The 280,907-nt window shown below is 39.6% G+C and overlaps 15 protein-coding genes and 3 long non-coding RNA genes across 24 annotated transcripts; 14 read left to right on the forward strand and 4 right to left on the reverse strand.

The window, feature by feature from the left end:
• The first annotated feature begins 6,678 nt into the window (after nucleotides 1–6,678).
• On the forward strand, nucleotides 6,679–11,752 carry LOC147335633 (uncharacterized). Its single transcript, XR_015126884.1, has 3 exons — nucleotides 6,679–6,742; nucleotides 8,403–8,442; nucleotides 8,551–11,752. It is a non-coding gene; the product is annotated as an uncharacterized LOC147335633 (long non-coding RNA).
• Nucleotides 11,753–17,362: 5,610 nt separating this feature from the next.
• On the forward strand, nucleotides 17,363–40,539 carry LOC147335634 (Fc receptor-like protein 5). Its single transcript, XM_086280441.1, has 17 exons — nucleotides 17,363–17,399; nucleotides 17,642–17,674; nucleotides 27,982–28,245; nucleotides 32,762–33,016; nucleotides 33,116–33,391; nucleotides 33,540–33,839; nucleotides 34,835–35,092; nucleotides 35,653–35,910; nucleotides 37,098–37,217; nucleotides 37,377–37,392; nucleotides 37,472–37,563; nucleotides 37,955–38,005; nucleotides 38,124–38,186; nucleotides 38,308–38,367; nucleotides 39,640–39,702; nucleotides 39,783–39,845; nucleotides 39,946–40,539. Exons 1-17 carry the CDS (start codon nucleotides 17,363–17,365, stop codon nucleotides 39,951–39,953), a joined length of 2,217 nt encoding a protein of 738 aa, XP_086136567.1. The 3' UTR covers nucleotides 39,954–40,539.
• A 4,192-nt stretch (nucleotides 40,540–44,731) lies between these two features.
• LOC147335635 (uncharacterized) lies at nucleotides 44,732–46,386 on the reverse strand. Its single transcript, XM_086286101.1, has 2 exons — nucleotides 46,296–46,386; nucleotides 44,732–46,218 (listed from the first exon to the last, which is right to left on the reverse strand). The coding sequence occupies exons 1-2, from the start codon at nucleotides 46,384–46,386 to the stop codon at nucleotides 44,732–44,734; spliced, it is 1,578 nt and encodes a 525-aa protein (XP_086142227.1).
• Nucleotides 46,387–54,750: 8,364 nt separating this feature from the next.
• Nucleotides 54,751–117,534, forward strand: LOC147335636 (basement membrane-specific heparan sulfate proteoglycan core protein-like). The gene is made up of 12 exons (XM_086286102.1): nucleotides 54,751–54,814; nucleotides 55,056–55,271; nucleotides 57,669–57,823; nucleotides 75,184–75,364; nucleotides 80,715–80,978; nucleotides 81,835–82,116; nucleotides 82,798–83,064; nucleotides 83,765–84,028; nucleotides 113,989–114,255; nucleotides 116,572–116,838; nucleotides 117,194–117,247; nucleotides 117,293–117,534. Exons 1-12 carry the CDS (start codon nucleotides 54,751–54,753, stop codon nucleotides 117,532–117,534), a joined length of 2,523 nt encoding a protein of 840 aa, XP_086142228.1.
• On the forward strand, nucleotides 99,886–102,326 carry LOC147335637 (uncharacterized). The gene is made up of 3 exons (XR_015126885.1): nucleotides 99,886–99,949; nucleotides 101,610–101,649; nucleotides 101,758–102,326. It is a non-coding gene; the product is annotated as an uncharacterized LOC147335637 (long non-coding RNA).
• A 1,964-nt stretch (nucleotides 117,535–119,498) lies between the features above and the next one.
• Nucleotides 119,499–184,939, forward strand: LOC147335638 (basement membrane-specific heparan sulfate proteoglycan core protein-like). Its single transcript, XM_086286103.1, has 24 exons — nucleotides 119,499–119,508; nucleotides 121,183–121,415; nucleotides 125,092–125,098; nucleotides 126,553–126,588; nucleotides 143,956–144,219; nucleotides 145,294–145,575; nucleotides 149,715–149,844; nucleotides 150,057–150,066; nucleotides 150,587–150,839; nucleotides 151,676–151,942; nucleotides 154,530–154,796; nucleotides 155,710–155,973; nucleotides 156,832–157,113; nucleotides 157,799–158,056; nucleotides 159,014–159,277; nucleotides 163,982–164,281; nucleotides 165,709–165,966; nucleotides 166,769–167,026; nucleotides 167,816–167,929; nucleotides 168,821–168,877; nucleotides 169,010–169,069; nucleotides 183,408–183,470; nucleotides 183,551–183,613; nucleotides 183,712–184,939. The coding sequence occupies exons 1-24, from the start codon at nucleotides 119,499–119,501 to the stop codon at nucleotides 183,717–183,719; spliced, it is 4,008 nt and encodes a 1,335-aa protein (XP_086142229.1). The 3' UTR covers nucleotides 183,720–184,939.
• Nucleotides 128,017–131,816, forward strand: LOC147335639 (low affinity immunoglobulin gamma Fc region receptor II-like). Its single transcript, XM_086287776.1, has 8 exons — nucleotides 128,017–128,287; nucleotides 128,848–129,105; nucleotides 130,293–130,412; nucleotides 130,572–130,587; nucleotides 130,667–130,758; nucleotides 131,150–131,200; nucleotides 131,319–131,385; nucleotides 131,786–131,816. Exons 1-8 carry the CDS (start codon nucleotides 128,017–128,019, stop codon nucleotides 131,814–131,816), a joined length of 906 nt encoding a protein of 301 aa, XP_086143902.1.
• A 2,323-nt stretch (nucleotides 184,940–187,262) lies between the features above and the next one.
• On the reverse strand, nucleotides 187,263–187,764 carry LOC147335640 (uncharacterized). Its single transcript, XR_015128605.1, has 3 exons — nucleotides 187,540–187,764; nucleotides 187,397–187,459; nucleotides 187,263–187,296 (listed from the first exon to the last, which is right to left on the reverse strand). It is a non-coding gene; the product is annotated as an uncharacterized LOC147335640 (long non-coding RNA).
• Nucleotides 187,765–200,633: 12,869 nt separating this feature from the next.
• On the forward strand, nucleotides 200,634–211,331 carry LOC147335641 (uncharacterized). Its single transcript, XM_086280557.1, has 4 exons — nucleotides 200,634–200,970; nucleotides 202,540–202,722; nucleotides 205,322–205,528; nucleotides 207,888–211,331. The coding sequence occupies exons 1-4, from the start codon at nucleotides 200,826–200,828 to the stop codon at nucleotides 208,187–208,189; spliced, it is 837 nt and encodes a 278-aa protein (XP_086136683.1). The 5' UTR covers nucleotides 200,634–200,825; the 3' UTR covers nucleotides 208,190–211,331.
• A 4,292-nt stretch (nucleotides 211,332–215,623) lies between these two features.
• On the forward strand, nucleotides 215,624–220,840 carry LOC147335642 (ubiquitin-like). The gene is made up of 2 exons (XM_086280658.1): nucleotides 215,624–215,809; nucleotides 218,301–220,840. Exons 1-2 carry the CDS (start codon nucleotides 215,695–215,697, stop codon nucleotides 218,618–218,620), a joined length of 435 nt encoding a protein of 144 aa, XP_086136784.1. The 5' UTR covers nucleotides 215,624–215,694; the 3' UTR covers nucleotides 218,621–220,840.
• Nucleotides 220,841–223,059: 2,219 nt separating this feature from the next.
• Nucleotides 223,060–226,438, reverse strand: LOC147335643 (E3 ubiquitin-protein ligase DDB_G0292642-like). 2 transcript variants are annotated; one of them, XM_086280577.1, is made up of 6 exons: nucleotides 226,309–226,438; nucleotides 226,115–226,213; nucleotides 224,877–224,997; nucleotides 224,484–224,572; nucleotides 223,906–224,076; nucleotides 223,060–223,796 (listed from the first exon to the last, which is right to left on the reverse strand). In XM_086280577.1, the coding sequence occupies exons 3-6, from the start codon at nucleotides 224,971–224,973 to the stop codon at nucleotides 223,341–223,343; spliced, it is 813 nt and encodes a 270-aa protein (XP_086136703.1). In that variant the 5' UTR covers nucleotides 224,974–224,997; nucleotides 226,115–226,213; nucleotides 226,309–226,438; the 3' UTR covers nucleotides 223,060–223,340. The 2 variants fall into 2 exon arrangements, with proteins under 2 accessions (XP_086136703.1, XP_086136693.1); XM_086280567.1 differs by having other exon boundaries at nucleotides 226,115–226,438.
• On the forward strand, nucleotides 226,195–233,237 carry LOC147335644 (uncharacterized). Its single transcript, XM_086280704.1, has 12 exons — nucleotides 226,195–226,268; nucleotides 227,540–227,666; nucleotides 227,760–227,856; nucleotides 228,217–228,347; nucleotides 228,471–228,541; nucleotides 229,410–229,535; nucleotides 229,628–229,723; nucleotides 229,811–229,939; nucleotides 230,019–230,147; nucleotides 230,241–230,275; nucleotides 230,428–230,462; nucleotides 231,151–233,237. The coding sequence occupies exons 1-12, from the start codon at nucleotides 226,242–226,244 to the stop codon at nucleotides 232,056–232,058; spliced, it is 1,911 nt and encodes a 636-aa protein (XP_086136830.1). The 5' UTR covers nucleotides 226,195–226,241; the 3' UTR covers nucleotides 232,059–233,237.
• Nucleotides 233,238–233,381: 144 nt separating this feature from the next.
• On the forward strand, nucleotides 233,382–235,436 carry LOC147335645 (ubiquitin-ribosomal protein eL40 fusion protein-like). Its single transcript, XM_086280699.1, has 2 exons — nucleotides 233,382–233,594; nucleotides 234,875–235,436. The coding sequence occupies exons 1-2, from the start codon at nucleotides 233,450–233,452 to the stop codon at nucleotides 235,006–235,008; spliced, it is 279 nt and encodes a 92-aa protein (XP_086136825.1). The 5' UTR covers nucleotides 233,382–233,449; the 3' UTR covers nucleotides 235,009–235,436.
• A 949-nt stretch (nucleotides 235,437–236,385) lies between these two features.
• LOC147335646 (uncharacterized) lies at nucleotides 236,386–244,922 on the forward strand. Of its 3 annotated transcripts, none has more exons than XM_086280499.1 (11): nucleotides 236,386–236,962; nucleotides 237,227–237,335; nucleotides 237,448–237,563; nucleotides 237,717–237,787; nucleotides 237,872–238,012; nucleotides 241,232–241,327; nucleotides 241,452–241,583; nucleotides 241,676–241,810; nucleotides 241,937–241,974; nucleotides 242,848–242,888; nucleotides 242,980–244,921. In XM_086280499.1, the coding sequence occupies exons 1-11, from the start codon at nucleotides 236,914–236,916 to the stop codon at nucleotides 243,999–244,001; spliced, it is 1,950 nt and encodes a 649-aa protein (XP_086136625.1). In that variant the 5' UTR covers nucleotides 236,386–236,913; the 3' UTR covers nucleotides 244,002–244,921. The 3 variants fall into 3 exon arrangements, with proteins under 3 accessions (XP_086136625.1, XP_086136634.1, XP_086136642.1); XM_086280508.1 differs by having other exon boundaries at nucleotides 237,230–237,335; XM_086280516.1 differs by lacking the exons at nucleotides 236,386–236,962; nucleotides 237,227–237,335; nucleotides 237,717–237,787 and having other exon boundaries at nucleotides 237,446–237,563; nucleotides 242,980–244,922.
• Nucleotides 244,923–245,771: 849 nt separating this feature from the next.
• LOC147335647 (uncharacterized) lies at nucleotides 245,772–248,546 on the reverse strand. The gene is made up of 4 exons (XM_086280615.1): nucleotides 248,397–248,546; nucleotides 248,040–248,140; nucleotides 247,185–247,358; nucleotides 245,772–246,419 (listed from the first exon to the last, which is right to left on the reverse strand). Exons 1-4 carry the CDS (start codon nucleotides 248,473–248,475, stop codon nucleotides 245,964–245,966), a joined length of 810 nt encoding a protein of 269 aa, XP_086136741.1. The 5' UTR covers nucleotides 248,476–248,546; the 3' UTR covers nucleotides 245,772–245,963.
• Nucleotides 248,547–249,072: 526 nt separating this feature from the next.
• LOC147335648 (uncharacterized) lies at nucleotides 249,073–257,061 on the forward strand. Of its 3 annotated transcripts, XM_086280486.1 has the most exons (13): nucleotides 249,073–249,277; nucleotides 249,352–249,435; nucleotides 251,354–251,456; nucleotides 251,549–251,670; nucleotides 251,834–251,904; nucleotides 252,087–252,200; nucleotides 252,873–252,968; nucleotides 253,138–253,263; nucleotides 253,355–253,489; nucleotides 253,623–253,660; nucleotides 254,406–254,446; nucleotides 254,542–254,630; nucleotides 255,129–257,061. In XM_086280486.1, exons 2-13 carry the CDS (start codon nucleotides 249,393–249,395, stop codon nucleotides 256,215–256,217), a joined length of 2,067 nt encoding a protein of 688 aa, XP_086136612.1. In that variant the 5' UTR covers nucleotides 249,073–249,277; nucleotides 249,352–249,392; the 3' UTR covers nucleotides 256,218–257,061. The 3 variants fall into 3 exon arrangements, with proteins under 3 accessions (XP_086136612.1, XP_086136599.1, XP_086136604.1); XM_086280473.1 differs by lacking the exons at nucleotides 249,073–249,277; nucleotides 249,352–249,435 and having other exon boundaries at nucleotides 250,621–251,456; XM_086280478.1 differs by lacking the exons at nucleotides 249,073–249,277; nucleotides 249,352–249,435 and having other exon boundaries at nucleotides 250,621–251,670.
• A 2,442-nt stretch (nucleotides 257,062–259,503) lies between these two features.
• Nucleotides 259,504–262,046, forward strand: LOC147335649 (uncharacterized). Of its 2 annotated transcripts, XM_086280675.1 has the most exons (3): nucleotides 259,504–259,675; nucleotides 259,805–260,096; nucleotides 261,784–262,046. In XM_086280675.1, exons 2-3 carry the CDS (start codon nucleotides 259,862–259,864, stop codon nucleotides 261,912–261,914), a joined length of 366 nt encoding a protein of 121 aa, XP_086136801.1. In that variant the 5' UTR covers nucleotides 259,504–259,675; nucleotides 259,805–259,861; the 3' UTR covers nucleotides 261,915–262,046. The 2 variants fall into 2 exon arrangements, with proteins under 2 accessions (XP_086136801.1, XP_086136795.1); XM_086280669.1 differs by having other exon boundaries at nucleotides 259,504–260,096.
• A 2,617-nt stretch (nucleotides 262,047–264,663) lies between these two features.
• On the forward strand, nucleotides 264,664–277,389 carry LOC147335650 (uncharacterized). The gene is made up of 12 exons (XM_086280463.1): nucleotides 264,664–264,761; nucleotides 264,840–264,911; nucleotides 271,887–271,989; nucleotides 272,082–272,203; nucleotides 272,369–272,439; nucleotides 272,607–272,732; nucleotides 273,662–273,757; nucleotides 273,918–274,049; nucleotides 274,129–274,263; nucleotides 274,377–274,414; nucleotides 275,347–275,387; nucleotides 275,471–277,389. Exons 2-12 carry the CDS (start codon nucleotides 264,893–264,895, stop codon nucleotides 277,072–277,074), a joined length of 2,487 nt encoding a protein of 828 aa, XP_086136589.1. The 5' UTR covers nucleotides 264,664–264,761; nucleotides 264,840–264,892; the 3' UTR covers nucleotides 277,075–277,389.
• Nucleotides 277,390–280,907: the final 3,518 nt, after the last annotated feature.

Here is a 280,907-nt window from a genome sequence, read left to right on the forward strand (position 1 = left end):
GTTGTGCAACATAAACACTGAGGTCTTATTCCAGCATTCCTAACAGTTCAGCTGGAAATCACATCCAAACTGCTCCCTGTAATGGCAGCGTGCTTATTAATGTGGCCTAAAGACATCTGTGCACATTGACAGGAAATGTCAGCTTCCACAGCAAAAGAATATAAAACAACCTTACTAGGTCTCATCTTAGCTATCAGAGGCTTCCACAGCAGATTTAGTAAAGAACACAAGAACATAGCATGCTAACTGACACCAAAGAAAACCAACTGTGACTCACCAAATCCTCATTCAAACTCCATCAAACAGATTTTATCCACCAGGACTGAAGTTGGACACCATCACTGTGAAAGACTGGAAGTAAAAATGCATCTGTTTATAACTTGCTCTGCTGTTGAATCTCTTCCCCTCACTCAGGTTTCTCCTGCTTGCTGTCATATTTTCTTTAAGCTGTTTGAACACTTTGTAAAATGTGTTTCTGTTCATATAGACTGAGATTATTATTCTTTGTATGAACTGAGCTCACTGTTCAGAGACTGTACTACACGTTCACTGAGAGAAAATCTTTGTTGAACAGATAAACCCCGTCCTGTCCTCACTGTGTCTCCATCATGGCTGAGTCCTGGAGCCTCAGTAACTCTGAACTGTGAGGTTGAACATCCGTCTGCAGGATGGAGCTTCTACTGGTATAAAGCTGTTCCTGATCTGAAAACATTCAACTATAAATCCTCCAGTTATGAGCTGCTACCTGATGGCAGTGGGACTGCACAGGACTCCTACATCATTCATGGACAGACACACACAGCAGGATATGTGTGCAGAGCTGGAAGAGGAGACCCAGAGTATCACACTGATCACAGTCAACCAAAGTTTGTCTGGTCTGCAGGTCAGTTTGTTTCTCTCTGTCCTTTCAATAAGCTCATGTTAGGACATCATTTTTATTCAACAACATTTAGACCGTTAAAATCTCATCTCCATGACAACCATTTATGCCTGTGTACATTAAAACTCCCCAAAAGAAGAACTGAACTGAATATTTTCCTTTCTCTCTGTGATCAAACCAAACTGAATTTCTTACTTTCCTTTTCTTATTTTTCAGTTTTTATTTAATGAGATAACATGAAAAACAAAAGACATCTATGAGATTTTAAATGTTTTGATATTTAAACTCATGTTTCTGTTTGTACTGATTATTTTTACTTAGTGCACAGACAGGATTTACACAGTTAAGACTCTTTGTTTGGTGCTCAGGTAGGTGCTCAGATAAAAAAGTCAAATATAGTTAATAAAGAAACAAAGATGTCAGCAGGCAGGTTAACAGCTCTGACAAATACAAGAGAAACACTGACTACAGATGGACGCTAGAAGAAGACGTCACAAATAACAGCTGCTGTTATTGTTCATTTAAAATATACTTCAAAGGTTTTTAGTTTTGGTCCTGCTGCTGCAAAATATCTCACTGTAGAAGGAATCTGTGAAACAGACAATATCACAGAATTATGACAGAAACATTACAGCAAATGACTGAAGTGTGTTCAGAGTGATCTGTATCAGGTGGATGATGCTGAGAGTGATGACTCAAAGCTCATGATGTCACATGACGTGTACCAAGCTCTACATGAGCTGCCAGCAGATAAAGCATGTGGGTTAGATCATCTTAAACATGTCAGTATTCGGCTCCTTTGTTTTCCATTGATTTGACTGTCTGTGTGATTCAGGGCTTGTTGTCAGACTCAGTGTTGTCTCACCAAACAAACACTTTATCATATTGAACTATTAAATTTGATTTTCAAAACAAAAGCTTCAAACAAACAAATATTTTCACTGTGATATTTTGAATCCTAACATCTGTGAGCTTTGTCTCTTCACTGCATGTTGTTTCCAGATGTTCATTCAGCAGCGTCTCTCACAGTGAGTCCTGACAGAGTGCAACACTTCACCTCTGACTCTGTCTCACTGACCTGTGAGGGAAACTTCACTGAGTGGAGAGTGAGGAAGTTCTCTGAGGACGGCCGACTCTCTGACTGTAGGAGAATGACTGGATCCACATGTGACATCCACACATCAAAGTCAGATACTGGAGTGTACTGGTGTGAGTCTGGATCGGGAGAGTTCAGCAGTGCAGTCAACATCACTGTACAGAGTATGTTATTATACATTTACTTCTTGGATCTGAATCATTTAGACGTCACATGAACATTTGTCTCAGCTTTGCTGTATGTGAAGTAATTCTATGTGGCAAAACAAAAAAAATTCTGACAATTTTAGACAGAAAAGCATCAAAATATTCTAATTTGTTGGTCTCATTTCATTCTATTTTTTCATAATTACGTTTGTAAAAATTTGCAGACAGTAATTTTATATGATCTGTGTCAGAATAAAACTCTACAAAGCTCAACATCTCGGTCATCAGATTAAATGAACTTTTATTGTCTCCATTCAGAAAAATTCAGGCAAACACGTGATGCAAAATAAGACAAACATACAAATGTTTACAATTTCAAGTATAACCATTAAATTATGTCACTGTTAATAATTTGACTCCTGCAGGGAGGATGAAGGGAGCATCCCAACTATATTTCCAGTCCTCTTAATCAAATTTTGAATTTGGGATCTGAGCTTGACAGAAAGTTTGTAGTGATATCACGAATAGCAGATTCAACAATCGCCATATAAAATAGTAATATGATGCATTTATTTACTCCATGGACCCTCAGCCTTCGAAAAATGCAAATGGTGACTACACGAATGATCCACATGATGAACCTTAAATGTTGTCACTTGTTCAAACTTCTATCCAGTCATTAAAACCAGGCTAAGATCTCCAAAAGGAAAAGTTTGTAAGAACTTTTATAAAACTATTATGTAATATATTGTCAGGTTTAATATCGGTGAGTTTCAGGTCTCAAGTGTGGGACTCAGGTGAAAAAAGCAGAGGATGTAATCAGTGGAATTTTCTTTATTCACACAAAGGATAATTCATTTAACACAACAGATTGCAAACTTCGACTCAGTCAACAAGAACAAAACATAAATGAACCTAAACTTAATGAGTGAGTCCTACAAAAACATCTTAACTGAGGTGAGAGAGACAGGCCAGAGGAGCGGACATAACAGCGTGAGGGCGACAGATCTGTGGGAGAGGAGAGAGCAGTTAGGGCAGGAAATCTGAGGGAATGTGACAAGACAGAGAGTGTTCATAAAGTGACTGCAACTATGCCTTATTTGAGTCCAGACTAGGTGGGAGTAAAGGATAACGCAGAGGCCCAAGGAAACTGCTGAACGATGGGCAGGCAGGCAAGTGAGGAAGAGGCTCCGAGGGGGCAGCAGTGGTGGTGAATAGGGGGGTAATGATCCAAGGTGGCAGGCGTCTGACTGGAGGTGAATGATGGCATGAAAATGAATCTTGAAGCAGGAAGAAACTGAAACAAGGGGAAAATCTGTTAGCATAAAAATCTTATTTTCCTAGAAAGGATCCCAGCAGACCTGCCTGGTTACCTCACTGACGAGCTGCAGTCATGTTAACTATCCATTAACATTTGGCTACAGCCACCGAGGTCTTCAAGGTCAACTTAATGACTAAAAAAAATCCTTATGACACAGAAACTATGATTCTTACAAAGGTGTTGTCAACATATAGAAAGTAATGTATAAAGATTTAAAATATCATTTGTTTGACCTCTGACCTCACTTTTACATTTCTTATCGCCCTTTCTTGTCATGTTGAAAAAATCTGCCTTTGGACTTATTTTTGCTGAACTACAAACTTCTCACAGTACAAATAAAAAAAAAAATACACTGAAAATACAATACTGTTTTCTTTGAAAGTAAATGCTGTCAACAGAGTGAGCTGCCTTAGCAGAGATTTGTGCTCTCAGAGTTCTTCTTTTACACTTTATTAATAATTAATTATTATTTGTTGTTGCAGTAACTGTGTCAGGAGCTGACAGCTCTTCATCTCCTGTGTGGTTGATGGTTGGACTGGTTTGTGGAGTCTCTCTCATTATTATTCTCCTGCTCTTGTTGTATCGCTGCAGACAGTCCAAGTGTAAGAGCCTCTTCTTTTCATGCTGTATTAGAGAGTTTATTTACTACATACACTTTAATTATTCACACATATACATGTATTCTGATCTCATGACACTAAATATCAGTGGAACAATTTATACATGACAAACATGTGTAATAACATTTGTCTCTTTCACAGATTCCTGCTTCACCAGGTTGGTAAAATACTTTTTATTATTATTTGAAACAAACATCAGTTACTTTTGAGTTTATTGTGTTTTTCCTGTTTTAGGTCGATCCAGTCTGAGAGTCACAGTCCGGGCTCCTCCACAAATCATGGAGTCAACCAGAATGAAACTCACGTGTACGACTCTCTTCAACATGGTCAGTATTTAAACTGATCTTGATTATCATTATTAATATTTACTTTTATTAAACCTCCATTAACACAAACATTTATCAGGTTCAGTTTGTGTTCACAAGTTTTTTAAATAACATTTAAAGATCTTACAGTCCTGGTTTTGACTCACACAGTGTTTCTGTGTTTGCTCTGATCTTTAGTGTAACTGTAATAAAATGATTAATGTGAGCCTGGCTTGTTTTTTCTTTAGGTACTGCTGACGTCTATGAATCAGTCACACAAGTGACAAACAACAGAAATGGTACAGTATATGTGCTGAAAATCACAGAGCAGTTAGACATGAAACTTGTTTTTGATTGAATGAAACTAATTTCATGTGATATGTTTTTACAAACCTGTAAATAAAATATGAACATTTCACTATTAGATAGTTTTACAGAGATTATTTACTACATTCACTTTAATTATTCAAACATTCATTCTGATCTGATGACACAAAATCTCAGTGAAACAATTAAACATAATAATTGTAATTGAAAGAATCTGAACAGTCTGATGAAGAAGACCAGCTCTGTTCTGGGACGTCCTCATGACCCAGTGGAGGCAGTCAGTGACAGGATGGTGGCTCAGCTGTCACCCCTGTTAGATAACACCTCCCACCCCACGCAGGTCACTCTGACAGCACTGAGCAGCTCCTGCAGTGACAGGCTGCTGCACCCACAGTGTGAAGGAGAGATTTAGGAGATCTTTCCTTCCAGCTGCTGTCAGACTCTACAACATTCATCATCATGTGAAAGCACACATGCACACACTGGTGTCTGTAAATATCTCAGTGTGCAATACTCTATACCTGCTGCTACTAACATCCATCGACTACACGATGAAATGCTGCCATTTGCAGCTGGTACAACAGAATTGAAATTCTCTACTTTTTGTGGTGTGCATTATTATTCATACTTTGTGATATATTATATTATTTAGTTTAGTCAGTTACTGTTCTTACTGTCTTTTAGCCACTGTGACCACTTAGTTTCCTCTGAGATTAATAAAGTATTCTTATCTTATCTTACAGATTCCTGCTTCACCAGGTTGGTAAAATACTTTTTATTATTATTTTAAACAAACATCAGTTACTTTTGAGTTTATTGTTGTCAGGTCTGCCGTGGCAGATGAGTGGAGGCTGAGAATTAGGACCTAAGATGCAGGCAGCTGAGATGCAAATGAGTTTTATTCATAAAGAGGTGAAACAAACAGAAACAGCAAAGGCAAAATGGTGATGCAGGGAGACACTGGGGACGACACAGAATGATGCAGGGAAAGAACACAGACGAACCAGCAACAAACACACGAGGACACACACTATAAATCCATACAGAGGGAAACGTGGAATAGCAAACAGGAGGCAGACACAGCTGAACCAAATTGAACTGACGAGACAGGGGAAAACATAAAGTGAACACACTAACAGAAGACATGGATCTTCACAATAAAACAGGAAATGCACAGAGACACAGTACAGACACTAAACAGAGGGAACACAGAAACCAAACTCTAGGAACTAAAAAGTCTAAACCCCAGTACACAATCAGAACAAACACAATATCATAATAATGAAAAACACAAACCGTTGGGTCAAAAGACCGAGGACCATGACAATTGTGTTTATTTCCTGTTTTAGGTCGATCCAGTCTGAGAGTCACAGTCCGGGCTCCTCCACAAATCATGGAGTCAACCAGGATGAAACTCATGTGTACGGCTCTCTTCAACATGGTCAGTATTTAAACCGATCTTTATCATCATTATTTATATTGACTTTTAGTGGGGAAAGGCTAATTGATCAATCTAAATTGCCCATAGGTGTGAATGTGGGAGTGAATGTGAGCACGAATGGTTGTCTGTCCCTGTGTGTGAGCCCTGCGACAGACTGGCAGATAAGCAGAAGCGAATGGATGGATACTGACTTTTATTAAACCTCCATTAACACGAACATTTATCAGGTTCAGTTTGTGTTCAGCAGTTTTTTAAATAACATTTAAAGATCTTACAGTCCTGGTTTTGACTCACACAGTGTTTCTGTGTTTGCTCTGATCTTTAGTGTAACTGTAATAAAATGATTAATGTGAGCCTGGCTTGTTTTTCTTTAGGTACTGCTGACGTCTATGAATCAGTCACACAAGTGAAAAACAGAAATGGTACAGTATATGTGCTGAAAAGCACAGAACAGTTAGAGATTAAACTTATTTTTAATTTAATGAATCTAATTTCATGTTATATGTTTTAACAATCCTGTAAATAAAAATATGAACATTTCAGGTTCAGATGAATACGATGACATCACCTCCTCTCTTATTGAGTTTAAAGATCTTAGAACTAAGAGTGAGTACACCAAAGTTAATTTTATAAAAAGAAAACCTGGTTTGGAAAGTTTTTTTAATTAGTATGAAATTCATTTTGGGTGGACTTATTAATATAAGTTAGGTCTGGTGGCATTTTTCTCATGTTAGGAAACAGACATTTATTCAAATTTATTATTTTGTTCTTTTCACCTTTTTAAATCTGTGTATTTAGTGAGATGGGAAAACAGTTAAACACCAAACAAATGAAGAATAAAAACATTTATTCATCATTCTTTGTAAGCTACACATTTGCTGTGCAAGCCAAAGTAATCTATTACTGGCATTATTAGCATGACAACACATTACAGTGATATCAAAGTGCCACTGCACTAAGAACCAATTATTAGTCTGAACCAAAGCTAAGTGGATAATAAAGCTGTATTTTACTCTGATCACTTCCTTCAACATTAAACTCGTCACTTGGATATTTCTGATCAAACTGAACAAAGCATGAGCTTAAGTATTCATACCTGTTGAACTTCTACACATTTTGACACCTTTTTTAAACTGAGATTTTCTGTGATAGACCAACACAACGTAGCACATAATTGTGAAGTGGTATGAAAATGATACATGGTTTTAAAAAGTAAAAATCTGAAAGGTGTGGCGTGCATTTGTTTTCAGCCACCTGTACTCTGATATCCCTCATTAAAATCCAGTGCATTCATTTACCTTCAGAAGTCACCTATTTAGCTGCTCTGTGGAGGCCTCAGTGGTTTGTTAGAGAACATTAGTGAACAAACAGCATCATGAAGACCAAGGAACTCACCAGACAGGTCAGGGATAAAGTTGGAGATAAGTTTAAAGCAGGGTTAGATAATAAAAAAATATCCCAAGCTTTGAACATCTCAAGGAGTATTGTTCAATCCATCATCCAAAAATGGAAAAAGCATGCTACAACTGCAAACCAGGGTGATCTCTAAAACCTTCAGGACACCAGCCGACCCCTGGTTTAGATCAAAGAATAGTCTTGTGTTAGAATGGCTCAGTCAAAGTCCAGACCTAAATCCCACTGAGCATCTGTGGCAAGACTTGAAAAATTGCTGTTCACAGTCTGGCTGAGCTTGAGCCATTTTGCAACAAATAATTGGCAAACATTTCAGTCTGTAGATGTGCAAAGCTGGTAAAGACAAACCCCGAAAGACTTGCAGCTGTAAATGCAGCGAGCAGTGTCTCTACAAAGTATTGACGAAGGTGGGTTGAAAACAAATGCATGCCACACTTTTCAGAGTTTTATTTGCTTAAAATTTTGAAAACCATGTATCATTTTCATACCACTTCACAGTTCTGCACTATTTGTGTTGGTCTATCCCCGTAAAAACATTTAAGTTGGCGTTTGTAAGGTGACAAAATGTATAAACGTTCAAAGGGTATGATACTTTTTCAAGTCACTGTCAGTTTGATTTAGTCGAGTAACAGCATCACCGTACAAAACACACCATTGTTTCAAGTATCCCAGGTGAGGTCTTAATGATTTTTTACTGATACAGAAGAAGATGGAGAAGTGTTTCAGCTTCACATGTTTTGCAAAAAAAAAAAATCATCTTTACAACACAGAACAAATTACAAATGATAAGTTATGTGTCTGAGGCCAGATGTTTACATGAAAGTAAAACCAGATGATTTCCTCGTCCACACAGATACAGAGTCTGTCTCCGCCTTCTAAACAAATCCAATAAGGTACAGTAACATTACACACCTGTAAAGACTCAAACACAAAACAGAACTTCACGTTGCATCAAGGGGAGACAATGCTTTTATAATAAACCTTATTGTTCTCCAACACAGGTGGGACAGACACAGGGGCAGCCAGTGACCCCTCACACACGTCCTTATGCTGATATCCAGGCAGGTTCTCAGTGTTTGTAGCTGCTGATTTATGCAGCAAACATTTCCACAGTCCTCTGCAGCAGATTATAGAAACACTTCTTCTCTCAGCTCACGACAGAAGATCTACAGCTGGGACACTGTTAAGTGGTTCTACGTGAAAAATAGTTAAATATTTACTCAAACATGTTCTTGTATGTAAAACAGGTTCAAATGCATGAAATTACATTTGTCCTTTATAGTGGACATTAAAAAACACCACATGTATGAACGATAATTTACATCTTAGAGCCCTGCTCTCAAACACTGACTCAGATGTAACTGTCTGTGAAACTGGATTTAAGAAATAAGAACTTAAAGTTCACAAAACATGTCAAACAGACTCTCCTTCATGAAGTCCTCGTTCATAAAGTGCTTCACAGACCTGAACATTACAGCTAACAGCTGGATTTTCCTGTGTCAGTGCAGCTAACCAAACAGCGCAGAACCTCTTACTGCTAAAGAGACAGACGGTGAAAGCAGACAGTATGTCCTCCGTTTTAACATAAAACTCATTGTTGCAGCTGAGAGCAGCACAACAGTGACCCCATTAAACTGATGTTTAGTTTTAGTGTCCTTATTTTCACTGAGTTATTGGTTCTGCTATTAGTTACTTAACATAAACTGATGTGAGTGTTTTGACTGAAACGAACCAACTGACCTGGTGATGTGATGCTCTGTACTGACAGAAGATGGCGCTGAACATCTTTTTATAACTCTAAGCACTTATTTCTTAAATTAAGCTTCACAGTCAGAGTTACATCTGTGTCAGTTTTTGAGAGCTGGGCTCCATGATGTACATCAGCATTTATACATGTAGTGTTTCATGTCCCCTTTAATGCTGAACACCTGATGTGACATTTCCACACATTAATTCTGCTCAGTACCTGATTGTTTTACATGTTTTCCATCCTCCATCTTCCAGTTTTTGTGATTTGGTTCATGTAAACATTTCTGATGGTTTTATTTTCATCAAAATATTTTAATTTGCACTTAAGTTTGAACTCTTAGAGATTACACTCACTTTGTTTTCACAGACTTGTGACCATGACACAAAACTACAGACAGAAGTGGATAAAATCTCAGTGTTACTGGTTTTAGAAATGCTTTACGATAATAAAAAAATACATCATTTAGAGTCAAAATATCTTAAATGGTAACAAATATAACTGTTATCTTCGGGTTAGTCACAGTCAAATCATCATCTGCATCAATGAATGTCAGTGAGGCGTCCTGAAAGTCGTCACATCTCCTGTTCAGTGACCGTCTCTGAGAATCACTCTCCTCTCAATCAAATCACTTTTCTTCTGTTTATCCTCTGAGTTGCTCTTTGATGGTTATGAATCATCGCTCTTCTTTAAACTGTGAAGTCGTTGCTGTTCTTGGGAGACATTTCTCTTTTGTTCTGGTATCAAATTGCTTCGTGTTTGCTGAGCTTCACCATCTTTCTGGTCACCTGTCAAACTGTTGCTCATGTTTCCAGAGCAGCTTTTCTTCTGCTCAGACTGCATGTGTGTGTGTGTGTGTGTGTGTGTGTGTGTGTGTGTGTGTGTGTGTGTGTGTGTGTGTTTCCAGCTATACCATACATAGACACGCGACCTTTCAATGAACTTAAACCGTGTGTATGAGGTATGCAGAAAAGCAGAAACAAGCACCTTGCTAAACTATAAAAACAGGAACTTGTAATAAGTCATGTCTCAAACAAACATTTAAAGGTGTGAAGTCTTGCACTTTAGAAGAAACAGAACATGGTGCTTTCCTAATGTATAACATAGCTCATCTCTGGACTAAGCTGCACTCTAAATAAAGAAAGCACATTTTGTCAGCACAGACACAGATAAAGGAAATAGTAGAAGGTTGAAAATAAATCCTCTGACTGTCTGACTTCTTCATAATTATAGCCATATTAGGACAGATAAAGGCAATGATTCTATATCTATATATTTTAGCACAAATGACAATATAAAAAATATCAATGCCAACAGAATCTGCCTCTGTTTAGTTTTTCTGTTCATTTGTCCAGACTGACACTTCTTTTGCTCTAAGAAATAAGAACACAATGATCGGGACAGTGTAAGCTACAACCCTATAATCACTTTCTGTCACCGACCTCTCAGCTAAACCTGTGTAGAGTCATCCAATAATAACAACTGGGGTTGCTACGATTCGTTGACTAGTCACGATCAGGTCAACTAGTGTTCAACACAAAAACAAGAAGAAGCCGTCTCCAGTATCGTTGATGTGTCCAAATTCAGGGGCTGCATCCTTTGCAGGCTGCATTTGTAGGTCGATAACGTTACAGCAACGCAACGAAGACTGTCCAACCTCGAAGACTCCTCCAAATGTGTCCTTTTCCTTAGATTGAAAAGATGGGTCGGGTGTATTCTTTGTGGCCCGATCTAACCCAGAATTCATAGTGCGGCCAATTCTAGTTTCCAACAATGGCGGCAGCTACTTTGTTTTAATATTACTCTTTCTTGGTCACAAAATAAATGTTTAGGATATTTTCAGTCGAGAATGTAGCTGTGTAAACTTCAAATATCTGCTCAATTTATCAGGACATTACATATTTGCAAAAGTGCAAAAGTGTTGCGATCTACCCTCATTCATGTTGTGTGTTCTGTCTGCCTGCGTAAGTTTATTTTGTATTTTACTTCAGCCAGTTTTCTGTTTTGTCGTCCAGCATTAAAGCTGTATTTAAGTTCACCTTTTGCTTCCATCTGTGTGCATTTTGGGTGCCACCGGAAGTAGCATATGCTAAGGTGCACATAGTCTTTTCGCATTACCTCAGTAAGACCATGTGAAAATGAAAACAAATCATCCTGGGTGAACTTAGACACATTTGTTCCCCTTTTGTTAAGACAGAAAAACGCAGCACACAAAAATACTGCAAAAGGACGGTCGCCTTATATACATGGTGTATAAACTCAACATGCACATTTCACTTAAAAATTAAGATGAGAACAAATCAACTTGTTAGAGATATTCTTCTCCTGTTGACCCCCCCCCCCCCAAATAAATAAATTATCAGATATTGATGCTTCTTTCCTGTGTGATAGAAAATAGGAGACTGATGTTTGTTTTTTAAGTTAATTCCCAATAAAACTAACTGTTTTGTTGCTAACTACATTGCTGTCTGTATTATTGCTGAAGTCCTAAATGATCACCTTTAAAGTGTTTGTGCTGATGACATCATGTACAGTCAGACAGGCATGGAGAACAGCACTGACTGGGAGGCTTTGAACAGATCACATAGTTCAATTCAACATATGAGACTTTAAGAATGCACAAGCATCTACTTAAAATCTATTTAATTTATCATCTATGATATTATTATGTGCAATTCCAATGTACTTTGTTCATCTCCCTTAAATAAACAGGCAGCCTTAAGGTATGAAATATTCATGTACAAATACATATAAATGTGTGAACTGTCTCAGTGGCTGATTGTGCCCCACAGGCCTCAGTGTGAGCTTGAACACATTTATAATGTTTAAGTAGTTTAATGTGTCGGTGCTGATGATAAACACATTTTGAATGAAAGCCGGGGAACTTTGGTAGCACAGAAACAAGTGGCTATTCTTTGTGAGCATATGGATCAGTCATATTACCATTATTTCACCCAAAGGCACCAAGTTAATATTTAAAAAAGCTGCAGAAATACACACAAATATAAACAGTACTTGGTGACAACTTTGCTTTTAGCCTTTAACCCTCTGGGGTCCAGGGTATAACTGGCCATTTTTGACTACTTTTGATTCGGCCTCTATATTTCACCTTTAAAAACTGTTTATCCTGCCAATCTGTTATTTACCCATTTTGATATAATGTATCAGCACAATTTATCTAAATTCAGACAAAGTGATATTTTTGACTGTAAAAACCAAAAGCATGTTTAACGAATCATTTTCATAACTTGAAATGCAAATACAAATTGTACATTTTTAAAAAATATGCACAAGTTTTGCAAACAACAAAGTTATATGGTACTATTTACCTAAAAATGCAGCCAAGGCTCAGACGTTTTTTATATAACCATTTAAAACTGTTTACAGAACAATCAGGTGTTCTGCATCAAATAAGAAGAGAACAAATTATTTATGCAACTCCAAAAAATAGTTTGTGTCACTATAACACAGATGAGAACAGCACAGGGATAAATCCTGCAGGTCTGACAGCAGGTGTGTCACTCAGCATTTACACTGCAGTCTGCCTTTGGTGGCTTTAAGACAGCAACTGTGACATTCACTAGTAGAACTGACACACAAAACAAAACAACGACTACACTACACACTAACTACACAAGACAACAAACTAACTTGAGACTCCAAACACAGTAAACATCACAAAGCTCTCACCAGTGTTGACTAACGCGTTACAGTAACTACGTTATTATTGTGGTAACGAGCACGGTAACTAGTTATTATGCCAAAATCAGGAACGTGTCAATCGTTACTGGGATTTAGATAGGCTCGTTACTTCGTGTGGTGGCTATCATGGAGCCTCCACAGACTGAGTACCATTAGCAAGTGGTGGAGGCCAGCAGGTGAGGCAGGAGGAGCAGAGACCCGAGGCGGTGAACTGAACTTCAGGTAAGAAGTTATGACCTGCAGTCTATCTGGGTCAGATATAAACCAAGTTTAGGAGGAGTTTATTTTCGTTATGCTGACCTTTTCGTACTGGGTACTAGCTAGCATGATGGAGTTTCTATACAGCTGGGTGGTGCTATGATGTTACTGATGTTGGACTTTATTTTGTTCATAAGGTTAATTAGTAGAGTTGCCAACTGTCCCCTAAAAAACTGAATCATCTCGTATTCAGAGAAAATATTACGCGTTTCGTATTGAGGTGAAAAGGAACAGTTTGTCCCGTACTTCAGCTACAATGAAAAAGCTGGAGTTATTCTGTGTCTTGGTTACAGTAACTAAACTAAGTACAACAATCCAGCAAAGCCTACAGCTCAGCCACCACCTTAAGCATCGGATGAGGATGATGAGCAGCAGTTGCTTTGGCTAAAGGCAGGAACCTGGAATGGTGCACCACCCAGGTGGAGAGGACAGCAGGAGAGAGAGAGAGGAACAACAACAGCACTGACAGGAAGTCAGAGAAGACTGGAGGACCATGACATCTGTTTGTGTATTAAATTTAAAGGCATTAAGATCAAACCGCAAAAATGACAATGCAGAATAGCTACAGTGCCGATATGTGTGTGAAGGGTTGTTGGTGGTTACTGTCTGTTCTACCACAGGTTTATTTTTAATCTACTGAACGGCCTCATTTTCGTCTCGACCACATGCAAAAGAGGAAATGCAGCCTGTAGTTTGAGACAATAGTTTTGTGTGTAGCGGTGTCTTATTTTAAGCCATCAGTATCCAGCAAACATAAGGTCCTAAAGCACACTGCACTTTATTGTCCTCTTCATACACTGATGAGGAAAATACTTTATAATATTAACATGTCAGTAACATGTGAAACTTTAATGACTGAGACCATGAACATATGCAGAAAGTGTTTAGACTCTGACCTGTAGATCAGACTGTGACAGGAAGGATCACTTCTCAAAAAGACGTGAATGATGGAAAATATTGTGTAAACATTGTTATTTGTATAACTGCAAGTTCACACAGAGCTGCAGTCTTATCTGCACCATCTCTGCACTGAAACAAACCTCAATGATCTTTTGTTGTTTCCTTCATCAGCCTGCAGAGTTAAAATGAGGAAGAACATTTACTATAGAAACTGTGCTTTAACTGCTACATTAACTATTTACAGGTATTAAAGTAAAATAAAAAAAAGATTACACATCTTTACTGTAACAGTGCCAGAGCTGACAGGTGGGGAGGAAGAAATTAGAAGAAGGAAAGAGATTTTTAAAAAAAAGAAAAAAGAGGAAATGACACAGAAAACAAACAGCACCTGAAAGAGAGCAGAGGGAAGACGGAGGACAGGGCCCAGAGCTGTGATCACATGCACATAATATACAAGGAGAAACAACCGTCCACATCAACCCACTGCTCTAAAACACTTCAAAAACTCTGGTGTGAATGTGGTGTCGTCTTATTCTTGTTATCAAACCTCAGTAAGTGTAAAGAGGAAGTGGAAGCTTGATCCAGTTATAAGTGAACTGTTCAATAGTGGTTTGTTGCAATGCTTTGTGCATTTTCTCAGCATGCTTTCAAGATTTAACCTGTGGCGTCCACATATGTGGACATCACATTTTGTCTTGTCTAGACCACAGTACTAAATTTTGCTCTACAAGGACCTGATATCCACTCACGAGGACATTATTCTGCCACTGTTCTATCAAATTTTCAATCGAATGTCCCCATATGTGGATATCAGGCCATTGTAGAGCAAAATCAAGTAAAAAGTAATTCTTTGTTTTTACATTCATCAGGTCCCAATCAGCCCAAATAGCAAAGAGAAATAAAAATGCTATGAAAGAGTTCAGGTCTTCGGAGATTAAAGTTACTATGGCAACATGAGTAAAAATAAAGGTAAAAGTCTTTCAGGAATAATTATGATAAGATCCGTCTACAGTCATGCTGTAGGTAATACACCACAGTATCTTCTGATCTATTAGTCTACACATCACTGAATCATTTGGACAGATTAACATTTGTGGAATCACACAGTGTTTAAGTCTCAGTTATTTATTTATGTTGACTGCAAAGTGTAAGTTGACACTTTTGTGATCTCAATAGAGACTTTGTGATGACCCACAGGTAAGTCTCTGTGTGCCTGTGATCAGTTATCTGTAACTCAGTTTTCTTCGTTTGTTACCATCGAGGCCTGAAACTATCAGCTTCATAATAAAGGTCACCTTTGTTTGGTACTCTGAGTCCTGCTTTGCAAGGGTGGCTGTAGCTCAGGCGGTAGGGCTGAACATCTACTGATCGGAGGGTTGCTGGTTCAATTCCTGGCTTCCCCTAGTCTGCTTATCACATATCCTTGGGTAAGATACTAACCCCAAATTGCTCTCCGAGGCATCCATCGGAGTATGAATATGTGTGTGAATGTTTGTCACAAAGCACTAAGAAAAATGTGCTAGTGTGAATGGGTGAATGCACAAGTTGGGAGTTCGCCTTGTAATCGGAAGGTTGCTGGTTTGTTCCTCGGCTCGGACAGTCTCGATCGTTGTGTCCTTGGGCAAGACACTTCACCCGTTGCCTACTGGTGGTGGTCAGAGGGCCCGGTGGCGCCAGTGTCCGGCAGCTCTGTCAGTGCGCCCCAGGGTGGCTGTGGCTACAATGTAGCTTGCCATCACCAGTGTGTGAATGGGTGGATGACTGGATATGTAAAGCGCTTTGGGGTCCTTAGGGACTAGAAAAGCGCTATACAAAATACAGGCCATTTACAAGTTGTGTGAAGCGCTCAGAAGAGTAAAATAAGTGCTGTATAAGAACCATTTAGCATGTGGGTCTGCTTTTTGAACTGACTCTGAACACAATCACATGATCTTGGTTGGTAACATGTGGTGTTCAACACAAACATCATTATTACAGTGTTTCAATCATTGTTTCACATCATCAGTTTGTTTTATTTTATTGTGTTTACATGTAGTCAGAGGCTGAGGTCAGTGTGCATCTGCACATACATGTCAAAGCAAGACAAAGAACAGTCTGCAGAATAAATGAGTTCCTGCTGTACTTTGAAATGACAACAGATAATAAATATAACTGTTATGGATAGGCGTAGCTTTGGGTCACGTGGTGTCTGTAATAGTGATTGCTATATCACCTGTTCACGGCCCGAGGGAAATTTTGTGAATGAGTGGGTGATGGGGGAAGTCGACTTTTGCTGACCGCTCAAGCTTGGAATGTTTTTGATCACTGTTTTTCTACGGATTTTAAGGATTTGATAACAAATAAAGGAGTTTTAACTTGGAACTTTGACTAACGTTTTAAACAGCGGGCGCGTCAACATTATTCCCCTATTCAGCTGCTCGGCGACTCAAAGGCTTGAAAGTCGCCAACAATAACTTTGAATTTATCTATGAATTTAATTGTTACTTTAGTTGGTGAAACATAAAAGTCTTTAGTCTCACTTCAGCCACACACTGAGTCATTTCCTGTGTTTGGGTCTCCACCAAACTTAAAACCAGAATTTAACCACAAGGTGAAAACTTTCACAGGTCTGAGGTCAAAGGAGCCTTTTCACTATATGACTGCATGATGATGTTTCAGCTAAGAGTCAAATAAAATAAAAACATTTTAATGCAGCCTAAAGTAAGAATTTAATTTTAATTCTGCAGTTAAACAATTAAAAGGAGAAAAATGATTTAAAAAGGCTTTAGTGAAAATACAGGCACCAAAGTAGAAAAGCTGTTTTGGTATATTCACTCTCAGTGACTCCCAGTCTGCAGAAACCTGCCAGGAGACAAATATTAGTGGATATTGCACCCAAAAAATACCCCAAACGGGCAAAACATACTTACATGAAGCAACACAACAACATTTTATATTATAGAAAAAGGAAACAACACAACAAAAGAAACAAGCTTCTATGTTTGCAGTGGACAGGAAATATAAACATGTCAACCAACTGCTGCGGTCAAAGCTACAGGAGCTGTTTGAGTTTTGTGTGTAACGGCAGGAAGGACAGAGAGACCAATCAGAATAAGAGCCTGTAGAAAAACTCTTGTTGTATCTATATTAAACACAACTTCTCTTTATCTGCAAACTAAAACTGTTTGATTATCTGAGGATCAGAGTGCAGCAGGCTGGATGTGACGATGGGGCACTCTTTGCTCTGCATGATGGGCTTTTTCTGTAAGTACACGTCTGACATTGTTTGAACGGCAGCGATTAATGAAAATGTTTCTGATCTGTGAGAATTACAGTGAGTCACTGCTTTAACCTGTTTACCTGAGAGCTGGAACAAAGCAGACTTGTGATTCTTTAAGTGTTTAAATGTTTGATACACTGCTGCTTTTTGCATCACTTATAGTTGCACACTGTGTTACAACAGTTTGATTGTATAATGTCTGATGAGGTTTTATTCATTATTTTAGTGCTCAGTACTGTCATCTGTGGAAATGCTGAAGGTAAGAAATGATCTTTTTCTTCCTGTTCATATATGTAGCTGTTATCTCCTATAATGTGCTCAATAATATCCTCCCTGTGTTTACATGTTATCTTCTGCACAGGCTCAATGCTTCTATTCAGCCTGTGCAGTTAAACATAAATGGCTTCAGTAAGCGCTCCATGTGGAGACTGTGGCGTTCTTCAGAGCTTTTACTGATGTACCATTTGTACCACTTTCAGTCTGTAAAACTGTAACAACAAAACAGAGCAGGTACATTTAATCTCAGTGTAGATGCACAAATGTCACATGACCAATGCAAGATCATAACATTAACAATAAATGGACAAAGCCTGTCAAGTGACGTAAATACAAATACCACATGCTGACATGTTTTATGCTAACAGGCAAAACAAAGCACTAACAGTTAGCTTACAGTAGTAATGTAACAAACTTCACAGACCCACAAGAAGGACAGAGCACTAATATGTAGAAGCAATCCATCATCTGCCCAAACTTACACTTTATCCCATCTCAAGAGCAGCAGATGCAGAACTATCACAGACACGGAGCTCTAGCCATTATTACTCGGCACTTCCTCCATTTAACCACTAGATGGCGGACTTTGACATGAGCGGACCAGGAAGAAGTATATTTGCTGAGCAATACTGTAGAATCATTTACTTACGGGATGAATAAATGTGACCCGTCATATAACAAAGTTGAAACAAACTATATTTCAGGAATAACCTGAGGGACAAAATATTGAATATGATACAGCTCACACTGCACTGCATTTATTGGTTAAAATATTAAAATGATCGTATCAAGAGTGCAACCATGTGAGCAGATGTTTCACTCAGCTGATACACAAACTTTATATTTACTAGAGTTTGTTGCCTTGAAACTGACTGATTTCCTTTTCATGAGTATTTATCTGTCCATCCTCACAGATCACAGTTAGGATTCACAAGATGCTGATGAACTGGAGGATCAATCTAATTTATTACAGCACAGCGTGATGAGTTTAGGGTAAATGCAGGTAACTCTAATCTGAAAACAGACTCAACCACAGATCAGTCAGTTAAAGTCCTGCCTGAAGACTTTAATCAGTCTTATTATGAATTTTTACTCTCAGTTATTTATAGTGTCATGGTGTGCTGTCTGCCTCAGTGTCCTCTTGAAAAAAACCTCTAAAAGTTGTTAAAGACTTCACATACAGAAGAGTAACAAGTAAAACAAACTGGACAAAGTGCCATCGATATAGATTTATTCATTTATGACTGTCATGGTGTTTCATCATTTTACTCTGAGTGCTTCTTCCCCATCTTTGTTTAGTTTTTTTAAAAATTATTTCCTCTTTAATTTAAAGGTTTGTTTTCTTTCATCCTTTGTGTTATTTTTCTTCCTCTTTTATGATTTTCCTGTTTGTTTTTAACTGTTTCTCATTCCCAGTCCTGTTTAAATTGTCCTGCTGTGTCTTGTCAGTCTTTGTCAGAGCATCTGTGAACACTCATGTGTGTTCATCTCTTAGTTGTTTCTATTGACAGTTTATTTATTTCTAGTTTTACATTTTGATTCTTTATATGTTTCCATTTTTAGACTATTTAGGTATTAAAGTTCAGTTTTATTTAAGTTATTTTGCTTCCTGCATTTGAGTTCACACCTCTGCACTCCACTCATTGTTACAGAGACACATATTTACAAGTGTGTGGACTCTACTGGAAGAATGGACACAAAATACTTTTTCTCTAATTTGGTGTTTCTATGATAGTAGCTTAGTTTGGAGATTTTACTGTAGCAAAGTCACGTGTATATATATTAACCCTTGTGTGCATTTTATTATCTCTGTGTGTGTGATCAGGTTTGTAAATATGTCAAAACATCTGTGTGCACAGATATTATCAGCTGGAAAGTCTTAAAGTTTTGCATAAAGCACTTAAAATACAGACGTGTGGTCAAGTTTCAGCTCACCTGCTCTCTTTGTTGTCTGTTTTATTACTTGTGACCTTTGCTGCACTGCTGCTGTGACAGATCCACAGATGAGTGTAGAAGGTTTTCTCTAATCGAGGGTTCATTAACCCTGAGCTCAGGCTCACAGGCTCAGGCTTTCTGTCACACTCAGAACAAACCACCAGGTGGCGTATTACTCAGCCAGGCTCACCTGCTCTTCACCTTGTATTTGAGTCTCAGTTGCAGTAGGAAATAAAACTGCAGCTGGAACATCTGTGTGGCAGATGTGGTGGGTTTCTCCTTCTTCCACTAAAAGGACCACAATAATAGACTCATATTTGTCTAAGTTACAGAACTTAAAGTCAAGGCCACTCTGACAGCAGACAGCACAACCACACCAGCAGGGGGCAGTGTGACACTGACCTGTGAGGTGAATTACTCTGTTCAGAAAAACCTCATCTGAAAATGAGATCATCTCTTTTAGCTCTAAGAGTGCAATCTCTGTCTCTGATGGAGGCATCTACACCTGCAGAGGAAGGAGAAGAAACACGAATTTAGTCACAACTAAAAGCGATTCAGTCATTATTCAGGAAACTGATGAGTTTAAAAAATTTTGAGAGTTGAAAAAGGTCTTCTCCAAATTGTAATGGAAGTCAATATTCACTAATCACCAGCACTTAAACCACTAAATCTGTCAAATTATTAATTATTAGGCTCAGTACATTGTTTCACCTTTGTTCAGTCTTCAGATCACTTACAGACACAGAGGAGTTCATGGTGCTGTTTTGTCTTTTTAGAGTGATTTAAAAAACAGTTTGTGCTCCTTTCCTGGTTACTGAACCTTTACTCTTAGTTTTTCTTTGCCAGTTTTGACTTTGGTGCCACATAAAAACTTTGTATTTCACATTTTATGAACAGTTTATGAGAGCAGAGCAGCCTCCAGCTTTGAATCCATCACTGGAGGTTTAACAACATTGTTAGGAAACAACAGCTAACTGATGACTCATTGATTATATGTTCATAAATGTATAAATATGGAAATGTAAAGATGTCGAAATAAGTAAACTGTTGAATATAAAGATCCGTTAATTACCTGATTTTATTTATTTATTTAAAAGAAAGAACTTTTTGATTTTCAAGTCCAATTATCAGTGTGCTAATGATATATTTTTGTTTGAACAGCTCTGCCTAAGCCCACTGTGACACTGCAGCCATCTTGGCCTCAGATATACAGCGGTGAGACAGTCACAGTCAGATGTGAGATTCAGGGAGGTGAAGGAGCTCAGTGGACGTATGAATGGAGTCCAGCCCAGTTAAACACATCTCCAACATCCAATGAATACACAATCAGCAGTGTTAGTGAGTCTGATGGTGGAGGATACAGCTGTCGGGGCACAAGAGGCTCCTCCTGGACAGAGTGGAGTGATGTCATCACACTGAATGTAAAACGTAAGTTGGAGATATTTCACTCACACTATGTTTTTTTTAATTTATATTGTAACACACCAAAGGCTTTTTTGTTTATTTGTTGTTTATTATCAAAAGTAGCAAAAATGGCTTTGATAAAAATTAACAGTAAAGACTCAAAGTTAAACATCTGAAGTATGAAAAAGATTTTGTTATATTGTTATATGTTATAATATTTTTATATTTTTAATGTTGAATTTCTTATCTATAAAATAGTGTAGAAGACATTTCTTACTTCTTAAATTACTGTTTGTAATTATGCTATTAAATAGTGGCAATTATAACATAAGTAATTCTTTGGATATACATTTTTAAACAAAGTAAAACAAATTAAAATATGTCTCTGTGCTGAGACCTGGTGGAACTCAAAAAGGTTTTAATTCTTTCAGCTGACTGAAAGCTCTCACCACCTGCAACAGTCACAGGCAGCTTCCTGCAGGAACCTGGTCACAGCAGAGGTCTTGCATCTATTTGAACCCTTTTATATGCCAACACCTCACTGCTGATATTTATGGCAGCTCTGAACTATAATTATTTATGGTGGATCTGTCTCCTCCTGTGCTTGTTTATCATCCCCTCAAGTTAAACAAGGATTTTATTTCCACCCTTTTCTTTGGAATCATATAAAGATTTGACAGCATTCTAACTCTTGGGGATTTTAATGTTTGCTGCCCATCAAACTCCTAAAACCACAGATGACATGAGTTTTACAGTCTATTTAAAAGTTTTGCTAGACTGCTGTGATGACATAAAATCATGGTTGGCAATTCATTTTTTTGAATGTAAACGATCAAAAAGATTGTATTATTTGAACCTTCAGACCCTCGTTTTGCTCTTAAGTGTAACCTTGTTCCTCTGAAAAAGTTCAGAACTCTCTTTGAAAAAAATCTGCAGGTGATCTTTGATGACAGTTTCTCATTTGAGAAATAAATAAATTGTGTTGTAAAAGGGTTCGGGCATTTGCAAAAATGACGTTCGTTATGTCATCTGCTCACTTTAAGAAAGTAATTCCTGCATTTATTTCATCCATTCTTGTGTAATATGCTTTACTTTGGTAGCAGCCAGGCTATAATGATTATTTAATTGTTTGTTTTTAAGTCTCTGAATGGATTCACTCCCTCGTAGCTCTCTGATCTTTTAAATAAACAAACTCCAAACAGAACTCTAAGGTCAGCTGATAAGTTGCTTCTATTTGTTCCTGGAAGCAGACTAAAACACAGGCTAAGACTAAGACTGGGCCTTTGTGATTGTTTTGCCTGAACTTTTGGCACAGTTTGCCCTTCAAATTACTCTTTGATTACCAAATAAATAGTGTGCAGAAAAAAAATACAATTCCCAAGGGGCCTCCCTCAACTGGACACATTTGACATAAAAGACTCAGCTCCTCCTTCAGATATCAGTGGGCTGGTTCAATTTCAGGAGTGTGGGTGCAGAGGCAGTGGGACAGCTAAGCCTGAGCCAGAGGTTTGATCTGTTTGTCTTGCCAGCAGGTCAGCAGATAAGTGATTTAGCATATATATGTACAAAGGGTCTGACTGCACCAACTAACTGCATGTTGACCAAAAAACACACAAACACATTGTTTTCTGTTAGAAGTGAAGTAAGTTGACTAATAGTAGGAAAGCTTTTCATGCAGACTTCCTCTGAGTTTAATTTCCACCTGTCTCACTTTTCTATTTAAAAAAAAAAAAACAGTCCTTACTTCTAACAGACCCATCCTACAGTCTCTTTGTCCTGCAGAGGTGCTGCTCTAACCTCTTCTTTGTTGAAAAAAACAAAACTAACACTGTGAAACATAAACATTTAAAAGTACAGTGTGAAGCAAACATTATTTTGTGGTGATAGGTTAATAATTTTTATCACTTTTCTTCCTCTTACGGTGCCCCTGCCTAGATTACTGCGACAGTCTAAGCAAACAATCAGCTGAATGACTGCAGACCAAACAGATTTAAGCTGCCAGGCTTTGAGCTCAAACACATCACATAGGATCCCAGCACTCCCATTTTTCATACTGGCTCCCAGCTTCACGCTGATTTTAACCTCAAAGTAAATGTAAAGCAGAAAAATCTGTGAGTTTTGGAGTATAAATAAAACTTTACAAAGTAAATTCTAATACATTTTATATTAAAATATTGTGTTACAGTGTGAAAGCTATAAATTGTTTTATTGTGACTTTGTTTTGATTTTCAGACTTCAAACTGTCTGTGAATCATTTGCTTTGCAGTCACTCTACTCTTACGTTATAAAGAGCAGAGTTTTCATGTTTCTCTTCTAACTGGATCATTATTATGTGAACAGTTCCCAGTAAGCCCACTGTGACCCTGCAGCCACCCTGGACTCAGATATACAGAGGTGAGACAGTCACTGTCAAATGTGAGATTCAGGGAGGTGAAGGAGCTCAGTGGACGTATGAATGGAGACAAGGCCAGGTTAACATACCTGAAACATCCAGTGAATACACAATCATCAGAGCTACTGAGTCTGACAGTGGAGAATACAGCTGCCGGGGCAGAAGAAGCTTTTCCTGGACAGAGTGGAGTGACATCATCGCATTCAGAGTATTATGTAAGTTGGACACGTTTCACACATTTTAATTTATACTGCACAATGTTTCATCCAAAAACACAACAAAATTCTTTGTATTGCGACAACACAACAGGTTTTGTTTTTAATTTTGTGTGATTATTTGGATATATTGGAGGTTTAACAGCATTGTTTGCAAACAACAGCTAACTTACAGCTCATAGGTTACATGTTCATAAATGTATAAATAAATGCAAATATGTAGAAATAAGTAAACAGTCAAATATAAAGATCAGTAAATTACCTGGTTTAATTTATTTAATAAAAACAAAACATTTTATTGTTGATTTTCGAGTCAAATTATCAGTCTGCTAATGATATCTGTTTATTTGAACAGCTCCTCCTAAGCCCACTGTGACCCTGCAGCCATCCTGGACTCAGATATACAGCGGTGTGATATACAGCGGTGTGATATACAGCGGTGTGATATACAGAGGTGAGACAGTCACTGTCAGATGTGAGATTCAGGGAGGTGAAGGAGCTCAGTGGACGTATGAATGGAGACGAGGCCAAGTAAACACAGGTCATACATCCAGTGAATACAGAATCAGCAGAGCTGCTGAGTCTGACAGTGGAGGATACAGCTGTCGGGGCAGAAGAAGCTTTTCCTGGACAGAGTGGAGTGACATCACCACATTGACAGTAACAGGTAAGTTGGACACGTTTCACACATTTTAATTTCAAAAACAAAACAAAATAATTTCATCTGTACTGTGGGTTTCTGGGGTATTTCTTAACACAGTGGAGTGACATCATCACACTGACTGTGTCATGTAAGTTGGGCATATTTCACCTTTTTAAAAAACAAAAAAAATTATATTGCACAACGTTTGATGCAAAAACAAGAAAATATCATGTCTTTCAATAAAACTGCAGGCTTTCTTCTCATTTTAGTATCAAAAGCAGCGTAAAACAAGTTTTAAAGTGTGGTATCGCAAGAAATTAGTTGGTTATATAAATATATGAGTATGCATAATAGTTATTATTCATAGATACCTACATCCTAAGTTCCTGTTATTCATCTGAAAGAAAAAGAATGAGTGTGTCGTTACAACGGTAATGCCAGGAGAGCCAGTAGTGGTTCTGTGTTACATTAATGTTGTAAGGAAGTGGAAGAAGAGTGTGTCCTGTAGGAGGCAGTAGAAAATGGATACTCATGTTCTGTACATGCACTGAAAAGAAGGTTCAGTAAACCAGTGTCAACGATACTTCATTGTTAGTCTCAGTTATTTTATTTCTATTTTTTGAAGATGCAACATAAAGTTTTACATAAAATCCACAGCAATCACTCACAGTGAAACTGTTATGATACGGCTGTGTGGCAGGGAGGATGTAGGACACAAACGCAAAACAATCATCAGAGCAATGAACTTAAAAGGCTGCTTTATTGCAGCGGTATAATTTTCACGAAAAGAAAAAAACTTGCAAAAACAAAATGAAACAAAAAACTGGGAACTAAAAACAAAAACACTGGGAAACCTGTAAACTAGTGACACTGATCTCAGGGAGCACGGAAACACGCAGCATGGTGAGGGGACGACGTGACACTGACAGAGAGAAACACGGGTCTGAAATACACTGAGTGAAACGAGGGAATGAGACACATGAGGGGAGAACAGTCGAGACCAGGGTGAAGCAAAACTAGAAACAGTGACAAAGGACAAGAGACCGTCAAAGTAAAACAGCAAGTATAACACAGACACGGACGAGACACTGAACATAGGGAACACGGAGCACAGAGACCAGAGAGACAAAAGACACGACTAGGGTGGGTTTTGATGATCTATTTTCCGATTAAAATCGATTCTAGCTTGAATAACGTGATATTTATTCAATAAAATCCTGAATCGATTTTCTAAATATAAATGTATTTTGCCCGAAACGCCAGAATCTCAGGTTAAACTACAAGATTTCAACAGCCACCAACCAGCTAAAACAGTAAATGAGAGCAGGCACCTGCTGTGATGCTCACACCTTTGATAAAGTCTCAACTTTTATAGATATAAAAATATGGATATGTACTGATAAGTGATCAGAATTATAATATTTCTGACTGTCTGAGGCAAAATTTCCCACATTCAAATCGAATCGACTTCTAGAAATCAGTGACGATACCCAACCCTGGACACGACTGACTGGGGAACAAGAAAATACAGTGTCCCCTCGTTTATGTCAGGAGTTTAATTCTAAAAGTAATCCACGATAGGTGAAATCTGCGAAGTAGCCAACTTTATTTTTTACAATTATTATAGATGTTTTAAGGCTGTTAAACCCCTCACTACACACTTATTCACTTTTCTCAGACAGGCACGAACATTTTCACAGTTTTCTCTCTTGTTTAAACTCTCAAAGTTCAAACCTTCTAGAAAAATAAGTCCAAAATTAAAGAATGAAACCAAAGGCACCCGCGGTTGCCTTTGACGGTGCAACACGTTTTGTCGCCAGTGTTGTGTTTGTTGGGGAGAAAACTTACAAACATACAGTGCAGCACTTCAGAGTCACACTGCTAGCGATCAAAGATTTATGTAAATTTGACAAGCTGAACGCATTCTGTACTGGACAGCAGCGGTCCTTTATCGCAGTCTTTCTTTTACATTGAGAGTAAGATCCTCCTCCTCTCTCCCTGATGCTCGCTGATCGCTATGGTAACACGTAAATATTTCTTTCAAAATAAGAGACAAAACTACAAAAAGATAAAAAATAAAGTACATGAAAATATATAAATCACCATAACGCTGAATCAGTGAGAGCCCTGTGCTTGTTTCTCTGCAACGAGCCGGTCCCACCTGGGCATAATGGGGGACAGTGACACCTGAAGTGTGTTGCTTTTGCTCAGTCTGCGCCGCAATTTTGCTTTTGAAGCTGTAACTGCAGAAAACTCCGCTTCACACAGTTATGATGTCGGAAATGGCAACAGGGTTTTTAGTGCTGTTGTGGCAATCTCGGGGTATTCTCGGGCGACACCGGCAAAGCTCATAGTTTACTCATAACAGCCAGGAAAAGATCCAGGGAAACCGAGCTAACAATAAAAACTCTGAAAACCATAAATTTCACACTCCAGCCTCAACTCTCGCTGCCCGGTACCAAATGACTCGAGGCCGCGAAAGGTGAATTGCATTGTAGCGAGGGAGAGACCACTGTAATACAAAATCAAAACACTGGTTCACAGACCCAGGACTGTGACAGAAGCATGTGGAGTTGAAAGACATATTCAGTAAATTTCATTAAAAAAAATGAAACACAAATGTAATGATCCCAGTTTATTCAGCTCAGTTGTTGCACATGTGGATTTTTCACCAGTTTTCAGCAGAGTGGAAGCAGGCAGTGGTTTAACCCACTTTTGTTTAACCCAGTTTTCTCCTGTTTTGTGGACAGCCAGGGAGGTCTGGCATTGCATCTTCCTTTTCTTGATCAGGGAAGTTTTACCCTGTGTTTTGTTTCTAGGAAGGGGGAGAGTTTTTGTTTGTTATTTTGGCCTTGGAGAGCCTGATGCTTTTAGCTTCCTGGCTCAGCTGTGTTTATTGCGAGTCTTTTCCTTTTTTTTCAGCTTTGTAAAAATAAACCTGTGTGGCTGCGCTGATGAGGCCCAGGTGTTTCCTCTTCAGAGGGGGCGTGGGCCGAGGGCGTGAACCCACCATGAGTTCCGCCCTGGCGAGAGAGCGAGAGAGAGAACACTACTAGTCAGCGGCCTGCTGATCCCCTGGCCGTGACATTTTATTAGAGACTGTTCTGCTACATTACAGGTTCCACTTAGATTCTTTCCTGTAATTGTTGTTAATGGCATTTGTTTATTTATTTATTTTAATTAATGAAAAATAAAGGTGTTCATGAGTGTCATAATATCTTTAATGATACGACAGCTAAAAGAACCTCCAGTGTAGAACAGATGCATTAGTGGATCAGTGGTTCAGTTCATGGAAAATCAGTCAGAGCCACAAGAACCTGTTTGTTATACAATAACTACAAGTGTGACAAGTGTGTCCCAAATCAGCAACTGCACCAGTTTCACATGATGACCTCATCACAACTTTTAGAAAATGTTTCTCAAATGATGATTTCTTCCAGTCTTCTTAATCTGCTGTAAACTCATGAAAAATAATCTGTAACTTTTTGGAATCTGAACAAAAACTGTGCAAAGTAAAGACTTTACCTTTTACATTTTACTGAAAATATTGTGTTACAGTTTGAAACTTTTATGTTGTGACTTTTTGTTATGTTTAACTTGTTTCTCTGTGAATCAGCTGTTTTGTAATGACTCTACTCTTATGTTATAAACAGCAGAGTTTTTATGTTTCTCTTCTAACTGGATCATTCTTATGTGAACAGTTCCCACTAAGCCCACTGTGACCCTGCAGCCATCCTGGACTCAGATATACAGCGGTGAGACAGTCACTGTCAGATGTGAGATTCAGGGAGGTGAAGGAGCTCAGTGGACGTATGAATGGACTCCTGCCAAGTTAAACACACCTCCAACATCCAGTGCCTACACAATCACAGTTACTGAGTCTGACAGTGGAGGATACAGCTGCCGGGGCAGAAGGGACTATTTGTTAACAGAGTGGAGTGATATCATCAGACTGACTGTATCATGTAAGTTGATCACATGACAGGACATTTTAATGTTCACCACACTTATTTATTTTTCAGGGAGTTGGCAACCCTAGGTGGTGGTGATGTGTTAGGGTTGCCAACTCCCTGAAAAATAAATAAGGGACACCTCGTGGCCAGGGCCGGGCAACCCAGTTCACCCTTCACAGTGTGGTGAATTTTGTAGCTCTTTTTTTTTGTGTGTGAAATTATTTTTTTAACCATTTGACTTGAATTTGATTTAAGCAGATGCATATTCTTTGTGATATGACCATATGGGAAACAAATGATCATTTAGCTATTTATTTTTAGCTCACAATGACAACATTAACACAGTAAAACAGGTCTCTTTCTTAAACAGAAGCCTGTCATGCTTAACTTTTGAGAATATAAGTAAATCTTTCTTTAAAAGAACTCTGTCCTGCTTAACTTAAAATTATATAAATTAATAGAAAACAATAGAACAGAATCATTCTTGTAACAGTGCACATATAGTGCATTTAGTACAATTGGCTTCAGTTGAGGTATTATTTCAGCTTTTCTAAAGCTAATCAGCTGCTCCTGTTTGTAAACCCGCTTGTTCCCATGATTACGCATCTTAACTCATCATCATTATTAATCTATGCATTACTTTTATGTATTAGTGATCTATTTGTTGTAATCATCTATCCTTGCAGTTGTTTATTACACAAAATAAGTTATATTATCACACTTCTGGCCACATAGCGCTTATATTCACTGCACACAGTGCAGTGCGCTTTATAGGTGTTATCGTGCATTTTCCCAGTGTTTTCCTTTTCCCAGTCCTCCCTGTGCTTTTGCAGCCTTTTTTTCTTTCTCTGGGCAAACAAACATTGCTGCTCTAATGCTGGGCTTACACTGTACGATTTTTGGCCCATTTTGAGACGATTTATGAGTCGTGCGACCGATTTGGTGATCGGCCCGATTTTGGCCTTCATCGTGCATCGTGTAGTATACGTGGGGTAACGAGAAGCGATTAACACCTCGAGCAGCTCCCGATCATCAATCGCTCGTGAGCCGCTCACACTGCTCACGCGCAAACACGTAAACGTCGGTGAAAAAGACGGAGCAGCTCGGCTGTGCAGCGTGTGATCTGGACACAAGCGATGGAGGCACAACTTGTAGAACTTTGGAAAGCTCATCCGAGCCTTTTCGATGTGGCATCACAAAATTATCACGACCACAACAACTGTGAAAATAGTTGGATTTACACTGCTGCTTAATCACAGCTGCCTGATCAATGTTTTTCTTTAGCAATTTAGCAAAGTTGATGGTGGTGGTGTGCGTGTCTGTGTGAGTGTAAGACGGAGAGAGAGAGAGCGCGACAGATTTTCTGTTATAACCTTCATGTTATGGAGGCACAGTGTGAGCTCTCAGGTCGCATCAGAGCATCGGGTGGTATAGTGTGAGACCTGCATCGTGACCTACCAACTTCTAACCCCTGCGAGTCAATTGTGCAGTTTGAGCAGGAGCTGAATATCGTGACTGAAAAAATCGCACAGTGTCTGCCCAGCTTTAGGTGTACTGTCGTCCGAGACTTGCACCGCAGTGTCGGCGTTTGTTCCCCTGTTGGCCATGCTTCTTGTTGTGGTCATCTGTTGTCTTCCGGTATTTTCTCCGTAAGCGACCTTTCCTCGACCAATGAGATGAGCGGTAATCTGAATTGTCATACTCGAATTGTCATAAGTGTGCTGTCAGCTCATTGGTCACAAATCAGGAGAGGGGCTGGGAATTATGTTTTCAAACAAAGCGTTAATTCCATAAACATTTATAGACTACTTTTGATTCTCACTGTATTACGGGACAAAGTGCGTCCCTTATTAGCTCAATACGGGACGTGTACTTTTGTTTCTAAATACGGGATGATTCCGTTTTTTAAGGGACGGTTGGCAACCCTATGATGTGTCCGGCTGCCAGCGGGAGAGCTGCAGCCATTGAATGTACTGTTACAGCAACTGTGTGATTATTGTAAGAATAAATGATGCTGCAAAGCATGAAAATGTCATCGGGTCTGCCGTGGTGGCGATCTTTTTTCTTTTTTTTTTTTAAGTGCACGCAAACCAGTAAACAAATTAAAACAAATACTGTTGATAAACTAATACAAAAATTACAATTAAAATTCTCAACAACAAAAACAGGAAAATATAATTAATATGTAAACAACTTAACAACCCCCAAAGTGTCTAAGTCACATGACGTGTCAGTGCAACACCGAAACATAAGAGTGGGGGAAGAGGGAGCAAAGTGCTCTCCGCTGTCACAGGAGCGGTGAGTCCAGTGACCTGGTTGTTTCGTTTTTATCGAAAGCACAGCATAGCAAACAAGCAGAACTCAAAGTAAAGAATCGATCTCACCAGGCTAGTATCGATCCGATGCCGACTTGGGATCGATACTATCGATATTTGGATCGATCCGCCCACCACTAACAGAAAGAGCTGAACGCGCTGGGCAGAAATGAGAAGCGCAAGCAACACATTGCGAGCAAACGCAAATGCAAAAACAGAGCAAAAGGGGCTGCTATTGGTGTGTGTGTGTGGATAACAACAAACACTGAAATACATTTTTGCACACAGCAATTCATTTTGTTCACTCAAATTTAGCTTTTCTTTCCTCAAAATCAAATTCTTCTCAAAATGCAACACTTGCACCTGCAAAGGTAGCACATGTGGGTACACTAGCACACTTTTCACAGGGCTAACACATCGAAGACATCGTTAACAGCTTCTACAATCACATAGAAGCTGTTTTATAAAGTTTTATAAATTTTATAAATTAGAAACCGGACTGTGAATCAAATTTAATTTGCACAATCAGAGACTCACCGGAGTTAATGTATTGCTCACACAATACATGAACTCTGTAGCTCAACACGTTACAGGATTGCAAGTTCCACATGGTAAATGGACTGGTTCTTTCTACTCTCCTGGAGTACTCAAAGCGCTCTATACAACACACCCATTCACACAGGCACTACTATCTATACTTTAAGTGCTTTCTAACTATCAATCATACGCATTCATACGCCATAAGTATCTTGCCCAAGGATATTTGGCATGCAAACTAGGGGGGCCAGGGATCGAACCACCAACCCTCCTGAGCTACAGCCACCCCACCACAGCAGTTTTGTGCATCTGCAAAGCAAAATCAGTGCTCAAAACTACGTTTCATGGGGTTCTTTTACCCTTTAAACACAGTGCAATATACAGAGAAATTTACCTACAGCATGCAGAGAGCTGCAGTGAAAGAAAGTTAACATGAGCAGTGCAGCGGTGCATTCATGGTACATGGGAAAACAATACTTCACTAAAGATAAAACAAAATTAAAATAAAATGACAACCAATAACCAATAATACATACCAGGACCAGGGTGAACTTTGAACTTGTAGGTTGGAAACAGAAGACACGGAAATATACAACCAGTTTCCAGTTTACATTAATTTATGCATCTGAAAACCAGAATAAAATATTTAAATAAAATTAAACAACAATATGTAAAAATCTCTCTTTCTGTCTAGTTCAGGTTAGTTTGAACTCTTACCTGTGTGAACTACAAGTTAACCTGTGTTAGCTCCTACAGGGCAGCTTTCTTTCAGCTGCTCTTCAAACTTTGATCAATATGAGTCGACTCAGTGGACTGGTGGAGTCGTATCACAGTTCAGAAGTGTGAGTCAGTTTCCTGATCTCTGGAATATGAGTTGATCCAGCAGGAACAGATGATTTCAGTGGAAGTTCAGATCTCCTAGGCGTGGATCACCGTCAAGATTCAACAGTCTCAGATTTCAGTTCTGAGATCTGCTCTCGGCTGATAAACCTGATCTGTTTTGCAACACAAACACTGGAGTCTTATTCCAGCATTCCTAACAGCTCAGCTGGAAATCACATCCAAACTGCTCCCTCCCTGTAATGTCAGCGGTAGAGTTGACTGTGCGTATTAGTGTGGTCTAAACACATCTGTGCGACAGGAAATGTCAGCTTCCACAGCAAAAGAATATAAAACAACCTTACTAGGTCTCATCTTAGCTATCAGAGGCTTCAACATCAGATTTAGTAAAGAACGCAAGGACATAACGTGCTAACTGACACCAAAGAAAACTAACTGTTACTCACCAAATTCCAATACACCAAAAACAAAAGTAAAGAACAACACCAATGAAACGATAACTGCTCACACTCGTTTAGGAACAATTCTCACATGTTCAAAATACAATCAGATCATATTGACCTGGGTTGCTTCCTCATTATTGATCAATAAACTCAGTCATGCTTCAAATTAATTATTTGAAATGTGCATGTACGTAATAAATTAAAATACACAAAAGTAAATAAAACAAATTCACTGTTTTGATCAAAACAGAAATACAGAATATTTTGTGTGACACAGTTTGTTTTATCTCAACTATGGTTTTGTGATATTTGATCATTTACATATTTCCATCTTTAAATTGTTCTGATTCAGTCATTTTTACTTTTATGTTCTTGTTCTAAACTGAACTGCAGCCAAACCAAAGGCTGAACTGAGAGCTGATAGGACAGCTGTTCCAGTAGGGGGCAGTGTGACCCTGACCTGCTCTGTGAGCCCATCATCATCATCTGGATGGAAATACTACTGGTACAGAGATTGGAAATCTTATCAACCTGTGACAAATGGACAAATCAGTGTCTCAGAGGGAGGACTCTACAGCTGCAGAGGAGGAAGAGGAGAACAAGTTTACTACACAGAGGACAGTGAGTCAGTTTGGATTGACACAACTGGTGAGTGTAAATGTAACTTCCTACAAAGCACTACATCTGATGGTAACTGAACCTTTTGTCTTTCATGTGTTTTTATTGTACTTTCTTGAACATTAACAGTCTCAAACAGGTCTGTTGTGACTCTGCATCCAAACTGGTCTGAGATATACGGAGGAGAGACGATCACTGTCAGATGTGAGATCCATGGAGGAGACACTGAGTGGGATTATGAGTGGAAAACAAACAGCATCATAAAACCTCCAAATCTAAATGAATACAGGATTAGATCTGCTTCATCATACAACAGTGGAAACTATCGCTGTAAGGGCAGAATGAAAAGTTCACAGCGTAAAACAACAGAGTGGAGTGATTCAGTCACACTGACAGTTTCTGACAGTAAGTCATATTTTCTTTAAGCTGTTTGAACACTTTGTAAAATGTGTTTCTGTTCATATAGACTGAGATTATTATTCTTTGTATAAACTGAGCTCACTGTTCAGAGACTGTACTACATGTTCACTGAGAGAAAATCTTTGTTGAACAGATGAACCCCGTCCTGTCCTCACTGTGTCTCCATCATGGCTGAGTCCTGGAGCCTCAGTAACTCTGAACTGTGAGGTTGAACATCCGTCTGCAGGATGGAGCTTCTACTGGTATAAAGCTGTTCCTGATCTATCAGAGGAATCCTCCAGTTATGAGCTGCTACCTGATGGCAGTGGGACTGCAAACAACTCCTACATCATTCATGGACAGACACACACAGCAGGATATGTGTGCAGAGCTGGAAGAGGAGACCCAGAGTATCTCACTGATCACAGTCAACCAAAGTTTGTCTGGTCTGCAGGTCAGTTTGTTTCTCTCTGTCCTTTCAATAAGTTCATGTTAGGTCATCATTTTTATTCAACAACATTTAGACCATTAAAATCTCATCTCCATGACAACCATTGATGTCTGTGTACATTAAAACTTCCCAAAAGAAGAACTGAACTGAATGTTTTCCTTTCTCTCTGTGATCAAACCAAACTGAATTTCTTCGTTTCCTTTTCTTATTTTTCAGTTTTTATTTAATGTGATAACATGAAAAACAAAAGACATCTATGAGATTTTAAATGTTTTGATATTTAAACTCATGTTACTGTTTGTACTGATTATTTTTACTTGGTGCACAGACAGGATTTACACAGTTAAGACTCTTTGTTTGGTGCTCAGGTAGGTGTTCAGATAAAAAAGTCAAATATAGTTAATAAAGAAACAAAGATGTCAGCAGGCAGGTTAACAGCTCTGACAAATACAAGAGAAACACTGACTACAGATGGATGCTAGAAGAAGACGTCACAAATAACAGCTGCTGTTATTGTTCATTTAAAATATACTTCAAAGGTTTTTAGTTTTGGTCCTGCTGCTGCAAAATATCTCACTGTAGAAGGAATCTGTGAAACAGACAATATCACAGAATTATGACAGAAACATTACAGCAAATGACTGAAGTGTGTTCAGAGTGATCTGTATCAGGTGGATGATGCTGAGAGTGATGACTCAAAGCTCATGATGTCACATGACGTGTACCAAGCTCTACATGAGCTGCCAGCAGATAAAGCATGTGGGTTAGATCATCTTAAACATGTCAGTATTCGGCTCCTTTGTTTTCCATTGATTTGACTGTCTGTGTGATTCAGGGCTTGTTGTCAGACTCAGTGTTGTCTCACCAAACAAACACTTTATCATTTTGAACTATTAAATTTGATTTTCAAAACAAAAGCTTCAAACAAATATTTTCACTGTGATATTTTGAATCCTAACATCTGTGAGCTTTGTCTCTTCACTGCATGTTGTTTCCAGATGTTCATTCAGCAGCGTCTCTCACAGTGAGTCCTGACAGAGTGCAACACTTCACCTCTGACTCTGTCTCACTGACCTGTGAGGGAAACTTCACTGAGTGGAGAGTGAGGAAGTTCTCTGAGGACGGCCGACTCTCTGACTGTAGGAGAATGACTGGATCCACATGTAACATCTACACATCAAAGTCAGATACTGGAGTGTACTGGTGTGAGTCTGGATCAGGAGAGTTCAGCAGTGCAGTCAACATCACTGTACAGAGTATGTTATTATACATTTACTTCTTGGATCTGAATGATTTAGACGTCACATGAACATTTGTCTCAGCTTTGCTGTATGTGAAGTAATTCTATGTGGCAACACAAACAAAAATGAGAATTTCAGACAATTTCAGGCAACAAAGCATCAAAATATTCTTGGATGTTGGTCTAATTTCTCTTCATCCGTTCATAATCCAGTTTGTCATAATTTGCCAACAGTATTTTTTTTTCTCTGTCAGAATAAAACTCAACAAAGCTCAACATCTCTGTCGTCAGATTAGATGAACCTTTAATATCTCAATAGAGAGAAATTTGGGAAACACGTCATGCAAAATAACACAAACATACAAACATTTACAATTTCACCTTCAACCATTCAATAATGTCACCATCAATAATTTGACTCCTGCAGGGAACATCCCAACTATATTTCCAGTCCTCATAATCACTCAGAAAACCAGGTCTGCATGTAGATCATGAGACACGACTCACAGCTTTTTCTAAAAGTTTTGCACCAGCTGGTCTGACTGAAACAATATGTTTGTTTTTTTGTTTTCACAGATTATTATTATTATGATGATGTTCCTATCCTGGTGAGTCCTGTTCATCCTGTGACTGAGGGAGCTTCTGTTAGTCTGAGCTGCAGTTTGAGAACACAAAAAATACTTTCCAATGTGTTTTTCTATCACAATGACAAACTTATTCAAAATGATCCCCGAGGGGAGCTGAAGATCTCTGCAGTGTCAAAGTCTGATGAAGGTTTCTACAAGTGTCAGTACTCAGGAAGAGAGTCAGCACAGAGCTGGATGTCAGTTAAAGGTGAGCAGGATCAACACGTGATGGATTTTAATGGATTTCATGCTTGAGAAATAACATGATATTATCTCTTTTAATGTTTAAATCCATCTGGGTCTATTTAGTCAGAACTTTATAAAACTATTATGTAATATCTCTATATTGTCAGGTTTAATATCGTTGTGATTCAGGACTCAGGTGAAAACAGCAGAGGAAGTAATGAGTGAAAGTTTCTTTATCAAACAGGATAATTCATTTAACACAACAGATTGTGAGCTTCAACTTGGTCAACAGGAACAAAACATAAATGAACTTAAACTTAAGGAGTGAGTCCTACAAAAACATCTTAACTGAGGTGAGAGAGACAGGCCAGAGGAGCGGACATAACAGCGTGAGGGCGGCAGATCTGTGGGAGAGGAGAGAGCAGTTAGGGCAGGAAATCTGAGGGAATGTGACAAGACAGAGAGTGTTCATAAAGTGGCTGCAACTATGCCTTACTTGGAGTCCAGACTAGCTGGGGGTAAAGAAAAAAGCAGAGGTCTGTGGAAACTGCTGAACGATGGGCAGGCAGGCAAGTGAGGAAGAGGCTCCGAGGGGGCAGCGGTGGTGGTGAATAGGGGGGTAATGATCCAAGGTGGCAGGCGTCTGACTGGAGGTGAATGATGGCATGAAAACGAATCTTGAAGCAGGAAGAAACTGAAACAAGGGGAAAGTCTGTTAGCATACAAATCTTATTTTCCTAGAAAGGATCCCAGCAGACCTGCCTGGTTACCTCACTGACGAGCTGCAGTCATGTTAACTATCCATTAACATTTGGCTTACAGCCACCGAGGTCTTCAAGGTCAACTTTATGACTAAAAAAAATCCTTATAACACAGAAACTATGATTCTTACAAAGGTGTTGTGTCTTGTCAACATATAGAAAGTACTGTATAAAGATTTAAAATATCATTTGTTTGACCTCTGACCTCACTTTTACATTTCACATCTGCCCTTGTTGTCATGTTGAAAAAATCTGCCTTTGGACTTATTTTCACTGAACTACAAACTTCTCACAGTACAAATAAAACAAAATAAATACACAGAAAATACAATATTGTTTCCTTAAAAGCAAATACTGTCAACAGAGTGAGCTGCCTTAGCAGAGATTTGTGCTCTCAGAGTTCTTCTTTTACACTTTATTAATAATTAATTATTGTTTGTTGTTGCAGTAACTGTGTCAGGAGCTGACAGCTCTTCATCTCCTGTGTGGTTGATGGTTGGACTGGTTTGTGGAGTCTCTCTCATTATTATTCTCCTGCTCTTGTTGTATCGCTGCAGACAGTCCAAGTGTAAGAGCCTCTTCTTTTCATGCTGTATTAGAGAGTTTATTTACTACATACACTTTAATTATTCACACATATACATGTATTCTGATCTCATGACACTAAATATCAGTGGAACAATTTATACATGACAAACATGTGTAATAACATTTGTCTCTTTCACAGATTCCTGCTTCACCAGGTTGGTAAAATACTTTTTATTATTATTTTAAACAAACATCAGTTACTTTTGAGTTTATTGTGTTTATTTCATGTTTTAGGTCGATCCAGTCTGAGAGTCACAGTCCGGGCTCCTCCACAAATCATGGAGTCAACCAGAATGAAACTCATGAGTACAACTCTGTTCATCCTGGTCAGTATTTAATCCATCTTTATTATCATTATTAATATTGACTTTTAAAATAAGTCTTCATTAACAGTAACAGTTTTTAGATTAACTTTGTGCTCAGCGGCTTTTAAGAGAATATTTGTCAAAATCCAGTTGGACAAACATCCAAACAGTAAACTGACACATAAAATGAGAAATAAAAATAATTTTACAAACCTGATTGTGTCTTTAACTCGACTGAAAAAATCCATAATGTTATTGTTTCATATCAGAACAGCACAAACAGTAACAACATTATGGGTTCATGGTCCGAAAATATCTCATGGTCTTGGTTTTGACATAAACAGAATTATTTAAACTCTCCTTTATGTTTTTATTAAAATGATTAATGTGACCCTGGTTCATCTTTTTTTAGGTACTAATAACCTCTATGAATCTGTTAGCCAAGTGGAAGACAACAGAAATGGTGCAGTATATGTGCTGAAAAGCACAGAGCAGTTACAGATGAAACTTGTTTTTGATTTAATGAAACTAATTCCATGTGAAATGTTTACAATCCTGTAACTAAAATATGAACATTTCAGGATCAGATGAACATCAAGATGTCACATACGCTCTTATTGAACTTAAAAACGTTGAAAAGAAGAGTAAGTACATAAAACATGTGCAATTAAATGTAAATGTAATGCAAAATAAAATAAATAAATATTTAAAAAAATCTAACAGTTAATTATTTTCTCATGATAAATATTCTGATCATCTTCACAGGGAAGCATCATAAACCAGAGCAGAGTGCTGTTTACTCTGAGGTGAAGACGGGAGCTGCAGGTACAGACACAACAGTCTCATTCAGTGTTTGTACTGAAATGTGTCATTTCATTTTGTTGCAGCTAATTATAGGTCAACATGGAGTTTAGTTATTCACTTACCAAGCTTAGCTGCTACACATCAGCAGAGTTAATCTGCAGTCATTTAGGGTTTTGGTGGGTTAGTCATTAAATCAGGTGTATTTGTTTAACATGATACTGTGTTGTTGTGTTGTGTTCTACAGACACGCTGTAGAAGTTGAACAGATTTATTGAGTGATTCAGAAACACAGCAGGTCAGAATGTTTGCAAAGAACGAAGAAAACTCAAAACAAACTTCTTCCACAGTTTGAGTTCAGTCTCTTCCTCAGATCACAGGTTAATCTCTAATCTAAGGCCTTTGATCAAAGTCTTTAATCTGGGAGGCAAAAAAAGTCCTCTTTCAGCTGGATTTACTGAATCACAGCATCCAGAGCTTCTGAACTAGACCAACGATCACAAACCAAACACCATCAAATAAAACACATAATCTGAGTGTGCTCGATCACTGGAGGCACAGCAGAGAACTGTTTAAGCTGGTTGTTTGATACAGGAAAGTATTGGATGTGCCAATAGCATGGAAACTTGTGTGTATGTGGAATAGATGTAGGGCATATAAAATATGAGTAAGGGATGAAAGAAGGGAGTGATGCAGACGGGCACATGAGTATAAATGATGCTGTTTGGGAAGGTTCGAGGTTCTTTTTGTAGTTTGCTAAAGATGAGTAACATCAGCAACATCTGAAGAAAGCACTGTGGAGTCACAGTCAAAAGTTTCAGTTGTCCAATCACTGTGGACTTATGAAGTGAAATTATCATTTTTTTGTCTCACAAAAGAGTTGGAAGACTTTGTACTTGTGATTAGTTATATTTGGATAAAATTCAGGTGACTGAATCAAGTGATTATTACTAGTTGATTAAGGTTTTGCTTTGCTTCTGCTAATTTGCTTAAATAAAATATCCTGTGTTCAAAATTCTAAATTGTTAACTTTTTTGTAACAGTAAAAGAAACCTGTGACGTATTACATCTCGTCAATGGTTCTTGTTACTCTTAGCACTTAAAGTAGTCTGTTCTTTTCTAAAGTAATAATCTAGTGAAACTACAACGAGCGAGAATCATTAAGGGGAGCGTAGCATTAATGCTGTTAATGGCTGCAGCTGACAAATCTGCAGTTTAAATCCACCTCTACGTCCAACAGCTCTGTGTCATATATCTGCTGATCAAATGTATCCTGAGCTCTGACTTCTCTCTTAGAGGACAGTCTGATGTATGCTGAGGTCAAACGCCCCAAAAAAGAAAAAGCCAAGAAGAAAGCAGGTAAACAAAGTCTGCCATCACCTCCAGTGAATGTTGTTCAACATGTTTATCTGGTCTTAAAATCTTCTTTCCACTCACAGGAAAATCAAGTCCTGCAGCTGATGCAGCAGTTTATTCTGAAGTCACGTTAGGAAGCTTTCCTGGTAATTATGCTTCTGTGCAGGATGAGTTATTCTTCAAGTTATTAAATGGTGAACATCCTGAAACTTGGACATTTGTGTTCTTTGTGTGTTTGTCTTACAGGTCAGTGAGGAGAGCTGCAGCAGCAAAAAGGAGCATTTTATGAATCCACTGTTGCTCCTCTGCTGCCCAAATATCAGACGCGCTCACTTTTTAGTGTTTATGAAGATGATATTGAATAATAATATGATATAGATTCTTTTAGCATAAAGCACACAGAGGTGTGTCCTGTTTCAGATCCATGCTCTTTATATTCAGCTGATATTTTTTATTCATTTTTAAGCTTTAATATAAAATTTTGAATGTATCCTGTTCCAATAGCAAGTGAGAAAAAAGTTTTGAAGTCTGTGATTTTTAATACCTGAAAGCAACAACTTAAAGTCAGCAGAGTCACATTAGTGCTGGTATGAACACCAACAAATACGTTTACTGTCTGAGTTTAAAGATCTGCATCATGCAAAAATGAATTATTTGTTATAAAAACATGAAAAAGCTGAGCTTGATTCATTTGATGTCAGATACTGTCAGATGCTGTGAATTGTATTTTTTATTTAATTTTATTTTAATATTGTTTGCTGTTCTCACTTTTTCTGGATTTAACATTTTACTTTTTTTAAGGTTATATATTTTAAATGTAGAGCTCTGCGATCAGCTCTGTTGTTTTAAACATATATGAATAAATTTAACCTTGACTTCACTTTCTCTTATATTTTCATCAGAGTAAAGATTTAAGATTGTTTGTGCTTGATTAGATTTTCTGGTTTGGAAGTGGACCACAGAACTCTTCATGATTGGCTGTTTTAAAGTTTTTATTGAAGCTATATTGTGATGTTACCTTTTATTTTTTCAATAAGACGCAGTGCTCTCCATTTAGAAGTACTCATGTAGGTACACATTATTACTATTTCTTATTATTGAAGAAAGAATAAAGGCCTGGTCATCAAAACAAGTTGGTTAGGTCCCAGTAGACATTTGTGTCCAGAGCTCTGTGAGTTGATGATGCAGGCTTGAGTTTTAAAGATGTTGAGGCATCACTGGCTGCCTTTACATTTGTGCTCGTCCCACATCTGGCTTTCTAGAAGAACAAAACACAGCTGGGTCCAAAAATATCATCAATACAAACAGTGAGGTGCAGCTCTGCTTTCTTTGTCTGTTTGTTTTTAAAATATTACTCCTCAATCCAGAAGCAGTGTACACCTGGACAAGTCACAGTTGTGCCATATGACTATCAGACAGAGACACACAAGCATTCAGGCTCACATTCACACCTTTAGAATTACCAGTTAATCTAACATCCAGGTCCCTGGGCTGTGGGAGGCAGCTGGAGTTCCCAGAGAGGGGCCACGCAGACCCGGGGAAAACCCAGTCAGGACCTTCTTGCTGTGAGGAGACAGTGCCAACCAGCACACTGCTGCCACCTGCTGGTTTCTTATTGCATTACTCTGGAACAGTAATCCCAGGAATGCATGTGTGAAGTTTATCCACACACCTTTTTTGTCCACTAAATGTTACCTGTAAATAATCCCTCACCACTTGAGAGTAACGTCCTCTTTTCAGGTTAAATTGCTGTATAAGTAACATCCATTTCAACATCTTGTTATAATGTAATTATCAAGTCTAGTTGGCTGATTTATTATTTTAGCAGATCTGTAGTTTACAGTCAAAGTTTCATAATTGCTTCTTTTATGTGACCTCATTGTTATGTTGCTCTTTAGGCTGATGTCTTAATTTAATCTGTGATCTTTATTGTTTACAGCCATTGTGCTTTTTTACTGCTATACTGGCCCTTTGTTAACTGAGTCCATTAAAATAATGAGAATAAAACACAGATCAAAATGATGATTGTGGGCTAAAAAGAAAGGAGCCAGTTAAAGTGGTTCATCTGACCAGGACCAGGTGTCTCCTACTATAACCTTCATTCACTGCACATTTCCACAGTCTACTGGATTCTAAAGATTCTGCATGTTTTCCAGACATGTTTCTCCTGGTCATCAGGAAATCACAATATTCAAAGAGTCAGCAGCACATTCAGATCAGATGTCTTTTCTAATCACCTGCATGTCTGGACTTTGGGATGAGCTTGGATGGAGAAAACACTGAAAACATGAACATAACTTTTATGAGCTGATCATTCAACAGCTTAATAATGAATCTGCTGATGATCTGCTTTGACAGGACTGTGATCAATAAGTCGATGTTATAAGTCGAGACGAGTCAAAATGTTTCCAAATGAAAGAAGAATTATAAAAAAGACTTTGGAGCAGTTTAGCATGTGAGCAGTGTTACAACCCAGAAGACTGTACACTTATGTTTGTGGACGGAGATGATGAGTCCTCAGTTTACTGGCATCACTGAACCATCTGGGGTGTAGTGGGCTACAGATGCTGAGGACACTGTCAGAGTAACACTTGATATCCCTTTATTTAAAGTAGCCAATGAAGCACCACAGTACAGGAGTTTTACTTTGTTGTTGTTTTGTAGTACTTCATAATACACTATATAGTTGTTGGTGTTATTTCCCACCATTTACTGTGTAGCTTTGTGAATTTATGGAGATACTGTATTTAACTGTAGTGAAACCCTACACTCAGAGATCCTGGTCTAACTCCAAAGATCTCCTCTGGAACCACAGCTGCTGACCAAACTTACAGATTTATACTTTGATTTTTTTACTTGTTTAAGGAAATACTGCACACTGCTGCTACAGGACCAAAACGCTGCATCACCATGGAGGCTGCTGGTATTTGCCTAACATGATAGCTCATGTACCCCAAGCTCACTGTAACTGCATCATGTCTGAATGTCAACAATACAGCAGTGCCCGACTCTTTAAACCTACAATCTCGACCTCAGCTGCTTCTACAGCTTTAAACACAGCACTTTCAGACTCTCAGGGCTCATATCAGTCAGTTTTTACCCTGACTGGGAACAAATCACTGTCAGTGCCTTTACTCTCTGCACCTCAGACTTACAGAAATCAAGAATACTCCCATTCAGTAGCATTTTCATATTCAACACATTTCTCATCTCATCTTTATGCTGTTTGTGCATCTTTAAATGCAACAAGAAATTTAAATCCACTGACTCTTTCAAATTTAGACACTATTTCATGAACACCAACACTCCCACTCCCGCTCTCAGACCCATCCCTCTCTGTGGTTTGGCTCTTTTGACCCTACTTTTCTTCTTCAGTTTGATTCCCCGCTGTGCCATAATTAGCCTGTAAGGTGGTCCAAAGGAACATAATCCAAGATCATAAAACATAAAATGCTTAGTTTGTTCTTATATCCATGTAATCAATCATTTTGTATAAAAGTAATTAAAAGTCAGTCATCTCTCCTTCCTCCAACTTCCTCATCTGCCATTCCCATTAAGTCAGGGCAGGTGGAGCTTATTGACTTGGTAGCTGTCTTGATGGGGCATTCCAGCTGAAACTTCCGACTTCAACATGAACACATCATTGTTCTATAAGCCGAGTTTCCAGTACAACAAACAGAAAGGCGCAGTTTTACTCCTTCGGGAACCTGACAATTGTCCGGAGCTCATCAAGTTTGTTGTGGAGTGATAACACAGGCGAAGATAAATGTGGAAAGAGGTATCTGTTGGTGGTCCTGTCTCATGACGACCGATAGTTTAGAGGTCCGATTCCCTAAAAGGATCTGATTGGATGATCTCTGCTGGAAGATTTGGAGACGAGTCCAAGGTTTCACCAAAAAAAGAGAAATTAGTGGCTATGAGTTTCAACATGTGGCCTAAAAGTATAAAAAGGGAAAGAAAGCCGACACGCTGAGGTGAGTGACTATTACTTCTGTCTCTAAAAAATAAACCACATTCACTGACTTTTACTGCAGCACAAACAAACATGTCTCTTAAAGAAACAGCAACAGTGCACAGAGATGCTCAACCTATCACAGCAAAATAACCTTTAACATTCGTTACACTATTATATACTGTACAATTCAGACACCAGCCTAAATATTTCCGGTCTTTCTGATTCGCATTAATTGTAGCAGTTTGACAGATGCTTAAATGTTGTCCGTCGCAGATGTGACAGTGATCTGTGGTGTTTCAGAGCTGGATGAGTGTACTCTCATGTCCTGGACCCTGATATTGTGGTGGCTTATCAGTGACTTTCACTTTCAAAACACACAATAAGAGGGAGAAATCACGGGTGGATGACTCAGAGTTATGGGTGCAGTGCTAGTCCATTCCAATAATGATATTGATATTGTAATAATGGATTTTGTTGAAATTGAACAGAATTAAAGCTGGTTTAAGGTTTTTAGTTACATTTCTGCACAGAGGAAGAAGCAACTCTCATCTCTTCACAGTGTCGTCACTTGACTGTTTTAGTCTGTCAGACTTTCGTAAATACCTGCAGCCTCACAAAGCCCACAGGAAAAACACAAAAACAAGATTGATGTGTATTTATGCACATGGCACAGGAACATGTTCTTCATTAACACACGGACTTGAGGCTAAATAAAATTTGATGTTCTTCTACACATCACCCAGGTCAGCTGTCACAGGTAGTTTTCAGGTTTATGTGGTGGAACAGTTTATAATAATGCAGCTCCTCTCCTGTAGAAACATCATCGTGCTAATTTGGCCGACAGCTTTCAGTCACAAAACTGACTTTGGTGAACCTGGACACGAGCTGCTCATTTTACATTTACGTTACAGTTTAGGTTTCTTGCATGACATATGAAATGTTACTTTTTAACTATAAAGACACATCTCCTGGATGCACTGGTACGCATCTTCAGTGATGTATCCTAGGGTCATCAGGTGTTTCGGGTCTCACAACTTCATACATACACCCTCTCCCAGGCGACCCAGCCGGGGGTGATCAGGCCCCGACTTGCGTACCAGTAGCTACCCACGGATCAGCCCTCTTGATCCACAGCCACCTTGTGGCTTTCTCTGCCGCTTCACTCACAGCCTGGATGGCCCTCTTCTTGGCTGCCCCAGCCACGCCCAGCCGGCCTAGGACTTTGCAGAGTGATCGTCCTGCAAAGCCCCTACAACCCACTTCTATGAGTTCATAGAAAGTCTTCCAGCCCCTTCCCCTGCACTCCTGCACTAGTTCCTGGTACTTTCCTCGTTTCCTTTCATTGGCCTCCTCAATCCGCTCTTCCCAGGGCACTGTGAGTTCCAGCATGATCAGCTGTTTTGAGGCCTCAGAAATAATTATCATGTCTGGCCGGAGTGATGTTTTTGCAATGTTCTGAGGGAACTTTAGTTGTTTACCCAGGTCAGCCTGTAGCTGCCAATCAGAGGCTGTGTTGAGGAGGCCAGTTGTCAAATGTGGGCGCACCTGGGGTTTCTCTCCAGCCTTAATAAAAGAGATTGCCTTCCTCGGAGCATGATGATGCTTGCTGGTGCTGATTGCTGAGGCAATCTTTTCAGCAACAACTCTGAGCACCTGGTCGTGCCGCCAACGATACCGACCATCGGCCAGGGCCCTTGGGCAGCTGCTAAGGAGGTGTTCTAGGGTCCCTCTTCCAGAGCACAGGGGACAGGCAGGTGTCTCGCTCTTTCCCCACAGATGGAGGTTTGCTGGGCTTGGCAGAGTGTCGTATACTGCCTGCACTAGGAATCGGATCCGGTGGAAGTCTGCCTGCATGATGTTTGCCCAGGTGACCTTGCGCTGCAAGGTGCTCTCCCAACTTGTCCATGCTCCCTGCCGCTTAAGGCCTACAGCTCTACTTACTCGCTCCTCCTCCACATCTGCTCGGACCTCTTCCTGGAGTAGCTGGTGTCTCTCCTTTCCCTGTGCCCTGCTGACCTGGGCCTTTGGGACGTACCCCAAGCCTGCTCCCCCTGTTGCTAAGACCCCCATCAGTGTTTTCTGCCTTAGGCGTGACTCCGCCACCTCAACTGCCTTCTCAGCCTTCCACTTTCTTCCTGTCCTTACCTCAATACCTGCTGATGCCACCTTGCAGTCTTTAGAATCTCTGTACTGTAGGGCTTCTCGTGTGCGAGCCACCTTGAACTCTTCTGTGAGACCACTGAAGGGTAACTGCACGCTGTTGCTTGCCCCATACAAGGCAGCGCTGGTGAGACTGCGGGGAAGTCCCAGCCACTTACGAAGAAAGCCACTGATCTTTCTTTCAAGGGATTCCACAGTAGTTATTGGAACTGTATAGACAAGCAAGGGCCACAGGATTCGGGGCAGGATGGAATGCTGGTAGATCCAGGCTTTAAATCTTCCAGGCAGGCCGGACTTATCCACCTTAATGAGCCACGCTCCCAGCTCCTCATTTGCCTTCTGAATAGCAGTAGAGTCTTTCAGGCTGGAGTCAAAGAGTTTCCCCAAGCTCTTAATTACTGTTACTTTTTAAGTGACAGCACAATTTGAATTAAGTAAAATGTGAATATTTTATATTCTGTCTGGAGAAACAAAAACAAACAAACAAACCAAAAGGCTTCAGTTGGTCCAACCAGCACCAGCAGTGTGACACATGAGGTGGCGCTGGTGAGGTTGAGAGTTAATTCAGTCATATTGTAGGGACACCACAGTGTACTCTGACATATTATTCTTCACATAATTCAATGGTTTATTCTCTTCTATTTTTGCATAGTAGTGTTGTTTTTAGGTTTGCTGCATTTATTTATTTATTCCTGCCCTGTTTACTTTGCTGCTGTAACAAAGTGAATTTCCCATCTCTGGGAATAATAATAGTTTATCTTTTACAGGCGGCTTACTTTTTGTAGATTTGTGCAGTATATAAGTTTCATTTATTTATTGAGGTTGACTGGAGGGCTGTAGTCAACATTTTTGAAATTTAAATATAAAAGTATCAATTTAATTGTTCAGGGAGGGGCTGCCACCAGTTGGGTGGGAAGAGAGAGAGGAGAAAGTAAACAACATAATGAGTGAAAAAGGTGAGTGGACAAGAAACACCCAGTGCATCATGGGAACCCTGCAGTAGTCTACACTAAAGGAGGATTCTGGGTCACGTGATCCAGCCCTAACTATAAGCTTTATCAGAAATGAAGGTTTTAAGCCTTTAAGTACCCCCACTGTATATAGTGTGGATTGGACTCATGGATTTATGGCTGACACACTCTTGCAATATTGTGTGGGAGTTGGGGACAGCGCCTTTGGATTGGCAGACTGGGGTGAGGGTTCTTCTCTTCAGGCAGGGAGACTAGAGAGTGTATTCCAACTTTAGAGGATCACAGCTCGCAGCCTGTCCTGGAAGATCTATGCCAGATTACTGGAGAGGAAGGTCCATCTGTTATTTGAGCATCAGATTCTGTAAGAACAATATTATTTTCTTCCTGGTTGTTACATGTTGTAAATGTATTTAAATGTTTATTTTTTCAACAAGGTTCAAATCCTCTGGCTTAAGAGTGACATAAAGGACATACTGTAACATCCACCTCCTTATGGTTAGCGTAACACAGAGTGCTAATTATATCTATATGTGATTTTGCTAATGGTTAATCATGTGTTACAGGTACCGAGTGGCAGCACCTGTAGACAGCTATAAGTGGCCTGCAACCAGGAAAAAAAAGATCAGACAGGGAGACGTGGCATGTCGTCCCTGATTCCTCTACCATGAGTGTCTTTATAGTTTAGTATCAAAAGTAGTGTAAAACAGTTTATTGTAGTTATAAAATATCAATATTGGAGAGTAATGGAATACATGTACCATAATACATGAATACATTACATATTTAAAATACAAAATATGAGTAACTGTATTCTGTTACTGTTAACATTTTAAAAAAATGATTTAATATGAAGGCAATAGGCAGAGTATTACAGGCATAGCCCTAACGAATATGTAGCCTCATGGGCAGTGTAGTCCGTGCTGCAGGGAGGATGGACTGCCGTACCCGTTATGTGCCTGTGAGCTCGAGGAGGGAGAAAAAGGAGAGTCGAAAAGTACGAGTTGTCACTGTCCAGAAATGGGAGCTGGAAGCATGTAAATATAATAATAACCACTGCAGCCAAGAAGAGTGCCTGACGAGCCCAGTTGTAAGTAAGCTATTAAGACTCGACTGTACACCGTGTTCGTGTTTTCCTCCGAAACAATAAGTTCCGTGGGAGCAGCCTTTCAACGCCTCTCTCTGTCTCTCGCTGGCAAAGTTGACTCAGACACCAAAGTAAAGCTATTTTTCGGCTACGAGCCCGACACAGAACCCGACGTATTAGTCAGAGGTCCCTTTACTACGGGTTCGGAGCCACAGACCTTCAGTAACAGTAATAAATCACAGCAATAGTACATTCACATAGTTGTAAAAAGCATGATAACAAATTAAGTAATCCAAAGTATTCAGAATACGTTACAGAATACATTTCTGGGGCATGTATTCTGTAATCTGCAATGAAATTTCCAAGATGGCGCCGCGTATGGATGCCCTGGTGCTTCAGTGCGTTACTTCTGTCTTGTTTTTGTGCATAACTTCTGTGTCTGGGCACTCCTCTGGATATTCTTACACCAGAGAAGAGCTTCTTAACCACAGGACTACAACACCTGTGGATTTACTTCCAATATTTGTCGCATCCGCGGCAGATTTACTGCAGACTCTGATCAGGAAAGTGAGACGCCGTAAGAGAGGTAAGCGAGCCGGCGCACTCGTGCGTCTGAGGAGACGTCGACTGCGAACTGCTCTTCCTGGGATCTTCCTTTCCAATGTACGATCACTCAGGAATAAGACAGATGAACTGGCCCTGATGAGAAGCATGAACAGAGACTTTGCCTCCTCCTGTGTGTTATGTTTTACGGAGACGTGGCTCTGTGAGGACATCCCGGACAGCGCGCTCAAGCTGGAGGGCTTTCATCTGCTGCGCGCGGACCGGCAGGCCTCTCTCTCTGGTAAGACCAAAGGTGGAGGTGTCTGCTTCTACATTAATAGTGGCTGGTGCACAGATGTAACAGTGATTGCTCAGCACTGCTCTTCCTCTCTGGAATACCTTTTTATTCACTGCAAACCGTTTTATTCTCCGCGGGAGTTTGCTTCATTCATCCTGGCCGCTGTTTACATCCCGCCAGACGCGGATGCGCAGGCAGCTCAGTGCGCACTCGCGGAGCAGATACTGCACATGGAGCGGACATTCCCGGACTCTCTCATCATTGCTCTTGGGGACTTTAACAAAGCCAATCTGAGCCATGAGCTTCCCAAATACAAGCAGTATATTAAATGCCCGACCAGAGAGGAGAGGACATTGGACCACTGTTACAGCACGATCAGCGGGGCCTATCGCGTGGTGCCCCGCGCTTCACTCGGACTTTCTGACCACGTCATGATCCACCTAATCCCCGCGTACAGACAGAGGCTGAAGCTCTCCAAACCTGTCGTGAGGACCAAAAAACTGTGGAGCAACGAGGCTGTGGAGGAGCTTCGCACGTGTTTGGAGTCTACAGACTGGGACACAATGAAGGCTGCTTCTAACAGCTTGGACGAGTTTACGGACACTGTCACCTCCTATATCCACTTCTGTGAGGACAGCATTGTGCCATCACGCACCAGGGTGAGTTATAACAATGACAAACCCTGGTTTTCTCCTAAACTCAAAAAGCTGTGGCTGGAAAAGAGTAAGGCGTTCAGAAGCGGAGACAGGGACTGCTACAGAGAGGCCAAGTACAGGTTCACTAAAGAAGTGGACATTGCTAAACATCAGCACTCTGAGAAGATGCAGCAGCAGATCTCAGAGAATGACTCGGCCTCTGTGTGGAAAGGTTTTAGGAATATCACCAACTACAAGCCTAAAACCCCCCACTCCACTGACGACTTGCTCTTGGCCAACACCCTCAACGACTTTTACTGCCGTTTTGACGAGCCATCAGGCAGCCTTCACACCTCCAACGGCCCCAACAATAGAGGCACTTTGGACACTAATTCCCCCACCTCTCCCCCCTCCATAGAGCCATCACCACCCTCAATCACTTCACCTGCAACACCCCCCTCCTCACCCCACACAAAAGAGGATTTCACACCACCTCCTCCCACCACTCTTCATATTCATATTCATGAAGCAGATGTGAGGAAGCAGTTTAAGAGTCTGAATGCTCGGAAAGCTCCCGGCCCAGACGGTGTGTCTCCTGCCACCCTCAGACACTGTGCAAACGAGCTGGCCCCAGTGTTTTCTGGCATTTTCAACTCCTCACTGCAGGCATGTCATGTGCCTGCCTGCTTCAAGTCCTCTACCATAATCCCTGTCCCCAAGAAACCTAGGATCACTGGACTAAATGACTACAGACCCGTGGCTCTGACATCTGTGGTCATGAAGTCATTTGAGCGCCTGGTTCTCCCCTATCTCAAGACCCTCACGGCCCCCCTCTTGGATCCCCTGCAGTTTGCATACAGAGCCAACAGGTCTGTAGATGACGCAATCAACATGGCCCTACACTTCATCCTGCAGCATCTGGACTCCCCAGGAACCTACGCCAGGATCCTGTTTGTGGACTTCAGCTCTGCCTTCAACACCATCCTTCCAGACCATCTCCGAGACAAGCTTTCCCAGATGAATGTGCCTGATCCCATCTGCCGGTGGATCACTGACTTCCTGACGGACAGGAAGCAGCATGTGAGGCTGGGAAAGAATGTCTCGGACTCCCGGACCATCAGCACCGGCTCCCCTCAGGGCTGTGTTCTTTCTCCTCTGCTCTTCTCCCTGTATACCAACTGCTGCACCTCCACCCACCAGTCTGTCAAGCTAATCAAGTTCGCAGATGACACCACCGTTATTGGACTCATCTCGGACGGGGATGAGTCTGCCTACAGGAGGGAGGTTGAACGTCTGGTGTCCTGGTGCAGCCACAACAACCTGGTGCTGAATGCCCAGAAGACAGTGGAGATTATTGTGGACTTCAGGAAGCACACAGCTCCACTCCCCCCATTATCCTGACTGACACCCCCATCACCTCTGTGGACTCGTTCCGCTTCCTGGGTACCACCATCACCCAGGACCTGAAGGGGGAGCCCACCATCACTTCCGTCATTAAGAAAGCCCAGCAGAGGATGTACTTCCTGAGGCAGCTGAAGAAATTCAACCTGCCAACACGGACGATGATGCAATTCTACACTGCAATCATCGAGTCCATCCTCACCTCCTCCATCACCGTGTGGTACACTGGAGCCACTATCAGGGACAAACAGAGACTGCAGCGTGTTGTGCGCTCTGCTGAGAAGGTGATTGGCTGCAGACTCCCATCTCTGCAGGACCTGTACACCTCCAGGACACTGGGGCGTGCAGCTCGGATCTCAGCTGACCCTTCTCACCCTGGACACAGTCTGTTTGACCTGCTCCCCTCAGGCAGGAGGCTCCGGTCCATTCGCACCAGAACCTCTCGCCATAAGAACAGTTTCTTCCCCTCTGCTGTTGGACACATGAACAATAACCGTATGACTGTTCCCACCACTAACACATGACCCTACGCTGTGTTCACTGCATCATTCCATGTTTGGCACTGATCACCACCTGCACTCATGTATATATCATGTATATATCTATCCACTTAGCACTTTTAATTCTTATTCTTATTTTTATATTTTTATGACAGTATGTTTGCACTGAAGCACCGCAGCAATTTCCTAATGTTGTAAACCTGCTCAACATTTGGCAATAAAAACCCTTTCTGATTCTGATTCTGATTCTGATTCTGATTCTGAAATACATTTTAAAAGTAACCTTCCCAACACTGCCAAGGATGTTGTGATCAAGAAGTCACACACACACACACACACACACACACACACACACACACACACACACACACACACACACACAGTGCCTTGTCTTTTGTAACCAAGGGGGTTTTACGGTGGGAGGTGCTTATGTTGTGATGTGTATTGTAACAGTTTGTCAATAAATAGCTGCAAGGAGAGCTGCTCTTTGAAGGAGTTGGTCTGGAGACAGGTGAGGAGCATTTAGCTTCACAGCCTGGTTCTGACCAAGTCTTTCCTCGTTAGCGAGTAAAAGACCGGTTGAAGATGTTCTGTCTTGTTTTCGTTCTTCATGAGGAATAAGTCTCTAAACTAGCGGGGCCTGTGGAAGCACACGCTCAACAGTAGCCACAGCTACACTGACAGAAGCGAGGCTGCCATATCGCGCCATCGGCCCCTCTGGCTGACACCAGAGATCTATTTTAACATCTAAATACACAGACACTATTTTACATGCTTTCATTTCTTCATATCCAAATTGATGCAACAGGCTCTTTACTTGCCTTAACAAAAATCAGTTGAATCACTGCAGACGATACAGAAATCAGCTCCCAGCTTCAGCTTTTAACTCAAAGAAAGAGATGGAGAGACATCATTCCCATCCTTTAACTGGCCCCCAGCATGTTTTAGAATTTAATTCAATTTTTTTGATTACTTTTAAAGAATTTGATCTCTTTGATTTTAGGCATCTCAAAAAGCAAAATATTAGAACTTCTTGAGTTTGTTGTGGATCCTTTAAAATTGTGTGATTCAAGGTTGACCTTGCACTCTTCAAGAGCCCATCTAATTCTGGAAGGAAAAAACAAAACAGAAGGTCAAACAAGCAAAAATTATTCAAGCCTTTCATGAATTTATTGGAGCTTCAAAAATAACATATTTTGGTAAAAACAACAACAAAAAAAAAATAAAATAAGTTGCAGTTTCTATTCATGTTGATTCAAGAAAAAAATCCTTTGAAAATCTAAAGTTTTTTGATTTATTTTTCAGTTTATTCACACTGATATGCTTGTTCACCTCAAAGTTCATAAAGTGAAGCAGATGTATTCCAATGAATCTGTTATATTTTTAATATAAATAAAGATAATTGTACGAAGTAAATACTGATACATTTTACTAAATGCTTGAACTTATAAATTGTTATGTTGTGACTTTTTTATGTTGCGTCTTCAAACTGTTTGTCTGTGAATCAGCTGTTTTGCAGTCGCTCTACTCTTATGTTATAAACAGCAGTTTTTATGTTTCTGTTTGTTTCCTAACTGGATCATTCTTATATGAACAGTTCACATTAAGCCCACTGTGACCCTGCGACACATCTAGCCTCAGATACACAGCGGTGAGACAGTCAGATGTGAGATTCAGGGAGGTGAAGGAGCTCAGTGGACGTAATATATGAGGCTTTGTAATTTTGCAAATGCAAATAAGTAAATATTAAAAACATACTGTTGATCAAAACAGTATTTCAGAGTATTTTGTTTAACAGTTTTTTACAGCTTCACCATTAAGGTTTCATGATATTTGATCATTTACATATTTCCACCCGGTCCTTTAAATTGTTCTGATTCAGTCATTTTTACTTTTATGTTCTTGTTCTAAACTAAACTGCAGCGAAACCAAAGGCTGAACTGAGAGCTGATAACACAGCTGTTCCAGTAGGGGGCAGTGTGACCCTGACCTGCTCTGGTTTTTCTATCAAATGGACAGTGTTGGGAAGGTTACTTTTAAAATGTATTCCATTACAGAATACAGAATACATGCCCCAAAATGTATTCTGTAACGTATTCCGTTACGTTACTCAATGAGAGTAACGTATTCTGAATACTTTGGATTACTTAATATATTATCATGCTTTTTACAACAACGTGAATGCACTATTGCTGTGTGATTTATTACTATTACTGAAGGTCCGCGACTCCGAACTGTAGTAAAGGGACCTCTGACTAATACGGCGGGGTCCGTGTCAGCTCGTAGCCGAAAAATAGCTCTACTTTGTTGTGTGGGTCAACTTTTATTGCGAGAGACAGAGAGAGGCGTTGAAAGACGGCTCCAACGGAACTTATTGTTTTCGGAGGAAAACACGAACACGGTGTACAGTCGAGTCTTAATAGCTTACTTACAACTGGGCTCGTCAGGCACTCTTCTTGGCTGAAGTGGTTATTATTATATTTACATGCTTCCATCTCCCGTTTTTTCTCGATGACTGCTCGTACGTTTCCACTCCCCTTTTTCTCCCTCCTCGCGCTCACAGACACATAACGTGTATGGCAGTCCATTCTCCCTGCAGCACGGACTACACTGCCCATGATGCTACATTCTTTAGAGCTATGCTTGTAGCATTCTGCCTGTTAGCTTAGCACAACAACAACAACAACGAAAAGGCTCTCTCACCCAGGAAACACACAGTCGCAGAGAGAGAGAGAGAGCGTCGCCCTGTAACCATGGCAACCGTAACGCTACCGCCTGGAACAACAGAACGTAGCTGTCAAACAAAACCCAAACAGTCCTGACCCACGACAATATGAAACAGGAAGTTCCATAGATTTTCAAATTCAAGTACTTTCAATAACACAATAACTTAGACCCCAGAGTAACCAACATGTCAGGGGTTAAAAACCCCCAAGGGGGGTTGTACCCCGTACCGCAGTGTAATCCATTTATTTCAACAAAGTAACTGTATTCTGAATACCACCTTTTTAAACGGTAACTGTAACGGAATACAGTTACTCATATTTTGTATTTTAAATACGTAATGGCGGTACATGTATTCCGTTACTCCCCAACACTGCAAATGGACAAATCAGTGTCTCAGAGGGAGGACTCTACAGCTGCAGAGGAGGAAGAAGTGAAGCAGTGAGGCAGTTTGGATTGACACAACTGGTGAGCTCAAACTTGAACTTCCCACAAAGCACTACATCTGATGGTAATTGAACCTTTTGTCATTCACGTGTTTTTATTGTACTTTCTTGAACATTAACAGTCTCAATCAGGCCTGTTGTGACTCTGCATCCAAACTGGTCTGAGATATACAGAGGAGAGACGATCACTGTCAGATGTGAGATCCATGGAGGAGACACTGAGTGGGATTATGAGTGGGAAGCAAACAGCATCAGAAAACCTCCAAATCAAAATGAATACAGGTTTAGATCTGCTTCATCATCCAACAGTGGAAACTATCGCTGTAAGGGCAGAATGAAAAGTTCACAGCATGAAACAACAGAGTGGAGTGATTCAGTCACACTGACAGTTTCTGACAGTAAGTCATGTTTGCTTTAAGCTGTTTGAACACTTTGTAAAATGTGTTTCTGTTCATATAGACTGAGATTATTATTCTTTGTATAAACTGAGCTCACTGTTCAGAGACTGTACTACATGTTCACTGAGAGAAAATCTTTGTTGAACAGATGAACCCCGTCCTGTCCTCACTGTGTCTCCATCATGGCTGAGTCCTGGAGCCTCAGTAACTCTGAACTGTGAGGTTGAACATCCGTCTGCAGGATGGAGCTTCTACTGGTATAAAGCTGTTCCTGATCTGAAAACATTCAACTATAAATCCTCCAGTTATGAGCTGCTACCTGATGGCAGTGGGACTGCACAGGACTCCTACATCATTCATGGACAGACACACACAGCAGGATATGTGTGCAGAGCTGGAAGAGGAGACCCAGAGTATCACACTGATCACAGTCAACCAAAGTTTGTCTGGTCTGCAGGTCAGCTTGTTTCTCTCTGTCCTTTCAATGAGCTCATGTTAGCTCATCATTTTTATTCTCCAAGATTTAGACCATTAAAATCTCGTTTCCATGACAACCATTTATCTCTGTATAAATTAAAACTCCCAAAAAGAAGAACTGAACTGAATATTTTCCTTTCTCTCTGTGATCAAACCAAACTGAATTTCCTTGTTTCCTTTTAGATTAGATTAGATTAGATTAGATGAACCTATTAATCTGGTTCCTTCCAGAAATTCAGTTTCCAGTCGCACTGTCACGCTGGACGGCGGCCAGCAACTTGAACAGAACCCAAGCGCAGACCTTACGGTTACGGTGTAACCTTGGTTCTCTTAGTGAGGGACTATCTCTCCACCGTGAGGCCACTCGGAGACGCGTTCTGATCAAACGATCACCGGTGTCACGTCTGCACAGCTGTTTTATACGTTTGCTGTGGGGCGTAGCCGGGCGTGCCGGAGTGTCTTAAAGAAATATCCACACGCCACGACCCAGGGGGGTCGTACCCCGTACATATGGATCCATAAGCCTATTTTTTTCTGTTGTTCAATACTGAAGAAATTTAAACTTTATATGCGGAACATTGTAGAATATTTTTAAGGTTATCTGCTATAAAAAGCCAGACCAGGAAAATCTCCTTCATGTTTTTCTGTGTTTTATTCTCAGTTACTTTCACACAAAGGCATCTGCTGTGATGTTCACAATTCTGATGAAGTCAGTACTGATAAATGATCAGAATTATAATATTTCTGACTGTCTGAGGCTAAGTTGAATCGAATCAGGACTTTGAAAACCGGAATCAAATGGATTATAGAAATCAGTGATGATACCCAGCCCTAGTGAGCAGCCTGGGCACGACAGAAGTGGATGTAGCTGTAATAGGAAAAGAACTATTGCTAACTTTTCTGTTAAGTTAAGGCCTGATCCTTCTGAAATTCATAGCCAGTGCTCTGACACGGTGTCATCAATCTTTGAATGTTGAAAAAGCACAGTGTATCCAGAAAAACACATTATATTATATCAATTATTATAAAATTTGTGTGCGCCTAACTTTTTAAAGTTAGGCGTACCGGTACGCCCATGGCAAAAAGTTAGTCTAGAGCCCTGCCCAGGGTGATATCTAAAACCTTCAGGACACCAGCCGACCCCTGGTTTAGATTAAAGAATATTCTTGTGTTAGAATGGCCCAGTCAAAGTCCAGACCTAAATCCCATTGAGCATCTGTGGCAAGACTTGAAAATTGCTGTTCACAGATGCTCTCCATCCAGTCCGTCTGAGCTTGAGCCATTTTGCAACAAAGAGTTGACAAGCATTTCAGTCTCTAGATGTGCAACGCTGGTAAAGACAAACCCTGAAAGACTTGCAGCTGTAAGTGCAGCAAAAGGTGGCTCTACAAAGTATTGACGCAGGGGGTGCTGAAAACAAATGCACGCCACACTTTTCAGATTTTTATTTACATAAATTTTGAAAACGATTTATCATTTTCATACCACTTTACAGTTCTGCACTATTTGTGTTCTATCACATCCCAATAAAAAAACATTTAAGTTTGTGGTTTTAAGGTAACAAAATGTGTAAACGTTCAAAGGGTATGAATACTTTTTCAAGTCACTGTCGGTCAGTTTCATTTAGTCGAGTAACAGCATCACCGTACAAAACACACCATTGTTTCAAGTATCCCAGGTGAGGTGTTAATGATTTTTTACTGATACAGAAGAAGATAGAGAAGTGCTTCAGCTTCACATGTTTTGCGTAAAAAATCTGTAAAACACGAAACACGTTACAAATGATAAGATGTGTGTATGTCTGAGACCAGATATTTACATGAAAGTAAAACCAGGTGATTTCCTCCTCCACACAGATACAAAGTCTGTCTGCACCTTCTAAACAAAGTCTGTAAGGTACAGTTAACTTTACACAATTTCTGTAAAGACTCAAACACACAAAACAGAACTTCACTTTACATCAAGGGGAAACAATACTTTTAAAATATACTTTATTGTTCTTCAACAGGAAGCCACAGGTGGGACAGGCATGTTGGGCAGCCAGTAACCCCTCACACACGTCCTTATGCTGATATCCAGGCAGGTTTTCAGTGTTTGTAGCTGCTGACTTTTGCAGCAAACATTTCCACAGTCATGTGAGGTCAGAGCTGGATTCTTCCATTCATTCAAACACTGCAGCAGATTATAGAAACCCTTCTTTTCTCAGCTCACAACAGAAGTTCTCCATCATATCGAGACTATCTTTCCACTCCGTTGCATATTCCATATGTACGGGGTGCATGGTCGTGGCGTGTAGACACTTCTTTAAGATGTCATCTCCTGGCATATTGCCCGTGGTTCGCCAGACCTTTGTGTTGAGTCCCTGCTTGGCCTTCAGCGGGCTTGGCCACCAGTCCCCTTCCCAGTCTGCAGAAGGCACGGGGTGTTTCGCAGCTCTGGGGCTGGACCCTTCGGGTGACCTCCCTACCTCGGCCCTACACTTTCAGCAGCTGTGCTGTTGCAGACTGTGTTCCCCTGGGACACAGGCGGCAAGTGAGTGTTTTCCAGCCTGCAGTGCCGGCTCCATGTGAGGGGTATTGCCTACGTGCCGCAGGTTTACGTGGCCAGCAGGGACTCACTCAGTGAGCTGAAACCTCCTGGCTGCCTACAAGTGTCTCGTTCGCGAGTTCACTCTTGCTGCTCCCCTGTCTGTGGACGTGTCCCGTCAGGCTGTGTCCCCTGGCATATCGCCCACGGTTCACCGGTTTAGATAACTTAGATAACTTAAAAATGTTATTATTTGGCTTTTTTCAGTGTTTTACTTGTTCCTGAGTAGATCGGTTTAGCAGAGTTTAAAGTTATAGTTTTCACACAGTGAAATAAACGTCAAACAGAAAACTGATTAAACAGAAGTGTGACATGATCGAGAATTTACTCCAGTGTAGTGTTATATTTTAGGGAGCAAAGAGCAGACGGCTGAGTTTATTAAAATCCACCGACACAATCTGCAAATTTAATTAAAAGTTTAATGAACTATCATCTCGTCTTTTTTATAGTGAGCACATACCTTAAACACTTCAAGCTGTAAGCTAGTGATAGTTATATGAAAGCAGATGCTGCTGGTGCAATAAGCTGTACGTTTTACGTCCAGTGGGTGCATGATCTGATTAGTCGACTAATCAAAAAAATAATCGGTGACTAGTCGACTATAAAAATAATCATTTGTGACAGTCCTAATAACAACTATCCATTCATAATTTTCCCTATACAGTATTATACTATTATACTAAACAGCAGTAAACTGGTCTGTTTCCTGACATCATCTGATGTTTTTGTAAAATCTTTGGTTGTGTTGTTCTGTTTTTCCGCTGCTCTCTGTAAAATTATTCAAAGACAGTTTTGGTAATGAGCTGGATTAGAAACATATGACTGCAACACTTTAAATATGTGTTACAACACACTCCACTCTTTACGGTTTTATCTAATATTTGGAAAAAGAAGAATGTGGCTTTTTTTTTATTCATAACAACATTTATTTACTGCTTGACTTTGTTTCTGTTTAAATTTTCTTGCCTAATAAATTATATAAATACAGTTTGTTGTCAGTAAAACTGTGAGAAATTAAATCCTTGTTGTTTGAAAGAGCTGACACGCCTCTAAGCAAACTTAAAGGCAGCATCCTGCAGTAACCATAGCAATTTGTTTTTAAATCGATCTTACTTTCTCTTTTTTTTTAATAAAAGTGTTAAAAGTGTGATTTTTTGTTTGTGATTTTTTTTTTAACTTTCTTACTTCAAAATAATCTCTCTTTCAAATTTAATTATTTAGCCTACTTTTGTTTCTGGCCTAAATAAAAGCAAAAATAATGTTATAGAGGAAAAGGTTAAAAAAATAAAATAATCAAATATATGTTAACAAATCTTCCAATCTTATCTTGAGTTTAGACCTTTTGCACCAGTTAAGCCTTCGAAACAATCCTCGTCTTAAATCTTGAAGATTTTGGGTTCACCAATTTAGAAATAATCTTACTGCTGATGCAGCAGATGTCAGTGCGCTTAAAACATTTCCTCTGGATCACTTTTGTCTCCTTACAGGATTAAAAACATGAAAAAAGTCTGTGATTGTTTGTATGAGTGAGCATATCACTTCTGAATTATACAATCTACAGGTCACAACACTGATATCACAAACATGCTGATGTTGTAATTTAAATATGTTTGTCTGAAACGGGTCTCTGTTGTAAATGAGACATTGGGTATCAGTTACTGTACTGCAGGCGATGGCAGTTCGGCACTAAAGGGCCACTTTTTTCTCACAAATTTGCCACTTTAATGTCGAAACATTTTCCCTTCTTCTTTTCCTCATAGAAATGATGAATAAAAACACTTATTGGAACAACGGACACACAGATATTTCTACACTGAAACAGTATTACTATTACTTATATGGTTTGCCATGCTAAAAACATTTGTAACCCACAAACCAGCAATAATAGCATTTGTCCACATGGTGTCAGCATCTCTCCTTAACAGAATTGAGATACGTGAAAATGTCTGAAGCCACAAGTTTGAACTTCGGATCTTTGTTGGAAAATAAGGAAATAATCACAAAGTCACTGAATCTTTTTCTGCAGCTGTGAAAGTTTAAATGGTTTCTTTTCAGTCCTTCAGGCTCAGAGCTGATTTGTGAGGAGAAACGTAGCTTCATTAACACAACAAAACTAAGACAAAGAGGCCAACTACACCTGTGCATGGCCTTTTGTTACCCAAGCACCTCCCAGTAACTCTCCCACTATTCCCAGCACTGCTGAACCTCAGAAATCCCAAACACTACATTATGCTGTTGATTCTTTACTTTGTTGTTGTTTGTGTGTGTATACAGAGGCTTACAAGCTAACCTATACACCTATACAAACTATACTATACTATGTTGAGGTGGTGTGTAAGATCATCTGTAACTAACATTCACTCCCTGACTACTGATTATATGTTTCTCTACTACACCAGAGAATAAGTGATGCAGAAGTGGGCATAAAAAAAGAGAGGGCCACCATCCTGCAGGGAAAGACCTGGAGAAAGACAAAACAACACAACCAGGAAGAGCATCGAGGTGTGAGGAACCTCTGAGGAATGTCTGATAAATGGTTTGGTTCTTATACTGCACTTTTTTATTCTGAGCACTCAAAGCGCGTTACACAACTTGCCCAATTTACCCAAGCACTTTTTTCTATTTACTTGCTTTCTATCACATATTCACACTTCAGCAGATGGATCAGAGAGCAGCTTGGGGTTAGTATCTTCCCCAAGGCTATTTGGCACACAGACTGGAGCGAACCATCAACCTTCCAATCCTGTCCTGTCTGACAGGATTAAATTTATATTAATTTTGTCGCAAAGACACCAGTGACATAAAAAAATGCAAATGTTTTAATGACCTTTTTCTTAATGTTGGTCCTGGCTTGGCAAAAGAAATTTTAAAAACTGGAAACCCTCCTAAAATTAAAACTATTAATGTAGCAAACTCAATGTTTATGAGGGGAGTAGATGAAGAGGAAATTATTGATGCAGTTACATCCTTTAACTTCAAGAAATGAACTGACTGTGATGGCATTGATATGGACTTAATTAAAGATATTATTGGATGTATTGTGAAACTATTTACCTACATTTGTAATCTGTCATTACAAAGTGGTTTATTTCCTGATATGATGAAAATTGCAAAAGGAGTTCCAATATCGTCCCATTTCTCTACTACTGCAGTTCTCTAAGATACTGGAAAAAATATTTTACAATAGATTGTTTTTGGTGATAAAGTCATATAATGTGCTATATGAAGAGCAATATTGATTTAGACCCAAAAGGACCACAACGCTTGCCTTAATGGAGTTAAGTAATGGAGTAAACACTGTTTTGAAAACAAAGAATATGCTGTCAGAGTTTTTTTTAGATTTAAAGAAAGCATTTGATACAGTTGATCACAACCTTTTACTTAACAAACTATGTACATATGGAATCAGAGGGGTGGCATTATCATGGGTTAACAGTTACTTTAAAAACTGTAAAAATAAATAAATACATAAATAAATGCCATAAATGCCAAAATTGTGTGTGGGGTTCCCCAAGGATCAGTTTTGGGGCCGCTGCTTTTCATATTGTGCATTAATGAGATATGTGCAATTTCAAAGTCTTTGAAAGTAATATTATTTGCAGATGATACAAACTTACTGTGCTGTGGAAGTAACTTGGAGCAACATCTGAATGAACTATAAAATGAATTAAATAATCTGAAGACCTGGTTTGACCTTAATAAATTAACATTGAACCTGAGTAAAACAAAATTCATAATATTTGGGAATCGCACATATTCTACCGATAGTAAACTGACAATAAATAACATTGAATTAGACAGAGTATCTGAAATAAAATTCCTCGGTGTGATAATACATCACAAACTATGCTGGATTCACCACATTACTTATATCAAAGGCAAAATATCAAAGTCTCTGGCAATTCTCTACAAGGTTAAGGACCTCATCAATCAAACATCATTATATTATCTATTGTTCCATTATACTGCTGTACATGACATACTGTGGGGAAGTGTGGGGAAAGACGTATAAAACACACACCCATCCAATATAGATTCTGCAAAAAAGAGCAATAAGCATAAGAAATAAAACTAGTTCAAGAGAACCATTAAATCCACTTTTTATCAAATTAAATATTCTCAAATTTAAAGATTTGGTTGACCTCAGAACTGTGCAAACAATGTACAAATCAGCAAATAAATCTTTGCCCCACAAATTCAGAACTTGTTCCATGTAAGACCAAATACTCATGAGAGGAATCCTTATGTTCAGCAAGCCAATAGTAAGGACAAATGTAAAATATCACAGCATGACAGTCAGAGGAGTTAGTGTGTGGAACACCTGTACAGATGAAATCAAGACAAGTACATCAGTACAAAAATTCACACAATTGCCTAATAATATAAATTGCATGAATATAGGAAATCTTCCTCTCAGTGACTGAGTTGTCTCATTGTGTCCTCATTCTGATGGATCAATGCCAGAGTAACCAAAGCTTAACCAAAGTGTTTATTAAGGTGTTTGTCACATAAAATAAGCTCAGAGATTAAGCAGATGTTAAACACAGGATGCTTAGTTTATGTAAAAATGTCGTTTGTTGTTGTTTTGGTTTACATGCTGCAAATGGTTTTATTTGTGTATGTTCATGCGTTAGACTTGTACATAGTTAAACATGTGTGGATCAAATAATGTTGAATTCTAGCTATGGATCTGTAAGCAATTACATTTGAGATAAGAGGCTAGGAACAGGAAAAGGGCGATCGTGGCTCAAGAGTTGGGTGTTCGTCTTGTAACTGGAAGGTTGCCGGTTCGAGCCCCGGCTCAGACAGTCTCGGTCGTTGTGTCCTTGGGCAAGACACTTCACCTACCACCTACTGGTGATGGCCAGAGGGGCCAATGGCGCGATATGACAGCCTCGCTTCTGTCAGTCTGCCCCAGGGCAGCTGTGGCTACAACTGTAGCTGACTCCACCAGTGTGTGAATGTAAAGGTGAATGAATAGTGGAATTGTAAAGCCCTTTGAGGGGTCCTGAAAAGCGCTATATAAATGCAAACTATTATTAAAAGTGTAAACTTCATCCTACTCCTTTTCGAGCACACACATTCTGTAGACATAGATATTTACATGAAAACTTGATGATTTTTACGTTTTGTTTTTTCTTTTTTCTCTTGTTATTTCAGTTATATTTAAATGTTTAAAATAAGAAAAATATATATATATTCTTCTAACTCTATCTATAAATTCATCAAACTGCAAACATGACAATACAGAATAATGCCGACACACAGGGCGGCAGCTACAGTGTGCATGAAGGGTTGTTGGTGGTTGCTGTCTGTTCTGCCACAGGTTTATTTTTAATCCACTGAATGGCCTCATATTCGACTGGGCCACATAGAAAAGAGGAAATGCAGCCTGTGGTTTGAAACAACAGTTTTGTGTGTAGCAATCTCTTATTTTAAGCCATCAGTATCCAGCAAACATAAGGTCCTAAAGCACACTGCACTTTATTGTCCTCTTTATACCCTGATGAGGACAATACTTTAGACCAGCGGTCCCCAACCCCCGGGCCTCGGACCGGTACCGGTCCGTGAGTCGTTTGGTACCGGGCCGCGAGAGTTGAGGCTCAGGTGTGAAATGTATGGTTTTCAGGGTTTTTATCGGTTTTCAGCGTTATTTTGTTATCGTTTTTATCATTTACTCAGTTTTCCTTGGTCTTTTCACGTGTGTTATGAATACATCTTCTTTTTTTCGGTACCGGTACTAGTTTTATTTTGTTGTATTTATCCACGACACCTTAAAGGCCGGTCCATAAAAATATTGTCGGACATAAACCGGTCCGTGGCGCAAAAAAGGTTGGGGACCGCTGCTTTAGAATATTAACATGTCAGTAAGATGTGAAACTTTAATGATTGAGACCATGAACATATGCAGAAAGTGTTTAAACTCTGACCTGTAGCTCAGACTGTGACAGGAAGGATCACTTCTCAAAATGATGGAAAATATTGTGTAAACATTGTTATTTGTTTAACTGCAAGTTCACACGGAGCTGCAGTCTTATCTGCACCATCTCTGCACTGAAACAAACCTCAATGATCTTTTGTTGTTTCCTTCATCAGCCTGCAGAGTTAAAATGAGGAAGAACATTTACTATAGAAACTGTGCTTTAACTGCTCCATTAACTATTTGCAGGTATTAAAGTAAAAGAAAAAAAAAAGATTACACATCTTTACTGTAACAGTGCCAGAGCTGACAGGTGGGGAGGTCCAGGAAGAAGAAATTAGAAGAACGAAAGAGAAGGAAAGAGAGAGAAAGAGAAAAAAGAGGTAGCGATACAGAAAACAAACAGCACCTGAAAGAGAGCAGAAGGAAGACAGAGACCCCATGAGGAGAGCTTCTGAGAACCAGAGGCAACGGGCAGCCGACCCTCCCAGAGACCAGGGACCCGTCACAAGCTGAGGACAGGGCCCAGGGCTGTGATCACATGCACATAATATACAAGGACAAACAATCATCCACATCAAACCACCGCTCTAAAACACTTCAAAAACTCTGGTGTGGATGTGGTGTCTGGTGTGGTTACTTATTCTTGTTAGCAAACTTCAGTAAATGTAAAGAGGAAGTGGAAGTTTGCTCGAGTTATAAGTGAACTGTTTAACACGATGAAGCAACATGTGGTTTGTTGCTTTGTGCATTTTCTCAGTAGACTTTTACGATTCAAAGTTACTATGGCAACATGAGTAAAAATAAGGGCAAAAGTCTATCAGGAATAATTATTATAACATTAGATACACAGAAAAAAAACATCCGTCTACAGTCATGTTGTAGGTAATACACCACAGTATCTTCTGATCTATTAGTCTACACATCACTGAATCATTTGGACAGATTAACATTTGTGGAATCACACAGTGTTTAAGTCTCAGTTATTTATTTATGTTGACTGGAAAGTGTAAGTTGAAACTTCTGTGATCTGGAAGACTTTGTGATGACCCACAGGTAAGTCTCTGTGTTCATGTGATCAGTTATCTGTAACTCAGTTTTCTTCATTTGTTACCATCGAGGCCTGAAACTATCAGCTTCATAATAAAGGTCACCTTTGTTTGGTACTCTGAGTCCTGCTCTGGATATGGGTCTGCTTTTTGAACTGACTCTGAACACAATCACATGATCTTGGTTGGTAACATGTGGTGTTCAACACAAACATCATTATTACAGTGTTTCAATCATTGTTTCACATCAGTTTGTTTTATTTTATTATGTTTACATGTAGTCAGAGGCTGAGGTCAGTGTGCGTCTGCACATACATGTCAAAGCAAGACAAAGAACAGTCTGCAGAATAAATGAGTTCCTGCTTTACTTTGAAATGACAACAGATAATAAATATAACTTTGAATTTATCTATGAATTTAATTGTTCTTTAGTTGGTGAAACATAAAAGTCTTTAATCTCACTTCAGCCAGACACTGAGTCATTTCCTGTGTTTGGGTCTCCACCAAACTTAAAACCAGAATTTAACCACAAGGTGGAAACTTTGACAGGTCTGAGGTCAAAGGAGCCTTTTCACTATATGACTGCATGATGATGTTTCAGCTAAGAGTCGAATAAAATAAACATATTTTAATGCAGCCTAAAGTAAGAATTTAATTTTAATTCAGCAGTTAAACAATTAAAAGGAGAAAAATGATTTAACCCTTGTATGGTGTTCGGGTCTGTGAGACCCGTGTTCAGTTTTTTTCAAAAGAAAAATTAAACAATTAATTATTTTTTCACGTGTAAATGTGTTGTGTCTTTCCACTCACTCCACTTGATTATAACTGATTTATTTATAACATTTTATATAAAAGAAAAACGAGAAGCACATTAATTCATAAATGTGATCTATCAAAGGTAAAGGGAAAAAATTAACCATGTTTGCTGTTCATATGTCTTGTAATTGGGATGAAGTAAACATCTGTTGAGTAATTTAACATAAAATTGTTTGATAGTGTTAATTTGGAAAGCCAAAACTCTAGCGGGTCCACCAGACCCATGAACACTGGCTGAGTAACAAAAATACGAACACCACACAAGGGTTAAAAAGGCTTTAGTGAAAATACAGGCACCAAAGTAGAAAAGCTGTTTTGGTATATTCACTCTCAGTGACTCCCAGTCTGCAGAAACCTGCCAGGAGACAAATATTAGTGGATATTGCAGCCAAAAAATCCCCCAAACGGGCAAAAGAAATATCCTGACATGAAGCAACAGAACAGCTTTATATATTATAGAGAAAGGAAACAACACAACAAAAGAAACAAGCTTCTATGTTTGCAGTGGACAGGAAATATAAACATGTCAACCAACTGCTGCGGTCAAAGCTACAGGAGCTGTTTGAGTTTTGTGTGAAAGGACAGGAAGCACAGAGAGACCAATCAGAATAAGAGCCTGTAGAAAAACTCTTGTTGTATCTATATTAAACACAACTTCTCCTTTTTCTGCAAACTAAAACTGTTTGATTATCTGAGGATCAGAGTGCAGCAGGCTGGATGTGACGATGGGGCACTCTTTGCTCTGCATGATGGGCTTTTTCTGTAAGTACACGTCTGACATTGTTTGAACGGCAGCGATTAATGAAAATGTTTCTGATCTGTGAGAATTACAGTGAGTCACTGCTTTAACCTGTTTACCTGAGAGCTGGAACAAAGCAGACTTGTGATTCTTATAGTGTTTAAATGTTTGATACACTGCTGCTTTTTGCATCACTTATAGTTGCACACTGTGTTACAACAGTTTGATTGTATAATGTCTGATGAGGTTTTATTCATTATTTTAGTGCTCAGTACTGTCATCTGTGGAAATGCTGAAGGTAAGAAATGATTATTTTCTTCCTGTTCATATATGTAGCTGTTATCTCCTATAATGTGCTCAATAATATCCTCCCTGTGTTTACATGTTATCTTCTGCACAGACTCAATGCTTCTATTCAGCCTGTGCAGTTAAACATAAATGGCTTCAGTAAGCGCTCCATGTGGAGACTGTGGCGTTCTTCAGAGCTTTTACTGATGTACCATTTGTACCACTTTCAGTCTGTAAAACTGTAACAACAAAGCAGAGCAGGTACATTTAATCTCAGTGTAGATGCACAAATGTCACATGACCAATGCAAGATCATAACATTAACAATAAATGGACAAAGCCTGTCAAGTGACGTAAATACAAATACCACATGCTGACATGTTTTATGCTAACAGGCAAAACAAAGCACTAACAGTTAGCTTACAGTAGTAATGTAACAAACTTCACAGACCCACAAGAAGGACAGAGCACTAATATGTAGAAACAATCCATCATCTGCCCAAACTTACACTTTATCCCATCTCAAGAGCAGCAGATGCAGAACTATCACAGACACGGAGCTCTAGCCATGATTACTCGGCACTTCCGCTATTTAACCACTAGATGGCGGACTTTCACATTAACAGACCAGGAAGAAGTGTATTTGCTGAGCAATACTGCAGAATCATTTACTTACGAGATGAATAAATGTGACCCGTCATATAACAAACTTGAAACAAACTATATTTCAGGAATAACCTGAGGGACAAAATATTGTATATGATACAGCTCACACTCCACTGCATTTATTGGTTAAAATATTAAAAGATCATATCAAGAGTGCAACCATGTGAGCAGATGTTTCACTCAGCTGCTATGCTTTACATTTACTAGAGTTTGTTTCCTTGAAACTGACTGATTTCCTTTTCATGCGTGTTTATTAGTTAATGCTAACAGATCACAGTTATGATTCACAAGATTGCACTTCTGCTGTGACAGATCCACAAGTGAATTTGGAGAGTTTTCTATAAGTAGAGGGTTCATAAACCCTGCGCTCAGGCTTACAGGCTCAGGCTTTTTCTCACGCTTAGAACAAACCACCAGGTGGCGTATTACTCACTCATTTAAGTGACGTTATTCTGCTGGTGGTGGTTATGTCAATAGAAACCAGGCTCACCTGCTCCCAGACATTTCAAACTATTTACAAAACAATCAGCTGTTCTGCGTTCAATAAGATGCCACAAATTATTTGTGCCACTCCAAAAAAATAACTTCTGTCCACTATAAAGGAGAACATCACAGCCTGATACCTGCAGGTCTGACAGCAGCAGGTGTATCACTCCTGTTTTCTACCTGGAGACAGCAGTCGCCTTATTGTTCTCACACACAATACAAAACTATCCACAACACTACACACTAACTACACAAGACAACACTATCTACATGCTCCAAACACGCTAAACGTCACAAATCTCTCACATCTTATAACTCTCTCTCTCTCTCCCTTTTTTCTGCTCTTTCTCTTTCTTTCTCTTTCTCTCTCTGTCACTCCTAAAACTTCCCCCTCTTCCTAAACAATCACATGTCATATTGCCATATCAATTTGTCATTGGTCGACATTGTACATTTTCCCACCAACAGGAACGGGCTGTTTTTTTGTTTTGTTTATTTTTTGCTCATAAGCACAGAGTGCTTGCTAGCGCTGTCCTTAGACAGTAAATGTGACGAAAGTATTCAGGAAAAAAACACAGCATATATATTGTTTATCATGACTCTGGTTTTACGTGGCCTATCAACACAATTTAAAAACTGGTTTATATCACCTTCTTGCTTTGGCATCTTGAAGTGGTCATGTGATTGGCTTACCACGACTACTTTATTCTTCCGCAGTCAAACAGCAGCACTCATGCAATTGTTTTGCCACCTGAGCTTCAGGTGTTGTGGCAAAAAGTGATTGCTGTCTATGGGAGAGCGCAGCTGCTTACGTAGACAGCTACTTGCGTGCAACTGATATAAGATGCCGTAAGCTGAAGACAGCTTCAACCGTCTGTCTGTTACGTCGTTACTTATAATGCCGTTATTGCCATCACTGCTCACATTTGCAGTAGGAAAGAAAACTGCAGCTGGAACATCTGTGTGGCAGATGTTGTGGGTTTCTTCTTCTTCCACTAAAAGGATCACAATAACAACCTCATATTTTTCTAACTTACAAAACTTAAAATCAAGGCCACTCTGAAAGCTGACACCACACCAGCAGGGGGCAGTGTAACTCTGACCTCTGATGGACTGTGCAGACAGAATCTGATTTCAGAAAAAACCCATCTGACAATGAGATCATCTCTTTGAGCTCTAAGTGCAATCTCTATATCTGATAGAGACGTCTACACCTGCAGAGGAAGGAGAAGAAACACAAATTAAAAGCGAATCATTCGTCATTCAGGAAACTGATGAGTTTAGATATTTTTTCCAAGTTTAAAATGGCCTTCTCCGAATTATGGAGTGAATCACTGTTCAAACCAGTACTTAGAAAACTAAATATGTCAAATTAATAATTATTAGGCTCAGTGCGTCCTCAATGAAAACAAAACTTGTTTTTCAAGTCAAATTGTCACTAGAATACAAAATTATGATTCCCATTAACAATAGCAATAAAACCAGGACAAATATTTATAATGATTTTACATTTCTATAATTCTGTTTATGTTATATTATTTTATTATTTTATTTTATTTTGTTTCTACCAGAGGGTGCTGTGACACCATCAGCGTCTCTATTTCCCAAGGCCTTGTATCAAAACGAGCTTCATGTACTGACTGTGTATTAGCATAAATCTGTGCATAAATCTATCCAGTGAACATTTTATGCACTAATCATTATGTTTTAATGATTGGACACTAATTTAAAAACTGAAGTTATTTGTACTTTAACAACTGCTGGCTGTTTTGTTGTGACTCTACTCTAATGTCGTGAATTTTTATGTTTCTCTTTTCCTAACTGGATCATTGTTATGTGACCAGTTCCCATTAAGCCCACTGTGACTGTGGAGCCATTCTGGCCTCAGATATACAGCGGTGAGACAGTCACTGTCAGATGTGAGATTCATGGAGGTGAAGCAGCTCAGTGGACGTATGAATGGAGTCCAGACAAGTTAAACACACCTCCAACATCTAATGAACACAAAATTACAGTTACTGAGTCTGACAGTGGAGGATACAGCTGCTTAGGTGGAAGAAACTCCTCCTGGACAGAGTCGAGTGATGTCATCACATTGAGAGTAACAGGTAAGTTGGACACATTTCTCTCATTTTAATTCCAAAAAGATTGCAAAATAATTTCCACAGTACTGTGCGTTTCTTTTTTTAGTTTGATATCTAAAGTCACGCACAACAGCTTTTAATGTTATTATATTAATATTAAGTAATCACTCAGGGTAAAAACGAGAAAGCAAATTGTTTCTTACATGAAAAAAATAAATGCAAATGTAATTGTCCCAGTTTCTTCATGTCTGTGGCTGCAAACACACAGTTTTCACCACTATTTCAAAATTGAATGAGAGCTGACGTCCTGCAGCTAAACTCAGACAAAAGTTGTCACTAAATCTCCTCGGCTGAACACATGCTGCCATCAGCTTCTTCTCTGCTGGAAAGTTTCAAGACAATAACAACAAAATAGAATTCAAAAAAATAGAAAATAGAAAACAAATGAAGCCATTTGTTTATCTTATCACAAAATAATTTATTTCATGATGAGATAAAGACACGTGATCATTTAAAGACACAGACACTCGTTTACATGTTTTTATTTCTTCACACACAGATGACTGAAACAGTCTCTTTACTGGCTTTGGAAAAAATCAGTTGAATAACTGCAGACCGTACAGAACTCAACTATATTACTGTTTTGTCCTCTGTAATGGGCTGAGTCCTGACATGAAATCACAACCAGCCACAGAAACAACTTTTCTATATGGAACCAATGTTTTGATAACTCCACAGATTTATAAACACAACTTTAAGAGCAAAACACAGAGAGCTGTCTACACAAAGAGTTAACTCTCTTTGTGGAACAGAAAACTCAGTTTCCCTCATTTCAGGATTATTTGTATGTTTGTTTTCATTCACTCTGGTAGATTCTAAATATCATCAAATTACCTGTGTGTGTTTTTTTAAACAAACCTCCTGAAAGTTGATTTTCAAGGGAAATTTTCACCAGAATGCAAAATTACGACTACCATTAACAAGAGCAAAAAAAAAACCCCAGGACAGCTTTAATGATGATTTGATATTTGTATAATTCTGCTATTGATTTTCAAATCAAACTCACAAGTCAATCTCCTAATCATATATTTTTTATTTAAACAGCTCCTCCTGAGCCCACTGTGACCCTGCAGCCATCCGGGACTCAGATATACAGCGGTGTGATATACAGAGGTGAGACAGTCACTGTCAGATGTGAGATTCATGGAGGTGAAGGAGCTCATTGGACGTATGAATGGAGAGCAGCCAAGTTAAACACACCTCCAACATCCAGAGAATACACAATCAGCAGTGCTACTGAGTCTGATGGTGGAAGATACAGCTGCCGGGGCAAAAGAGACTCGTCCTGGACTGAGTGGAGTGACAACATCACATTGACTGTATTATGTAAGTGGGATTCACTCATTTAAATTTATCTTGCACAATGTTTCATCGAAGAACACAACAAAATACTTTGTCTTTCAACAAACCTCAAGCTTTTGGTTTTTATTTGAATATCTAAATATTAAATCTGATGTACAACAGCTTTTAATGTAATTATAATAATACACAGCAATCACTCACAGTGAAACATCTGGAGATAAAAACATATATAGTAAATTACCTGATTCAATTAGTTTAATACATTTTTTTAATTGTCACGCTCCTGGGTCTTTTGACCCAGTGTTCAGTGGGTTTTCTAAGTTCATTTGTTTATTAGTTTCCCCTTGTGTTTTCAACCCCTGCGTTAAGTCTCCCTTGTCCTTATGTGTTTTGTGTCTGCATGTCTTTTGTTGTCAAGTTCACGTTGTCATGTCTGCGTTTCATTATGTTTCCTGTTTTATTTTGAAAAAGGTCCTATGTTCCTGTGTTTAGTGTGTTTAGTTTTGCACTTCCCCTTTGACGTCGTTATGCTCATGTTTCAGCTGTTTGTCCATGTGTTGCCACTTCTCCTGATCACCTCGTGTGTGTATTTAAGTCCTCCGTCTTCCTGATGTGTTCAGCGTTGCGTCCTCCCTCATATATGTCTGTGTGTTGTGTTTGCCATACCTACCAAGTTTATTTTGAATTGCCAACGTTAGTTTAATTTTTCCAGTGTTCAGCAATAAAGCTCCCATTTTGAGTTTCAGCCTGGCCTCTACGTTTGAGTCTGCATTGTGGGTCCTTTCATGCCTCCCTCCACACAGACCGTGACATTTATTGTTGATTTTCAAGTGAAATTATCCATCTGCTAATGATATATTTTTGTTTGACCAGTTCCTAAGCCCACTGTGACCCTGCAGCCATCCTGGACTCAGATATACAGCGGTGAGACAGTCACTGTCAGCTGTGAGATTCAGGGAGGTGAAGGAGCTCAGTGGACGTATGAATGGAGTCCAGACAAGATAAACACACCTTTAACATCCAGTGAATACAGAATCACAGTTACTGAGTCTGATGGTGGAGGATACAGCTGCCGGGGCAGAACAGACAGGTTCTTCACAGAGTGGAGTGACATCATCACACTGACCGTATCATGTAAGCTGGACATATTTCACTCTTTTTAATTTACATTGCATGATGTTTCATCCAATGACACAACAAAATATTTTTAATATCAATACTTTCAATAATATTATTTTTTTTAGATTAATATCCAAATGTATCTGGAAGACAAAACGATTTCCACATGTGGATTCTATTGCTGCAGTTCCATCAGGTCTTTTTTTTTCTTAGCATTTTTACATTAAATCCTCGAGCTTTCAGGTTTGACCAAAATGTAGTTGAATTATATCAGACGCTGGTCTGCTATTTCAGCCTTTCTCATTACAGCTTTCTTTTGGATTCATGTTCAAGATGACATTTTGAAATTGATGAAAACATAGTAGTTGTAGCACTCTGCCACTTGTCCCTTGCACCACACCCCCAAACACACACAAGTAGAGAGCTTTTGGATTCTGTTCTCACTTTTTATTTCTATTTCCGCGCGCGCACACACACACACACACACACACACACACGCTGGAGCCATTTGCTCCATTCTGCTCCACTCTGACTCTCAGTCTCAGTCTGACTCTCCTCCTCCAGACCCCTGCAGCTACTAAAATAAGGGAAAAGGTCATTAGTGCGGCTGGGATCAGCTGTTTCTGCCACCCACCCCTGATGCTGTCCCCTCAACCTGCTGCTCCACCCCTGCCCTGCAACTGAGCTCCAAACCACACCCACCACAGGTGTTCACGAGTCTCACTTTCAATGACACAAGAAAAACCTCTAATGTAGAACAGCTCCATATGTGGATCAGCTGTTTATGGAACATTAGTGAGAGTTACCTTGATCTGCTGCTGATGAAGTTTTTAGTAAACTTGTGATTTTTGTTGAGCCCACGTGCTTGTTGTTGTAAACAGTTTCCTGTGACATGTTTACATTCCTGATTATCTTTTTAAAAGTTTGTATGAATTGATTGGTTCAGAAAAGTTTGGACTTGGACTATAAAATTACAAACAGATTTTGGCAAAACTACTGTTGTGTTCAGCACAATAGAGTCAGTCTGATCCTGCTCTCCTTATATGTCCTTAGTATTGGACATGTAATGGAGACACATGGTGCATCTTCTTATTTTGCATATGCTGATGACACAAAGATATGCTGTACTTAGACCATGTGACCCTGGCATGTTGAGTTCTCTTAATGACTGATGACTTTGAGGCTCAAACTGAATGTGAGCTAATGTCCTCCAGCTAAACTCGGACAAAGCTTTAAATGTTGTCACTGAATCTCCTCGGCTGAACACATGCTGAACACATGCTGAACACATGCTGCCATCAGCTGCTGCTCTGCTGGAAAATGTCAAGGCAATAACAAAAAAAGTAGAATTTGAAGAAACCTACATTTCAGACTCATATGACATCAGAAATGCATCTCTTTATCTCTTTAAGTAATAATCAACATGTCAGAACTTTTTATTGCAAGTCATATTTCCAACAGGATGCAAAATTATTATTCCCATTAACAAGAGCAAAAAAGGCAGGACAGCGTTAAATTTGTATTTCTGTAAGCCTGCTCATGATATATTTTTAACAGCTCCTCCTAAGCCCACTGTGACCCTGCAGCCATCCTGGACTCAGATATACAGCGGTGAGACAGTCACTGTCAGATGTGAGATTCAGGGAGGTGAAGGAGCTCAGTGGACGTATGAATGGAGGCAAGACTGGTCAAACATACATGAAAAATCCAAGGAATACAGAATTATCAAAGCTACTGAGTCTGACAGTGGAGGATACAGCTGCATAGGAAGAAGGGGAAATTTCTACACACAGTGGAGTGACATCATCTCATTATCTGTATCATGTAAGTTGATCACATAACAGGATATTTTAATGTTAATTTATTTCACACATTTTATACAAAATAACAACAAAAGTAGTGTGAATTAATTTTTAATGTAACAGTAATCATTCACAAAAATATATATTCAGTAAATTTGATGAAAAATGAAAAACAGATGTAATGATCCCAGTTTCTTCACCTCAGTTGTTGCACATGCTGAGTTTTGATCAATGCAGCTCAGTGTCATGATGCAGATCTTTTCTTTTAGCATTTTTCTTTTTCTAATTCCTCAAACTTTCCATTTGACTACAATTTGGCCTCATTTTAGGAGAGACTGCTCTGCTACATTAGCCTTTCTCTAACTGCTCGTATGTTTACTCATAGCAGCAGTTTTGTTTTGTTTTTTACTTTATTTATCTTTACACTTTCCAAATTAAACATCACGAGTTTTGGGCAAAATAAGAAATTAATTTTACTCTGAATGAAGATTATTTTCTGTAAAACTGAACTCAGATAAATGTTTTTACAAAGGTTTTGTGTAGTTTTGACTTTGTTGCTACATGAAGACTTTGTATTTCACCATTTATGAAACAATAATCACTTCATGAGAGCAGAGCATTTTCCAGCTTTGAATCCATCACTAGAGGTTTAACAGCATTGTTAGCAAACAAGAGCTAACTGACTGCTCATGGATTATATGTTCATAAATGTCTAAATATGTAAATATGAAGATGTAGAAATAAATAAATTGTTGAATATAAAGATCATTAAATTACCTGGTTTAATTTATTTATTAAAAAATAACTTTTTGATTATTGATTTTGAAGTCAATTTATCATTGTTCTAATGATATATATTTTTTTATTTGAACAGCTCCTCCTAAGCCTGCTGTGTTCCTGCAATCCTCCTGGACTCAGATATACAGCAGTGTGATATACAGCGGTGAGACAGTCACTGTCAGATGTGAGATTCAGGGAGGTGAAGGAGCTCAGTGGACGTATCAATGGAGACGAAACAACCTGAACAAACCTCCAACATCCAGTGAATACAGAATCAGCAGTGCTACTAAGTCTGACAGTGGAGGATACAGCTGCCGGGGTAAAAGAGGTTCCTCCTGGACAGAGTGGAGTGATATCACCAAATTAACTGTATCATGTAAGTTGGACATATTTCACCCTTTTTTATTTATATTGCACAAAGTCTCATCAAAAACACAACAAAATACTTTGTCTTTCAATCTTTCACACATTAATTTCTGTAAAACTGAACTGCACGTCTTTGGACTGCAGGAGGAAGCCTTTAGACCCACGCAGACACACGGGGGAACATACACACAGTGCACTTAAACAGCTCCTCCTGAGCAGTGTTGCCCCAGAAATGCTTTTTGGCATCGAAAAACAAAATTGCTGAATCCGACATCTCACATGATGAAAACCTTACCTGCTTATGATGAACTCTTTCTGAGCTTTATTAATCATTTGAGACCAAGTTATTTACAAACGTGTTGCTAAAGGTTTACAGAAAAACTTAAGATCACAGTTAAGTAAGCTTATGTTAGGAACAAAAGGACATCTCTTTGTTTGATGGAGATGAAAATTATGAACTTACAGCAGGCTGAATTCAAAGATACCTCACAAATCAAAGTGTAAAAATGATGTGGCTAATCCATTTAGCTGAAATGTCAGTGGAACAACTCAAAATGGTATTCAGTACGGCCGTCACATGCCGGCACTCAGACATTCAAAAGGTCGAATTTCTTGTAAGAAAACAACTTCAGATAATTTATATGTGATTCAAATTCATAACCTGTTGAACTTTTCTTTTGTTGTAGCCCTCTGCAGTTCCAAGAAACAACATTTAGGCTACGTCCGAAAATGCTCTGAGTCCACACTGGCGTTTTCAGTCATTTTCACAGAGTTTTGCGTCCACATTGAAACGGCCCAAAATGAACTGAACTTCCAAAACAGAGCTACCTAGATCACTTAAATTACACAATTGAAACCATATGTGTATTGTTTGTGTATTTATACACAAGCACTCATATATATTCAAATAATAAATAATATTAATTTACCTGTTACTACCACACACCAAATCCGGTCGTTGGTACTTCCTGGCTTGTGTAGCCACTAGGTAACAAAAGCTCAACACTGCGCCCAGCATCCTGGAGACCTTCTGTTGTCTTTTGTACGTGTTTTGAGTTTTTATGTGCTTCTGAGTTTGTACGTGTTTTGAAGTTCGTACGTGTTTTGAAGTTCGTACGTGCTTTGTCTGTAGGGGCCACCGTAAATATACTTTTACTTATTCACTCCACATAAAATGTAATAAATAAATCATAATACAAAAACCAACTATTCACAGTTCAACTTTTAACTATTTAAATTTTCAGCTTTTTTCCTTTTAAACAAATTTAAAATGAAACAACGCAAAACACTGCAATCCACAACACAATTAAATATAAATTAAAATATGAAAACAAAAAGAACATGCATATCCTCTGTCACATAGGCCTGCATGAATAAACTTTCTGAATCCTTTGTCATCTGCAACCGAAAATAGTTGTGGATGATTACTATACCTTTCTAATGTGACGTTGTTGTCCCTGGCTCTTTCTCTGTCTTTCCCTCCCGCTCTGTTCCTGTGCTACTGAGAGTGTAACTACCGCCCTTCCCTCCTCTTCCCAGCGCAAAGCACGAGACTCGCCTGCGGAGCGAAGCGGAAAAAAAGTGCCAGAGAGAGGGTGTGAAAAAGAAAGAAAAAAACAGGGCTCCCGGCTCGCGTCGTTCACGTCAAAGTTCCGGCTCTAAGAGTTTACAACATAGGACACATATTCAACGGGTCAATATTGATAGATACTTTATTGATCCCACAAAGGAAATTGTTGTGTTAGAGCAGAATGATAAAAAGTGAAAGTAGTAAAGTCTACTATAAACAACAAAGTTAACCAATAAAATAAAAGTGCCAGTGGGGCCTGGTGTGGGGCCTTACACTATGAGACAGCGCAGAAATTTTTATATTTACAGTGAAAAAAATGAATAAAATAAAGTTTGTTAAAAACAGTAAAAGTAAGGCTCATATTGTGTAAGACAGAATTGCAAATTGCATTAATAACTAATATTTTATGAAGGGTTATTATACAGCTTTATAGAAAACGGTAGGAATGATGTATTGAAGTGTTCATTATTAGTGATGTGCGATACCACTGATTTTCTTTCCGATCTGATACCAAGTAATATTCATGTGGTATCGACGATACTGATCCGATACCGATACTTTGTACAGAAACTTATTTTATTTATTGTATCTCAAATTATAGCATCATAATGATTACAGGACATCAGATTACTTGTTCTTATCACTTAATAATGCAGAGTTCATCATATAGAAATAAAAAACCTGAAGTTGTGCTATTTGAACACGTTGCTGCCTGCAGCACTAAAGGACTCCATGAGAGACGTCTGTCTCGCCCTAGCAGCACCTGTCCCTCTCCTCCTCTTCAGTTTGCCTCAACATACGCGCTTCATATTCTGTGACATGATTTACTCTGAGGTGTTTGACAAGGTTAGTGATGTTGCCACAACCATACATGCCAACCCTCCCGATTTTTCCGGGAGAATACCGAATTTCAGTGCCCCTCCCGAAAATCTCCCGGAGCCACCATTCTCCCGAATTTCTCACGATTTTCCACCCGGACAACAAAATTGAAAAATCATATTGCAGAATTCCAGCCAATTCCAGTTTCCAACAATGGCGGCAGCGACTTAGTTTTAATATTACTCTTATTTCTCTTTCTGGGTCGCAAAAAAACTTTTAACATGTTTTCAGGTGAGAATGTAGCTGTGTGAACTTCAAATATCTGAGCCGATCGACACATCGTTTTCAAACCCTATCTTTCACTACTCGGGTTAAACATGATATATAAGTCACTTTGATAACTTAAAAATGTTATTGTTTGGCCTTTTCAGTGTTTTATTTGTTCCGTTTGGCTGAGATTAAAGTTATTAGATTAGATTCAATTAAATTTAACTTTATTAATCCCTCGGGAGGTTTCCTTCGGGGTTTTCACACAGCTGAATAAACGTCAAACAGAAAACTGATTAAACAGAAGAGTTTACGTCAGTGCCCGGTTATATTTTAGATAGCAAGGAGCAGACAGCAGAGTTTCACTGCACCGAGGGAGCCTGTGACGTACTACCCGGCTTTCTTTAGACCGCGAAGGGCGGGTCCTCAGGTGGAAGCAGCCTCTGAATTTGGACACCCCCGCTGTTTCCGGGCCGGCCAATAATAACGGTGACATTTAACGTATTTTATCCGATAAATAAACCCTGAAAAATGTATTTACCCCCCCAACAGCCCTCTTGAATGTCTCCCTAGTATGGCCACAACACCTCACTCTTGGAGCACTTTTTTGCCACATGTATCGCAAACCACGTCTCAGCTGTTTGTGGAGGTAAAATACGTCCGCACATGACTCCGATTACGCTCAGCCATTGTTGTGAGTGCGCACGCCAAGGGGCTGCGAGACATTTATACAGCCGTATTTCACACATGACTATGAAAGGCGGAAGAGGAAGTAGTTCCTTTGTAGACAATCCGAATGTTATAGTTTCTTTACACTGTGTTCCTGTTAATGATAAACTACAAATTTACTCTAAATTACTAAAATATCGATATTTTAATGTGAGAATCGATTCTAGAACATAAATGACTGGTATCGGAGGAATCGATATTTCAGGATCGATCCGCACATCACTATTCTTTATGGCAGCGTGGTTGAATCAGTCGGAGGAGCTCTGGTGCCTCTGAAGTGTGGCCCCCCAGCAGACAACAGTAAAATAGACACACTTGTCACCACAGACTGGTAGAAAATCTCCTACGTCTTGCTCCACACATTAAAGGATCTGAGCCTCCTTAGAAACTAAGATCTCAGGTTATTCAGAAGGATAACAGCCAACTGACAACTCTGGATTATATGTTGATAAATGTACAAATATGCAAATGTGAAGATGTAGAAATAAGTAAATAGTGGGATATTTGACTTTTAAAAGTATTTATGCAATGTAAAATCTGAGAAACTGAAGTTGTTTACATGATATTGTGTGTTTATGTTCAGTCTCAGTTTAGTTTTGTGCACACCTGGTTGTTTCCAGTCACTCTGCTGGTAGATTCTAAATATCAGCAAATTACCAGGTTTAATCTGTTTGTTTTTATTAAAGTTTTTTTTGTTGATTTTCAGTCAAATTGTCACTGGGATGAAAAAAATGTGATTACCACTAAAACCAGGAAAGCTTCAATTATCATTTTATATTTCTATAAGTCTGATGATGTTATTTTTTATGACCAGCTCCTCCTAAGCCCACTGTGACCCTGCAGCCATCCTTGATGACAGTCACTGTCAGATGTGAGATTCAGGGAGGTGAAGGAGCTCAGTGGACGTATGAATGGAGACGAGTCCGGGTAAAAATACATGAAACATCCAATGAATACAGAATCAACAGAGTTACTGAGTCTGATGGTGGAGGATACAGCTGCCGGGGCAGAAGAAGCTCTTCCTGGACAGAGTGGAGTAATAGCACGCCATTGAGAGTAATAAGTAAGTTGGACATATTTCACACATTTTAATTTATACTGCAGTGTTTCATCACCTCAACCAAACACGTTATCTTTCAACAGCACTGTAGGTTTATGTTGTTGGTTAGTATCAAAAGCAGTTTAAAATATTTTTTATCGTCATTATTAAATATTTAATAATCGCTCTGAAAAATATTTTGTTAGTTTGATAGAAGAATTCAGTCCAAATGTAATAATCCCAGTCTGTCCCATCTTGACCTCATGGCTGCACATGTGGAGTTTATCACTGCAGATCAGTTACTTCCTTTGTTTTTAGCATTTTTACATTCATTCCTCGACGTTTCAGGTTTGACTACAATATAACCTCATTTTATTAGAGACTGTTCTGCTACATTACAGGTTCCACTTAGATTCATTCCTGTAATTGTTGTTCATGGAATCAATTAATTTTTTTAAATAAATGAAAAATAAAGGTTGTGATGAGGTCATCATGTGAAACTGGTACAGTTCAGTTCATGGAAAATCTGTAAAAGCCACAAGAACCTGTTTGTTATACAATAACTACAAGTGTGACACACTCCAATGTCCCAAATCAGCAACTGCACCAGTTTCACATGATGACCTCATCACAACTTTTAGAAAACGTTTCTCACACGATAATTTCTTCCAGTCTTCTTAATCTGCTGTCAATTTATGAAAAATAATCTGTAACTTTTGGAATCTGAATAAAAGATGATAACTGTGCAAAGTAAATACTGCACACTTTGTAAAAAATGTTGCGTTACAGTTTGAAATTGTTATGATGTGACTTTGTTTTAAAGTTTAAACTGTTTGTCTGTGAATCATTTGTTTAGCAGTCACTCTCCTCTTATGTTATAAACAGCAGAGTTTTCATGTTTCTCTTCTCATAACTGGATCATTCTTATGTGAACAGCTCCCAGTAAGCCCACTGTGACCCTGCAGTCATCCTGGACTCAGATATACAGCGGTGAGACAGTCACTGTCAGATGTGAGATTCAGGGAGGTGAAGGAGCTCAGTGGACGTATGAATGGAGACAAGGCCAGTCAAACATACCTGAAACATCCAGTGAATACAGAACCACAGTTACTGAGTCTGACAGAGGAGGATACAGCTGCCGGGGCAGAAGGGACTATTTGTTAACAGAGTGGAGTGATATCATCAGACTGACTGTATTATGTAAGTTGATCACATGACAGGACATTTTAATGTTAATTTATTTTACACATTTCATACAAAAGTACAACAAAATATCAACAAAAGTAAACAAAGTTTTAATGGAGTTATAAACAGTAATCACTCAAAAGAAAAATGTATTCAGTAAATCTGATGAAAATGAAATATAAACTGTAATGATCCCAGTTTCTTCACCTCAGTTGTTGCACATGTGGAGTTTTCATCACTGCAGCTCAGTGTCATGATGCAGATCTTTTGTTTTAGCATTTTTCTTTTTTCTAATTCCTCAAAGTTTCCATTTGACTACAATTTGGCCTCATTTTAGGAGAGACTGCTCTGCTACATTAGCCTTTCTCTAACTGCTGGTATGTTTACTCATAGCAGTATTTTTATTTATTTTTTACTTTATTTATCTTTACATTTTCCAAATTAAACATCTTGAATTTAGGGCAAAATAAGAATTTAATTTTATTCTGAATGAAGATTATTTTCTGTAAAACTGAACTCAGATAAATGTTTTTCAAAGGTTTTGTGTAGTTTTGACTGTGTTGCTACATGAAGACTTTGTTTTTCACCATTTATGAACTAATAATCACTTTATGAGAGCAGAGCAGCCTCCAGCTTTGAATCCATTGCTGGAAGTTTAACAGCATTGCTAGCAAACAAGAGCTAACTGACGACTCATGGATTATATGTTCATAAATGTCTACATATGTAAATATGAAGATGTAGAAATACGTAAATTGTTAAATATAAAGATCATTAAATTACCTGGTTTAATTTATTTATTTAAAAAAAAAACTTTTGATTTTCAAGCCAAATATCAGTCTGCTAATGATATATATATTTTTTTGAACAGCTCCTCCTAAGCCCACTGTGACCCTGCAGCCATCCGGGACTCAGATATACAGCAGTGTGATATACAGCGGTGAGACAGTCACTGTCAGATGTGAGATTCAGGGAGGTGAAGGAGCTCAGTGGACGTATGAATGGAGAACAGACAAGTTAAACACACCTCCAACATCCAGAGAATACACAATCAGCAGAGCTACTGAGTCTGACAGTGGAGGATACAGCTGCCGGGGTAAAAGAAGTTCCTCCTGGACAAAGTGGAGTGATGTCACCAAATTAACTGTATTATGTAAGTGGGACATATTCAGTAGGTTTGATGAAAAATGAAATACAAACGTAATGATCCCAGTTTCTTCACCTCAGTTATTGCACATGTGGAGTTTTCATCACTGCAGCTCAGTGTCATGATGCAGATCTTTTGTTTTAGCATTTAGCAAGTTTCGATTTGACTACAATTTGGCCTCATTTTAGGAGAGACTGCTCTGCTATGTTAGCCTTTCTCTAACTGCTGGTATGTTTACTCATAGCAGCAGTTTCTTTTACTTTATTTATCTTTAATTTGCCAAATTAAACATAATGAATTTGGGGCAAAATAAGAATGTAATTTTTTTCCAGTCTAGTTTCGGTCAATATTTGACTATAAAAATTGTTTATGCAATGTAAAATCTGAGAAACTGAAGTTGTTTACATGATATTGTGTGTTTATGTGTTGATGTTCAGTCTCACAGTTTAGTTTTGTGCACACCTGGTTGTTTTCAGTCACTTTGCTGGTAGATTCTAAATATCAGCAAATTACCAGGTTTAATATGTTTGTTTTTATTAAAGTTTTTAATGTTGATTTTCAGTCAAATTGACACTGCGATGAAAAAAAATTTGATTACCACGAACAAGAGCAATAAAACCAAGACAGCTTTAATGATCATTTCATATTTCTATAAGTCTGATGATGTTATATTTTTTATTTGAACAGCTCCTCCTAAGCCCACTGTGACCCTGCAGCCGTTCTGGACTCAGATATACAGCGGTGATACAGTCACTGTCAGATGTGAGATTCAGGGAGGTGAAGGAGCTCAGTGGACGTATGAATGGAGACGAGGCCAAGTAAACTTACAACATACATCCAGTGAATTCAGAATCAGCAGAGTTACTGAGTCTGATGGTGGAGGATACAGCTGCCGGTCCACAAGAAGCTCTTCCTGGACAGAGTGGAGTAATAGCACGCCATTGACAGTAATAAGTAAGTTGGACATATTTCACACATTTTAATTTATACTGAACAATGTTTCATCAACTCAACCAAACACTTTATCTTTCAACAGCACTGTAGGTTTATTTTGTTGTTTCGGATAAAAAGCAGTTTAAAATATCTTTTAGTGTCATTATAAAGATATTTAATAATCACTCAGTGAAACATCTGGAAAATATTTTGTTAGTTTGATAGAAGAATTCAGTCCAAATGTAATAATCCCAGTCTGTCCCATCTTGACCTCATGGCTGCACATGTGGAGTTTATCACTGCAGATCAGTTACTTCCTTTGTTTTTAGCATTTTTACATTAATTCCTCGACATTTCAGGTTTGGCTACAATATAACCTCATTTTATTAGAGACTGTTCTGCTACATTACAGGTTCCACTTAGATTCTTTCCTGTAATTGTTGTTAATGGCATTCAGTTATTTTAATTAATGAAAAATAAAGGTGTTCATGAGTGTCATAATATCTTTAATGATACGACAGCTAGAAGAACCTCCAGTGTAGAACAGATGCATTAGTGGAATGTTGTTTTACAGTTTGAAATTGTTATGATGTGACTTTGTTTTAAAGTTTAAACTGTTTGTCTGTGAATCAGCTGTTTTGCAGTCACTCTCCTCTTATGTTATAAAAAGCCATGTTTTTATGTTTCTCTTCTTCTAACTGGATCATTCTTATGTGAACAGTTCCCAGTAAGCCCACTGTGACCCTGCAGCCACCCTGGACTCAGATATACAGCGGTGAGACAGTCACTGTCAGCTGTGACATTCAGGGAGGTGAAGGAGCTCAGTGGACGTATGAATGGAGACGAGGCCAGAAAAACATACCTGAAACATCCAGTGAATACACAATCACAGTTACTGAATCTGATGGTGAAGGATACAGCTGCCGGGGCAGAAGGGACTATTTGTTAACAGAGTGGAGTGACATCATCAGACTGACTGTATTAAGTAAGTTTCATCCACATCATCTGCCATCAAAATAAGTGAAATCACTTGTTTTGCAGCTTTGTAGCTGTTTCTTTTGTGCTGTTAAGTAAAATATTTTTCTTTTATTCTGATAACAAAAAACTGTAAAAAGCAGCTTTTTATTCACAGTGAAGAGAACAAAACATATCAGAGTAACGTCTCTGCTGTGCAGCTCTAATACATGAAGTGCAGAACAAATGCTGAACCTGTTTCAGCTGCTCCAACACATCCACTAAGAACAACAGTAACATCCAATATTTTCTCTTCTGCATTTGTCTTATTTTTATTTTTTACTTGTTTCACCAACATATGATGCAGTTACTTCAGTTGTTTTTAACATGTTACCTCTTTTAAATTAATCTTAGAGGTTTTTGTTAAAGAGTCTGCTCTCATCAGAAACACACACTGCATCTTTTTCACTTAATGAACTCTGAACTGCAGACAACAATATGGCCTCATTTTATAGAGATTGACAGACCACGTGACTTTCACGCATTGCTTTGTGGGTACCCGTGGCAACAAAATCAAAACACTGCATCAAGCACTAGTATTTCCAGCACCGGTAATCATTAATTCTGCGGTTTTAATCCCTACTTGCATTTTATTTGCCCCAAAAACAGTTATGTACAAAACGACGGACAACACGGCAGGTCCGTACAAAGACAGACTTGACGAAAAGGCAAAAAAAAAAAGGACAAGGAAAAAAAATCAAAGGAGTAAAAGGGTCAGACCCATACGAGCATACAGAGTGGAGTAAGGACGTTAGCGTGCTGCCCAACTTTCATCACGCACATTTTATTATTATATGGTCCTAAGTTTTAGTGCATACACTCACAGGATGTTTATTAACTTCAGATCCCTGCAACAAGCCCAGGTCCAGTTTACTTTGGTGATTTGGACTATTCCATTTCACAGCTGTTGTTAAATTATTTTCCTCTATCTCCTGTACAGGCAAACGCAATCTATTTGTCGTTTCAGGTTGTAGTATTACACAACATTTTCGGATCTGATAGAAAAAAAATGAGTGTTTCGTAATTCATTCAATTTATTGTCTTTATTTATAACTGGCATTATTGTTTCATTCTATTATAGAATCTTACAAGAAAGATGCAAAATTGTATTCCATCATGCTTTATTAGCTGCTTCGCTGACAAACAAATCAACAATGCAAAAAAAAAAAAAACACAACATACTGGAAAACAGTTATTCATCACTTGATTGCTTCAATACAACCCTTGGGCACATATATGCGGGACGTTTCGTGGCTGTTTTGATATCGCTCTCTCTCTTAACCGATCAAATCTCGCTGTGGTGTTTAAACTTGGTATGACCAGGTTGATAGAGGGTGCCCAGTCTGGATCGCATTCCAGCATTTTGTAGGTTGGTTTTCCTACAAAACACAACAAACATTGGCCCGCAAAGCCACAGTGAACAAAGCAGCATAGTGCAACGAATTCAATTCAAATCAATAAAAGACTTATTTGTAAACTACATCAACAATTATGTTATGATAAATTACAACAGAAGACCTACCTTTGTGGAAATGCTTGGAGCAGACTAACATGTGAGCTGAAGTGTTCCTGGACGTTATATTTGGTCTTCGAATGGCTGCAATCCAGGCCATCTGTCGCCTCTTTGTTGCATCGGAAACATGGCTTGAACAATTTCTCTTCCACGACGTAATCCGATAAAAAAACTATCTCTTTACTAGGGGTGCAACGATATTCGTATTGATATTGAACCGTTCGATACAGTGCTTTCGGTTCGGTACGCATATGTATCGAACAATACAACATTTGTAATTTATTTTATCAACTTTCCTTCTGACGATGCTGTCTGTGTTGAGCGCTCAGTGAATCTGTGTTCGACTACTCCGCCTAGGCTGCACTGTCGAACCTGAAAGCACTAGTGGGAACACAACGAATATGACTGCACATTTACGCTGACATCATCCTAGTGCAAAGACAAAAACAACAAGCATGCATGCTACAAACTTTACCCGAGTCATTTAGACAGCCGTTAGCACAGGATTCTCCTTATGGGGACCTGATATGTTTAATATGCTGCTGAGAATATAGCCCAGAAGAAGCGTATAGTATAGCTTTTATTTTGGAAAGAGACATTTCTCTGTAATAAACTCTCTTTTCCAAAGATGAGTGATTCCTCAATCAGATACAGGGCTTGCAATATCGCTAGCCCGACGTCCTGGGGCTAGCGATTTTTCCAGTCGGGCTACCAAAATCTATCTCTTCCCTGCCCGTCTGTCATGGTCCTGGGCCATGTTGGCCCAGTGTTCTTAGTTTTCTTGTATTTTTGTATTCAGTTCCCTGTTTAGGTTCTGTTTCCTGAGTTGCCCTATTATGTGGTTCCCTGTGTGCTTTCCCTTTGTGACTCTCACCCCCCCGTGTGCCCCTCTATGTATTCATGAGCCCTTGTCCCCTTTCGTGTTTTATTCCATGTTTTCCCCAGCCTGTTATGTCTGTGTTCTCCCCGTGCTCTCTCCTCTTGTCTGAACCTCTGTACTTCCTGTTTTACTTTGACAGTCTCTCGTCAGTATGCGTCATGTTGTGTTCACTCCTGCCCTGTCTCGTTATGGTTATCAGTGTCACCTGTGTTCCCCGTGTGTTCCCACTCCCCTCGTTAACCCTCTGTGTATTTCTGTCTGCGTCTCCCTCTGTTCAGCGTGACGTCGTCCCTCATGTTGTGTGGATCTCCCTGTGTCTCTGCGTATGTTAGTTTTTCCCCAGTCTAGTTTTGTATCGCCTATCATCTTCTGTTACGCAATAAAGCTGCCTTTTGAGTTTATTCCCTCGTGCCTGTGAGTCCTGCATTTTGGGTCCTACTCCTGCCTGCCGCACAGCATTCCATGACAGTACGACGTCAACAGATATGGACCCAGCAGACTTACCCGGGGAGAGCGATCTGATACGTGTCCAACGCCTAGTCGAGTGGATAACTCACACTTCCAATACAAGGGCCAAGATTGTGGGGATAAATGCTATCGAAGCAATCCTCAAAGGAAATTCTCATCTCCGCCAGGTCAGTGGATGTTTGGACCTATTGGCCAATTTGAATAACGCCCGGGAGGCGGCGCGAACTCGGGAAATATCAGACTTGGCCCAGCAGCAACAGACAACAGCCACCCTGGAGCAGCCGCGTCAGTTTCACCGGCCGGATGTGGTTTTTCCCGGCCCTTTGGAGCCATCTGCGGGGAAAAAGAAACGGCATTCACGCCGCCGACGCGCCACCCCACAGCCGGACATTCAGCCTTCTAATTCACCTGTTGTGCTACCAGAAGCTCAGTCGGCTCCCTCGCAGCCCGTCCCAGCTCAGTTAGCTCCCTCGCAGCCCGTCCCAGCTCAGCCAGCTCCCTCGCAGCCCATCCCAGCTCAGCCAGCTCCCTCGCAGCCCGTCCCAGCTCAGCCAGCTCCCTCGCAGCCCGTCCCAGCTCAGCCAGCTCCCTCGCAGCCCGTCCCAGCTCAGCCAGCTCCCTCGCAGCCCGTCCCAGCTCCGTTAGCTCCCTCGCAGCCCTTCACAGCTCCGTTAGCTCCCTCGCAGCCCTTCACAGCTCCGTTAGCTCCCTCGCAGTCCTTCACAGCTCCGTTAGCTCCCTCGCAGTCCTTCACAGCTCCGTTAGCTCCCTCGCAGTCCTTCACAGCTCCGTTAGCTCCCTCGCAGTCCTTCACAGCTCCGTTAGCTCCCTCGCAGCCACCCTCAGTTCAGTCTCCTGTGTCCCCGTTAGCTCAGCCATTAACTCCACCACAAGCTCCATTTTCACCTCTACCATCGCTTCAGTCATCAGTTCGGTCTGCCACTCAGTCGCCCTTAGCTCCATCATCCACACTGCCACCTGTTTCTCTTCCACCACAACCGTCACTACACCCAGCCACTCAGGCTGCTACTCAGCCAGTCATTCAACCCATAGCCCTGCCGTTGCCATACCCTGTAGCTGAGCCACTAGCCCTCCGACCCACAGCCACTTCAGCCACTCCTTCACCCGTTACACCTCCACTACAACCATCAGTGCAGTCTCCAGTGTCCCCAGTGCAGTCTCCGGTGTCCCCAGTGCAGTCTCCGGTGTCCCCAGTGCAGTCTCCGGTGTCCCCAGTGCAGTCTCCGGTGTCCCCAGTGCAGTCTCCGGTGTCCCCAGTGCAGTCTCCGGTGTCCCCAGTGCAGCCTCCTTTAGCACAGTCACCCACTCAACCACCAGCACCACAACCGTCACTACCTCTAGTTCATTCCCCTGTGAAGTCGTTAACTCCACCCTCACCACCACCGTTACTACAGACATCAGTTCAGTCCCCTGTGCAGTCATTTACTTCTCCACCGTTAGCAGCTCAGGTCCCCGTGTGTCCAGCAGCTCAGGTCCCCGTGTGTCCAGCAGCTCAGGTCCCCGTGTGTCCAGCAGCTCAGCTCGCACCTGAACCTTTGGCCCAGTTCCCCGTAGCAGTGCGGTTTTCTAGCCAGCTTAACATTGAGCCCGGGGTCCCAATCCTCTCTGGCTCTACTTCAGCTCCTGCTGGAAGCTCGGATGAGCTCATCCAGGACTCCGCGGCTCCCACGCCGCCATCTACCTCGTCCGCTGGGGGTTCCAGTGAGCCCGGCCAGCACCTCCCTGTCTCCGCTGGAGGGTCCGAGAGGCCCGTTCAGCCTCCTGTCTCCGCTGGAGGGTCCGAGGGGCCCGTTCAGCCTCCTGTCTCCGCTGGAGGGTCCGAGGGGCCCGTTCAGCCTCCTGTCTCCGCTGGAGGGTCCGAGGGGCCCGTTCAGCCTCCTGTCTCCGCTGGAGGGTCCGAGGGGCCCGTTCAGCCTCCTGTCTCCGCTGGAGGGTCCGAGGGGCCCGTTCAGCCTCACGCCGCATCAGCTGGAGGGCCCGAGGAGCCTGTCCAGCCGCCATCTGCGACCGCCTCGTCATCACCTGGCCCGGCTACATCCGCCTGTGCTTCTGCTACGCCTGGCCCGGCCTCAGCCTCTGCAACCTCGCCTGGCCCGGCCTCAGCCTCTGCAACCTCGCCTGGCCCGGCCTCAGCCTCTGCAACCTCGCCTGGCCCGGCCTCAGCCTCTGCAACCTCGCCTGGCCCGGCCTCAGCCTTTGCAACCTCGCCTGGCCCGGCCTCAGCCTCTTCAGAGCCTTCGTCTGCCGCAGCCTCCTCTTCAGAGCCTTCGTCTGCCGCAGCCTCCTCTTCAGAGCCTTCGTCTGCCGCAGCCTCCTCTTCAGAGCCTTCGTCTGCCGCAGCCTCCTCTTCAGAGCCTTCGTCTGCCGCAGCCTCCTCTTCAGAGCCTTCGTCTGCCGCAGCCTCCTCTTCAGAGCCTTCGTCTGCCGCAGCCTCCTCTTCAGAGCCTTCGTCTGCCGCAGCCTCCTCTTCAGAGCCTTCGTCTGCCGCAGCCTCCTCTTCAGAGCCTTCGTCTGCCGCAGCCTCCTCTTCAGAGCCTTCGTCTGCCGCAGCCTCCTCTTCAGAGCCTTCGTCTGCCGCAGCCTCCTCATCAGCTGCTTCGTCTGGTCCAGCATCCTCATCAGCTGCTTCGTCTGGTCCAGCCTCCTCATCAGCTGCTTCGTCTGGTCCAGCCTCCTCATCAGCTGCTTCGTCTGGTCCAGCCTCCTCATCAGCTGCCTCGTCTGGTCCAGCCTCCTCATCAGCTGCCTCGTCTGGTCCAGCCTCCTCATCAGCTGCCTCGTCTGGTCCAGCCTCCTCATCAGCTGCCTCGTCTGGTCCAGCCTCCTCATCAGCTGCCTCGTCTGGTCCAGCCTCCTCATCAGCTGCCTCGTCTGGTCCAGCCTCCTCATCAGCTGCCTCGTCTGGTCCAGCCTCCTCATCAGCTGCCTCGTCTGGTCCTGCGCCCACCAGGCCATGGCCAGCACGCCTGAGACTGGAGGGCCGCCGCTGCCTTCCGCGCGGTCGGCCTCCTGAACTGCTCCGTCGTCTCCTTCGCCGCCGCCGTTGCCTTGCGCACGGCCGGCCTCCTGAACTGTTTCCGCGTCGCCGCCGTTGCCTTGCGCACGGCCGGCCTCCTGAACTATTTCCGCGTCGCCGCCGTTGCCTTGCGCACGGTCGGCCCCCTGAACCGCTCTGTGTTTGGGTTATTTTCTTGGGCTCCGGTGTTTGCTGTGCTCTTTTGTTTTCTGTTCCGGGCCCTCCGTCCTGGGCCCCCGCCGCCCGCCCTGGGTTGTTTTCTGTTTGGTTTTGTTTCTCTGTGTTTGGGCTGTCTGGAGCCAGCCCTTGAGGGGGGGGTACTGTCATGGTCCTGGGCCATGTTGGCCCAGTGTTCTTAGTTTTCTTGTATTTTTGTATTCAGTTCCCTGTTTAGGTTCTGTTTCCTGAGTTGCCCTATTATGTGGTTCCCTGTGTGCTTTCCCTTTGTGACTCTCACCCCCCCGTGTGCCCCTCTATGTATTCATGAGCCCTTGTCCCCTTTCGTGTTTTATTCCATGTTTTCCCCAGCCTGTTATGTCTGTGTTCTCCCCGTGCTCTCTCCTCTTGTCTGAACCTCTGTACTTCCTGTTTTACTTTGACAGTCTCTCGTCAGTATGCGTCATGTTGTGTTCACTCCTGCCCTGTCTCGTTATGGTTATCAGTGTCACCTGTGTTCCCCGTGTGTTCCCACTCCCCTCGTTAACCCTCTGTGTATTTCTGTCTGCGTCTCCCTCTGTTCAGCGTGACGTCGTCCCTCATGTTGTGTGGATCTCCCTGTGTCTCTGCGTATGTTAGTTTTTCCCCAGTCTAGTTTTGTATCGCCTATCATCTTCTGTTACGCAATAAAGCTGCCTTTTGAGTTTATTCCCTCGTGCCTGTGAGTCCTGCATTTTGGGTCCTACTCCTGCCTGCCGCACAGCATTCCATGACACCGTCGGGCTATTGTAGGAAGGAAAAATATATGTCAATGCTTTTGCATTCTTTCGGAAATGTAGCTGGGTAATTATGTCATTGGCATCGGTGAGCCACTGTCAATATGTGACATATTGAAATCACGTTTGAATTTGCGCTTGTTTTTTTGCTTTCACTTTGCAATCGTGCGAACTGTGTATAGAGAGTGACAGCACTGATTGGTGAGTGATGATAATTTGTGCACCAATTCCTCTGACATCGTCTTATTAATCGTTAGCTTACTACGCAAACATGACAAGTGAAATCTCCCGCAGCTTAAACATGTGAGAGGTTGATCGCGCAGAGAATCGCTGAGCTTATGTGAGTGTGTGTGTAAAAGGAGCAGGATATATATTTTAGTTCTGCTGAGCCAAATAAGACAGGTCAGGGTGAAGAAGTGACAGCCAAAGAAAAGCTTACCGCAAAACGGAAAAGTTATTACAAATCAGACTATAAGGCAAAAAGAAAGTGCAGCTTTATGGTTTCATGGACAAAAGAATTTCTGTGGCTGCAATATGACGAGCTAAATAACCAGGGCTGCACATAAGTGGTCCGCAGGTGCGCATTCGCTGTCAAAATAAAAAACACGCACAAGGGTTAGGGTTAAATTTAAAAACTGTACTTTTGAGTTAAAATATATATTTATAATTTTAATAAATGACAAATTAAAAAGGCATGAACATTTGTTTTTGTATCGAAAAAATATCGAACCGTGACACCAAAGTATCGAACCGAACCGAACCGTGAATTTTGTGTATCGTTGCACCCCTACTCTTTACCCGTCGGCTTCTCGTGGCTGTCATGCGTCACTATACGGCTAAGCTACTCACCCAGAGAAGAACGGCTGCTGCTGCCATCATCATCCGTCATCATTTCTGCTACCCTGGCAGGGCTAGGGGCCAGGACTCTCCTCTTCGGGTTCTTGGGGGATGTTGCTAGCTCCGGGTCAGATAACAGGCACCACACCCGCAGTAGATGTGCTGCTCGGTGTGAGGTCTTGCAGCAAGCTATCAAATACGGTGCATTTCTTGGCTTTTATTCAATTCAATTTGCATAATTCGAGACTCACCAGGATATTCTTCACACAATACATTAACTCTGTAGCTCAACAGGATTGAAAGTTCCACAACAGCTTTGTGCATCTACAAAACAAAATCACTGCTCAAAACAAAGTTTCATGGAGCTCTTTTACCCATTAAACACAGTGCAATATACAGAGAGATGTACCTTGCTCCAGACAATATGGAGCACATATAATGCACAGCGTAGCGCTGCGGTGCATTCAAGGTACATAGGAAAACTTAAACTTAACAAAAAGTAAAACTTAAAAAAAATACCATTTACAATAAAAATAACCATGGGTTTCATAGACATTTACAGATAACTAGGACCAGAGTCTTTGTTCACACCAGCAGTTTATACCTAGCTGCCCTAAAATAACAGATCAGGGTGAACTTTGAACTTGTTTTTGGGAAACAGAAGGCATGGAAATATACAAACAGTTTCCAGTTTACATTAATTTATGCATCCAAAAACCAGAGTAAAATAAATAAAAGTAAAACAATAATATAAATAAATGTCTCTCTCTCTGTCCAGTTCAAGTTAGTTTGACTCTTATATGTGTTAACTACAAGTTAACCTGTGTTAGCTCCTTCAGGGTTAACCAGCTTTCTTTCAGCTGCTCTTCAAACTCTGATCAATATGAGCCGACTCAGTTTACTCACTAGACCTGCAGAGTGGCTGTTTAGGAATAATCAGTAACACAGTGAGTTACCAGTACAACACCAACACAACGAATGGAATTACAACACTGAAAGCACAAAATCAGCTGTCCACAGATTTACAGAGAAACCTTTCACAGTCACAGTCTGGTGTGGAATCAGTTCTTGGATTAAATCCTCTGTGTGTCGCAGTAACAGAGTTTATGGTGGAGTCGTGTCACAGTTTAGAAGTGTGAGTCAGTTTCTCTGGAATATGAGTTGATCCAGCAGGAATCCAGGGGTTTTGTTAAGGTCTTAAGGTCGGGGGTTCTAATCCACTGAACGGCTACCCTGAGCTACCCCTGAGCAAGGTACCATCCCTACACACTGCTCCCCGGGCGCCCAGTGGCTGCTAACTGCTTCACTGAGTGAATGGGTTAAATGCAGAGAGGAGTTTCCCCATGGGGATCAATAAAGTATACATTATTATTAGGAACAGAAGATTTCAGTGGAAGTTCAGATCTCCTAGAGGTGGATCATTAAGGTTCAGCAGTATCAGGTTTCAACGCCAAGATCTGCACTCGGCTAATTAACCTGGCCTGTTGTGCAACATAAACACTGAGGTCTTATTCCAGCATTCCTAACAGTTCAGCTGGAAATCACATCCAAACTGCTCCCTGTAATGGCAGCGTGCTTATTAATGTGGCCTAAAGACATCTGTGCACATTGACAGGAAATGTCAGCTTCCACAGCAAAAGAATATAAAACAACCTTACTAGGTCTCATCTTAGCTATCAGAGGCTTCCACAGCAGATTTAGTAAAGAACACAAGAACATAGCATGCTAACTGACACCAAAGAAAACCAACTGTGACTCACCAAATCCTCATTCAAACTCCATCAAACAGATTTTATCCACCAGGACTGAAGTTGGACACCATCACTGTGAAAGACTGGAAGTAAAAATGCATCTGTTTATAACTTGCTCTGCTGTTGAATCTCTTCCCCTCACTCAGGTTTCTCCTGCTTGCTGTCATATTTTCTTTAAGCTGTTTGAACACTTTGTAAAATGTGTTTCTGTTCATATAGACTGAGATTATTATTCTTTGTATGAACTGAGCTCACTGTTCAGAGACTGTACTACACGTTCACTGAGAGAAAATCTTTGTTGAACAGATAAACCCCGTCCTGTCCTCACTGTGTCTCCATCATGGCTGAGTCCTGGAGCCTCAGTAACTCTGAACTGTGAGGTTGAACATCCGTCTGCAGGATGGAGCTTCTACTGGTATAAAGCTGTTCCTGATCTGAAAACATTCAACTATAAATCCTCCAGTTATGAGCTGCTACCTGATGGCAGTGGGACTGCACAGGACTCCTACATCATTCATGGACAGACACACACAGCAGGATATGTGTGCAGAGCTGGAAGAGGAGACCCAGAGTATCACACTGATCACAGTCAACCAAAGTTTGTCTGGTCTGCAGGTCAGTTTGTTTCTCTCTGTCCTTTCAATAAGCTCATGTTAGGACATCATTTTTATTCAACAACATTTAGACCGTTAAAATCTCATCTCCATGACAACCATTTATGCCTGTGTACATTAAAACTCCCCAAAAGAAGAACTGAACTGAATATTTTCCTTTCTCTCTGTGATCAAACCAAACTGAATTTCTTACTTTCCTTTTCTTATTTTTCAGTTTTTATTTAATGAGATAACATGAAAAACAAAAGACATCTATGAGATTTTAAATGTTTTGATATTTAAACTCATGTTTCTGTTTGTACTGATTATTTTTACTTAGTGCACAGACAGGATTTACACAGTTAAGACTCTTTGTTTGGTGCTCAGGTAGGTGCTCAGATAAAAAAGTCAAATATAGTTAATAAAGAAACAAAGATGTCAGCAGGCAGGTTAACAGCTCTGACAAATACAAGAGAAACACTGACTACAGATGGACGCTAGAAGAAGACGTCACAAATAACAGCTGCTGTTATTGTTCATTTAAAATATACTTCAAAGGTTTTTAGTTTTGGTCCTGCTGCTGCAAAATATCTCACTGTAGAAGGAATCTGTGAAACAGACAATATCACAGAATTATGACAGAAACATTACAGCAAATGACTGAAGTGTGTTCAGAGTGATCTGTATCAGGTGGATGATGCTGAGAGTGATGACTCAAAGCTCATGATGTCACATGACGTGTACCAAGCTCTACATGAGCTGCCAGCAGATAAAGCATGTGGGTTAGATCATCTTAAACATGTCAGTATTCGGCTCCTTTGTTTTCCATTGATTTGACTGTCTGTGTGATTCAGGGCTTGTTGTCAGACTCAGTGTTGTCTCACCAAACAAACACTTTATCATATTGAACTATTAAATTTGATTTTCAAAACAAAAGCTTCAAACAAACAAATATTTTCACTGTGATATTTTGAATCCTAACATCTGTGAGCTTTGTCTCTTCACTGCATGTTGTTTCCAGATGTTCATTCAGCAGCGTCTCTCACAGTGAGTCCTGACAGAGTGCAACACTTCACCTCTGACTCTGTCTCACTGACCTGTGAGGGAAACTTCACTGAGTGGAGAGTGAGGAAGTTCTCTGAGGACGGCCGACTCTCTGACTGTAGGAGAATGACTGGATCCACATGTGACATCCACACATCAAAGTCAGATACTGGAGTGTACTGGTGTGAGTCTGGATCGGGAGAGTTCAGCAGTGCAGTCAACATCACTGTACAGAGTATGTTATTATACATTTACTTCTTGGATCTGAATCATTTAGACGTCACATGAACATTTGTCTCAGCTTTGCTGTATGTGAAGTAATTCTATGTGGCAAAACAAAAAAAATTCTGACAATTTTAGACAGAAAAGCATCAAAATATTCTAATTTGTTGGTCTCATTTCATTCTATTTTTTCATAATTACGTTTGTAAAAATTTGCAGACAGTAATTTTATATGATCTGTGTCAGAATAAAACTCTACAAAGCTCAACATCTCGGTCATCAGATTAAATGAACTTTTATTGTCTCCATTCAGAAAAATTCAGGCAAACACGTGATGCAAAATAAGACAAACATACAAATGTTTACAATTTCAAGTATAACCATTAAATTATGTCACTGTTAATAATTTGACTCCTGCAGGGAGGATGAAGGGAGCATCCCAACTATATTTCCAGTCCTCTTAATCAAATTTTGAATTTGGGATCTGAGCTTGACAGAAAGTTTGTAGTGATATCACGAATAGCAGATTCAACAATCGCCATATAAAATAGTAATATGATGCATTTATTTACTCCATGGACCCTCAGCCTTCGAAAAATGCAAATGGTGACTACACGAATGATCCACATGATGAACCTTAAATGTTGTCACTTGTTCAAACTTCTATCCAGTCATTAAAACCAGGCTAAGATCTCCAAAAGGAAAAGTTTGTAAGAACTTTTATAAAACTATTATGTAATATATTGTCAGGTTTAATATCGGTGAGTTTCAGGTCTCAAGTGTGGGACTCAGGTGAAAAAAGCAGAGGATGTAATCAGTGGAATTTTCTTTATTCACACAAAGGATAATTCATTTAACACAACAGATTGCAAACTTCGACTCAGTCAACAAGAACAAAACATAAATGAACCTAAACTTAATGAGTGAGTCCTACAAAAACATCTTAACTGAGGTGAGAGAGACAGGCCAGAGGAGCGGACATAACAGCGTGAGGGCGACAGATCTGTGGGAGAGGAGAGAGCAGTTAGGGCAGGAAATCTGAGGGAATGTGACAAGACAGAGAGTGTTCATAAAGTGACTGCAACTATGCCTTATTTGAGTCCAGACTAGGTGGGAGTAAAGGATAACGCAGAGGCCCAAGGAAACTGCTGAACGATGGGCAGGCAGGCAAGTGAGGAAGAGGCTCCGAGGGGGCAGCAGTGGTGGTGAATAGGGGGGTAATGATCCAAGGTGGCAGGCGTCTGACTGGAGGTGAATGATGGCATGAAAATGAATCTTGAAGCAGGAAGAAACTGAAACAAGGGGAAAATCTGTTAGCATAAAAATCTTATTTTCCTAGAAAGGATCCCAGCAGACCTGCCTGGTTACCTCACTGACGAGCTGCAGTCATGTTAACTATCCATTAACATTTGGCTACAGCCACCGAGGTCTTCAAGGTCAACTTTATGACTAAAAAAAATCCTTATGACACAGAAACTATGATTCTTACAAAGGTGTTGTCAACATATAGAAAGTAATGTATAAAGATTTAAAATATCATTTGTTTGACCTCTGACCTCACTTTTACATTTCTTATCGCCCTTTCTTGTCATGTTGAAAAAATCTGCCTTTGGACTTATTTTTGCTGAACTACAAACTTCTCACAGTACAAATAAAAAAAAAAATACACTGAAAATACAATACTGTTTTCTTTGAAAGTAAATGCTGTCAACAGAGTGAGCTGCCTTAGCAGAGATTTGTGCTCTCAGAGTTCTTCTTTTACACTTTATTAATAATTAATTATTATTTGTTGTTGCAGTAACTGTGTCAGGAGCTGACAGCTCTTCATCTCCTGTGTGGTTGATGGTTGGACTGGTTTGTGGAGTCTCTCTCATTATTATTCTCCTGCTCTTGTTGTATCGCTGCAGACAGTCCAAGTGTAAGAGCCTCTTCTTTTCATGCTGTATTAGAGAGTTTATTTACTACATACACTTTAATTATTCACACATATACATGTATTCTGATCTCATGACACTAAATATCAGTGGAACAATTTATACATGACAAACATGTGTAATAACATTTGTCTCTTTCACAGATTCCTGCTTCACCAGGTTGGTAAAATACTTTTTATTATTATTTGAAACAAACATCAGTTACTTTTGAGTTTATTGTGTTTTTCCTGTTTTAGGTCGATCCAGTCTGAGAGTCACAGTCCGGGCTCCTCCACAAATCATGGAGTCAACCAGAATGAAACTCACGTGTACGACTCTCTTCAACATGGTCAGTATTTAAACTGATCTTGATTATCATTATTAATATTTACTTTTATTAAACCTCCATTAACACAAACATTTATCAGGTTCAGTTTGTGTTCACAAGTTTTTTAAATAACATTTAAAGATCTTACAGTCCTGGTTTTGACTCACACAGTGTTTCTGTGTTTGCTCTGATCTTTAGTGTAACTGTAATAAAATGATTAATGTGAGCCTGGCTTGTTTTTTCTTTAGGTACTGCTGACGTCTATGAATCAGTCACACAAGTGACAAACAACAGAAATGGTACAGTATATGTGCTGAAAATCACAGAGCAGTTAGACATGAAACTTGTTTTTGATTGAATGAAACTAATTTCATGTGATATGTTTTTACAAACCTGTAAATAAAATATGAACATTTCACTATTAGATAGTTTTACAGAGATTATTTACTACATTCACTTTAATTATTCAAACATTCATTCTGATCTGATGACACAAAATCTCAGTGAAACAATTAAACATAATAATTGTAATTGAAAGAATCTGAACAGTCTGATGAAGAAGACCAGCTCTGTTCTGGGACGTCCTCATGACCCAGTGGAGGCAGTCAGTGACAGGATGGTGGCTCAGCTGTCACCCCTGTTAGATAACACCTCCCACCCCACGCAGGTCACTCTGACAGCACTGAGCAGCTCCTGCAGTGACAGGCTGCTGCACCCACAGTGTGAAGGAGAGATTTAGGAGATCTTTCCTTCCAGCTGCTGTCAGACTCTACAACATTCATCATCATGTGAAAGCACACATGCACACACTGGTGTCTGTAAATATCTCAGTGTGCAATACTCTATACCTGCTGCTACTAACATCCATCGACTACACGATGAAATGCTGCCATTTGCAGCTGGTACAACAGAATTGAAATTCTCTACTTTTTGTGGTGTGCATTATTATTCATACTTTGTGATATATTATATTATTTAGTTTAGTCAGTTACTGTTCTTACTGTCTTTTAGCCACTGTGACCACTTAGTTTCCTCTGAGATTAATAAAGTATTCTTATCTTATCTTACAGATTCCTGCTTCACCAGGTTGGTAAAATACTTTTTATTATTATTTTAAACAAACATCAGTTACTTTTGAGTTTATTGTTGTCACGTCTGCCGTGGCAGATGAGTGGAGGCTGAGAATTAGGACCTAAGATGCAGGCAGCTGAGATGCAAATGAGTTTTATTCATAAAGAGGTGAAACAAACAGAAACAGCAAAGGCAAAATGGTGATGCAGGGAGACACTGGGGACGACACAGAATGATGCAGGGAAAGAACACAGACGAACCAGCAACAAACACACGAGGACACACACTATAAATCCATACAGAGGGAAACGTGGAATAGCAAACAGGAGGCAGACACAGCTGAACCAAATTGAACTGACGAGACAGGGGAAAACATAAAGTGAACACACTAACAGAAGACATGGATCTTCACAATAAAACAGGAAATGCACAGAGACACAGTACAGACACTAAACAGAGGGAACACAGAAACCAAACTCTAGGAACTAAAAAGTCTAAACCCCAGTACACAATCAGAACAAACACAATATCATAATAATGAAAAACACAAACCGTTGGGTCAAAAGACCGAGGACCATGACAATTGTGTTTATTTCCTGTTTTAGGTCGATCCAGTCTGAGAGTCACAGTCCGGGCTCCTCCACAAATCATGGAGTCAACCAGGATGAAACTCATGTGTACGGCTCTCTTCAGCATGGTCAGTATTTAAACCGATCTTTATCATCATTATTTATATTGACTTTTAGTGGGGAAAGGCTAATTGATCAATCTAAATTGCCCATAGGTGTGAATGTGGGAGTGAATGTGAGCACGAATGGTTGTCTGTCCCTGTGTGTGAGCCCTGCGACAGACTGGCAGATAAGCAGAAGCGAATGGATGGATACTGACTTTTATTAAACCTCCATTAACACGAACATTTATCAGGTTCAGTTTGTGTTCAGCAGTTTTTTAAATAACATTTAAAGATCTTACAGTCCTGGTTTTGACTCACACAGTGTTTCTGTGTTTGCTCTGATCTTTAGTGTAACTGTAATAAAATGATTAATGTGAGCCTGGCTTGTTTTTCTTTAGGTACTGCTGACGTCTATGAATCAGTCACACAAGTGAAAAACAGAAATGGTACAGTATATGTGCTGAAAAGCACAGAACAGTTAGAGATTAAACTTATTTTTAATTTAATGAATCTAATTTCATGTTATATGTTTTAACAATCCTGTAAATAAAAATATGAACATTTCAGGTTCAGATGAATACGATGACATCACCTCCTCTCTTATTGAGTTTAAAGATCTTAGAACTAAGAGTGAGTACACCAAAGTTAATTTTATAAAAAGAAAACCTGGTTTGGAAAGTTTTTTTAATTAGTATGAAATTCATTTTGGGTGGACTTATTAATATAAGTTAGGTCTGGTGGCATTTTTCTCATGTTAGGAAACAGACATTTATTCAAATTTATTATTTTGTTCTTTTCACCTTTTTAAATCTGTGTATTTAGTGAGATGGGAAAACAGTTAAACACCAAACAAATGAAGAATAAAAACATTTATTCATCATTCTTTGTAAGCTACACATTTGCTGTGCAAGCCAAAGTAATCTATTACTGGCATTATTAGCATGACAACACATTACAGTGATATCAAAGTGCCACTGCACTAAGAACCAATTATTAGTCTGAACCAAAGCTAAGTGGATAATAAAGCTGTATTTTACTCTGATCACTTCCTTCAACATTAAACTCGTCACTTGGATATTTCTGATCAAACTGAACAAAGCATGAGCTTAAGTATTCATACCTGTTGAACTTCTACACATTTTGACACCTTTTTTAAACTGAGATTTTCTGTGATAGACCAACACAACGTAGCACATAATTGTGAAGTGGTATGAAAATGATACATGGTTTTAAAAAGTAAAAATCTGAAAGGTGTGGCGTGCATTTGTTTTCAGCCACCTGTACTCTGATATCCCTCATTAAAATCCAGTGCATTCATTTACCTTCAGAAGTCACCTATTTAGCTGCTCTGTGGAGGCCTCAGTGGTTTGTTAGAGAACATTAGTGAACAAACAGCATCATGAAGACCAAGGAACTCACCAGACAGGTCAGGGATAAAGTTGGAGATAAGTTTAAAGCAGGGTTAGATAATAAAAAAATATCCCAAGCTTTGAACATCTCAAGGAGTATTGTTCAATCCATCATCCAAAAATGGAAAAAGCATGCTACAACTGCAAACCAGGGTGATCTCTAAAACCTTCAGGACACCAGCCGACCCCTGGTTTAGATCAAAGAATAGTCTTGTGTTAGAATGGCTCAGTCAAAGTCCAGACCTAAATCCCACTGAGCATCTGTGGCAAGACTTGAAAAATTGCTGTTCACAGTCTGGCTGAGCTTGAGCCATTTTGCAACAAATAATTGGCAAACATTTCAGTCTGTAGATGTGCAAAGCTGGTAAAGACAAACCCCGAAAGACTTGCAGCTGTAAATGCAGCGAGCAGTGTCTCTACAAAGTATTGACGAAGGTGGGTTGAAAACAAATGCATGCCACACTTTTCAGAGTTTTATTTGCTTAAAATTTTGAAAACCATGTATCATTTTCATACCACTTCACAGTTCTGCACTATTTGTGTTGGTCTATCCCCGTAAAAACATTTAAGTTGGCGTTTGTAAGGTGACAAAATGTATAAACGTTCAAAGGGTATGATACTTTTTCAAGTCACTGTCAGTTTGATTTAGTCGAGTAACAGCATCACCGTACAAAACACACCATTGTTTCAAGTATCCCAGGTGAGGTCTTAATGATTTTTTACTGATACAGAAGAAGATAGAGAAGTGTTTCAGCTTCACATGTTTTGCAAAAAAAAAAAATCATCTTTACAACACAGAACAAATTACAAATGATAAGTTATGTGTCTGAGGCCAGATGTTTACATGAAAGTAAAACCAGATGATTTCCTCGTCCACACAGATACAGAGTCTGTCTCCGCCTTCTAAACAAATCCAATAAGGTACAGTAACATTACACACCTGTAAAGACTCAAACACAAAACAGAACTTCACGTTGCATCAAGGGGAGACAATGCTTTTATAATAAACCTTATTGTTCTCCAACACAGGTGGGACAGACACAGGGGCAGCCAGTGACCCCTCACACACGTCCTTATGCTGATATCCAGGCAGGTTCTCAGTGTTTGTAGCTGCTGATTTATGCAGCAAACATTTCCACAGTCCTCTGCAGCAGATTATAGAAACACTTCTTCTCTCAGCTCACGACAGAAGATCTACAGCTGGGACACTGTTAAGTGGTTCTACGTGAAAAATAGTTAAATATTTACTCAAACATGTTCTTGTATGTAAAACAGGTTCAAATGCATGAAATTACATTTGTCCTTTATAGTGGACGTTAAAAAACACCACATGTATGAACGATAATTTACATCTTAGAGCCCTGCTCTCAAACACTGACTCAGATGTAACTGTCTGTGAAACTGGATTTAAGAAATAAGAACTTAAAGTTCACAAAACATGTCAAACAGACTCTCCTTCATGAAGTCCTCGTTCATAAAGTGCTTCACAGACCTGAACATTACAGCTAACAGCTGGATTTTCCTGTGTCAGTGCAGCTAACCAAACAGCGCAGAACCTCTTACTGCTAAAGAGACAGACGGTGAAAGCAGACAGTATGTCCTCCGTTTTAACATAAAACTCATTGTTGCAGCTGACAGCAGCACAACAGTGACCCCATTAAACTGATGTTTAGTTTTAGTGTCCTTATTTTCACTGAGTTATTGGTTCTGCTATTAGTTACTTAACATAAACTGATGTGAGTGTTTTGACTGAAACGAACCAACTGACCTGGTGATGTGATGCTCTGTACTGACAGAAGATGGCGCTGAACATCTTTTTATAACTCTAAGCACTTATTTCTTAAATTAAGCTTCACAGTCAGAGTTACATCTGTGTCAGTTTTTGAGAGCTGGGCTCCATGATGTACATCAGCATTTATACATGTAGTGTTTCATGTCCCCTTTAATGCTGAACACCTGATGTGACATTTCCACACATTAATTCTGCTCAGTACCTGATTGTTTTACATGTTTTCCATCCTCCATCTTCCAGTTTTTGTGATTTGGTTCATGTAAACATTTCTGATGGTTTTATTTTCATCAAAATATTTTAATTTGCACTTAAGTTTGAACTCTTAGAGATTACACTCACTTTGTTTTCACAGACTTGTGACCATGACACAAAACTACAGACAGAAGTGGATAAAATCTCAGTGTTACTGGTTTTAGAAATGCTTTACGATAATAAAAAAATACATCATTTAGAGTCAAAATATCTTAAATGGTAACAAATATAACTGTTATCTTCGGGTTAGTCACAGTCAAATCATCATCTGCATCAATGAATGTCAGTGAGGCGTCCTGAAAGTCGTCACATCTCCTGTTCAGTGACCGTCTCTGAGAATCACTCTCCTCTCAATCAAATCACTTTTCTTCTGTTTATCCTCTGAGTTGCTCTTTGATGGTTATGAATCATCGCTCTTCTTTAAACTGTGAAGTCGTTGCTGTTCTTGGGAGACATTTCTCTTTTGTTCTGGTATCAAATTGCTTCGTGTTTGCTGAGCTTCACCATCTTTCTGGTCACCTGTCAAACTGTTGCTCATGTTTCCAGAGCAGCTTTTCTTCTGCTCAGACTGCATGTGTGTGTGTGTGTGTGTGTGTGTGTGTGTGTGTGTGTGTGTGTGTGTGTTTCCAGCTATACCATACATAGACACGCGACCTTTCAATGAACTTAAACCGTGTGTATGAGGTATGCAGAAAAGCAGAAACAAGCACCTTGCTAAACTATAAAAACAGGAACTTGTAATAAGTCATGTCTCAAACAAACATTTAAAGGTGTGAAGTCTTGCACTTTAGAAGAAACAGAACATGGTGCTTTCCTAATGTATAACATAGCTCATCTCTGGACTAAGCTGCACTCTAAATAAAGAAAGCACATTTTGTCAGCACAGACACAGATAAAGGAAATAGTAGAAGGTTGAAAATAAATCCTCTGACTGTCTGACTTCTTCATAATTATAGCCATATTAGGACAGATAAAGGCAATGATTCTATATCTATATATTTTAGCACAAATGACAATATAAAAAATATCAATGCCAACAGAATCTGCCTCTGTTTAGTTTTTCTGTTCATTTGTCCAGACTGACACTTCTTTTGCTCTAAGAAATAAGAACACAATGATCGGGACAGTGTAAGCTACAACCCTATAATCACTTTCTGTCACCGACCTCTCAGCTAAACCTGTGTAGAGTCATCCAATAATAACAACTGGGGTTGCCACGATTCGTTGACTAGTCACGATCAGGTCAACTAGTGTTCAACACAAAAACAAGAAGAAGCCGTCTCCAGTATCGTTGATGTGTCCAAATTCAGGGGCTGCATCCTTTGCAGGCTGCATTTGTAGGTCGATAACGTTACAGCAACGCAACGAAGACTGTCCAACCTCGAAGACTCCTCCAAATGTGTCCTTTTCCTTAGATTGAAAAGATGGGTCGGGTGTATTCTTTGTGGCCCGATCTAACCCAGAATTCATAGTGCGGCCAATTCTAGTTTCCAACAATGGCGGCAGCTACTTTGTTTTAATATTACTCTTTCTTGGTCACAAAATAAATGTTTAGGATATTTTCAGTCGAGAATGTAGCTGTGTAAACTTCAAATATCTGCTCAATTTATCAGGACATTACATATTTGCAAAAGTGCAAAAGTGTTGCGATCTACCCTCATTCATGTTGTGTGTTCTGTCTGCCTGCGTAAGTTTATTTTGTATTTTACTTCAGCCAGTTTTCTGTTTTGTCGTCCAGCATTAAAGCTGTATTTAAGTTCACCTTTTGCTTCCATCTGTGTGCATTTTGGGTGCCACCGGAAGTAGCATATGCTAAGGTGCACATAGTCTTTTCGCATTACCTCAGTAAGACCATGTGAAAATGAAAACAAATCATCCTGGGTGAACTTAGACACATTTGTTCCCCTTTTGTTAAGACAGAAAAACGCAGCACACAAAAATACTGCAAAAGGACGGTCGCCTTATATACATGGTGTATAAACTCAACATGCACATTTCACTTAAAAATTAAGATGAGAACAAATCAACTTGTTAGAGATATTCTTCTCCTGTTGACCCCCCCCCCCCCCCAAATAAATAAATTATCAGATATTGATGCTTCTTTCCTGTGTGATAGAAAATAGGAGACTGATGTTTGTTTTTTAAGTTAATTCCCAATAAAACTAACTGTTTTGTTGCTAACTACATTGCTGTCTGTATTATTGCTGAAGTCCTAAATGATCACCTTTAAAGTGTTTGTGCTGATGACATCATGTACAGTCAGACAGGCATGGAGAACAGCACTGACTGGGAGGCTTTGAACAGATCACATAGTTCAATTCAACATATGAGACTTTAAGAATGCACAAGCATCTACTTAAAATCTATTTAATTTATCATCTATGATATTATTATGTGCAATTCCAATGTACTTTGTTCATCTCCCTTAAATAAACAGGCAGCCTTAAGGTATGAAATATTCATGTACAAATACATATAAATGTGTGAACTGTCTCAGTGGCTGATTGTGCCCCACAGGCCTCAGTGTGAGCTTGAACACATTTATAATGTTTAAGTAGTTTAATGTGTCGGTGCTGATGATAAACACATTTTGAATGAAAGCCGGGGAACTTTGGTAGCACAGAAACAAGTGGCTATTCTTTGTGAGCATATGGATCAGTCATATTACCATTATTTCACCCAAAGGCACCAAGTTAATATTTAAAAAAGCTGCAGAAATACACACAAATATAAACAGTACTTGGTGACAACTTTGCTTTTAGCCTTTAACCCTCTGGGGTCCAGGGTATAACTGGCCATTTTTGACTACTTTTGATTCGGCCTCTATATTTCACCTTTAAAAACTGTTTATCCTGCCAATCTGTTATTTACCCATTTTGATATAATGTATCAGCACAATTTATCTAAATTCAGACAAAGTGATATTTTTGACTGTAAAAACCAAAAGCATGTTTAACGAATCATTTTCATAACTTGAAATGCAAATACAAATTGTACATTTTTAAAAAATATGCACAAGTTTTGCAAACAACAAAGTTATATGGTACTATTTACCTAAAAATGCAGCCAAGGCTCAGACGTTTTTTATATAACCATTTAAAACTGTTTACAGAACAATCAGGTGTTCTGCATCAAATAAGAAGAGAACAAATTATTTATGCAACTCCAAAAAATAGTTTGTGTCACTATAACACAGATGAGAACAGCACAGGGATAAATCCTGCAGGTCTGACAGCAGGTGTGTCACTCAGCATTTACACTGCAGTCTGCCTTTGGTGGCTTTAAGACAGCAACTGTGACATTCACTAGTAGAACTGACACACAAAACAAAACAACGACTACACTACACACTAACTACACAAGACAACAAACTAACTTGAGACTCCAAACACAGTAAACATCACAAAGCTCTCACCAGTGTTGACTAACGCGTTACAGTAACTACGTTATTATTGTGGTAACGAGCACGGTAACTAGTTATTATGCCAAAATCAGGAACGTGTCAATCGTTACTGGGATTTAGATAGGCTCGTTACTTCGTGTGGTGGCTATCATGGAGCCTCCACAGACTGAGTACCATTAGCAAGTGGTGGAGGCCAGCAGGTGAGGCAGGAGGAGCAGAGACCCGAGGCGGTGAACTGAACTTCAGGTAAGAAGTTATGACCTGCAGTCTATCTGGGTCAGATATAAACCAAGTTTAGGAGGAGTTTATTTTCGTTATGCTGACCTTTTCGTACTGGGTACTAGCTAGCATGATGGAGTTTCTATACAGCTGGGTGGTGCTATGATGTTACTGATGTTGGACTTTATTTTGTTCATAAGGTTAATTAGTAGAGTTGCCAACTGTCCCCTAAAAAACTGAATCATCTCGTATTCAGAGAAAATATTACGCGTTTCGTATTGAGGTGAAAAGGAACAGTTTGTCCCGTACTTCAGCTACAATGAAAAAGCTGGAGTTATTCTGTGTCTTGGTTACAGTAACTAAACTAAGTACAACAATCCAGCAAAGCCTACAGCTCAGCCACCACCTTAAGCATCGGATGAGGATGATGAGCAGCAGTTGCTTTGGCTAAAGGCAGGAACCTGGAATGGTGCACCACCCAGGTGGAGAGGACAGCAGGAGAGAGAGAGAGGAACAACAACAGCACTGACAGGAAGTCAGAGAAGACTGGAGGACCATGACATCTGTTTGTGTATTAAATTTAAAGGCATTAAGATCAAACCGCAAAAATGACAATGCAGAATAGCTACAGTGCCGATATGTGTGTGAAGGGTTGTTGGTGGTTACTGTCTGTTCTACCACAGGTTTATTTTTAATCTACTGAACGGCCTCATTTTCGTCTCGACCACATGCAAAAGAGGAAATGCAGCCTGTAGTTTGAGACAATAGTTTTGTGTGTAGCGGTGTCTTATTTTAAGCCATCAGTATCCAGCAAACATAAGGTCCTAAAGCACACTGCACTTTATTGTCCTCTTCATACACTGATGAGGAAAATACTTTATAATATTAACATGTCAGTAACATGTGAAACTTTAATGACTGAGACCATGAACATATGCAGAAAGTGTTTAGACTCTGACCTGTAGATCAGACTGTGACAGGAAGGATCACTTCTCAAAAAGACGTGAATGATGGAAAATATTGTGTAAACATTGTTATTTGTATAACTGCAAGTTCACACAGAGCTGCAGTCTTATCTGCACCATCTCTGCACTGAAACAAACCTCAATGATCTTTTGTTGTTTCCTTCATCAGCCTGCAGAGTTAAAATGAGGAAGAACATTTACTATAGAAACTGTGCTTTAACTGCTACATTAACTATTTACAGGTATTAAAGTAAAATAAAAAAAAGATTACACATCTTTACTGTAACAGTGCCAGAGCTGACAGGTGGGGAGGAAGAAATTAGAAGAAGGAAAGAGATTTTTAAAAAAAAGAAAAAAGAGGAAATGACACAGAAAACAAACAGCACCTGAAAGAGAGCAGAGGGAAGACGGAGGACAGGGCCCAGAGCTGTGATCACATGCACATAATATACAAGGAGAAACAACCGTCCACATCAACCCACTGCTCTAAAACACTTCAAAAACTCTGGTGTGAATGTGGTGTCGTCTTATTCTTGTTATCAAACCTCAGTAAGTGTAAAGAGGAAGTGGAAGCTTGATCCAGTTATAAGTGAACTGTTCAATAGTGGTTTGTTGCAATGCTTTGTGCATTTTCTCAGCATGCTTTCAAGATTTAACCTGTGGCGTCCACATATGTGGACATCACATTTTGTCTTGTCTAGACCACAGTACTAAATTTTGCTCTACAAGGACCTGATATCCACTCACGAGGACATTATTCTGCCACTGTTCTATCAAATTTTCAATCGAATGTCCCCATATGTGGATATCAGGCCATTGTAGAGCAAAATCAAGTAAAAAGTAATTCTTTGTTTTTACATTCATCAGGTCCCAATCAGCCCAAATAGCAAAGAGAAATAAAAATGCTATGAAAGAGTTCAGGTCTTCGGAGATTAAAGTTACTATGGCAACATGAGTAAAAATAAAGGTAAAAGTCTTTCAGGAATAATTATGATAAGATCCGTCTACAGTCATGCTGTAGGTAATACACCACAGTATCTTCTGATCTATTAGTCTACACATCACTGAATCATTTGGACAGATTAACATTTGTGGAATCACACAGTGTTTAAGTCTCAGTTATTTATTTATGTTGACTGCAAAGTGTAAGTTGACACTTTTGTGATCTCAATAGAGACTTTGTGATGACCCACAGGTAAGTCTCTGTGTGCCTGTGATCAGTTATCTGTAACTCAGTTTTCTTCGTTTGTTACCATCGAGGCCTGAAACTATCAGCTTCATAATAAAGGTCACCTTTGTTTGGTACTCTGAGTCCTGCTTTGCAAGGGTGGCTGTAGCTCAGGCGGTAGGGCTGAACATCTACTGATCGGAGGGTTGCTGGTTCAATTCCTGGCTTCCCCTAGTCTGCTTATCACATATCCTTGGGTAAGATACTAACCCCAAATTGCTCTCCGAGGCATCCATCGGAGTATGAATATGTGTGTGAATGTTTGTCACAAAGCACTAAGAAAAATGTGCTAGTGTGAATGGGTGAATGCACAAGTTGGGAGTTCGCCTTGTAATCGGAAGGTTGCTGGTTTGTTCCTCGGCTCGGACAGTCTCGATCGTTGTGTCCTTGGGCAAGACACTTCACCCGTTGCCTACTGGTGGTGGTCAGAGGGCCCGGTGGCGCCAGTGTCCGGCAGCTCTGTCAGTGCGCCCCAGGGTGGCTGTGGCTACAATGTAGCTTGCCATCACCAGTGTGTGAATGGGTGGATGACTGGATATGTAAAGCGCTTTGGGGTCCTTAGGGACTAGAAAAGCGCTATACAAAATACAGGCCATTTACAAGTTGTGTGAAGCGCTCAGAAGAGTAAAATAAGTGCTGTATAAGAACCATTTAGCATGTGGGTCTGCTTTTTGAACTGACTCTGAACACAATCACATGATCTTGGTTGGTAACATGTGGTGTTCAACACAAACATCATTATTACAGTGTTTCAATCATTGTTTCACATCATCAGTTTGTTTTATTTTATTGTGTTTACATGTAGTCAGAGGCTGAGGTCAGTGTGCATCTGCACATACATGTCAAAGCAAGACAAAGAACAGTCTGCAGAATAAATGAGTTCCTGCTGTACTTTGAAATGACAACAGATAATAAATATAACTGTTATGGATAGGCGTAGCTTTGGGTCACGTGGTGTCTGTAATAGTGATTGCTATATCACCTGTTCACGGCCCGAGGGAAATTTTGTGAATGAGTGGGTGATGGGGGAAGTCGACTTTTGCTGACCGCTCAAGCTTGGAATGTTTTTGATCACTGTTTTTCTACGGATTTTAAGGATTTGATAACAAATAAAGGAGTTTTAACTTGGAACTTTGACTAACGTTTTAAACAGCGGGCGCGTCAACATTATTCCCCTATTCAGCTGCTCGGCGACTCAAAGGCTTGAAAGTCGCCAACAATAACTTTGAATTTATCTATGAATTTAATTGTTACTTTAGTTGGTGAAACATAAAAGTCTTTAGTCTCACTTCAGCCACACACTGAGTCATTTCCTGTGTTTGGGTCTCCACCAAACTTAAAACCAGAATTTAACCACAAGGTGAAAACTTTCACAGGTCTGAGGTCAAAGGAGCCTTTTCACTATATGACTGCATGATGATGTTTCAGCTAAGAGTCAAATAAAATAAAAACATTTTAATGCAGCCTAAAGTAAGAATTTAATTTTAATTCTGCAGTTAAACAATTAAAAGGAGAAAAATGATTTAAAAAGGCTTTAGTGAAAATACAGGCACCAAAGTAGAAAAGCTGTTTTGGTATATTCACTCTCAGTGACTCCCAGTCTGCAGAAACCTGCCAGGAGACAAATATTAGTGGATATTGCACCCAAAAAATACCCCAAACGGGCAAAACATACTTACATGAAGCAACACAACAACATTTTATATTATAGAAAAAGGAAACAACACAACAAAAGAAACAAGCTTCTATGTTTGCAGTGGACAGGAAATATAAACATGTCAACCAACTGCTGCGGTCAAAGCTACAGGAGCTGTTTGAGTTTTGTGTGTAACGGCAGGAAGGACAGAGAGACCAATCAGAATAAGAGCCTGTAGAAAAACTCTTGTTGTATCTATATTAAACACAACTTCTCTTTATCTGCAAACTAAAACTGTTTGATTATCTGAGGATCAGAGTGCAGCAGGCTGGATGTGACGATGGGGCACTCTTTGCTCTGCATGATGGGCTTTTTCTGTAAGTACACGTCTGACATTGTTTGAACGGCAGCGATTAATGAAAATGTTTCTGATCTGTGAGAATTACAGTGAGTCACTGCTTTAACCTGTTTACCTGAGAGCTGGAACAAAGCAGACTTGTGATTCTTTAAGTGTTTAAATGTTTGATACACTGCTGCTTTTTGCATCACTTATAGTTGCACACTGTGTTACAACAGTTTGATTGTATAATGTCTGATGAGGTTTTATTCATTATTTTAGTGCTCAGTACTGTCATCTGTGGAAATGCTGAAGGTAAGAAATGATCTTTTTCTTCCTGTTCATATATGTAGCTGTTATCTCCTATAATGTGCTCAATAATATCCTCCCTGTGTTTACATGTTATCTTCTGCACAGGCTCAATGCTTCTATTCAGCCTGTGCAGTTAAACATAAATGGCTTCAGTAAGCGCTCCATGTGGAGACTGTGGCGTTCTTCAGAGCTTTTACTGATGTACCATTTGTACCACTTTCAGTCTGTAAAACTGTAACAACAAAACAGAGCAGGTACATTTAATCTCAGTGTAGATGCACAAATGTCACATGACCAATGCAAGATCATAACATTAACAATAAATGGACAAAGCCTGTCAAGTGACGTAAATACAAATACCACATGCTGACATGTTTTATGCTAACAGGCAAAACAAAGCACTAACAGTTAGCTTACAGTAGTAATGTAACAAACTTCACAGACCCACAAGAAGGACAGAGCACTAATATGTAGAAGCAATCCATCATCTGCCCAAACTTACACTTTATCCCATCTCAAGAGCAGCAGATGCAGAACTATCACAGACACGGAGCTCTAGCCATTATTACTCGGCACTTCCTCCATTTAACCACTAGATGGCGGACTTTGACATGAGCGGACCAGGAAGAAGTATATTTGCTGAGCAATACTGTAGAATCATTTACTTACGGGATGAATAAATGTGACCCGTCATATAACAAAGTTGAAACAAACTATATTTCAGGAATAACCTGAGGGACAAAATATTGAATATGATACAGCTCACACTGCACTGCATTTATTGGTTAAAATATTAAAATGATCGTATCAAGAGTGCAACCATGTGAGCAGATGTTTCACTCAGCTGATACACAAACTTTATATTTACTAGAGTTTGTTGCCTTGAAACTGACTGATTTCCTTTTCATGAGTATTTATCTGTCCATCCTCACAGATCACAGTTAGGATTCACAAGATGCTGATGAACTGGAGGATCAATCTAATTTATTACAGCACAGCGTGATGAGTTTAGGGTAAATGCAGGTAACTCTAATCTGAAAACAGACTCAACCACAGATCAGTCAGTTAAAGTCCTGCCTGAAGACTTTAATCAGTCTTATTATGAATTTTTACTCTCAGTTATTTATAGTGTCATGGTGTGCTGTCTGCCTCAGTGTCCTCTTGAAAAAAACCTCTAAAAGTTGTTAAAGACTTCACATACAGAAGAGTAACAAGTAAAACAAACTGGACAAAGTGCCATCGATATAGATTTATTCATTTATGACTGTCATGGTGTTTCATCATTTTACTCTGAGTGCTTCTTCCCCATCTTTGTTTAGTTTTTTTAAAAATTATTTCCTCTTTAATTTAAAGGTTTGTTTTCTTTCATCCTTTGTGTTATTTTTCTTCCTCTTTTATGATTTTCCTGTTTGTTTTTAACTGTTTCTCATTCCCAGTCCTGTTTAAATTGTCCTGCTGTGTCTTGTCAGTCTTTGTCAGAGCATCTGTGAACACTCATGTGTGTTCATCTCTTAGTTGTTTCTATTGACAGTTTATTTATTTCTAGTTTTACATTTTGATTCTTTATATGTTTCCATTTTTAGACTATTTAGGTATTAAAGTTCAGTTTTATTTAAGTTATTTTGCTTCCTGCATTTGAGTTCACACCTCTGCACTCCACTCATTGTTACAGAGACACATATTTACAAGTGTGTGGACTCTACTGGAAGAATGGACACAAAATACTTTTTCTCTAATTTGGTGTTTCTATGATAGTAGCTTAGTTTGGAGATTTTACTGTAGCAAAGTCACGTGTATATATATTAACCCTTGTGTGCATTTTATTATCTCTGTGTGTGTGATCAGGTTTGTAAATATGTCAAAACATCTGTGTGCACAGATATTATCAGCTGGAAAGTCTTAAAGTTTTGCATAAAGCACTTAAAATACAGACGTGTGGTCAAGTTTCAGCTCACCTGCTCTCTTTGTTGTCTGTTTTATTACTTGTGACCTTTGCTGCACTGCTGCTGTGACAGATCCACAGATGAGTGTAGAAGGTTTTCTCTAATCGAGGGTTCATTAACCCTGAGCTCAGGCTCACAGGCTCAGGCTTTCTGTCACACTCAGAACAAACCACCAGGTGGCGTATTACTCAGCCAGGCTCACCTGCTCTTCACCTTGTATTTGAGTCTCAGTTGCAGTAGGAAATAAAACTGCAGCTGGAACATCTGTGTGGCAGATGTGGTGGGTTTCTCCTTCTTCCACTAAAAGGACCACAATAATAGACTCATATTTGTCTAAGTTACAGAACTTAAAGTCAAGGCCACTCTGACAGCAGACAGCACAACCACACCAGCAGGGGGCAGTGTGACACTGACCTGTGAGGTGAATTACTCTGTTCAGAAAAACCTCATCTGAAAATGAGATCATCTCTTTTAGCTCTAAGAGTGCAATCTCTGTCTCTGATGGAGGCATCTACACCTGCAGAGGAAGGAGAAGAAACACGAATTTAGTCACAACTAAAAGCGATTCAGTCATTATTCAGGAAACTGATGAGTTTAAAAAATTTTGAGAGTTGAAAAAGGTCTTCTCCAAATTGTAATGGAAGTCAATATTCACTAATCACCAGCACTTAAACCACTAAATCTGTCAAATTATTAATTATTAGGCTCAGTACATTGTTTCACCTTTGTTCAGTCTTCAGATCACTTACAGACACAGAGGAGTTCATGGTGCTGTTTTGTCTTTTTAGAGTGATTTAAAAAACAGTTTGTGCTCCTTTCCTGGTTACTGAACCTTTACTCTTAGTTTTTCTTTGCCAGTTTTGACTTTGGTGCCACATAAAAACTTTGTATTTCACATTTTATGAACAGTTTATGAGAGCAGAGCAGCCTCCAGCTTTGAATCCATCACTGGAGGTTTAACAACATTGTTAGGAAACAACAGCTAACTGATGACTCATTGATTATATGTTCATAAATGTATAAATATGGAAATGTAAAGATGTCGAAATAAGTAAACTGTTGAATATAAAGATCCGTTAATTACCTGATTTTATTTATTTATTTAAAAGAAAGAACTTTTTGATTTTCAAGTCCAATTATCAGTGTGCTAATGATATATTTTTGTTTGAACAGCTCTGCCTAAGCCCACTGTGACACTGCAGCCATCTTGGCCTCAGATATACAGCGGTGAGACAGTCACAGTCAGATGTGAGATTCAGGGAGGTGAAGGAGCTCAGTGGACGTATGAATGGAGTCCAGCCCAGTTAAACACATCTCCAACATCCAATGAATACACAATCAGCAGTGTTAGTGAGTCTGATGGTGGAGGATACAGCTGTCGGGGCACAAGAGGCTCCTCCTGGACAGAGTGGAGTGATGTCATCACACTGAATGTAAAACGTAAGTTGGAGATATTTCACTCACACTATGTTTTTTTTAATTTATATTGTAACACACCAAAGGCTTTTTTGTTTATTTGTTGTTTATTATCAAAAGTAGCAAAAATGGCTTTGATAAAAATTAACAGTAAAGACTCAAAGTTAAACATCTGAAGTATGAAAAAGATTTTGTTATATTGTTATATGTTATAATATTTTTATATTTTTAATGTTGAATTTCTTATCTATAAAATAGTGTAGAAGACATTTCTTACTTCTTAAATTACTGTTTGTAATTATGCTATTAAATAGTGGCAATTATAACATAAGTAATTCTTTGGATATACATTTTTAAACAAAGTAAAACAAATTAAAATATGTCTCTGTGCTGAGACCTGGTGGAACTCAAAAAGGTTTTAATTCTTTCAGCTGACTGAAAGCTCTCACCACCTGCAACAGTCACAGGCAGCTTCCTGCAGGAACCTGGTCACAGCAGAGGTCTTGCATCTATTTGAACCCTTTTATATGCCAACACCTCACTGCTGATATTTATGGCAGCTCTGAACTATAATTATTTATGGTGGATCTGTCTCCTCCTGTGCTTGTTTATCATCCCCTCAAGTTAAACAAGGATTTTATTTCCACCCTTTTCTTTGGAATCATATAAAGATTTGACAGCATTCTAACTCTTGGGGATTTTAATGTTTGCTGCCCATCAAACTCCTAAAACCACAGATGACATGAGTTTTACAGTCTATTTAAAAGTTTTGCTAGACTGCTGTGATGACATAAAATCATGGTTGGCAATTCATTTTTTTGAATGTAAACGATCAAAAAGATTGTATTATTTGAACCTTCAGACCCTCGTTTTGCTCTTAAGTGTAACCTTGTTCCTCTGAAAAAGTTCAGAACTCTCTTTGAAAAAAATCTGCAGGTGATCTTTGATGACAGTTTCTCATTTGAGAAATAAATAAATTGTGTTGTAAAAGGGTTCGGGCATTTGCAAAAATGACGTTCGTTATGTCATCTGCTCACTTTAAGAAAGTAATTCCTGCATTTATTTCATCCATTCTTGTGTAATATGCTTTACTTTGGTAGCAGCCAGGCTATAATGATTATTTAATTGTTTGTTTTTAAGTCTCTGAATGGATTCACTCCCTCGTAGCTCTCTGATCTTTTAAATAAACAAACTCCAAACAGAACTCTAAGGTCAGCTGATAAGTTGCTTCTATTTGTTCCTGGAAGCAGACTAAAACACAGGCTAAGACTAAGACTGGGCCTTTGTGATTGTTTTGCCTGAACTTTTGGCACAGTTTGCCCTTCAAATTACTCTTTGATTACCAAATAAATAGTGTGCAGAAAAAAAATACAATTCCCAAGGGGCCTCCCTCAACTGGACACATTTGACATAAAAGACTCAGCTCCTCCTTCAGATATCAGTGGGCTGGTTCAATTTCAGGAGTGTGGGTGCAGAGGCAGTGGGACAGCTAAGCCTGAGCCAGAGGTTTGATCTGTTTGTCTTGCCAGCAGGTCAGCAGATAAGTGATTTAGCATATATATGTACAAAGGGTCTGACTGCACCAACTAACTGCATGTTGACCAAAAAACACACAAACACATTGTTTTCTGTTAGAAGTGAAGTAAGTTGACTAATAGTAGGAAAGCTTTTCATGCAGACTTCCTCTGAGTTTAATTTCCACCTGTCTCACTTTTCTATTTAAAAAAAAAAAAACAGTCCTTACTTCTAACAGACCCATCCTACAGTCTCTTTGTCCTGCAGAGGTGCTGCTCTAACCTCTTCTTTGTTGAAAAAAACAAAACTAACACTGTGAAACATAAACATTTAAAAGTACAGTGTGAAGCAAACATTATTTTGTGGTGATAGGTTAATAATTTTTATCACTTTTCTTCCTCTTACGGTGCCCCTGCCTAGATTACTGCGACAGTCTAAGCAAACAATCAGCTGAATGACTGCAGACCAAACAGATTTAAGCTGCCAGGCTTTGAGCTCAAACACATCACATAGGATCCCAGCACTCCCATTTTTCATACTGGCTCCCAGCTTCACGCTGATTTTAACCTCAAAGTAAATGTAAAGCAGAAAAATCTGTGAGTTTTGGAGTATAAATAAAACTTTACAAAGTAAATTCTAATACATTTTATATTAAAATATTGTGTTACAGTGTGAAAGCTATAAATTGTTTTATTGTGACTTTGTTTTGATTTTCAGACTTCAAACTGTCTGTGAATCATTTGCTTTGCAGTCACTCTACTCTTACGTTATAAAGAGCAGAGTTTTCATGTTTCTCTTCTAACTGGATCATTATTATGTGAACAGTTCCCAGTAAGCCCACTGTGACCCTGCAGCCACCCTGGACTCAGATATACAGAGGTGAGACAGTCACTGTCAAATGTGAGATTCAGGGAGGTGAAGGAGCTCAGTGGACGTATGAATGGAGACAAGGCCAGGTTAACATACCTGAAACATCCAGTGAATACACAATCATCAGAGCTACTGAGTCTGACAGTGGAGAATACAGCTGCCGGGGCAGAAGAAGCTTTTCCTGGACAGAGTGGAGTGACATCATCGCATTCAGAGTATTATGTAAGTTGGACACGTTTCACACATTTTAATTTATACTGCACAATGTTTCATCCAAAAACACAACAAAATTCTTTGTATTGCGACAACACAACAGGTTTTGTTTTTAATTTTGTGTGATTATTTGGATATATTGGAGGTTTAACAGCATTGTTTGCAAACAACAGCTAACTTACAGCTCATAGGTTACATGTTCATAAATGTATAAATAAATGCAAATATGTAGAAATAAGTAAACAGTCAAATATAAAGATCAGTAAATTACCTGGTTTAATTTATTTAATAAAAACAAAACATTTTATTGTTGATTTTCGAGTCAAATTATCAGTCTGCTAATGATATCTGTTTATTTGAACAGCTCCTCCTAAGCCCACTGTGACCCTGCAGCCATCCTGGACTCAGATATACAGCGGTGTGATATACAGCGGTGTGATATACAGCGGTGTGATATACAGAGGTGAGACAGTCACTGTCAGATGTGAGATTCAGGGAGGTGAAGGAGCTCAGTGGACGTATGAATGGAGACGAGGCCAAGTAAACACAGGTCATACATCCAGTGAATACAGAATCAGCAGAGCTGCTGAGTCTGACAGTGGAGGATACAGCTGTCGGGGCAGAAGAAGCTTTTCCTGGACAGAGTGGAGTGACATCACCACATTGACAGTAACAGGTAAGTTGGACACGTTTCACACATTTTAATTTCAAAAACAAAACAAAATAATTTCATCTGTACTGTGGGTTTCTGGGGTATTTCTTAACACAGTGGAGTGACATCATCACACTGACTGTGTCATGTAAGTTGGGCATATTTCACCTTTTTAAAAAACAAAAAAAATTATATTGCACAACGTTTGATGCAAAAACAAGAAAATATCATGTCTTTCAATAAAACTGCAGGCTTTCTTCTCATTTTAGTATCAAAAGCAGCGTAAAACAAGTTTTAAAGTGTGGTATCGCAAGAAATTAGTTGGTTATATAAATATATGAGTATGCATAATAGTTATTATTCATAGATACCTACATCCTAAGTTCCTGTTATTCATCTGAAAGAAAAAGAATGAGTGTGTCGTTACAACGGTAATGCCAGGAGAGCCAGTAGTGGTTCTGTGTTACATTAATGTTGTAAGGAAGTGGAAGAAGAGTGTGTCCTGTAGGAGGCAGTAGAAAATGGATACTCATGTTCTGTACATGCACTGAAAAGAAGGTTCAGTAAACCAGTGTCAACGATACTTCATTGTTAGTCTCAGTTATTTTATTTCTATTTTTTGAAGATGCAACATAAAGTTTTACATAAAATCCACAGCAATCACTCACAGTGAAACTGTTATGATACGGCTGTGTGGCAGGGAGGATGTAGGACACAAACGCAAAACAATCATCAGAGCAATGAACTTAAAAGGCTGCTTTATTGCAGCGGTATAATTTTCACGAAAAGAAAAAAACTTGCAAAAACAAAATGAAACAAAAAACTGGGAACTAAAAACAAAAACACTGGGAAACCTGTAAACTAGTGACACTGATCTCAGGGAGCACGGAAACACGCAGCATGGTGAGGGGACGACGTGACACTGACAGAGAGAAACACGGGTCTGAAATACACTGAGTGAAACGAGGGAATGAGACACATGAGGGGAGAACAGTCGAGACCAGGGTGAAGCAAAACTAGAAACAGTGACAAAGGACAAGAGACCGTCAAAGTAAAACAGCAAGTATAACACAGACACGGACGAGACACTGAACATAGGGAACACGGAGCACAGAGACCAGAGAGACAAAAGACACGACTAGGGTGGGTTTTGATGATCTATTTTCCGATTAAAATCGATTCTAGCTTGAATAACGTGATATTTATTCAATAAAATCCTGAATCGATTTTCTAAATATAAATGTATTTTGCCCGAAACGCCAGAATCTCAGGTTAAACTACAAGATTTCAACAGCCACCAACCAGCTAAAACAGTAAATGAGAGCAGGCACCTGCTGTGATGCTCACACCTTTGATAAAGTCTCAACTTTTATAGATATAAAAATATGGATATGTACTGATAAGTGATCAGAATTATAATATTTCTGACTGTCTGAGGCAAAATTTCCCACATTCAAATCGAATCGACTTCTAGAAATCAGTGACGATACCCAACCCTGGACACGACTGACTGGGGAACAAGAAAATACAGTGTCCCCTCGTTTATGTCAGGAGTTTAATTCTAAAAGTAATCCACGATAGGTGAAATCTGCGAAGTAGCCAACTTTATTTTTTACAATTATTATAGATGTTTTAAGGCTGTTAAACCCCTCACTACACACTTATTCACTTTTCTCAGACAGGCACGAACATTTTCACAGTTTTCTCTCTTGTTTAAACTCTCAAAGTTCAAACCTTCTAGAAAAATAAGTCCAAAATTAAAGAATGAAACCAAAGGCACCCGCGGTTGCCTTTGACGGTGCAACACGTTTTGTCGCCAGTGTTGTGTTTGTTGGGGAGAAAACTTACAAACATACAGTGCAGCACTTCAGAGTCACACTGCTAGCGATCAAAGATTTATGTAAATTTGACAAGCTGAACGCATTCTGTACTGGACAGCAGCGGTCCTTTATCGCAGTCTTTCTTTTACATTGAGAGTAAGATCCTCCTCCTCTCTCCCTGATGCTCGCTGATCGCTATGGTAACACGTAAATATTTCTTTCAAAATAAGAGACAAAACTACAAAAAGATAAAAAATAAAGTACATGAAAATATATAAATCACCATAACGCTGAATCAGTGAGAGCCCTGTGCTTGTTTCTCTGCAACGAGCCGGTCCCACCTGGGCATAATGGGGGACAGTGACACCTGAAGTGTGTTGCTTTTGCTCAGTCTGCGCCGCAATTTTGCTTTTGAAGCTGTAACTGCAGAAAACTCCGCTTCACACAGTTATGATGTCGGAAATGGCAACAGGGTTTTTAGTGCTGTTGTGGCAATCTCGGGGTATTCTCGGGCGACACCGGCAAAGCTCATAGTTTACTCATAACAGCCAGGAAAAGATCCAGGGAAACCGAGCTAACAATAAAAACTCTGAAAACCATAAATTTCACACTCCAGCCTCAACTCTCGCTGCCCGGTACCAAATGACTCGAGGCCGCGAAAGGTGAATTGCATTGTAGCGAGGGAGAGACCACTGTAATACAAAATCAAAACACTGGTTCACAGACCCAGGACTGTGACAGAAGCATGTGGAGTTGAAAGACATATTCAGTAAATTTCATTAAAAAAAATGAAACACAAATGTAATGATCCCAGTTTATTCAGCTCAGTTGTTGCACATGTGGATTTTTCACCAGTTTTCAGCAGAGTGGAAGCAGGCAGTGGTTTAACCCACTTTTGTTTAACCCAGTTTTCTCCTGTTTTGTGGACAGCCAGGGAGGTCTGGCATTGCATCTTCCTTTTCTTGATCAGGGAAGTTTTACCCTGTGTTTTGTTTCTAGGAAGGGGGAGAGTTTTTGTTTGTTATTTTGGCCTTGGAGAGCCTGATGCTTTTAGCTTCCTGGCTCAGCTGTGTTTATTGCGAGTCTTTTCCTTTTTTTTCAGCTTTGTAAAAATAAACCTGTGTGGCTGCGCTGATGAGGCCCAGGTGTTTCCTCTTCAGAGGGGGCGTGGGCCGAGGGCGTGAACCCACCATGAGTTCCGCCCTGGCGAGAGAGCGAGAGAGAGAACACTACTAGTCAGCGGCCTGCTGATCCCCTGGCCGTGACATTTTATTAGAGACTGTTCTGCTACATTACAGGTTCCACTTAGATTCTTTCCTGTAATTGTTGTTAATGGCATTTGTTTATTTATTTATTTTAATTAATGAAAAATAAAGGTGTTCATGAGTGTCATAATATCTTTAATGATACGACAGCTAAAAGAACCTCCAGTGTAGAACAGATGCATTAGTGGATCAGTGGTTCAGTTCATGGAAAATCAGTCAGAGCCACAAGAACCTGTTTGTTATACAATAACTACAAGTGTGACAAGTGTGTCCCAAATCAGCAACTGCACCAGTTTCACATGATGACCTCATCACAACTTTTAGAAAATGTTTCTCAAATGATGATTTCTTCCAGTCTTCTTAATCTGCTGTAAACTCATGAAAAATAATCTGTAACTTTTTGGAATCTGAACAAAAACTGTGCAAAGTAAAGACTTTACCTTTTACATTTTACTGAAAATATTGTGTTACAGTTTGAAACTTTTATGTTGTGACTTTTTGTTATGTTTAACTTGTTTCTCTGTGAATCAGCTGTTTTGTAATGACTCTACTCTTATGTTATAAACAGCAGAGTTTTTATGTTTCTCTTCTAACTGGATCATTCTTATGTGAACAGTTCCCACTAAGCCCACTGTGACCCTGCAGCCATCCTGGACTCAGATATACAGCGGTACCACAGTCACTGTCAGATGTGAGATTCAGGGAGGTGAAGGAGCTCAGTGGACGTATGAATGGACTCCTGCCAAGTTAAACACACCTCCAACATCCAGTGCCTACACAATCACAGTTACTGAGTCTGACAGTGGAGGATACAGCTGCCGGGGCAGAAGGGACTATTTGTTAAGTGGAGTGATATCATCAGACTGACTGTATCATGTAAGTTGATCACATGACAGGACATTTTAATGTTCACCACACTTATTTATTTTTCAGGGAGTTGGCAACCCTAGGTGGTGGTGATGTGTTAGGGTTGCCAACTCCCTGAAAAATAAATAAGGGACACCTCGTGGCCAGGGCCGGGCAACCCAGTTCACCCTTCACAGTGTGGTGAATTTTGTAGCTCTTTTTTTTTGTGTGTGAAATTATTTTTTTAACCATTTGACTTGAATTTGATTTAAGCAGATGCATATTCTTTGTGATATGACCATATGGGAAACAAATGATCATTTAGCTATTTATTTTTAGCTCACAATGACAACATTAACACAGTAAAACAGGTCTCTTTCTTAAACAGAAGCCTGTCATGCTTAACTTTTGAGAATATAAGTAAATCTTTCTTTAAAAGAACTCTGTCCTGCTTAACTTAAAATTATATAAATTAATAGAAAACAATAGAACAGAATCATTCTTGTAACAGTGCACATATAGTGCATTTAGTACAATTGGCTTCAGTTGAGGTATTATTTCAGCTTTTCTAAAGCTAATCAGCTGCTCCTGTTTGTAAACCCGCTTGTTCCCATGATTACGCATCTTAACTCATCATCATTATTAATCTATGCATTACTTTTATGTATTAGTCATCTATTTGTTGTAATCATCTATCCTTGCAGTTGTTTATTACACAAAATAAGTTATATTATCACACTTCTGGCCACATAGCGCTTATATTCACTGCACACAGTGCAGTGCGCTTTATAGGTGTTATCGTGCATTTTCCCAGTGTTTTCCTTTTCCCAGTCCTCCCTGTGCTTTTGCAGCCTTTTTTTCTTTCTCTGGGCAAACAAACATTGCTGCTCTAATGCTGGGCTTACACTGTACGATTTTTGGCCCATTTTGAGACGATTTATGAGTCGTGCGACCGATTTGGTGATCGGCCCGATTTTGGCCTTCATCGTGCATCGTGTAGTATACGTGGGGTAACGAGAAGCGATTAACACCTCGAGCAGCTCCCGATCATCAATCGCTCGTGAGCCGCTCACACTGCTCACGCGCAAACACGTAAACGTCGGTGAAAAAGACGGAGCAGCTCGGCTGTGCAGCGTGTGATCTGGACACAAGCGATGGAGGCACAACTTGTAGAACTTTGGAAAGCTCATCCGAGCCTTTTCGATGTGGCATCACAAAATTATCACGACCACAACAACTGTGAAAATAGTGGGATTTACACTGCTGCTTAATCACAGCTGCCTGATCAATGTTTTTCTTTAGCAATTTAGCAAAGTTGATGGTGGTGGTGTGCGTGTCTGTGTGAGTGTAAGACGGAGAGAGAGAGAGCGCGACAGATTTTCTGTTATAACCTTCATGTTATGGAGGCACAGTGTGAGCTCTCAGGTCGCATCAGAGCATCGGGTGGTATAGTGTGAGACCTGCATCGTGACCTACCAACTTCTAACCCCTGCGAGTCAATTGTGCAGTTTGAGCAGGAGCTGAATATCGTGACTGAAAAAATCGCACAGTGTCTGCCCAGCTTTAGGTGTACTGTCGTCCGAGACTTGCACCGCAGTGTCGGCGTTTGTTCCCCTGTTGGCCATGCTTCTTGTTGTGGTCATCTGTTGTCTTCCGGTATTTTCTCCGTAAGCGACCTTTCCTCGACCAATGAGATGAGCGGTAATCTGAATTGTCATACTCGAATTGTCATAAGTGTGCTGTCAGCTCATTGGTCACAAAGCAGGAGAGGGGCTGGGAATTATGTTTTCAAACAAAGCGTTAATTCCATAAACATTTATAGACTACTTTTGATTCTCACTGTATTACGGGACAAAGTGCGTCCCTTATTAGCTCAATACGGGACGTGTACTTTTGTTTCTAAATACGGGATGATTCCGTTTTTTAAGGGACGGTTGGCAACCCTATGATGTGTCCGGCTGCCAGCGGGAGAGCTGCAGCCGTTGAATGTACTGTTACAGCAACTGTGTGATTATTGTAAGAATAAATGATGCTGCAAAGCATGAAAATGTCATCGGGTCTGCCGTGGTGGCGATCTTTTTTCTTTTTTTTTTTTAAGTGCACGCAAACCAGTAAACAAATTAAAACAAATACTGTTGATAAACTAATACAAAAATTACAATTAAAATTCTCAACAACAAAAACAGGAAAATATAATTAATATGTAAACAACTTAACAACCCCCAAAGTGTCTAAGTCACATGACGTGTCAGTGCAACACCGAAACATAAGAGTGGGGGAAGAGGGAGCAAAGTGCTCTCCGCTGTCACAGGAGTGGTGAGTCCAGTGACCTGGTTGTTTCGTTTTTATCGAAAGCACAGCATAGCAAACAAGCAGAACTCAAAGTAAAGAATCGATCTCACCAGGCTAGTATCGATCCGATGCCGACTTGGGATCGATACTATCGATATTTGGATCGATCCGCCCACCACTAACAGAAAGAGCTGAACGCGCTGGGCAGAAATGAGAAGCGCAAGCAACACATTGCGAGCAAACGCAAATGCAAAAACAGAGCAAAAGGGGCTGCTATTGGTGTGTGTGTGTGGATAACAACAAACACTGAAATACATTTTTGCACACAGCAATTCATTTTGTTCACTCAAATTTAGCTTTTCTTTCCTCAAAATCAAATTCTTCTCAAAATGCAACACTTGCACCTGCAAAGGTAGCACATGTGGGTACACTAGCACACTTTTCACAGGGCTAACACATCGAAGACATCGTTAACAGCTTCTACAATCACATAGAAGCTGTTTTATAAAGTTTTATAAATTTTATAAATTAGAAACCGGACTGTGAATCAAATTTAATTTGCACAATCAGAGACTCACCGGAGTTAATGTATTGCTCACACAATACATGAACTCTGTAGCTCAACACGTTACAGGATTGCAAGTTCCACATGGTAAATGGACTGGTTCTTTCTACTCTCCTGGAGTACTCAAAGCGCTCTATACAACACACCCATTCACACAGGCACTACTATCTATACTTTAAGTGCTTTCTAACTATCAATCATACGCATTCATACGCCATAAGTATCTTGCCCAAGGATATTTGGCATGCAAACTAGGGGAGCCAGGGATCGAACCACCAACCCTCCTGAGCTACAGCCACCCCACCACAGCAGTTTTGTGCATCTGCAAAGCAAAATCAGTGCTCAAAACTACGTTTCATGGGGTTCTTTTACCCTTTAAACACAGTGCAATATACAGAGAAATTTACCTACAGCATGCAGAGAGCTGCAGTGAAAGAAAGTTAACATGAGCAGTGCAGCGGTGCATTCATGGTACATGGGAAAACAATACTTCACTAAAGATAAAACAAAATTAAAATAAAATGACAACCAATAACCAATAATACATACCAGGACCAGGGTGAACTTTGAACTTGTAGGTTGGAAACAGAAGACACGGAAATATACAACCAGTTTCCAGTTTACATTAATTTATGCATCTGAAAACCAGAATAAAATATTTAAATAAAATTAAACAACAATATGTAAAAATCTCTCTTTCTGTCTAGTTCAGGTTAGTTTGAACTCTTACCTGTGTGAACTACAAGTTAACCTGTGTTAGCTCCTACAGGGCAGCTTTCTTTCAGCTGCTCTTCAAACTTTGATCAATATGAGTCGACTCAGTGGACTGGTGGAGTCGTATCACAGTTCAGAAGTGTGAGTCAGTTTCCTGATCTCTGGAATATGAGTTGATCCAGCAGGAACAGATGATTTCAGTGGAAGTTCAGATCTCCTAGGCGTGGATCACCGTCAAGATTCAACAGTCTCAGATTTCAGTTCTGAGATCTGCTCTCGGCTGATAAACCTGATCTGTTTTGCAACACAAACACTGGAGTCTTATTCCAGCATTCCTAACAGCTCAGCTGGAAATCACATCCAAACTGCTCCCTCCCTGTAATGTCAGCGGTAGAGTTGACTGTGCGTATTAGTGTGGTCTAAACACATCTGTGCGACAGGAAATGTCAGCTTCCACAGCAAAAGAATATAAAACAACCTTACTAGGTCTCATCTTAGCTATCAGAGGCTTCAACATCAGATTTAGTAAAGAACGCAAGGACATAACGTGCTAACTGACACCAAAGAAAACTAACTGTTACTCACCAAATTCCAATACACCAAAAACAAAAGTAAAAAACAACACCAATGAAACGATAACTGCTCACACTCGTTTAGGAGCAATTCTCACATGTTCAAAATACAATCAGATCATATTGACCTGGGTTGCTTCCTCATTATTGATCAATAAACTCAGTCATGCTTCAAATTAATTATTTGAAATGTGCATGTACGTAATAAATTAAAATACACAAAAGTAAATAAAACAAATTCACTGTTTTGATCAAAACAGAAATACAGAATATTTTGTGTGACACAGTTTGTTTTATCTCAACTATGGTTTTGTGATATTTGATCATTTACATATTTCCATCTTTAAATTGTTCTGATTCAGTCATTTTTACTTTTATGTTCTTGTTCTAAACTGAACTGCAGCCAAACCAAAGGCTGAACTGAGAGCTGATAGGACAGCTGTTCCAGTAGGGGGCAGTGTGACCCTGACCTGCTCTGTGAGCCCATCATCATCATCTGGATGGAAATACTACTGGTACAGAGATTGGAAATCTTATCAACCTGTGACAAATGGACAAATCAGTGTCTCAGAGGGAGGACTCTACAGCTGCAGAGGAGGAAGAGGAGAACAAGTTTACTACACAGAGGACAGTGAGTCAGTTTGGATTGACACAACTGGTGAGTGTAAATGTAACTTCCTACAAAGCACTACATCTGATGGTAACTGAACCTTTTGTCTTTCATGTGTTTTTATTGTACTTTCTTGAACATTAACAGTCTCAAACAGGTCTGTTGTGACTCTGCATCCAAACTGGTCTGAGATATACGGAGGAGAGACGATCACTGTCAGATGTGAGATCCATGGAGGAGACACTGAGTGGGATTATGAGTGGAAAACAAACAGCATCATAAAACCTCCAAATCAAAATGAATACAGGATTAGATCTGCTTCATCATACAACAGTGGAAACTATCGCTGTAAGGGCAGAATGAAAAGTTCACAGCGTAAAACAACAGAGTGGAGTGATTCAGTCACACTGACAGTTTCTGACAGTAAGTCATATTTTCTTTAAGCTGTTTGAACACTTTGTAAAATGTGTTTCTGTTCATATAGACTGAGATTATTATTCTTTGTATAAACTGAGCTCACTGTTCAGAGACTGTACTACATGTTCACTGAGATAAAATCTTTGTTGAACAGATGAACCCCGTCCTGTCCTCACTGTGTCTCCATCATGGCTGAGTCCTGGAGCCTCAGTAACTCTGAACTGTGAGGTTGAACATCCGTCTGCAGGATGGAGCTTCTACTGGTATAAAGCTGTTCCTGATCTATCAGAGGAATCCTCCAGTTATGAGCTGCTACCTGATGGCAGTGGGACTGCACAGGACTCCTACATCATTCATGGACAGACACACACAGCAGGATATGTGTGCAGAGCTGGAAGAGGAGACCCAGAGTATCACACTGATCACAGTCAACCAAAGTTTGTCTGGTCTGCAGGTCAGTTTGTTTCTCTGTCCTTTCAATAAGTTCATGTTAGCTCATCATTTTTATTCACTAAGATTTAGACCATTAAAATCTCATCTCCATGACAACCATTGATGTCTGTGTACATTAAAACTTCCCAAAAGAAGAACTGAACTGAATGTTTTCCTTTCTCTCTGTGATCAAACCAAACTGAATTTCTTCGTTTCCTTTTCTTATTTTTCAGTTTTTATTTAATGTGATAACATGAAAAACAAAAGACATCTATGAGATTTTAAATGTTTTGATATTTAAACTCGTGTTACTGTTTGTACTGATTATTTTTACTTAGTGCACAGACAGGATTTACACAGTTAAGACTCTTTGTTTAGTGCTCAGGTAGGTGTTCAGATAAAAAAGTCAAATATAGTTAATAAAGAAACAAAGATGTCAGCAGGCAGGTTAACAGCTCTGACAAATACAAGAGAAACACTGACTACAGATGGATGCTAGAAGAAGACGTCACAAATAACAGCTGCTGTTATTGTTCATTTAAAATATACTTCAAAGGTTTTTAGTTTTGGTCCTGCTGCTGCAAAATATCTCACTGTAGAAGGAATCTGTGAAACAGACAATATCACAGAATTATGACAGAAACATTACAGCAAATGACTGAAGTGTGTTCAGAGTGATCTGTATCAGGTGGATGATGCTGAGAGTGATGACTCAAAGCTCATGATGTCACATGACGTGTACCAAGCTCTACATGAGCTGCCAGCAGATAAAGCATGTGGGTTAGATCAGCTTAAACATGTCAGTATTCGGCTCCTTTGTTTTCCATTGATTTGACTGTCTGTGTGATTCAGGGCTTGTTGTCAGACTCAGTGTTGTCTCACCAAACAAACACTTTATCATATTGAACTATTAAATTTGATTTTCAAAACAAAAGCTTCAAACAAATATTTTCACTGTGATATTTTGAATCCTAACATCTGTGAGCTTTGTCTCTTCACTGCATGTTGTTTCCAGATGTTCATTCAGCAGCGTCTCTCACAGTGAGTCCTGACAGAGTGCAACACTTCACCTCTGACTCTGTCTCACTGACCTGTGAGGGAAACTTCACTGAGTGGAGAGTGAGGAAGTTCTCTGAGGACGGCCGACTCTCTGACTGTAGGAGAATGACTGGATCCACATGTAACATCTACACATCAAAGTCAGATACTGGAGTGTACTGGTGTGAGTCTGGATCAGGAGAGTTCAGCAGTGCAGTCAACATCACTGTACAGAGTATGTTATTATACATTTACTTCTTGGATCTGAATGATTTAGACGTCACATGAACATTTGTCTCAGCTTTGCTGTATGTGAAGTAATTCTATGTGGCAACACAAACAAAAATGAGAATTTCAGACAATTTCAGGCAACAAAGCATCAAAATATTCTTGGATGTTGGTCTAATTTCTCTTCATCCTTTTATAATCCAGTTTGTCATAATTTGCCAACAGTATTTTTTTTTCTCTGTCAGAATAAAACTCAACAAAGCTCAACATCTCTGTCGTCATATTAGATGAACCTTTAATATCTCAATAGAGAGAAATTTGGGAAACACGTCATGCAAAATAACACAAACATACAAACATTTACAATTTCACCTTCAACCATTCAATAATGTCACCATCAATAATTTGACTCCTGCAGGGAACATCCCAACTATATTTCCAGTCCTCATAATCACTCAGAAAACCAGGTCTGCATGTAGATCATGAGACACGACTCACAGCTTTTTCTAAAAGTTTTGCACCAGCTGGTCTGACTGAAACAATATGTTTGTTTTTTTGTTTTCACAGATTATTATTATTATGATGATGTTCCTATCCTGGTGAGTCCTGTTCATCCTGTGACTGAGGGAGCTTCTGTTAGTCTGAGCTGCAGTTTGAGAACACAAAAAATACTTTCCAATGTGTTTTTCTATCACAATGACAAACTTATTCAAAATGATCCCCGAGGGGAGCTGAAGATCTCTGCAGTGTCAAAGTCTGATGAAGGTTTCTACAAGTGTCAGTACTCAGGAAGAGAGTCAGCACAGAGCTGGATGTCAGTTAAAGGTGAGCAGGATCAACACGTGATGGATTTTAATGGATTTCATGCTTGAGAAATAACATGATATTATCTCTTTTAATGTTTAAATCCATCTGGGTCTATTTAGTCAGAACTTTATAAAACTATTATGTAATATCTCTATATTGTCAGGTTTAATATCGTTGTGATTCAGGACTCAGGTGAAAACAGCAGAGGATGTAATGAGTGAAAGTTTCTTTATCAAACAGGATAATTCATTTAACACAACAGATTGTGAGCTTCAACTTGGTCAACAGGAACAAAACATAAATGAACTTAAACTTAAGGAGTGAGTCCTACAAAAACATCTTAACTGAGGTGAGAGAGACAGGCCAGAGGAGCGGACATAACAGCGTGAGGGCGGCAGATCTGTGGGAGAGGAGAGAGCAGTTAGGGCAGGAAATCTGAGGGAATGTGACAAGACAGAGAGTGTTCATAAAGTGGCTGCAACTATGCCTTACTTGGAGTCCAGACTAGCTGGGGGTAAAGAAAAAAGCAGAGGTCTGTGGAAACTGCTGAACGATGGGCAGGCAGGCAAGTGAGGAAGAGGCTCCGAGGGGGCAGCGGTGGTGGTGAATAGGGGGGTAATGATCCAAGGTGGCAGGCGTCTGACTGGAGGTGAATGATGGCATGAAAACGAATCTTGAAGCAGGAAGAAACTGAAACAAGGGGAAAGTCTGTTAGCATACAAACCTTATTTTCCTAGAAAGGATCCCAGCAGACCTGCCTGGTTACCTCACTGACGAGCTGCAGTCATGTTAACTATCCATTAACATTTGGCTTACAGCCACCGAGGTCTTCAAGGTCAACTTTATGACTAAAAAAAATCCTTATAACACAGAAACTATGATTCTTACAAAGGTGTTGTGTCTTGTCAACATATAGAAAGTACTGTATAAAGATTTAAAATATCATTTGTTTGACCTCTGACCTCACTTTTACATTTCACATGTGCCCTTGTTGTCATGTTGAAAAAATCTGCCTTTGGACTTATTTTCACTGAACTACAAACTTCTCACAGTACAAATAAAACAAAATAAATACACAGAAAATACAATATTGTTTCCTTAAAAGCAAATACTGTCAACAGAGTGAGCTGCCTTAGCAGAGATTTGTGCTCTCAGAGTTCTTCTTTTACACTTTATTAATAATTAATTATTGTTTGTTGTTGCAGTAACTGTGTCAGGAGCTGACAGCTCTTCATCTCCTGTGTGGTTGATGGTTGGACTGGTTTGTGGAGTCTCTCTCATTATTATTCTCCTGCTCTTGTTGTATCGCTGCAGACAGTCCAAGTGTAAGAGCCTCTTCTTTTCATGCTGTATTAGAGAGTTTATTTACTACATACACTTTAATTATTCACACATATACATGTATTCTGATCTCATGACACAAAATATCAGTGGAACAATTTATACATGACAAACATGTGTAATAACATTTGTCTCTTTCACAGATTCCTGCTTCACCAGGTTGGTAAAATACTTTTTATTATTATTTTAAACAAACATCAGTTACTTTTGAGTTTATTGTGTTTATTTCATGTTTTAGGTCGATCCAGTCTGAGAGTCACAGTCCGGGCTCCTCCACAAATCATGGAGTCAACCAGAATGAAACTCATGAGTACAACTCTGTTCATCCTGGTCAGTATTTAATCCATCTTTATTATCATTATTAATATTGACTTTTAAAATAAGTCTTCATTAACAGTAACAGTTTTTAGATTAACTTTGTGCTCAGCGGCTTTTAAGAGAATATTTGTCAAAATCCAGTTGGACAAACATCCAAACAGTAAACTGACACATAAAATGAGAAATAAAAATAATTTTACAAACCTGATTGTGTCTTTAACTCGACTGAAAAAATCCATAATGTTATTGTTTCATATCAGAACAGCACAAACAGTAACAACATTATGGGTTCATGGTCCGAAAATATCTCATGGTCTTGGTTTTGACATAAACAGAATTATTTAAACTCTCCTTTATGTTTTTATTAAAATGATTAATGTGACCCTGGTTCATCTTTTTTTAGGTACTAATAACCTCTATGAATCAGTTAGCCAAGTGGAAGACAACAGAAATGGTGCAGTATATGTGCTGAAAAGCACAGAGCAGTTACAGATGAAACTTGTTTTTGATTTAATGAAACTAATTCCATGTGAAATGTTTACAATCCTGTAACTAAAATATGAACATTTCAGGATCAGATGAACATGAAGATGTCACATACGCTCTTATTGAACTTAAAAACGTTGAAAAGAAGAGTAAGTACATAAAACATGTGCAATTAAATGTAAATGTAATGCAAAATAAAATAAATAAATATTTTAAAAAATCTAACAGTTAATTATTTTCTCATGATAAATATTCTGATCATCTTCACAGGGAAGCATCATAAACCAGAGCAGAGTGCTGTTTACTCTGAGGTGAAGACGGGAGCTGCAGGTACAGTCACAACAGTCTCATTCAGTGTTTGTACTGAAATGTGTCATTTCATTTTGTTGCAGCTAATTATAGGTCAACATGGAGTTTAGTTATTCACTTACCAAGCTTAGCTGCTACACATCAGCAGAGTTAATCTGCAGTCATTTAGGGTTTTGGTGGGTTAGTCATTAAATCAGGTGTATTTGTTTAACATGATACTGTGTTGTTGTGTTGTGTTCTACAGACACGCTGTAGAAGTTGAACAGATTTATTGAGTGATTCAGAAACACAGCAGGTCAGAATGTTTGCAAAGAACGAAGAAAACTCAAAACAAACTTCTTCCACAGTTTGAGTTCAGTCTCTTCCTCAGATCACAGGTTAATCTCTAATCTAAGGCCTTTGATCAAAGTCTTTAATCTGGGAGGCAAAAAAAGTCCCCTTTCAGCTGGATTTACTGAATCACAGCATCCAGAGCTTCTGAACTAGACCAACGATCACAAACCAAACACCATCAAATAAAACACATAATCTGAGTGTGCTCGATCACTGGAGGCCCAGCAGAGCACTGTTTAAGATGGTTGTTTGATACAGGAAAGTATTGGATGTGCCAATAGCATGGAAACTTGTGTGTATGTGGAATAGATGTAGGGCATATAAAATATGAGTAAGGGATGAAAGAAGGGAGTGATGCAGACGGGCACATGAGTATAAATGATGCTGTTTGGGAAGGTTCGAGGTTCTTTTTGTAGTTTGCTAAAGATGAGTAACATCAGCAACATCTGAAGAAAGCACTGTGGAGTCACAGTCAAAAGTTTCAGTTGTCCAATCACTGTGGACTTATGAAGTGAAATTATCATTTTTTTGTCTCACAAAAGAGTTGGAAGACTTTGTACTTGTGATTAGTTATATTTGGATAAAATTCAGGTGACTGAATCAAGTGATTATTACTAGTTGATTAAGGTTTTGCTTTGCTTCTGCTAATTTGCTTAAATAAAATATCCTGTGTTCAAAATTCTAAATTGTTAACTTTTTTGTAACAGTAAAAGAAACCTGTGACGTATTACATCTCGTCAATGGTACTTGTTACTCTTAGCACTTAAAGTAGTCTGTTCTTTTCTAAAGTAATAATCTAGTGAAACTACAACGAGCGAGAATCATTAAGGGGAGCGTAGCATTAATGCTGTTAATGGCTGCAGCTGACAAATCTGCAGTTTAAATCCACCTCTACGTCCAACAGCTCTGTGTCATATATCTGCTGATCAAATGTATCCTGAGCTCTGACTTCTCTTTTAGAGGACAGTCTGATGTATGCTGAGGTCAAACGCCCCAAAAAAGAAAAAGCCAAGAAGAAAGCAGGTAAACAAAGTCTGCCATCACCTCCAGTGAATGTTGTTCAACATGTTTATCTGGTCTTAAAATCTTCTTTCCACTCACAGGAAAATCAAGTCCTGCAGCTGATGCAGCAGTTTATTCTGAAGTCACGTTAGGAAGCTTTCCTGGTAATTATGCTTCTGTGCAGGATGAGTTATTCTTCAAGTTATTAAATGGCGAACATCCTGAAACTTGGACATTTGTGTTCTTTGTGTGTTTGTCTTACAGGTCAGTGAGGAGAGCTGCAGCAGCAAAGCCAAAAAGAAGCATTTAATGAATCCACTGTTGCTCCTCTGCTGCCCAAATATCAGACATGCTCAGTTTTTAGTGTTTATGAAGATGATATTGAATAATAATATGATATAGATTCTTTTAGCATAAAGCACACAGAGGTGTGTCCTGTTTCAGATCCATGCTCTTTATATTCAGCTGATATTTTTTATTCATTTTTAAGCTTTAATATAAAATTTTGAATGTATCCTGTTCCAATAGCAAGTGAGAAAAAAGTTTTGAAGTCTGTGATTTTTAATACCTGAAAGCAACAACTTAAAGTCAGCAGAGTCACATTAGTGCTGGTATGAACACCAACAAATACGTTTACTGTCTGAGTTTAAAGATCTGCATCATGTAAAAATGAATTATTTGTTATAAAAACATGAAAAAGCTGAGCTTGATTCATTTGATGTCAGATACTGTCAGATGCTGTGAATTTTATTTTTTATTTAATTTTATTTTAATATTGTTTGCTGTTCTCACTTTTTCTGGATTTAACATTTTACTTTTTTTAAGGTTATATATTTTAAATGTAGAGCTCTGCGATCAGCTCTGTTGTTTTAAACATATATGAATAAATTTAACCTTGACTTCACTTTCTCTTATATTTTCATCAGAGTAAAGATTTAAGATTGTTTGTGCTTGATTAGATTTTCTGGTTTGGAAGTGGACCACAGAACTCTTCATGATTGGCTGTTTTAAAGTTTTTATTGAAGCTATATTGTGATGTTACCTTTTATTTTTTCAATAAGACGCGGTGTTCTCCATTTAGAAGTACTCATGTAGGTACACATTATTACTATTTCTTATTATTGAAGAAAGAATAAAGGCCTGGTCATCAAAACAAGTTGGTTAGGTCCCAGTAGACATTTGTGTCCAGAGCTCTGTGAGTTGATGATGCAGGCTTGAGTTTTAAAGATGTTGAGGCATCACTGGCTGCCTTTACATTTGTGCTCGTCCCACATGTGGCTTTCTAGAAGAACAAAACACAGCTGGGTCCAAAAATATCATCAATACAAACAGTGAGGTGCAGCTCTGCTTTCTTTGTCTGTTTGTTTTTAAAATATTATTACTCCTCAATCCAGAAGCAGTGTACACCTGGACAAGTCACAACTGTGTCATATGACTATCAGACAGAGACACACCTACGACCACTTTAGAATTACCAGTTAATCTAACATGCAGGTCCTTGGGCTGTGGGAGGCAGCTGGAGTTCCCAGAGAGGGGCCACGCAGACCCGGGGAAAACCCAGTCAGGACCTTCTTGCTGTGAGGAGACAGTGCCAACCAGCACACTGCTGCCACCTGCTGGTTTCTTATTGCATTACTCTGGAACAGTAATCCCAGGAATGCACGTGTGCAGTTTATCCACACACCTTTTTTGTCCACTAAATGTTACCTGTAAATAATCCCTCACCACTTGAGAGTAACGTCCTCTTTTCAGGTTAAATTGCTGTATAAGTAACATCCATTTCAACATCTTGTTATAATGTAATTATCAAGTCTAGTTGGCTGATTCATTATTTTAGCAGATCTGTAGTTTACAGTCAAAGTTTCATAATTGCTTCTTTTATGTGACCTCATTGTTATGTTGCTCTTTAGGCTGATGTCTTAATTTAATCTGTGATCTTTATTGTTTACAGCCATTGTGCTTTTTTACTGCTATACTGGCCCTTTGTTAACTGAGTCCATTTAAAATAATGAGAATAAAACACAGATCAAAATGATCATTGTGGGCTAAACAGAAAGGAGCCAGTTAAAGTGGTTCATCTGACCAGGACCAGGTGTCTCCTACTATAACCTTCATTCACTGCACATTTCCACAGTCTACTTCATTCTAAACATTCTGCATGTTTTCCAGACATGTTTCTCCTGGTCATCAGGAAATCACAATATTCAAAGAGTCAGCAGCACATTCAGATCAGATGTCTTTTCTAATCACCTGCATGTCTGGACTTTGGGATGAGCTTGGATGGAGAAAACACTGAAAACATGAACATAACTTTTATGAGCTGATCATTCAACAGCTTAATAATGAATCTGCTGATGATCTGCTTTGACAGGACTGTGATCAATAAGTCGATGTTATAAGTCGAGACGAGTCAAAATGTTTCCAAATGAAAGAAGAATTATAAAAAAGACTTTGGAGCAGTTTAGCATGTGAGCAGTGTTACAACCCAGAAGACTGTACACTTATGTTTGTGGCCGGAGATGATGAGTCCTCAGTTTACTGGCATCATTGAACCATCTGGGGTGTAGTGGGCTACAGATGCTGAGGACACTGTCAGAGTAACACTTGATATCCCTTTATTTAAAGTAGCCAATGAAGCACCACAGTACAGGAGTTTTACTTTGTTGTTGTTTTGTAGTACTTCATAATACACTATATAGTTGTTGGTGTTATTTCCAACCATTTACTGTGTAGCTTTGTGAATTTATGGCATTATTGTATTTAACTGTAGTGAAACCCTAAACTCAGAGATCCTGGTCTAACTCCAAAGATCTCCTCTGGAACCACAGCTGCTGACCAAACTTACAGATTTATACTTTGATTTTTTTACTTGTTTAAGGAAATACTGCACACTGCTGCTACAGGACCAAAACGCTGCATCACCATGGAGGCTGCTGGTATTTGCCTAACATGATAGCTCATGTACCCCAAGCTCACTGTAACTGCATCATGTCTGAATGTTAACAATACAGCAGTGCCCGACTCTTTAAACCTACAATCTCAACCTCAGCTGCTTCTACATCTTTAAACACAGCACTTTCAGACTCTCAGGGCTCATATCAGTCAGTTTTTACCCTGACTGGGAACAAATCACTGTCAGTGCCTTTACTCTCTGCACCTCAGACTTACAGAAATCAAGAATATTCCCATTCAGTAGCATTTTCATATTCAACACATTTCTCATCGCATCTTTATGCTGTTTGTGCATCTTTAAATGCAACAAGAAATTTAAATCCACTGACTCCTTCAAATTTAGACACTATTTCATGAACACCAACACTCCCACTCCCGCTCTCAGACCCATCCCTCTCTGTGGTTTGGCTCTTTTGACCCTACTTCTCTTCTTCAGTTTGATTCCCCGCTGTGCCATAATTAGCCTGTAAGGTGGTCCAAAGGAACATAATCCAAGATCATAAACATAAAATGCTTAGTTTGTTCTTATATCCATGTAATCAATCATTTTGTATAAAAGTAATTAAAAGTCAGTCATCTCTCCTTCCTCCAACTTCCTCATCTGCCATTCCCATTAAGTCAGGGCAGGTGGAGCTTATTGACTTGGTAGCTGTCTTGATGGGGCATTCCAGCTGAAACTTCCGACTTCAACATGAACACATCATTGTTCTTTGAGCCAAGTTTCCATTACAACAAACAGAAAGGTGCTGTTTTACTCCTTCGGGAACCTGACAATATCTGGAGCTCATCAAGTTTGTTGTGGAGTGATAACACAGGCGAAGATAAATGTGGAAAGAGGTATCTGTTGGTGGTCCTGTCTCATGACGACCGACAGTTTAGAGGTCCGATTCCCTAAAAGGATCCGATTGGATGATCTCTACCGGAAGATTTGGAGACGAGTCCAAGGTTTCACCAAAAAAAGAGAAATTCGTGGCTATGAGTTTCAACATGTGGCCTAAAAGTATAAAAAGGGAAAGAAAGCCGTCACGCTGAGGTGAGTGACTATTACTTCTGTCTCTAAAAAATAAACCACACTCACTGACTTTTACTGCAGCACAAACAAACATGCCAGAGGGGCCGATGGCGCAATACGGCAGCCTCGCTTCTGTCAGTCTGCCCCAGGGCAGCTGTGGCTACAACTGTAGCTGACTCCACCAGTGTGTGAATGTGAGAGTGGAATTGTAAAGCGCTTTGAGGGGTCCTGAAAAGCGCTATATAAATGCAAACTATTATTAAAAGTGTAAACTTCATCCTACTCCTTTTCGAGCACACACATTCTGTAGACATAGATATTTACATGAAAACTTGATGATTTTTACGTTTTGTTTTTTCTTTTTTCTCTTGTTATTTCAGTTATATTTAAATGTTTAAAATAAGAAAAATATATATATATTCTTCTAACTCTATCTATAAATTCATCAAACTGCAAACATGACAATACAGAATAATGCCGACACACAGGGCGGCAGCTACAGTGTGCATGAAGGGTTGTTGGTGGTTGCTGTCTGTTCTGCCACAGGCTTATTTTTAATCCACTGAATGGCCTCATATTCGACTGGGCCACATAGAAAAGAGGAAATGCAGCCTGTGGTTTGAAACAACAGTTTTGTGTGTAGCAATCTCTTATTTTAAGCCATCAGTATCCAGCAAACATAAGGTCCTAAAGCACACTGCACTTTATTGTCCTCTTTATACCCTGATGAGGACAATACTTTAGACCAGCGGTCCCCAACCCCCGGGCCTCGGACCGGTACCGGTCCGTGAGTCGTTTGGTACCGGGCCACGAGAGTTGAGGCTCAGGTGTGAAATGTATGGTTTTCAGGGTTTTTATCGGTTTTCAGCGTTATTTTGTTATCGTTTTTATCATTTACTCAGTTTTCCTGGGTCTTTTCACGTGTGTTATGAATAAATCTTCTTTTTTTCGGTACCGGTACTAGTTTTATTTTGTTGTATTTATCCACGACACCTTAAAGGCCGGTCCATAAAAATATTGTCGGGCATAAACCGGTCCGTGGCGCAAAAAAGGTTGGGGACCGCTGCTTTAGAATATTAACATGTCAGTAAGATGTGAAACTTTAATGATTGAGACCATGAACATATGCAGAAAGTGTTTAAACTCTGACCTGTAGCTCAGACTGTGACAGGAAGGATCACTTCTCAAAATGATGGAAAATATTGTGTAAACATTGTTATTTGTTTAACTGCAAGTTCACACAGAGCTGCAGTCTTATCTGCACCATCTCTGCACTGAAACAAACCTCAATGATCTTTTGTTGTTTCCTTCATCAGCCTGCAGAGTTAAAATGAGGAAGAACATTTACTATAGAAACTGTGCTTTAACTGCTCCATTAACTATTTGCAGGTATTAAAGTAAAAGAAAAAAAAAAGATTACACATCTTTACTGTAACAGTGCCAGAGCTGACAGGTGGGGAGGTCCAGGAAGAAGAAATTAGAAGAACGAAAGAGAAGGAAAGAGAGAGAAAGAGAAAAAAGAGGTAGCGATACAGAAAACAAACAGCACCTGAAAGAGAGCAGAAGGAAGACAGAGACCCCATGAGGAGAGCTTCTGAGAACCAGAGGCAACGGGCAGCCGACCCTCCCAGAGTCCAGGGACCCGTCACAAGCTGAGGACAGGGCCCAGGGCTGTGATCACATGCACATAATATACAAGGACAAACAATCATCCACATCAAACCACCGCTCTAAAACACTTCAAAAACTCTGGTGTGGATGTGGTGTCTGGTGTGGTTACTTACTCTTGTTATCCAACTTCAGTAAATGTAAAGAGGAAGTGGAAGTTTGCTCGAGTTATAAGTGAACTGTTTAACACAATGAAGCAACATGTGGTTTGTTGCTTTGTGCATTTCCTCAGTAGACTTTTACGATTCAAAGTTACTATGGCAACATGAGTAAAAATAAGGGCAAAAGTCTATCAGGAATAATTATTATAACATTAGATACACAGAAAAAAAACATCCGTCTACAGTCATGTTGTAGGTAATACACCACAGTATCTTCTGATCTATTAGTCTACACATCACTGAATCGTTTGGACAGATTAACATTTGTGGAATCACACAGTGTTTAAGTCTCAGTTATTTATTTATGTTGACTGGAGGGTGTAAGTTGAAACTTCTGTGATCTGGAAGACTTTGTGATGACCCACAGGTAAGTCTCTGTGTTCATGTGATCAGTTATCTGTAACTCAGTTTTCTTCATTTGTTACCATCGAGGCCTGAAACTATCAGCTTCATAATAAAGGTCACCTTTGTTTGGTACTCTGAGTCCTGCTCTGGATATGGGTCTGCTTTTTGAACTGACTCTGGACACAATCACATGATCTTGGTTGGTAACATGTGGTGTTCAACACAAACATCATTATCACAGTGTTTCAATCATTGTTTCACATCAGTTTGTTTTATTTTATTATGTTTACATGTAGTCAGAGGCTGAGGTCAGTGTGCGTCTGCACATACATGTCAAAGCAAGACAAAGAACAGTCTGCAGAATAAATGAGTTCCTGCTTTACTTTGAAATGACAACAGATAATAAATATAACTTTGAATTTATCTATGAATTTAATTGTTCTTTAGTTGGTGAAACATAAAAGTCTTTAATCTCACTTCAGCCACACACTGAGTCATTTCCTGTGTTTGGGTCTCCACCAAACTTAAAACCAGAATTTAACCACAAGGTGGAAACTTTGACAGGTCTGAGGTCAAAGGAGCCTTTTCACTATATGACTGCATGATGATGTTTCAGCTAAGAGTCGAATAAAATAAACATATTTTAATGCAGCCTAAAGTAAGAATTTAATTTTAATTCAGCAGTTAAACAATTAAAAGGAGAAAAATGATTTAACCCTTGTATGGTGTTCGGGTCTGTGAGACCCGTGTTCAGTTTTTTTCAAAAGAAAAATTAAACAATTAATTATTTTTTCACGTGTAAATGTGTTGTGTCTTTCCACTCACTCCACTTGATTATAACTGATTTATTTATAACATTTTATATAAAAGAAAAACGAGAAGCACATTAATTCATAAATGTGATCTAACAAAGGTAAAGGGAAAAAATTAACCATGTTTGCTGTTCATATGTCTTGTAATTGGGATGAAGTAAACATCTGTTGAGTAATTTAACATAAAATTGTTTGATAGTGTTAATTTGGAAAGCCAAAACTCTAGCGGGTCCACCATGAACACTGGCTGAGTAACAAAAATACGAACACCACACAAGGGTTAAAAAGGCTTTAGTGAAAATACAGGCACCAAAGTAGAAAAGCTGTTTTGGTATATTCACTCTCAGTGACTCCCAGTCTGCAGAAACCTGCCAGGAGACAAATATTAGTGGATATTGCAGCCAAAAAATCCCCCAAATGGGCAAAAGAAATATCCTGACATGAAGCAACAGAACAGCTTTATATATTATAGAGAAAGGAAACAACACAACACAAGAAACAAGCTTCTATGTTTGCAGTGGACAGGAAATATAAACATGTCAACCAACTGCTGCGGTCAAAGCTACAGGAGCTGTTTGAGTTTTGTGTGTAACGGCAGGAAGCACAGAGAGACCAATCAGAATAAGAGCCTGTAGAAAAACTCTTGTTGTATCTATATTAAACACAACTTCTCCTTTTTCTGCAAACTAAAACTGTTTGATTATCTGAGGATCAGAGTGCAGCAGGCTGGATGTGACGATGGGGCACTCTTTGCTCTGCATGATGGGCTTTTTCTGTAAGTACACGTCTGACATTGTTTGAATGGCAGCGATTAAAGAAAATGTTTCTGATCTGTGAGAATTACAGTGAGTCACTGCTTTAACCTGTTTACCTGAGAGCTGGAACAAAGCAGACTTGTGATTCTTATAGTGTTTAAATGTTTGATACACTGCTGCTTTTTGCATCACTTATAGTTACACACTGTGTTACAACAGTTTGGATTTTTATGATTATTTTATTTTATTGTCAAACAGATTACTGGTTATTACTGTTCATCTTTAAGAAAGTCTTACTTTATATTGTTTTTGATCTTATCAGTTGTATAATGTCTGATGAGGTTTTATTCATTATTTTAGTGCTCAGTACTGTCATCTGTGGAAATGCTGAAGGTAAGAAATGATCTTTTTCTTCCTGTTCATATATGTAGCTGTTATCTCCTATAATGTGCTCAATAATATCCTCCCTGTGTTTACATGTTATCTTCTGCACAGACTCAATGCTTCTATTCAGCCTGTGCAGTTAAACATAAATGGCTTCAGTAAGCGCTCCATGTGGAGACTGTGGCGTTCTTCAGAGCTTTTACTGATGTACCATTTGTACCACTTTCAGTCTGTAAAACTGTAACAACAAAACAGAGCAGGTACATTTAATCTCAGTGTAGATGCACAAATGTCACATGACCAATGCAAGATCATAACATTAACAATAAATGGACAAAGCCTGTCAAGTGACGTAAATACAAATACCACATGCTGACATGTTTTATGCTAACAGGCAAAACAAAGCACTAACAGTTAGCTTACAGTAGTAATGTAACAAACTTCACAGACCCACAAGAAGGACAGAGCACTAATATGTAGAAACAATCCATCATCTCCCCAAACTTACACTTTATCCCATCTCAAGAGCAGCAGATGCAGAACTATCACAGACACGGAGCTCTAGCCATTATTACTTGGCACTTCCGCTATTTAACCACTAGATGGCGGACTTTCACATTAACAGACCAGGAAGAAGTGTATTTGCTGAGCAATACTGCAGAATCATTTACTTACGAGATGAATAAATGTGACCCGTCATATAACAAACTTGAAACAAACTATATTTCAGGAATAACCTGAGGGACAAAATATTGTATATGATACAGCTCACACTCCACTGCATTTTAAAATACTAAAATGATCATATCAAGAGTGCAACCATGTGAGCAGATGTTTCACTCAGCTGCTATGCTTTACATTTACTAGAGTTTGTTTCCTTGAAACTGACTGATTTCCTTTTCATGCGTGTTTATTAGTTAATGCTAACAGATCACAGTTATGATTCACAAGATTGCACTTCTGCTGTGACAGATCCACAAGTGAATTTGGAGAGTTTTCTATAAGTAGAGGGTTCATAAACCCTGCGCTCAGGCTTACAGGCTCAGGCTTTTTCTCACGCTTAGAACAAACCACCAGGTGGCGTATTACTCACTCATTTAAGTGACGTTATTCTGCTGGTGGTGGTTATGTCAATAGAAACCAGGCTCACCTGCTCCCAGACATTTCAAACTATTTACAAAACAATCAGCTGTTCTGCATTCAATAAGATGCCACAAATTATTTGTGCCACTCCAAAAAAATAACTTCTGTCCACTATAAAGGAGAACATCACGGCCTGATACCTGCAGGTCTGACAGCAGCAGGTGTGTCACTCCTGTTTTCTACCTGGAGACAGCAGTCGCCTTATTGTTCTCACACACAACACAAAACTATCCACAACACTACACACTAACTACACAAGACAACACTATCTACATGCTCCAAACACGCTAAACGTCACAAATCTCTCACATCTTATAACTCTCTCTCTCTCTCCCTTTTTTCTGCTCTTTCTCTTTCTTTCTCTTTCTCTCTCTGTCACTCCTAAAACTTCCCCCTCTTCCTAAACAATCACATGTCATATTGCCATATCAATTTGTCATTGGTCGACATTGTACATTTTCCCACCAACAGGAACGGGCTGTTTTTTTGTTTTGTTTATTTTTTGCTCATAAGCACAGAGTGCTTGCTAGCGCTGTCCTTAGACAGTAAATGTGACGAAAGTATTCAGGAAAAAAACACAGCATATATATTGTTTATCATGACTCTGGTTTTACGTGGCCTATCAACACAATTTAAAAACTGGTATATATCACCTTCTTGCTTTGGCATCTTGAAGTGGTCATGTGATTGGCTTACCACGACTACTTTATTCTTCCGCAGTCAAACAGCAGCACTCATGCAATTGTTTTGCCACCTGAGCTTCAGGTGTTGTGGCAAAAAGTGATTGCTGTCTATGGGAGAGCGCAGCTGCTTACGTAGACAGCTACTTGCGTGCAACTGATATAAGATGCCGTAAGCTGAAGACAGCTTCAACCGTCTGTCTGTTACGTCGTTACTTATAATGCCGTTATTGCCATCACTGCTCACATTTGCAGTAGGAAAGAAAACCGCAGCTGGAACATCTGTGTGGCAGATGTTGTGGGTTTCTTCTTCTTCCACCAAAAGGATCACAATAACAACCTCATATTTTTCTAACTTACAAAACTTAAAATCAAGGCCACTCTGAAAGCTGACACCACACCAGCAGGGGGCAGTGTAACTCTGACCTCTGATGGACTGTGCAGACAGAATCTGATTTCAGAAAAAACCCATCTGACAATGAGATCATCTCTTTGAGCTCTAAGTGCAATCTCTATATCTGATAGAGACGTCTACACCTGCAGAGGAAGGAGAAGAAACACAAATTAAAAGCGAATCATTCGTCATTCAGGAAACTGATGAGTTTAGATATTTTTTCCAAGTTTAAAATGGCCTTCTCCGAATTATGGAGTGAATCACTGTTCAAACCAGTACTTAGAAAACTAAATATGTCAAATTAATAATTTTTAGGCTCAGTGCGTCCTCAATGAAAACAAAACTTGTTTTTCAAGTCAAATTGTCACTAGAATACAAAATTATGATTCCCATTAACAATAGCAATAAAACCAGGACAAATATTTATAATGATTTTAGATTTCTATAATTCTGTTTATGTTATATTATTTTATTATTTTATTTTATTTTGTTTCTACCAGAGGGTGCTGTGACACCATCAGCGTCTCTATTTCCCAAGGCCTTGTATCAAAACGAGCTTCATGTACTGACTGTGTATTAGCATAAATCTGTGCATAAATCTATCCAGTGAACATTTTATGCACTAATCATTATGTTTTAATGATTGGACACTAATTTAAAAACTTAAGTTATTTGTACTTTAACAACTGCTGGCTGTTTTGTTGTGACTCTACTCTAATGTCGTGAATTTTTATGTTTCTCTTTTCCTAACTGGATCATTGTTATGTGACCAGTTCCCATTAAGCCCACTGTGACTGTGGAGCCATTCTGGCCTCAGATATACAGCGGTGAGACAGTCACTGTCAGATGTGAGATTCATGGAGGTGAAGCAGCTCAGTGGACGTATGAATGGAGACCAGACAAGTTAAACACACCTCCAACATCTAATGAACACAAAATTACAGTTACTGAGTCTGACAGTGGAGAATACAGCTGCTTAGGTGGAAGAAACTCCTCCTGGACAGAGTCGAGTGATGTCATCACATTGAGAGTAATAGGTAAGTTGGACACATTTCTCTCATTTTAATTCCAAAAAGATTGCAAAAATAATTTCCACAGTACTGTGCGTTTCTTTTTTTAGTTTGATATCTAAAGTCATGCACAACAGCTTTTAATGTTATTATGTTAATATTAAGTAATCACTCAGGGTAAAAACGAGAAAACAAATTGTTTCTTACATGAAAAAAATAAATGCAAATGTAATTGTCCCAGTTTCTTCATGTCTGTAGCTGCAAACACACAGTTTTCACCACTATTTCAAAATTGAATGAGAGCTGACATCCTGCAGCTAAACTCTCTCCTCGGCTGAACATTTGCTGCCATCAGCTTCTTCTCTGCTGGAAAGTTTCAAGACAATAACAACAAAATAGAATTCAAAAAAATAGAAAATAGAAAACAAATGAAGCAATTTGTTTATCTTATCACAAAATAATTTATTTCGTGATAAGATAAAGACATGTGATCATTTAAAGACACAGACACTCGTTTACATGTTTTTATTTCTTCGCACACAGATGACTGAAACAGTCTCTTTACTGGCTTTGGAAAAAATCAGTTGAATAACTGCAGACCGTACAGAACTCAACTATATTACTGTTTTGTCCTCTGTAATGGGCTGAGCCCTGACATGAAATCACAACCAGTCACAGAAACAACTTTTCTATATGGAACCAATGTTTTGATAACTCCACAGATTTATAAACACAACTTTAAGAGCAAAACACAGAGAGCTGTCTACACAAAGAGAGAACACCAACAGTTAACTCTCTTTGTGGAACAGAAAACTCAGTTTCCCTCATTTCAGGATTATTTGTATGTTTGTTTTCATTCACTCTGGTAGATTCTAAATATCATCAAATTACCTGTGTGTGTTTTTTTAAACAAACCTCCTGAAAGTTGATTTTCAAGGGAAATTGTCACCAGGATGCAAAATTATGACTACCATTAACAAGAGCAAAAACAAAAACCCAGGACAGCTTTAATGATGATTTGATATTTGTATAATTCTGCTATTGATTTTCAAGTCAAACTCACAAGTCAATCTCCTAATCATATATTTTTTATTTAAACAGCTCCTCCTGAGCCTACTGTGACCCTGCAGCCATCCGGGACTCAGATATACAGCGGTGTGATATACAGCCGTGAGACAGTCACTGTCAGATGTGAGATTCATGGAGGTGAAGGAGCTCATTGGACGTATGAATGGAGAGCAGCCAAGTTAAACACACCTCCAACATCCAGAGAATACACAATCAGCAGAGCTACTGAGTCTGATGGTGGAAGATACAGCTGCCGGGGCAAAAGAGACTCGTCCTGGACGGAGTGGAGTGACAACATCACATTGACTGTATTATGTAAGTGGGATTCACTCATTTAAATTTATTTTGCACAATGTTTCATCAAAGAACACAACAAAATACTTTGTCTTTCAACAAACCTCAAGCTTTTGGTTTTTATTTGAATATCTAAATATTAAATCTGATGTACAACAGCTTTTAATGTAATTATAATAATACACAGCAATCACTCACAGTGAAACATCTGGAGATAAAAACATATAGTAAATTACCTGATTTAATTCATCCATCCATCCATCCATCCATCTTCAACCGCTTATCCGAGGCTGGGTCGCGGGGGCAGCAGCCTAAGCAAAGAGGCCCAGACCTCCCTCTCCCCAGCCACCTCCTCCAGCTTATCCGGGGGAATACCAAGGCGTTCCCAGGCCAGCCGAGAGATATAATCTCTCCAGCGTGTCCTGGGTCTTCCCCGGGGCCTCCTCCCGGTGGGACATGCCTGGAACACCTCACCCAGGAGGCGCCCAGGGGGCATCCTTGTCAGATGCCCGAACCACCTCAGCTGACTCCTTTCGATGTGGAGCAGCAGCGGCTCTACTCTGAGCCCCTCCCGGATGGCCGAACTTCTCACCCTATCTCTAAGGGAGAGGCCAGCCACCCTTCGGAGGAAGCTCATTTCCGCCGCTTGTATCCACGATCTCGTTCTTTCGGTCACTACCCACAGCTCGTGGCCATAGGTGAGGGTAGGGACGTAGATCGACCGGTAAATTGAGAGCTTCGCTTTTACACTCAGCTCCCTCTTCACCACGACGAACCGGTGCAGCGTCCGCATTACAGCAGCTGCAGCCCCAATCCGTCTGTCAATCTCCGGCTCCCTTCTCCCATCACTCGCGAACAAGACCCCGAGATACTTGAACTCCTCCACTTGGGGCAGGAACTCATCCCCGACCCGGAGAGGGCACTCCACCCTTTTCCGGCTGAGAACCATGGCCTCAGATTTGGAGGTGCTGATCCTCATTCCCGCTGCTTCACACTCGGCTGCGAACCGTTCCAGTGCGAGCTGGAGGCCCTCACCTGATGAAGCCAACAGAACCACATCATCCGCAAAAATCAGAGATGAGATTCTGAGGCCACCAAAGCGAAAGCCCTCCGCCACTTGGCTGCGCCTAGAAATCCTGTCCATAAAAATTATAAACAGAACCGGAGACAAAGGGCAGCCCTGGCGGAGCCCATCACCCACCGGGAACGAGTCCGACTTATTGCCGGCAATGCGAACCAAGCTCCTGCAACGGTTGTATAGGGATCGAATGGCCCGTAGCAATGGGCCAGACACCCCATACTCCCGCAGCACCTCCCACAGCACACCCCGAGGGACACGGTCGAATGCCTTCTCCAAGTCCACAAAACACATGTAGACTGGTTGGGCAAACTCCCATGCGCCCTCAAGTACCCTCGAGAGGATAAAGAGCTGGTCCAGTGTTCCGCGACCAGGACGAAAACCGCATTGTTCCTCCTGTATCCGAGGTTCGACTAGCGGGCGAACTCTCCTTTCCAGCACCCTGGCATAGACTTTCCCAGGGAGGCTGAGGAGTGTGATCCCCCTGTAGTTGGAACACACCCTCCGGTCCCCCTTCTTAAAGATGGGGACCACCACCCCGGTCTGCCAGTCCACAGGTACTGCCCCTGATCTCCACGCAACATTGCAAAGGCGTGTCAACCAGGACAGCCCTACAACGTCCAGAGCCTTCAGGAACTCGGGGCGGACCTCGTCAACACCAGGGGCTCTGCCACCAAGGAGTTGTTTAACTGCCTCAGTGACCTCGCCCCCGGAAATTGGCGGGTCATTCCCCTCATCCCCAGACTCTGCTTCCTCCTCGGAAGACGTGTCAGTGGGATTAAGGAGGTCCTCGAAGTATTCCTTCCACCGCCCGACAATTTTCGACAGGCAGTCCGAAAGTCTTTTTCCATGGCCTCTCCGAACTCCTCCCACACCCGAGTTTTTGCTTCAGCCACTGCCCGAGCCGCATTCCGCTTGGCCTGTCGATACCTGTCAGCTGCCTCCGGAGTCCCACAGGCTAACCAAGCCAGATAGGACTCCTTCTTCAGCCTGGTGGCTCCCTTCACCTCTGGTGTCCACCATTTGGTTCGGGGATTACCACCACGGCAGGCACCAACCACCCTGCGGCCGCAGCTCAATGCAGCAGCTTCGGCAATGGAGACGCTGAACATGGTCCATTCGGACTCGATGTCCCCAGTCTCCCTCGGAATGCTGTTGAAGCTCTACCGGAGGTGTGCGTTGAAGATCTCGCGGACTGGGGCCTCTGCTAGACGTTCCCAGCACACCCTCACTACGCGTTTAGGTGTACCAGGTCTGTCCAGTGTCCTCCCCCGCCACCTGATCCAACTCACCACCAGGTGGTGATCAGTTGACAGCTCAGCCCCTCTCTTTACCCGAGTGTCCAGAACATATGGTCGCAGGTCTGGTGATACGATTACAAAATCGATCATCGACCTACGGCCTAGAGCGTCCTGGTGCCACGTGCACTTATGGACACTCTTATGTTCGAACAGGGTGTTCGTTATGGACAAACTGTGATTAGCACAGAAGTCCAATAACAAAGCACCGCTCGGGTTCAGATCAGGGAGGCCGTTCCTCCCAATCACGCCCCTCCAGGTCTTGCTGTCGTTACCCACGTGAGCATTGAAGTCTCCCAGCAGGACAACAGAGTCTCCAGGTGGAGCACCTTCCAGCACCCCCCCCCCCCCCCCCAGGGACTCTAAGAAGGCTGGGTACTCTGAACTGCCACTCGGCGCATAAGCGCAGATGACAGTCAGGACCCGTTCCCCGACCCTAAGGCGCAGGGAACAAACCCTCTCGTCCACCGGGAAAAACCCCAACGTACCGGCAGCAAGCCGAGGGGATATTAGAATACCCACCCCAGCCCGCCGCCTCTCACCAGGGGCAACTCCAGACTGAGACAGAGTCCAGCCCCTCTCCAGGAGACTAGTTCCAGAGCCCAAGCCATGCGTAGAGGTGAGCCCAACTATATCTAGCCGGTACCTCTCAACCTCACGCACTAACTCAGGCTCCTTCCCCACCAGAGAGGTGACATTCCATGTCCCTATTGCCAGTGTTGGCAGCCGGGGGTCAGTCCGCCAGGGCCTCTGCTCCTGGCCGCCACCCGACACACAATGCACCCGACCCCTATGGCGCCTCCTGCGGGTGGTGGGCCTGCGGGAGGATGGGCCCATGTCTCCTCTTCGGGCTGTGCCCGGCCGGGCCCCATGGACTAAGGCCCGGCCACCAGGCGCTCGCCCTCGAGCACCCTCCCCAGGCCTGGCTCCAGGGCGGGGCCCCGGTAACCCTATCCCGGGCAGGGTAAACTGTTCCCTCGATGTCCTTTTCATAAGGGTCTTCTGAATCGCTTTTTGTCTGGTCCCTCACCCAGGACCAATTTGCCATGGGAGACCCTACCAGGGGGCAAAAGCCCCCAGACAACATAGCCCCCGGGATCCCTGGGACACACAAACCCCTCCACCACGATAAGGTAGCGATTCAAGGAGGAGTGATTTAATTCATTTAATAATTTTTTTTTTAATTGTCACGATCCTGGGTCTTTTGACCCAGTGTTCAGTGGGTTTTCTAAGTTCATTTGGTTATTAGTTTCCCCTTGTGTTTTCAACCCCTGCGTTAAGTCTCCCTTGTCCTTATGTGTTTTGTGTCTGTATGTCTTTTGTTGTCAAGTTCACGTTGTCATGTCTGCGTTTCATTATGTTTCCTGTTTTATTTTGAAAAAGGTCCTATGTTCCTGTGTTTAGTGTGTTTAGTTTTGCACTTCCCCTTTGAGTCGTTATGCTCATGTTTCAGCTGTTCGTCCATGTGTTGCCACTTCTCCTGATCACCTCGTGTGTGTATTTAAGTCCTCAGTCTTCCTGATGTGTTCAGCGTTGCGTCCTCCCTCATATATGTCTGTGTGTTGTGTTTCCCATATCTACCAAGTTTATTTTGTACTGCCAAGGTTAGTTTAGTTTTTCCAGTGTTCAGCAATAAAGCTCCCATTTTGAGTTTCAGCCTGGCCTCTACGTTTGAGTCTGCATTGTGGGTCCTTTCATGCCTCCCTCCATACAGACCGTGACATTTATTGTTGATTTTCAAGTGAAATTATCCATCTGTTAATGATATATTTTTGTTTGACCAGCTCCTTCTAAGCCCACTGTGATCCTGCAGCCATCCTGGACTCAGATATACAGCGGTGAGACAGTCACTGTCAGATGTGAGATTCAGGGAGGTGAAGGAGCTCAGTGGACGTATGAATGGAGAGCAGCCAAGTTAGTTTTGTTGAGCCCACGTGCTTGTTGTTGTAAACAGTTTCCTGTGACATGTTTACATTCCCGATTATCTTTTTAAAAGTTTGTATGAATTGACTGGTTCAGAAAAATTTGGACTTGGACTATAAAATTACAAACAGATTTTGGCAAAACTACTGTTGTGTTCAGCACAATAGAGTCAGTCTGATCCTGCTCTCCTTATATGTCCTTAGTATTGGACATGTAATGGAGACACATGGTGCATCTTCTTATTTTGCATATGCTGATGACACAAAGATATGCTGTACTTAGACCATGTGACCCTGGCATGTTGAGTTCTCTTAATGACTGATGACTTTGAGGCTCAAACTGAATGTGAGCTAATGTCCTCCAGCTAAACTCGGACAAAGCTTTAAATGTTGTCACTGAATCTCCTCGACTGAACACATGCTGAACACATGCTGAACACATGCTGAACACATGCTGCCATCAGCTGCTGCTCTGCTGGAAAATTTCAAGGAAATAACAAAAAAAGTAGAATTTGAAGAAACCTACATTTCAGACTCATATGACATCAGAAATGCAGTCATGTATTTATCTCTTTAAGTAATAATCAACATGTCAGAACATTTTGTATTGCAAGTCATATTTACAACACGATGCAAAAATATTATTCCCATTAACAAGAGCAAAAAAGGCAGGACAGCGTTTGTATTTCTGTAAGCCTGCTCATGATTTATTTTTAACAGCTCCTCCTAAGCCCACTGTGACCCTGCAGTCATCCTGGACTCAGATATACAGCGGTGAGACAGTCACTGTCAGATGTGAGATTCAGGGAGGTGAAGGAGCTCAGTGGACATATCAATGGAGACGAGACCGGTCAAACATACGTGAAAAATCCAATGAATACACAATCAGCGGTGCTACTAAGTATGACAGTGGAGGATACAGCTGCATAGGAAGAAGGGGAAATTTCTACACACAGTGGAGTGACATCATCTCATTATCTGTATCATGTAAGTTGATCACATGACAGGATATTTTAATGTTAACTTATTTCACACATTTTATACAAAATAACAACAAAAGTAGTGTGAATTAATTTTTAATGTAACAGTAATCATTCACAAAAATATATATTCAGTAAATTTGATGAAAAATGAAAAACAGATGTAATGATCCCAGTTTCTTCACCTCAGTTGTTGCACATGTGGAGTTTTCATCACTGCAGCTCAGTGTCATGATGCAGATCTTTTCTTTTAGCATTTTTCTTTTTCTAATTCCTCAAACTTTCCATTTGACTACAATTTGGCCTCATTTTAGGAGAGACTGCTCTGCTACATTAGCCTTTCTCTAACTGCTCGTATGTTTACTCATAGCAGCAGTGTTTTTTTTTTAACTTTATTTATCTTTACACTTTCCAAATTAAACATCACGAGTTTTGGGCAAAATAAGAAATTAATTTTACTCTGAATGAAGATTATTTTCTGTAAAACTGAACTCAGATAAATGTTTTTACAAAGGTTTTGTGTAGTTTTGACTTTGTTGCTACATGAATACTTTGTATTTCACCATTTATGAAACAATAATCACTTCATGAGAGCAGAGCATTTTCCAGCTTTGAATCCATCACTAGAGGTTTAACAGCAAGAGCTAACTGACTGCTCATGGATTATATGTTCATAAATGTCTAAATATGTAAATATGAAGATGTAGAAATACATAAATTGTTGAATATAAAGATCAGTAAATTACCTGGTTTAATTTATTTATTAAAAAGTAACTTTTTGATTATTGATTTTGAAGTCAATTTATCATTGTTCTAATGATATATATTTTTTTATTTGAACAGCTCCTCCTAAGCCTGCTGTGTTCCTGCAATCCTCCTGGACTCAGATATACAGCGGTGAGACAGTCACTGTCAGATGTGAGATTCAAGGAGGTGAAGGAGCTCAGTGGACGTATGAATGGAGACGAAACAACCTGGACCATCCTCCAACATCCAGTGAATACAGAATCAGCAGTGCTACTAAGTCTGACAGTGGACGATACAGCTGCCGGGGTAAAAGAGGTTCCTCCTGGACAGAGTGGAGTGATATCACCAAATTAACTGTATCATGTAAGTTGGACATATTTCACCCTTTTTTATTTATATTGCACAAAGTCTCATCAAAAACACAACAAAATACTTTGTCTTTCAATCTTTCACACATTAATTTCTGTAAAACTGAACTGCACGTCTTTGGACTGCAGGAGGAAGCCTTTAGACCCACGCAGACACACGGGGGAACATACACACAGTGCACTTAAACAGCTCCTCCTGAGCAGTGTTGCCCCAGAAATGCTTTTTGGCATCGAAAAACAAAATTGCTGAATCCGACATCTCACACGATGAAAACTTTACCTGCTTATGATGAACTCTTTCTGAGCTTTATTAATCATTTGAGACAAAGTTATTTACAAACGTGTTGCTAAAGGTTTACAGAAAAACTTAAGATCACAGTTAAGTAAGCTTATGTTAGGAACAAAAGGACATCTCTTTGTTTGATGGAGATGAAAATTATGAACTTACAGCAGGCTGAATTCAAAGATACCTCACAAATCAAAGTGTAAAAATGATGTGGCTAATCCATTTCGCTGAAATGTCAGTGGAACAACTCCAAATGGTATTCAGTACGGCCGTCACATGCCGGCACTCAGACATTCAAAAGGTCGAATTTCTTGTAAGAAAACAACTTCAGATAATTTATATGTGATTCAAATTCATAACCTGTTTAACTTTTCTTTTGTTGTAGCCCTCTGCAGTTCCAAGAAACAACATTTAGGCTACGTCCGAAAATGCTCCGAGTCCACACTGGCGTTTTCAGTCATTTTCACAGAGTTGTGCGTCCACATTGAAACAGCCCAAAATGAAATGAACTTCCAAAACAGAGCTACCTAGATCACTTAAATTACACAATTGAAAGCATATGTGTATTGTTTGTGTATTTATACACAAGCACTCCTATATATTCAAATAATTTAAACAAAAATATTCATTTACCTGTTACTACCACACACCAAATCCGGTCGTTGGTACTTCCTGGCTTGTGTAGCCTCTACGTAACAAAAGCTCAACACTGCGCCCAGCATCCTGGAGACCTTCTGTTGTCTTTTGTACGTGTTTTGAAGTTCGTACGTGTTTTGAAGTTCGTACGTGCTTTGTCTGTAGGGGCCACCGTAAATATACTTTTACTTATTCACTCCACATAAAATGTAATAAATAAATCATAATACAAAAACCAACTATTCACATTTCAACTTTTAACTATTTAAATTCTCAGCTTTTTTCCTTTTAAACAAATTTAAAATGAAACAACACAAAACACTGCAAACCACAACACAATTAAATATAAATTAAAATATGAAAACAAAATGAAGATGCATATTCTCTGTCACATAGGCCTGCATGAATAAACTTTCTAAATCCTTTATCATCTGCAACCGAAAATAGTTGTGGATGATTACTATACCTTTCTAATGTGATGTTGTTGTCCCTGGCTCTTTCTCTGTCTCTCCCTCCTGCTCTGTTCCTGTGCTACTGAGAGTGTAACTACCGCCCTTCCCCCCTCTTCCCAGCGCAAACCACAAGGCTCGCCTGCGGAGCAAAGCGGAAAAAAAGTGCCTGAGAGAAAGAAAAAAACACGGCTCCCGGCTCGCGTCGTTCACGTCAAAGTTCCGGCTCTAAGAGTTTACAACATAGGACACATATTCAACAGGTCAATATTGATAGATACTTTATTGATCCCACAAAGGAAATTGTTGTGTTAGAGCAGCATGATAAAAAGTGAAAGTAGTAAAGTCTACTATAAACAACAAAGTTTCACAATAAAATAAAAGTGCCAATGGGGCCTGGTGTGGGGCCTTACACTATGAGACAGCGCATAAATTTTTATATTTACAGTAAAAAAAAAATGAATAAAATAAAGTTTGTTAAAAACAGTAAAAGTAAGGCTCATATTGTGTAAGACAGAAATGCAAATTGCATTAATAACTAATATGTTTGGGATTTTATGAAGGGTTATTATACAGCTTTATAGAAAATGGTTGGAATGATGTATTGAAGTGTTCTTTATGGCAGCGTGGTTGAATCAGTCAGAGGAGCTCTGGTGCCTCTGAAGTGGGGCCCCCCAGCAGACAACAGTAAAATAGACACACTTGTTACCACAGACTGGTAGAAAATCTCCTACATCTTGCTCCACACATTAAAGGATCTGAGCCTCCTTAGAAACTAAGATCTCAGGTTATTCAGAAGGATAACAGCCAACTGACAACTCTGGATTATATGTTCATAAATGTACAAATATGCAAATGTGAAGATGTAGAAATAAGTAAATAGTGGGATATTTGACTTTTAAAAGTATTTATGCAATGTAAAATCTGAGAAACTGAAGTTGTTTACATGATATTGTGTGTTTATGTGTTGATGTTCAGTCTCACAGTTTAGTTTTGTGCACATCTGGTTGTTTTCAGTCACTCTGCTGGTAGATTCTAAATATCAGTAAATTACCAGGTTTAATCTGTTTGTTTTTATTAAAGTTTTTTTTGTTGATTTTCAGTCAAATTGTCACTGGGATGAAAAAAATGTGATTACCACTAAAACCAGGAAAGCTTCAATTATCATTTTATATTTCTATAAGTCTGATGATGTTATTTTTTATGAACAGCTCCTCCTAAGCCCACTGTGACCCTGCAGCCATCCTGGACTCAGATATACAGAGGTACCACAGTCACTGTCAGATGTGAGATTCAGGGAGGTGAAGGAGCTCAGTGGACGTATGAATGGAGAGGAGGCCAGAAAAACATACGTGGAACATCCAGTGTATATACAATCAACAGTGTTAATGAGTCTGATGGTGGAGGATACAGCTGTCGGGCCACAAGAAGCTCTTCCTGGACAGAGTGGAGTGACAGCACCCCATTGAGAGTAATAAGTAAGTTGGACATATTTCATACATTTTGATTTATACTGCAGTGTTTCATCACCTCAACCAAACACGTTATCTTTCAACAGCACTGTAGGTTTATGTTGTTGGTTAGTATCAAAAGCAGTTTAAAATATTTTTTAATGTCATTATTAAATATTTAATAATCGCTCTGAAAAATATTTTGTTATTCTGATAGAAGAATTCACTCAAAACGTAATAATCCCAGTCTGTCCCATCTTGACCTCATGGCTGCACATGTGGAGTTTATCACTGCAGATCAGTTACTTCCTTTGTTTTTAGCATTTTTACATTAATTCCTCGACGTTTCAGGTTTGGCTACAATATAACCTCATTTTATTAGAGACTGTTCTGCTACATTACAGGTTCCACTTAGATTCTTTCATGTAATTGTTGTTCATGGAATCAATTAATTTTTTTCAAATAAATGAAAAATAAAGGTTGTGATGAGGTCATCATGTGAAACTGGTACAATTCAGTTCATGGAAAATCAGTCAGAGCCACAAGAACCTGTTTGTTATACAATAACTACAAGTGTGACACACTCCAATGTCCCAAATCAGCAACTGCACCAGTTTCACATGATGACCTCATCAGAACTTTTAGAAAACGTTTCTCGCACTGTAATTTCTTCCAGTCTTCTTAATCTGCTGTCAACTCATGAAAAATAATCTGTAACTTTTGGAATCTGAACAAAAGATGATAACTGTGCAAAGTAAATACTGCACACTTTGTAAAAAATGTTGTGTTACAGTTTGAAATTGTTATGTTGTGACTTTGTTTTAAAGTTTAAACTGTTTGTCTGTGAATCATTTGCTTTGCAGTGACTCTACTCTTATGTTATAAACAGCAGAGTTTTCATGTCTCTCTTCTCCTAACTGGATCATTCTTATGTGAACAGTTCCCACTAAGCCCACTGTGACCCTGCAGCCATCCTGGACTCAGATATACAGCGGTGAGACAGTCACTGTCAGATGTGAGATTCAGGGAGGTGCAGGAGCTCAGTGGACGTATGAATGGAGACGAGGCCAGGTAAACATACCTGAAACATCCAGTGAATACAGAACCACAGTTACTGAGTCTGACAGAGGAGGATACAGCTGCCGGGGCAGAAAGGACTATTTGTTAACAGAGTGGAGTGATATCATCAGACTGACTGTATCATGTAAGTTGATCACACAACAGGACATTTTAATGTTAATTTATTTTACACATTTCATACAAAAGTACAACAAAATATCAACAAAAGTAAACAAAGTTTTAATGGAGTTATAAACAGTAATCACTCAAAAGAAAAATATATTGAGTAAATCTGATGAAAATGAAATATAAACTGTAATGATCCCAGTTTCTTCACCTCAGTTGTTGCACATGTGGAGTTTTCATCACTGCAGCTCAGTGTCATGATGCAGTTCTTTTGTTTTAGCATTTTTCTTTTTCATATTCCTCAAAGTTTCCATTTGACTACAATTTGGCCTCATTTTAGGAGAGACTGCTCTGCTACATTAGCCTTTCTCTAACTGCTGGTATGTTTACTCATAGCAGTATTTATTTATTTTTTTACTTTATTTATCTTTACATTTTCCAAATTAAACATCTTGAATTTGGTGCAAAATAAGAATTTAATTTTATTCTGAATGAAGATTATTTTCTGTAAAACTGAACTCAGATAAAGATTTTTACAAAGGTTTTGTGTAGTTTTGACTTTGTTGCTACATGAATACTTTGTATTTCACCATTTATGAAACAATAATCACTTCATGAGAGCAGAGCATTTTCCAGCTTTGAATCCATCACTAGAGGTTTAACAGCATTGTTAGCAAACAAGAGCTAACTGATGACTCATGGATTATATGTTCCTAAATGTCTAAATATGTAAATATGAAGATGTAGAAATACGTAAATTGTTAAATATAAAGATCATTAAATTACCTGGTTTAATTTATTTATTTAAAAAAAAGAACCTTTTGATTTTCAAGCCAAATATCAGTCTGCTAATGATATATTTTTTTTTTTTGAACAGCTCCTCCTAAGCCCACTGTGACCCTGCAGCCATCCTGGACTCAGATATACAGCAGTGTGATATACAGAGGTGAGACAGTCACTGTCAGATGTGAGATTCAGGGAGGTGAAGGAGCTCAGTGGACGTATGAATGGAGACGAGGCCAGTCAAACATACCTGAAACATCCAATGAATACAGAATCAGCAGCGCTGCTGAGTCTGACAGTGGAGGATACAGCTGCCGGGGTAAAAGAAGTTCCTCCTGGACAAAGTGGAGTGATGTCACCAAATTAACTGTATTATGTAAGTTGGACATATTCAGTAGGTTTGATGAAAAATGAAATACAAATGTAATGATCCCAGTTTCTTCACCTCAGTTATTGCACATGTGGAGTTTTCATCACTGCAGCTCAGTGTCATGATGCAGTTCTTTTCTTTTAGCATTTAGCAAGTTTCGATTTGACTACAATTTGGCCTCATTTTAGGAGAGACTGCTCTGCTACGTTAGCCTTTCTCTAACTGCTGGTATGTTTACTCATAGCAGCAGTTTTGTTTTTTACTTTATTTATCTTTAATTTGCCAAATTAAACATAATGAATTTGGGGCAAAATAAGAATGTAATTTTTTTCCAGTCTAGTTTCGGTCAATATTTGACTATAAAAATTGTTTATACCATGTAAAATCTGAGAAACTGAAGTTGTTTACATGATATTGTGTGTTTATGTGTTGCTGTTCAGTCTCACAGTTTAGTTTTGTGCACACCTGGTTGTTTTCAGTCACTCTGCTGGCAGAGTCTAAATATCAGCAAATTACCAGGTTTAATCTGTTTGTTTTTATTAACATTTTTAATGTTGATTTTCAGTCAAATTGACACTGCGATGAAAAAAAAATGTGATTACCACGAACAAGAGCAATAAAACCAAGACAGCTTTAATGATCATTTCATATTTCTATAAGTTTGATGATGTTATATTTTTTATTTGAACAGCTCCTCCTAAGCCCACTGTGACCCTGCAGCCTCAGATATACAGCGGTGATACAGTCACTGTCAGATGTGAGATTCAGGGAGGTGAAGGAGCTCAGTGGACGTATGAATGGAGACAAGGCCAGGTAAACATACATGAAACGTCCAATGAATACAGAATCAACAGTGTTAATGAGTCTGATGGTGGAGGATACAGCTGCCGGTCCACAAGAAGCTCTTCCTGGACAGAGTGGAGTAATAGCACCCCATTGAGAGTAATAAGTAAGTTGGACATATTTCACATATTTTAATTTATACTGCACAATGTTTCATCAACTCAACCAAACACTTTATCTTTCAACAGCACTGTAGGTTTATTTTGTTGTTTCGGATAAAAAGCAGTTTAAAATATCTTTTAGTGTCATTATAAAGATATTTAATAATCACTCTGAAAAAGATTTTGTTAGTTTGATGAAAGAATTCAGTCCAAATGTAATAATCCCAATCTCTCCCATCTTGACCTCATGGCTGCACATGTGGAGTTTATCACTGCAGATCAGTTACTTCCTTTGTTTTTAGCATTTTTACATTAATTCCTCGACGTTTCAGGTTTGGCTACAATATAACCTCATTTTATTAGAGACTGTTCTGCTACATTACAGGTTACACTTAGATTCTTTCATGTAATTACTGTTAATGGCATTCAGTTATTTTAATTAATGAAAAATAAAGGTGTTCATGAGTGTCATAATATCTTTAATGATACGACAGCTAGAAGAACCTCCAGTGCAGAACAGATGCATTAGGGCATCAGTGGTTTAAGGTTCAGTTCATGAAAAATCTGTTAGAACCACTTGAAACCTGTTTGTTATACAATAACTACAAGTGTGACACACTCCAATGTCCCAAATCAGCAACTGCACCAGTTTCATCAGAACTTTTAGAAAACGTTTCTCGCACTATAATTTCTTCCAGTCTTCTTAATCTGCTGTCAACTCATGAAAAATAATCTGTAACTTTTGGAATCTGAACAAAAGATGATAACTGTGCAAAGTAAATACTGCAGACTTTGTAAAAAATGTTGTGTTACAGTTTGAAATTGTTATGATGTGACTTTGTTTTAAAGTTTAAACTGTTTGTCTGTGAATCATTTGCTTTGCAGTGACTCTACTCTTATGTTATAAAAAGCCATGTTTTTATGTTTCTCTTCTTCTAACTGGATCATTCTTATGTGAACAGTTCCCACTAAGCCCACTGTGACCCTGCAGCCATCCTGGACTCAGATATACAGCGGTGAGACAGTCACTGTCAGATGTGAGATTCAGGGACGTGAAGGAGCTCAGTGGACGTATGAATGGAGACAAAGCCAGAAAAATATACCTGAAACATCCAGTGAATACAGAATCACAGTTACTGAATCTGATGGTGAAGGATACAGCTGCCGGGGCAGAAGGGACTATTTGTTAACAGAGTGGAGTGATATCATCAGACTGACTGTATCATGTAAGTTTCATCCACATCATCTGCTATCAAAATAAGTGAAATCACTTGTTTTGCAGCTTTGTAGCGGTTTCTTTAGTGCTGTTAAGTAAAATATTTTTCTTTTATTCTGATAACAAAAAACTGTAAAAAGCAGCTTTTTATTCACAGTGAAGAGAACAAAACATATCAGAGTAACCTCTCTGCTGTGCAGCTCTAATACATGAAGTGCAGAACAAATGCTGAACCTGTTTCAGCTGCTCCACCACATCCACTAAGAACAGTAACATCCAATATTTTCTCTTCTGCATTCGTCTTATTTTTATTTTTTACCTGTTGCACCAACATATGATGCAGTTACTTCAGTTGTTTTTAACATGTTACCTCTTTTAAATTAATCTTAGAGGCTTTAGTTAAAGTGTCTGCTCTCATCAGAAACACACACTGCATCTTTTTCACTTAATGAACTCTGAACTGCAGACAACAATATGGCCTCATTTTATAGAGATTGACAGACCACGTGACTTTCACGCATTGCTTTGTGGGTACCCGTGGCAACAAAATCAAAACACTGCATCAAGCACTAGTATTTCCAGCACCAGTAATCGTTAATTCTGCGGTTTTAATCCCTACTTGCATTTTATTTTCCCCAAAAACAGTTATGTACAAAATGACAGACAACACGGCAGGTCCGTACAAAGACAGACTTGACGAAAAGGCAAAAAAAAAAAGGACAAGGAAAAAAAATCAAAGGAGTAAAAGGGTCAGACGCATACGAGCATACAGAGTGAAGTAAGGACGTTAGCGTGCTGCCCAACTTTCATCACGCACATTTTATTATTATATGGTCCTAAGTTTTAGTGCATACACTCACAAGATGTTTATTAACTTCAGCTCCCTGCAACAAGCCCAGGTCCAGTTTACTTTGGTGATTTGGACTATTCCATTTCACAGCTGTTGTTAAATTATTTTCCTCTATCTCCTGTACAGGCAAACGCAATCTATTTGTCGTTTCAGGTTGTAGTATTACACAACATTTTCGGATCTAATAGAAAAAAAATGAGTGTTTCGTAATTCATTCAATTTATTGTCTTTATTTATAACTGGCATTATTGTTTCATTCTATTATAGAATCTGACAAGAAAGATGCAAAATTGTAGTCCATCATGCTTTATTAGCTGCTTCGCTGACAAACAAATCAACAATGCAAAAAAAAAAAAAAAAACACAACATACTGGAAAACAGTTATTCATCACTTGATTGCTTCAATACAACCCTTGGGCACATTTATGCGGGACGTTTCGTGGCTGTTTTGATATCGCTCTCTCTCTTAACCGATCAAATCTCGCTATGATAGCAGCTTTAAACTCGGTATGACCAGGTTGATAGAAGGTGCCCAGTCTGGATCGCATTCCAGCATTTTGTAGACTGGTTTTCCTACAAAACACAACAAACATTAGCCCGCAAAGCCACAGTGAACAAAGCAGCGTAGCGCAACTAATTCAATTCAAATCAATATAAGGCTTATTTGTAACCTACATCAACAATTATGTTATGATAAATTACGTAATAACTACAACAGAAGACCTACCTTTGTGGAAATGCTTGGAGCAGACTAACATGTGAGCTGAAGTGTTCCTGGACGTTATATTTGGTCTTCGAATGGCTGCAATCCAGGCCATCTGTCGCCTCTTTGTTGCATCGGAAACATGGCTTGAACAATTTCTCTTCCACAACGTAATCCGATAAAAAACTATCTCTTTACCCGTCGGCTTCTCGTGGCTGTCATGCGTCACTATACGGCTAAGCTACTCACGCAGAGAAGACCGGCTGCTGCTGCCATCATCATCCATCATCATTTCTGCTACCCTGGCAGGGCTACGGGCCAGGACTCTCCTCTTCGGGTTCTTGGGGGATGTTGCTAGCTCCGGGTCCGATAACAGGCACCACACCCGCAGTAGATGCGCTGCTCGGTGTGAGGTCTTGCAGCAAGCTATCAAATACGGCGCATTTCTCGGCTTTTAAAAAAACGGTATGCTTCGCCAGGTGTTTCATCAGATTCGAGGTGTTACCTCCTTTGCACAGTATCACAGTATCACCTTAAAGCACTTGTTGCAGCCTGCTGAGTTTGCATCTTTTGCTGTGAAGTACAGCGAGACTTTTGACTGCTTCGCCTTGGGCATTTTTAATCTGTAGCTCTGCTCTAAAAGAACATACGTACCTGGGCCCGCCTTCTATCCTTGGAAAGGAAAAATGATTGGCTAGAGTCCAAAGTGTATGACATCTCACGAATAAAAAGCACCAAAATAAAGCACCGAAATGTGCGCTGCTTTTCGGTCTGATTACTACTGTTTATGTCAGAACCGATACCGGTACCCATCCCTAGTCCTTAAATGGCACCGCTCGGTCCTTGCAGCAGATTTCTACCAAAAAGATCTGCTGCAGGCCATTTTTTTTTTCTTTAAAAAACAGCCTGCACACAAATCTGCGGAGCAATCACTTCTCTTGTAATAAAGCACATAAAAAATAAATAAATAAATAAATAAAGCACATATTTCTACCGACTAATCTTCCCTGTATCCCATTTGTACAAATTTTAAAAAGTAAAATCAAATTCGTGTAAGTGTCTTTACATATCATACATCTATACAGTTCTTACTGGCCAATAACAATGTTATACATTTTAGCGCAAATCAAGTGAACCATGAAAAGTGTCTCATGCAAGCGCATTAGCCCAGGGAGCACATGTGGGTATGCTAGCATACTTCTCACAGGGCTAACACAGCTAAGAAATCCTTAACAGCTTCTGCAATCACATTTCCAACAAAACATCATATCCTGACCGATTTTATAACTTTGAAACCAGACTGTGTATCACAATTCAATTTGCATAATTCGAGACTCACCAGGATATTCTTCACACAATACATTAACTCTGTAGCTCAACAGGATTGAAAGTTCCACAACAGCTTTGTGCATCTACAAAACAAAATCACTGCTCAAAACAAAGTTTCATGGAGCTCTTTTACCCATTAAACACAGTGCAATATACAGAGAGATGTACCTTGCTCCGCGCAGACAATATGGAGCACATATAATGCACACCGTAGAGCAGCGCTGAGGTGCATTCACGGTACATAGGAAAACTTAAACTTAACAAAGAGTAAAACTTAAAAAAAAAATACCATTTACAATAAAAATAACCATGGGTTACATAGACATTTACAGATAACTAGGACCAGAGTCTTTGTTCACACCAGCAGTTTATACCTAGCTGCCCTAAAATAACAGACCACAGATCAGGGTGAACTTTGAACTTGTTTTTGGGAAACAGAAGGCACGGAAATATACAAACAGTTTCCAGTTTACATTAATTTATGCATCCAAAAACCAGAGTAAAATAAATAAAAGTAAAACAATAATATAAATAAATGTCTCTCTCCCTGTCCAGTTCAAGTTAGTTTGACTCTTATCTGTGTTAACTACAAGTTAACCTGTGTTAGCTCCTTCAGGGTTAACCAGCTTTCTTTCAGCTGCTCTTCAAACTCTGATCAATATGAGCCGACTCAGTTTACTCACTAGACCTGCAGAGTGGCTGTTTAGGAATAATCAGTAACACAGTGAGTTACCAGTACAACACCAACACAATGAATGGAATTACAACACTGAAAGCACAAAATCAGCTGTCCACAGATTTACAGAGAAACCTTTCACAGTCACAGTCTGGTGTGGAATCAGTTCTTGGATTAAATCCTCTGTGTGTCGCAGTAACAGAGTTTATGGTGGAGTCGTGTCACAGTTCAGAAGTGTGAGTCAGTTTCTCTGGAATATCAGTTGATCCATCAGGAATCCAGGGGTTTTGTTAAGGTCTTAAGGTCGGGGGTTCTAGTCCACTGAACGGCTACCCTGAGCTACCCCTGAGCAAGGTACCATCCCTACACACTGCTCCCCGGGCGCCCAGTGGCTGCTAACTGCTTCACTGAGTGAATGGGTTAAATGCAGAGAGGAGTTTCCCCATGGGGATTAATAAAGTATACATTATTATTAGGAACAGAAGATTTCAGTGGAAGTTCAGATCTCCTAGAGGTGGATCATTAAGGTTCAGCAGTATCAGGTTTCAACGCCAAGATCTGCACTCGGCTAATTAACCTGGCCTGTTGTGCAACATAAACACTGAGGTCTTATTCCAGCATTCCTAACAGTTCAGCTGGAAATCACATCCAAACTGCTCCCTGTAATGGCAGCGTGCTTATTAATGTGGCCTAAAGACATCTGTGCACATCGACAGGAAATGTCAGCTTCCACAGCAAAAGAATATAAAACAACCTTACTAGGTCTCATCTTAGCTATCAGAGGCTTCAACATCAGATTTAGTAAAGAACAAGCACATAGCATGCTAACTGACACCAAAGACAACCAACTGTGACTCACCAAATCCTAATTTAAACTGCATCAAACAGATTTTATCCACAAGGACTGAAGTTGGACACCATCACTGTGAAAGACTGGAAATAAAAATGCATCTGTTTATAACTTGCTCTGCTGTTGAATCTCTTCCCCTCACTCAGGTTTCTCCTGCTTGCTGTCATATTTCCTTTAAGCTGTTTGAACACTTTGTAAAATGTGTTTCTGTTCATATAGACTGAGATTATTATTCTTTGTATAAACTGAGCTCACTGTTCAGAGACTGTACTACATGTTCACTGAGAGAAAATCTTTGTTGAACAGATAAACCCCGTCCTGTCCTCACTGTGTCTCCATCATGGCTGAGTCCTGGAGCCTCAGTAACTCTGAACTGTGAGGTTGAACATCCGTCTGCAGGATGGAGCTTCTACTGGTATAAAGCTGTTCCTGATCTATCAGGGAAATCCTACAGTTATGAGCTGCTACCTGATGGCAATAGGACTGCAAACAACTCCTACATCATTCATGGACAGACACACACAGCAGGATATGTGTGCAGAGCTGGAAGAGGAGACCCAGAGTATCTCACTGATCACAGTCAACCAAAGTTTGTCTGGTCTGCAGGTCAGTTTGTTTCTCTGTCCTTTCAATGAGCTCATGTTAGGTCATCATTTTTATTCAACAACATTTAGACCATTAAAATCTCATCTCCATGACAACCATTTATGCCTGTGTACATTAAAACTCCCCAAAAGAAGAACTGAACTGAATATTTTCCTTTCTCTCTGTGATCAAACCAAACTGAATTTCTTCGTTTCCTTTTCTTATTTTTCAGTTTTTATTTAATGAGATAACATGAAAAACAAAAGACATCTATGAGATTTTAAATGTTTTGATATTTAAACTCATGTTTCTGTTTGTACTGATTATTTTTACTTAGTGCACAGACAGGATTTACACAGTTAAGACTCTTTGTTTGGTGCTCAGGTAGGTGTTCAGATAAAAAAGTCAAATATAGTTAATAAAGAAACAAAGATGTCAGCAGGCAGGTTAACAGCTCTGACAAATACAAGACAAACACTGACTACAGATGGACGCTAGAAGAAGACGTCACAAATAACAGCTGCTGTTATTGTTCATTTAAAATATACTTCAAAGGTTTTTAGTTTTGGTCCTGCTGCTGCAAAATATCTCACTGTAGAAGGAATCTGTGAAACAGACAATATCACAGAATTATGGCAGAAACATTACAGCAAATGACTGAAGTGTGTTCAGAGTGATCTGTATCAGGTGGATGATGCTGAGAGTGATGACTCAAAGCTCATGATGTCACATGACCTGTACCAAGCTCTACATGAGCTGCCAGCAGATAAAGCATGTGGGTTAGATCATCTTAAACATGTCAGTATTCGGCTCCTTTGTTTTCCATTGATTTGACTGTCTGTGTGATTCAGGGCTTGTTGTCAGTGTTGTCTGTTCTATTAGTGCTGATCAGGGTTAAAGCTAAAGTCCCGTGAATGATTTGCCTTTAACCTGAGCCAGTATGATTTGGAAACTTGTAGAAAGAATTCTGCTGACAGATTAAGCTCCAACGCCCCAGCTTAAAAGTTATGTAACCCATGATGTCACGCCTTTTATGCAAATATCACCATGTGTAATATCCACAGAAAATCTAATCTAAATGCTCAAATAAGCCATTTCTACAACCACCGAACACAGCAAAAATAAGTGATGATTCAAAGAGCAGTTACATAAATGCAAAACAAACAAAACTGATCCAAAAATTCTCCAGACTCCATGTAATGATATAATCAAAGGCTAATTCGCTTCTGCAGCTTTTTGCTGCACACTTAGTTTCACCACGCGCCAACCAAGATTCACTGAACCAGCTGCATAAGAAGAACGCAAAAACGCTTCTGTTAGTCTGAGTCAAAGAGGGGATCAAAAATCATGAGAATCCTGGTTTACTGGTGTGCCATTCTAAAGTAAAATCGGGTGATAGCAGTCCTAACATCTGTGAGCTTTGTCTCTTCACTGCATGTTGTTTCCAGATGTTCATTCAGCAGCATCTCTCACAGTGAGTCCTGACAGAGTGCAACACTTCACCTCTGACTCTGTCTCACTGACCTGTGAGGGAAACTTCACTGAGTGGAGAGTGAGGAAGTTCCCTGAGGACGGCCGACTCTCTGACTGTTGGAGAATGACTGGATCCACATGTAACATCTACACATCAAAGTCAGATACTGGAGTGTACTGGTGTGAGTCTGGATCAGGAGAGTTCAGCAGTGCAGTCAACATCACTGTACAGAGTATGTTATTATACATTTACTTCTTGGATCTGAATGATTTAGACGTCACATGAACATTTGTCTCAGCTTTGCTCTATGTGAAGTAATTCTATGTGGCAACACAAACAAAAATGAGACAATTTTAGACAAAAAAGTATCAAAATATTCTTTGTTGTTGGTCTCATTTCACTCGATCTTTTCATGCTTTTCAAACATCACGTTTGTAAAAACTTGCACACAGTAATTTTATATTTTCTCTGTCAGAATAAAACTCTAAAGAGCTCAACATCTCTGTTATCACATTAGATGAACTTTTATTGTCTCCATTATTTAAATAACACAACTATACAAATGTTTACAATTTGTATATTTGACTCCTGCAGGGAAAATAAAAGGAAGAATCCCAACTATATTTCCAGCCCACTTAATCAAATTTTGAATTTGGGATCTGAGCTTGACAGAAAGTTTGCCAAATCATGTAGTGATAACATAACAGATTCAACAATCTCCCTATAAAATGTAACATGATGCATTTATTTACTCCATGGACCCTCAGCCTTCTAAAAAATGCAAGTGGTGACTACATGAATGATCCACATGATGAACCCACTGTAACTGAACATCTAAACATGAAATATTGTCTCTAGTTCAATATTGTCTCCAGTCATTAAAACCAGGCTGAGATCTCCGAAAGGAAAATCTCAGAAAATCTCTCTGAAGTCAGGTCTGCATGAAGATCAAGAGACAAGACTCACAGCTTTTCCTAAAAGTTTGCACCAGCTGGTCTGACTGAAACAATATGTTTGTTTTTTTGTTTTCACAGATTATTATTATTATGATGATGTTCCTATCCTGGTGAGTCCTGTTCATCCTGTGACTGAGGGAGCTTCTGTTAATCTGAGCTGCAGTTTGAAAACACAAAAAATACTTTCCAATGTGTTTTTCTATCACAATGACAAACTTATTCAAAATGATCCCCGAGGGGAGCTGAAGATCTCTGCAGTGTCAAAGTCTGATGAAGGTTTCTACAAGTGTCAGTACTCAGGAAGAGAGTCAGCACAGAGCTGGATGTCAGTTAAAGGTGAGCAGGATCAAAACATTTGATTCATCTTTATAAATGAGTTTCATGCTTGAGAAGGAACATTAGATTGTCTGTTTAAAGGCTCGAAGTCACCTGGATCTATTTTGTAAGAACTTTATAAAACTATTATATAATATCTCTATATTGTCAGGTTTAATATCGTTGTGATTCAGGACTCAAGTGTGGGACTCAGGTGAAAACAGCAGAGGATGTAATGAGTCAAAGTTTGCTCAAACAAAGGATAAATAATTTAACACAACAGATTATGAGCTTTGACTCAGTCAACAAGAACAAGACATAAATAAACCTAAACTTAATGAGTGAGTCCTACAAAAACATCTTAACTAAGGTGAGAGAGACAGGCCAGAGGAGCTGACATAACAGCGTGAGGGCGGCAGAGCAGGAAAATCTGAGAGGGAATGTGACAAGACAGAGAGTGTTCATAAAGTGGCTGCAACAATGCCTTACTTGGAGTCCAGACTAGCTGGGGGTAAAGGATAAAGCAAAGGTCTGTGGAAACTGTTGAATGATGGGCAGGCAGGCAAGTGACGAAGAGGCTCTGAGGGGGGCAGCAGTGGTGGTGAATAGGGGGGCAATGATCCAAGGCGGCAGGCGTCTGACTGGAGGTGAATGATGGCATGAAAAGAATCTTGAAGCAGGAAGAAACTGAAACAAGGGGAAAATCTGTTAGCATACAAACCTTATTTTCCTAGAAAGGATCCCAGCAGACCTGCCTGGTTACCTCACTGAAATATTCATTATTATTTGTTGTTGCAGTAACTGTGTCAGGAGCTGACAGCTCTTCATCTCCTGTGTGGTTGATGGTTGGACTGGTTTGTGGAGTCTCTCTCATTATTATTCTCCTGCTCTTGTTGTATCGCTGCAGACAGTCCAAGTGTAAGAGCCTCTTCTTTTCATGCTGTATTAGAGAGTTTATTTGCTACATACACTTTAATTATTCACACATATACATGTATTCTGATCTCATGACACTAAATATCAGTGGAACAATTTATACATGACAAACATGTGTAATAACATTTGTCTCTTTCACAGATTCCTGCTTCACCAGGTTGGTAAAATACTTTTTATTATTATTTTAAACAAACATCAGTTACTTTTGAGTTTATTGTGTTTATTTCATGTTTTAGGTCGATCCAGTCTGAGAGTCACACTCCGGGCTCCTCCACAAATCATGGAGTCAACCAGAATGAAACTCATGTGTACGACTCTGTTCATCCTGGTCAGTATTTAATCCATCTTTATTATCATTATTAATATTGACTTTTAAAATCAGTCTTAATTAACAGGAACAGTTTTTAGGTTCATTTTGTGCTCAGCAGTTTTTCAAAGAACGTTCGTCAAAATCTAGTTGGACAAACATCCAAACAGCCAGCTGACACATGAACATAAAATGAGAAATAAACAGGATTTTACAACCTGATTGTGTCTTTAAGTCGACTGAAAGAATCCAATGTTGTTGTTTAATATCATAACAACACAAACAGTAACAACATGGTTTGAAAATATGTTATTGCCTGGTTTTGACTTAAACATAATTATTTAATCTTTAGTTTTTTATTCAATGATTAATTTGACCCTGGCTCATCTTTTTTTAGGTACCAATCACATCTATGACTCAGTTACGCCGGTTGAAGACGACAGAAATGGTGCAGTATATTTGTTGAAAAACACAGAGAATTTAGAGAAGAAATTTGTTTTTGATTTAATGAAACTAATTCCATGTGAAATGTTTACAATCCTGTAACTAAAATATGAACATTTCAGGATCAGATGAACATGAAGATGTCACATACTCTCTTATTGAACTTAAAAACTTTGAAAAGAAGCGTAAGTACATAAAACATGTGCAGTTTAAAATTAATAAATGTAAATGTAATGTAAAAACACAATAAATAAACATTTTAAAAAATTTGACAGTTAATTATTTCCTTATGTCCAACAATCTGATCATCTTCACAGGGAAGCATCATAAACCAGAGCAGAGTGCTGTTTACTCTGAGGTGAAGACGGGAGCTGCAGGTACGGACACTAGTGATGTGCGGATCGATCCTGAAATATCGATTCCTCCGATACCAATCATTTATGTTCTAGAATCGATTCTCATGTTAAAATATCGATATTTTAGTAATTTAGGGTAAATTTGTAGTTTATCATTAACAGGAACACAGTGGAAAGAAACTATAACATTCGGATTGTCTACATTCAAGAACGACTTCCTCTTCCGCCTTTCATTGTCATGTGCGAAATACGGCTGTATAAATGCCTCGCAGCCCCTTGGCGCGCGCACTCACAACAATGGCTGAGCGTAATTGTGCGGACATATTTTACCTCCACAAACAGCTGAGACGTGGTTTGCGATACATGTGGCAAAAAAGTGCTCCAAGAGTGAGGTGTTGTGGCCATACTTGCCAACCTTGAGACCTCAGAATTAGGGAGACATTCAAAGGGGCTGTTGGGGGGTGATAAATACATTTTGCAGTGTTTATTTATCGGATAAAATACGTTAAATGTCACCGTTATTATTGGCGGGCCCGGGAACAGCGGGGGTGTCCAAATTCAGAGGCTGCTTCCACCTGAGGACCCGGCCTTCGCGGTCTAAAGAAAGCCGGGTAGTACGTCACGAGCTCCCTCGGTGGAGTGAAACTCTGGCGTCTGCTCCTTGCTATCTAAAATATAACCGGGCGATGGCGTAAATTCTGGACCGTCTCACACTTTGTTTAATTAGTCTTCTGTTTGATGTTTATTCAGCTGTGTGAAAACCACGGAGGAACCCTCCCGAGGGATTAATAAATCTAATCTAATAACTTTAATCTCAGCCAAACCGATTTACTCACCAACAAATAAAACACTGAAAAAGCCAAACAATAACATTTTTAAGTTATCAAAGTGACTTATAAATCATGTTTAACCCGAGTAGTGAAAGACCGCGGGGGTTTGAAAATGATGTGTCGGTTGGCTCAGATATTTGAAGTTTACATAGCTACATTCTCACCTGAAAATATCTTAAAAGTTTTTTTGCAACCCAGAAAGAGAAGTAAGAGTGATATTAAAACGAAGTCGCTGCCGCCATTGTTGGAAACTGGAATTGGCTGGGCCACGCTTTGAATTCTGCGATATGGTTTTTTAATTTTGTTGTCGAGGTGGAAAACCGGGAGAAATTCGGGAGAATGGTGGCTCCGGGAGATTTTCGGGAGGGACACTGAAATTTGGGATTCTCCCGGAAAAATCAGGAGGGTTGGCATGTATGGTTGTGGCAACATCACTAACCTTGTCAAACACCTCAGAGTAAATCATATCACAGAATATGACGAGCGTATGTTGAGGCGAACTGAAGAGGAGGACAGGGACAGGTGCTGCTAGGGCGAGACAGACGTCTCTCATGGAGTCCTTTAGTGCTGCAGGCAGGCAAGGTGTTCAAATAGCTCACAACTAGAGATGGCACGATACCACTTTTTTATGTCCGATACCGATACCGATATCATAAATTTGGATATCTGCCGATACCGATATGAATCCGATATAGTGTTTTTTAATCAACAAAACTGTTTTTTTTAAATATCTTGCTGCATTTTGTATAAGTTCATACTCAAGTTTAAAACAACTACACTAAAGCTATTCTGTTATACCTATATGCAAAAAAAAAATATTTCATAGTTCAGCAATACTGATCAATCTAATAAACTTAAACCTACACCATCCTCCCTATTCTGGTATTTTAAAGAGTACTTAGCGTAAATATTAAGCAACCTAACTAATAGGGTTCCAACTCCCAGCAACAACAAAAATAAATAAATAAAAAATAAGGAACCACCCCTCACGCGCCACCTCATGATGCTTAATCGACGTAATCAACCTTAATTTGATGCAGTGTGAAAAAAAAAATGCACAGAAATCAATTATTTTTCAAGAAATATTAAATAGATTCAACATCTTTCTTCAACAAAATTGCAGACTGCACAGATGGTACCTTCCCAAAGGAAAAAGTACTATAGCTTACTAGGGTATATATATTAGACTTAATAGTCACTATATACAGTAATTGACTTCTATTCATTTTACATCAAATTAAAACTTTGGGTGTAAGATTCGGATAATTATTTATTAAAAGCTAGACATTTTAAATGAGAATAAGAAAGAAAAGTATGTCTTTGTGCCCCCTTTTCCCTGTTAATGCCCTATCGGCCCCCCTGGCTAAACTTTGCTAGATCCGCCCCTGCACAGTTACCAGCCGTCAGCTACGTAGAAAAAGATCCTCGAGTAGAAAGTAATATTAAATAAATTCTAACAACAGCTGATCAAGCTTAAACGTGCTGCTGTTGTTCAGCCGCTGGTTTCCTCTTTCTGGTGCAAAGTGGGCCAAAAACAAACCAGAGAGACGGACTCGCGACAGAAAAGCCGATCAGCTGATCATTAAGCAGTTTCATGATTGAAGTAGCAGCCAGAAGAGGCAGTCGCTCCATATATCGTTTGGTAAGCTTAACGCAGGAATGGTTTACAAACATTCAGAGATGGACTTACACACTTGCTTTACTTCTCTCGGGGATAACTTGGTCGGAGATGAAATGCCGGGTTGCTAGCGAAGCTCCACATGCTATCCAGACCACCGACAGGTCCCGCATGCCACAGCCGCTCTATCACGTGATGCATACTGCTCCGACGTGCTAACGTTCTGAGGTGAGTTACGGCGTGTTGCAAGTTTTGTGAGGTGCTTTCGTGATATTTAATGGATCGGATTACATTTTTTATTTTTCTCCGATATCCGATCCAGTAATTTAGGTCAGTATCGGACCGATACCGATACGTAATATCGGATCGGTCCATCTCTACTCACAACTTCAGTTTTTTTATTTCTATATGATGAACTCTGCACTATTAAGTGATAAGAACAAGTAATCTGATGTCCTGTAATCATTATGACGCTATAATTTGAGATACAATAAATAAAATAAGTTTTTGTACAGAGTATCGGTATCGGATTAGTATCGTCGATACCACCCTGAATATTACTTGGTATCGGATCGGAAAGAAAATCAGTGGTAGCGCACATTACTAACGGACACAACAGTCTCATTCAGTGTTTGTGTGCTTGTGTAGCCACTAGGTAACAAAAGCTCAACACTGCGCCTAGCATCCTGGAGCACTTCTGTTGTCTTTTGTACATGTTTTGAAGTTTATACGTGCTGCTTTGTCTGTAGGGGCCACCGTAAATATACTTTTATTTATTCACTCCACAGAAAATGTAATAAATAAATCATATAATACAAAAATCAACTATTCACATTTCAACTTTTAACTATTTAAATTTTCAGCTTTTTCCTTTTAAAGCAGGGGTGTCAAACTCAATTGCACAGGGGGCCAAAACTCAAGGCACACTTTAGGTTGCGGGCCAAACAAGATAAACATTTATTGAATATACTAAAACAATGTTTTTAAACATAAATATGAATAAAAACAGACAGGAATATTATTCCAAATTAAATAAACTTAAAAATAATAAACTTTAAATTTAAATATTTTGCTCTTCATAAAAGTATATCCTGTCAAAATTATGCAAGTTAGAAATATGAAACCCCAGAAAAAATAAATAAAAGCATACACAAGGTTGGAGCCGCATGTAGACGGAGCTGGGCACTGCTTCAGGAATGGAACTAGTAAACTGTGCGGGCCATTCAGTGTCGTACTTTCCCTTGAGTGTATCATTACTCTGCAGCTCCATCTGAATCTGCACAGGTGCAGTTCAGCAAAGTCCGCTGACTTGGTTCAACATTACTTGGCAACAGGGAAAGTGAGGCAGGTTGCACTGGTGCATTTGTGACAGCTTCACTTGAAATGCCTTCACCGCATCATACATGCCATATCCATGAACTGACAGATTTCCTTGCTGAGCTCAAAAACTCTATTGAGAATTTTTATCCCAACTCAGCCAACAGACCTCTGTATGATGAGAAATCTCGGCAAACTCTGAATCTATTTCACACGTAAAAGACTGAAATTGAGGGCGATTTAAACTTTTAGCTCAGATAAAATGTACGGTCTGCGTTACGGTGATCATTACATGCTCCATTTTTAGGACTTTACCACACAGCCTTTCCTGGTGTGTGATGCAGTGATATGCTGTTAACTCACCAGTACAGTTCTCCTCCTGCATCTTTACTCGCATCCTGCTGACTAGTCCGCTTTTTTCACCGCACAACACCTGCGTTCCATCTGTTGTAAGTCCAACAAGTTTGTCCCAGGGCAGTTTCATGTCGGTTACACTTTGACATACGTTTTAAAAAATGTCTTTTCCTGTCGTTGTCCCGTGCATCGATTTAATGTTCAATATTTCCTCTCCACGGATGAAGATGGTCAGCTGTGCAATGTCCATCATTGTGGTGTAATCTGTTTAAGTATAACCTGTTTTATTGTGAAAGGGGGGTTCTGAAACAGGAAGTAGAATAATAAAGGTCGGAGTTTGAGTGCTCTACAAGGTGTCGCTTGAATCCTTGCCTAAAACCACGACAATCATGTCAGAAGTGGGATTGCAGTAAGAGCCTTGTCATCGGGGAGTGACAGCAAGCGGCTTTGGGAGCGGTAAAGAGTTTTTCTCCAGACGATAAGATGTCGGACGAAGAAGCAGGAGCTAGCGCAACAGCTACACAGCCTCGCATGTCACGGCCCCACCAGCAAGCTAACGGCGGCTATAATGCTAACGCCAACTTACCCCCGAATGCCACATTCACCATCCAGCCTCTCGAGCTGTTTGATTTCTCAAAGCCACAGCAATGGGAAAAGTGGATAAGGAGGTTTGAAAGATTTCGACTTACAAGCAACCTGCACCTTAGCTCAGAGGCTAACCAGGTAAACACACTCATCTACTGCATGGGGGGTGAAGCAGATGATATCCTCCGAGGGCAAGCTTTATCGGACATACAAAGGCAGCAGTACCAAGCAGTAAGAGACACTTTGGATACGTACTTTGTTCCCAGGAAAAACATTATCTATGAGAGAGCCCGCTTTAATCAAAGAACACAGCAAGCTAATGAGACTGTTGACTCGTTTGTCACCGCACTTTATGCTTTAGCTGTAAACTGCAGTTATGGTGCACTGCACGATGAGTTAATAAGAGATCGCCTCGTCGTGGGTCTGAGGGACATCAGCTTAGCGGAGAGACTTCAAATGGAGAAAGATTTGACGTTGGAGAAAGCGGTTAATCAGGCCCGGCAGTCTGAAGTCATCAAAAAACAACAGACAGACATCAGAGGGGAAAATAAGATGGAAATAGATGCTGTGACAGCGAAGCACAGAGAACAAAAGCACTCAACATTCAAACCCCGAAGGGAACGTAAATGCACAACAAAGGACAAAACACCAAATGGGAGATCATGCTACAGGTGTGGGAAAACCCCTGCGCATGGTAAAGGACAATGCCCAGCAAAAGATGCAACATGTCACTCATGTGGTAAAAGAGGACACTTCAGTAAAGTGTGTAAATCTGTTAAATCTGTGCATGTGATAGAAACAGAGAAAAGTGATGATACACCCGTGTTCCTTGGTTCTGTAGACGCAGGTTCAGATCCTTGGTATGCAGACCTTACTATCAGAAACCACGAAGTTAGATTTAAGATAGACACAGGAGCTGACGTCTCTGTTATCCCAGCCCAGATGTATTATTGCATAAACCAAAATGAGACAGAGTTATGTAAACCAGATAGACCATTGTTTGGTCCAGGTGGTACTCCACTTGATGTGTTGGGTATGAGCAGAGAAACAATTTGCAAAGGCGAACAGGAAATACAGGAACATGTGTACATTATCAAAGATTTGCACATAGCACTGTTAAGCAGGCCAGCAAGTGTCAAGCTGAACCTTGTGTGTAGAGCTGACAGTATTGACTTGAATGTGTTGAATGAGAACTACCCAAAGCTGTGTCAGGGATTAGGTTTAATGCAACAACCTTATACGATTAAGTTGAAACCCAATGATGTGCCTTTTTCCCTCGCCACACCAAGACGGGTCCCCGTCCCTTTGTTAGGAAAGGTGAAACGGGAACTGGAAAGAATGGAGTCCATGGGAGTAATCAGAAGAGTTGAAGAACCAACAGAATGGTGTGCAGGTATAGTCCCAGTGCCAACAAAAAACGACTATGTGCGTATTTGTGTTGACCTCACTCACCTCAATGAAGCAGTGTGCAGAGAAAAGTACATCCTGCCTTCGGTTGAACAGACACTTGGATCCCTGGCGGGAGCAAAAGTCTTCAGTAAGTTAGACGCAAAAAGAGGCTTCTGGCAGGTTCCATTGTCACCAGAGTCAGCACACTACACAACATTCATTACACCCTTTGGGCGCTTCCACTTTAACAGACTTCCCTTCGGAATAGCGTCAGCCCCAGAACATTTTCAGCGTAGAATGTCAGTGATGCTTAATGGGCTGCCAGGTGTGGTTTGTCACATGGATGACATCCTCATTTGGGGACAGGATCAGCAGGAGCACAACGCCAGGCTGCACACAGTGCTCAATAAACTCCAAGAGGCTGGTGTCACACTAAACCTGGAGAAATGTGACCTGAGCAAACAGGAAGTGAAGTTCCTCGGACACGTTTTGTCTGTGGAGGGAGTACAGCCAGACCCAGACAAAATTGGAGCGATCACAGCAATGAAAGAGCCATCAAACGTCAGTGACGTGCGCAGCTTTCTCGGGATGGTTAACCAATTAGGCAAATTCATCCCAGGACTGGCCGAAAGAGACAAGCCCCTAAGAGACCTGCTCTCGAAGAAAAATCAGTGGGTTTGGAGCTGCGCACAGCAAAAAGCATTCAATCAGCTAAAAGGCGATCTGACGTCAACTCCCATTCTTGCACTCTATGACCCAAACAAAGAGTTAAAACTGTCTGCAGATGCTTCCTCCTATGGACTGGGAGCAGTCCTATTTCAAAAAGAGGGAGAGCAATGGAGAACTGTTGCATATGCGTCTCGTTCTTTAACGGAAACAGAACAGAGGTATGCACAGGTGGAGGAGGAGGCGCTTGGACTAACATGGGGTTGTGAAAGATTCAAAGATTTTCTCATCGGGAGACACTTCTCCTTAGAGACTGACCACAAACCACTCGTCAGCCTGCTAGGACAGCAAGCTCTAACTGAGCTTCCACCCAGAATCCAACGGTTCTGCCTAAGGCTCATGAGGTACAGTTACACCATCTCACACACTCCAGGCAAAGCACTCCTCACAGCAGATGCACTGTCACGTGCACCCGTTAACCAAGACCCTGATTCTAAGGCTACAGCTGAACTACTGGATGACACAAATATATATGTGGATGAAATAGTCAAATGCATGCCTGCTACCTCGACATACATCACACAGTTAAAGGAACAGCTTAAAACCGACAGCATGTGCTCAGATGTCATGGCTTTTTGTCAGAGCAGCTGGCCAGAATACAGCAATCTCACAGGACCAATTAAAGCATATTGGCCACACAGAGACACCTTAACGGTACACGACGATCTGCCACTGAAAGGCACCAGACTAGTGATCCCTACTGCTATGCGCCACTCTGTCCTCATTGCCCTACACGAGGGACATCAGGGAATGTCTAGATGCAGAGAGAGAGCCAGGAAGACAGTATGGTGGCCTGGTCTGAGTGGGCAAATAAATGAACTTGTGAAAAACTGCACCATATGCATCAAAGAGCGTACCAACCCAGTGCAACCTTTAATGCCAAGCCAACTCCCTGAGAGACCATGGCAAAAAGTTGGAGCAGACCTTTTTACGTTTAACAACAGCAACTATGTGCTTCTGGTGGACTACTACTCTAAATTTGTGGAAATAGCCAAATGTACTCCCACAAGATCGGAGGATGTTATAGTGCATCTAAAATCAATCTTTTCCAGACATGGGATTCCAGAGTTTCTCTACAGTGTCAATGGACCTCAGTTTTCAAGTCAACAGTTCAAAGACTTTGCAGCAGCTTATGGGTTCAGGCATGTAAAAAGCAGTCCAAGATTTGCACAAAGCAATGGTGAGGCTGAGCGTCATGTCCAAACTGTGAAAAGTCTGCTAAAGAAAGCAAAAGACCCATATCTTGCACTTCTAGCTTACAGAGCAACCCCATTGGCTAATGGATATAGCCCTGTGCAACTACTAATGGGACGAAGCCTGCGCACGTCAGTTCCCCAGCTTCCTTCTTTGCTCAATCCCAGCCTGCCCAACAAGGCTACAGTGTTGACAAAAGCGAGAGAGAGAGTGATGAAGGACAGTGTTGCGTACAACAGGAGACATCGTGTGACAGAACTTCCTCCACTCTCACCGGGACAACCAGTGTGGATTACAGACACTAGGCGTGAAGGGACTGTCATCTCCTCTCACTCCACACCCCGCTCATACATTGTCGAGACCCCTTCAGGAGCCATCAGGAGAAATAGGCATCACCTCCAGCCATTGCCAGATGCCACACCAAAGTTACAAACCCCAATTACGCCTGTCAGTCCAACAGAGAACACCCTGCCTGCTTCAAACCTATCGGCGGCTACAACTCTGACTCCTAAGACAGAAGACCCAGGTCCTGTCAGAACTAGGGCTGGCAGGGTTGTCAAAAAACCACAAAGACTGGACTTGTGAAAATAAACGAAACAAAAAAAAAAAGACATGGGTTTAAAAGTAAAGGAAAAAAGGTTGAAGAGAAAGAAAAGTTTCTATGAAAGGTTCTAAGAAAAAAAAAGAGTACAGTTTTCATATATGCAGTAAATGTTCTTGTAAGTTTGATGTTTTCAGCGAAAGGAGGATGTGGTGTAATCTGTTTGAGTATAACCTGTTTTATTGTGAAAGGGGGGTTCTGAAGCAGGAAGTAGATAATAAAGGTCAGAGTTTGAGTGCTCTACAAGGTGTCGCTTGAATCCTTGCCTAAAACCACGACAATCATGTCTGTACTTTCATCCACAGCAAGATGCAATAAAGTTTTTGCTTCTTTCACACAACTGTGTTCTTAAATCAGTGGCCATGTCACAAACCCGATCAGCAATCGTATTTCTCCTCAGGCTCACATTTGTCAAAATCTGCGTTTTGTCTGGACACAAGACGTCGCACACCTTCATCATGCAGCTCTTCAGAGTGGTACCGGGCTGATTTGGCTATCTCCTCTTCTACAATAAAACTTGCTTTCACAACAGCTTCACTTTGATTTTTGCTCTGGTGAAAAAAGTCTGCTGAAATGTCAGATTCTTCTTTAGCTCTTCTACTTTCTGTTAGTGATGGGTCGGTCGCGAACGAAATGGCTCTTAGAGCCGGATCTTTGACGTGAACGACGCAAGCCGGCTCCTTATCGCGAGCCGTGGGTTTTTTTTTTCTTTCTCTCACCCTCTCTCTCGCACTTTTTTCCACTTCACTCAGCATGCGAGCCTTGTGCTTTAAGCTGGGGGGAGGGGCGGTAGTTACACTCAGTAGCACAGGAACAGAGCGGGAGGGAGAGAGAGAGAAAGAGAGCCAGGGACAACAACGTCACATTAGAAAGGTATAGTAACCATCCACAACTATTTTCAGTTGCAGATGATAAAGGATTCAGAAAGTTTATTCATGCAGGCCCATATGACAGAGAATATGCATGTTCTTTTTGTTTTCATATTATAATTTATATTTAATTGTGTTGTGTTTTGCAGTGTTTTGTGTTGTTTCACTTTAAATTTGTAAAAGGAAAAAGCTGAAAATTTAAATAGTTAAAAGTTGAAATGTGAATAGTTGATTTTTGTATTATATGATTTATTTATTACATTTTATGTGGAGTGAATAAATAAAAGTATATTTATGGTGGCCCCTACAGACAAAGCACGTACAAACTCAAAAACACGTACAAACTCCAAAACACGTTAAAACTCAGAAGCACAGAAGTGTGTGGTAATAACGTGTAAATGAACATTTTTTTTAAATTATTTGACTATATATGAATGCTTGTGTATAAATACATAAACAATACACATATGCTTTCAATTGTGTAATTTAAGTGATCTAGATAGCTCTGTTTTGGAAGTTCAGTTCATGCTAGAAATGTGTTTTGGAGTTTGTACGTGCTTTGTCTCTAGGGGCCACCGCCAAGGCTGGACTGGGACAAAAAATCGGCCCGGGCATTTTGACTAGAGACCGGCCCACCAGGATAAAGATTGAAAATGTGACGTCATTCAGGGATAAAACCGCAAAGGATTCTGGGAACTTGTGGCAAGAGGTACTAGCGCACGCAGGCTTTCAATTGAACTCAGTTACACAGCGATAAAAAGAAACCCAAAAAATGGCAAGAAGCTGTTGTATTATTAACTGCAATAACCGGTCGCATGACAGCCACGGGAAGCCGACGGGTAAAGAGATCGTTTTTTTTTTTTTATCGGATTACGTAGTTGAAGTGAAATTTTTTAAGCCATGTTTCCGAAGTAAGAGCCGACGGATGGTCTGGATATACCAAATATAACATCTCAGAACACGCCAGCTCACAGGTTAGTCTGCTCCAAGCATTCCCACAAAGGTCAGAGTTTTGTAGTAGTTAATACGTCATTTTTCTTAACATAATTGGTGATATAGGTTACAAGCAAGTCTGGCGCTGAACAGAAATTGTCGCGCTATGCTCCTTTATTTATTGTGCATAAATAGTGAATTGTCCTGACACAATATTGCGTTTCGCTTCTGTTATAACCATGGTACACTGACAAAACCATATACTTTTATTCACAGGATAAAACAGTTGTTTTGTATCACTAATTGTCCATTGCGATTACAACATACAATATTATTGTCACTGCTACATTTCTGTAATGCTACTGTAACAGGTTTCTGCTTCATCCCGCTGCAACAGTTCGGCCCAAACAGACTCCTCGACTCTGCGTTGTGTAGTGTTTTTAAAAAGACAAGGAGTCTCTGATCGATCGTTGCCACTTTATTTCCTGAATGGAAACAACGGTGCTCTGTATCAGTGCACAGGCTCGCCATACACCACTCCGCACAGCACACTCTCATATGGCTACGGCAGACTGGCAGCGATTACTGCAGCAATATTACAATTTCTAATATACAATAAAATAACAGCAACAACAAACGATGTACCTGAATGGAAACAACGGTGTATTATCAGTGCACAGGCTCGCCACACACCACTCCGCACAGCACACTACGGTAGAACATCTCATTAGCATTCCGCTTTAGCATACAGTTTCACACATTAATAAACAAATGAAAAGTACATAAAACTGGTGTTGGACATGTGTCCACTAAGCACTTATTACACTCGGTGCTCGTCAGCTAATCAAACATGTTTTATGTGTCTGTACTACTTAGCTATATTGTGTGCGGAACAATACAACTCACCTCTCGTATGGCTACGGCAGACTGGCAGCGATTACTGCAGCCAGCCACACCGAGAGGGGGGGGGGGCGCTGTTTCCCCATTACACTGATATTTGTGGCAAGTGGAATAATACCACATAAACACTGTTACACTACCAGAAATTATTTCCACTACTAATTAATTACCGTTGAGCTCAAAGGTTATATTAATAAACTGTTAATGAATGTGTATTTATGAAGACGATTTGTGAGACTGGTAAACTTATGATATGTACAATAGTCTTTCGTTCTACACGGTGCGTTTCAAGGTCCTGTACCCATCCGTCGGTAAACTGTACCTGGGCTTGTTGCAGTGACCTGAAGTTACTAAACTTCATGAGTGTGTGCACTCACTCCAAGAAGCGTATAATTATAAATCTGAGCGTGGTGAAAGTTGGGCAGCACGCTGACGTCTTTTGTCCACTCTTTCACTCCTTTGATTTTTTCCTCGTATCTTTTCTTTGTCTTTTCGTCGAGTCTGTCTTTGTTCGGACCGGCATTGTTCTCCTTTTGTTTTGTACATTCCTTTTTTGTGCGGCAAAGAAAAAAAAAAGAAGGTATTGGAACCGGAGAATGAACGTTTTGCGGTGCTGCAAATGTTTGCATTTGATTTGTTTGATTGGATTGTTTTGCCACGAGTTCCCGGCATGCAATGCGCGAAAATCACGTGATTGTTAAACAAGGGGGCGGGTGCATCCAGCCTCCTCGGCTGTAATTGGTCCAGCCCAGAGTCGATCATGACCAATTGGCCAATCCAACACCTTTCATTATATATACCCTTCCTAAAAAAAAAAAAAAAAAAAAATCCATCGGCCCATAAAAACAAAAAATCGCCAGCGGCCCACCGGGCAATGCCCGGTATGCCCGATGGCCAGTCCAGCTATGGCCACCGCATATATTTATATATAAACATATATAAATAAAACCACTTTTTTTTGTACATCAGTAATTCCCTTTGTGCATAATTTTATATTATTGTTAATAATATATTAATTAAAGCAACAAAACAACCTGAAGAGCCGGTTCGGAGCCGAAAGAGCCGGAAATCCCATCACTATTTCCTGTAGTTTCTGCATTTAGGTTTTTCAGCTTATCCTGACGTTTTGTCTCGCAGTGCCGTCTTAAATTAAATTCCTTCATTACAGCCACATTAGCTCCACTAATAAGACACACGGGTTTACCAGCAATGTCTGTAAACATATATTCAGTCACCCACCGGCGCTGAAAGGCTCTGCTTTCAGAATCAACGTTTCTCTGCACCATTGTGAGCGGCTAGCTTCACAATAACAGCAGTTTGACTTGATTGACGCGGGAATGTTCCCAGTTAGCCTAGCGTTCAGCAAGGAGGCTGCAGCGCTGCATTATGGGATCTGTAGTTTGTATATTATTAGCGTCTCATATCACCGGGCCATGCATAACAATAATAGTACATCTATATAAAATGATCTCTGATTTTGACACGTGTTTTAAAGAAATTTAAAGTGAAACAACACAAAACACTGCAAACCACAACACAATTAAATATAAATTAAAATATGAAAACAAAAAAAAGATGCACATTCTCTGTTATATGGGTCTGCATGAATAAACTTTCTGAATCCTTTATCATCTGCAACTGATAATAGTTGTGGATGATTACTATACCTTTCTAATGTGACGTTGGCTGTGTCCCAATTAAGAGACCACACGCTTGAAGTACGCATTTTGAGTGCGATTACGTCACCGCCACGCGACGACTGCTGTCCCAATTCGAAGTGTACTTCAAATGCATACTCCAAGTGCGCCGTCGATTTCCCCAAATATCAAGTGTGGTCCGGTGAACGCTTCGTGGTCCCATATATCCCACAATTCATAGCGCGGCGGTGGGTGTGGATAATTTTGTCGCAAAATACCCCACAAGAATAACGCTCCCCAGTGGCTGCAGCCAGACCCTTCTCCAAAATACGGCAGAAGGGAGCGGCCGAAGAGAACTGTCCGCACTTCTCGTACTTATAGTACGCACCGTACGCGTAGTGCACCAGACCACGCTTGATATTTGGGGAAATTGACGGCGCATTTGGAGTATGCATTTGAAGTACACGTCGAATTGGGACAGTCGTCGTCGTGTGGCGGTGACGTAATCGCACTCAAAATGCGTACTTCAAGCGTGCGGTCCCTTAATTGGGACACTGTCTCTCCCTCCCGCTCTGTTCCTGTGCTACTTTGCGTGTAACTACCGCCCCTTCCCCCTCTTCCCAGCCCAAAGCACAAGGCTCGCATACGGAGTGAAGCGGAAAATAAGTGCGAGAGAGAGGGTGAGAGAAAGAAGGAAAAAAAAACCCACGGCTCGCGTCGTTCACGTCAAAGACCCGGCTCTAAGAGCCGTTTCGTTCGCGACCAACACATCACTAATTTGTTGGGTTGCCTTTCACATAAGTCCTTAATCTTGGAGGCAAAAAGTCCACTTTTCATCTGGATTTACTGAATCACAGCATCCAGAGCTTCTGAACCAGACCACCAATCACATAACCAAAGACCATCAAATAACACATAATCTGAGTGTGCTCTATCACTGGAGGCACAGCAGAGCACTTTTTACGCTGTTTTTTTGATACAGGAAAGTATCAGATGTGCCAATAACATGGAAAGTGTGTGTATGTGGAATAGATGTAGGGCATATAAAATATGAGTAAGGGATGAAAGAAGGGAGTGATGCAGACGGGCAGATGAGTATAAATGGAGCTGTTTGGGAAGGTTCGAGGTTCTTTATGTAGTTTGCTAAAGATGAGTAACATCGTAAGAAAGCACTGTGGAGTTCACAGTCAAACGTTTCAGTTGCCCAATCACTGTGGACTTATGAAGTGAAATTATCATTTTTTTGTCTCTCAAAAGAGTTGGAAGACTTTGTACCATGTTACTCATTCCTCATTTGGACTTTCAAATCAGACTTGATCTGCAGAGTTTAAATCCACATGTGTGCAACAGCTCTGTGTCATATATCTGCTGATCAAATGTATCCTGAGCTCTGACTTCTCTTTTAGAGGACAGTCTGATGTATGCTGAGGTCAAACACCCCAAAAAAGGAAAAGCCAAGAAGAAAGCAGGTAAACAAAGTCTGCCATCACCTCCAGTGAATGTTGTTCAACATGTTTATCTGGTCTTAAAATCTTTTTTCCACTCACAGGAAAATCAAGTCCTGCAGCTGATGCAGCAGTTTATTCTGAAGTCACGTTAGGAAGCTTTCCTGGTAATTATGCTTCTGTGCAGGATGAGTTATTCTTCAAGTTATTAAATGGCGAACATCCTGAAACTTGGACATTTGTGTTCTTTGTGTTTGTCTTACAGGTCAGTGAGGAGAGCTGCAGCAGCAAAAAGGAGCATTTTATGAATCCACTGTTGCTCCTCTGCTGCCCAAATATCAGACATGCTCAGTCTTTAGTGTTTATGAAGATGATATTGAATAATAATATGATATATAGTTGGTACTATGTTTTAGCATAAAGCACACAGAGATGTTTCCTGTTTCAGAGTCATGCTCTTTATATTTAGCTGATATTTTTATTCATTGTTGAGCTTTTGTATAAAACTTTGAATGTATCCTGTTCCACTGAGAAAAAAGTCTGTGATTTTTAGTAACTGATAGCAGCAACTTAAAGTCAGCAGAGTTACATTAGGAAGTGCTGGTATAAACACCCACAAATACTTTTACTGTCTGAGTGTAAAGATCTATATTGTGTAAAAAATAATTATTTGGTATAAAAACATGAAAAAGCTCTGGCTGCATCATGATTCATTTAATGTCAGATACTTTTATTGTAGTTTTAATGTATCTCGTATTTTAATCTGAAGCTGTGAATGTTTTTTTTTTAATGTTGTTTGCTGTTCTCACTTTTTCTGAATTTTACATAGTTTTTTAAAAGTTATTTATTTTGAATGTAGAGCACAGTGATCAGCTCTGTTGTTTTGAACATAGTATATAAATACATTTGACTTTGACTTCACTTTCTCTTGTATTTTAATCTGAGTAAAGATTAAAGATTGTTTGGGCTTGATTAGATTTTCTTGGCTTTATGATTTGCTTTAAAGCTTTTATTGGAGCTGTATTCTGATACTACCTTCTATTTTTTTTCAGTAGGGCGCAGTGCTCTCCATTTAGAAGTACTTTGAATTCGTGTATGTACACATTCCTACTATTATTAATTACTAATTATTGAAGAAAGAAAAGTCTGATCATTAAAACAAGTTGGTTAGGTCGCAGTGGATATTTGTGTCCAGAGCTCTGCGAGTTGATGATCCAGTCATGGCCTTTGATGATGTTGAGCATCACTCGCTGTCCTGTGCTTGTCCCACATGTGGCTTTCTAGAGGAACAAAACACAGCTGGGTGCGAAAACATCGTCAGTACACACTGTGAGGTGCAGCTCTGCATTATTTGTCTGTTTGTTTTTAAAATATTATTACCCTCCATCCAGAAGCAGACGTGGACAGGTCACCACTGTGTCACATGACTAACTCACAGAGACACACAAACATTCAAACACCACGGCACAGGAGTTTTACTTTGTTTGTTGTTAGACTAGAATAGAATTATTGTCATTGCACATGTCACAAATAAAAGGCAACAAAATGCAGTATTGTTGTTGTTTTGTAGCATCTTAAAATACACTATGTAAGTTTTGGTATTATTTCCCAACATGTACTGTGTAACTTTTATGAATTTATGAAGATATTGAATTTAACTGTACTGAAACCCTAAACTCAGAGATCCTGGTCTAACTCTACAGATCTCCTCTGGAACCAAACTTTATTTTTGACTTGTTTGAGAAAATACTCACATAAACACAATTTTAAGTCTAATTTTCAGGTTTGGCCACATTTCATTGATTCATTTTATTAGTGACTGGTCTGCTATATTATTCATCTTCAAACTGAGCATCAGGAAGAAAGGTGATTGAATGTGACATGGCTGACAGGCTGGTCTGGGTTATCTGGGTTTACTAGTAAAAGACCATAAAGGAGAAAATCCCCAGTGAGTGGCAGGTATCTGGGTGAAAATGCCTTGTTGATGTCAGGAGAATGACCAAACTACTTTAAGCCAATAGTTTAAGGTTTTGCCACTGAGCAGGGAAGCAGGACTGAATAGCTGCACTTTCTTAGCAGAAACAGGGAATTTTTTACAAGTGAAAATGGTGAAAAAAAAATAAAAACAGTTAAAAAAGTGACATCCACAGCAGTGTAATCCCCAGCTCCTGGTCTGATTCTCCAAATACAAAAAACATCCTTCCACAGCTTTTCCAGAACTATTTAAAAAAAAGTCTCTGAGCTTTCCCCTCCCCAAGATTCCTGGACATAAAGGAGAAAACGGGTACGTAATTTTAAAAACACAAAAAGGAAGGTCTTGACTTACAAGCCAGAGTGACACTGACTGTTTGTCCTACAATGATCCAGCATCAACTGAAGCTCTGCACTCTGCAACCCAGAGGTGGAAACCCTCCTCACTGTCCCAAAACTACACAAATATGAGAACACCAGAACAGACACACACACACACACACACAATGGCTGCATGACTGGCAGGACTCTTGTGAACCACACTGTTTACACAGATGATCTTGTGGTCTTTAGTCCTCATAGTGCTGGTCTCCTGCAGCGCCTTCACGCATGTTCTGCTTCTAGTGTGGTGATATCAGACATATCCAAATGATTGACTTTTGGTTTTGTTTGTTTGTTTTTATCCTGAAATAAAGCGGGCACTTGTACGCACAGACAGGTTTTTGAAAGACAAAATTATGGGATTTGTGAAGCTAAACTTAATAAATGTTACGTGTGGTCAGATTGCTTCTTATTTGTGTGTGGATTGAAGTAATTATAATAAAATTGAAATTGCTTGTCTATTTGCCTAACAATTCCTCTTATCATGCCTTGTGGCAAAGGATGAAAATAGTAGTGCACTCCAGAGTGTGAATATGGACATTACTCTTATTTTTATTGCATAAATGGACAAGAGCGTGATAGTAAAGCACAACCTGTCATGCTTCCAGAATAGAAAATAACTGCACTATGCTGGCAACACAACTTTGGCTCTGTCAAAGCATCTGCACACAGACAGCATGCTAATGCTAACCTAGCCAAGAACCAAGAGTGATGTTAAAGCTGAGTGAATGCTGACCCCAGCAGCCAGAACCCGAACTTCAAAAGGTAACAAACAGAGGAGCAGTCAGACTGCAGCGTCTGTTTCTACCTGTTCATGTTTCTACAGAGAATCACCATCAAGATATCAAGATCGCGTCTCTCTGTACTGGTTTTCATCTTTACTTGGTGCTGTCGACTTTAAGGTTCATTCCTGAATACTAAGAGAAAAATTATATTTGTGTCCTCATTAGGACAGGGATTTGTGTTGGTGTGTGACTGTAACCTCAGGTTTGTATTGTTAAATGGAGATTATTAGCTTGTGTATTTCAGGTTATTTTATAGAGTAACATTTTGCATTACTTTTAATGCAAAATGTTTTAGTGTAACAAGTGTAATTCATTACTTTTTTGAGTAACAACACTGATCACAACAAAGAGGGAAAATACCTCCAACATGCACAAACATTTGATCACAGAGCGTGGAGCTCTTTTTTGTGATAAATGTATTTTATTTACTTTTTAAATCACCAGTAGACCTTATTTTTGACCTTATAAACAACTTTTTTTTAGTTTAATTTAGTTTTCATAGAAAGGTGGTCCTCACAGAGACTACAAACATCGTCTCTGCTTGCCGTACAAGTCACAGGACGCCCCCGATACTATATCTATGTCATATTATTATTTAATATCATCTTAACAAAAGTGACAAAAAACTGAGTGTGTCTGATATTTGGGCAGCAGAGGAGCAACAGTGGATTCATAAAATGCTCCTTTTTGCTGCTGCAGCTCTCCTCACTGACCTGTAAGACAAACACACAAAGAACAGAAATGTCCAAGTTTCAGGATGTTCGCCATTTAATAACTTGAAGAATATCTCATCCTGCACAGAAGCATAATTACCAGGAAAGCTTCCTAATGTGACTTCAGAATAAACTGCTGCATCAGCTGCAGGACTTGATTTTCCTGTGAGTGGAAAAAAGATTTTAAGACCAGATAAACATGCTGAACAACATTCACTGGAGGTGATGGCAGACTTTGTTTACCTGCTTTCTTCTTGGCTTTTTCATTTTTGGGGTGTTTGACCTCAGCATACATCAGACTGTCCTCTAAAAGAGAAGTCAGAGCTCAGGATACATTTGATCAGCAGGTATATGATACAGAGATGTTGGACATGTGGACTTAGAAGTCGATTTAAACTCCTGACAAGTACAATACATTTAAAAAAATAAAAATAAAAATCAACTGTTAGCAGCGACACTTCAGCTTGTGTCTTATTTGTGTGTGTGAGTGGATGGAGGCTAATAAACTCTGGCTGTCTGAACTCAGATGCATCTGATACTCATTGCACTCACTGCTGCGTTGAAATCCAGCTCTCCCAGGTACTCATTGCCAGACTGTTGAACTACTCAGTTTGTAGCATCACTAAGACCACATGACTTGTGATGTTTATGTACTCACCTGCTAAACTAAGCAGCCTTACCTACCGAGTCTGTCTTCTTTGTCTGAGATCCATTCTGGCACATCAGGCATCTGCAGAGACTTACCTGAGAGCTGAGTCATACCAAGTTTAGAATTTATGGAGCTTTTGACACACTAACCTGTTAGCAGAACTAAATATGTCCATGATGGAGACATTTGGAAAAAGTCACCTCTGAACTGACTTAAGTGATTGTGAGATGAACCTGTTAAACTTTCGACAACCGATCTGATGAAGAGACTGAACTCAAACCTTGGAAGAAGCTGTTTTTATTGTTCTTTGCAAACATTCTGACCTGCTGTGTTGGTCGCAAATTGGTCGCACTCGAGAGCCCTGCATGTGATTGAAAAACTGCATCTTGTGTTGTCAGGGGTTGGAAGTATTTTTCATTTCTGTACCAGTAGTATTTCCATCTAGAAGAAGAAGAAGATGATGATGATGATGATGATGATGGGCTCACAGAGCAATTCAAGGTCACACTGCCCCCTATTGGAACAGCTGTCCTATCAGCACCAAGTCTTGCCTTTGGTTTATCTGTAGTTCATTTTAGAACAATAACATAAAAGTAAATGACTGAATCAGAACAATTTAAAGAACTGGGTGGAAAAATGTAAATGATAAAATGCCATGAAACGATTAGGGTGTCACAGCACCCTCTCTTGGAACACCAACTTTTAGATAATAAACCACAATTGAATTTTATACTATAAAATTTTAATTTTATTCTGCCAAAAATGTTCACATTAAATTATATTTTTAATATAAATACACTTTTTACTAACTACAACACTGAACCTGATAAGCTTTTAAGAAAAGTGGATACAGTGGAAAAAACAGTTATTTCTACTACTCTTCTACTCCTCCCCTTTTGCGAGTGTGGACACTTCATCTCTTTGCTCCTTAAATGCTTTTCTTCTTTTATTGATTTTTATGCTGATTTTTTCCCTTTTTTCCGTATGAGCTTACCTGCGATAGCTTCTGGACACTTATAGATCATTAGGACTAAAGTGTTCTTAACAGAAACAGCAACATTTTTATAGTTACCTTATCCTCAGCGCTCCGTGTGTCTGTGGCCTAGACACAGCTGAAGCCTGATTACAGCGTCTGGGCACCGAACAGCCTCAATAGCCTGGAAATGTGCTAACCGCTAGGCTAACTAGCAACAAGATGCCTTCCCTCTCCACAGATGACTACCACAGCCTCCTGCAGAAGATTGCAGTACTGGAGACAAAAATTCATCGCTTAGAAGTAAACGTGGAGGTAAATGGACTGTGTGGAAATGAAACAACCTTGCCTTTGATTCAAAACAATGGCGATGAGCAAGCTAGTACACAGCTAAGGAGCACAGATAACATGACCAAGAAAGTAGACTTTGTGCACTATTATAAATCCTCAAGTGATAATCCCCCCTTGGACTGTCTTGGTGCAAAACCAAGACATAAATCATGTCTCCTGGAAGGGGGAGGAGGTATCACGGGCAGAGCACAGCGAGCTGAAATCTCTGAAACCGACTGGCCTTCACTTCCTACGAGACAGAGAAGCTCTTCTACCCCTGTATACGAGAGGAAACAGGACTGGACAACCGCGAATAGGAAGGTTAGCAACAAACCTCCAAAACAACTGAATGTGAAACTGCAGAACAGATTTGCTCCACTATCAAAGGACCCTGGATCTATATCGGACAACTATCCATCTAAAAGCAGCGAAGTAAGGTCTGAAAATCTGTTGAAAAGTAAAAGGCCACAGGGAAAGCTAAAGGCTAGGCCTGAAACTCTGATTGTGGGTGACTCTGCCGTAAAGGATGTACAAAGGATGTGCGGTAAGAACACTAAAGTCCTCTGCTTTCCTAAGGATATGGTCAACAACCTGAAGGAGAGAATTCTTCAAATTGCAGATGAATATCCAACTGTGACAAACATTGTTCTGCATACAGGGTCAAACGATGTGTCCAAACAACAGTCGGAGGTTCTGAAACGGGACTTTACTGGATTACTAAATACTGTAAACTCTCTGAATGCAGCTGTATTCATCAGTGGACCTGTACCGCCGGTCAGAGGAGGAGACGAGAGATTCAGCAGGTTGTTTACACTGAATAAATGGCTTATATCAGCATGTACTGACCACTCGGAGCATTTTATCAACAACTTTAATATTTTTTGGGAACGCAGGCATCTGTTTAAAGCAAATGGATTTAATTTTAACAAGTCAGGGGTGAAACTGTTCACCTCCAACTTGTTTTATTCCATACGTCATCCATCTGTGCTTGGTGCCAAGGCTGAGATAAACGAGGAGTTATCTCATAAAGAGGAACAAACAGTACTCCAAGAACAGACAAAGCCCAGCAGAAACCTTGAGGAGGAGCTCCATCTGCCCCCACCCGGGAAGAGCCTCAGAAAGGAGAGACATCTGAGGCAAGAAGAGGGGTCCCTATTTGCCTCCAACTCTCTCAACAACACCAACGACCAGGACCAGGACCAGGGACCACGATCTTCCCCAGTCCCCCAAACCCCTGACAGGCCATCACCCCCATCACCCTCCTCCCCCTCCCTTTCTCCCTCCTCCCCACACCTGAAATTCACTGAAGAGATGATGGAGCGGGTCAATGCTGGGCTCAGATCTACCCCCCGGCCCAATCCCTTTTTGTCCCCCATAAACCCCCCACCAGAGCGGCCAAAGGTTCGCCATCGAGCCCCGCCCTCAACAGAGCAATCGAAGTCACATTGCCCAGCCTCGCCCCCCTTAGTTCCTCCTTACCACCTTCATGCTCTGTCTCCGCAGTCTGATGTGTGATGTGTGGAGGGTCTGGGCTGCGAGGATTATGGCAGTGGTGACTTTTCCCAGGAGAAGCTGGGACCCTGTTTACTAGAAGGTTTTAAATCTCTGTACTTTTAGGTGACAGGAGACATGTGGCCTGGTCAAAACACAGAGAGGTGCACTCTAAAAGATCTTTAAACATAGTAAACATACCTTGTGTGCCACAGACTGCTCCCAAACACGAGGGGACAAGTAATGCCTCTAAAACACTTAAGTTGGCTTTATTAAACGTTAGATCTTTAGCTGGGAAAACATTTTTAATTAATAATTTAATCACTGAGCACAGCCTTGATTTTATGTTTTTAACTGAAACTTGGTTGGACCAAAGTAACAGTGGAGCTGTTCTCATCGAGACGACCCCTCCTAACTACAGTTTTATCAGTGAGGTCAGGGCGAGCAGGAGAGGAGGAGGGGTTGCTGTCTTATTTAATGAATCATTTCAATGTAAGCAGCTATCTCCTGGAAGTTTTCAGTCTTTTGAATATGTGGCTTTACAGCTGAAGGCCCCATCCAAAGTTGTGTTTCTTAATGTTTACAGGCCTCCCAAATACTGCATAGACTTTTTTAATGACCTCAGTGAACTGCTGTCTGTGATCTGTGTTGATTTCGACTGTGTAATTATTGTTGGGGATTTTAACATCCATGTGGACAACCCTCAGGACAAAGGGACTAAAGACCTGAGTAACACTCTGGGCAACTTTGAGCTGACTCAGCATGTAACAGAGGCCACACATAATAGAGGACACACTCTTGACCTACTGATCTCCAAGGGCCTGAGCATTTCAAAGGTTACTGTGTCTGATGTGGGCGTGTCTGATCATTACTGTGTTTTCTTTGAAAGTAAAATCTCAGCCCACATAAATATATCAACAACAGTGATCACAAAACGGTGTATAACTGAACACAGTAGTGCAATTTTTAACCAGGTCTTCCCATTAACACCTGACCTGTCCAGAGGGTCAGTCAATGAGCTCGTCAATAGCTTCAATGCTAACATGTTAAATGTAATGGACACTATTGCTCCCATTAAGGTGAAGGTTATCTCTGGAAGGAAAAAGTCTCCATGGAGAAACTCCACACTGGTGAAAAATGAAAAAAGAGAGTGTAGGAAAGCTGAGCGCAGATGGAGAAAAACAAACCTCCAGGTTCATTATGACATCTATAAAGAGAAACTTCACAATTATAATTTACAACTGAGGAGTGCAAGGAGGTCCTACTTCTCTGACATCATTACTAAAACCAGCCATAATGCTCGGGTCTTATTTTCTACAGTTGACAGGCTAACGAACCCTCCTGTGTCAGTGGCAGCTGAACTTCATTCGACCATGGCCTGCAATGACTTTGCCAAATTCTTCACAGAAAAAATCCAAAAAATTAGACAAGCAATTGGTACATCAACAGCAGATCCAGGATATGTACTGTGTCCACCAAAATCTGTTTAAACACCATGAAACAGTTTCACCCGATTAACAGCAAAGACCTGGATGACATCTTAGGTCAACTGAACTCCTCCTCCTGCTGTTTAGATGTCCTGCCAACAAGTTTTTTCAAAAAGGTCTCAAAGACTTTAGAGTCAGACCTGTTACAGATCGTCAACTTTCTTTATTATCAGGTGTGTTTCCAGAATCACTAAAAACTGCTGTAATTAAACCTATACTGAAAAAGGACAATCTTGACAAGACACAAATGAACAACTACAGGCCGATCTCAAATCTCCCATTTTTAAGTAAGATCATTGAAAAAGCAGTTTCTCAACAGCTCAGTTACTTCTTAAAACAGAATAACTGCTACGATGCCTTCCAGTCAGGTTTTAGACAGAACCACAGCACTGAAACCGCTCTGACCAAAGTGTTTAATGACATATGTCTGAATACAGACAGTGGAAAAATGTCAGTCTTAGTTTTACTGGATCTCAGTGCAGCATTTGATACAGTTGACCACAACATATTACTCAAACGACTGGAGAACTGGACAGGTCTTTCAGGAACTGTACTAAACTGGTTCAAAACATACTTAGAAAACAGGAAATACTTTGTATCAATAGGTAACTTCACATCTGAGCAGACAAGTATCACATGTGGAGTTCCCCAAGGTTCCATCTTGGGACCCCTTCTGTTTAACATTTACATGCTCCCACTGGCACAGATTATAAAGAACAACAAAATAAACTATCATAGCTATGCAGATGACACACAAATATATATCACAATGTTACCAGGAGACCAAGGCCCTGTACAGGCTCTTGGTAAATGCATTGAGGAAATTAATGACTGGTTGTGCCACAATTTTCTCCAGCTAAACAAAAACAAAACTGAGGTAATAGTCTTTGGCGCCAAAGAAAAACGATTACAGGTCACCAGAGAACTTCAATCTATACATCTAAAAACCACAAACCAGGCGAGAAATTTGGGTGTAGTGATGGATGCAGACCTAAACTTAGAAAAACACATTAAGACAATAACAAAGTCAGCTTACTATCACCTCAAGAATATTTCAAGGATAAAAGATCTGATGTCTCAACAGGACCTGGAAAAACTAGTCCATGCATTCATCTTTAGTAGGCTTGATTACTGTAACAGCATCTTTACAGGTCTACCTAAAAAATCAGTCAGACAACTACAGCTCATTCAGAACTCTGCTGCTCGAGTCCTCACTAAGACCAAAAAAGTGGACCACATCAGTCCAGCTCTGAGGTCCTTACACTGGCTGCCTGTCCGTCAGAGGATAGACTTTAAAGTTCTGATGCTGGTCTATAAAGCTTTGAATGGTTTAGGACCAAAATACATCAGTGACCTCCTGACCCAGTATGAACCTTCCAGATCCCTCAGGTCATCTGGATCCGGTCTTTTATCAGTTCCCAGAGTCAGAACCAGACACGGAGAAGCTGCATTCAGCTTTTATGCTCCCTATACCTGGAACAAACTCCCAGAAAGCCTCAGATCAGCTGAAACACTCAGTTTATTTAAATCTAGGTTGAAGACTCACCTATTCTCAGCTGCATTTGAATAAAGCACCAAATCCACACTTTTAAGCTTAAATTTCAAAACTTACATTAACTACTGATTTTATCTACTGTTCTGATTTTATCTGTTTTGATTTTATATACTGTTTTGTTTGTTTGTTTGTTTGTTTGTTTGTTTGTTTGTTTGTTAATTAGTTAGTTAGTTTGTTTGCTTGTTTTAATCAATTTTAAATCAAGCTTTTTATTTGTTTTTGTTTCTAATGTCTCTGTAAAGCACTTTGAATCACCTTGTTGTTGAATTGTGCTATACAAATAAATTTGCCTTGCCTTATTTGAACACCTGCCTATTTTTTGTCTCCTACTTACAAAGAAATGAACAGTCTCTAATTTTTGTGGTTGTTTCATTTAATGGGGAGGCGACAGAATATCAACCAAAAATCCAGTTAAAACACATCACATCAAAGTTATAAACTGATTTTCTTGCTATTGAGTGGAATAAGTATTTGACCGACCAGTAAGGATTCCAGCGCCTCCAGACAGATGTGGCATATAGCTCATTATGAGTATAAAGGCCCACAGAATCATTTTTGTTGTTCCAGGTTTGCAGGCACATGTGCAGTCCTGTCTTAAGTTTGCCAGTGAACATCTAAATGATTCAGAGAATGATTGGGGGAATGTGCGGTTTTCCAGTGAAACCGAAATCATATCTGTCATATCAACTAGACACGCTGTGTTTGGATATAAAGAAATCCTGAGTGTGACCCAAAGAACAACACGTCAAGCAGGCAGGTGGAAAGATTATGCTTTGGGATATTTTTCACTAAGGGTACAGGACAACTTTGCTGCACCAACGGTCAAGGTCATATACTGTACACAAACCCTTCATCTAGCCAGAATACTGAAGTCGTGGACAGGTCTTGCAGAATCACACTGACCCAAAACATACCACCAATTCAACAAAGGAGTGGCTAAAAAAGAAGCACATTAAGGTCATGGAGTGGCCTAGCCAGTCTCCAGACTTCAGTCCTACAGAAATCCTGAGGAGGGAACTGAAGCTTCAAGTTCCCAAGCAGCAGCCAAGAAACCCAAAGGATTTAAGGATGGAGACATCAGTTGCATTGTAGATTTATTATCAAGCCAGAAGAAAATCTGTAGTCTCCTTTTTTCCCAACTCTGTGACTGCGTGGCCTTAATTCAGCTGCCAGACTGTCAGCCAGTTTATTTACACTGGAAATAATGTTGTGGTGTAAGCGGTCATATTAATGTGTGTCACAATTAAATCTCTAAGTTGATGTAAGTATTTGAGTGAAGATGAGGCTAACCTAACATTCAAACTCAAAATCTGAACTAATGTATTTTAAAGTGACAGTCGGATTGTAATCTGATTACATTTCATGTTGAGATTTATTAACAGATTGAGGTTCAGTCATTAAATTATGTTAAATAGCACATATAAATATAAAAATCAATTCAGATACTTACCTTGAGCATTTTCATAGATGACTGTACAGGACGCTAAAAATGAATAAAATCTCATCAGACATACAGCTAATAAAATCAATATAAAATTAAACTTTTTTAAGACAATTTTTTAGATGAAACAATGATCACAACATTGGTGTGCTTATATTTGTCAAACAGGCTCTAAACACAATAACTAAAACAACTGTAACACATTTTGCTTAAAGTCAAAGGAGCTTGCAAAGAAAAGCGTCTGGACTTCTTTAAGTTACTTGAAGACGTTTCACCTCTCATCCGAGAAGCTTCTTCAGTTGTAAGGTCAAATGGTGGAGAGTCCCAGATATAAACCTAGTGGGAGTAACCCCCCACAGAGGGACAAAAGGACCCCCTGATGATCCTCTAATCGCCTGAGCCAAGGTGTGAAACTGGGTGTGGGTCCCAATCAGCCAGAGTTTCGGGTAAGTTCATTGTGAAGCCTGGCCTCACCTTATCATGCGAATTCCTGAGATCAGATGGCCCAGGATGTGAGTGGGCGTTAAGGCGTCTGGGAAGGGATCTCAAAACTGGATTATAGATGGCAGAGAGTTGGTGTCGTAAACCCCCGCCTCTGTTCAAAGATGGTCGCTCACAGTGGACATAGATGGCTTCTTTCACTCCTCTTTCAAACCACCTGTCCTCTCTGTCCAAAATGTGAACATTGGCATCCTCGAAAGAGTGTCCTTTATCCTTAAGATGCAGATGGACTGCTGAGTCTTGTCCTGTGGAGGTGGCTCTTCTATGTTGTGCCATGCGCTTGTGAAGTGGCTGTTTGGTCTCTCCAATGTAGAGGTCTGGGCATTCCTCGCTGCACTGTACAGCATACACCACATTGTTAAGTCTGTGTTTTGGCGTTTTATCTTTCGGGTGAACCAGTTTTTGTCTGAGCGTGTTGCTGGGTCTGAAATGCACCGGGATGTCATGCTTGGAGAAAACTCTCCTGAGTTTTCCTGATACACCAGCTACATAGGGGATGACAATGTTGTTGCGTCTGTCCTTCTTATCCTCCCTCGCTGGTGTCTGGTCTTCTTTTCTGTGCCTCTTTGCTGACTTTAAGAACGCCCATTTAGGATAGCCGCACGTTTTGAGTGCTTCCTTTACATGTGTGTGTTCCTTCTTTTTTCCTTCAGGCTTAGAGGGAACATGTTCTGCCCGGTGGTGTAGGGTCCTAATTACTCCAAGTTTGTGTTCCAGAGGGTGATGGGAGTCAAAGAGGAGGTACTGGTCCATGTGTGTGGGCTTCCGGTAAACTTCGATGTTGAGGTTGCCGTTCTCTTCAATGTGCACAGCGCAGTCCAGGAAAGGCAAACAGTTGTCCTTTGTGTCTTCCCTGGTGAACTTGATGTTTTTATCCACAGCGTTAATGTGCGCAGTGAAGGATTCCACTTCTTGTGTCTGGATTTTGACCCAGGTGTCGTCCACATATCTGTACCAGTGGCTGGGTACTCTTCCTTTGAAAGAGCCAAGAGCCTTCCTTTCCACTTCCTCCATGTAAAGGTTGGCTACAATAGGTGACACGGGGGAGCCCATGGCACAGCGATGTTTTTGTCTGTAAAAGCCTTTGTTGTATTTGAAATATGTAGTGGTGAGGCAGAAGTCTAACAGGGTGCAAATCTGATCGGGTGTGAAGTTGGTCCTGTCCTCCAAGGAGCTGTCTTCTTGTAGTCGTTTTCTGACAGTCTCCACGGCCTCCGTGGTGGGTATGCAAGTGAAGAGAGAGACTACATCAAAGGACACCATGGTTTCATCTGGATCCAGGGTAAGTTTCTGGATCTTGTCGGTGAAGTCGGTGGAGTTCTTGATGTGGTGTGGGGTGTTCCCCACGAGAGGAGCAAGGATGGTAGCAAGGTGTTTAGCAATGTTATAAGTGGCTGAGTTTATGCTACTGACTATGGGTCTGAGTGGGACAGCTTCCTTGTGGATTTTAGGAAGTCCGTAGATGCAGGGTATGGCATCCCCTGGGTAAAGGCGGTGATATGTAAGGCGGTCAATAATTTTGTCCTTTTCAAAGTCTTGAAGGCAAGCTATAACTTTCTTTTTGTAGCTGCTTGTGGGGTCTCGCTTTAAGGCTTCGTAGGTATTGTTGTCACTGAGGAGAGTAGTGATCTTTGTATGGTAATCTGTAGTGTTTAGGACCACGGTGCATCTTCCCTTATCAGCTGGTAAAACAGTGATGTTGTGGTCTTTGCTCAGGGAAGCGACGGCCTTCTTTTCCTGTATTGTGAGGTTGGACGGAGGGACTTTGGCGCTGGAGAGGGTGGCTGAGACTTTCATCCTGATTTGCTCTGCTTCTGTCTGTGATAATTTATTAATCCGTATGGCAGATTCTGTGGCTGTGATGAGGTCCACTATGGGCAACTGTTGTGGAGAAATGGCAAAATTGAGTCCTTTGGCTAATACTCTCTTTTCAGGTTCAGTGAGAATCCTGTCTGAAAAGTTCTTAACCCATTTCTCCTGACTGTCTTCAGGTGTGTTTTCTTCTCTGGGTTGTGTAGGTTCAGGATGAGGAGTGTGTGTTTTTGAAAGCAAGGTGTGAAATTTCCTGCGTTGTCTTTCTTTTCCTTTAGAGTGTCGGGCCCGCTGAGCCTTGTCCACAAACTTGTAAACCTCTTCTAAGATTGGAGAGGGTAGAAGGATTTCCAGTCCACTCATAACCCTTGTGAGGAAATTTATCTCTGAATCTGCCGAATGCCAAGTCACATTGCTAGTATTATGTCGGTGCACCCAGATGAGGGTAACACTTTGGTCTATTGAGGTCATGTTAAGAACTTATGAAAGAGGGCAGTTGAATTTGTTTCTGTTGTGAAGGCATCTCAACGCTTATACACGATGCTTCTTCAGTTCTAAAAACGAATGGTGGAGAGTCCCAAGTATTTAACCCGTAGTGGTGCTTGTCTCCTTTCGAGGTTATCCTAAGGTTTATTGACCCACTATTGTCATCACATGAGCCAAGGTATGAAAAACGGCATGGGTCATTACCAGAGAGTTACAAGTAACGCGTTACTGTAATCCGATTACTTTTTTCAAGTAAGGAGTAAAGTAAGGGATTACTATTGCAAAAAAGGTAATTAGATTACTTTTACTTTCCCGTAAGCACGCTGCATTACTGCGTTACTAAAACCGTGATTTTTTTTGCGAGTGTCTCATGACAATGACGTAAGCGAGTGCGACATTCGTGGCAACAGCTGTGTGCAGATCAACAATGGATAATAGTGCGGGAGAGAGTATGAGCGTGCAGCGTTTAAAGCATGGAAGTACTGACCTTACTTTGAGTTTGATTCCATAAAAAGTGACAAAAACATTAGCGTCCGCTGTTCACTGCGTGGGAAGAAAACTTCTTTTTACAGCGAAAAAACCCCCCTAAACTTCCGAGCAAGCACCGAGTGCGCAACGACGTAATGGGAAACTCACAGAGAAACTGCCGTATCCTTCCACTGACCGCTGGGGCACACCTGCACCAGGGTAAACCTCCGCCTACCCTGCTCCTGCTTTACAGGTGAAAATAGAGCAAAAGGACCGCTAGTCTTTGACTTTATTTATTTTCTGCTGTGTTTTACTTGCATCTATTTGAAAGAGTGAGTGTAAACATAAATATATATATTATGAGCTGGTATGTGCAGAAAATAGGTTTGAACAAATTTCTTCCAGTCAGACAATGTTGCATATAATTAAATTTTTGCTTGATGCATAAAGTTAAAAGATTAAAACTAATAAAACAAGTTTTAAAAGGGACTTTTCCATTTGATTACATTTTGTATGATGAATTATGCAGAAAAAGTAGAATTGGGCTGAAAGAGCTATCGCTTTATCACCTATTCAGGTTGTAAATCACGTTTTTAAAAAGTAACTAAGTAATTAATTACTTTTGAAAATAAGTAATCAGTAACGGGATTACTTTTTTGTGTGGGTCACACTTACAGTCTCTTTACTACAGTGACACAAGCCGGCCAATTTAGCTATCGTCACATTGGATAATGCTTTTCTGTGAAATAATGATGCAGACAAGCCCAGCACAGTTCCAAACAAAACGAATTATTGTACCAGACTATCACTATGATCAAGTGAACAGTGTGATTCGGCACTTACTATTCTCCCTCGGTTAACATTCATGAGGCTGTGTCAGTTAGCAATTCAACACAAAAAATATATAAATTAAAATAAAATACATTGAAAAAAGGTTTGAGTTTTTATTTTCAATCAGTTCAAACATAATTATGTTAATAAAAATGTAAAAAAAAAGGAAAATGTCTGAAAATGAAATGTCTTTTCCTTCTTTAATAAAGGTAAAAATTTAACAAGCTATCAGTGGCTAATTCTGACTAAATCCAACGTTCATTTTCACATTGACCAATACCTTTTGTAAATCTGTGCAAACATGTCATCCTCTGCTAAACAATTACTAAACCATAATAAAACTATGGATGTGTTTTTGTAAGGGGTTATAGTGAGGATGCAGCAAAAGTTAGAGCGAAAATATTCTGCTTGTTTTCTCTTTTAAGCAGACGAAGATTTTCCTGAGATAATGTAATAATAATCTCGTCACCTGATATGAGTCAATGGAGAAGCAGTCTCCTTCTCTCATTGCTGACGGTAATCATTTGAATAAACTGGTATTTTTTTAATTACACTTTGGAAGTCTGTGTTTAACTGTATGGATAGCCTATAATATTGATCTTCACAATCCACAGCAAAATAATAATGAATTATAACATTCACTTGTAATAAATAGAAGGGGTAGCACCAAAAACATAAATTCATTAATTACAAGGCCCAGCCCAAATGACTGTTTCATTAAAATGGAAATCTTCACCTGCCTTTAAGAAGCAGGTAAGCCATGCCAGCTGTGAACACTGGGATCATATAATGCACTTACACCTGCGCTTCTGCACAGCTGCGAAGCGCCAGTATTCAGAGTGCCATCCCTACATCACACAGCCAAAATCATGTTCGCTCGCCCTTACGGGTTGGTAGCTGCTGCAGTCCCCTCCTGAACGATAGGTGTCACCACTCAAACAATACAAAATCAACGATGAGGAGAAGTCAAAACCGAAAGCAAAAAAATCTTCTTCTTTTTTTCCCCAAAATAGTTCCCAGAAAGTCTCATCTTTATAAACTGTATTACAACAGTGGCCATATCACCTGCATGGAACAGTTTGCTCGTAAAACACTTTATGCTCTGCTTCTGCGTAAAGTCCAGTTCACCATTAACTTTTTATAATTATTTGAACAATTCTCTGAGCTTCCGTACTAAAATGTCACCAGCACGATCTTACAGTCGTGTCTTCCCAGGTTACAAACGCCAAGGGGCAAATAGCAGCTTGCGATATCGGATGTGATGTCAATTTGACCTCAAATTTGTCCGGTAGTGGGGTCAGAATAGTCGTTTATTCTTCCTAACTCCAGGGTGTCGTTTGCATTCAACCGTTGGACGTTACATCTTTAATAACACCAATAATAACAAAGGTTTCGAAACTCATCTGACGTCAGACCCAGAGCCCGAACAACAACCTGAAGCGTCATTACCAGTGGCGCAGACAAAACTGAAGGAGTACAGCCTGTGGCACACAAATCAGCTAAAAATGGGAAAAATCTACCAGGTTGTGGTTAGTACATTTTGGGGTAGGAAGACGGTGATTGACTTGGGCAACACTGAGGAGCAGTTTAGGAGCATGACAGTGTTACAGCTGAAGGAAAAAATACGGAAGACGTTTCCAGACATCCCAGGTAAAGATAACACGGAAACACCTGTAACGCACTTTTCTTTTGATGGCCGAAGATGACGGCAATGTAGTATCTGAAAAGTCGTTTTACTGATGCCCATTAACACTGGTTAAAGAATTAACGAAAAAAGGGTACAAACGTTTCCAGCTGTCTGTGAACGTTTGATTAGACCACAGAGTACAAACTTCAGCTTCCACGTGCTGAAATAAACCTAAAAGAAAATCAAGTGTATCAGATGACTGGATGGGGACAAACCAAAACTGATGGTGAACCTGTTGATGAGCTGATGGTGGTGGACGTGTCTCTCATTGAACCAAAGGTCTGTAAGAAACAGTGGCCTGGTCTTACTTCCACTGTTATCTGTGCAGGTGGATATGGGACAACCAAAGGATTCTGTCAGATGTTTTCTGTGATTTCAGTGAAAACTTGTGTTCTGTTGACAAATGTATAAATAAAATAATATAATCTGACAAATTTAAAAAAAAAAAAAAAAGAAAAGAAAGAAAGAAAAGAAAAGAAAAAAAAGGTACAAATTAAACTGTCTGTGTTGGGTGGGGATCCCAAGGTTTATTATATATGGAAACAGTACAAGTTAACATCCTATATTTACATTAAACAAGTAAGCAGCTATAACTTACTACTGTAAAATCTAAAGCTAAATTAGGTGGCATTATGCAGCACAGTTTAATAGATCAACTTTTTTGTCAAGGCCAGGACTATTCTTCAAAATTTTGCAGGCACAATTAAAGTTGGGGTGATCACATCCCTTAGATTTACCAGGTGCAGTGAGCAGGTTGGCTAGAAGATATAAAAAAGCACACCACATGAAGTGTGCAAAGATACATTATTAATGGTGGGTTTGCATGCAAGGACTGTTGTCCAGGTGGCAGTGAATAACTCCTCCTGCGTTATTTCCTGTGTTTTATTGTGACATGGTCACTCCTTGAATTAATACTGGAACTCTGCACTTTAATTGTTTCTGGAGAGTTTAATTTCAAAATGTCCTAAAATTTTTAGAAATATAGCAATTTTTAAGTAATATGTATTTAATGTTAGTTCTCGAGACCAACCTAAATTTAAAGGTCAAATTCAATTTGATGAAGGAAATGTAACGGGGCAGCACGGTGGTTAGCACCGTTGCCGCACAGCAAGAAGGTCCTGAGTTCAATTCCACCATCATGCTTTCTTTGGGTCTTTCTGTGTGGAGTTTGCATGTTCTCCCTGTGTTTGCGTGGGTTCTCTCTGGGAACTCCCACAGTCTAAAGACATACACGTAGTGGGGATAGGTTAATTGGAAACTGTAAATTGCCCATAGGTGTGAATGTGAGCGCGAATGGTTGTCTGTGTCTATGTGACAGACTGGCGAGCTGTCCAGGGTGTACCCTGCCTCTCGCCCTAAGACAGCTGGGATAGGCTCAAGCACCCCGCGGCCCTGAAAAAGGATAAGCGAATGGATGGAAATGTAACATTTTTCTTAGAATAAAATTGATTATAATGAATGTCCATCAGTTTCCCCTAACTCAGTGAATAACATGAATAAATGTCAAATTTTACTCTGTGTGTTTGTTTCAGAGAATTGGAGGATGATCTTTACAGATGAGCGTCTGGATTATGACGACCGCCTAATATCGAGTTATGGAATACAGCACTTGTCTGTCATCCATTTAGTGGAAAAGCTTTCTAGAGGAGGATGTCCAGATGATTTGCCTACCGAGGAAAACAGTGGGATGGGTGACAAGACTGGCAAAAACCTAAGTATGGAAAAACTTTGCAATATTGAAACAACAGGTCAATGACCTACCGAGGGAAACAGTGAGCTTTGTGCCAATAGTGGCAACAAGTGTAAATAAAAAACAGAAAGGAAGAAATCTGGCTTTTAAAACATTTTATTGACACAATAAAACAATACTTCAGTGTCCCAAGAACCCAAACAGTTTATTCAACATCCTTTCTGGTTAGCATAACAAGAAATATCCCCAACTACAACCAGTGAGTGGAAGTTGTCCTCCAGTTATAGTAGAGAGCTTCTGCCCCAGTGCTACTGGCAGGGAACCTGTGTTTGATTGTTGTGTTACAAATCTGTCTCTGTCATTTTTAAAATGGTTCAGCTAGGCAGACAGCACACAACACAAAGAGACAATGATACATTCAGTATGAGTGATGTTTAAAATGTTTAGACTTTCTCTGCCTGGGAACTAAAAACAAATTAATGCACCTCATGTAAATGTATTTATGATGTAATGATGAATGTGGTGAATGATTCATGTCAGCACAACAGGGATGTTCTTGGGATACTGACAGTTTAAAAAAAGACCCTGCTTTTCTTATTTTTTTGTTTTTTCTGAATTTAGTGTCACTTCCCACTAAACATATTAACCAGCTAACTGTTTTAAATTGAGCTAATACAATGAAATTAGCTAAAGTTGAAGTTTTTTCTATATGAAAATACACTCTATAGACACAAGTTAGTTAAAAACATCCCAAATCTGTAAAAAAACAAACAAACAAACAAAAAAAAAACGTTTCTTGTCTGATATTTGCAGACATGGTATGTAGTTGCTCCTGCTGACATTTACAATATTTTGTATATGTTTGTTGAATACCGTTACACGTGTCAGTCTTGTAGATGTTATTTTGACATTCATCTGTAGGGGATGCTACAGCTATTCCAGGGGAATTTATATTTTACATTACCGGATCTACATGGCCAAATTAACCCCTTTTTTAAAATGTATTTATTTTTGTGTGGAGTTTGCATGTTCTCCCCGTGTTTGCGTGCGTTCTCTCCGGGTACTCCGGCTTCCTCCCACCGTCCAAAGACATGCAGCTTGTGGGGATAGGTTAATTGAATAATCCAAATTTTCACTAGGTGTGAATGTGCGAATGAAAGTGAGTGCGAATGGTTGTTTGTCCCTGTGTGTTGGCCCTGCGACAGACTGGCGACCTGTCCAGGGTGTACCCCGCCTCTCGCCCTATGACAGCTGGGATAGGCTCCAGCGCCCCTGAAAAGGATAAGCGGAAGCGAATGGATGGATGGATGGAAGGATTTATTTTTACCAATTCAATGCAAGTATATAAAAAACAAAACAAGCAAAAAATGTTATTTATATATTTCAAAGAATAATACACCCAAGTTGTTAACAAGCACTATGAGTCAGAGTTCACCAGTGAAAAGCAGGAAAAAACATGAACGCACTAATCAAGCTCTGAATCTGACTCCACTCTTCACTCACTCGTGAACAAGAACTCAAGATACTTAAACTCCTCCACTTGGTGCAGCAAATCATTCCCAGCCTGGAATGGACACTTTACACTTTGTCCACCTGAGAACCACGAGTCAGACATTAAGATGCTAATTTTCATTCCAGCAATTTTACACAGCAACAAATCTCCTCAGTGTGAAATCATCGCACAATGAATTCACATTGACACACACACACAGAGGGAGAGAGAGAGAGAGAGAGAGAGAACAGGGTAAAACAAAAGAGAACAAGCTTTCAACCGTTACCTATAACAGTGGCACAAAAACATTCCTGATAAATGTCCTCACTGACATTTTGAACACTTTGGACCCTTGTTAGATTCTTATAGAAGACAGCAAGCATCTTCAGGCCCTTTGAGCTTTAAGAATCATCTTTGTTGGACTAAAACAAACATCATTCTGTCATGGAAATCACTGCACGGGCTCGGGTACACTTCCAGAAATCATTGTGAACACTGTTCACTGTACCATCAACAAATGTAGGTTAAAGCAAAGAATAAGCTTTAAGTGACCACAATCCAGAAACATTGCCATCTTCTCTGAGCCAAAGCTCATGTAAAATGAACTCAGTCGAAATGCAAAACCTTTCTGTGATCAGACGAATAACAATATATATTTTATGAAAAATATAGGCACAGTTTTCTCTGGATAAAAGAGAGGAGGGGAAATGTGTCTTCTCTGTCCAAAAGGGGAACAAGTGTCCTTTGTCCTTTATTTGCAGGTATTACAGTCGAGTCTTGTCCTGTTGAAGTTTCTTTTATAAGTACGGCATGCATTTGTGGAGTGACTCCTGTGCACAACTTTCAGTCATAAAACTGTCACCATGCCTCTTTAATAAATCCAGTAACTTTTTACATCAAAAGAAGGCTTTGTGTTGCTGCAGTAAATCTGTCCCTATATGTTCCTCTTTCCTATGAAAACACATTTTTCACAAGCTTTTCTAGTTTATATGACCTGTATAAAATAACAGTGAAAGAACAAGTTCCCGGGTTAGTGAAAGTTACAAAAGAAATGTTATACTTGTCTTTGCCTGCTCCATAATACTGTGATCAACGTTTTCTTTTTCTTTCGTCTTCTCCATGTTCTGTTTAGGTTCCTGTCATTACAATTATCCCCAACAGACGGAGTGCAGCAAGCTTTATACAATACAGAATCAAAAGGGGAAGATTTATCAGGTCAAGGTTTCTGGAGTTGGCGGAATGAAGGTGATTGACCTGTGCAGCACCTCTGCAGAGTTTAACAGGTTGACCGTGAAGGATCTGAAGGAAAAAATAATGCAGGAATTTCCTGGAGAATCTGGTAAGAGAAACAGGCCCACATGTTGAAATCATTTAAACTCTTACACCAAGCAGTGACATTATATTTCTCAACATTTCTTCATAAGCAGCCAGACTTCTTCATTAAAATTGACTGTGTTTCATGTAAACACAGAAACAGTAAAATAAGCTTTTAAAATGTAAAGTAAATTATGCAGCATGTTTAGATAAATATGTAAAATTGCCTGCTAAAAATATTATTAGAAGAACACAACTCTTGGTTAAAAAATAAAGATTTAGAGATGACATTTCAGATAACATTATTGCCCCAGTTTAAACACTTTAGTGAAGTTAAATATTTATAGTTTCAAACCTTTGTTATTAATAAATTATAAATGAAAGGTTGTTTAAAAAAACTCAGCAACACTTCTTTCAAACCTTAATAACAAGGTGCAGAGTTATTTCCACCACAGCGAGTCATCCTCTGAGGTAGACAAATAGAACAGGTCTCTACACGCAGCTAACTGTAAGATGAGCACACAAGGACTGTCATGTTCCTGGGTCTTTTGACCCAGCGTTTTAAGTTTGAGTTTATTTTGTTCATTAGGTTATCTAAGTTCATTTGGTTATTAGACTCCTTGTGTTTTCGTCCCCTGTATTTAAGCTTCCCCTCACCCTTCGTGTTTCATGCTGCGTGTCTTATGTTATCAAGTTTGTATTATCATGTCTGTCTCATGTTTCCTGTTTTATTTTGAAGGAGTCGTGTGTTCTTTGTTCATTGTATTTAGTTTCACTTCCCTTGTCCTGTCATTAGGCTCATGTCAGTCAGCTGTTCCTCCATGTGTTCCCACTTCCCCTAATCATCCTCCTGTGTATTTAAGTCCTCTGTTTTCAGTGTGTGATGTTCAGGTCGTCTGTTGTCCACGCCATGTTTCCCATGCCATGCTTCCAAGTTTCTTGTCTAGGTTTGTCTTATTGTTTGTTTAGATTCCCCAGTTTAGGTTTGTGTTAATTTTGCTTCAGTTTGCCTTGCCCTTTGTTTGTACCTTTTCTACCAGCCATATTAAACGGCTCGCCTTTGGTTAACATTTCAAGTTCTGTTCCCTGTTCCTTGGAGTCTGCGTTTTGGGTCTTTTTGTCAACCCCTACAGTCTGCCCTCGCCAGACTGTGACAAGGACCAGTTACAAAAACAAAGTCAGTCTCTCAAAGTGGCAGTGTCCTTAAGACTCAACTTCAGAGTCCTAAACAACACACATGCCAGCGATGCATTTTTAGTATATTTGCAAACAAACAAAATTATTGCTATTCCACCATCTAATTTCACAGTTAATGAATAAAAGACCATTCAAATTACTAAACATAACTAGAAACTATAAGTAAAAGTAAACTATAAGTACTATACATACTCTATTAAGAGTAAAAGAGTAAAGGATACCAAGTTCAAAACTTTGGAATTAAATCCAGATCTTTTATTTGTGTAAGCTATGGTGAAATAAAGAGGGACAGAGCCTCACCTAGCCATGAAACTGCTTGCTGGTCAGCTGTCCATTACTCTTGAGCATCTGAAAATGGGACATGTAAATGTAAAAAAAGGCAGTAATTTATAAATATTTAATGTAATACTTTTGTAAAATTCCTTGAATTAAACCTGAGGCTGTGCACTTCAATCAAATATTTAAGGTGTTATTTAAAATACACTGCGGTGGTTAGATGCAAAATTACAAAAGAATCATGCCATAGTCAAAATACTTTTGGGCCTGACTCTGAGAACTTTTGATGGACACCCTCCTTAGTACAGCACAGTCATCAGATTATTTCTGTATAGTGTTGAAGGAGAGGCTTTAAAGGATTTGTAAATTTAGAGGCCCATCCAGGACAAATCTTTGCAGGCACAATTAAAGTTGGGGTGATCCCATCCCTTAGATTTACCAGGTGCAGTGAGCAGGTTGGCTAGAAGATATAAAAAAGCACACCACATGAAGTGTGCAAAGATACGTTATTAATGGTAGGTTTGCATGCAAGGACTTTCTATTGTGCAGGTGGCAGTGAATAACTCCTGCATTATTTCCTGTGTTTTATCATATATTCACTCCTTGAATTAATACTGGAACTCTGCACTTCAATTGTTTCTTGAGTTTAATTTCAAACCCGTTATTGGGCAAAAATGTGAGTCCAAAAATATCCTAAAATGTTTGAAAAAATAGCTATTTTTAAAAATATATATATTTAATGTTAGTTTTCGAGAGCAAGCTAAATTTAGAGGTTGAATTAAATTGGATGAAGGAAATGTAACATTTTTCTTAGAATAAAAATTGATTGCAATAAATATCCATCAGTTTCCCCAAACTTGGTAAATAACATGAATAAATGTAAAATATTACTCTGTGTGTGTTTGTTTCAGAGGATCTGTGTATGACTTCTGTTGATCAGCATATGGAAGATGACGACGCCCTACTATCGAGTTATGGAATACAACACTTGTCTGCCATCATGTTAGTGTTAAAGGTTCGTGGAGGAGGAGGAGGAGGAGGAGGAGGATATCCAGATGTTTTGCCTACCAGTGAAAACAGTGGGATGGTTGACAAGACTGGCAAAAACATAAGTATGGAAAGACTTTGCAATTTTGAAACAACAGGTCAATGTCCTACTCAGAAAAATAGTGAGCTTTGTGCCAATAATGGCAACAAGTGTACAGTGTTATGATCCAGGTCATGATTTTGTGTATCGTCTTTGCTCGCTACACCTGAGGGTGTAGTAGTTCATTCTTTCTGCTGTTTGTGCTAATGTAAGTTCCAGGTGGAGGCTGACCATTGGTTGAAGACTAAATAGGGCTGACTATAAATTGGGACCCGTTCCTGTGTTCAAACAGGCTGGGTTTTTAGCCCTGTACCTTGTGTTTAGCTGTGTGCTGTGTGTGACCAGGTTTCCATGACGAAAAGAGCTTAGTTGTCTTGTATAGATTGTAAATAGCGTAAATAGACGTTTTCTGATTGATCTGGTAGCTGTAGGGGTGGGTTTTTGTTTTGCGCTCCGGTTTTTGGAGAGGAAGAATTTAGGCTTTTAGAACATTTTATTAACATAACAAAACAATACTTCAGTGACGCAAGGATCCAAACAGTTTGTTCAACATCCTTTCTGGTTAGTGTAACAAGAAATATCCCCAACTAAAACCAGTGTGTGTAAGTTGTCCTCCAGTTATAGTAGAGAGATTTTGTCCCAGTGCTACTGACAGGGAACATTTGTTGGATTGTTGTGTTACAAATCAGCATTTAGTTAGCTGCTCTTGATGTGTCAGGCCAATCTTCACTACTAAAGACAGCATGACAGAGAACGGAGAGACGGTTATATATTTGTTACAGCACTGAGGATGGTCATATGTTTAAAATCTGACTACACAGTTTGTGCGTATTGATGATTTAATTTGTAGTTTCTATAAATCAGGTGTAGCTCTCTTTTTTTTAAACTGGTTCAGTTAGGCAGACATCACACAATACAAAGAGACAATGATAATGATTCAGTATGAGTGATGTTCAAAATCTTTAAACTTTCCCTGTTTCAGGACAGCACAACAGGGATGTCCTTGGGTTACTGACAGTTAAAAAACAACAACAACCCCCCTAAAAAAAAATGTTTTCTTCTGCTTTTCTTATTTTTTATTTTTTTGTTTTTCCTGAATTTAATACTACTATCCACTAGAAATATAAACCAGCTAATTTCACTGTATTAGTTTGATTTTAAAAAGTTGGCTTCAGCTGAAGTTTTTTCTATATGAAAATACACTTTGTTGAACTCTTTATAGACACAAGATATTTAGAAACATCACAAAGTTGTAAAATAAAACATTTCTTGTCTGATATTTGCTGACACAGCGTGTAGTTGCTCCTGTTGATAATAACAGTCTTTTGTATATATTTGTTGAATACCCTTACAGATGTCTGTCTTTTAGATTTTATTTTGACATTCACCTGTGAGGGATGCTACAGCTTTTCCAGAATCATTTTTATTTTACATAACAAGATCTACATGACCATATTGACAATTTATTTTACCAACACCATACAATTGTTAAAAAAACATAAAACAAAACAAACCCTATGTTTATTTTATTTTATGTGTCATTTGGATTAGTGTTGTGGCTTTGCCATAACTTAATCTGTTCTGCAGGAGATTTTTTCACTTACATGTATCCAGTGATGGGAATAACGGCGTTGCAAGTAATGGCGTAACTAATGAGTAATCTAACTACTTACTATTCCTATCGTTACAACGCCGTTACAGTTACTAACAAGTAAATGCGGTCCGTTACTATTTTTCAACAAACAGACGGTTGAAGCTGTGTTCAGCTTACCGCATCTTATATCATTTGCACGGAAGTAGCTGTAAGTAATCTGGACGCTACAGCTTTAAGCAGCTGCGCGCACTCCCGCAGACGGTAATCACGATCACTTTCTAGCACAACACCTGGAGCTAAGGTGGCAAAATAATCGCATGAGTGCTGCTGTTTGACTGAGGAAGAATAAAGTAGTCGTGGTAAGCCAATCACATGACCACTTAAAGACAAAGCAACAAGGTGATATAAACCAGTTTTTAAATTGTGTTGATAGGCCACGTAAAACCAGAGTCATGATAAACAATATATACGCGGCATTTTCTCCTCAATAGTTTCCTCATGTTTACTGTCTAAGGACAGCGCAGCAAGCACTCTCTGCTTATGAGCAAACAACAAAACAGGGGAAGTTTTAGGAGCGACGGAGCAGAAAAAAGAAAACCAATTTTTTGACATGTGAGAGATTTGTGACGTTTAGCGTGTTTGGAGTGTGTAGTTAATGTGTTGTCTTGTGTAGTTAGTGTGTAGTGTTGTGGTTAGTTTTGTGTTGTGTGTCAGAACAATGAGGCGACTGCTGTCTCCAGGTAGAAACAGGAGTGATACACCTGCTGCTGTCAGACCTGCAGGTATCAGGCTGTGATGTTCTCCTTTATAGTGGACAGAAATTGTGTTTTTGGAGTGACACAAATAATTTGTGTGGCATCTTACTGAATGCAGAACAGCTGATTGTTCTGTAAATAGTTTGAAATGGTTATTAAAAAAAATAAGGTTAAAGGTAAATGGATGCAAATAACTTTGTTGTTTGCAAAACTTGTGCATAGGATTTTAAAATTGACAATTTATATTTGCATTTAAAGTTATGAAATATGATTCAATAAACACGTTTCTGGTTGTTACAGTAAAAAATATCACTTTTTCTACTCTGATTTTATGTTTTTTGTCTGATGTTAGATCAACTGTGTTAATACACTATGTCAAAATGAAAACACAACTGTAAATTCAGACACGTGAGGTTGTGCTGAAAAGAATGATGCCAAACAAGGCAAAGTAAATAGTTTTTAAAGGTAAAATGTGGAGGGAAAATCAAAAGTAGTTAAAAATGGACCCCAGGGGGTTAAATGTTTTTTTTTTAAAGTAAAGCAATAGTTACTTTTCAAGTAATTAATTACTTTTAGAAGATTGTAACTCAGTTACTAACTCAGTTATTTTTTTTGAAGAAGTAACTAGTAACTATAATTAATTACCTTTTCAAAGTAACTTGCCCAACACTGCATGTATCAGTGAGTCAGACATTAAATGCACATTCTGGTGATTTAAAGGGACTATTTGAGTATTTTGATTATTAATGATTGACATTCGTTAAACAGAGTTAAATTCAAGAAACATTATTGTTAAAATGGATTTGTTATACAAAATTAATAGAAAAGACATCAGATATCCTTTAATATTGTTTAATGTTCAAGAACAAATCAGCCTGTAAAACTTTTGGCTTCTCTTTCAATAAAATCTGAAAGGAAAAGGCAACATGAGAGTATTGTGTGTGATGAATCAGAGTGACTGCTGCCTCTTAGTTTGCATGGCACTGCAGAGGACTAAGTAAGGATTCATCTTCAAGCACTCAATAGTGAGCTTCAGACGCACAAAGAAGAACTCACTCTGAGGACAGATGATGTTTTGTCATGATCCACCCTCTGATCAGAGGTGGAACAGGTGTCAACCCTTTGAACCTGAAGGAGGGTGGTGATTTTGCATTTCTGAGAAGCTTGATGTCATGGTTAAGGCATTGTTCATCATTGTTACTGTGGCTTCAAACACCATCAGCAGATCTCAGACTTCCTTGTCTGCTCACGGCCCCCCTCCTGGACCCCCTGCAGTTTGCATACAGAGCCAACAGGTCTGTAGATGACGCCATCAACATGGCCCTACACTTCATCCTGCAGCATCTGGACTCCCCAGGAACCTACGCCAGGATCCTGTTTGTGGACTTCAGCTCTGCCTTCAACACCATCCTTCCAGACCATCTCCAAGGCAAGCTTTCCCAGATGAATGTGCCTGATCCCATCTGCCGGTGGATCACTGACTTCCTGACGGACAGGAAGCAGCATGTGAGGCTGGGAAAGAATGTCTCGGACTCCCGGACCATCAGCACCGGCTCCCCTCAAGGCTGTGTTCTTTCTCCTCTGCTCTTCTCCCTGTACACCAACTGCTGCACCTCCACCCACCAGTCTGTCAAGCTAATCAAGTTTGCAGATGACACCACTGTTATTGGACTCATCTCGGACGGGGATGAGTCTGCCTACAGGAGGGAGGTTGAACGTCTGGTGTCCTGGTGCAGCCACAACAACCTGGTGCTGAATGCCCAGAAGACAGTGGAGATTATTGTGGACTTCAGGAAGCACACAGCTCCACTCCCCCCCATCATCCTGTCTGACACCCCCATCACCTCTGTGGACTCATTCCGCTTCCTGGGTACCACCATCACCCAGGACCTGAAGTGGGAGCCCACCATCACCTCCGTCATCAAGAAAGCCCAGCAGAGGATGTACTTCCTGAGGCAGCTGAAGAAATTCAACCTGCCAACACGGACGATGATGCAGTTCTACACTGCAATCATCGAGTCCATCCTCACCTCCTCCATCACCGTGTGGTACGCTGGAGCCACTGTCAGGGACAAACAGAGACTGCAGCGTGTTGTGCGCTCTGCTGAGAAGGTGATTGGCTGCAGACTCCCATCTCTGCAGGACCTGTACACCTCCAGGACACTGGGGCGTGCAGCTCGGATCTCAGCTGACCCTTCTCACCCTGGACACAGTCTGTTTGACCTGCTCCCCTCAGGCAGGAGGCTCCGGTCCATTCACACCAGAACCTCTCGCCATAAGAACAGTTTCTTCCCCTCTGCTGTTGGACACATGAACAATAACCATATGACTGTTATGGTACGCTGTGTTCACTGCATCATTCCATGTTTGGCACTGATCACCACCTGCACTCATGTATATATCATGTATATATATCTATCTACTTAGCACTTTTAATTCTTATTCTTATTCTTATTTTTAATTTCATGTCTATTTAAACATAATTTATAACAGTATGTTTGCACTGAAGCACCGCAGCAATTTCCTAATGTTGTAAACCTGCTCAACATTTGGCAATAAAACCCTTTCTGATTCTGATTCTGATTCTGATTCTGCTGTGCAGATTGTGGGCCTGATGCTGAGGTTGGTCAGATCCTCTCTCTCTACATAGGTTTCAGAACCAGGACACTGTTGTGACAAACATTGAAGCTCAACATTTCAAATACACTAATGTCAAGAGTCAGAGAAGAAGCCTGATACCATCCTTATATTAGTACAGTAAAACCACTGGAGTCAGGTTAGTGTGCCATGAGTAATTACTGACGCTGCTTTGGACTTCTATGTAGCACAAACACCTTTACAGTTTATTTTTATAATGTCCATGCTCAATGAACAATTTACTCCACTTTCCAAATTAAAAAAAATGAATTGTGCTAAACATGTGTAAAATGTAAATAAAAAGCAATGCACCGCTTTAAAAAATATTAAATATGGCAAAGTAATTGAAATATATGTGCAGTGTTAGGTAAGTTACTTTAAAAAAGTAATTAATTGCTAATTACTAGTTACTTAGTCAATATTGTATTTAAAATACTTATCTAATTACTGTGTCAGAAAAGTAACTTAATTACTCAATAAGTAATTTAACTAAATACTTCTTAAAATCCCTATAAACCTTGAGTGGACAAACAATAGATATTAAACTCTTTAAATAATAAATACATTTTTTTTTAAAGACGGAGACTCTACAGTATGCAGCGGCAGCATCTCTTCCATAATGTAGCCTGCAATCATTTTTTAAGCTCACCTTCAGATGCTTTCTGTGCTGCTGAAGTAAAATCAAGTTTTGCCTGCTTAGCAGGAGTTGCCGCGGTGTTATCCATGGATGATGAACAAGGATCACTCAGAAGTGTTCGTCTATGCTCTCATGTCAGGCGCTTCAGTAGATTACTCATGCTATTAACAGCGGCCGATAGTTTTTTCTCCCCAGGACATAGCTTACATATTATTGTAATGTTCTTGTCTGCTTGTTTCAGAAAAGTGAAGAGACGGGAATATGTCCATTTCAAAAAACAGCCACTCGCTTCAGCCGAGTCCGACATCTCCCGCTTTAGAATACGACTATGCACCAAACTGGCGCGAAATGACGTGCAGCTGCACTACAACGACGTTAAAGCGGCAGAGTTTACTTTTATGTTTAGAAGATAAATTATTGAAATTAAATAATGATATTCAGCGAGTTTAATTATTTTGCAATGTAACGCAAGTACATTGTAAGTAACTGTAATTAAAATACCTAAAAAATGAACAGTATTTAGTTACTCTACTTTTTCAGTGGAAAAGTAATTTAATTACAGTACACCCAACACTGTATATGTGCAAAGTTTGGATTTAATGCAAAAAACACAAAATAGTGGAAACTTGTAATGCTTATAAGCCTAATTAGGTTTCTTAGTAATAGGGTGGCTCTGAGAAACAAACCTTTCTGAAAACATAAAAACAAAAACAGGAAATATAAGAAATGTAACTTTAAGGGGAAATAGGTAAATGTCCTTTGTTACAATATTATTCATATCAGCTTCTCCATTCTTTCGTTACACGGGTGAATATTGTAAGGGGTAATCAATCAGTGATTGATCTTACATTGGTTTAAAATCTCTGGCTGGTATTAGCAGCTGGAGAGTATACCAAGATAACACAGTAGGTAGTGACCACTATTCATTTTTTATCAGCATAGGAGCAGACACAGAGAGAACACAGATAAAAACAGAGGATAAGTGGAAATTTGAAAGGGCAAACTAGGATAAGTTTAGGGTGATGAGTGAGGGTAGCTTGAAAAAATCTGGATTTCAACAAACCAACAAATGAACTGAACTCAGACATAAGTAAAAGTGTAGTGGATGCAGCCAAAGAATCTATCCTGTAAAGTAGTGGGAACAAAAAAGAAAATGTTAACACCATGGTGCACACAAGAATGTACATTAGCAATTAAACCACAGAACAAGTTTAAAAATGAAACAAACAGATGTTAGAAGGATCACAAAGAAAGGTAAGAGTTATTGTTGGAGAAAATGCTGCGAATCACTGGGTAAAAATACACCACTGGACAGGGTTTGGTGTACAAAAAATGTCTGGCAATTCAAAAGATTGTTATTTTGCAACAATGATAGATAATGAAAATATTATAATAGACAAGTAAATCTGAATTATTAGAAAAACATTGACATAAGTAAAGAACCTTAACAATAAAGAAAAAAGAGGATGAGAAACGACATTACAGAGAAATATCCAAATAATTCAGGATGAAGACGACAGTGAGGATGTAATTATCATCAAGTTTTCTTTATCAGAATGGAACAAGGCATTAAAGAAATCTGTAAAAACAACTCAGTGTGAGGATCAAATCAGTTATTGTATACTGAACAATCTGGGTGATGCAATCAAGGAAATATTGATAGAGTTATATAACAAGGAAAACTACCTAATAAATGAGAAAGATTGGTCAGGATTCTTCATAAGAACAAGAATAATTTAAAGATAAGTGAATTATTTCAAAGAAACTCGGGGGATATAGATTTTGTTGACATTTTTAAATTTGTGAATTAAATTGGAATTTTAAAAAGAATATAATGGTGGTACTGTAGTTTCTGATCCATACGCCAATCTAGAAGGTGGCGGTAATGCACCTAAGAGTTGCTTGACAACCATAAAAACAGTAGAAGAAGCAGAAGGAAAAGCAATAGAAGAAGAAGATCGGTTCCTGTTAAGCTGTCAGCTCAGCGTCGGAAAGGAGTGCTGTAAAAATGCTTGTTGAAGTGAAAACGTTAACTGGAAAGTCAATAAATATCGAAGTGGAGCCATCTGATACAATTGAGAATTTAAAAGCTAAAATCCAGGAAAAAGAGGGCATTCCTCCAGGTAGGTGTGGAATCACTGTCCTCCATGTTGACGACTAAAACGAGCACTACAGATTACTACATTACAGTTAACGCTAGACAGATTGTCACCTGCCCAGAACTACAAGTGTTACTTAATTTGTTTATTTCCAGACTGGCCTGCAGTCACACTGTCTACTCATAAAAGTCATTTTGTAGCTTCAGCAGGTTTCATGGTGCGTTTGCTTGCACTTTGTAAACTAAGAAATCTTTATCCCAGTAGTCAGGAAAGTTGTTAAAAGGACATTTTCTGATTTTCCTTTGTTAAAATAAATTCATCATTTATTTATTTCTTCTTCTCTACAAGCTGCATTTCTCTGTAGGGACATTTATATATTTCTACGAATTATAGAACCGTAGCCGAGTATAACCATACATAGAAGAGCTCCTCCTCCTCCACACTGAAAGGAACCAGTTGGGGTGGTTCAGACTTCTGACCACGATGCCTCCTCAGCACCTCATATTTGAGGTGATTCGGTCATGTCTAGCTGAGAGGGGATACTGGAGAGATTCTGTCTAGTGATGGGCAGATGAAGCCCCATGAAGCACTGAAGCTTTTCATCCAATTGGTTCACCCCAATGCGAAGCTTCATGAAGCTTCATTTGCTCTAGCAGGACACCTACTGGACGTAAAAATAATAGCTGGCATGAATTTGAAGAGTGTGGCATTTTGCACACAGCCTGTAAATGTCAACAACAAAAGGAGTGTGTAAAACATGTATATTGTAGTGATGGCAGTATACTGTGTATATTTATAGTGGCAGTATGGAAAATGATTATTTGTAAATGCTTGAAATGGAAATGATCATTTACTGTGAGGTGAGGTGTGGTTGGGGTGTGGACAGTAGTTGTGCTTTTGTAACGTTGAGGTATGGACAGCTACACACTGAGGCTTTGAGCCTCAGTCCTGCCTGTTCACATTTTATTCTGTAAAAACTAAATTTTCACTGCTTTTATGACCTTTTTAGTGGGGAGAACATAGCTGGGATTTAATGATTTAACAGATCTTTTAAATCCTTTGTCCTCCACAATGCTAAATAGCTGTGAGTCCTCAATCACCATGCTAACCAGGTCTTCATCTATTTGAGATTGTTCTCCTGAGGAAAGACAATAAAGATAAAGCACAAATATAAATATCACACACGTAACTTATAACAGTTGTATAATATTGTTATATCATTTAGTAACATTACTGCATGCTATATTATCATTGCATTTGATGGCTCACCTGGTCTTGCTCCACAATCGGTGTTCCCCTTATTCTCATGCAAAGCTCTGTAGTGCCTAAGCATGGATGAGGTGTTGTTGTTATATCCCAGCTCCCTGGCACATAGCAAACACTTCACCTTGTACAAAAGTACAGACAGCTCAACATAAATTGTATTGCACCATCAGTATTATGATAATACATCTTCTGTAGAAATTTACATACCTTGTTGGGAGGAATAAGATCAAAATGTTCCCACACAGGGGAGGACATCCTCCTCTTCTTAGCTGGCTCCATTCTCTCCTGACTTTCTCTCCTCACTCTCATAAACCTCCAAACGGTCTCCAAACTCTCACTAACCGCAACTCTCCATCAAACACCCACATTTTGATTGAAGTCTGAGGGGTTTATATCGCTGTCATAGCTCGCGGCAAAGTTCGAACCACTTCATGAACCAGTCACGTGGTACAGCCGGGCAGCGAGGCTTCGGACGTCATCATTTTCAGCTCCTCCCATAAATGAAGCAAGCCTCGATACGCGCTTCGCGGAAACGCCCCCTCCATTACTCGACACACGCTCCGAAGCCTCGATACAGAACGTCACATCACTAATTCTGTCTATTGGCTGAAACAACAGGAGGTGGTGGCTGGGAGAGGGAGGTCTGGGCATCTTCCTGAACCTGGCTAAGATTTAAGCAATCTAATTTTACCCAAAGAAGTTTTCTCCTGGCAGACGATTACGGAACGCGAGGACTGCCATAATGAATTAATTAAATACACCATTAAATAATTAATTAAATGTGGCAATAATTAATTAAAATCGGAAATAATTAATTACATAAATATTTACGACACATTTAATTAATAAATGTGTCATTAATTAATTAAATGTGTCAAGAATTAATTAATTACACGTGTCGTAATTATTTGTGTAATTAATTATTTCCGATTTTAATTAATTATTGCCACATTTAATTAATTATTTAATAGTGTATTTAATTAATTCATTATGGCAGTTCTGGCGTTCCATTGACAATTGGCTGAAAGACACAAGTTTACAGCAATTTAGCAAGAGCTGATATTTTCATATCTGTTCAAGTTGGGGCATTAAATGGTTGTTTTTCTTTTTTGTTTCTTTTATTTAAATAATTAAAATAATTCTAAATGATAAATGATGCTTGAATTTTTTCAGTTGTTATGCAGAAATGCTCAGTCTTGCTTGAAAGTCTGTGCGTATTCTTTACTTTTATTGTCTGTGTGTGTTTCAGATCAACAGCGGATTATTTTTGAAGGAAATCAGCTGAGGGACTGTTGCACTCTCACGGATTATGGAATTCAACACAGTTTCACCCTATGGTTAGTTTTAAGGCTTAGAGGGGGAGACCAACGTGAACAAGATGTTGAAGAAAATGTTGCCGAAAGTATTGAAATTCATGACTATTCTGAGGAAGACAGTGAGGAAGATGAGGAAGACAGTGAGGAAGATGAGGAAGACAGTGAGGAAGATGACGGAGACAGTGAGGAAGATGATGGCACAGGAAGTAAGAATCCCAAACACCAAAGTATGGAAAACCTAGTTTTCATGTAAATCCTTTCAAAAACACCAAAGATCAACATGTCAGTGGCCCAAGTGCCCAGTGACTTCTGAGCAAACTGGGAAGTCCCCCCCAGTCATATCAGAGAGATTCTCTGCAAGATCCACTGAAGCTTGCTCAGCTGTGATGGGAGGAAAGCTTTCAAAGCCAGAGAGCTGAGAGAATGTTTTCTACTCACCCCACGGAACTGAAGATGATGATGCATTAATGCCCATTTCAACAGATTTGGTCTTTGTGATTTATTACGATCAGTAGTTTTTATAAATCAGCTGTTGCTCTGCCAAACTGGTTCAGCCAGGCAGATGACACACATATGAAGAGCAAGTGAAACATTCGATATCAGTGGCACTCAAACTCTTTAAACACCACATGGACACTACTTCAATTAATGACATCATGTTCAGTCAGTAAATGATTCAGCAAAATGGAAATGTCCTTGGGTTACTGACAGTTTCTTGAATTTGTTATTACTTTGTGTTATGTGAACTTTTCAGAGATAAAAATTACTACTATAAGCTTTATTTTTGTATAAACAACCTGTTCTCAAGGAGATAATAATCAGCAGATTTTGGATGGATACCAAAAAATCTGTTACATTTGAAGCATTGAAATGCATTGCTTTCAGTTTACTGACCGACATCTGAGTTTTGTTTTGTTTTTTTTCTTCAAATGGTGATAGCGGCTTATCAGTCTCTTTAAGTTGAGTTATTAATAGAAGCTTTAAAACGCTTTAATTAACCATTTCGCTTCCCTGTCTCCTTTTTTTTCGACCTGGATACTTTTTGTTACTTTCCCTCATCCCCTTGACCTTTTTAGGGGAACGTAACATATATGTATGTAAAGATGAAAACTCTGTTTGTTTGACATTTGCTGGAATAATTTGTATTTGTTAATACTATTATCATATTTTGTTCCTTTTTTGAAAATCAATAGTTAAATATACATCCTTACAAAATCAATGTTGTATTCTGTCATCAGTGTTTATTGATGCTAAAAGAAAAAGTTGAGCATGAGAACCATAATATGTAATGAATGTTGCCTTTTATTTCTGTGCCACACAGGGTTGGCTCGTTTTCTTGGAGCGCATTATCGCTCATGCAACAGTATACTGCCCTCCCTCATGTCAGCCCCCTGAACATAAGTTCAGGGGGCTGACGGTTTGTAGTACGGGGCCCTGTTTCAGAAAGCCGGTTTAGTGCAAACTCTGAGTAAGTACACCCTGAGTTAACGAAAACTCTGGGTTTTCGGTTTTACAAAGCGAGTTTAGATTAATCCTGAGTGAGTCACTATGACGACACACTCCGTGAAGCTAACCTGCCCCCTAGCAGGTTTACTTCAACTAACCCTGACGTTCTCCGCCTCTGTGTCGGAAACCTGACTAGGAAGTGTCAGACATGGCGTGCCCCTTCCTTGAAGAGCCAGTAGATGTTGAAGCCCAAATTCTCCGCAGAGCTCCCCGCCGGGAGAGAGTGATTAGAGCGCGTTTGGACATTTTATCATTTCCTGATGATTTTCTGTGTGAACGTTACCGTTTTTCAGCACAATCTATAATTCATTTGAATAACATCCTCAGGCCTAATATTGCTCATGTGACACATCGTGGACATCCTCTCAGTCCTGTACATATTATTTGTATTGCACTTCGGTTTTTTGCAAACGGGAGCTTTCTGTATAATATTGGTGACGCTGAGCACATTTCCAAGGCACTGAAACTGAAACGTCTCCTGCACTCGTCTGTGGTGTTCCCCGGTCACAGACCCACAAGATTTATCAAAGAGGGATTCCACAAAATTGCAGGTAGCAGGATGAACAAAACTTAATTCATGATGTGGTGATATTTGAACTACTACTTAAATTTTACATTTATTTTCAGGGTTCCCAGGCATGATTGGCTGTATAGATGGCACTCACATTCCAATCATTGCTCCTTCAGTAAATGACAGAAACTATGTGAACAGGAAGTCTTTCCACAGCATTAATGTACAGGTACATAGTTCCCTGTAGCATTTCAAAATAACAAATTATTTCATTATAGTAATGGATGCTAATTTGTGTTCTCTGCACTGTGAAGATCATATGTGATGCTGCCAACATTATCACAAATGTGGAAGCCAACTGCTCAGCCTCTGTGAGTGGTGGTGGTGGAGGACCCCCACCTGTTTTTCGGGCCTCCGCTTTTTTTCTGTTGGCTATAACGGGTCACATTTGAGCATACAGAGTAAGCAAATATTTACTTGTAATGTGCTCAGATAATTTCAATAAGTGCTTACAGAAAGAAAATTAATGTAGCCTCTAACTGCAATTGATTTACATCGGACAAACAGACCAAGCACTATGGCTCATAATACAATTACACCTTACCTGTTTGGACTATATTTTTATATTTCATTTTTACTTGCTGCCAGGAACGTTTGGGGCCTGTTGGGTTGCACCTGCGCTCACATCACGTCACAAAATAAAATGTATAAAATAAAAAATAAAATATGTGTAAATGGGTGGAAATCCCTAGATCAATGTTTAAATTAACACTCACCCATTGACTCTGTCGGCTATGTTTTGCCATGCATGCTCCCTTTCTTTTGCAGCTGAGGCTGTGTTACTTTTTTTCTGCAAAATTTGCATGTTATCAGCATATGCTGCCATCAGAATTTCAGCCTCAAGCGCTGTAAAATACATTGACCGCGCCTTCTTTCCCTCCGTCTCCATGGTGACTCGCTTAATCTGTGCTCCACTAATCAGGGCTTTATGTATCCTCGTGTGCGCGTTTAACTTGGGGTTAAAGTAACTCCGCGTTGATTGAACTAATTGTTATCAGCCTTTCTGAAACCGAATATTCCGAGTTGGACAGTTCGGGGTTACTCAACCCTGAGTATCGTTTTTCACTCTGAGTTTTCTAAACCGGCTTCCTGAAATAGGGCCCTGGTCCTAAACTTGTAGTTTAGTTCAAGGTTGTGATTGACATGGGGGCAAGAGCACATCTTTGCACAACTTCAAACACTGCCAACAGAACTCATGCTCTTTCTGTTTTAGAAAGTAAAATGTTTGTCTTTTTTGTTTGTGCATTTTGTTGTTTTTGTTTTACTTGCATTTTGTACCTTGGGGCTGCTGTATAGTTTGAGAAAGAGAATCCAAGAGAGACTGACTTTTTAAAAAAAAAAAAAAAGTTTGTAATGGTCCATTGCTTTGAGAAAAACTGCTGTATTCAGAATGTTAGAGTAGCATTTTGTAACATAAAACTGCACCCAGTTTGGGACTTTGTAGTTTTAAACTGCATCCACAAATATCACTTAGACTCGGTCTGTGGAAGCCATGAATGTGTTTTACAGAGAAAGAGATTTGTGATTTGAAATAAGATTTATATTTTTTGCTCATCAGTTATTTTCCTTTTAGTTATCAGTTTTTGTTTTTGGGGGGGATGATTGCATTAATTAGAGAAAGTTGGGTCACATGGTTATGGGTGATGCCAGGGGGTTCACATAAGCAGCTGTTCACCTGCACAGAGACAGACTGGGAGAGTTGCCATATATATATATATATATATTTTTTTTTTTTTTTTTTTACCTATTTTCTTTCAATCACTGTGATTATTTTGAATATATTTTGTGTGCATTATGACGAGTTGAATTTCATTAAATAAATCTTTTTTTGTGTATTCCGAACTGACTGAGAATTTTCTTGGCAGTGCCTAAAAAAAACAAGGAAACGAAGAACGACCTGACACCCTCAGTGACATTGTTGTATATTTTCCTCACTATGCTATGGATGCAAAACAAACTTAAAAAAAAAAAAGGAAAGAAACAAGATCGCAAAAAATTTGCCAGTTTTTCTGGCAGAAAAACAGCTGCAAGAGAGACGGACCAGGGAAGTGAAAAAAGAGGTGAGGAAAGGAAGGTGATAAATTTATCCAAAGGAGAAAAAACATTATGGGATGAAAGTGTAAAAACATAAGAAGATTATATGACGGTGAACAAAACACAGCAGCAAAGTCAGGCAGTCTGGTGTTCTTTGTTCTTGTCTGGCTTGTTTAAGATCAGTTAGTTTCTTCTGAGAAAAAGTGATGTTATGAATATTTCTGTGCACAAAATTTGACAACAGAATTTACAAATTCAGAATCTCTATAATGGATGATTTTGTTGCCTCTACGAAATACAAGTGCTAACTAGTATAAATAATATCCAGTGATCCTGATTTTTACTCATCAATCACTAATATAATACAAAGCTCTCCTTTGATTTCTTTCTAATCAATCTGACATTTTGTTTAATGCTTAGAAATTAGGAGCTACTGATCCACTATGTGCATGTTGATACAAAACAGAAGAAATACAGTTATTTATTTTTCACATTGTGCTTAAACTACAGGCCAACATTTTGTCACACAAGAAGAGCTGACGCTTGATGCTAAGATTTCATTTGTAATAAACTGAGTGCTGATAAAGTTTATTCATATTTCATATTCACAGACATGTTTGAGTAAAAGATGTATGTATAATGATCTCTCTGCACAGTTACTGATTTTAACAGAACAATAAGTCTCTTGTTGTGCAATTTAAAGTTCAGCCAGTAGGAGGCAGAGAAACAAAGGCTGACAAAATAAAGCTCAAAGTGTCTTTTGGAGCTGAGATAGGCAACATACATTTTTTTTATATCAACAATTGTTAAAACCTTGAAGGAAAATATAAATATTCTCTTAAATTGTTCATGTGTTATGGTTTTAAGTTTTCCTCCACACAGGGATGGAGGTCTGCCTTGGAGCGACCCCACTGGGGCAGATTTCATATGGTGAACTGGTCTGTGAACATTCACGCTTCAGTTTCAGGCAGACAAAACAGAACTCTATCTTGCAGCGAGGACAGTTGATATTTTTGCAGTATTCTGTGGTATGCTCCACCCTCATGCCACATGTAGGACAGAGTCTGATGGCGGGGCAGCAGGTGACGCCCTCCACCTCAGGCAGACTGATGGTTTTGCATGTCTGCATGAGTTGCAGGTCCTTGTTCTCACAGCCGTCGTTGTCACAGCGGTCAGATCGAAGGCCTGAACCCTTCCACGGTTTCAGACACTGCCAGCAGAACTGGTAGGTCTTCTTCTGATCAGCTGTGCATACGACACACTGGACACACAGGTTGGACAGATCCTTCCTCTCCACATCTGTTTTACACTGTGGACACTGATGTGGGAAACAGTGTTTTAAAGAAAAGAAAGAGACCTCCACTTTAAACATTTTTATCAAAGTGAAATAAGCTGAAAGGTCACAATAATAACCATAAATCACTTACTGGCTGAACCTCACAGTGGTCTGCAAGAGCCAGACGGGCCATGCTCTCTTCAAAGTGCTGCATTTCCTCCACAGTCAGATCAGCCAGTCTGCGCACCTCCTGGTACGACCACTCTTTATTACACTGCTTGGTTCCCTCCACTAAAGCCGGACATCTGAATTTGTAATTCCCCTGAAAACAACAACAAAAAAGACTCACTGTATAATTAGAGAAATAACTAAGAACTGAAGTCCAAATCTTCAAGGTTCTTACTTTAATTATAATAGTACTTTGTTACATTTATATCTAATAAGCTACTGGCTATTTTCACAATCAAATCTGACAAACACACAATGATAACCTTTTAAAAAAGTAACTTATTCCTTGAAACGAGTACCAGTAGCACCCAACTATTTAGCTTAAACAATTTATAAAAAAAAGCAGGATCTTGACCTAAAATTTAAACCTATAATAATTCTAGCTAAAAAAGATTTATTATAACAGAACTTAAATAGAACTTTGTTGCACCACTGTCGTCCAAATTAAACATGAAACTTTATTTACAAGAAAAAATAAAGGGCTACAAAGACACGACATACCTCATCCAGCAGGGAGCGACACCAACGTGTGAGAGATTCAGGAGTCACAGCGTGGCCGCAGGACATCTCTGCTCTGAGAGAGTCATCACCTGTGGAGGGAGTGGACAACAACAAATCAAACATGTTGTTTGTTTAGAGAGGAAACAAAGTCAAACTAGATTTGCATGTCAAGCTACCCCTCAACTCATCCAAATCTAACAAATCCCACACAGAGTGCATCATGTAAGCTGCTTTCTATCTCCACTCCTCCTTTTATACTGTGTCTGACTTAATCACCATCATATCTGTCTTTGATGCCTTCTCTGGTCTGTGCTGGATTCTTGCTGCTGCTTCCACAACAGAAACAAAACACCAAATATAAATTATATTCAGAAAAAATAAAACAAATCTTACATGATGAATCCAAGTCATCCTCCCTGTTGACAAACTTCAGGGTGGTGTCTAGAGGGTCGTATTTCTTCTCCACCTGATCCTGTCCACGAATGCTCATTCTGGGGATCCAGCACTACAAATACTGTAGCATAAGATTTATATTAACATGTCAGCCTGCATACAGACCACAAATAATGACTGTCATTCTCACAAGATAGGAGTTTGGACCGAAAGGAGGATAAATGCTGTCTGATACACATCTTCAGTGTGCTGATGGTTCACCTTTTCAAGAGGGAAATGAACCAACGCATAAAAAAACTAGAGATTTACACCCTACAACCTCAAACTGCTGTCAAATTAAAGTAGGAGTCTCAGATTTCAGTTTTTGTTTTTGCTGCTGAATAATGAGTAGTTTTAGTGATTCAGATTTCAAGCACTTCACAGCACCAGAATAAGTGCAGAGCCTTTATGAAGTGGAACAGTACAATTTGACTTGTTTTTATAAACTTTATTTGCTTTTGAAGATGCATTCATGTTATCTGTGGTTGGTGTCACTGTATGGTCTTCTTATTGTCTTGGACTGAATACAGTGAATGTTTGTTAATGTCTTCTTGCATCAGTCCAGGTTTTTGAAGACTCCTCATATTGCTGGAGTTTTACTGGAGGAATTTTCCACTTTCATCCTAGATGAAAGTTTGCACACTGCTAGAAACGATTCAGTGTGTTCATGGTCTGTGTTTCACTCCCAGATAAAGGCTTGTGTGCTGAGTTTCAGTTAAATAACCATAAAAAAAATGTTTTAGCTTATGTGTGTACCTTACAAAGAGTACTTAAAACGTGAAGGGTTTTGAATCCAGAAGCTCTCAGTCTTAAAACAACTTATTTAAAAACCTCCTGTGAGGTGTGGCGAGTCACTCAAGGAAGTTCCAGCTGCCTTTAACTTTGTTACAGAATGTTAACGTTTCTCTTTTTTATGAGATTGTTATTACAAAGTAGTAAACATGTCCACAACATTTATGTAATATTTTAAAAGAATATGAACTTAAACTTGAAGGAGGCTTCGTAGTTATTTAAGTGGATAAACTGAAGATATTAACAGGCGATTTGTTAAAGGGAGAAATGTTATGTCTTCGCTTGTTGGCACAGCTCTAGCAGTTTTAAAGACTTCCGCTTTTATTTTAACACTCAGCCAGAAATAGGACATCCACACATGTAACTCCCTAGTTTGATTTAAGTATTCAAATAAATATTAAATTTACCAGGAATCACGAGTCTCCAGGGTCTGTGTGTATTTCCAGCGGTGGGTCCTTGCGTGTCTGTCGCACCTCCTCTCTGTCGCACTTCCTCGTTCAGCGTCGCTACGGCATCGAAAGTGAAAGTTTGCTGATGTCGGTAAATCAGATAGGCTGCACGGTGAGTACTCTCCTGTTTACCCTCCCTTTTTACTACTCACCGTTAGAAAACATCATCATTATTGCTGTCTGGACTTACGGGTTATAGCGTCAGTGCGTTTGGTACTTTATACTGAAGCTGTGATTGTTTTACTGTTGCTTGAATGGTCTGTTTTATCGCCCCGAAGGCGGGTAAGCACGGCTAAGAGGCGGCAGCATGGTTCAATAACACTCGAGACACAGACTGTTACTGTGGACGAATTCGTTCAAATTTAAAGGGTTTACAATTTAAATTTGAATTTAAATCGATTTCGAAAATCAGACGTTTCAAGGTTATTTTACTTATAGCACATTTGTAATGATAGCACATTACCAAAGAAACCTGTAGCTACTACAAACCGTAAAAGTATCGTATTTATAATGTTGCTTTATTATTACCAGCTCAACTTTACTTTAACGAGCTTTATTTAAGGAAGCCACGTAACACAGTACAGTGACGTTATTGCAGGAAGAGAGAAAACAGAACAAACGAGAGGAGGCAGACACGACAGTGTCACACAGCTGTTGCAGATGTGTCTGCCGCACATCCATGACTCTGACATCACATCCTAAACTTGATGTGTTGGATTTACATCTGGTGACTGTGGAGGTCATTTGAGTACTGAACTAATTTTAATGTTAAAAGAAAACATTTTGAGAGGATTTGAGCTAACATAGTGAGTTATCCTGCTGGAAGCAGTCATCAGGAATGGTCCACTGTACACCACCAGCAGCTGTAACTGTGGATATACGGCAGGATGGATCCGTGCTTTCATGTTGTTTATGCCAAACTCTGACCCTGCCGTCTGAATGTTTGTTGGTGCCTTTCTGGTTATCCTCAAATTCTGGAATGCCAAACTCACTTTACATCCTGGGCCACATACAGCAAACTTTAATTTTAAGTGGACCAGACCAGTGAAGCTCCCCCTTCTGTCAGTGTAAAGAAGTTTAACTACACAATGCAAACCTGAAATACGTTATTATAAGAAAAAAGAAGCACAATTTCAACAGCACTTTACACACAACTGTTATCTATTAATTAACTATTTCTGGCTCAGTATGAATGGCCACAGGGAAGATTTTTATCAGGAGAAAAAACTTCTTAAAAGCTTCTTAATGTCTATGCTTTTCTACTAATTTTCCAAAACCATCTAATTGGCTGGATTGGCATCTTTACCGGGTCAAGTATGGCCCCCGAGCATTGTGTTTGACTCTCCTGCTCTAACTTCTGCTGTATCTAATATCCTTCAACAGAATGAACCCAAGCATCTGACAGTAAAGTTCAGGAGTGAAAATGCCGACACACATCAGACGGACATCAGGATGAATCACTCCCTCGTGTCGAGGTTCAGAAAGAAACTAAAAAGCCTTCCTGTTGCAGGTAAGTAGTATAAAATGCAGCAGCTTAAAGCATGTGGCTCTGATTAAATGATGTTTGACTTATATTCCTTTCCCTCATTGACTTACTTTTTAGATTACTATGGCCTCAAGAGTCCAGGTCTTACATGTTACCTGAACAGCGTGCTTCAGGTGCTTTTCATGACAGAAAACTTTCGCGACGCTTTGAAAAGGTTTGAGAAACAACTTTATTTGGGATGTTTTTAAATGTGGCTTTGTTGTCTTGAGGAGATGAACACAGCTGTCATAAGTTAGCATAAAGCCTAGATGCATGGGAAAGAAAAAAAGAAGAAATGTAGGAAAATCAGAATAAATCAGGAACCTAGAGTATCACAGAAAATGTTTTTTGTTTTCTTTTACTCTTTGACTCAGTTTTAAGAAACAAGATGAAGTTTTTCTTTTATTTAACAGAAGTGTCAGATTGATGTGAAAGTGTATTTCTTCCAGGAGTTAATACGCGTTAAAATCTGGAACTAAGTGGAAATATAAAGATTTTTAATCACATTACCTTTGTTTCCTGGTTACATATTAAGCAGTCCAGATTATCGGAGGAGCAGAAAAGACTCACCAATTGTTGACTCAGAGCTGAGAAGGCTGTTTGATGATTTACAGAAACAGTTGGCCGAAACACGTAACATCACAGAGAAGCTGGGCATCACAGATGGTAAGATGGTTTATTTGACATGTCTCATTATTCTGTGTGTGCATTTGAAATGCTGTAACAAATATATTATCACTGGTGCTCTGGTAATAATTTTGCGTCCTCTTCTGTCTCCCTGATCTTCAGTATTTGAACAACGTGATGCTGCTGAGTATTTTGAGAAGATTTTGTGTATGACGAGCCAAGACGCTTCCAAGGTGCGACCAATATACAGCTCTGTTTACTTTAAGGGCACAGTGTTCATTAATCAGTGCTGAAATTTGAAAATATCTAGGTACACGTGTACAAGGTACAGCACAGCAGGCACCAGCTGTAACTGTCTGCTACTCAGTGTTAAAAGCGTCTTTTTGGAAAATAAAGAATCTGATTTTTTTATGTAGGTTCTTAAACCATAAACACGTGTCTGGGTAGTTGAGTAAAAATCCATATATATGTACATATTTGAAAAAGTACATATACTTTTTCAAATATGTGCATTAGTTGAGTTAAAGTGTAAAGATTAAAATACTGAGATTTACCCGAGACGATATAAGAGAGGGAAACATAGTCAAAGTCTTTTGAATTCTGCATGCAGATTTACGAAGCAGTGCAGATGGTGGTAGAAGTTTAACTTCCAAGGAGGAAAAAGTTTAAAAAGAAATCTTTTTAAAAATATAAATGTTGGTGATTCTATACAGACTGTTTTTTATGTTCCAGTGAGTGTTGACAGGTTAAAGTTCATTTATACAATGCTTAACAAATTAATTAGAGCGCCACCGTGTGATAATGACTTTAACAGCATGCACAACGTCTTTAATCAAAATGATAATTTTAATGCTAATATTTAATCCATAAACTTTCACATTTCCCATTTTACAAAAAAGCAGAAAAAATTAGCAGAAATTACTTTTTTGATTAATAAGCCAAATGAGTTATTTATTTGCAATCTAAGAGTAGATGTAGCAGTAGGCCTCACAAATTATTGTACTTTATTCTAACAAAATGCTTTTGTCAGTGCAGTATAGCTCTAACAGTGCCTCTGATTACACGGGTGCACAGCAACAATTGTACTTTTTTTGTGTCCAGATCTTTAAAGGAGAGCTGAATCACAGGACAACATGCTGTAAGTGCGACATGAAGAACGATTCCAGGAGCTTCTTTTGGATTCTGCCACTAATGGTGGAAGATTCAAGATATAAAACCTACAATGTGGTGCTGAATTTTCTTTCATTAAAAGCAAGGGTATATATTTTCAAAATGTTAAGAGAGCAATCTGTTTTACATAAAATCTTCATGGTTTGCAGAAGCATGGACTCGAAGCTTTCTTTGAGTTACAACAAGTATCTGGTGATGACCAGATATACTGCAGCCGCTGTGATGAAAAGCAAAATGCAGACATTGTGAGTGATGACTCTGATCTCTTAAAGTTTTTATCACAAAAGATCAATGCCTCTGGTTCATGTAGTTGTTTTTATGTTGTGTCCTAGAAATGGGAGATAACTCAACATCCAGATGTTCTGACCCTCCTGCTAAAGAGATTTACCTTTGACTACAAGCTGAGGCGCTACGTCAAGCTTCACTGCAAAGCTGATGTGCCTCAAACTTTACACATGAAGGTATTTAAGAGAGAACAGCAACAAGTTTTAACTTTTATCTTTTAAATTTAATGACTTTGTTTTATTTCCTCCTCTCCAGAAATGTACTTATGAGCTCTACGCCGTGGTTAACCACTTTGGCAGTCTAACAGGAGGACACTACACCGCAGAAATCAAATCATATGAAAATGGGCAGTGGTACTGCTTCAATGATGGACGTGTTGAAAGTGTAAGGGAGCATAATTTGACAAGTCCTCAGACAGTTAAGTGTTTAACAACATGACATTAAGTCATTAATTTATTATTATTTTTCATTTTTCAGGTCAAACTATTTTTTGCTAAAGAAAACCCACTGAGGTAAACACTGATTTTGTTTAATGCCACATGAGGAATATTTCCTGAGCTAGAACCATGTAATGTCTGACATGAAGCAGCTGGAGTTCACATTATTCAGCTGGTTGACTTTTGATGACGTTTGATGGCGTCTTTCTCATAATTCCTCATAACAGGTCTTCTACAGCTTACATCCTCCTGTACAGGAAAGGTAAGTTTGCTTAAGATCACCTCTTATAATTTTTTAAAATTCATAATTATACTTTATTTGAAATGGTTAACCCACCGAGAAAAGAATACTGTAATCTTTACCTTATGATATAAAGTGCATCGAGTCAACTGTTGTTGTGATTTGGAGACAAATAAATAACATTTAATTGAAGGTGACATTATTTCACTAGACTTAGATGTAGTGCAAAGAGTGTAAAAATGTAAAGGTTGTCTTACTAGCATACTTAAGAAGTGTTTCCCAAAAGCTTGTAAATAAAAATAATATTAAGAGTATCTGAAGAATTATTTTTGACCTGTAGGAGGAGCCAAAACTGCATGCTTTAAAGAAGTACTGGTTGTTTTTGTTTCAGTTTTAAGTTCTTTCAGTGTTTTGAAGAACACTAATGTACAAATCAGAAAATTAATCAGTAACACAAACTGATTTAACTGTTTTTTACACAATTGATTGGACCGTTTGCCTAAAATATTCATTTCCTAAAAGCCAAATGTCACTTGATGCTGCTTCTCTTTTTTATGGAGTGCCAGTTGTTTTGCCACACACATATCAGACTGATGCAAAAATGATGACATTCATAATAAATGCCACAAGAGCAATAATCTCTTCTCCAAAGACAGATTAGTCATTGATCATTCTGTGTTTTACTAATCTTCCGTTTTTATGTTCAAAGTGAGCAAAGAAGCTCCAAAGACTGAAGGAAGTGACCACGACACTCAGTGTGCACATTCAGACGTCAAGGCTGAAGGAAGGAGTCATGAGACACACAGAGGGGACACTGCTTTTCCTCATTATCAACCAGAGAGATATAATGACAAAGGGAAGGACATTTTAAAGGGCTACAATGGTGATTTGCCAAAAAGCTATCGTGATGATGGAATTTTGGGAGAACTGATGAACTTTAATGGAGAACCGGATAAACAGCCAAACCAAAGAGCAGCACGGATAAACAAAACAACTGACATAGGAATAAGAATTAAAGCAGTTGTGCAGTGGCTTGATTCAAATACAAAGGCACACATGTATCCTCATATCAGCAAAACAGAACATTTGAGAACACGGAAAATTTACGAGACTCAGCAAAACAGTAATTCCCAAAAGAAACGTCAGAAAGCACGAGACACTTTCTGGGAAGTTAGGGACGACACTGAGACTGAGACTGGAACAAAAACAAGTAAACCAAGGAGTAGCCCAGGAAGAAATAGAGAGAAACCTGGAGAGACTAAAGCCGAAGAAAAGAAGGAAGAGGCACTAAAAGAAGCATCAACACGAGAAAACAGCAGGCCTGTTAGACGGGGAGGGAACGGTTCTGTCTCTGCTGCTGATAAAAGGATTTGTAGTTGTTACTGTTCTTCAGTCCTGCACCCAACAAAGTACTCCAAGAGTCACCGTACAATCAATGAAGCCTCTAATTATAAAAACTCAGTAAATCAGGGCAGAAATGTAAATACCTTAAACAGCAACATTATGAAAGAACAGCACGTTGTTACTACAGACAGCAAACTCAAGACCAAACACAAGCAACAACAAACTGCAAGCGTGACAGAGAAAAAAAATCAAATAAAAGAGCCTTGGAGGTGATGTTGTTAATTGTGATCAGTAAACTGTGATCAGGAATGCATTTGTTTACCTTGTTACATGTCAATGTCTTCCTTATTTATTATTGGCTAATGTAATCATAGTTTGGGCCTCTACATATGTTCTCTGTAAATCCAAATACATCACTAGCAAACTGTGTATGTATTTAAAACGTTCAGTAAATTCTTTAATGCAGCGGTCCCCAACCCCTGGTCCACAGACCGGTACTGGTCCGTGAGTCGTTTGGTACCAGGCCGCGAAAGTTGAGGCTCAGGTGTGAAATTGATGTTTTTCAGGGTTTTTATCGTTATTTTTTAATGTTTTATCATTAAGTCAGTTTCCTTGGGTCTTTTCCCGTGTGTTATGAATATTTCTTTTGGTACCAGTACTGGTTTTATTTTGTTGTATTTATCCGCGACAGCTCCGTGAAAATATTGCCCGACGGGTCCGTGGTGCAAAAAAAACACCAAACTTGTCAAGTTATGCAGGTGTTACTTGCAGAAGATCTCAAACACACATCTTTGTAATGTCGCCCTGAGAGGTCAGATGCATCACAACAACTGAAGGAGTGACAGAAACTCAAACAGATGATGGACTGTGCTGAAAAAGTGAAAGATTCACTTGTGTCCAAAATAACTTGTGCGCTAACAACATGATTCACATGTGCTTTTTGGCATATTTTGACATGTTCTTTCCAGCTTCACGTCCATTCTGTTTTTTCTACCTCTGCTGTGGTTTGTGTGCTTTTTGCAGCATTTTCTATTAGCTGTCGTTTCCTTTGGGTTTAGTAAGTTTGACCTCTCAGGGCCACCATACTTTTCCCCACAGTCAGTCAATATGTTGAACATGGTACATGTTGTTTTATAATGGAACTGATAAATAATATTTGCAGTGATTTTTAATGAGATTCGTGTTAAAGAGGAACAGCAGGTAAATAAACACGCCCTGCTCTCATCATAAACTGAGATATCAGTTTAGATTTCCAGTTAGGGAAACGTCTAATAAAGAATCACATTCACACACTTGGTAATTTAGGCTGTTACATGCTGAGTGCTGCACAGGAACTATAATGACGACCATAAACTCTAAGAATAAACTCAGTGATTAACCTTTTTATAGCAAACACTGTTAAATATTAAAAACTTTTTTTTAAAAAATATTTTAATTTACACTTTTGAGGAAACATCAACATATATTTGACAGTTTTTTTTTTAAAGAGGTGCTGATTGTAAAAGATAAGACGTCTCATGAGTAGCGACAAAAACAATTATCTAAATGAAAGTGAAAGTTTCGTGAGCCCTCTGATGAACCCAAAGAAGAAACTAAAGTGTCATTATTAGTTTCATCAACGGGCACTGCGAGAGCAAAACCAGGGGCACAGAAACCAGCACATAATGGGAAAGATCTACCAGGTTGTAGTTCATGGACTACGGGGTGAGAAGATGATGATTGACCTGTGCAACACTGACGAGCAGTTTCAGAGCATGACAGTGAAACAGCTGAAGGAAAAAATAAGTCAAAGGCTTCCGGAGACCGCAGGTAAATACACTGAGACATTAAGACTTCCATTACTTACATCATGTGACACCACGTAGCCCGTGGCTGATGAAGGCGCTCATAGTAGCGTTTAAAATGTTGTTTTTCTTTTAGTAAACTGAAGAATCAAAAGTGAAAGTAGACAGCATTATGCACAACGACAAGCTTTTTTCTTTAACATTACTGTATTAGTATATTGCTCCGGCTCTGCTAGGTCTATTCAAGCAGCAGTTTTAGGTACTTTTCTTTAAAATATTGTAAAGGGAGTAAATGAGATGAAGTAGAAGGACAAAGCACATATGTCTTGATGCATGCTCAATCATACAGGTAAGTAAAGCTCCAAAGGTTGATTCTGTTAATCTGAACGTAGTGTTTTCAGAGGGGGAAACGTTTTGTCACTCATCCAAGTGACTTCTTCAGTCTCAGCTGACTGCAGGTTTCCCAGTCTTATAAACAGTGCATTTGCATAATGACTGAAACTAGCACCACTGAAGGAACAATGGGCTGGAAGGTCAGTTCGAAGGAACTGATGATGAAGGAACTGACCTCCCAGCCCATTGTTCCACTGAAAACGCTATGTCCAGATGAACTGGATCAACCTTTGGAGATAAAGCACATAATGTGGAAACTCAGTCTAGTAACAAGCAAGTCCAACTTTAAGTACATTACTTAATAGACCTGCAGAATAGGTCTCTGCAGGAGCTGTATACCTCCAGGACACTGGGGCGTGGAGCTCGGATCACTGCTGACCCTTCTCACCCTGGACACAGTCTGTTTGACTTGCTCCCCTCAGGCAGGAGGCTCCGGTCCATCTGAATGTAGAACCTCTCGCCATAAGAACAGTTTCTTCCCCTCTGCTGTTGGACTCATGAACAATAAATAAGACTGTTCCCAACACAAACACATGACTCTCTACTGTGTTCTCTGCTTCTGCTCCATTTTTGCACTGATCATCACCTGCATTTATGTATATATCTATTTGCTTAGCACTTTTAATTTTTATGTTTATGTAAGTGTTTGTTTATAGTATGTTTTGCACTAAGTACCGAAGCAATTTCATAATGTTGTAAACCTTCACAACATCTGGCAATAAAACCCTTTCTGATTCTGATTCTTATTCTAAATGTGGGCTAGTAATCTAATACATCTCTGTGGATGTGCCTATTAAAATACATGTATTAAAATGGTATTTACTGTGTGTGTGTGTGTGTGTGTGTGTGTGTGTGTGTGTGTGTGTGTGTGTGTGTGTGTGTGTGTGTGTGTGTGTGTGTGTGTGTGTGCAGGAGAGGAAGCTCTGCGGCTGATATTCACAGATAAGATGTTGGATGGATCTGAGACAAAGTTGTCTGAATATGGAATCCAGCACATGTCTGTGATCCACATGGTGATGAAGGTTCCTGGAGGACTGAAGCCTTGACTGAGATCTTCTCCACCGATGACTTCAGCTGCCACTGCTTGCACTTCAGCCACTGTTTGCAAGTTGCTTTGTATATAGACTGTTTATAAAAAGTGACAATAATCCAATAATATGCCCATGTTTGAAAAAGATCAGCTTTTATTGTTGTATAAAATAAAACTGCGCTCTTCAATGCATCCTCTTTTGTAAGTACGTATGGAGGTTTTCAGGAAAGAAATAAGACAAATTAACATTAAATGCATTAAATAAGTGTACGTTTTCTGCTTTCTGACAGATATTGTGGTGGAAAGACAATGCAGCTGATGAAACTTTCTTAAAGATTGTTATTAAACAGAGGAAATGCATGTGCTGCCTGCAAAGCAGAAATCATGAATGATCTCATCGGGAATCTTATCAAGTAAACACCCTCACAGCTGGAATCAATGTGGCTGTTTTGACTGAACGTTGCATGTTCAGTGGAATTTCCTGGTAATTATAATCTCATGAGCTCATCATTTTGGCAGTGTTTTTGGTTTCTAAGTCAACAAAGCCGGCTGAACGTCAACTCTAGTCTCTTCATTTAACACAGAATGAGTGTCTCAGTTTCCACAGCACTCACTGACAAACACGCATGCAACAACAGATGAGTGCTGATGAGGATAAAACATATTCTGTAGGAATATTCAACCCGTTCTCACTCCCAAAGCGTAACATTTTACGCTAGGTGACAAATCGTCACCATATTACGTTTTCGGCTACCCACCACGTTCCTAAATGACGACCTCGGAAAAAGAGGAAATATGAGAACCGTCTGGACTGAACCTACACATGTTCGCTCTTTTTCTTCAAATCGCTTAGAAACACGCTATTTAACATCATTAAAGTCCTGGTTAAGGTCAGGAATAAGGTTATGGTCAGGGCTAGGGATAAGGTTAGGTTTAGGGCTGGAATACAGGGCTGGAACGTCTACTACCGCGGGAGCGTCATTGCACTGGATTCCAGCCATAACCCGCCGCGTACCATAAGAACGCCGAAGGTCTCCTTTCGCGTTCCTCAGGAACGCCGCGGGACGTGACAAAACGTCGGCATGTTACGCCTCGGGAGTGAGAACGCTCTGCAATATTAGTGTTGAAGCAGGCTATGAGAGAAAAGATACCTTAAAATGTAAACAGTAGTGTCCCCCAGTATATATCACTATATATACTATACACTATATATCACTATATACATTTCAGCATACAGCAGCAGTGTTTCCCAGAAATGGACATAAAAGAAAATTGCATAAAAGTATTTGTTTTTACTGGTGTACTGTGTAGTAACCCTAACAACAAGTACATAACGTCATTGCTTTACCTGCTCTACATCTCTAATAACTAACACCCTGTGCCAACAGTGATTGCTTCACTTTCTGGATTAAAAATAGATGACTGACGTATTCCAAAGGAATACATTGTTTGCTTCAGAGTTCAGTTATCCCGCCTTCCTTTGAGAATCGGTACACATGTAACATATTAACAGGTTTCTTATTTCTGATTAAATAACTACGGGTTCATATTTTAAATATCACATTTAAGGGTGCAGTGCCCACTACCTTTTGGAGAGGATAACATTGTTCGGTCATGTGACGCTTATTTTAATAGAAATAATTGTTTTTTCCGGTGTACCCTGAATACAGCACGAACAGGTCAAACAGAAACTGTTTCCACAGTTTCGACTTAACTGGACGTGAAAACAGCTTAATCCTCTTTTCCGTGAAGAATCTCAGGGAGTGTCTCGAAGTTGCAATCGTAATGCATGCTCACATGCATTAGTGCATTTGTAGAAAAGGTATTTACGGAACCGTTGCGACTGTTTTGCTGTTAACCAGCCGTGTCTTTGTGGCCGCTGGCGGCGTAAAACGGGACTGAGGTTCTAAAGGGACTGAAAATGAATTACACGGGTCGACAGTTTTTCGACGGAACCTTTAACCTTGCAGGTAGGTGCAGTGCGTTTAGTGTCCTCAACCTCTTTTGCAGCAAACCGGGTCTTAAAATGTAATACTAAGCAGTCTATTCACTAGAATGTGGACTGATCAACAGAGATTTTGACGCTTTTCTCGTAAAATTCATTCTACAAAACAGTAAATTGTGCAAAACATGAACGGGTGCAACTACTCGCTGTCTGTGCTGTTTTATAATCCATGCTTATGGTATGAAAGCAGTTCTGCTACTTGCATGCTTTCATAACAATCTCTCCCCAGCAGCGGATGTAAAGTACCATGGCTTGGCAAAAGAAGGAGCAACATGCTATCTGAACAGTGTGCTGCAGGTGCTGTTTATGACCAAAGACTTCAGACAAGCTGTGATGAGGTTTGTTGTTGTCCGTTGTACTTGTCATGCACCATAATGTATTCATGTCAGCTAGATTAGCAGTTTAAAACTGAGTTTTGTATCACTCATGACCAGCAGTGTCTTTGTTTAGGCACACCAATGAAAATTCTCAGTTTATTGACCAACATCTTAAAGCACTGTTTGAAGACTTACAGAATCATACTGCAAAGACGGATGCAATAATAAAGAAGCTGGGCATTGACAATGGTACAGTATGTTAACACACTGGACAACAAAACATTTGAATTCTGTAAATCACCTGTGCATTTGAAGTGTTGCATTCATAATCCATAATTAAAGTTCATAGTTAAAGAAACATTTTTATAGTTGACTTGTTTTGTTGAACATCTCTGCACTCAGTGTATGAACAGCATGATGCTGCAGAGTACTTTGAGAAGATTTTAACACTGACCAGTCCTCAGGCATCACAGGTACAGTCTTCATCAAAGGGTAACTATAAGCAGGATGGAAAAAAATAATAGATGTTAACAGGTTTTTGTTCATTTGTTTTTCAGATCTTCCATGGCATGTTGGCAAAGAAGACCACCTGTTGTAAATGCCTGACAGAGACTGACATAGATATACCGTTCTGGCATCTTCCTCTTGCACTGGTGGATTCCTGCACTGACACAAAAGGAAGTGAAGGATACAGAGTGGTAAGGATCTGACAAGCCTCAAACCTCTGACCATGTTTCTGTTTTCAATATATACCGTAGGGGAAATTTCAAACCCTGCTGAATTTGAAGATTTTCTTAAAAAGAAATGAACAGTCTCTAATTTTTGTGGTAGTGTCATGGAGAGACAATATGTCAACCAAAAATTTATAAAAACACATGACATAAAAGTTTTAGGGTCTTGTAGCTGGTCACCAGGCTTGCACATGTCTCAGGAGGATTTTTGGCCCACTCTTCTTTACAGGAACTCTCATAATCCTGTTTTTTTTTGTTTGTTTGTTTGTTTGTTTTTTGGCTGCCACTTAGCACTTTGAGGCTTCAGCTCCCTACACAGATTTTAAGGACTGAGGTCTGGCTAGGCCACTCCATGACTTTAATGTTCTTCTTCATTAGCTCCTCTTTTTGTTTCCTTGATTACATTTTTGAGTCATTGTCATACTGGAAGACCATCCAGGATCCATCTTCAGTGTTCTGGCTGAGGGACGAAGGTACAATACGGTGGAGTCATCCTGTACTCTTAGCAGAATAACAGCCCAAAGCATAATGTTTCCACATTCGTGCTGGACTGTAGAGATGGTGTTCTTTGGGCCATACTCAGCATTCCTCTTCCTCCAAACATGGCAGGTCAAGTTGATGCCGTAGAGCTCGATTTTGGTTTTGATTTGACAACAGTGCTTTATCCTAAACCTTCTCTATATTATTTAGAGGTCACTGACGAACTAAAGATGGGCCTGTACTCGCTGTTGATCAGAGGGAGCTTTTGGGTGCTGCAAGACTTTAGTCCATTATGCCATTAGTGTGTTATCAATGGTGTTCTTGGTGACTGTGGTCACAACTACCTTGATATCATTAACAAGCTCCTCCCGTGTACTTTTGGGCACATGATCATCTTCACCATATGAGGCAAACGCTCCACACTGAAGGCGACCGATGGTCATTTTATGTTTCTTCCATTTCTGCAAAACTACACCAACAGTTGTCACCTTCTCACCAAGCTTCTTGCTGATGGTGTGGTAGCACATTCCAACCTTATGCAGATCTACAGTCTTGTCCCTTTGACAGATCTTTGGTCTCACCCATGGTGGTGGAGATGTTGGAATGAAACAAACAGATTCTGTGAAATAGTGAGCTTTATACATATAACACGCTGAGACCAGGAGTATCTGCAATTCACTGATTGGCTGTGTACCCGTGTGGCACACAGATTACAAACTGTGGGAGCCAGAATTTTGGCTGGTTTGCAGACTACATTCTTATTTCGCTCTATACAGTGCAAATAAAAGTTGTTTTCTGGATTTTTGGTTTATATTCTGTCTCTCTCCATTTGAGACTGTTCATTTCTTTGAAAGTGAGCAATTCAGCAGGGCACCCAGTAATTATTCCCTCCACTGTACACTTTCAATTGGTTTAACTTTTGCCCCTGAGCGTGTCGGTGGCTTTTCACCAGTTTTTATTCCCTTTACTTCACAGCAGTGGCTTATTCATAGTCATAATTACAGTGCAGATTAGTTGGCCATACTTTAGAAAAACTAAGACAAACTAACGAAGAAAAATATTTTTCTAGAAAACAAAAGACAAAGAAATATCTCCCACTTAAAGATGAATATCCAAAACTAAAGTTCTAAATAAAATAAGATACATATATTTAGAAAGAATACCTATTCTTTAACTATTTAAAATCAAGACAGTATAAACATGAACAGTTTTTAATCATCACATTCAAACCTGTTTCTTGCCACACTTGGTACATCCCCATCAAAAATTAACCATAATGTGATCAAAGGGCCTGGACTACTTTCACGGTTCCTTGATCTAAACCAGGGGTTCTCTGACTTTGAAGAAATGTTTTCACACACTGTCTAATAAAAACAATGACAGAAAAGCCAAACTGCAACTTTATTTAGATAATAAACTCTAATAAATTCACAATGAATCCTTCAGTAACTTGTTTTAAACAAATAACTTTCATTTCAAACAACTATTAGTAACTTTTGTCACTAAACCGCTTCACTAGTCTGCACCACCTCTTCAAACAAGCAACAAGTTAGACAGAATGTGAAAATTGACAAACAAAAATAAAGTTCAGTCTTAGTCTTATAAAGAAAAAGAAATCCAGAAACCTGTGAACACAGATGAAAAATATAGACTTTATTGAGAGTTTATACTATTCACTCTTATTGGCTGTTGTGAGCCTGTTTTTGACTGCAGAGCTTTGGTGGGGTGTGGTCTGCGGCGTGGTTGCAGGGAAGGCGGACACACCTGAGCGGCATCCCCAATCATGCCTCGCCGGCTTAAAACAGAATGAACTGGGTCCTGTTGTTGTTGTTGATGTGTGTAGGCTGTAGCCAAAAAGCTGCAGCTGTGTGTGTAAGTCGACAGCCGCAGATGTCAAACATGAGGTCCGCAAAACTTATTTGCCAGGTAACTTGTACCTGTCAGAACTCTGCCACACACTTTGAGAACCGCTGATCTAAACTACGAGGCCAAGCACAGTCAGATGCAAACTAATGTGTTATAAATCTTTAAACCAGCATTTTCAATCAGGCTCTCTTTAGGATTGCTGCTATTTTACATTCAGTTGTTCATCACAGTGAGTTTGTCTGAGTTACAGTAGCACTAGTCTCTGTGTCTGTTGACCCTAGAACTGAAGAAGCTTCTCTGATGAGAGGTGAAACGTCTTCAAGCAACTTAAAGAAGTCCAGACGCTTTTCTTTACAAGCTCCTTAGACCATGTCATAAATCTAAGAACACACCTCCCGCCCTAAATCCACATGCAGGGGAAGGTGGGGGTGGGGAGAGTAGTAGCACAACTCAGAACAGTGTAGGCCACAATGATAACAGGGGTGCTAAAGTCCAACCCTGTCTCTTTCTAAGTAACACAAAGGAACTGGAATGGTTTGAGTTATCAGCTACAGATTTTTTATAAATCAGCTGCAGCTGATGCAGAAGTCTGCAGTCTGAATGCCTACTGACACCAGTAATTATGTGCTGGTTGTGTAGTTTGTTACTAAAGTGAGGGTTTATTGCTTTCTCTCAGATCTCCTTCAAAAGGAAGTTAGACTCAAGGGTTAATTAATTGTCTCGTGTTAGACACATTCCTTCTTGAGAAAACATTTCTGAATACCGTGCATCCGTGAAACTAGTCAGCGGGTTTATGTCAGAGGGAATTAAGGAATAAAATGAAATGTGTGCATTTTCCAGGTGGATGGCATTGATGAGTTTTTCAGAATGACAGAATTAAATGGAGAAAATCAGATGTACTGTGACCAGTGTGATGACAAAGTTGATGCTACTACTGTAAGTAAAGAGAAAAGTTCTTTCTGATTTATGCACATTAGCTGATTTTGTTATTGTAGAATTATTACTTCATAATGTTATAATGAAAAAAACATAATGACATATTCTGATGTTTTTCATTCAGAAAGATGGAATGAAGCATCATCCAGATGTTTTGCCTCTACTTCTGAAGCGCTTTGAGTTCAGCTATCATGACATGTCATACGTCAAAATCAGCTGTGCTGTGGAGGTTCCCTACACCCTGCAGATATCAGACGTATGTATAACAGTTTATTTTAATATTTAAACAATATCCTTTTCATTTTCTTTGCTCATTATTTTAATGGCTGTCATTTCTTTGGTGATCAGAGTCAGACATATGAACTGTATGCAGTTGTGGATCATGTTGGTGATCTGAGAAGTGGACTTTACAGTGCAAGAATCAAGATCGAGGAGGAACACGGAGACAGATGGTATAATTTCGATGATGCTGGAGTCACAGAGGTAAGACTGTTAGTCCTTTCTTCACTATTGCTGAAACATTATACAAAACAGCCATGTTGCGCAGTTATGCATTACAGAGGAGGAGAAAGAGATCGATCATATGTTTCTTTGCTTTTTCCATCACAGCTTGATTATGAACCGTTCCAAGTAGACAACACTGAGAAGTAAGATTTTGTCTTTTTCTTATATCCACATAGTGTTTTTTTGCAAATATTTCTTTATTTTGCACAAGTGCATACTGTAGATATATTAGATCTCATGTATGCAGGTGAATGCACTGGCATTGAATTTAATGCACTATACCACATTACTATGTCATACCATTCTGCTGATGCAAACAAAGGAATGGTTTTGATCAGCCATTCCCAAAGTCAAGAGTGCTGAGGCCTACTTAAAAAAAACAGAACATCCCTCGGGGCCCACTCACTCTTAAATCTTCAGTCTAATCAAAATACAAAAAAAAAAACATGTATTTTCTAAAAATTGTATTAAATAACATAAACAACACAGGCTGTACCGAGTTATATGCCAGTTGTTAAGGTCAATGTGTCATCCAGAGACACAAACTTCAAATCAAGAGCAGAAAATTTAGGTTAGAATAATAATATAATAAAGCAACCATACTCCCGGTTTAAATTCAGTTTTTTTAATATAAATATATTTATATAAATATGTATCAGTACATGAGTATTTCAAACTGAATTTCTGTTATCGCTGAGGCCCACCTGCAGTACCTTGGCAACCCACCAGGAGGCCTCAGTCCTTACTGGTTTAGATCAAAGCAAGTTCATGGTTTAGAATTACCCACTCAAAGTCCAGACCTAAATATTATTGAGAATCTATGGCAAGACTTAAGCATTGCTGTTCACAGTTGCTCCCCATTTAATCTGACTGAACTGGAGCTAATTTTCAAAGGGCGAATATCGCAGTCTGTAGATATACAAAGCTTTAACATACTTTTCAAACCACTGTATTGAATACATGAGCTACACATTTTGATTTAGTTGAAAAATAAATCAGTTTCTTTTCTTCTTTAGATCTGAGAGTGCTTATCTACTTTTTTACAGAAAGAAGAAAAGTAAGGACAAATCTTTTTATAATGCTTTCCATTAATGTTTTGTTGGTGTGCATTAAATGCTTTTATAACAAATTTCAAATTCATCCCACAGATGCTGTTGGTGAAGAGATCAAGGAGATGGAACAGTTGTCCCTGACAGCACGCCATAAAAATCACACAGACTGTGAGGGTGGTGAAGTATCAGACGACTCTAGAAAGGATACAGGAGAATATGGGGGAGGTAGACCAAATGTTGGAAAAGATTACAGCTCTAAATTTGTAAGTGTTGAAGCTGATAAAGTAACGACAGGAGAAGGAAAGCTGTTAACAAGATATGACCTCTTAAATGGATCTCAGGACGAGCAAACAGGCAGTGACAGAATACAAATCATACCTAAAGATAATCAGATGAATGAGCAGAGGAGCATTAGCAGGTTTCTTAATGAACCAATAAAAGAAGATGTGATGGGTGAAGCCAGTAATCATGATGTTACACATTCAGCACATAAAGATGTTAGTGTGCAAACTCAGAGGAGGAGTGTGAGGGATGACAGGGAAGAAACGGAAGAAGCTGATAAATATATTCAAATGAGTGAAATCACCATTGAAAATCCTGACAACAGTGAAGCTGTGAAGCATGTTAGCATGAGATTAGATGGTAGAGGGCAGAAAACAGCTGAGAAGATTATCAGTGTTACCCGTACATCACAAAGTGTTGGTGGTGTGCAGATACAGAGCAAAGAACAGAAAAATGAACGTGATACCAAACTGAATCAGAGTGAGGGGAATAAGATAACAAAGGAAAGACTAACAGAGGAGCAGGACGGAGGTAGTGAGGAAAATATTGAAATTATAAGACTGGAGTGTTTTCAACCAAAAGCAAGAATTGGAGCTCAGCGACTTACAGAAGGAGGACATGTTTCAGTGAATTCAAGTCCTATTGTTAGAGTAATTGACGAAGAGCATACAGAAATTGATAGTGCTTGTAAAGACGACAGTCAGACAAAGATCATCATAAGGAAAACTACGGATGAAACCACACAACACATGACGAAATGGTTAGAAAAACAAAGAAATATTAGAAGAAGTTTAAATCTTGAAATAGATAAAGAGGTCACTTTGGGCAAAATGTAAACTCTTTAAATGTCAACAAAATACACATTTTCATTCATGAATATGATTGATACCAAAATTACATTGAAGATCGCAGAGAAAGTGTTATAATACTGCTCATTTATTCCACTGTTCTTTTTGAAAAATATAGCTTGAGTGTTGTATTTGTCTCTTTTTCATTCATTTTAACAGCTACAAAATGCTTAAGTTAGAATTGACTAAAGGCTTTATTTGCCGTAACGTTTTTAAAGGTTCAAAGAAACTTGGGATGTACCTTAACACAGAATTATATTTCTGTTATCACTGAGTGTTTTTGTCTTTTGTTCTTAATGGTTTCATTTTTATGCAGTCTTTTAGTGTATTACCGATTTCATTTTATTTTCACATTTCTTTGTGTAAAAAAACAACAACATACCAATGAATGTAAAGTGTCAATGATTTCAGACAAGAAATTTCACAAGGAAATATTTAAATGTAAACTTTTGTGTGTTTATATGTTTAATGCCTGATTTTAATTGCAGTATTACTTAATTACTTTTCAATCTGCTGTGCATTTCCTTTTAAAGCATTGCGACATATTGTGTTCTTCAGCAGAGCCCTCTGAGCTCATCTGTTGCCATTTCTTTGTCATTTATATATTGATTTTCTTAACTTTGGCTCTGAATTAATAAATACAAAAATACTCATTTTACAGTATGTTTTGATTACAATCATGGCTAAAATGTTGTCCATATATTGTATATGACTTTACCTCTGGACCCAATAAGAAATTCACCTAGCTTAGATCAGATTTAAACTTAAAATTTACAAATTAACAAAAATAATTTTGGTGACGATGGCTGAGCTGAAGAAAAATTATTCTGGATAAACTTAACATGGTTAAATGAACGTGAATTCAATGCACATTACTTAAAACAATTTTACTTCCTAATTGAAATATAATAAATGGGACAACAGAGAGGAGAGTGTGTTTCATTACTTTAATTTGACTCCCATAGTTTTTCAGCACAAACATGAGTCAGTCAGCTAGCAAACATAGAACAACAAGGAGAATGGGCACATGTGGGGTGAAATCATAGTGGCAAAAATATTTGGAAAGGAAACCGTTATTTTTATTGTTACTGTCAGTCTGTTAGTATTCTGGTATTCATTGGCAAAGGCCATTTCTACTCCACAATGCCGAGTAGTGTGCACAGGACCACTAAAGGACATCAGGGCCTAAGGCCACTCACAAGAAGTCTGTTTCTAATTGTTTGGTCAGAGACAAGGTAGTAGTCAACTTGTTCCTCTTTTAACAAAGGAACAGATGCCGGTCCTGCAGATGGGTGGAAGGCCTTCTACAACCCTCTCCAGCTCCTTAGAGTAACCGCTTGTCTCCTGGAGTCTGCTCCATGCTCTTAAGACTGCTGGGAGACACAGAAAACCTTCTGGCAGTGGCATATAGTTTTGTGGCATCCGGTGGAGTTGGACTGTTTGTGCAACCTCTGTAGGGTCGAGTTTTCACCTCACGCTAAAAGCAGTGAAACTGACCATAACCAAAGGAAAACTAGTAAAAAAGAATAGATGATGACAAAAAAAATAAATAAATATCAGCATCCTCCACCAATAAAACCATTCCTACTTTTGTGGTTGTCTCATTGTTGGCCCTCTACTGCACCTAGGGTTAATTTCATCTAATTTCATTTATATTAAAGCTGCAGAAACTGATTAACACATAAATATCTACATGAACTGATATTTGTCAGACACTAAATATGTATTCTGTTTATTTGCAAGGAATCTTTATCAAAGAAAACTATTTTTTAAAAAGTCTGTTGTACAACATAAAAATGCATACAGGAAACATAATTTACCACTATTTAAAGCATATGAACAAGTCAGGCTATAAAACATTTGGCTTCTCTCAATGAAATTCTCTGAATGAAATATAAAAGAAAAAGTCTAACATGAGAGAAGGATATGACTCAGAGAGCATGCTGTGTCTTAGTTTCTGCGCCACACAGGTATTGAAGTTTGTCTGGGAGCTACACCATCACTGCAGGGGACGTAGTAAGAACTTGTCTCCAAGCACTCAGGAGTCAGTTTCAGGCACACAAAGCAGAACTCTTTCTGACAGCGAGGACAGATGATGTTCTTGCAGCCTGTTCTGTCGTGCTCCACCCTCTGACCACAGGTGGGACAGGCCCGGATGGAGGGACAGGCATCGACCCCCTGAACTTGAGGGAGAGCGGTAGTCTTGCAGTTCTTGAGAAGTTCGAGGTCGTGATTGATGCATCCATCGTTGTCACAGCGGTCAGAGCGTGGAGCTCTGCCTTTCCATGGCTTCAAACACTGCCAGCAGAACTGGGACACTTTGTTCTTGTCAGCTGTGCAGATTGTGCACTGAACATTAAGGTTGGTCAGGTCCTCTCTCTCCACATAGGTTTTGCAACCAGGACACTGTTATGACAAATATTCAAGAAGTTCAGTGTTTTTGGATATAAACTTTCTTTATTTAGAGTCACATGACTGAAACTGATCAGATTGACATTATCCTCACATCAGTGCAGTAAACTTACCAAGTTAGTTTGTTTTTATCATGATGACTAAGAGTAGTGGGGAATTGCTGGCACTGCTTTGACCAAAGCTTAATGACTACATTTATACCACCTTTAACCAAAATACTTTTATAGTTACGTTTTCCTAATTTTATTTTAAGGATTACTTGTAAATATACATTTAAAGAATTCAATAATTTCTGAAACACTTACCATGTGAAAATGGTACCTTTTTAAGAACAGTTTGAGTACTGTGAGTGGGCCTAAGGGGCCAGGACCTGCTCACTTCAACAATGGGCCTATCCTGATTGCCTCAAATACTTTTTTTTCAGGTTTTATTTTTACTTATCAAAATAAATGTTTAAATAAACAAAAGACTAAAAATGTTTTTCTTTCTAACAAAAAAGTCATTTATCAAGTTATCAGCCAAATTATGGCTGGAGAACGGGAGTGAGAGTTGAAAATTTCCGTCTATTTTTTTTTCTTCATGACAGCGCAGGCGGTTTTGATTGAGATCATTTATTAAATTTACAGCTCAGTGTGTTGATCCTGCTGTTGATATAAATCAGGGAACAAAGAAAATTATCCCCAAAATAGCCTTTTGTTTTGTAGGAGCAATCATTCTCTACTAAACTCTTAACTAAATCAGGTTAACTTGGACACTTACAGTTTTAAATTCACAGTACTCTGTGGCAGCTAGGCGAGCGATGTTCTCTTCAAAGTACTCCATCTCTTCTGTTGTCAGTACTGCCAGCCTGCGCACTTCTTGGTAGGACCAAGCTGCATCACACTTCTGTAGCGTACCATTCTTTAGAGCTGGGCACTTAAATTTGTACTGGCCCTGAAAAAGATGTTAAAGATGTAAAGACATCTAATTGATGTTTTTGATAGAAACAAGTTCTAAACACTGGCACAGCATCAAGATTAATTTAATGTTTCCATTTATGTGTTGACTACTTACACTTAACAATTATGATTTTGGTCACCATGGCTGTTGGTTACATGGTATAAAACGAGAGTTTTTACTTAAATACATTTTTTATCTTACAGAAAATCCTTTTGTTCATGTGTTTATTCACCATAAAAAATCAATAGTAACATTGAATAATAACATAAATATCTAAGCCATTAAATGCAGTAATAGCAGGTCAGTGCATTTAGACATGTTCACCATGAACTACTGAGGTTCAAAGTGAGAAGAAGGATGTAAATCCTTTAAAGGAGACCTCCCAGTCTGTATGTGTGGTGTCTGTGGTGTAGGGTTAGTGTAGTGTCTTCACATTTGAGTGACAACTTTCTAAAAGATACGATGATCTATCTTGTCAAATTGCCATTGTATTTGCCTATTTAATATTATAAATCCATCAGCAACATTTAAATATAAATTTTGGATGTCTGGATACAGACATAAACCAAAACCTTGCAGAAATGTAGACATTAATTTTCCCACGCAAGCTTAGACAAGAAAACTAAAAGTAAAACTATATGAAAACAATGACGTTATTTAGAACCTGGAAAGTACCTGATCCAACAGGCTGCGACACCACCCAGTGAGCGACTCCGGGGTGACGGCATGGCCGCAGGACATCTCTGCTCTGAGACCCTGGTCTCCTTCCACTGGAGCTGAGAGGAACGACAATATGCGCAGACAGTGAACTCAACATTGTGCTGCAGCTTGCCCGAGAACCTACTTTGCTCAAAGGCTCCGACCCCGGAAATTTAGCACAGAAGTAAAATGTTTGTATAAAATACTACTTCATTTGGTTTAATTGGGATAACCAGTGAATTTATTATAATAATTCCAAATCAAATCACGCACAGTTATTAGAAAGAGCAGAATTAAGAGGCTTCAGTGATGATAACTAGTTGTATTTCTTACGTAGTGGATCCAGATCATCGGGCCTGTTGACGAATCTCAGCGTCGTGTCTCTGGGGTCGTATCTTTTCTCGTCGGTCATTTTAGCTCAGAAACTCTCCGTCCTCTCCGTGGATAAACAATCTGTGTCTGCAGTCAAATGAATTTGTTTTTAACTTTCAGTTTCCCCCAGCAGTTACCAGAAGTCACATGACAACGCCGGTCTGTCTTCTTGCATCTGTATTTCACTTTATTTACTCTTTAAATGTGTCCCTACTGCAACACACCTCAATAAAATTAGTGGGTCATTAGCAAGACTACATCCTGAGGTGGCAACTCCTAACCCAACTCAAATAAATTGAAATAAATGTAATAAAATATAAGTGTTTGGGAAATAATGTACTTCTAAAACTACTTTTATTGCACCATGTTCGTTCACTCATGAGCTGCTGTAACATTAATCGAATGGCTGAACTGAAGCATGCAGTCAAATTATAAGCTGTGTATTGTGCAAAAATGAAATTCGTAGGATATTTTTCGCGCTGCTTCGTTCAATTACTTCATATGCTGCCTTCATGATCTTATGTGAATTTCCAATACATCCCAACTGAAAAATATATTCCCAAACCTAATTTGCCGAAGGAGTGCATGTTAGGCTCTGGGTTAATCCACATGTGTTTGTGAGTAAGGAGATATTAGGTGTTCTGCATTCACATTTTTAATAAGTTTCTGAAAAAAAATAGTAATTCGATAATTTCGAGATTTCAAACACGTAAGCAACATTGCAGACCCGAAGAGAAAGAGAAAGTAATCCGGGGCTTTTAAATTCATTGGATCTGTAGATCGCAGATTGTGTCGGGAATAAACTAAGTAGTTCGGAAGGAATGCCTTGAATTAAACGGAAGGTAGGATTCTATGTGTTGTTGTTTAGTGGTTGCTTAGCGTAACCGGTAAAATATGCGGCTTATTTCTTTTTAAGGAGCAGTTTATTCAGCGGTGCAGAAGTAAAGTGGTTGCAGGATGGCACAGAAAATGAACGGACAGTGCACCAATACATCTCTGGGTAAGATTTCAGAAAATATTTAAAGCTCTTTTGTTTGTTTGTTTTTTGTTTTCATCCTCAGGCGTATTGTTGGAGATGGATATTTATCCAGCGTACACGAATTTCGATGTTTCCTTTTTGCCTTTTTTCATTTAGCTTTCATCAACATCCTTATCATCATAAATGTTTAATAAATAGAAAATTGCTGAATTACAAATCTCTCTCGGGATCTGAGGTTATGTTCAGATTCTTTTTCTAGCCAATTTCCTGCACTATAGGTTGATTATTTAGTTTGGGCAGAGTAGCTGTTTTTGATAGGGGTGATATGGGCGGTTGCCCAGGGCGGCATCTTGGTGGGGGGCGGCTTCACGAGCATCGGCAAAAAAAAAAAAAAAAAAAAAACAGTTACTCGTACTCATGCAGCCCCAACATCAGCCAGCGCATTTTGGGGATGGCATAGGCACCGATCGGTTTTCTATCGCCCATTTGCTGGGAGTAAGGGCGCCCTCGTTTGCGCCTGCTGCTTGCGGCACAGGGAGGAGAGGGTGGGCTGCGGGGGATTCTCTGTCTGGCTGGAGCAGCATCTAATAACCAACTCGCAAAATAAAATAAAAACAAACCAACAAACACGAAAACACCAGAAATTATGATACAGACTTTTTTCGTTTTTTCGAAATTCTATACGCGAAAAGTGAGCGCGAGAGCCCTCAGTGCGCCTGCTCGCTGCTGAAGTCAAAGTAAACTTTATTGTCATCTCCGCTACATACAGTCCAGTATATAGAGAGACGAGACGACGAGGCTCCAGTTACAGCAGTGCAAGTAAACAAACAATATTTATAAGAAGATTAAGAAAATAAATATACACTTTAGGACTCGTGGTAAAGGGATCAATAACAATTTAAAATTCATAATTTACAGTTTAGTCTGTTACTATTTTTACCATTTCTTCTTGGAGCAACTGTAATCCACGTTATTTCCTTAGGGATTAATATTTAAGTATTCTGATTCTGATTGTTTCAGGATGACCTGCCACATCTGCTTACCCGTATCTTTTGCTTGTTTCTTCTCCTCTTTTTTTCTGTTTTTTCTAAACTGAACACCTGATGACTTTGAACTTTTCTTGTTCATCTTCCATTGGTTTTAATTTTGCACTTCAGTAAGTCCCCCAACTCAACCATCACCACAACATGACCTAATAGACCTACACCTTAGTTCACAGATTCGCTTTGTCGAGGGTGTATTTCTGGGATTTCGCACAACCCAGGATTGTGACTAGCCAGCATGAGTGGGTGGGAGGTATTATCCAACATTGTCCTTATCCTGGACAACATCCGGCTCTCAGACACCCTAACTGAGTCCAGCTCCATCCCCACAACATTACTGGTCTTGTGGATCCGTTTATTTTGTCTGTTAGTGTCTGTGACCCTCAACCTGCTACCCCAGCATGCCAGAGGGAATGTTCACCCATGGCACCAAACAGGCTAGGACCGCCCCTGTGGACAGACACTGGAGTCTAAAGAGAGTTTTGCTTGTTCCAAACTGTTGTAGTTTACCAGTTACTGAGGCCACTATACTCCTGGCAATGCTCCAAGCTTAGATGCCCCCGATCTTTGGTTCAATGTAATATAATTTGGAGGTTTACAGGTAGTCTTTGGACTTATTAGCTCTCTTTTTCCTCGCACTGTAAATTTTGGGACATTATATAAATTGGTTTGTGCTTTTCCCAATCAGCCAACCAAATCAAATGACTGAATTTGACTGGAATTGGCAAATGAGATGTTTTAGAGTAATATCAACATTGAAAAAAATACCCAGTTAAACTCCTAATGTAGAAATTATAAAATAACTGTTTTTGGTTTATTTCTCTTTGGGTATTTTATGATCCAGGCTCATGTTTTAACTATATATCTTCTTTGTATGAATTCTCTCTTCCCATCAGCTAATACGTACCATGGGCTGATAAACCAAGGATCCACATGTTACTTGAACAGTGTGCTGCAGGTGCTGTTCATGACCAAAGACTTCAGAGAGGCTGTGAAAAAGTTTGTTGTCCAGCTTTAAGCATGATTCTGTATTTATCATATATGAAGTTTACGGTGCATTTGTTAATCACTCATGTTTACTTCCTGTGTAGGTACTCTGGAGAAAATCCCCACTCTGAATTCCTTGATCATGATTTGAAAGTCTTATTTGATGACTTGCAGAACTATACAGCATACACATATAAAATAACAAACAAGCTGGGCATCGACAACGGTACAGAACAACAAAACCTTTTTAACACTGTAAACTCCTGAGCACTGTATAACTTTAAAATAATTTAAAATAATTATTAAAATATTATAAAAATGGAAAATTGTAGGGTAAAATTACAAAATGACTTCTTTTAAAAAATAATAATAATATGCATTTGTCACAGTGAATGAACAGCGTAATGCTGCAGAGTACTTTGAGAGGGTTTTAAGAATGACCAGTCCTGATGCATCAAAGGTAAGGTCTTCATCGATGCCAAAGGATATCTATATCTATACACTGGATCAAAATATCCCTTTTTAATTGTGGAGTCTTTGCCTTAGAGTATAAAATGCTTTGAACAACTTTTGTTGTGAACAAATGCTTTCTAATTATAACTGAAAGAAAATGAACAGATTTTTGTGCATCTGTATTTTCAGATCTTCCACGGTCAGTTAGTAAACAAGACCACCTGCTCTAAAGGTCATATACAGACTGACAGAGATGCACCATTTTGGTATCTTCAGCTTTCACTGGTGGATTCCTGCAGTGTGGTAAGGATCTGACAAGATGCAAACTTGTCAGCATGTTCTGTCTGTCAGGACATGACAGCTGTGAGAAATTGTTTTGACCTTACATGCTTTTGTCAATTACAGATATATAATATTTTCCGATTTTCAGTAAATAATAACTGTTTTACTTTCATTTTATCCACTTTCTATAAAAAGCACAACACTCATTTTTTTCACTGCGTAAATTGTGTTACACTTTATCACTTTGTTACTATTTTAGTATACATCATTTACACATCATTATTGCATAAATCAAACGATTTCTTTGTGGAGGAGTACTGACATGATAATTCCTGTAGCTACAGTGCTATAAAAATGAAATAGTTGTTGAACCATGTTAAGTACCATGGCCTAAGTACAGACTTCATTATAAAACCTAAAACCTATAAAATAACTTTTGGGGTGTCTAAATGATTGATTTAGGACTGCTTTATTTAATTTAAAAATACACAATTTATCTAGTTTTGCCTATATGTGTACTGGTTAGATTTTTTCTTTTCACTTTTCTCTTAAACAATACATCTTAACCTTTGAGTCTGACCTAATAAAGTTAATGTGTCATGTTAAAAACCTTCTTCTTCAAGAAAAATTCTTCACCTCATTTCACTGGTCAGCACATCTTTGTCAGAGCTGATTTTAAATAACATTTTTCAGGTGAAGGGCATTGAAGAGTTCTTTAAAACTTCAGATTTCTGCGGAGAAAATCAGATTTACTGTGAGCAGTGTGGTGACAAAGTTGATGCTACTATGGTGAGTTTAAAGAAAAGTTTTTGATTGTTTTATGATTCATTGAATACAATTACTCAAACATATTAACATGTATTGGGAACAGACAAGCTCCCTGAGGCAACTGTTGTTGTGATTTGGTGCTTTATGAATATAAAATATAATATAATTGAATTGAATGTTTTTCATTCAGACAGCTGTAATAAAGGATCATCCAGATGTTTTGTGTCTGCTGCTGAAGAGGTTTGAGTTCAACTATAATTACATATCATACATCAACTCTTATGTGGATGTTCCTGAAACCCTGCAGATACCAGAGGTACATGTATAGTATATTTTAATATTTAATCAATATCATTTTCATTGTCTTTGCTCATTCTGATGGCTGTCATTTTTTCTTTGGGGATCAGAATCAGAAATATGAACTGTATGCAGTTGTGGATCATTTTGGGGATCTGAAAGGTGGACATTACACCGCAACAATCAAGATCCAGGAGGAACACGGAAACAGATGGCATCATTTTCAAGATACCAGAGTCACAGAGGTAAGACTGATAACTTTTTCACTGTTGATACTAAAACATGCTCCTAAATCACTGTGTTGCACAATTACTTGTATGCCTTACAGTGGCAAGACAGATCCATCATGTTATGCTTGATTATTTTTTCCATCATCAGCTTGTCTATCAGCCATTCCAGCTGAATAACACTGAGAGGTATGTTTTTGTGCTTGTTTCCCTGACTGTATATATTTTTCCATTTATTTTTCCATTGTAGTTCAAATATTACTTGAAAGTTGGTATGAATACATACATACATACAATATGTATACAATGCAGGGAATAAGCACTGAAGGCATGTACAGCTATCTTTCTTTTGGTGCCTGAATCGTTTGTGAAAATTGTTTTATATTAAATAATTTTGTAAAGTAGCAAAACAAGAGCACTGCGATAGACAGGATGTACCCTGCCTCTTGTCTGTGGTAGATTGGATAGGCTCGAGACCCCCACAAGTCTGATAAGGATAAGCGAAAGAGAATGGAGAATTAATGGCAAAACAAGCATTTTGTAAAAAGTAAAAGGTGGTATCAAATTATATTTAAAATATACTGAAATACCCATTATGCAGAATGTCCATTTTCTGTGTAGCTTTATCAATAATAATATTGAATTACAAAATTTATTTTAAAATTTGTAAAAATTCTGCAAATTATAAGTAATTGAGATTCTTAAATGACTGGTAGAGAGTAAATGGTGCAAAATTAGCATCCAGATATTGGAGTAGATGTAGAAATAAGCTGGTTTGCAAAACCCTGACAATGATAATTGAAACTCAATGCACTTCACAGGGAAAATGAAGACACATAAAACAAAGTGCAAAAATTGGGTTTACAAAAATGCTGTTATGTAAGCCATACATTTAAATTTATTTGAAAATGAATTAAATGCTTTTTTCCATTAGATCCCAGAGTGCATATCTTCTTTTTTACAGAAAAAGTAAAGGTAAGGACAAACTGTTTTTTAAAAAAAATACTTAACTGGTTTTCGTAGTGAGTACATGAAATGTTTGCATACCTAATTTCTAATTCGTCTCCCAGATGCTGCTGCTGAAATGGTCAAGGAGATGCGCAGCCTGGCCATGTCAAATATGCAGGTCATACATGAGGGAGCAGCCCAAATTCCACAGGTAAGATTTATCACTGTAGGCAATTCTGAAAACCTTTTACATACTGTAAAGACGTTGCAGTTTGTGCATCTGTGTGATAGTTTGGAATTTGTAAAATAATTTCTCACTCTTAGGAACTCAGTCAGTTTCAGCTTGGTATCATGATAGGAAGCTACCTGTGCAAAAAGGCCATGAAATTTTTTAACTACTAAAGAGTCCACAATCAATTGTCCACTTAGTCATAGTGAAAATAACTTTTAATGCTTTAGCATTCCAAGACATTTTGGACAATTTAATGTGCCCAACTTTATGGAAACAGCTTCGGGGCAGTCATGTCTCTCTGTTTCCTGTTTTATTGTAAAGGTCTTGTTTCCTTGTTCAATGTATCTAGTTGTGCTTCCCCTGTGGCGTCATGTTAATTTGTGTCAGCTGTGTCCCTTGTGTGTTCTCACTTCTCTTGTTATCTGTGTAATTAATTTGTGTTTTTTATGCCATTTGTATGTTTTGTCTTGTGTTCAGGACAATGGACTGAATTCCATCGCAAAAAGTCTGCCTTTAAGGTCCAGCAAGCAACGTTTTCCATCAAGTTCAACTGGCAACTCAGGAAGTCCAGAAAGCCCTCGAACTGTATCAATTCGTAGGATAAAGGTTGTTGAAGATCTTTTGTTTGTATTTAAGGACAAAAGCATAATGACTGTGACTTTAAAGATGGACTTTGTCAATGAAAGAGGTATCGATGATGCTGGTGTGTCAAGGGAGGTTTACACTGCATTTTGGGAGCAATTTGTGGAACAGTGTGAAGGTGAAACAGAGCGAGTTCCAAGGCTGAGGCCTGACTTTTGTGAGGCTGAATGGCAAGCGGTTGGTCAAATTTGGGTGAAAGGATTTCTAGACCATGGTGTCTTTCCAGTGAGGCTATCAAAGGCTTTCATTTTAGCCTGCATTCATGGAATTGACTCAGTGAGTATAGACATTCTGATGACATCATTTCTCAACTATGTCGCTCCTGTTGAGAGATCAGCAGTTGAAAATGCTCTCCAGGGCACAATGGGTGAAAGTGATGACGAGGACCTGCTTGACCTTTTCACAAGGATGGGCTCCCACTCCCTACCCCCTAAGACCAACATACAACTTGCCATTGAAAGAATGGCTCATAAGGCCATTCTGCAAGAGCCAAAGTACATAGTTGATTGCTTCTCCACACCTATGGTATGTCTACAGCAGAAACTGTCAGACAAGGAAAGGGTTTTGTCTCTGTATGAGACAAAGAAGGCCACAGGCAAAAGAGTATTGCAACTGTTTGAAACAACAAACATGGTGCTGTCTCAAAGAGAACATACCATCTTTACTTATCTTCAGCATTATGTCAAAACTGCTGATGAAACTAAAGCTGAAAAAATCCTGCGTTTCTGCACTGGGTCTTCTGTCATTTGTGTTGACAAAATTCTTGTGTCCTTTAATGCTGAAACTGGGCTCAGAAGAAGGCCTGTTGGTCATACTTGTGACGCTACCCTTCATATACCGTGCACTTACTGTTCTTACCCTGAATTCCGCACAGAGTTTGACAACATTCTTTCCAGCAATTACTTTGAAATGTACGTAATTTAAACTCAATAGAAGTGCTTTAAAGAAAAATACTTAAACCTGTAATTGTTCCATTGTTATAAAGAGAAAAGTATGCTTCTACAGTGAGTATTTCTAAAACTGGCCAGCTTACACCAAAGAAATCTAGATCAATGAACAGTACAACAGGCATAAAGAAAAAGATGTACATATGATTTGGGGGTAAAAGGTCCATTAAATTATTAAAATAACTGAAGGGTAATGTTGATGATCATGTTTACAAATCTACAAGCTAATGTAGCCTGTGTGAAATGTGGCCTAAAAAGAATGTCTCGTAACAATAAGCCCAAGTTTGCTTGATTAGCTTTCAGAATTTTTATGTAACATATGTTTTATGATACTACACTTGATCTTGCCTCACAGCAAGAAGGTTCTGAGTTCGATTCCACCATCAGACCAGGGTCTTTCTGTGTGGAGTTTGCATGTTTTTGTTTACGTTGGTTCTCTCTCGGTCCTCCGGCTTCCTCCTACAGTTCAAAGACCTTCATACCTTTCTGATCTTTTAAATTGGTACACTCCAGCAAGATCACTGAGATCTGCGGATCAAATGCTTCTAACTGTCCCGAGGTCCAGATAAGAGCACAGAGGAGACCAGGCCTTTGCTGTGACTGCTCCTAAATTGTAGAACAAACTGTCCCTTTTCATCAGAACCTCCCCAACGTTAGACACTTTCAAAATCTGTCTGAAAACCGACTTTTATTCCTTGGCTATTAAATCAGAATGAGTTTTGTACTACTTTTATTTGTCTTATTCTTCTCATTTTATACTACTTTTTCTTCATTTTTATTATGTCTTCCTATGTTTTTATCTCTTTTAATTATCTTAAATGTACAGCACCTTGGTCAACAGCTGTTGTTTTAAATGTGCAATATAAATAAATTTTACTTTGACTTTGTCTGTAGTATGTAGTTTAAAAAATAAATGTTTGAATATATTTCAACTTATTTGTCCTGTACTTCAGAAATGTACTATCACATCCTCACAAAAGGGGTGACTGATGTCAGTGTAGCATTTTTAATTAACTTACAGTTCCTAAAAGGCCGACAGCACAGGTGTTTTAAAAAAAATGTTACATTTGGCTAAATTCATATACTGAAATAGAAAGTTCAAAAGATCAAAAAAAAAAATTTCTGTTGACACGCAGTTATTAGCCAAAGCTAGTCTAGAATCACACAAAAATTTTGAATTAAATTAAAACAATTCTATTTTTAGATTGGCTTTGTGTTTAAAGTCAGGTTTCACAAAGTGAATCCCCTCGAGTTCTGGTACCCCTTTTTAAGTACCATTTGTGTGACATACCAAGTGTTTGATGATACCAAGTGTGTAATATCATCAAATTTTAAGAACATTTTCTGCTTGACCATCTCTGATTTGCATAAATTTTTTATAGACTAAAATTTGGACATTTATAATGAGTTCTGTGAAATTTTAGCTTCACATATCAAGAACTTTTCAAGATATATATATATTTTTAAAGATGGGCTGTTGAGCAACAATCAGGCCTTTTTTTTCCACACGTTGAAATCTGCTGCGATGTTTAAACATGAATATCTCAAAAACTATTAAGGCAATAACCCTGGAAAACTAAGAAGCTTGGAAAGAAGACCTGAATGACTGGGAACATCCACAGAAAGAAAACCCTGGAATTTTCACTCACGTTTCTTACCATCAAAATGAATCCGGATCTGTAATAACAGATGCATCAAAAAGTACCTGAGTATTAGCTAGTTAAAATGTGAAAAAAAGAAAACCCCAATCCATCCTATAATGTGTAATATGTGAGGACACAAACTAATAAAAGACATCGCATTCTAAAAGTCAACCAGTCACATTTTTTGAGTGGTATATAGTTCTATTTTACAGCAATGCAAAATTAAGCATTTAAAATATTCAGGTACCATTTTTATTTTGATTACAGGTCGATTATAAAGGGGTAATAATAGGGTTACAAGAGGGAAACGAGTGAGATAATTTCTAAGTTAATACTATGCAATTACCAAAGTAATAATCATGTAATAGCCAAGTAATATCACGGTAGCAAGCGTGGTTACAGTTAAGTAATGGTAAGCTGAAATTTATGTAACTGGATAATTATATATATATATATATATATATATATATATATATATATATATATATATATATATATATATATATATATATATATATATATATATGAACAACTCCCTCTTTTTGTGTTGATTACATGGTATACAATAAGAGCTTTTTCTTTACTTAATAATTCACTCCACTTGCCAATTTTTAAAAAGGTATGCCAGCTAATATTTGAGCCTACAAATATACCCTTGTTTTAAAAACCTTACTAATTTTTCATTATACATTTAAATTATTAATTAACTTCTGAAACACTTTGCACCATTTCTTTAAAGTGCAGCATTTTGTTTGGTAGCGCAGTTTTGTAGAAAACTGAAAGTAAAACTAAATAAAACCAATGACTTTATTCAGAACCTGGAAAATACCTGATCCAACAAGTTGCAACACCACCCAGTAAGCGACTCCGGGGTGACGGCATGGCCGCAGGACATCTGTGCTCTGAGACCCTGGTCTCCTTCCACTGGAGCTGAGAGGAACAACAATAAGCGCAGACAGTGAACTAAACAGTGTGGAAAAGCCTGCCCGGTGTTAAAGAGAACCTACTTTGCTCAAAGGCCGAATTTAGCACAAAATTAAAAATTGTGTATGGAATGCCACTTCATTTGGTTTTAATTGGGATAACCAGTGCATTTATTATAATAATTCCAAATCAAATCATACACAGTTATTAAAAAGAGAAGACATGAATGAAGGGACTTCAATTATGATTATTAATTTTTATTTCTTATGTAACGGATCCAGATCATCGGGCCTGTTGACGAATTTCAGCGTCGTGTCTCTGGGGTCGTATCTTTTCTCTTCAGTCATTTTAGCTCAGAAGCTCTCTGCTCCGTCCTCTCCGTTGATAAACAAGCTCTGTTTATGCAGTAAAGTGAAGTGAACACAGAGGCTACCGTGTTATCACCACTGACAGCACCAAGACTTGTTTTTAACTTTCAGTTTCCCCCAGCAGTTACCAGAAGTCACGTGAAATAGCGCTGTGTAGCAGGTCTGTGTTCTTCTATGTTTATTTCACTTTATTTACTCTTTAGCACTGATGGTGAGGGCAGCAGTTTTTTTTATGCTAATAAATAAGAGTAATAAAAATAAACAAATAGCCTAGGTATTTTACAGTGGCGTTTATACAGAGTTTTTTTTGCAGCCCTGACTTTTAATGAAATGCGCATGAGAAGGGAACAGCTGGTAAACAAACACGCCCACTCATCATGAACTGGCATATTAGGTGATTTCCAGCTATCAAAGAGTGTGACATCCAAAAAGGAAATGCATTTACACACTGAACAATTGAGTGTGTAAATGGTGAGGGATGCACAGCACAGGCACTATAGGTAAACTGCTTCTCACAAACACCATTAAAAGATTTGTTTTTCATCGTTTGTTTGTTTTTACAAAAAAAAAAAGCCGAATTTGCATTTTGTAGAGGAAATCTAATATATCCAACCCACTTTTTTATACAGCTATGTAAAATTTAAAAAGAAAAAGAAGACGCGTGAGTGGTAAAAACAATCATTTAGATGAAAGTGAAAGTGAATACTCAGCCCTATGACGTCAGACCCAGAAGTACCTTATTAGCGTCCGCAGCAGAAGCGGAGGGAGCGCACAGGATGGGAAAGCTGTACCAGGTCGTGGTTTCTGGAGTAAGGGGTGGGAAGGTGACCGTCGACCTGAGCAACACCGAGGAGCAGTTCAAGAACATGACAGTGGAGCAGCTGAGGGAAAAAATAAGACAGAAGTTTCCGGAGACTGCAGGTAAATACACCGAAACACCCATTAGCCTACATTATCGACACGATGAACGAGCTCAGTGTAATTTTCGGAATCTTGGTTTAATATTGTTCAGGTTGTTCCAAAATTTCCTTTTAAAAAGATATTTCATTTGTTATGGCGGATCAAGACTATCAGTAGCGGTTTTAGATACGGGCGACACGGGCGGCATCACGGGCATCGGCAAAAAAAAAAATGCTGATAGTCATGCTGCACCGACGTCAGCCAGGAAATGTCATAGGCACCGATCGGTTTTCTATCGCCCATTTGCTGGGAGTAAGGGCACCCCCCGTTTGCGAGGTGCGCGTGCTGCTTGCGGCACAGGGAGGAGAGGGCGGGGCGGCCGGGGATTCTCTGGCTGGCTGGAGCAGCATCTAATAACCAACTCGCAAAATAAAGCAAAATAAAAACAAACCAACAAACACGAAAACACCAGACATTATAATACAGACTTATAATTTGCACCGATGTTTTTTCGAAATTCTATACACGAAAAGTGAGCGCGAGAGCCCTCGGTGCGCCTGCTCGCTGCTGAAGTCAAAGTAAACTTTATTGTCATCTCCGCTACATACAGTCCAGTATATAGAGAGACGAGAGGACGAGGCTCCAGTTACAGCAGTGCAAGTAAACAAACAATAAATATAAGAAGAGTGAGAAAATAAATATACACTTTAGGACCAGGGGTAAAGAGATCAATAACAATTTAAAATTTATAATTTACAGTTGATTTAAAGTCTCACACACAACCCTGGAGGGGGCCCTGCTGCTTCCAAATAGACCACATTTCATTTATAATGTTGTAAATCCAAGCCCATCATTTAGTCATGATTTGAATCCTGGGTTGTGTGAAATCCCAGAAATACACCTTAGACAAAGTGAATCTGTGAACTAAGGTGTAGCTCTGTTGGGTTATGTTGTGGTGATCCTCGGATTGAGGGAGTTCATACTGGAGTGCAAAATTAAAACTAATGGAAGATGGACAAGAAAAGTTCAAAGCCATCAGATTCTCAGTTTAGAAAAAAGAAAAGAAGAGGAGGAGAAATGAGCAAAAGATACGGGTAAGCAGATGTGTCATTGGATAATGGCAGGTCATCCTGAAACAATCAGAATCGGAATACTTTATTAATCCCTAAGGAAATAATGTGGGTTACCGTTGCTCCAAGAAGAAATGGTAAAAATAGCAACAGTAACAGACTAAACTCCAAACAATACAATATGTTACAGATTTTAATATTAAATAGTCATTGTCAATTGTTGATTTGTCCTGTTCTCATTGTATGACGAATTATGATGGCTGTTTGGTGGCCATTTGCATACTATGCATACTCTCTGTCTTCATATATGTGTGTGTGTGTGTACAACAGTTTATGTTAATGTACAATCCTTAATATGTTTTGTGTGTGTGTGTGTGTGCGCGCGTGTGTGTGTGTGTGTGTTTGTTGGGGGGGGCGGGGGGGTGCCAGAGGGAGTGTTTGCCCAGAGACCGCCACTGAAGACTATTATTAGATTATGAAGCTTTGTTTATTTATTTATTGATAAGAAGCATTTTAGTAGCATTTTGCTATAGATTTATTTAATTATTTAGTTTAGTAAAGTGGATCGTTAACACAGAAAAAGTAGTAACTCTCTTATTCTCTCTCTCTCTCACTCGCTCTGTGTGTGTGTGTGTTAGATGTTAATCTGCGGCTGATATTCACAGACAAGAATCTGGATGAAGACAAGAAGGCACTGTCTGAATATGGAATCCAGCATATGTCTGTTATCCAAGTAGTGCTGAGACTTCCCGGAGGACTGAGAGCTTGACTGAGACAGGCTCCACCTACAGCTGCCAATGCCGTTGACTCCTCCTGAAAACTCCTGCCACTGTTTACCGTACATATAAGACTTGTTTTAAATCACTTTTGATACAGTCATTTTTCACTGATGAATAAAATAAAATTGTATTATTTCAAATGTGTCATCTTTGATTAAGCATGCATATTTGGAGGTCCTTGGAAAACAGAAGCCGTATTAATAAGTTAAATAAATGCAGGGCACATTTTCTCACAAATACTGTAGCCTAAGGTATATCCACCAGTGGGTTCCCTGAATCATGAACAAGAAGCATAGTTCAATTCAATTCAATTCAATTTTATTTATGTAGCGCCAAATCACAACAAAAGTCGCCTCAAGGCGCTTCATAGATACAAAGAAAACCCCAACAATCATATGACCCCCTATGAGCAAGCACTTTGGCGACAGTTGGAAGTAAAAACTCCCTTTTAACAGGAAGAAACCTCCGGCAGAACCAGGCTCAGGGAGGGGCGGGGCCATCTGCTGCGACCGGTTGGGGTGAGAGATGGAAGACAGGATAAAAGACATGCTGTGGAAGAGAGACAGAGGTTAATAACAGATATGATTCAATGCAGAGAGGTCTGTTAATACATAGTGAGTGAGAAAGGTGACTGGAAAGGAAAAACTCAATGCATCATGGGAATCCCCGGCAGCCTATGTCTATTGCAGCATAACTAAGGGAGGATTCAGGGTCACCTGGTCCAGCCCTAACTATATGCTTTAGCAAAAAGGAAAGTTTTAAGCCTAATCTTAAAAGTAGAGATAGTGTCTATCTCGCGAATCCAAACTGGAAGCTGGTTCCACAGAAGAGGGGCCTGAAAACTGAAGGCTCTCCCTCCCATTCTACTTTTAAATACTCTAGGAACAACAAGTAGGCCTGCAGAGCGAGAGCGAAGTGCTTTAATAGGGTGATATGGTACTACAAGGTCATTAAGATAAGATGGGGCCTGATTATTTAAGACCTTGTATGTGAGGAGCAGGATTTTGAATTCAATTCTGGATTTAACAGGAAGCCAATGAAGGGAAGCCAAAACAGGAGAAATATGCTCTCTCTTCCCTGTCAGTACTCTTGCTGCAGCATTTTGGATTAGCTGAAGGCTTTTCAGGGAGTTTTTTGGACATCCTGATAATAATGAATTGCAGTAGTCCAGCCTGGAAGTATTAAATGCATGAACTAGTTTTTCAGCATCACTCTGAGACAGGATATTTCTAATTTTAGAGATGTTGCGCAAATGGAAGAAAGCAGTCTTACATATTTGTTTAATATGTGCGTTGAAGGACATGTCCTGGTCAAAAATGACTCCAAGGTTCCTCACCGCGTTACTGGAGGCCAAGGTAATGCCATCCAGAGTAAGAATCTGGTTAGATGTCATATTTCTAAGATTTTCAGGGCCGAGTACAATAACCTCAGTTTGATCTGAATTAAGAAGCAGAAAGTTAGCAGCCATCCAGGTCTTTATGTCTTTAAGACATTTCTGCAGTTTAACTAATTGGTGTGTGTTATCTGGCTTCATGGACAGATAGAGCTGGGTGTCAACTGCATAGCAGTGAAAATGTATGCTATGTCTTCTAATGATGCTGCCTAAGGGAAGCATGTATAATGTAAACAGAATTGGTCCTAGCACTGAACCCTGTAGAACACTTTTGACCTCAGTGTGTGAAGAGGACTCTCCCTTTACATGTACAAATTAGATAGATATGATACAAACCACTGCAGTGCAGTACCTGTAAAACCTACAGCATGTTCTAATCGCTCTAATAGGATATTATGGTCAACAGTATCGAATGCTGCACTAAGGTCTAGCAGGACAAGCACAGAGATGAGTCCACTGTCAGAGGCCATAAGAGGATCATTTGTAACCTTCACTAAAGCTGTTTCTGTGCTGTGATGAGCTCTGAAACCTGACTGAAACTCTTCAAATAAGCCATTCCTCTGCAGATGTTAGCTGTTTGACAACTACTCTTTCAAGGATTTTTGATATGAAAGGAAGGTTGGAGATTGACCTATAATTAGCTAAGACTGCTGGGTCTAGAGATGGCTTTTTGAGTAAAAGTTTAACTACAGCCACCTCGAAGGCCTGTGGTACATAGCCGATTATTAGAGATAGGTTGATCATATTTAAGATCGAAGAATTAATTAATGGCAGGAATTCTTTGAGCAGTTTTGTAGGAATGGGGTCTAAAAGACACATTGATGGTTTGAACGTGTAGACTGAAAGTCTGTGATAAAAATTATTCCATGGATAAAAACACTTGCTGCATTTCGAAGTGGCGTAGATGATGTAGATGGATACTTTTCACAACACATATTTTCTTATGGAGGTATATTAACACCATAGTATAAGCTGTGTACTGTATAAAAATGAAATCCAAAGGAAACTTTACGCCCTGCTTCGTTTAATTACTTCGTGTGCTGCGTTCACGGTCTTATTTAAATTTCAAATTCAACCCAATTGATCTTACACTAATTTCAGGTCCTAAGCTAAAAATAAATGCCGGAACTAAAGTGTAGAAGGAGTCCATGTTAAAAGCTCCTGGGTTAATTCACATGTGTTTTTAAGACAGGACATGTAACGTGTTCTTTATTCACATTTTTAATAATCGGGTTCTGAAAAGGAAATAACTGTATATAATTGTCAGTCATAGCTGTCTTTTGATGATTTCGAGATTTCCAACACAGCATGAATGCAACATTGCAGCAACTCGACTAGAAGAGAAAGAGAAAGTATTCCGGGGCTTTTAAATTCACTTAATCTGCCGGTCGCAGTTTGCTTGTTTGCTTGTTGGCGTCGAGAGTAAACTAAATAGTTTCTAAAGGTTTGTATGTGTTGTTGTTGTTTAGTTGCTGTTTAGTGTTTTCTTACCGCTATTAATTGCGGTTTATTTCTTTTTAAGGTGAGGTTTCTTTAGCAGTGCAGAAGTGAAGTGATCGCAGGACGGCACGGAAAATGAGCGGACACAACAGAGGTATTGTTTATAACAAATATTTCAACGATTTTAGAAAATATTTAGAGGTTTTTTTGTTTTCCTACTCAGACGTATTGTTGAAGTTGTACAATTATCCAGCGTACAGAAATTTCGATTTCCTTTTTGTCTTTTTAGTACTCATGTAATTGGAGTGCTGGCTTTTTTCCATTTAGCCTACATCAACATCCTTATCATCATAAATGTTTAATAGACAGAAAACTGCTGAATTATAGATCTCTCTTAGAATTTCTGAAGTTATTTTCAGATTCTTTTTTCTAACCAATTTCCTGCACTAGGTTGATTACTTAGTTTGGACAGACACTGGACTCTAAAGAAAGAGTTTTGCTTGTTCTAGTTTACCACTTACTAAAGCCACTACACTCCTGGCAATGCTCCAAGCCTAAATAGCCCTGATCTATAGGTCAACGTAATTTATTTTGGAAGTTTACAGGCAGTTCTTTGGACTTATTAGCTCTCTTTATCCCTGCACTGTAAATTTTGGAACACAATATAAATCAGCACGTGCTTTCCCAATCAGCCGATCACATCAAAGAAATTATTTTATAGTAATATCAATATTGGAAATAAATACCCAGTTAAACTCATAATATATGTATATGTAAAAAAAAAAAAATTCCCCACTCGCCACTGTGGGCGGTCAATCCTTCAAGCTCGGGTCCTCTACCAGAGGCCTGGGAGCTTGAGGGTCCTGCGCAGTATCTTAGCTGTTCCCAGGACTGCGCTCTTCTGGACAGAGATCTCCGATGTTATTCCCAGGATCTGCTGGAGCCACTCGCCTAGCTTGGGAGTCACCGCACCTAGTGCTCCGATTACCACGGGGACCACCGTTACCTTCACCCTCCACATCCTCTCGAGCTCTTCTCTGAGCCCTTGGTATTTCTCCAGCTTCTCGTGTTCCTTCTTCCTGATATTGCTGTCATTCGGAACCGCTACATTGATCACTACGGCCGTCTTCTTCTGTTTGTCTACCACCACTATGTCCGGTTGGTTAGCCACCACCATTTTGTCCGTCTGTATCTGGAAGTCCCACAGGATCTTAGCTCGGTCATTCTCCACCACCCTTGGGGGCATCTCCCATTTTGACCTCGGGACTTCCAGGTTATACTCGGCACAGATGTTCCTGTACACTATGCCGGCCACTTGGTTATGGCGTTCCATGTATGCCTTGCCTGCTAGCATCTTGCACCCTGCTGTTATGTGCTGGATTGTCTCTGGGGCATCTTTACACAGCCTGCACCTGGGGTCTTGCCTGGTGTGATAGACCCCAGCCTCTATGGATCTTGTGCTCAGAGCTTGTTCTTGTGCTGCCATGATTAGTGCCTCTGTGCTGTCTTTCAGTCCAGCTTTGTCCAGCCACTGGTAGGATTTCTGGATATCAGCCACCTCCTCTATCTGCCGGTGGTACATACCGTGCAGGGGCTTGTCCTTCCATGATGGTTCCTCGTCTCCCTCCTCTTTCTTGGGTTTCTGCTGCCTGAGGTATTCACTGAGCACTCGGTCAGTTGGGGCCATCTTCCCAATGTATTCTTGGATGTTCGTTGTCTCATCCTGGACTGTGGTGCTGACACTCACCAGTCCCCGGCCCCCTTCCTTCCGCTTAGCGTACAGCCTCAGGGTGCTGGACTTGGGGTGAAACCCTCCATGCATGGTGAGGAGCTTTCTTGTCTTTATGTCAGTGGCTTCTATCTCCTCCTTTGGCCAGCCTATTACCCCAGCAGGGTACCTGATCACGGGCAGGGCGTACGTGTTGATGGCCCGGATCTTGTTCTTACCATTCAGCTGACTCCTCAGGACTTGCCTGACCCTCTGCAGGTACTTGGTGGTTGCAGCTTTTCTAGCGGCCTCTTCATGGTTCCCATTTGCTTGCGGGATCCCCAGGTACTTGTAACTGTCCTCTATGTCTGCAATGTTGCCTTCTGGTAGTTCAATCCCCTCAGTTCTGACTACCTTCCCTCTCTTTGTTGCCATCCGGCTACACTTCTCCAGTCCGAACGACATTCCAATGTCATTGCTGTATAGCCTGGTAGTGTGGATCAGTGAATCGATGTCTCGTTCACTCTTGGCATACAGCTTGATGTCATCCATGTACAGGAGGTGGCTGACAACTGCTCCGTTCCGTAGTCGGTATCCGTAGCCAGTCTTGTTAATGATCTCACTGAGGGGGTTCAGGCCTATGCAGAACAGCAGTGGGGACAGAGCATCTCCTTGGTAGATCCCGCACTTGATGGTGACTTGTGCTATGGGCTTGGAGTTGGCCTCTAGTGTTGTACGCCACATCCCCATTGAGTTCCTGATGAAGGCTCTTAGGGTCCCATTCATCTTGTACAATTCTAGGCATTCCAGTATCCAGCTGTGGGGCATTGAGTCATAGGCCTTCTTGTAATCAATCCAGGCAGTGCACAGGTTGGTCAGTCTGGTCTTGCAGTCTCGGCTGATTGTTCTGTCTACCAGTAGCTGGTGTTTTGCGCCTCTGGTATTCTTGCCAATTCCTTTCTGTGTCCCGCTCATGTATTGACCCATGTGCCTGTTCATCTTAGCCGATATGATGCCTGACAGGAGCTTCCATGTAGTACTGAGGCAGGTTATTGGTCGGTAGTTGGAGGGGACCGGTCCCTTCTTGGGGTCCTTGGGGATCAGGACCGTCCGGCCTTCAGTTAGCCATTCCGGGTGTTTCTCGTTAACTAGCAGCTGGTTCATTTGTGCTGCCAGACGCTCGTGGAGTGCAGTCAGCTTCTTCAGCCAGTAGGCGTGAACCATGCCGGGCCCTGGTGCTGTCCAACTCTTCATACTGGAGACCCTTTCTTGGATATCTGCCACTGTGATGGTTACTGGACCCTGTTCAGGGAGGTCGCTGTGGTCTGCCCTCAGATCCTCTAGCCACTGAGCATTGCCGTTATGGGTTGCATCCTTCTCCCATATGCTCTTCCAGTATTGCTCCGTCTCCAGCCTTGGTGGTGCTGTTCTCTTATTGTTCCCTTGCCACTGAGAGTACACCTTTGCTGGTTCTGTGGAGAACAGCTGGTTTATTCTCCTGCCTTCTATCTCTCTGGTGTACCTCCTCAAGCGGCTGGCCAAGGCTGTGAGTCTTTGCTTGGCAGTTTCCAAGGCCTCAGGTATGGACAGCTTGCTGTATTTCTTAGGCACCTTATTTGTCGCACCTTGCTGCAACTCCGTTAGTTGGCTAACCTCCCTCCGTGCTACTTTGATCTTGCCCTCTAGCCTCCTTCTCCATGGAGGGTACTGCCCCTTGTCGCTGTTCAACTTGTAGCCAAGCATCTCACTGATCACTGCTGCCGTATTGTAGATCAGCTTGTTAGTGTCGGTAATCGTGGTTGTAGGTATTGCCCGTAGTGCTGCATTAACATCATCTAGCAGACCTTCTGAGGGTACTTCACGTAATCTTGGTAACCGGCTACGGGGGATCCAGGTTTCAAGCTTGGCCATGATCCTATTTTTCAGGTCAGTTCCTCTCGCACTCAACGATCCTTCTCCTATCGCACTTGGGGCTATGTACCCAATCTCGGGTGGGGGTGATGATATCGCCCCCCTGACCTGGCGTCCTGACTCCTCCTTGCCATAGCATTTGTGTTGTACCTCGTCAATCTCTAGCTGTGAGAGCAGTCCCTTCTTTCGGATGTTGGGTATCGAAGAATCCATAGGTCCCTCATCCTATTCATGTAGCCCCTTCCGCCGGGGTTACTTGCGTAGTAGCATTCCAACAACGCCCTGTTTTCGTCTCTTGCCCACCGATGCCTTCGATACCCAACATCCACAATGACGGCGAAACAACTAGTAGCTCAGTGTTCCAACATTCGAAAGAAGGGACTGCTCTCACAGCTAGAGATTGACGAGGTACAACACAAATGCTATGGCAAGGAGGAGTCAGGACGCCAGGTCAGGGGGGCGATATCATCACCCCCACCCGAGATTGGGTACATAGCCCCAAGTGCGATAGGAGAAGGATCGTTGAGTGCGAGAGGAACTGACCTGAAAAATAGGATCATGGCCAAGCTTGAAACCTGGATCCCCCGTAGCCGGTTACCAAGATTACGTGAAGTACCCTCAGAAGGTCTGCTAGATGATGTTAATGCAGCACTACGGGCAATACCTACAACCACGATTACCGACACTAACAAGCTGATCTACAATACGGCAGCAGTGATCAGTGAGATGCTTGGCTACAAGTTGAACAGCGACAAGGGGCAGTACCCTCCATGGAGAAGGAGGCTAGAGGGCAAGATCAAAGTAGCACGGAGGGAGGTTAGCCAACTAACGGAGTTGCAGCAAGGTGCGACAAATAAGGTGCCTAAGAAATACAGCAAGCTGTCCATACCTGAGGCCTTGGAAACTGCCAAGCAAAGACTCACAGCCTTGGCCAGCCGCTTGAGGAGGTACACCAGAGAGATAGAAGGCAGGAGAATAAACCAGCTGTTCTCCACAGAACCAGCAAAGGTGTACTCTCAGTGGCAAGGGAACAATAAGAGAACAGCACCACCAAGGCTGGAGACGGAGCAATACTGGAAGAGCATATGGGAGAAGGATGCAACCCATAACGGCAATGCTCAGTGGCTAGAGGATCTGAGGGCAGACCACAGCGACCTCCCTGAACAGGGTCCAGTAACCATCACAGTGGCAGATATCCAAGAAAGGGTCTCCAGTATGAAGAGTTGGACAGCACCAGGGCCCGACATGGTTCACGCCTACTGGCTGAAGAAGCTGACTGCACTCCACGAGCGTCTGGCAGCACAAATGAACCAGCTGCTAGTTAACGAGAAACACCCGGAATGGCTAACTGAAGGCCGGACGGTCCTGATCCCCAAGGACCCCAAGAAGGGACCGGTCCCCTCCAACTACCGACCAATAACCTGCCTCAGTACTACATGGAAGCTCCTGTCAGGCATCATATCGGCTAAGATGAACAGGCACATGGGTCAATACATGAGCGGGACACAGAAAGGAATTGGCAAGAATACCAGAGGCGCAAAACACCAGCTACTGGTAGACAGAACAATCAGCCGAGACTGCAAGACCAGACTGACCAACCTGTGCACTGCCTGGATTGATTACAAGAAGGCCTATGACTCAATGCCCCACAGCTGGATACTGGAATGCCTAGAATTGTACAAGATGAATGGGACCCTAAGAGCCTTCATCAGGAACTCAATGGGGATGTGGCGTACAACACTAGAGGCCAACTCCAAGCCCATAGCACAAGTCACCATCAAGTGCGGGATCTACCAAGGAGATGCTCTGTCCCCACTGCTGTTCTGCATAGGCCTGAACCCCCTCAGTGAGATCATTAACAAGACTGGCTACGGATACCGACTACGGAACGGAGCAGTTGTCAGCCACCTCCTGTACATGGATGACATCAAGCTGTATGCCAAGAGTGAACGAGACATCGATTCACTGATCCACACTACCAGGCTATACAGCAATGACATTGGAATGTCGTTCGGACTGGAGAAGTGTAGCCGGATGGCAACAAAGAGAGGGAAGGTAATCAGAACTGAGGGGATTGAACTACCAGAAGGCAACATTGCAGACATAGAGGACAGTTACAAGTACCTGGGGATCCCGCAAGCAAATGGGAACCATGAAGAGGCCGCTAGAAAAGCTGCAACCACCAAGTACCTGCAGAGGGTCAGGCAAGTCCTGAGGAGTCAGCTGAATGGTAAGAACAAGATCCGGGCCATCAACACGTACGCCCTGCCCGTGATCAGGTACCCTGCTGGGGTAATAGGCTGGCCAAAGGAGGAGATAGAAGCCACTGACATAAAGACAAGAAAGCTCCTCACCATGCATGGAGGGTTTCACCCCAAGTCCAGCACCCTGAGGCTGTACGCTAAGCGGAAGGAAGGGGGCCGGGGACTGGTGAGTGTCAGCACCACAGTCCAGGATGAGACAACGAACATCCAAGAATACATTGGGAAGATGGCCCCAACTGACCGAGTGCTCAGTGAATACCTCAGGCAGCAGAAACCCAAGAAAGAGGAGGGAGACGAGGAACCATCATGGAAGGACAAGCCCCTGCACGGTATGTACCACCGGCAGATAGAGGAGGTGGCTGATATCCAGAAATCCTACCAGTGGCTGGACAAAGCTGGACTGAAAGACAGCACAGAGGCACTAATCATGGCAGCACAAGAACAAGCTCTGAGCACAAGATCCATAGAGGCTGGGGTCTATCACACCAGGCAAGACCCCAGGTGCAGGCTGTGTAAAGATGCCCCAGAGACAATCCAGCACATAACAGCAGGGTGCAAGATGCTAGCAGGCAAGGCATACATGGAACGCCATAACCAAGTGGCCGGCATAGTGTACAGGAACATCTGTGCCGAGTATAACCTGGAAGTCCCGAGGTCAAAATGGGAGATGCCCCCAAGGGTGGTGGAGAATGACCGAGCTAAGATCCTGTGGGACTTCCAGATACAGACGGACAAAATGGTGGTGGCTAACCAACCGGACATAGTGGTGGTAGACAAACAGAAGAAGACGGCCGTAGTGATCAATGTAGCGGTTCCGAATGACAGCAATATCAGGAAGAAGGAACACGAGAAGCTGGAGAAATACCAAGGGCTCAGAGAAGAGCTCGAGAGGATGTGGAGGGTGAAGGTAACGGTGGTCCCCGTGGTAATCGGAGCACTAGGTGCGGTGACTCCCAAGCTAGGCGAGTGGCTCCAGCAGATCCCAGGAACAACATCGGAGATCTCTGTCCAGAAGAGCGCAGTCCTGGGAACAGCTAAGATACTGCGCAGGACCCTCAAGCTCCCAGGCCTCTGGTAGAGGACCCGAGCTTGAAGGATTGACCGTCCACAGGGGCGTGCTGGGTGTTTAGTTATATATATATATTGGTTTGACTGTTTTGGATTGTTTCTCTTCTATGGTATTTTATGATCAAGACTAACGTTTTAAATATATAGCTTCTTTGCATGCATTCTTTCTTCCCATCAGCTAACAGGTACCATGGTCTGATGAAACAAGGATCCACATGTTACTTGAACAGTGTGCTGCAGGTGCTGTTCATGACCAAAGACTTCAGAGAGGCTGTGAAAAAGTTTGTTGTCCAGCTTTAAGTGTGATTCTGTATTTATCATATATGAAGTTTAGGATGCATTTGTTAATCACTCATGTTTACTTCCTGTGTAGGTACTCTGAAAAAAATCCTAACACTGACTTCCTTGATCATCATCTGAAAGTCTTATTTGATAACTTACATAAGGATACAACATACACATATAACATAACAAAGAAGATGGGCATCAACAACGGTACAGAACAACAAAACTTTTTTAACACTGTAAATTCCTGAGCACTGTATAACTTTAAACATATTACTATTATTTATTCAAATGTTTCATCATTATAACAATGGAAAATTGTAGGTTGAAATTACAAAATGACTTAAAAATAATAATAACATGCATTTATCACAGTGAATGAACAGCAGGATGCTGCAGAGTACTTTGAGAGGATTTTAAGAATGACCAGTCCTGATGCATCAGAGGTAAGGTCTTCATTGATATATCTATACACTGGATCAATATATAACTTTTTAATTCAGGGGTCTTTGTCTTACAGTATAAAATGCTTTGTCAACTTTTGTTGTGAACAAATGCTATCTAATTATAACTGAAAGAAAATGAACAGATTTTTGTGCATCTGTATTTTCAGATCTTTCACGGTCAGTTAGCAAACAAGACCACCTGTTCTAAAAGTCATATACAGACTGATGGAGATGCACCATTTTGGCATCTTCCTCTTTCACTGGTGGATTCCTGCAGTGAAGACTACAGTGTGGTAAGGATCTGACAAGCTGCAAACTTCTCTGCATGTTTCTATTCTCAGGATGTAGCAGCTGTGAGAAATTGTTTTGACCTTACATCCTTTTGCCAGTAAAAGATATATAATCTTTTCATATTTCGCTCAGTAAATGATGACTGTTTTATTCTATCCACTGCATTTAGCTTTGCTTAAGTGGATTCTGTGCAGTGCTTTGTCTGATTATGTAGCAGGAAAATGTATAGCAATGATCTCTGAAAAAAATGGAATCCTGAAGATTTTTTATACTAATCATGGCCTCTCTGACTTGCACTAACGTATCTTTGGGTTTCACAATTTATATTAAATTAAAATTAAAGCAATAAGATATAAAGCACACATTCGACACTTTGAATCAATCTTAGATAGTATATATGCTGACTTTGTCATGAAAGAACAAGCAAATAGTCCTGATCTCACCAAAAAATTGCTTGTCAGTCAGTTGTCCAATTAATTTGAAAAAGTGGGATCTGTGTCCAAAAAAAAGCTGTAATTTTGATACAGGTCATACAAAATTATTTTTAAAAATCATTGAATTAAACCTGAAAGTCTGCACTTCAGTCACATACTGACTGATTTACAATCCACTGTGGTGGTGTACGGAGGCAAAACTACAAAAAAAAGCTGGTGTGGCAATTTTATATCAGGTAACTGGTTAAGCTAAAAATTATTTAAATCAGCTCCTACAGTCCAAATGAATGCTAACATGAGAAGTTGTATATATGTTTACTGGTTTGGATTTTTTTCACTTTTCTCTTAAGCAATATATCTTAACCTTTGAGTCTGAATTAATAAAGTTAGTAGGTCATGTTTAAATCTTCCTCCTCGTGGAAACATTCTTCACTTCACTGGTCATCACATGATTGTTTGAGCTGATTTTAAATAACATGGGTGTATTTATTTTTCAGGAAGAAGGAATTGGAGAGTTTTTTAAACCTTCAGATTTCTGTGGAGAAAATCAGATGTACTGTGAGCAGTGTGATGACAAAGTTGATGCTACTATGGTGAGTATAAAGAAGTTTATGATTGTTTTATGATTCATTAAATACAATTACTCAAGCATATTAACATGTATTGGGAACAGACAAACTCCTTGAGGCGACTGTTATTGTGATTTCGTGTTGTATGAATAAAACTGAACTGAATTGAATGTTTTTCATTCAGACAGATGTAATAAAGCATCATCCAGATGTTTTGTGTCTGATGCTGAAGAGGTTTGAGTTCAACTATAATTACATGTCATACATCAAAATCACCTGTTCTGTGAAGGTTCCCTACAGGCTGCAGATACCAGAGGTATTTTTAGTATTTTATCACAATCCTGTTTGTTTTCTTCAGTCATTCTGATGCTTTCTGTTTTTCCTTTGGTAATCAGAGTCAGACATATGAACTGTATGCGTTTGTGGATCATTTTGGGGATCTGAGAGGTGGACATTACAGTGCAACAATCAAGATCCAGGAGGAACATGGAGACAAATGGTATCAATTTGATGATACCATTGTCACAGAGGTAGGACTAAACACTCATTCATTGTTGATACAAAAAATAGTTTACATTACTCATGACTTACAGTGGCCAAACAAATCCATCATGTCAAACTTTATTATTTTTTCCATCATCAGGCTGACTATCAGCCATTCCAGCTGGATACCACTGAGAGGTAAGTTTTTGTGCTTTGTATCCTCACTGTACATTATTTTCCAATTATTTCATAACTTTTCACGTTCGCATCCATGGCCGTTCTAGAAATCTATATATATGTGGGCAGACATAAATGTAGCTAATCTAGCTTTTAGGGTAACTGAGGCACGCAAACCCCCTGACCTCATTAAAAACAAAAGAAGAAAAAATAAAATAAAATATTGCTCGTGAGATTCTAACAACAACAAAAAAACATGAAATGTACCTTAATTGGATGTCCTACATTAAATATGTTTAAACCCAACAATAGTACTACTCACTATTCCCAATATTAACAAAATTAAAAAAGGGTAGGCCAAGTTATATATATATATTAAAAAAGACAATACATAGACAATACATAATACATGCATAGTAATAAAAAAATTGTAGATTGGATGCGCTTAAACAGAGCACAGAGGAAAAGAATAAACGAGACATGAAACCAGCTGATATTTCAGCTACTGTAGTAATTCTTATCCATATTCAGTTTGTCTATTATTCTATTTATTATCTATTATTTTCTTTAACAACTTCAAAAAGTTTGACTTAAGGGGGCAGGATGTCTGTTTCAGGGGGCAACGCCCCCTCTTGCCCCAGCGTAGAGTCGCATTTGTATCAAACAAAACATGCATTCAATACACTTTTCTCAAATATACTGTGCTACATGTTAAAGTATTGTTTCAACTCTATCCCTAAAACTCTCCTGTGCAAAAGCGAAAATAATAAAATGAATGAAGAAAATGTAAACAGGTGTATCTTTAAATATTTACGCTATTAGAAAAATATCAACATACACAGACACATATTAATAAGTCAGAAAACACTGCTGCAAAAAATAAATCTGTTTTAAAATATTAGCCAAATAAATCACTGCATGCGACAGTAACATATATCATATTTGTCCATTAGGTTCCAGACTGCATATCTTCTGTTTTACAGGAAAAAGAAAGGTAAGAGCAGATATTTTATTGTGGTTTCTTCAGCTGTTTGGTGCCTGCATGACTTTGTTTTTGCTTTGTGCTTCATGCCTTAGATACTGGTATTCAAGAGTCCATAGATGTGTCCATCAGTGAACCACCCACCATCAGTAGTGAATATGATCAGAGTCAAGATGGGAAAAATAAGAGAAAGAGAGAAGACGCGGAGGAGAAAGACACCGAGGATAATCCAAAGGCTGCTCACTTACAAGAAGCAGGGGGATCACCTGACACCCCTTGTAATGTGGATCCTCCGGACAAAGAACTAAATAAGGACAATGGAACCACTGGAAGTGATGACCTGGATCAAAAACATACAGAAGTGGATGATGCTAAAAAGAACAGGCCAGAAATTAATCCTGATTTTAAACTTGATGTCAGTGACACATCAGCAGTATGTGATGAACTAAACAGACAGTATGAGATGAGTAAATTAATGGATGGTAAATCAGATAAAGCCGAAGATAAACAGTCAGAGAAAAAAAGCCATGCAGATCCTCCAGCTGTTAGAGAGAACATATATGAACATCAGGAGGATAAACAAACAGTTGAAATTTATTACGACTGTAGTCACACTGAGGAGGCGAAAACAAAAACAGATTTTCAAAACGATGCAAAAGGAAAGATTAGTGCTGATAAACCAACAGCAGTGATGTGCTGTGACACACTTCGAAATAAAGAAACAGTTGATGTTAGAAAAGAAAACATAATAAAAGATGATCAGATTCATGAACATGGATACAGTGATACATTGAACATGCAGGATATCAGTGTTACACATTCAAATAATGATGCTTGTGTAGAGAGAGAAATCAGTGATATGGAGGAGGACAGGACAGAAATAAAAGAAGCTAATAAAGGTGACCACAGTAATTTTGGGGAAAACACAGCAGAGAAGGTAATTGGTGCTGCTAAAACACAAAAAGATGTTGATGTGGAGGAAGAATATGAAGGAAATACTGAACAAATTCAGATAAGAGAGAAATCCCTTCAGAGACCAGCAGGATCAGAAACTATAGAAATACAGAAAGAAAACCAGGATTTTGGTACTAATGAAAAAACAAAAGCAGAGAATTGTCAACCAAAGGTCAGCACTGAGATTAAGGAAATCACAGAAGGAGGACGTGGTTCACAGAAGTCAGGAAACGTTCAAATAACTTCTGTAGAAAAAAAGCAGAACCCTGATGGAGAGCATTCTGGGACAAAGCTGAAGAACACGGGAATAGAAACTGTAGAGAAAACCTCACAGGGCAGCTCTGAGAGACATGTCAAAAATAATGAAGGAAAGACTGAAACTAAAGTGCAGGCAAACAATGCTATCAAGCCTGGAGGAGTTAAACCGAATGAGTCAAGTTTGCCAGAGCAGCAGAAAAGAAGAACCAAAAGAGAAGAACAAAAACATAATGACACAAGTTCTTCAATATACAACAAAAATCATGAAGATGGAGAAATAGAACCTGCAGGTTCAGAATATGATGAAACAAATGAGACATGTGGGTGCATCCCATTAAGAAAAAAAAAAAAAAAAGAAAAGAAAGAAAGAAAAAACAGTGGCAGCACAGAAAGAAAATTAAAAACAAAACAAAAGAAAACTACTGGGTTTTTTGCGCAGGCAAGGAAAAAACTGAAAAGGCCACACCAGAATTTGGAGTCAGATTAAGTTGAAATATTTTTTAAAAGATTATATATTTTACAAGCCTCCACTTGTGATAATTCAGCATAAATGAATCATCTTTATTTGAAGACATTATAAGCAGGCCACAGAGATCAGTAGCATACAAGCCATATGCGGAGCTCTTTAATAAGTGTAACTATCTTGATTTTGATTTAATTGGAGAATGCAGTATGTGTGTTACCAGCAAGAAGAAAGAGGCAAGAAAACAAAAACAAAACAAACAACAACAAAAAAAAACATACCAGTATATTTTTATTATTTTAAGCAGCTTTAGAATCATTTGCTGTGAAAAAGAAAACACGATTTTTGCTATTTTTTTTACTCTATCCCATTTAATTGTGATTTTGCGACATAAACCCTGTTTCACTGTGATGCAGTTTGTTAAATGACCAGACTGATTTCTTAAAAATATTGTTTCCCGGTTTAATATTTCCCAGTATTGTTTTTAATATCAGTTTTTTCATGTGACCGTTCCTCTTTTCTTGGATTTTAGTATAAATGGTATAAATGGTAATCTGTTTTGAGGCAAAAATAATATTTCCACTAGTGACATATTTTTGTTTAATTTTCACTGAAGGGAACACAAGTATAAATGTTACACTGAAACTAGTGGTTGTAAGTTATTGTTTGCAAAAACCTGATGTCACACTGAAGAAATGACAGACTATTTAAGATTTAGTTAATGGAAAATTCTTATTCTTATTCTTATTCTTATTCTTATTCTTATTCTTATTCTTATTCTTATTCTTATTCTTATTCTTATTATTGTTATCACTATTATTTTCCCAAATTGCTTTTTACCTAACTGTTTAACAAATATTCAAGTAGCTTATGTTGTTGTTCTTGATTAACTGAACATGATCATATTTTTTATTATTTTCTTTTTCTTTTATTCTTTTATGAATTTTGTTGGTTTTCATTGTTCTTTTTTGTTCTCGGTCTTCATTCACATTTGAGCTTTATTCTTCATACTTCTGGAGTCTATTTAATTTGTGTTTACTAACCTGATTTTGATCACATAACCTGATTAGGAGCAGGTTGTGTTCAAAGTTTCAGTTTCAAATTAACCTCAGAATTTCACTGATTGTCTTATTTACAGCATTTTTAGGTGTAATATAGATTCTCTACTAAGATCACAAATGGACTACACCTATAAAATTGCAGCTCTGTAAATAGTTCATTGTGTTGTCACTGGAATGTGTTCACTTGAGGCAGAAAATATATAAATGTTTTTTCACTTGATTCTAATCTGCTGCTAAGTCTCTTTTGTTCTGCTGGAATTGCAGCTACTAAAACACAGAACACACACTAAACCTCTTTAACTATGACTACAATGCACATTGTAGTTCAGTTTTAGCTATTAATTCTTGGGTTAGTTAGTTTCATTTTGGGCTTCACCCAGTTTCTGTTGACAATAATACACTAGTATCTAGTGTTCTTCTGATTGGGGAGTGTTTATCAGCTGTTCCCTGTAATATGCTTCTCATTTAATGTAAATATGCATATCCAGTGGTGGGCAACTTAAAGCCTTGGAGCTGTTCTAATTGTTAATTGTACACAAACTGTGAATATATTAAAAGGTAATTCAAACCTGTCATAATGCATCAAGTGACTTGCTGCAAGTACCCAGGAGAAACTGAAATAAAAGATAATAAATAAAAAGATAAATAGGCTGCTAAATCTTGGTGCTTTAAATGAGTAAGAGATAGCGTTTTTCCCTTGGTTAAATTTCACTTATAATTTTACCAGTTAAGCCAACTACAGCAGCTATATGCACTTGTTATGATGGTGTTAGGTTATATAACAAAAATTCTCACATATATTTAGTGTTTTGGTATTTCCTTATATTGGTCACATATAGACTGTTTGTGATGCCGATAACAAACTCAGTGTCTTTTGTTTTTGTTCTGTGCAGTGGTCAGGAGACACTCTAGTACCAGAGATGTTGTGCGGTTATGCCGTCACACTGCCTACCTGGTGGTGCCGCAGTCTGCTGGATCAAGTTTCTTTCTTTCTTCATTTTTTCCATCCTTTTTCTCCTTTTTTTCTTCTTTCCAAAATGTGGTCGATATTTACATTTCCTAAGGAGAAAACAAACACAGACTCACAATATGACATAAAAGGAAAGATTAGTGCTGATAAACCAATAGCAGAGATGTGCTGTGACACATTTCAGGATAAAGAATAAGTTTAACGAAGGAAAAGAAAACATCCTACAAGATGATAAGAGTCATAAACATGGAAACACAGAACATAGAAACAAAATGTGAGCAAATGTGAGCACAAAGAGTCACTGAAACCACTAAGATAAAGCTAAGTAGTTACAATAGAGACAAAGAAAATTATTTATGGCACAGATTAAATAACACCTCCTCCTCAGAGATTTTGATCTAACCTGACATGAAAGCATCACACAGTGTCTGCGTGGTACTAAAGGTCCAAAAGTGTGACAAGAAAATGCTCCTCACACCAGCATCCTGAACCATTGATATCAGGCAGGGTGGATCCATGCTTTCGTGTTGTTCCTGATCCTACTGTCTGAATATCACAGCAGAAATTGAGATTCATCAGACCAGGCAATGCTTTTTCAATCTTCTGCTGTCCAGTTTTGATGGGCCTGTGTGACCTGCAGCCTCAGTTTACTGTTCTTCTTTTGCTGCTGTAGCCCATCTGCTTCTCATGGTTCAACATGTTGTGCATACAGAGATGCCAACCTGCATACCTGGTTGTAATGAATGGTTACTTGAGTTGTTTTTGCCTCCTATTCATCTCAGCACTCTGCATGCCAAAATGAATTAAGTTGCTCGCATTTGACTGGTTGAGTGGAAAGCTGAACTACTGTGCAGTTGAACAAGTGTACCTAATGATGTGGCAAGTCTTTTGTACACAGGCGTTTCTCCCCACACCTTCTTTTACTGCTTCAGCCTCAGCTGAGATCATATCATGTCAGAAAATTTGTTGTACCAGGAAACATGTCTTTAAAACTATAACCCTTTAATAACTATAACCCTGTGATTCAGCTGGATAATATCTTACAGGATTATTTTTTTATTTTCAGTAACAAAGTCTTATTTAGAAAATCTTTCAGGTGGTCAAGGAATTTATTTTTCATTGTTTGTTTTCATTGCAGAGATGGGTGCCAGCTACCATCCATCCATCCATCCATTCGCTTATCCTTTCCAGGGTCGCGGGGGGCGCTGGAGCCTATCCCAGCTGTCATGGGGCGAGAGGCAGGGTACACCCTGGACAGGTCGCCAGTCTGTCGCAGGGCCAACACACAGGGACAGACAACCATTCGCTCTCACATTCACTCGCACATTCACACCTAGTGGCAATTTGGATTATCCAATTAACCTATCCCCACAAGTTGCATGTCTTTGGACGGTGGGAGGAAGCCGGAGTACCCGGAGAGAACCCACGCAAACACGGGGAGAACATGCAAACTCCACACAGAAAGACCCCGGCCTGATGGTGGAATTGAACTCAGGACCTTCTTGCTGTGCGGCAACAGTGCTAACCACCGTGCCACCGTGCTGCCCGGGTGCCAGCTACCTCTGAGCTAAAACTGGATAAGCTTTTAAGAAGATAGTAGATTTTGTCCCAAAAAGTTGATTCTGTTCATCTGGATGTAACGTTTTGTCACTTATCCAAGTGGCTTCTTCAGTCTCTAAGACCGAAGAAGTCACTTGGATGAGTGACCAAACTTTTCTCCCACTGAAAACGCTGCATCCAGATGAACAGAATCAACTTTTGGGGATTTACTTACCTGGATGATTGAGCATGCATCTACATTTTTATATGCTTTCAGCTTCTTTGCA

Source organism: Aulonocara sp. 'chitande type north' Nkhata Bay, linkage group LG3 (assembly GCF_057382095.1).
Source record: "Aulonocara sp. 'chitande type north' Nkhata Bay isolate Kocher_YH1m ecotype deep benthic linkage group LG3, A_spYH_male_GT1.1, whole genome shotgun sequence".
In the NCBI taxonomy this organism is placed as follows: domain Eukaryota; kingdom Metazoa; phylum Chordata; class Actinopteri; order Cichliformes; family Cichlidae; genus Aulonocara; species Aulonocara sp. 'chitande type north' Nkhata Bay.

What these genes read in the sequence shown, in the direction of transcription:
- LOC147335634 (XM_086280441.1), top strand. Translation starts at nt 17,363, where the DNA reads ATGGGGCACTCTTTGCTCTGCATGATGGGCTTTTTCT. An exon ending in AGTCAACATCACTGTACAGA is followed by an intron (nt 35,093 to 35,652) that starts GTATGTTATTAT and finishes TTGTTTTCACAG; the next exon opens with ATTATTATTATTATGATGAT. An exon ending in GAGCTGGATGTCAGTTAAAG is followed by an intron (nt 35,911 to 37,097) that starts GTGAGCAGGATC and finishes TTGTTGTTGCAG; the next exon opens with TAACTGTGTCAGGAGCTGAC.
- LOC147335635 (XM_086286101.1), bottom strand. Translation starts at nt 46,386, where the DNA reads ATGACTGAATTAACTCTCAACCTCACCAGCGCCACCTCATGTGTCACA. An exon ending in TGAAGCCTTTTGGTTTGTTT is followed by an intron (nt 46,219 to 46,295) that starts GTTTGTTTTTGT and finishes TCACTTAAAAAG; the next exon opens with TAACAGTAATTAAGAGCTTG.
- LOC147335636 (XM_086286102.1), top strand. Translation starts at nt 54,751, where the DNA reads ATGAAAAGTTCACAGCATGAAACAACAGAGTGGAGTGATTCAGTCACA. An exon ending in CACACTGACAGTTTCTGACA is followed by an intron (nt 54,815 to 55,055) that starts GTAAGTCATGTT and finishes ATCCGTCTGCAG; the next exon opens with GATGGAGCTTCTACTGGTAT. An exon ending in CATCAGACTGACTGTATTAA is followed by an intron (nt 84,029 to 113,988) that starts GTAAGTTTCATC and finishes TTGTTTGAACAG; the next exon opens with CTCTGCCTAAGCCCACTGTG.
- LOC147335638 (XM_086286103.1), top strand. An exon ending in CATCACATTGAGAGTAATAG is followed by an intron (nt 144,220 to 145,293) that starts GTAAGTTGGACA and finishes TTATTTAAACAG; the next exon opens with CTCCTCCTGAGCCTACTGTG. An exon ending in CACCAAATTAACTGTATCAT is followed by an intron (nt 151,943 to 154,529) that starts GTAAGTTGGACA and finishes TTTTATGAACAG; the next exon opens with CTCCTCCTAAGCCCACTGTG.
- LOC147335639 (XM_086287776.1), top strand. Translation starts at nt 128,017, where the DNA reads ATGTTGTTTCCAGATGTTCATTCAGCAGCGTCTCTCACAGTGAGTCCT. An exon ending in AGTGGAAGACAACAGAAATG is followed by an intron (nt 131,201 to 131,318) that starts GTGCAGTATATG and finishes TGAACATTTCAG; the next exon opens with GATCAGATGAACATGAAGAT. An exon ending in AACGTTGAAAAGAAGAGTAA is followed by an intron (nt 131,386 to 131,785) that starts GTACATAAAACA and finishes TGTGTTCTACAG; the next exon opens with ACACGCTGTAGAAGTTGAAC.
- LOC147335641 (XM_086280557.1), top strand. Translation starts at nt 200,826, where the DNA reads ATGGGAAAAATCTACCAGGTTGTGGTTAGTACATTTTGGGGTAGGAAG. An exon ending in GACGTTTCCAGACATCCCAG is followed by an intron (nt 200,971 to 202,539) that starts GTAAAGATAACA and finishes TGTTTGTTTCAG; the next exon opens with AGAATTGGAGGATGATCTTT. An exon ending in CAAGACTGGCAAAAACCTAA is followed by an intron (nt 202,723 to 205,321) that starts GTATGGAAAAAC and finishes TGTTCTGTTTAG; the next exon opens with GTTCCTGTCATTACAATTAT.
- LOC147335642 (XM_086280658.1), top strand. Translation starts at nt 215,695, where the DNA reads ATGCTTGTTGAAGTGAAAACGTTAACTGGAAAGTCAATAAATATCGAA. An exon ending in AAAAGAGGGCATTCCTCCAG is followed by an intron (nt 215,810 to 218,300) that starts GTAGGTGTGGAA and finishes TGTGTGTTTCAG; the next exon opens with ATCAACAGCGGATTATTTTT.
- LOC147335643 (XM_086280577.1), bottom strand. Translation starts at nt 224,973, where the DNA reads ATGAGCATTCGTGGACAGGATCAGGTGGAGAAGAAATACGACCCTCTA. An exon ending in GGATGACTTGGATTCATCAT is followed by an intron (nt 224,573 to 224,876) that starts GTAAGATTTGTT and finishes CTCCCTCCACAG; the next exon opens with GTGATGACTCTCTCAGAGCA. An exon ending in GTCGCTCCCTGCTGGATGAG is followed by an intron (nt 224,077 to 224,483) that starts GTATGTCGTGTC and finishes TGTTGTTTTCAG; the next exon opens with GGGAATTACAAATTCAGATG.
- LOC147335644 (XM_086280704.1), top strand. Translation starts at nt 226,242, where the DNA reads ATGTCGGTAAATCAGATAGGCTGCACG. An exon ending in AAAAGCAAAATGCAGACATT is followed by an intron (nt 229,724 to 229,810) that starts GTGAGTGATGAC and finishes GTTGTGTCCTAG; the next exon opens with AAATGGGAGATAACTCAACA. An exon ending in ATGATGGACGTGTTGAAAGT is followed by an intron (nt 230,148 to 230,240) that starts GTAAGGGAGCAT and finishes TTCATTTTTCAG; the next exon opens with GTCAAACTATTTTTTGCTAA.
- LOC147335645 (XM_086280699.1), top strand. Translation starts at nt 233,450, where the DNA reads ATGGGAAAGATCTACCAGGTTGTAGTTCATGGACTACGGGGTGAGAAG. An exon ending in AAGGCTTCCGGAGACCGCAG is followed by an intron (nt 233,595 to 234,874) that starts GTAAATACACTG and finishes GTGTGTGTGCAG; the next exon opens with GAGAGGAAGCTCTGCGGCTG.
- LOC147335646 (XM_086280499.1), top strand. Translation starts at nt 236,914, where the DNA reads ATGAATTACACGGGTCGACAGTTTTTCGACGGAACCTTTAACCTTGCA. An exon ending in TTCAGACAAGCTGTGATGAG is followed by an intron (nt 237,336 to 237,447) that starts GTTTGTTGTTGT and finishes GTCTTTGTTTAG; the next exon opens with GCACACCAATGAAAATTCTC. An exon ending in TTTTTACAGAAAGAAGAAAA is followed by an intron (nt 242,889 to 242,979) that starts GTAAGGACAAAT and finishes TTCATCCCACAG; the next exon opens with ATGCTGTTGGTGAAGAGATC.
- LOC147335647 (XM_086280615.1), bottom strand. Translation starts at nt 248,475, where the DNA reads ATGACCGACGAGAAAAGATACGACCCCAGAGACACGACGCTGAGATTC. An exon ending in CGATGATCTGGATCCACTAC is followed by an intron (nt 248,141 to 248,396) that starts GTAAGAAATACA and finishes CGTTCCTCTCAG; the next exon opens with CTCCAGTGGAAGGAGACCAG. An exon ending in GTCGCAGCCTGTTGGATCAG is followed by an intron (nt 247,359 to 248,039) that starts GTACTTTCCAGG and finishes CATCTTTTTCAG; the next exon opens with GGCCAGTACAAATTTAAGTG.
- LOC147335648 (XM_086280473.1), top strand. Translation starts at nt 251,293, where the DNA reads ATGATCCAGGCTCATGTTTTAACTATATATCTTCTTTGTATGAATTCT. An exon ending in CAAGCTGGGCATCGACAACG is followed by an intron (nt 251,671 to 251,833) that starts GTACAGAACAAC and finishes CATTTGTCACAG; the next exon opens with TGAATGAACAGCGTAATGCT. An exon ending in ACAAAGTTGATGCTACTATG is followed by an intron (nt 252,969 to 253,137) that starts GTGAGTTTAAAG and finishes TTTTTCATTCAG; the next exon opens with ACAGCTGTAATAAAGGATCA.
- LOC147335649 (XM_086280669.1), top strand. Translation starts at nt 259,862, where the DNA reads ATGAAAGTGAAAGTGAATACTCAGCCCTATGACGTCAGACCCAGAAGT. An exon ending in GAAGTTTCCGGAGACTGCAG is followed by an intron (nt 260,097 to 261,783) that starts GTAAATACACCG and finishes TGTGTGTGTTAG; the next exon opens with ATGTTAATCTGCGGCTGATA.
- LOC147335650 (XM_086280463.1), top strand. An exon ending in GCAGTGAAGACTACAGTGTG is followed by an intron (nt 272,733 to 273,661) that starts GTAAGGATCTGA and finishes TTTATTTTTCAG; the next exon opens with GAAGAAGGAATTGGAGAGTT. An exon ending in ATGATACCATTGTCACAGAG is followed by an intron (nt 274,264 to 274,376) that starts GTAGGACTAAAC and finishes TTCCATCATCAG; the next exon opens with GCTGACTATCAGCCATTCCA.